Genomic DNA, 239,952 nt, shown 5'->3' on the forward strand with positions numbered 1-239,952 from the left:
TCATAAATGACATTATGCAAATTATAGGCAGATTTAAAAAAATTTTATTGGAGTATAGCTCTTTACAATATTGTATTTGTTTCTGCTGTATGGCAAAGTGAATCAGGTATACGTATACATATATCCCCTCTTTTTTGGATTTCCTTCCCATTTAGTTCACCACAGAGCTCTGAGTAGAGTTCCCTGTGCTATACAGTAGGTTCTCATTAGTTATCTATTTTATACATAGTATCAATAGTGTATATATGTCAATCCCAGTCTCCCAGTTCCTCCCACCTCCCCACCCCGGGTTTTAGAACCTGCCTATATCCCTGCCTTTTTCAAAAGTGGAACACTTACCCCGCAGCTCCCTTTCCCAGAAGTTCCTCCAGGAATATCAGCTAGGATTCCCAAGGCCCATGTGCAAACTGTGGTTTTGTTTGTTTTGTTTTGTTTCGACAGCACCACGCGGCTTGTGGGATCTTAGTTCCCTGACCAGGGATCGAACCCGGGTCCACAGCAGAAACTGTTTTAACACCTCGAGCTGTGAGGCCCATGGGTCCAGCTACAGCCCCTAATTCACCCACAGCAGTCAGGGAAGGCCCCTCATCCACTCCTTCTTGGGTCGTGGTTGAGAGAACAGTCAATACCTGTTGAAAAACCTAAAGACATAACATAAATGGGAAAAGAATTTGATAAAGAATAGATACATGTATATGTATAATGGAATCACTTTGCTGTACACCTGAAACTAGTCCAACATTGTTCATCAACTGTGCTCCAATATAAAATTTAAAAACAAAACAAAACAAACAAGCAAACAAAACCTAAAGACATCTGATCCAAGTTCCCAAAGGCACCTTGCCTTGTTTGGTGGCTGCTTTGTAAGCCTGTGAAAGAGGTATGGCGCTCGCTGCCATTGGTAAGCTGAGGCCCAGAGTGGGAGGGTCACCTGGGCTGCAGAATCAGAACAAGAAGATTGGTCTCAAGAAACGCCAGCTTCATGCATGGGAGCTTTAGGGGTTTAGACAGCCACCCCTCTAGGCTGTGGAGGAGCTGGGGTCTGGGATGGAGAGATGGCCAGCTCCCTCTTGCCCAGAGCTCACTTGGCCCTGAGATTCTCCTCCACGTTTTCCCCCAGGAGGGAGCGAGCTCTCAGGAACTCAACCTGTCTCATCCAAGAAGTTCCCTACATGACAGCTAACATCCCCACTTGAAAACCTTTATGACTCAGGAAACCTGAACTCCAGTCCCCCTTCCAAGCTCAGCACCCGTATGACCTTCTGTAGTAACTGAGATACCCTCTTTTAAAATATCTCAGGTATTTGGAAGCTTAAATGAGATAACAAAGATGTGAGAATTTTGTCAACTGCAAAATGTTCCTCAACCAAAAAGTAAAGCTATTGTAAACCAACTATACTTCAATAAAAAAGTAACTCTAGGGACTTCCCTGGTGGCGCAGTGGTTAAGAGTCCACCTGCCAATGCAGGGGACACGGGTTCGAGCCCTGGTCCGGGAAGATCTTACATGCTGCGGAGCAACTAAGCCCGTGCGCCACAACTACTGAGCCTACGTTCTAGAGCCCGCGAGCCACAACTACTGAGCCTGTGTGCCACAACTACTGAAGCCTGTGTGCCTAGAGCCCATGCTCTGCAAAAGAGAAGCCACTGCAATGAGAAGCCTGCACACTGCAACAAAGAGTAGCCCCTGCTCGCCCTAACTGGAGAAAGCCCGCGCGCAGCAATGAAGACCCAATGCAGCCCAAAACAACTAAATTTATTTTTTTAAAAAAGTAACTCTCTCTATATAATTTCTATTGAGATATAATTCACATGCTATACAAGTCACCCTTTTTTTTTTTTTTTTTTTTTTTTTTTTTTTTTTTTTTTTTTGCGGTACGCGGGCCTCTCAGGCCTCTCCCGTTGCAGAGCACAGGCTCCGGATGCACAGGCTCAGTGACCATGGCTCACGGGCCCAGCCGCTCCGCAGCATGTGGGATCTTCCCGGACCAGGGCATGAACCCATGTCCCCTGCATCGGCAGGCGGACTCTCAACCACTGCGCCACCAGGGAAGCCCACAAGTCACCCTTTAAAGTGTGTAATTCAGTGGTTTCTAGCCTAGTAATAGAGTTGTGCAACCATGGCCACTATCTAATCCCAGAACATTTTCATCACCCTAAAAAGAAACTTCACGTCTATTGGTGCACTCCCCCCACCCCATTCTCTCCAACACCTCCCAGCTCCAGGCATCCACTAACCCACTTTCTGTCTCTGGATTTGCCTGTTCTGGACATTCCATGTAAATGGAATCATACACTATGTGGCCTTTTGTGTCTGGTTTGTTTCACCGAGCATCATGTTTTCAAGGTTCATTCACATTGTAGCGTGTATGTGCTTCACTCCTTTTTAAGGCTGAATAATATTCTATTGTATGGATGGACCACATTTTATTTATCCATTAATCAGTCGATGGACACCTGGACTGTTTCTATTTTTGGCTCTTAGGAATAATGCTCTTATGGATATTCGTGTTGTCATTTTGCTTGGGTAGAGACACCTAGGAGTGGAATTGATGGATCATATGGTTACTCTCTGCTTCACAATTTGAGAAAGTGCCAAACTGTTCTCCACAGCAGCTGTAACATTTTGCATTCCCACCAGCCACATATGAGGATTCCAGTTTCTCCCCATCCTCATCAACACTTGTTACAGTCTGTCTTTTTGATTCTAGCCACCCTAGCAGGGGTGAAGTGGTGTCTCCTCGTGGTTTTGATTTGCATTTCCCTGATGACTAATGATGTTGGGTAACTTTTCATGAGCTTGATTGGTTATTTATATATCTTTTTTGAGAAATGTCTATTCAAATCCTTCACCCCTTAAAAAAATTGGTAGTGTTTTTATTGTGAGTTAAAGATTTCTTTATATATCCTGGGTAGTAGACCCTTATCAGATCTATGATTTGCAAATATTTTCTCCCATTTTGTAGGTTTTTCTTTCACTTTCTTGATGGTGTTCTTTGAAGCACATAGGTTAAGTAATGTGTTACTTTAGACGTATTTTTTATTTTATTATAAGTAATGAATGCATGATACAAAATTCAAAAGATCAAAGGGAGTGAACAGAAGCTCTCTCACTCTGCTCCCAGAAGCAACACCTGTTTATGGTGACAAGAATTATCGGTTCAAAATATTATACAGCTTTGCAGCCTAGCCCATATAACTTGAATTCAAGTCACCCCACTGGAATGCTGTGTGACTTTGGCAAATTTCTTACCCCCTCTGGGTCTCGGTGTCTTTATCACATACGTCAGGGATAATAACCCCTGCTCCACAGATAGACTAAAATAACACACAAAGGTGGAACTCAGAAAATGAGAGCTGGTGTTACTACTCACCCTAGAACAAATCTGTTCTGAGGCAAGTTCCAAGTATTTATCAATTTTTGTATTGTTTTATGGCTATGATGGAGTTGGTTCTGATACATTCCAAGAACCCTTTAGCCAAGCACATTGGCGGGGGTGGGGTCTGCCAATGAGGTAAAAAAAAAAAAAATGCCTTGAGTGTGTGTGCAAATTTTTCACCTTTGGAGATGTGGGTTTCAACTCTACCCTGGCCAGGAACAGGGTGGGGGGAAGGGTATGGCTCAAATAATAATAATAATGACAGCAATAACAGCATGGTCACATCTATCCTGTGTTGAGGACTTCCCAGCAGCAGGCACTGTACTGTTTAAGTATGTTACATGTACCATCTTGTTTCTCCTTTGTCACAACCCTAGGAAGTCTCTACCATCATTCTTTTTTAATTTTTTAATTAAAAATTTTTTTTTTAGTTTTTATTTTTTGGCCACGCTGCGGCATGTGGGGATCTTAGTTGCAGGACCAGGGATGGAACCCATGCCCCCTGCACTGGAAGTGCAGCGTCTTAACCACTGGACCGTCAGGGAAGTCCCTCTACCATTATTCTTTACAGAGGACTCTGAGGGTCAGAGAGGTTAAGTAAGCTGCCCAAGGTCACACAGCAATTCAGTCTTTTATACTTTATTAGGTTTTCAAATAGTATCTACTTGGGTATCTTTTTGGGGGGAGGGGAGGGGGTGGGACTGAGGAGTGGGGGTCAGGACAGAGCTTTGCTCCCTTCTCTCTCTTTTCACTGCAGGGACAGGAGTGGGCACAGGGTAGGGGTACGCCATCCCAGCATTTATTTTCTGAAGGACCTGCCCACAGCCCTTCCGGCAGGGTCCAGAGCCAGGTGAAGCTGGGTTCAACATCCTTGGCCACTGTCCCTCTCTGGGTCTCAATTTCCTCAAATGTAAGATGGAAATCATATGATCCCTGTTTTTTCCCAGGGCCTGATAAGGATTAGATTCAATGCCAATCCTACATACGAGTTCCCTGCCCCTTCTGAGTCAGGTTATTAACTGCAGAGAAGGGTGCCAGATATCTGAGGCTGGGTGGTACAGAGGGGACCCTGAGTCACCCCTGCTCTGGCTGAGTGGGTGGAGCTTGGGTGGGATGGCAAATGAGACCATTGAGGACTAAGGCTTGAGCTTCAGGCATCTACAGAGACCAAGCACTGCCCTGGGACCTGCACGTTGGAAGGAAGAGGGCTTATATCCCAGGCAGGGTCGTTAGAACAAAGTCCCTGGGCTCCGCCCTCACGCTGGACGCATGCGGCCCCTCCCTCAGTCCCTTTCCACCTACCCCGGGGCTGGTTTCAGGCTGCAAGTCCTGGGGCTGTCGCTTCCCTTCTGGGGGCCTCCCGGGTTTCCCCTTGAAGCCCAATTATTATTACAAAAGCCGATTCAACTCATTTGGGCGTTGAAAGGCACTTTTAATACGTGTGTGAAGAGGCAGTAAAGTGCAGGAGGTTGGGGTGGTGGGGGGAGGAAAGCTTTGAAGTCGGAGAAGGACAGACGGGATGCATTTCACCCATGGCAGTGGAAGTTTCCTGCCTGTAAGGTAATGGTGGTAAAAATGATAATAACAATAAATAATGATCATGATAATGGCATTAGATGTTAGAATGAAGGTAAACAGGACCCCGGACAGAGCCAGCCACCAGAGAAGCGTTCAGTAAACGACAGCCACGAAGCAGGTGCCAGTCCTCTCCGACCAAGGGAATGAGGAAGGGGAAACTGAGGCTCAGAGCTCCCCAGGCGGCTGATCGCACCAGCCAGCCCTCTCTGGGCGCCTACTGTGTGCAGCGGGCAGCCGGCCGGGCCGGGTCAGGCTGTTCTCACCCCTCGTCCCCTCCTCCCCCTCCCCCGTCCCCCGCCGGACCTCTCCCACGACCGGGGAGGAAGTGGGAGAAATGGACAGGGAAAAAAAGTTGGGCTGAGCCAACGCCTCCCCACTCCCCACCTCCGCCCCTCCCGAGCCACGCAGACCCTTGCGGGAGAGGACCGCAGAACCCAGGCGTCCGGGGCCGGGACCCCGTCCCGCCCAGTGGCCCGCAGATGGGTGGGGGAACTTGGAAAGCCGGGAAAACAACAGCCCAGCCCGCCCCTCGCCAACCCCTTCCCCCGCTACGCCCCTGGCGCAGCGGGCGGAGGCGACTCCTTTATATAATCTCGGGCGGGCAGGTTGGCTGTTTCATTGAGGGACCCGGGAGCCCAGCGGACCCAAGCAGTCAGCTGAAAGCCTGCCCCCGGGTCCCTTCCGCGGCTGGGCAAACTGAGGCCCGGGGAGAGCCGGCTCCAGGCCCGCGGTCCCCACCCCCTCGCGCCCCCCACCCCCACCCCCAGCAGCCCGGGCAGCCGCGACCCACGCCCGCGTCTCTCCTCGCAGTGCGCACAGCCCTCCCCGCCCCCGCTGCCATCCTGCCACGCCCCAGGAGTCGGGGGCAAAGCCCGCGCCCCCCCGCACCCGCCTCTGCGCAGAGGCTGGGGGCCTGTTTATCTGGAGGCCCCCACCCCCTCCACCCCGGGGGGCCCGCTCCCCCCGCGCCCCGGGGAGCTCTGGGGCCAGATAAGCTGGCAGGCTGGCACGGCGCCGCGCAGCGGGGCGGAGAGGTCAGAGGAGGTGGGGGCGCGCCGGGGGCGGGCTGGACCCCCCCAACAACTTGACAAAACCTAATAACAGCCCGGTCTCCCCGGCGCAGCGGGCGAAGCCCCACGGGAGGGCAGAGACGTGGCAAGAGGGGACCTGCCGAGCCTGTTCTGGCCTCTGAGGCCGGGGTGGGGGGGGCGGGCTGGGCGTGGGGGGGCCGGCGGCTGCGGCACCTTTAAGACAAGGGAGGACCCCTCTTGCCCTCGGAGAAACCAGGAAGGGAGTCGCGAGCATCATACGGGGCTTTGGCTGTACTGTACAGTTACTGTAGGGGCAGTGACGCCGCCGCCGGAGCGAGGGAGCCGACGAGGGGAGAGCCAGCGAGGGGAGAGCGAGACGCGGACCCCAGAGGCGAGCGGCCGAGGAGCCCAGTCCCAACTCCGGGCCCCGGCCCCGCGCGCCCCGGCCCGGCTCGGCCCCGGCCCGGCCCCGCGAGGTAAGTCAGCGCCCGGCGTAGCCCGCAGCGCGGGGTGCAGGGCGGGGACGGGCCGGGGGCGCTGCGCCCACCCCTGCCCTCTCGGGAAGGGGCGATCCCGGGAGCCGGGGACGTCCCGCAAGTTTCAGAGGAGGGGGTGGTTGGCAGCTGCCCGGAGGCGGGAGGCGCCCTGGATCCCGAGGGCGGGGAGGGGGCGCCGCCCGGGAGTGGGTATTGGGGGCGAAGGGCATGGGCTTGTGCGCCAGCACCCCCCCCTCCGTGCATGGTTTTTCGGGGCTCCCAGGCGCGCGGGGAGAGGGGGAGGGGAAGCGGGGCTGCACTGAGGGTGGGGGGAGCCGGCGTGGGGAGATAGGGGGGCGCGTCGCGTGCTAAGTTTGCAGCTGGGTACTGGGGGCGCTCTCGCCCCCCGGGGGCCTATTCGGTGCTGCGTGCATACGTTGGAGTTGGCCAGGATTGAGCTCCATGGGGGATGGGGGGGAGGGGGCTGAAAAAACAGGGAGGGGGGCTTTGCAAAGGAGGGGGAAGGGGTGGGGTGTCCGGGTGGGCGGGCGCGGCCGCTCGGGCCTCTGGGTATCGTAGTTCCCCCGCGCTTGCGGCTGGCAGGTGGCAGGCGGCTAGGACCACAAGTCCCAGGGTTCCCTGCGCCGGCGGCCCGCCGCGGTCCGCGGGTAGGGGCGGTGCGGAGGAGGGGCGGTGAGCGGCGGGCTGGCGAGCCAATGGACGCGGGCCGATCGCGCGGCGCGGCTCGAGGGCGGGCCCTGCCGGCCAGAGGGCGGGGCCTGGAGCCGGGCTCCCCTTGCCGGGGGCCGGTGGCGGTCCCCGGCTTCCGGCTGCGCGGCCCGCGGGCCGGCCCCCTCCCCGCCCCGGGGCCCCTCCCCGCCTGGTTGTGTAACCGTCCCCAGCCCCCCTCCCCTCAGCCCCCCGCCCCGGGGGGGGGTCACCCACCCGGCTTTCCCCGGGGAGGGCGGCGGCCCGGGCGGCCTCGCGGCGCAGGCGAGCCCGGGGATGCGCGGCCTAGTGCAGGCTGGGCCCGGGCGTGGGGGAGGCGGGCGGGCGGACCCAGATCCGGGGTAATTTGCATCGCCCTCCCCCCAGCCCGGGTGGGGATTGGCCGCTGGCGGCGGGGGGTGGCGCGGGGCCAGGCTCACTGCCGCCTCCCGGCCCCTCGGAGGGAGCCAGCCCAGCCGCAGCCGCCGCCACCGCCGCCGCCGGGGCCGGGCCCCCTCGCCGCTGCCCCGGGAAGGAGGTAGGAGCCCCCCGCGCGGGCGGCGCGGTGGGGGCCCGCGGGCCGGGGCGGGGGCCGCGCACTGCGGCCGGGGCGGGGGAGGGGGCAGCTTCCTGCCCCCGCCCGGGCCTGACTCAGCCCTGGGCGGGGGGACCGGCCTGGCCCCTCGCCCTGCCCGCGCGGCCGTCCGGCCCCGGCCCCGGGGGAGGGAGCAGAGAGCACCCCTCTCCCCCGCCCGCGCCCCCAAAGCGCGTGACCCCGTCTCCTCTGGCCCGGACACCCCTCCTTCCCCTTGACGCCACCACCACGTGCGAACCCTGAGCCCGGGCAGAGGAGGGGGTGAGCTGGTGGGATCCGGCCCCCTCCCTCGCTCTGCCTCCCTCCCCGGCCTAGGAACCGGCCCCCTCCCCCAGCCCCGGGCCTGGGAACCAGGCAGGGGCCTGAGCTGGGGCCGGTGCACCCCCCGGGGCCCAGGCCTTTGCGGGTCCTGGGAGGCACTGTCCGCGCTGGCTGGCCGGCGGCGAGGGAGTCCGGTGGACCGCGGCAAGAGACTGCTGTCCAACCAGGCCCGGGCACCCTGTGGGCACCCACTAAATGTTTGGGGAATATAGCCAGCAGTTGGCGGGGTGGCAGGGGGAGGTAGGCAACTCCTCTCTCCCCTTAGCCAGGCGGCGGAAGTGAGAGAGGTGTTGGTGCCCCTCCACCGGGTGTGCCCACCTGGCTCACCCATGGGTGGCGGGCTTGCTTGGTTTCCCCACCCCCCCTCCCTGCCAGCTGCCTCCCGGACCAGGGCCGGAGCAGGCCCGGCCGGAGAGGGCGTCCAGGATTCCATGTCAGCCCCCCACCCCCACCCCAACAGGGCCAGGGCGTAACCCTGAGTGTGCCGCTCCCACACTGGGGGGCCCTCCCCAGGACCAGCCGATCACTTCCTACTGGCAGAGCTGGTCTTGGGAGAGGTCCGGGGAGTCCAGGCTAGGCCCTGCTGCTGCCCAGGTCCCCGAGGCTCCAGGTAGGGGGGCATTCTCCCCCGAGGGCCACCCCGGGTGGGGCCTGTCACTTATCGGTTGGGCTCGGGGCTCTGTTTACCGCCAGCCATCGCTGTGGAGACGGGAGCCTGGGGGAGAAGGGGGGGCAGGAGCCAGTGGCTGGAAGAGCGAAGCCCTGGGATCCGCATGCCTAATGAAGGAAAGAGGAGCCAACGGGGACACTGAAATTTTAATTCGTGGGTCACTTTGGGGGGGTATTTATTATTCAGTTCTGATTGGCTGACTGGCTGCGTGGTGGCCAGTCAGCACCCTGGCCCGGGCGGGGAGCCACGCAACTCTCAGCAGAGGCCCTCGGCAGCGGCTGCGGGGAGCCCATGCACCCTTTTCTCTGTGTGGGAGACTGAGGCCCGGCAGTGCTCAGCCTTCGTCCAGTGGGGAAGGTTCTCGAGGCAGTAGCTATACCTTATGTTGGCGTTTTTCCTTCCCTTCTTTTCCTTGGAACCCTCTGACCCATAAGCTGGTTGGGCTGGTGGAGGTCCCCGATGCCATGTAAGGAAACTGAGACCAGGAGGGGAGGCCAGACGCAAGCATGGGGCCTCAGGGGCTTAGAGCAAGGCTCAGAGCGGTGCCCTATGGGGCAGGGAAGACTGAGGCCCTGGGGGAAGCAGAGAGCAGCCCAAGGTCACCCAGCCAGAGCTGGGTCTGACCCTTGTGGTCCTGCCTCCTAGTTTAGGACGTGTCCAAAGTCCTTTGTGTATTACAGCCGAGGGGTGCCGGCCCACCTGTCTTCCAGAGGGCCTGGAGGTTGACAGCAGGCACCTGTCTGCCAAATGGAGCCTTTGCCCCAAGAGGACAGTTAGGCTCAGAGAGGGGCAGCAAGGTGTCCAAGGTCACACAGCAGGGGCCTCAGCCTCCTTGCCTCCCAGCCTTCTGAGGCAGGCCCTTCCCACCCCATCTGAGCTGCAGCCCCGCCCCTTGGCACCTTGGCCCCTGGAGACTGGCAGGGCTCTGTGTTTTTACAACCCATTATTTCAAGGAGACCCAGGTCACCTCCCAGAGCCAAGAGTCAGGGCCAGCCCCTCTGAAGCAGAGCTGGCCCGAGGAGGGGGTCCACAGGGGTTTCAAATGCTGGCCCACTTGCTCTGTGACCTTGGACAAGCCCCATGGTCTTTTGGAGCCTGAGCATCCTTCTCTGTAAAATGAGGTGGTTGTGGGTTCCCCCCAGGTACTGCCTGCAGATCCACCTGTGTTCCCTTTCCTTCCCTCCCTCATGGAGGAAGCACCTGGGTCAGCTCAGGATACAGCAGGGATTCTGCTGGAGTGTGTGTGTGTGTGTCTGAGACACCCCCCCACCTGTCATCTTGTGCTCCAGGCACCTGATAGACCATAAACCACCCTGCAACAGCCCTGGGCAGTGGAGACCAGAGGAACAGGCTTGGGTGGGGGCCACTGTGGTCCAATCTCAGCCCGGCCCTCTGCTCCACCTGAGGTCCACCTCGGGAGGTCACCTCCCTTCTGCCAAACTCAGTTTTGCCATCGATACAATGGGGAGATTACCTTTAGGCCAAAAGTGAGGATTTACTCAGTGACTCCCCAGGAATGTTTGTTGAGTGACTGCTGTGTGGTGTCAGGGCCTGGGGGAGCCCCTCCTGCATCTCTGTTCTGATGCTCTGCACAGGTGTCAGCTGGACTCCAGCCCTGCCCCAGGCTCCCTGTGTGACCTCAGGCAAACCTCTCCCTTTTCTGAGCTATCACAGGGCAGTTCTGAGGGGGTGTGAGAATAAGCTGTCCTCCCCTCCCCTCCCCCCACCGAGGCCCCCAGGGTGGGGGGATTTAGTCCTCTGCTGGTACCTGGGGGCAGTGTGTGTGGTGGGGGAGGAGGGTGGAGCCCTGGGAGGACTAGTTAGTTTGGCCAGATGGAGCCAGACAGATGAACCGTGTTCAAATCCAGCTCTGCTGTGTGACCCTGGGCAAGTTGCCTCAGTTTCCTGGCCTGTGAAGTGGGGCAGTGGTTACAGACCCTGCCTCCCAGAGCTATGAGGATTGATGCTGAGATGATCCAGACCAGGCCCCCGTCAGGCCCCGTTGAGGAACAGCCCCTGCCCTTGCGGCCTGAGTCCCAAGTCTTTGGAGCACCAAAGCGCGGAAGGCGCCCTGTGGAGAATCTGGCCAAAGGACCAGCCCCTCCATCTGTCCCCCCAGCAGGCTGTGGACGGCCACTCGGTGGAAGCGTCCCCACCCACGCCTTTCTGGTTTGACTGGAAAACGACTCGGTCCCACCTCCCATCAGGATGTGTTTGATAGGAGGGAACTGGCTGGATTTGTAGGCACAGGTCACTGGGGCCCCAGTGGGCCAAGCACCCCTTTGGGGTTTCCAGGCCGAGCCATCCACCTGCTCAGGCTGTGGGTGGGGCTGGGGGTGGTACAGGCACCTCCAGGTGACAAACTGGCCTCGGGAGAGAGAGAGCAGTCTGGATGGAAGTCACCCAGGCCTCTCCTGGGCATCTTGGATAAGCCGGTGCAGCCTGAGTTGAGGGCAGTGTAGACACGGATGGGATTCTGTGAAGCCTGGCTTTGGTTACCCCCGGTGACAGGAAGCTTATTCCTTCCACTTCCACTGAGAATGGCTCTGTTCTTCACAGGGCTTCCTCTTGGAAGCTGGTCTTGGTGTCGGGGCTGTACTTCCTGGCCCACGACAGCACTCAGAGCGTGGGAACAGGGTGGGCCTCAGCCCCACCCATGAGTTGGGGCTCAGATGGGATCCCCATGACCTCCTAATCCCCACCCCCACCAGCCTCCACACACACTTCCCACTGGGCTTGCAACCTTCCTGCTTCTGGCCCTTTAAGGCCCAGGCAGGAAGCCCCTCCCCATTTAGGGCAATAAATGGACACATAAAATGGCCGAGGGCCTGTCTGCTGGTATCTGGCCTGGAGGGAGGCCTGGGAGGACAGGCGGGCAGGGGGCAGGCTGACAGCTGGCAGCCAGCAGTCACCCTGAGCCGTTGGTGCCCCCCGCCTCCCGATCAGGACGCTGCATTCCTGTCCCATTAAACCCCGGCCTCGGTACTGGGCCAGGCGGGGATTGGCACCAGGTCGGGGCGGGGTAACCCGTCAAGACCAACCTTGCAACACAGGCTGCCAGGCTGGGAGGGGGCGGGGGCGGCTGGGCACTGGCCTCGCAGCCACACCTGGGCGCCAGACTTGCTGTGTGACCTTGGGGCGGCCGCCCACCCTCTCTGGGCCTGGTTTCCCCCCACACACACATGATGGCTTAGCTTCATCCTGGGGCTCACCACACACTTCCTTGGTACACAGTAGTTGGGGAGGGGGCTGGATTCCTGGAATGACGTTCAGAGGTGAAGTTCAAAGCCCCCAATCCACAAGGGAGGGGGTAAACAGCCTCATTGGGCCTTTGGGGATTGTCCCTGGCACATAGTAGGTCCTGGGCCAAAGTTTGCTAAGAGGATGGGAGTGGAACCCTTTGCCACTGTCACAACCCCTAAGGAAAATGAGACACAGAGAGGTGCTTTTCTTGGCCCAGGTTCACCCAGCTTGGAAATGGAGGAGCCAGGATATGGACGCGGGCTGCTGTGGCAGGTAGTAGGTGTTAGAGGTCCCTTATGTAGTTTCCTTTCATTCTTTCCCTGAGTTGTAGGGAGGGAGGCCTTAACCCCCAGTTAAGCTGCCCGCATCCCTGGACACTCCTCCAGGAAGGCGTCAGGTGGCAATTACCTACCTATCCACTGCTGGCCACCCCCTGAGGAGTGTGGTGAGGAGGGGGAGAAGGAGGCCTGGCCCCAACCCTCACCTTGCACCTGACCTTGGGGACTCTCCAGCCTCCTTCCCCTGCCCCTCTCCCAGGTGCCCACTGCTGGGCCTTTGCCCCTGCTGTTTCCCATGCTTGGGACACCTTTCCCACCATCCTAGGGTCCTTCCTGGGTGACACCTGCTGTTCCTGGGACCAAGTCAGGATGCTCCTGACCTCTCCCTGCATCTCCAGTAGTTGAGAGATGTCAGCTCAGGCCGGCTCAAGTCAGAGCATCTGAGTCCCAGCCTGGCTGCCGGTCTGTTGTGTGACCTTGCCCTGGTCTTATCACCTCCCTGAGCCTCTCCTCATCTCTAAAGCCCAGGGTCCAGTTCTTGAAAGTTCCAGGGCACAGAGGAGGCCCCCTGGGAGGGCAAAAAGCAGGCCTGGGTCCTTGCTGCCTGCTGCAGCGAGTGACCCTAGGTTAGATTGGAGGTGGGACTGGCACGGTCCCCTGGTACTGGGTGTGCCTGCCAGCCAGGTGGGCGGGGCTGGGTGTGGGCTCTCCAGCACATAGCTCTTTGGTCTTTGGTTCCTCCTGTCCTTTGCTGCGCCCCTACCATGCACTGCCCAGGGGAGGCCGGGGGCGGGGGGTGGAGGGTGGCCTGGGAGCAGCCCAGAGGGAGGAGGGCGCCCCACCTCCAGCCCAGGAAGAGCCTGCCGAGACCTGCCCCTCGGCCGGCCGCCGAGTCAGCATCGAACGGCCCCGGAAATCCCATGGGGGCGAGTGTCGGGGTGGAGCTGTGATGAAACACGGGGCCCTGGGTGGGTGCGGGCCTGGGCTCAGGGGACCACTGGCCGTTGAGGGGGTGAGGCTTCCTGGAGGAGAGAATTTTCGTTGGCTCATCATTACCGAGGAAACCGCCACGTGTCAGGGCACCTACTAGGTGTCAGGTGCCAGCAGGGCCTTTTAGAGCCAGGAGGGGAGCCACAGGGCTCTCCTGGTGAGACGGTGCTGTGGCGCACAGTGGGTGCTCAGTACTAGGTGCTTTTTGCTGCCTGGACCCCACGTGACTTCCTTCTCCCACCTGGCAGGGTCTTCCTCTGCTTTCTTAGAAGGAGGGCCCTGAGAGGCCCCGGGTAGGGGGAGGGCAGTGGCCCCGGGTGTGGCAGGCAGGTGGCGTGTGTTCCTGGGGAGAGGGCTGGGTCAGTTTAGTTTCCAGGGCCAGGGAAGGGGCTGTGGCTGGCTGGGAGGTGTCGGGGTGGGGAGGGTTGGGGGACCCCCAGCCTCTTGCCTCTGTCAGGTCCTGGATCAGCCTTGCTGGGTGCCCTTGGCCTGGATTCCAGCTGTCTCTGGGCCTTGGTGTTCTCATCTGTAAATGGGGGTCATGCTACTTCCCTGGGGCTTTCCTTGGCTGGTATTGCCCCAGGCCCTTTGGGGGAGGGTCTCAGATGACTATGTGCGGGAAATAGAGGCCCCAGCTGGGAAAGGACAGGGGCGCGGACCCTCAGACCCAGCCCAGACCCAAGGGCTGCCCCACACAACAGGCTCTTAGCATGTGGCCCGGCTCCTCCAGCTGGTGGAGACTCAGGCCCAGGGCTGGGTACATTGCCCCAGGCCAGGTTCAAGGCCGGAGCTTGCTCCTTCCCAGCCGAGTGGCTTCCAGCAAGTGGGAGCCTGGGCAGCTTCACGCTTGAAGTAACGATGTGCCAGCGCCGGGCCCGGTGGGCTCGGTGCCGGTGGGAAGGCGGGGGTGGAGGGGCCGTGGCGAGGGGTGAGTCACTTGGACCAATTCAGGTCTCGACCTAGAGGCCCCAGGAGGACCCCTGAGGGGACACTGGCAAGCAGGGCCAGGGTGGCCATCTTGGCACGTTGGTGGCCCGGATCAGAGGAGGGGCGAGGAGGGGCCGAGGCCGGTCTGATCCGGAGTCCCATCTGCCCACTCGCTCCCTGGGGCCGGGAGCCAGACGGCAGATGGTGGCAGGGGGTGGAAGCCACCACAGGGGGCTCTGCTGAGGCTTCCCGTGGCCGAGCCTGGGGGGGGGTCGCGCCCCCATCCCCATCCTCATGCTCCCAGCAGCCACATCTGAGCCTGCCCCGCCACCCACCACGGGCTGGCGAAACAGAGGCGGGAGCTAAGCAGCTGGTGCGGTCGGCGGGAAAGAGGGCGGGTGGCGGAGAGAGGCGTCCCGGGAAGTGTACTGGCCGCCTGCACGCCACACAAAGGCCTCTGTGTCGGCCGCAAGGCCTGGACCCCATTCGCAGGGCGGCCCTGGGTCGGGACAGGCCTACCCTGGCCTTAGGGCTGACCAGACCAAACCCAGCTCCCTTGCCAGGCCAGCCGCCTGTATCCCACTAGAGGCACAGTGGGAGGGATCTGTGTTAGAGCTGAGCTGGGTCACCCAGCTGAGGATCCTGGGCTCTTTAGGAGGCTGAGGAAGGCCCGGTTCAGGCCCTCTCCCCAGAGACACGCAGAGGCTCTGGCCTGAAAGCAGGCTGGCTGGGCCCAGAGGAATGTGGGTTTTGTTGGGTGGCTTGGGGCAGCCGGGGGCTCCCCGGAGAGGGTGGAGGGGTGGGGACAGAGCCAGAGAGTTGCACAAGCGCCCAAGTGGGTGGATGAGTCACAGCCCAGGGGAAGGCAGAAAATAGGAGGCAGGGGAGAGGGGTGGGACAGAGTCCCCCCCATGGCCCTGCTTTTCCAAAGGCTTCTGCCCATTTGACAGATGGGGAGACTGAGTCCCGGAGAGTGGCAGGGCCTTGTCCCGGGCTGAACAGTGCAAACAGGGTGGCCAAAAAGAGAGGGGCTGGCCAGGCAGGAGGTGGGCAGGAGGCCCCTGTCCCCCCACTCTTCCTTGACAGGGTCAGCTTGAGTGGGCAGGGAGGAGCATCAGGCAGTGGCCTGGTTTCCCCCAGTTACTCACTGTGAGGGCCGAGCCACGTCCTAGGGGTTCCACAGGGCAGGAAGGGGTCTGTCCTGCAGAGTCACTGCTCCACCCCACCAGGGCACGCCCACGGCCCTGATGACCCTGGCCAGGTCCCTGGGTCTTGACCTTACCCCTTCCTGCTGACTCAGAGCCCCCCCAAGAGAACTGGGCCCGACCAGGAGAGAAGGTTAGGGAGGCCGAGGGGCTAGGCAGGGATGGACAGCCATGCTGGTTGGATATTGACTCTTGGGTCAGTTGCCCTGGGTTTGAGTTGAGGTGCAGCCATGGGGCCCTGGGGCTTCCTGAGCCTGAGCCTCGTTTTCTCACCTCTGCGGTGGAGACGGTGCTGCCTCTGGGACTGCTGGGCGCTCAGCCAGGGCAGCGCACGGTGGGTGCCTTATGTCACCGCTCTGGCCTCCTAGAGAGGGCATGGGCAGAATCCCGTGTTCAGATTCATTAGGAAACAACTTGTGTTGGGCATTTATTGAGCACCTTCTGTGTGCTCCCACGCCACTTCAAATTGTCCTTTGGATGGGCACTCCCCTCTCTCGTAAAGCGGGGAGGGGGGCCGGTGTTCATCTCTGAAGCACCCAGTTGGGTTTCGCCAACGTCGTCTCACTTTGATGATGCAGAACCAGCCGTGGACCATCCTGGTGCAGAGCTGGGGAAACCGAGGCTGGGCGGGGGGAGGTGGGGCGGGGATGTGGGGGCACTACTTTCTGAGGGCCTCGCAGCCCAGCCAGTTGGCCCGGCCCTCCCTGTCCCTCACGACCTACCCTTCCTCCCTGGCGCTGCAGGTCTCGGCGCGGAAGATGGCTGGCGGCGTGGACGGCCCCATCGGGATCCCGTTCCCCGACCACAGCAGCGACATTCTGAGCGGACTCAACGAGCAGCGGACGCAGGGCCTGCTGTGCGACGTGGTGATCCTGGTGGAGGGCCGTGAGTTCCCCACGCACCGCTCGGTGTTGGCTGCCTGCAGCCAGTACTTCAAGAAGCTGTTCACGTCGGGCGCCGTGGTGGACCAGCAGAACGTGTACGAGATCGACTTCGTCAGCGCCGAGGCGCTCACGGCCCTCATGGATTTTGCCTACACGGCCACGCTCACCGTCAGCACGGCCAACGTGGGCGACATCCTCAGCGCCGCCCGCCTGCTCGAGATCCCCGCTGTGAGCCACGTCTGTGCCGACCTCCTCGACCGGCAGATCCTGGCGGCCGATGCGGGTGCCGATGCCGGCCAGCTGGACCTCGTAGATCAAATTGATCAGCGAAACCTCCTTCGCGCCAAGGAGTACCTCGAGTTCTTCCAGAGCAACCCCATGAACAGCCTGCCTGCCGCCGCCGCCGCCGCCGCCTCATTCCCATGGTCCGCCTTTGGCGCATCCGACGATGACCTGGATGCCACCAAGGAGGCCGTGGCCGCTGCCGTGGCCGCCGTGGCTGCCGGCGACTGCAATGGCTTGGACTTCTACGGGCCTGGCCCCCCAGCTGAGCGGCCCCCGGCCGGGGACGGGGATGAGGGAGATAGCAACCCAAGTCTGTGGCCAGAGCGGGATGACGACGCCCCCGCTGGGGGCCTCTTCCCGCCCCCCGTGGCCCAGCCGTCCACCGCCACACAAAATGGCCACTACGGCCGGGGCGGGGAGGAGGAGGCAGCCTCTCTGTCAGAGGCGGCCCCGGAGCCGGGCGACTCTCCGGGCTTCCTGTCAGGCACGGCCGAGGGCGAGGACGGGGACGGGGCCGATGCGGACGGGCTGGCGGCCAGCACGCTGCTGCAGCAGATGATGTCGTCGGTGGGCCGGGCGGGAGCGGCGACGGCGGGGGACAGCGACGAGGAGTCACGGGCGGATGACAAGGGCGTCGTGGACTACTACCTGAAGTACTTCAGCAGCGCCCACGACGGCGACGTCTACCCGGCCTGGTCGCAGAAGGTGGAGAAGAAGATCCGGGCTAAGGCCTTCCAAAAGTGCCCCATCTGCGAGAAGGTCATCCAAGGCGCCGGCAAGCTGCCGCGGCACATCCGGACCCACACGGGCGAGAAGCCCTACGAGTGTAACATCTGCAAGGTCCGATTCACCAGGTGAGCCGGCGCCACCGCGGCGGGGAGCAGGGGGCGGGGGGGCGGGGGGGGTGCTTCCTGGGGGGCCCTTTGCCCCAAAAGCAGCCACACAGGGACCCCCTGCCCCGCTCTGCGCGAGCACGCTCACACCCTGCCTCCGCGTGCGAAAACAACACCGCACCCTGCCCTGCAAGGGTGCCTTGTCCATCGGGGCACTCCCGACCCCCATGCGCCTGTCTAGAGAGCCTGGGTGGGCGGTGCCGCGCAGGCCCTAAACAAGGTGACCACAAGAACGTAAAGCGTGCCAGGCGGTGCCGACCTGCGTGAGGCTGGAAGGGAGGGCCCAAGGAGTTGCTTTTCTTCTTTTTCCCTGGGTGGTTCTTCTCATCCTGACTGGAGCATTTGGGCCTTGGGAAAGGGCGACAGCCCCACTGGGAGCAGGGAGTTCTGGTCGTTATGTAACTTTGAAGTCTTCCGTGAGCCCGGGGAACTTGCTTCATTCAGCCAGTGTTTATGGAGTGCCTGCTGGGTGCCAGGCCCTGTTCTAGAAGTGGAGGGACAAGCCAAAATCCCCGTGGGGTGACGGAGCATGGGCGAGATAAAACCGCAGAACTGATAACACTAGTTGGTGGAAAGTGCCAGGGAGGAAAAGAGCAGAGAACAGGGTTGGGGTGCGGCTGTAGGTGCTGCCTTAAACAGGGAGGCTTCCCCGAGGACTGAGAACTGAAGGAAGAGAAGGAGGGAGCCGTGGGGAGAGGGAAAGGGAGAGGCAGAGGGAAGAGCCAGTGCAAAGGCCCTGAGGCCTGTTCAGCTTAGGGAATCACCACAGCCAGTGGAGGGAAAAGGGCACGGGAGCCGTTGGGCTTGGTCCCTGGACAGGAGGAGTTTGAGGCCAGGCTGGGGGAATTTTGCGATCTGGTCTTAAGAGTCCAGAGGTGGCAGGCTGGGCCTTGTGGGCCAGCCCAGTGGGGGCGGGGGGCTGGTGTGCAGGGGCCTAAGCCTCAGCATCACCCCCTACCCTCACCAGCCCCGGGGTTCCCCCAGCCACACCCACCCAGGCCGAAGAAAGGGGTCATTGTCCCAGCTTCCCGGCCCTGCCCTCTGGGGACAGGATCTGGGAGCTGACCTCCGGACCAGCACCTGGGCCCCCTCCCCAGCAAGTCAGGAGAGGAGGGTGTGGCTGGGACTCCAGGCCCCAGGAGTGCCAGGCAGGGGTAAAGGGCACTGGCCAGGAGGCAGGCAGCTTGGTGGGTGGCCTGGCTCCCCCACTTTGGTGAGATCGGGGTGCCGGTGGTCCTAGGGGCCTCCCTCTTGCTCCAGATGTGGGGATGGTGGACTGGGCTGGCTGTGGGTCCTGCCCTCAGGGGTCTTGGAGCCTGGGAGGAGCAGCCTGGTGGAGGCCCAGCAAGCCAGAGCCTGGAGAGGTGACACCTTCCCCCACGCCCCCACCCTCAGCCAGGCTCAGTTTCACCTTCTGGCCTGGGGCTCTCTTGGCCACCCCACCCTCAACCCGGGGCTGATCTTGCTTGCCGTTCTGGGAAACTGAGGCATAGAGAGGGCCTCCAGGCCAGGCCTCTTCCTTCCAGGTGCCCACCTGGCTCCTCTCTGTCCCCCAGGGCCCCAGCCCCCGCCCCTCCCTCCAGGCTGGGGAGCCCAGGGGCCCCTCTGAGTCACACTAGAGAGTTGAGTAAGCAGGGCCTGTGGCGGCCGGGGCTATAATTACCCAGGCCGGGGCTTGAGGTGATGAAACTGGGGCTTCCTCCACCCCCACCCCACATTGGGACAGCCCCCAACCCTCTGTGCAACTCAGGGCAAGTCACTTCCCCTCTCTGAGCCTCCAAGCCTCAGCTAGGGACATCTCTGTAGAGATGCTAGAACAATCCGAGTCCCTCCTGTTCCTTCTGTGACCTGGCCCCAGGGTCTGAGCGGGGCAACTGGGATACCAAGTTAGCCGGCTCCGAGGAGGCGGGGTGGGGGGTGGCGGGAAGCGCCTGGCCATTGCCATCCTCTTTCTGGTAACAGCTCAAGTTAATCCAGGGAGCGATGAGTTTGTTGTGGCCCAGGTTCTGCTGGCTCACGTGGGGGTGTAACGAGGCCAGAGAATAGGCAGGGGGTCTGGTTGCAAAGGGCCAGGTCTTGATCCTCAGAACAGTAAGAAGCCATAGAAAAGTTAAGCCAAGCAGGGACACCAGCTCTGTGGGAGGTGCCAGAGGGAGGGACTTGGGACTGAAAGAGCCCAGGGGGAGGGGGGTGTAGGCCTTTGTCTCGGGGTTGGGAAAGATTTCCTGGAGGAGGAGGGGCATTTCAGGTGGGGCTTTGAAGGATGAGTAGGAGTTTATCAGTCCTGGCAGTGAAGAAGCTCTCAGTCTGGTGGGCATCAGAAGGGAGAGACTCCGAGTGACTCAGTGGAGCATAAGAGTCTGCAGCAAGGAGCAGGTCAGATTTTAGCCAGAGCTCTGGAGGCCCTGGTCCCTGCCCCTGCCTTGTGGATTCCAGGCAGGAATCCACCCCCATCACTATGGACCAGCATAGTACAATAGAAATATCATGTGAGCCACCTCCGTGACTCTACATTTTCTGGTAGCCACATTTTTAAAAAGTAAAATAGAAACAGGTGAAAGTAATTTTAATCATATTTTTACATAATCCATTAGTTCTATTTCAATATGTGATCAATAAGCAAAATTATAAATGAGATATTGTACAGTACATAGAGCAAATGAAGCCTTCAGAATTTGTGGTGCCCTTTGCACTTCTTGCGCATCTCACCTTGGACCAGCCACATTTCAAGGGCTCGGGGACAGAGCAACACCTGGGCCATAGTCACCCCAGAACTGATACGGTGACCAGCTTTGTGGGCCAAAGGCCCCAGGCTGAGCCAGATCCACACAGTTCCCTGTGGGGTGAGATGGGCATGGAGGGGCCCTGGAATCACACCCAGTCCCTGCCTGTTTTCAGGGCTCACAGTCCAGTCAGGGAGACAGATGAGAAACAAAGGCGGTGGCATGAGGGACCGGCGTTGAGGGAGTCTGGGAGGGCCTCTCTGAGGAGATCATGTTTGGGCTGAAATTCAACTGTAAAGATCTGGGAGGGGAAAAAAGTACTCCAGGTAGCCAGAACAGCATGTGTAAAGGCCCTGAGGTAGTCTCATAGTTATCAGCATGTTGGGGTGATAGCCAGGAAGCCAGTGTGGCCAGAGCAGAGTGAGACAGAGGTGAGGGGAGATCTGGCAGGAACTGGGGGTAGGGGGTGGGGTCCCTGGGGTGGGGACTTGGTTACTACTGTGACCAGCTGCCCTGGATTTTCAGTGACTGAGGGGTTTCCCAGGACACAGAACTTTCAGTGCTAAAGCCAGGACAGCTTAACCCTCTCTGTTACCAAATACTCCGGCATTTCTCCTTGTTCCCTGTAGCATTTTCAGTACCTGGAACAGGGTCTGGTATGCAGCAGGTGCTCAGTAAATGCCTGTAGTGTGAAGCCATGCACCTGCCACTGGGCAGAGCCCCAGGTGGGAGGGAGGCCTGTTATCTTCCTCCTCCTATGCATAAGAAAAGGGTTTCAGTGGGACTTCCCTGGTGGTCCAGTGGTTAAGACTCTACGCTTCCACTGCAGGGTGCATGGATTTGATTCCCTGGTTGGGGAACTAAGATCCCGCAGTGGGGCCAAAAAAAAAAAAAAACCCCAAAAAATTGGGTTTCAGAGAGGTTCAGCCATTTCCCCGTGGCCACACAGCGAGCGGGGTCCAAGGCCCTTTTCACACCTTCGTGGGTTCCTTGGTGCTGTTCTCAGAATGGGCACCCGCACCCCCTTTCCCCGCAGGGGCGCCCCCTGCCGCAGCCCACCTTTCCGCGAGGGTCCCGGTTTCCCCGTGCTGAGGCTGGCGGGGACGGGGGTGGGGGCTTTCATCCCAGGCAGGGGCCCGGCCGGGCGCCGGCTGACCCTCGGCCCGTCCACAGGCAGGACAAGCTCAAGGTGCACATGAGGAAGCACACGGGCGAGAAGCCGTACCTGTGCCAGCAGTGCGGGGCGGCGTTCGCGCACAACTACGACCTGAAGAACCACATGCGCGTCCACACTGGCCTGCGCCCCTACCAGTGCGACAGCTGCTGCAAGACGTTCGTGCGCTCCGACCACCTGCACAGACACCTCAAGAAGGACGGCTGCAACGGCGTGCCTTCGCGCCGTGGCCGCAAGCCCCGGGTGCGGGGTGGCGGGCTTGGGGGGCCCGACCCCGCCCCCGCCCCGGGGGCCCCTGTGCCGCCCGGCGCCCCTGCCCCGCCCGGCTCGCCGGATGCGCGGCGCAACGGCCAGGAGAAGCACTTTAAGGACGAGGATGAGGATGAGGACGAGGCCAGCCCCGACGGCCTGGGCAGGTTGAATGTAGCGGGCGCCGCTGGGGGAGGCGACGGGGGCGCCGGGGCCACCGCCGATGGCAGCTTCGCGGCCGGACTCGCTTGAAAACCAAAAAAAGAGAAAACAGAAACCCGAGAAAGAGAGAGAGAGAGAGCAAATCACCCACCACCCCCAAAAAACACAAAAAAAGAAATCTATCTATATACAGATATCTATATCTATATATATATATATATACAGATATATATATATGAAGCGTCACAGAATCTAGGGTAGTGCTTTTCTCAGATTTTTCTCCTTCATGATGTTCTCTCCCTCCACGGGGACCCTCGCCCCACCCCACCCCCAGCCCCGCTTGCCCCCCACCCCGTTGATGGCTTTCGGGGCTCAGCTTGGGGTTTTTGTGGGACACGAGGATTCTGAGCTCCCCGGGCGCCCCGCGGTTCGGGGTCTGGGGTCCCATCGGAGGCTCGATCAGGGCCCCAGGTCCCGGCAGGGGTGAGGGTGGTCACGGGGGCGTGGGCCGGGGACCGGGGTGGGGGGGGTGTCTTTTCTTTTCCTCTCCCTGCCCCACCCCCGCTGATTTCTAGAGTCTTTTGAGATAAGACCTTAAAAATGATTTGTGTCCGCTGTGAGCGGACGTTAAAACGGCCCCATCCGCACCCCCACCCTCCTTCCTCAGGGCACTTCCGAAGTGGGGGTCTCCCCCTCCGTCTCCCCGACTGCCTCCCCGCCTCCCGTCCCTGCCTGTGGTCCCCCGGATCTCCTGGCCACCGCGACACAAATCTATTTATTTCCAGGCGTGGAGAAAGGGGAGAAGACGGGGAAGGGGGGGGAGGGCACCAGAGTGACTCCCCAAGGGCCCCCGCCGCTTTCCTTCACGGCACTTACAACCCGGCGGGACCTGCGGGCCGCCACTCAGGGCGCCCCTGCCACCCCCGTCTTGGTCCCACGACCCAGGCCCACCCCAGACCCCATGAGACGTTTGGAGATTCGAAACTTTTTGTCTTCACCCTCTCCCCTTCCCCTAGCCCTGTCCCGATTTTTAAAAGCACTTTTTAGATTTTTTTTTCTCTTTTCCTCCTTAAAAACAAAATTTATATATAGATATATATATATATAAAATATACTTTTCCTCAGAGGAGCAGGCGACAGTGTGGGGTGAAAGAGCCAAGAGCAGAGGGAACGCAGGGTCTCACGGTGGCAGGGATGTGGGGAGCAAGAGTGTCCAGAAGTTCCAGTGTCACAAAAGCAATAAAAACAAGATTTTACAAAAATGAAAGGAAAAAAAAAAAACAACAAGACAACCAACCACAAATAGAAGTCTTGGCACTTTGTAACAGAACGGGTACTACACTTTATCTTAATTCTTAATTTAAAAATATGTTTACAAGTTGCAACCAACTTCTATGAAAAGTCAAAAAGACAAAAAAAAAAAAGAGCGAGAGAGAGAGCGAGAGAGAGAGCGAGAGAGAGCAAACAAATTCCTAAAAGTCGATTTATTTTTGTACAAAATAATAAAAAAAGAAACCCACCACAGACGTAGAATCCACTTCTGTTCCCCGAGGTGAGAAGGGGGTCAGGAAGTCATGGGTGAGGGCGAAGCCTTCTGAGGTATTTGTACTTTACCACGGGGGCTCGCCTTGCAGGCAGGACTGCGGGGTTTTTGTGTTTCTGCCGTGTCCCCCCCAGCACCTCCCCCCACCATTCTGTCCCTTTTTGGGTTCTGATTTGGAGACGTCTCCTCACCTGCTAGCCATACAGTGGCCACCTGTGTCCGCGGGGACCCTCCTTACCGACTCCCCAGCTCAGGGATGGGCCCAAGAGAGGGCTGGCCTTCCAACCAGCCGGAGCAATCCCGTCTCCCTGCCCTTGTCCCCTGACCCTTGCTGTCCCCCTACCCTCCAACATGGCCGCCCTTCCTTGTGGCCACCGAGGAGCTGCCATCTTGGATACACCATCCCCACCGAGGTGGGTGACGGGGCCCCACCTCCAGGGCCTTACTCCACCCCCCACTGCACCCCTCTTTTTACTCAAAGGCACTGACTGTAACCTGGGGGCTGGCACCCGCCTCCCCCCAGCCTCTGGCTCCCCAAAGGCCCGGCGTTGACCGAGCCACAGGCCACGGACTGGGGCCAGGGCTGGGGAGGCCGTTTTGCCAGAGGCCGGGGCACCCTCCTCCCCCCACCCATCCCCCGTCGCATATGCAACCCTAGTGTGGGGCCCTGTAAATAGACGCTCAGCAGAGCGGAGACCCTTCCTCATCAAAAGCCGGAGGTGTGGGGGGTGTCCCCGCTCCCCGCCTCTAGCTGCTGGCCCGTCACCCCATGCCCCTTGGTTCTGTGACAGACCCCATCTCTTTCTTGTTTTTAAAGGGAAGCTTTTAAAGAAGGCAACTTGCATCATTGTTTCTACAGGACAGTTTTTTGTTTCCTCCTGCTCCCCCCACCCCTGAGCCCGTCAGCCCCCCAGATGTCTCAGGACCCCCCCTCCTGAGGGGGGTGGCAGGGGAGCCCAGGGCCGGGTGGGCCCGCCCACTCCCCAGCATCGTGGGGCGAGCTCTCTCAGAGAACCACCCGTGCAAGCCGAACAGGGAGCTCGAGTGCCCAGGCTAGGGACCTGCACCCCTACCCCACCCCAGCTCCCAGAGAGGTTCCCTGAGGGGACAGCCCTCTCCCCCACTACCCACACACCCCCTCGCAATAAAACCAACTGAAAAATCACAGCTGTCGTCCTGGCCGGGTGGGGGGAGACCAGACTTGGGGGATTAAGGCCTCTGGGACTACAGCGGGGGCAAGGGCTGAACCCCCGCCGAGCACACTTTAACACAAACCTCCTCGGGAATTGCACTAAACCCCTACCCCTAGCTCTGCGCTCAGCTTCCGCCAGCCTTGCCCACCCACTCCGCCTTAACCCGTCTCCTGCTGCCCACCAGCCCATCCCCGGGGGCCGCAGCATCTGCATGGGCCCAGAGCCGGGACCCCCGCCCTCCCAGCCCAGGCCCTGCCCCCAACTCCGCGCAATCACATACTGTATATAGACGTGGATCAATTTTATTTTTATTCTTTAAATTAAGGTCGTGATAAAGTGTTGCCAAAGATACTGCTGAATTCTCGCGTTTCAGGAAACAAACAAACAAAAAAAAAAAGAAAAAAATTTGAGGGGGAACGTGCTGACTGGTCAGAAAGGACACAGCAAAAAGTTTTTTTGTTTGGTTGTTTGGGGTTTTTTTTTGTGGTTTCTTTTTTTGGGGTGTTTTTTTTTTTTTTTAAACTGCCTGGTACAAAAAAAAAAAAAAAAAAGAAAACAGCGAAATTGTTATTTCCATCATCTTGGTGAAGCTGCGTGAATGTGTGTGTGCGCTTGTGTATGAGTGAGGTCCAGGCGGGGGGAGCTCCAGGAGGGGGCTCCGGCAGGGGTGGGGGGGAGGGTGTCCTGGGACGGCGGTGGTGGGCCAGCAGGATGGTGGGGGCCGGAGCCCTCACCTGGAGCGGTCGCCAGCCTGCAGGACCCGGGAGAGAGAGATTAGCACCCTTGCCGCTGCCCCCTAGCCCCCCAGCCCCCCACCTTGATCCCCACCCCGCCTTTTGAGATTAGGAGAAAAAAAAAAAAGGCAAAAAAAAAAAAACCTTAAAAACCAGTGAATGTAAAGTGCCGGACCAGGCCCAGCCTGACAAGAGTGTGAGTCTGGACCTGTGCCCAGCCGGGCTCCCCTGGGCCATACCAAAGTCTGCCTCCCGTGGGCGGCTCACCCAGGAGACCCCTCATGGCTATCCTGTCTTGTCACCCTGTTTGTACGTGGCTGTCCCTTTGCTTCCTTCCAAGGGGGAGGGTATCTTGGGTAGGGAGGAGGGGTCCCCCAGCCCCCTCAAGAGTCTTCTGGGGAGTCTTTGCACTACTGAGACCCATTGTCCGTGGAGGGAACGGCCTCGTGGCATGTGATGGGACAGAAGAGGCAGGGGCTCCTCCAGGACCAAGGCAGTCCAGGTAGCCAGGATTGTAGGCGGCAAGAAACGAGAGAGTGAAAGGAAAAGCAGGAGAAAAAAAGTAAAAATCAATTAAAAAAAAGCAAAAATCCTATTTTTTGAGAAAGAAAGATATTTATATTTGCAGTTTTATTTTAAAAAAGTTATTTAAGCTGAGGAAGCAGCCTTCCTGGAGTGGGGATGTTGGCTGGCGCAGGACGGGTCAGGGCCTGGGGCTTGGGCACCCCAGGAGCCATAACCTCAGAGTAAGACTAGCTCGCACTAAATATATAGATTTACACGGGGGGTGGGGGGCAGGGCAGGAGATGGAGGGGGCTGGGGAGACCTCCATCCCCTGGCTGGGGCTGCCTGAAGGCTGTGGCCAGGGGTCCCAATGCCCAAGGTCCCCCCCTGCCCCACCCGGGCCCAGACATGAGGTGCCTTGGACTTTGGGGGGCCAGGCCTGGTGGAGGGGGGTGGGGGTGGCGCCCACCAGGGGCACAGAGCACAGAGCAGACATTCCATAGACTGTATTTGAGAGTCTTTATAAGTGTGGGAGATTTAAAAAAAAAATTGATAAAAATGCACTTTTGGGGGGTGGGGAGGGAGAAGCTTTAAAAGTAATAAAAGAAACAAAAAAAACAAAAACAAAAAGACAAAAGATGATGAAAAACCAGACAAAAAAAAATCATTTTTCTTGTACATAAAAAACCACTAAACGCAGCCTGTTACGACCGCTGCTGCCTCATTTGCCTGATTTTGATGTTCTTTGTGTTTTGTCGGGGTGGGGGGGGGAGGCTGGGGAGCGGGGATGGAGGGTTCGGGGGGCCCCTTCCCTGTGGGCTGGGCCCCTTGTCCACACCACTCCGGGCCTCCCTACTTGGGTTCCAGGGAGAGGACTTCAAACTCAGTCTGACCCTTCCTCCCAGGCCTGGGAGGCAGGGGCCTGGATGCAGTGACCCTGCCTCTGGGCTTCCAGGGTGGGGTGGGTGTCGCCAGCAGTGCCAGGCCTGGGGCCCCTACAGAGGAGGTGACCCACACCCCGGGGCATGGGCGGGTGGCACCAGGAGGGGGCCCGAGGGCCGGTGAGGGCGAGGATGGGGGTGGGCAGGGAGAACCGGCTGGGCAGCCTCCTCAGTCACCTCCGACTGCAGGGTTTCTGGAGGCCCTGGGTTGGGGTGGCCTCAGCCCGGGAACCTCAAGTCTGCCAGAGGGCCCCAAGGTGCCACCCCACGCTTGGCCCCACTGACATGACCTCGGATCCAAGCTGGCTGCTTCCACCCAGGTTTCCTGGGGGAAGTCAGGCCGGGGCCCCCTCACCGGGGACAGGGGTCGTAGGCTGCAACCCCACCTCTGGTTTGGGGTCACCACACACAGCCACTTCCAGGGCACTGGAAGAGCCCTTCTCCCGTCTGTCTCTGTCAGACTGGGACCAGTGGGGTGGGGTGGGGGTGGGGTGATGGAGGGGCCCCGAGGGGACACAGTGGCCACGTCACGGCCTGGGAGAGGAGGGCCACCCAGCCTTTGCCAGGAGCTTGGGGAGGATGCAGAGTGGCGGCTCCGGGGGTCCTCCATCAGCAGCAAGGTCACTTGCCTGTCTGTGCTTACATGGACCCAGGTCTCCAACTCGGGCCAGGGTGGGTAGGGGACCAGGGCTTCCACAGCCAGACCCCGAGGGGACCTGAGCCAGCCGAGGGAGACTGGAGGCCTCGGGTGATGGTGAAGGATGGCTCTGCAGCTACTCGGCCCAGGAGGGCATCTTCGGTTAGGCTACCATGCCTCCCCAGTTAAGAGGATTCTTGCATATTCGGAGAATTGTGCAACCATCACCTCCATCTATTTCCAGAACACTCTCATCACCCCACAAAGAAACCCCTTCCCCACTAGCAGTCACTCCATATCCCCCTCTCACAGATCCTGGTGACCTCTAACCCGTCTCTGTGGATTGCCCTGTTCCGGACATTTCATATAAATGGAATCACACGCTATGTGGTCTTCTGTCTGGTTTCTCTCACTGACCATCATGTCCTCAAGGTCCATCCACACTGTAGCGAGCATCAGTGCTCCGCTCCTTTTTAAGGCTGAATCGTATTCCACTGGGTGGATGGAGCACGTGGTGTGTCCATTCACCTGTCGGTGGACATCTGGGTTTTTCCCAGATGAAAGGGTTATTGTTTCACAACAACCCTTTTGCTGTTGTGAATCATGCTGCTGTGAACAGGTGTGTACGAGTGTTTACGTGAGCCTGTTTTCGTTGACCTTGGGGTAGACACCTAAGAGTGGAGTCGCTGGGTCAGATGGCAACTCCAGCCCAGGACTCTCCCACCACAGCTGCCCCATCTCACATTCCCGCCGGCGAGCTCGAGGTCCCCACTTAATACCCGTCCTCGCCATCTAGCCGTCCTAGTGGGGGTGAGGGGTGAGGTGGCAGTTGTGACGTGCATTTCCCTGTTGACTGATGATGTCGAGCGTCTTTCTAAGGAGCTTATTGGCCACTTGTGTATCTTCTTGGCCACCCAGGGGGGCAGGGGCCATCCTGGGATTCAGTGGCTCTGTCTGAATTCCTTGCCCGGTCCAGCAGACACACACTGGACCTGGCAGTTCAAGGTGGAATTTTTCTCATTTGACCAAACGCTGTGACTTCTGAATCCGGAAGGCCAGGCAGCACAAGGCCAGGAGAAGCATGAATAGGGCACAGGTTTTGTCCTTTGCTTCCAGCCATGGCCCCGACGCACAGAGAAGTGGACGCTGCGGTAGCTTCACCTTGACTTTTTTATTTGCGTTTTTAAAAAACAATTAAATTAGAATACAAATATTAGAAAACAGCGGCCCTCGGCTGCCAGTGCAGACGGAGGGGGTGCTGAACTGCACAACCGAGTTTATACAGTAAAACTGAATTTGCCCTCGACCAGATTCATGTCCCTTTCTTCTTTAGACCTGAAATGATATTGCTTCCTGACTAGGAGAGTTCTGTTTATACAAAGAAAAAATATTCTGGGGCTTGGGGGTGAGGGGTGCGGGGAAGAAAAGAAAAAGCGAAAAGAATGGCGGGCACAGGAGGGCTGGAGAACCAGGTGTGGCCTCCGGGGGACAAGGGTGCTGGGCGGGGGGCCGGGCACCCAGCTGTGGGTCCCTGGAGGCGTCCGGGGCCGCTCTGGGCCCCCGTGGTCGCTGGATGCCGCCCCCCCCACCCTCGGCCGGGAGCCACCTGGGTTTGGGCAGGGAGCTGAGGCCCAGTCCTGTTGGAAGACAAGAGTGAGGCTCCCGGGGGAGCGGGTGCCGGGCAGGCCTCGTACCCGTCGGAAAACCCAAGAGCAAGGAGAGGGGGAAGGAACCGCCCCAAATGGAGAGGCCAGGGCAGGTCCTTGCCGACCCCTCGGAAGTGGCCACGCCCCCCTGCCCCACTGAGGAGGGGGCTGGCGACGGCGGCGTCCATGGACACCTGCGCTGTTCCGTAGGGAAGTTAACCTGAATTGGAGTTACCGAGGTAGCTGGCTAGAAAACTGAGACCCCCCCCACGCCACACGGTGCCGCGCTCTGGGGCCCCCGCCTTCCGCCGGGGGTCCTGGCCACACGCCGGGTCTTCAAAATACCAAGTTATTGCACTTTCAAAAAATACAACACATCTGTGGCTAAACCCTCCCTGGCCCCCCGCCCCCCCACTGCCCGGCCCCGCCCCCCGCCCCCCCCCACTCCATGGCTTCTTGGCTAAAAAAAAAAAAAAAAAAAAAAAAAACCCTCCCGGCTCCCGGCTCTCAGGATAGGACACGCTTGCAGAGAGAGAGAAAGCAAAGGAACAGACGAACGTCAGAGTCGGGGGCTGCTGCCGGGGGAGAGGCTATCCTCCCCGCGTCCCCACTGCCCGGTCCCTTGCACCAGCTGGAATGGTCGTCCGGGGGGCGCGGCGCCCTGGGCCCACTCGCCCTTCCCAGGGTTGGCTCTGACTTCGGGCTCCGACTCCGGCCGGGGAAGCGGCTGTGTGGGTGGCTTGTCTTGTTTGTAAGTTTGATTTTTGTTTGTTTTTCTTTTTTTTTTTGGACTTTTTTTTTTTTGTCGTTTTACTTTTTTTTTTTTTTTAATCCTCCGATAGGAGAGTCCAGAGGTACAGGTGCCAGGAGCCAGGGAAAGGGGTGGAAAAACAAAATGAACAGCAATAAAAAGAAAAAAAAAAAATCACTCCTCCCGCTGTGCCCGAGGCCCGCCTGCGCCCCCTCTGCGTGGTGAGCACCAGGAAAGTCGAGTGTCCGGCTGGTCGTGGCAGTGGCCAGCGGTCAGCAGGCCGACACCAGGCCCTTCTGGAAGGGGCAGCGGCGCTTGGGCCGGGGGCCCTCCTCGTCCTCGTCCTCGTCCTCGTCCTCCTCGTCCTCCTCCTCCTCCGAGGACGACGAGCTGTCCAGCGTGAGGTCCACCACGTCAGCTCCCGGCTTCCCGTTCTCCACGCTTCCCACCGCGCCGCCCCCGCCGCCCGCGCCCCCAAGCGCGCCGCCACCCCCGCTGTTGACGTTGGGGGTGGATGGGAGCCCATTAGCATCCGAGGTGCCTGTGGAAGAGAGACAGGGACAGATGCTCAGGATGGCAGGTGACCCGCAGAGCAAGGAAATCGAGGCCGGTGAGGGGCGGGGACAGCCTTGTGCAGCAGCACACCTCGGAGGACAGAGCGAGGTGGCCTGAGGCCACCGGCTCCCCCCTGCTCTGGATGGGGCCCAGCACACAGCAGGCGCTCACTAACCGCCTCAGATGCCCCGCTCCAGGGGGATCGACTCCACCAGATGGTCGCGTTTCAGATAAAAAGGCCCATGCGGTGGGATAGAGTCAAACTCAGCAATCGGCAAACTCCAGGAACAGAAACTCGGGCAAAGCCCGGCTGAGGCCTCACCGAGCACAAGGATGGGGCACTGGGGGCTGCAGCTGCGCTCCTTCTCGGCGCGGATCGGGCACCACGAGCCGTCCACCAGGTACTCGATCTCGTCGGCATCCTCGCACTCGCTCAGGATCTTGGAGAGGAGCCTGGGGGCAGGAGGAGGGCGTGCTGACTCCTGGGCCCCACCCTGCTCCCCTGGCCGGGGGTGGGATGCTCGCTGAGCCACTTCCTGCTCTCCAAGAGTGGCTTCAGGACAGCACTGGCCGCACCTGCCGACCTGAGGTTCAGGGCGGGGGCCCATGCCAGGCCGGGAGAAGGGACACACCAGAGCCCCCAGCGTTCGTGCAACATCAACACTGCACCTGCCTCCAGGTGACTCTGACCGCCTCAGTCACGATCACACAGGAGGGAGGCCTTGTCCAGGACACCCTCTGTGGCAGACGGGGCCCCTCCCAGCCCCATCACCATAGTATGAATACAGCTCTGCCATAGTACGGCAGAGGGTCACCACAGTATGACCACAGCTCTGCCTGAAACACACTTTGCACCTGGAAAACTCCTACTCACCCTCCAAAGCCCTACTCTATGGCTCCTCTTCTCCACGCAGAGCACAAGCAATAGGAATGTCTGTCTCTGGCTCGGTCCTCCCATCCCACACGTCCAGCTGGGAGTTCCCTGAAGGCAGGGTCTGGGACAGAGTCCTTTTGGGGACCCCGAAGTCACCCAGCTAAGGGCCAGAAACCAAGTGGCAGAGCCTTGTGGAATAAATGCACGACTCAAGGACCCTTCCCCCAGGAAGCCTCCCTGGCTATACCCAGGCCACATGGGCTGATGGGATGGCAGTCCGTGTGGGGCACAGTCACACTACCCAGCCCCAGCCCCGTCTGTCCCTAGAGCTGTCAGTTACCACCACCCGGGCCTGAGTGACCTGCTCTAGGCCTGTGGGGGGGAAGGCGGGCCCTGGGCTGCACAGCTGCCAGGCTGGGAACAGAGCTGCCATTCAGGCCCAGCCCTTGTGCCCGGCCCCAGGGGCCTCCTCACTCCACCCCGAGGCTGGACAGCGTTGGGGTGGCTGCTCGGCTCCTCCGGGGAGGGGACCCAGGCTCAGAGCTGGTCAGACTGAGTTTGAAGTCCTTGCCTGGCTACCTGTGAGCTGGGGGCCTGGGCTGGTGGCCGCCCCTTCTGAATCTGTCTCCTCATCTGTAAGGTGAGGATGATCAAGGTCCACCTCCCTGGACGGCTGGGAGGGAGGGCTTCTGAGACCTCAAGTGCAGTGACCAGAGGGAGACGAGTGCCCGACCGTGGGGACAGCTCACACGTGGCCACTGCAGGTCAGGGCTACCCCCTTCCCCGTGGCACACACCCCAGCCACACCTCGGCCATCGTGTGCGGGCAGGGGCCATGCAGTCGGCAGTCTAGGGCTGCCCCATGGTCCGCTCCTGCCTGGGCCACCAGGTTCCCTTCCCCAGCCCCGGCTCTGGGGACAGAAGTGGGTGTGGCTGGCGCCTGGCAGGAGCCAGTCAGTCAGGTGCTGGGCTCAGTTTCTGGAAACTTAAGACCAGAGCAAAGTTTCCCTTTTAGGGAGAATGGCCTTTTTCCCCTTGTCCCCCCTGCGGCATGGGGAGGGCCTGCTGGTTAGGCTCAGGGGACAGCCTGGCCACACACTGGTGTCACCTAGGAAAGGGCCCAACAGAAGGTGGTCAGAGTTCTGAGAAGACGTGCGTCCCCTTCACCTTCCTATGTGGAGGATGTGACCAAGCCTTTGCTGAACGCCATTTGAGAAGCAGCTCCCCAAATCGTGCAATAGGGTGGAAGCCAGGGGTTCTCGGTTCCCCGTTTTACATGGGGCAGGAACAGACTCACAAAACGCAAGGTGACATGGGGAGCAACAGTGGACCTCGAGGATCTGGAGCCCCACTTCTGAACTCTAAGCTACGCCATTGCCACCCACACAGCAAAGGCCCTGACAAGTCCCGCAGGGCTGACACCCGCCTCTCTCTGTAGCCCAGGGCTTGCAGAGCTGCCACAGGGCGCTGCTGGGCAGCCCGGAGGCCCCAGGAGGCCTCAGAAGCTGCATGGCCCCGCTCCTCCTTCCAGAGGCCCAGACAGGCAAGGGGCCAAGCCCAGCACAGCCTGGCAGGCGGCGGGGCCCCCATGCGCCCCAGCGACTCACCCATCGATGATGAGCTGGTCGTAGGGGGCTGGCTTGTCACACACTGGGCACATCCAGGTGGGCTTCTTCTCATTCATCTGGAGGTAGAAGACGGCGTCGAAGCACTGCAGGTGTGCACAGGTCTCCGCGCGGCAGGGCACCGACAGCCGCATCTTCACCAGCTGCGGGGGTGGGAGGTGATGGGTGTGAGCAGCCGCCTGGCGAGTACTGTCCACCCAGCCACTCCCACAAACCCGCGCGCCCTGACTCACCGGGCAGATGAGGGAGACCCGCACGCCGGTGGTGGCAATCTCACTGTCGGGGTCCAGACGCAGCTTCTCTTTGACTGTGGGGAAGGGGTGGCCGGTGTCAGTGGGGCCGAGGAGCAGGTTTTCCCAGCAGCCAGAGATGCTCGGGAGGGCAGCAGTGAACACCCTCAGCACCCCTCGCCTCAGCTAGACACGGTGAGCACCCCATATTCACCTCCCAGGACCATGAGACACATGCTTTAGCTCCAGGACCCAGGACTACAAGGAGAATCTATGTTAAAAAAAAAGCCCTGGGCAGAGACTTCCCCTGGTGGCGCACTGGTTAAGAATCCGCCTGCCAGTGCAGGGGACACGGGTTCGAGCCCTCGTCCGGGAAGATCCCACATGCCGCAGAGCAATTAAGCCCACGCGCCACAACTACTGAGCCTGCACTCTAGAGCCCACGAGCCATAACTACTGAGCCGTGTGCCACAACTACTGAAGCCCGCGCACATAGAGCCTCTGCTCCGCAACAAGAGAAGCCACCGCAATGAGAATCCCGGGCACCGCAATGAAGAGTAGCCCCCGCTTGCCGCAACTAGAGAAAGCCTGCGAGCAGCAACGAAGACCCAAAGCAGCCAAAAAAAGAAAAAAAGCCCTCGGCAGCAGACATTTATTTTTGACAATAACCTGGGTGCACAACAAGGGGGACCAGCCCCCCCAACAAGACCACCCTTTTCTGGAAAGATCCAGGCAACAAAGAGCTGCCGTAGGCCACCTGCTGTGACTGAAAGCTCTGATGAAAACCGCCAGGACCTCCAGCACCACTCCAAGGGCTGGGAAGCCCCAAGGCCAGGAGAGCCCCACCAGGGACCCTCAGAGGGCAGAGTGAGCCCGCGAGCACAGCTCCCTTGCACCGTCTGAGTCTGCTTCTTTAACAGATCAGAAGACAGCGGGCACCCACCATAAAGCCACGGCATGGCACGGTGAGCCCACGACGTGGAGGAAAAAAGCCTGGAAGGAAACTGGCCCACTGCAGCCCTGGGGATGGGCCTGCAGGGGGCGCAGGGAGGCTGGCCGACCAACCTGAGAGGGGCAGCGGTTCAGCTCCATCCCCAGATGGCTCGGGACATGCCTGGGCCCTGCAGAGTGGAGGGCACTCGTCTTGGACGATGGGACTGCCCTTCCCTCCTTGATACAATGCCTGCGTCCCCTCCTCCAGATAGCCTTCCTCCCCCTCCCACACGGGGTTGAGGGTGACCTGCCAGCTTGTCCTACCACCCCCTCAACACCCCTACTGTCCTCAGCCACCCTGTGGCTCCTATCTCTGGCTAACAGGTGCAGATAAATGGTAGACCCAGAGACCCTGGCCCCTCAAAAAGACCCTGGGCAGCTGAGGACGGGTGCAGTGCGTATCATGCTTCAAAGCAAGGCCTCGGTCCTCCTCTACCTAATAGAGGGAGGGCACGTGCAGCAGGAAGGGTTCAAGTGAGACAGAGAACAGGACTTCCCGGCTGCAATCAGACAGCAACCCAGCAGGCACGATGCCCAGCCTGAGCTGGCTGTGGGAAGGAAGCTGGGGGCTTGCTTCAGAGGGGAGGCCCTGCCCACCCCAGCAGGGGCCCGGGCTTCCCACGAGCCGCAACATATGCTGCCACAGCCCCTGCACTGCCCCAGGCCTTGGCTCCAGGCCGGTCACGGAGGAGTTAAGCCAGGCCTCCCCATGCCCGTCCCCACCCTGGGGCCCATGGGTGCCTGGATGAGCCCTGCCCAGCCCTGCGCCAATGCCTGAACCTGCCAAGCAGACAGGTGGGGGGGGGCGGAATTGAAGAAAGAGCCATTTGAGGAAACAGACAGGCGGCAGGGCAGGGTGCCTAGGCCGAGGTCCTGGGGTCACAGAGCCCTAACTCTGCCACACTGGCCTCAGCGTCCCCACTGGTCAGACTGGGATGTGGCCAGGTCCCACTGCCCGGATCCGCAGTGAGGATGGAGTCAGAAGGAACCCTGCAAGGGCCTCCAGGTGACCAGAGAGGGAACTCCTGAACCCCCGCCGTGTGGTGGGCAGCCCCTGGGGCAGGACACAGGAAGGTTCTATCTGCCCGTCTGAGTGGCTCTTCTGGGGTTTTTTAATGCTCTGTGTATCCCCACCCCCATTTTTCTGGTTCTTAAAAGTACAAAAAAGAAAAAAAAAAACAATGGTCTCAGCATTCCAGGGCAGACCCTCATCATCACATGTGTCTCCAACTGGGAATCCATCCTCTGCTCCCGCTGAGCGCTGGCCCCCGCCCCCTCCCGGTCCCACACAGCCACCAGAAGCACCCGCCTGGAACACTGATCACCTGGGGTCTTCCCCTCCCCACAAGCCCTCCAAGGCTCCTCACCCAACAACCCCGGCTCTCCTTGCCCCATTCACGGAGCTCTCTGGGGGCTTTTGGCACACCCGGCCCCTCCCTGCCTCAGGGCCTTTGCACTGATGGTTCGCTGCCTGGCTCCCCCTCCTCCTTCTGTATCCTCCAGAGACCTCCCAGAGCTCCCCAACCGCCAGGGTAATGGCCAGACCCGGGAGGTCCAGGTCCCCCACAGGCAACAAGCTCCTTGAGGACCAGGCCTGTGCCTTGTGCCCAGCAAATTGGGTCAGCAGTGATGGAGCCATGGCCACCCCCAGGGACCGTGGGGAGCCCCACCCAGCAGTGCAGAAAGCCCCGGGGCTCACCCAGTGCCTTGCACAGCTCCGGGTGCTTCACCCCGATGGTCTTCAACCTCTGCAGCAGCTCTGAGGAGGTCAGTTGCCGCACCAAGTACAAGGCCACGGAGTAACTCTGGCGGTGGGCGAGGGGAGGGGAGTCAGGGCTGCGCCAATGGAGGCGGGGTGGGCAGGGGAGGGACGGCAGAGGGAGGGAGTTCCGGGCCCTGCTCACCTTGCCGTAGTTCCCCCAGGTGACGGTGATGCGGTTGGTGGCCGAGGACAGGTACATGAGGTGGGTGAGGTTAATGGGGCGGCACGGCCTCTTGGGCTCCACTCCAGGCTTGTTCGAGGGGTAGTAGCCCTGGAAGCAGACACCACGGCTGCGCCCATCACAGGGTGTTCCATGTGCCCCACCCGCCCCACTCTGCACTCTCTGCCTCGCCCCCTGCAGCAGATCCTGGGCTGCCAGGGGGGCCCACTCACCGGGACCGAGCAGTAGCTGTGGTTGACCTTCACGGCGATGTTGGGTGGGTACTGGTCTTCCTGAGGGCTGCTGGTGTCTGAATAGCAGATTCTGCAAGGACACCGGGGACCATAGGGCCACGGGCACCTCGGGCAGGGGAGGGCCCGCTGGGAGGGGCGGGGAGGACAGATGGGGGGCGAGGGTGGAGGTGACAGGACCCGTATCTGGCCTGAGTGGGGCTGCGTGCTGGCGTACCCACAGACAAGGCCAGATAGCGGGTGTATGGGGGTGCGTGGGGGTGTGTCTGAGAGGGTCCTGGGGCCTCCCAGGGTGGGGAGGGGAAGGTGGGCAAAGGTCGTGTCCCCACCCATCCGGGGGCCTGGGCACACCTGGGCTTACCTTAGGACAACCTGCACGGCCTTGACCCCGGGCTGCAGTTCTCTGTGAGGGGGGAGGAGGGGAGGGTCAATAGAGGAACAGCGCCCAGCAGCCACTTCTGACCCTTCACTGGGGGGACCAGCCAGACGGACTAACCCACTATTTCCCATGGCGACCAAAGGTCAAGGGTACTGCATAGAGCGTTCTCTCCTGCCATTTACTCACGGGTGATTTGGGCAAATGACCACCTCTCTGGAAAATGGGCGACTGGTACGGGTAGTAAGAGGGTTGGTGGGTGTGGGCCTTGTGCCCGAGAAGTGGCGGCCCTAATGGTGACTTGTGTCTCAGCTGGAGACTGAAGGCCTCAGAGAGCAGAGTCACAGCCCTGGGACCAGCCTGCATCCCGCATCTGCTCACCGGGGGCGGCTCTGCCCCCAGGGGACACTGGGGATGTCTGGGGACATCTGTGGTGGTCACGACTGGGGTGCTCCTGGCATCAAGGGGGTGGGGGCAGGGATGCTGCTCCACACCCCACAGAGAACGCGCCCCGACCCTGATGTCCGGAGCAGTGAGGGGGGGACCCTGTTAAAGGGGGACGATTGGCCCACCTTGGGGCTGTGGGTCAAAGGTGGTGAGAACGCGTGGGCCCTGAGCACGGGGTGGGGGCCACCCTTCCCCGCCACGCCGAGCCCAGGGTCTGCTGCGGGCCTGGCAAAGGCTGCCCTGGGCTGCCACAGCGGTGGGCAGGGGGCGGGCACAGCGCACCTGGAGTTCCGGATCAGCTCCACCTGCCTGGGCGTCAAGGCAAAGATGCATGGGCTCTCCTGAAGCTTCTCGTTATTCTGTGGAACTGGAGACAAATTTGGGGTCAGGGTCACGTCTGTTCCCTGGCGAGGGCGCCGACCACGGTCATTCCTACAGGCCTGGCCCTCTTCAGACTGGAAAGTAGGAAACGGGAGGCTGAGCCCCATCCAGGTGGGATGGATTTGGGGGATCCTGCCCCTTCCTGGGTAAGGAGAACCACAGCCCATGGTTCAGGGAGCACTCACACCCAACATGTCCCCCACTGAGGGCCACTCAGGGAGCAGCAGCCTCTTTAGCCCTCTGGGGCTCAGGCATCTACTCAAGAGGACCGAGAACTGCTCAGTGGGGGCAGAAGAGCTTTGCTGGGCCAGCAGGATGCAGCACACCAGGCCGCGTGCCCTCGGGCCAGCCACTTTCTCCAGGTCTGTGAGACGCCAGCAACAACTCTGTCCCCAACTCCCAGGGCTGTTCATCTGGTGAGCCATGTGCCCAACCATGCATCACTCGGCCCAGGCCCCGCACATAATGAGTTCTCAGCGGGCTCAGCACGGCACTGCCAGAGGGAATGGGGACAAGTTGAACAAGGTCCCGCCACCGGCACTCACGGGTTGGCCAAGGAGATACGGAAGTGAACCGGCAGTGAACCTCCAAGTGCACAAAATAAGAGTCACAGAGCAGCCTGGCCTGGCTCACAGGGGGAGGTGTGAGGAGGGCAGCAGGGACAGCACACACAGAGCCCTGCTCGCCATCATGGAGCACTGGGTGCAAAAGTCGGGAGAGAGTCTGCCGGGGACGGAGACCTTGGCAGTGAAGAGCCGGCTCCACTCTCAGTCGTAACTGTACTGAGAACCCCAGGCAAGATCAGAAAGCACTCTGAACTGAACGAGAAATATACTACTCCAAAACTTGTGGGAGGCAGCTAAAGCAGTTGTGAGAGGGAAAGCTATAGCTTTAAATGCTTCTATTAAAAAAGAATGAAAAGGGTTTGAAATGAATGATGTATGCTTCCTCCACAAGAAGCTAGAAAAAGAAGCCCGAACTAAAAGCCAAAGCCATTAGAAGGGAGAAAATTAAAGATGGAAGTCAATGAACCAAAAAGCCAACAACAGAGAAAACCAACAAAGCCAAAGTTCTTTGATACGTACCTAGCTAGACTGAACAATAAGATCACGAGAACACAAACTATCATGAATGAAAGGTGGACATCAGTACAGATCCTATAGCCTTCAATAGGGGGCTATAACTTCATGCCAATGAATTTGACAATTTAGATGAAATGAACAAACTCTTCCAAAGATGCCAACTATCAAAACTGGCATCAAGACATATAGAAAGTTTGAAAAGCTTCTTATCAGTTAAAAAAACTGAACTCATAATTAAAAACCTTTCCACAAAGAAAACTGCAGGTCCAGGTTGGTGGATTCAATCAGATGTTTAAGGAAGAAACCATATAAACTTCATATAAACTCTCCCAGGGAGTCCCCTGGTGGCCTAGTGGTTAGGATTCTGGGCTTTCACTGCTGGGGCCCAGGTTCAATCCCCGGTCAGGGAACTGAGATCCTGCAAGACGTGTGGCATGGCCAAAAACAAATAAATAAATAAACTCTTCCAGAAACTAAAGGAGGAAGGACACTTCTCAACTCATTTTAATGAGGCCAGCATAACCCTGCTTCCAAAACCTGACAAAAATGCATCAAGAAAGGAAAAACACAGCTGAATATCCCTCATGAACGTGGATGTAAAAAATCCTTAACAAAATATTAACAAACAGCCAGGGCCCCTGGGATCTGGCCCTGGAATGCAAGATTGGTTGAAAACCTCCACACGTTCACTTAAAGCGGCTAAAATGACAAGACCAACAATTCCAAGTGTTGACAAGGACCTGGAGCAACCAGGACTCTCTGCTGGGGGTAGGGGTGGTTGTAACATGGTACAGACACTGTGGAAAACCGTTGGGCAATGACTAGTAAAGTTAAACATACACTTACCCTGTAACCAGCAATCTGCTGTTAGCTATTTCCCAAATAAATGGGAGTATGTCTACAAAAAGACCCGTGCAAGAACGCCTGGCTAATTTATTCCTGGCAGCTCTAAACTGGAAACAACCCAAGTGCCCCACAACGGAAGAACAAATGGACAAGCTGTGGTACATTCATACAGTAAAACTTGTAGTCCATGCATTGACACGGACGAATCTGAAGCCCCAAAGCTGAGCCAAAGAAGGCAGACGCAGAGAAGTACATGCTGCGTGTGCATTATATCACCTTCCTGAACAGGCAAAACTAATCTATGGTGATAGAACTCAGAACAGAGGCGGCCTCTGGGGGTCGGGGGAAGGCAAGGACTGCCTGGGAGGAGGGCCCCTCAGGAATTTAACAGTGATGGAAATGTTCTGTATTCGGTGGCATTGGGGTTACTCGGTCACATGCATTCGCTGAAACTCAGGTTACGCACTAAATATCTGTGGATTTCGTTGTATGTAAACTGTACCTCAATGTTTAAAATTTTAAAACTACACTGAGAAGTGGTGATCATTCTGTAACAAATAAAAATATCAAGTCACTGTGTTGTACACCTGGAATTAATATTGGATTGTAAGCAATTATACTTCAATTTAAAAATGAATTTGATGAAGCCAAAAACAAAAAACAAAAACAAACAAACAAAAACCCCCCACCAAAACTAAACAAGGGACTTCCCTGGCAGTCCAGTGGTTAAGCCTCCGTGCTCCCAATGCAGGGGGCCCGGGTTTGATCCCTGGTCAGGGAACTAGACGCCGGATGCCGCAACTAAGAGTCCACATGACACAACAAAGATCCCATGTGCTGCAACTAAGACCCGGCGCAGCCAAAAAAGGAAGATCGGCTCCAGGCCCCATGTGGAGGAATACTATGCTCCCGCGAACACAGGGAGTCACGAATCAAGCAGCTCTTTGTGCTCCGACAGAGACTAATCCCCAAGATGGTTTTAAGTGGAAAGAGCAGGTGCAGAGCAGGGTGTACCTTAGGCTGCTATTCGTGTAACCAAAACCTAGGAGGGGGTCTGTGCAAGAGCCGCCTCTGGGGAGGGTGGGTGCCAGAACTGGCCACTACCGCAGCCCTGGAGCCGGGGGAGGTAAGGCGTCTGCTCTTTTTATACTGCAAACCCTTTAGGACAGTGGTGGGCAAACTGTCCCTACAAAGGGCTGGAGTGTAAATACTTTCAGCTCGGCAAGCCACACTGTTTCTGCCTCTACGTCCCCACTCTGCCTTGTACCATGAAAGCTGTCAGCGAGGGCGAGCACACGCCGGCCCAGCGCGGGTGGGGGACTGCCAATAGGGAGCACGCGGCCCTGGGGCTGGGCCCAGCCCTGGTTGGCCCACCCCTGCTTCAGAACCTTCTGAATTCCAAAGCGCAGCCTCGGGTAGGCTATTTAAAAAGCAAACACAATTTGAATTTAAAAGCAGCTCAGGCTCGGAAGCCAGAGCTCCCGGGCCGGGTTTGTACCCCAGCTCTGCTCAGCCACGCCCCCATCCCCACCCAAGCCTGTGCGCCCTCCACGCAAGGGACCAGTTTCTTGGGTTTCACAGTGCTGGGGCCGGAGCTGGCGCTCAGGAAGAGGTGGCTGCTGAAATGGCCACGCTGCTGCCGCCAGTTCCTGCTTGTTGTGGAGGGAGGGCTGGTCCCTCTGGAGTCCCGGTTGGGGCCCTTGAGAAGGGCCGCCTAACTGGAGGGCTGGGGTGTACTTAGGCTACCTACAGATGCTCCCAGACCTGCCCGAAGAGCCCCGGGCAATTATTTATGGGTGGAGAGGGTCTCACAACACCTGAGCTGGGCCACCAAGGCTGGGGGAGCGTGTCAAAAATACTCCCCCACCCCACAGAGTCCCCTGGGAGGCAGGGGAGGGGACGGCGCACCCTTCAGCCAAGGAGCTCTTCCTGCAGAAACCGCAAGAAGGGTTGCCAAAGAACTGGCTCCGGAGTCCCTTTCCCGGAAGGACTCCTATTTCTAGGTGAGCCTGCTGCAGAGGCAGGGGATACATTCCGAATCCCGATTTTCTGCTGTGCCATCAGCCTGGGGTGGCCGACTGTTCCCCTAGGAAGCCAAGTGGCCGGTGGGAGGCCAGCGGCCAGCTCAGATGGGACACAGTGGGCAGGGGTCCCCCAAACCCGGACCTGGGCCATCCACCACCAGTGGCAGCCCCACCCTTCCAGCTTTCAGGGCTGAGATTCGGGCGGAGTCCGTGACCCTCACCCTCACCCCCACTATCAGCTCCCTTGGCCAATACCTTTGTTGAGGATTTCTGACGTGCCCAGGGCGGTCCCCTCCCCCCCAGTGCTCATCTGATCAGTATGAAGACCCCTTGCCGGTCTCCTGGCTCCCCCCAGCTCTGGGCTTCGGGGAAAGCTCTGTCCCCAGCCCTGGTAGACTTGATTCCACCTCAGCCACCCTGGGCGCCTCCTTGTGCTCCCCACCTGCCAAGAACATACCTCGGGGCCTTTGCACTTGCCATCCCCTCTTCCAGAACATTCCTCCCCCAACCATCTACACAGCCCTGGTGTGTTTTAAGCCTGTGCAAATGCCACTGGAATGAAGCCTTCCCCGAGTGCTTGTATCTAAAAACTGCACCCTCCACCCCAACCCACCAGCGACACTGGCACTCCCCACCTCCTTCCAGGCTCCATTTTTCTCCCAAACCCTCACCTCCTAAGAATTAACACAATTTTCCCGTGTCTTTGGTTTGTTGTGGACACAGAACCAAAACTACCTCTACTGTCACCCATGCTGCACAGCAGCGTGGCCATGGGGGTCCCCCACCAGGTGGCTTAGGGGCTGGGATGAAGTACACGCCCTCCCAGCCCCAAGCACACCCAAAGGCCTCAGCCTCAATGCCTGTCCGGGACTAAAGGGAGAACCCCTGCCCCAAGGTCCTCAGGGAGCTGGAATCCCAGGAGGAGCCAGTGGACCAGGGACTCAGCCCCCGGGCTCAATCCGAGACCCCTACAGAGGGCCTGGCACACGCAGGCGGCTGCCAGGCAGCCTTGCAAACTGTCACCAGGGAGGAGTATTTAATGACCTCAGCAGGTGCTCACCACATACTGGGGCGGGGGGGGGGCGGTGTTTTGACAAACCAGCAGTCAGGACACACCACACATCCGAGGTTGCGCACGCAGACAGAAGGCAGCAGCGGCAAGAACAAGCACGTGACTTCATCGCTGTTAACCAGTGTTTTCTATGATGAACACGTATTTTTACAAAAGTTTAAATAGAAAGAAAAGGAGATTTAAAGAATTCGATCAGGGGACTTCTGGTGGTGCGGTGGTTAAGATTCCGTGTTCCCAATGCAGGGGGCCTGTATCCCACATACATGCTGCAACTAAGAGTGCTCATGCCGCAACTCAGGAGCCCCTGCCTGCCGCAACTGAGACCCGGCACAACCAAATCAATAAATAAATAATATTTTTTTTAATTTAAAAAAATAAGAGAATTTGATCAGCTGGGACTTCCTCCCACTGGCCTGAAGCCCTTCGGCGGGCAGCCCCTGTCCCTGGGCCCCCGAAGCCCCCTCCTCCAGGCTGAGGCCTGGCCCCAGTGGTGATGGCGGGGGTGTCCTGGAGGAGGCGGGAAAACAGGTGCCCCAGGCTGGGTGCAGGGGCCTCACAACAGCAGGGGGCGGATGGGTACAAGCCCCAACTAAGGGCTCTGGGTTCAAATCCCAGCTCCTCCACTCATGGGGCGAGGAACCCGGATTTCCTGCTCTTGGGGTTACGGGAGGAACAAGCACTGAAGGAATGACTCAAAGTCTTTCTCACTGCAGCCTTCAGGCTGCTCCTCATCTCCAAGCCTTTGCTCACCTACCCCCACCTCACCCTGTCCTCTGGATGCAGTGGGGAACAAGCCAGTCCCAGGCGATCAACAATGCCAGGGTTGGGAGCAAGGCCCCGGAGGAGGAGAGAGTGGTAAAGAGGTGAGGGAGATGAGCTGTAGATCAGGCAATGATGGGGCAGGGAGGGCCATGTGGGTGTCTGGGGAAGAGTGTGACAGACAGAAGGAACAGTACATGCAAAGGCGCTGGGGCAGGACCAATCCTGGAGTGCTGGAGCAGGCTGGAGCAGAGTGAGCGAGGGTGAGGGTTAGGGTTAGGGTTAGGGTTAGGGTTAGGCCAGGCTAGAGAGAGAGGAGGTGAGGGGAGGGAGGAGGAACGTGACCAGCCTGTTATTCTAAAAGCTTCCTCTGGGGACTTCCCTGGTGGTCCAGTGGCTAAGACTCCATGCTTGCAATGCAGGGGGCCCGAGTATGACCCCTGTTCAGGGAACTAGATCCCACATGCCACAACTAAGAGCCCGCGTGCCGCAACTAAGACCCAACGCAACCAAATAAAAAATTATATACTGAAAAAAAAGTAATCATCTTAAAAAAATAATAAAAAATTTAAAAAATTAAGAAAAATAAAAGCTTCCTCTGGCTGCTGGGGGTAAAGTGTGTGGGGAAGACATCAGGCAGGAGGGTGGGCAGATTAAAGCCAGGGGCGGGCAGAAAGTCGGGGGGAATCACGGCAGGCGGAGGTGAGCCACCTCTGGCAGGACTTGGGGTGGGCTGGAGGCCTCGCCTAGGACAACCTACATGCCCACCTGAGGGCCCCCTCACAGGTAATGCTGGGTGCTCCCCAAGGCACCCACCTGCTGCAGAGCTGACGGAGCCCCTCCCACCACCACGGGCAGGGGAGGCCCAGCCAGCCCAGTGGGCCAGGCCACCTGCCCCTGGATGCCACAGACAGCCCATGGGCCTGGTGGGTACCACGCTGGGCTGTGGCGGGAGGGGTATTATCCACCTCAGAAAGGACACGAATGAACAAGACCTGGGAAGCCCTCAGGACAGCCCAGTCGGTCCCCACCGTTCCCCGTGCCCCACCGATCTTGGTTTTTCTGGCCTCTGCCACCCACGTCCAGGCCACTCTCCCTTCCGCAGCCTGCGACACACCACACTCTGGTCACAATGGCCTCCATTCATGAGCTCTCTCACCACCGGGCCTCTGCCTGGAACACGCTCACCCACCCACCCGCTTTGTCCGGCTTGATTGTTACTTATCCCTTGGGTCTGGATGGGACTGTGATCTCCTCCAGGAAGGCTTCCTGACTGCCACCTCCCCACAAATGCACAATAAGGGGCTCCTGGTACTGACAGCGCCCGCCCCCCCACCCCCGCGGAACCCTGCACTCCCTGACCGGAGCATTCCTCGCCCGTCACCATTTAATCACCTCTAGGGCACTTTCCTGGCAAAACTCGCCAGGTCAGGGACCCCACTACCTTGCTTGGGCAATACCAGCCAAAGGGCTCGGAGCCTGAATGAGGGACATATCGATACACTGGCCCTGCCCAGTGGGGACAGGGCTAGACCAGTGGCTCTCCACCAGAGTCAGCGCCGACCACGTCCTGGAGCACAAGGAGAACTGGGGGGCAGCTTGCTCACCCTGCCGGGCCACGGGAGTGGTCCCAGTCCACGAGGCGCTGGCCACAGGACACCGGGAGCCTCGAGGGGCAGCGGCGGGACAGGTCGCGTTTCCTTCCTTCTGCCCGTGGTGAGTCTCATAATGGTACCTCGTCTCCACCATGCTCCCTGGCCCTGAGGTCTGGGCCTCCCAGAGCGGACACTCAGCCTCTGCCTGCTGACACCCCAAGTGGCCAGGCTTAGGGGACCCTCTGGCCATAAGAGGGTTGAGCCCCAAGCAGCAGTGTTGGACCCGAGACTGCATTCCCAGTCCCTCTGAGTTCTGCTGTGGGTGAGCAGCAAGCGCCTCTGCCCCTAGGGTGCCTGGCCCACATGGCTGGGCTCCCTGTCCTGAGAAGAGGCCTGAGGTCCAGAACCTTCGTGTGGTTCAGAACCAGGGCTTCCCCACAGGGAAGCAAGGTGCCAATGGCGCAGGGAGGGGGTCGGAGGAGGGAAGATGGCTGAGCACGCGGCCCCGGAGTTCCTTCCCTCAGGATGCCGTGTGACCTTGGGCTAGTCTCCTGACCTTTCTGGGTGCCAACCCCCAGCCCCCGCTAGAGTGGATCATCTTTCTCCTAAGGTCCTTCCAGCTCCCAGTCTGTGGCTCTATTATTCCCCTCCCCTCCCCCAACCAGAACATTCCCCTCCACGTGATTTATGTCTCCTGTCTGCCTGGCGCAGTCTCCATCCCGGAGCCTGCCTGCGGCTCTTCCAGGGAAATAGGACCAGACTGTTTGGGCCTCGTTTTGGTCGGCAGGTCATGACCAGGGGTGAGGGGGAAGGGGAAGCTGGCTAGAGCCTCCTGAGGTGGCTCCTGGGCAATGCCCGTGCTGCAGAACTCCCCGTGGGGGGGCGCCCAGGGTGAGGGGTGGGCGGATAGAACTGCCGGTGCTGGAACAGCAGGGACCAGATGGCTTCAGGGTCACCATCAGCGCTCGATGAGGCCTCCTCCAGGAACCTGGGCAGCCCTCAGGGAGTCCCTGAGGAGATGGGAGTCTCGGGAAAAGGGTACATCCTGGGAGAGGGGCAGGGGAGTGGGTGGGAGCAAAGGCAGGGTGGGGTTGGCCTCTTTGTTATGAGCCGAGAGCAGAGTGATTCCTGGTATAGACAGGGGAGCAGACTCTCCCGGAGATCAGGTGACTGGGGTCCCTGGGGGCTCAGGGCAAAGTGATACATTGTGGGGCAGGAATGGCTGCATATTTGCGGGCAGGAAGGAAGCCCATGGTCCGGGCAGGGGAGGGAGGCTGCCGGCCCTGAGTTCAAAGTCACCTCCAGTCCCAGGCCCCCGGCCAGCGCCAAGCCCGCCTTGCGGTCTCCCTGTAAAAACCCAGCCTGCCTGATATAAAGGTCGTGCTCGACCCCTTAGGAAGGAGTCTGAATCTTCAGCTCGACCTCCAGAACCGGCCAGCCAGCCAGGCCTGAGACTCCAAAGCCTGCATGGGGGGTGGGGGGTCTGGGGAGGTTGGGGGGGGCAGGGGGATGGGTCCTGGCATCTAGAGAGAGGTTGCGGGGAGCAGAGACAGGGAAGGTCATCCTGGAGAAACTCAGGAAGGGGCCCTGGGTCCCCAGTGCTGCCACGTCACCCCCACGATAGGTGCTGGTGAGCCAACCTGCCCCCCACCTAGGGGCTGGCGAGAAACACCTCCTGACGCCAGAGAGAAGGCAGGGGAGGGCGGAGCCCCGGGCCAGAGTGCGGGGCCTCAGACCCCAGGGCCAGGAGCACCTGAAGCGCTTTCCTCCACCTCCTACAGCCTCACCTGGAGCCACAGGCCCTTCGAGAGAGCCGCCATCCCTCCCCCTCCCCCTCCCCCCACCCAGGGCAGGACGGAGGGGGCCGGCAGGCGCGTGCTGTGGGGCTGGAGCTAAAGCCTGTGTGCAGACAAGGGCCCCCGGGACAAGCAAGGCAGGCCGCTGGGTCAGCAGCGTTGGGAGGGACTGAGCCGCGTGGCCAAGGGCACGGCGGGTGGGGACGTGGAAGGACCGTGACCTCGGCCACAGCACACAGGGACAGACTCACGACCAGGGCCCACTGTGATGGGTGGCAGGACCCACAGCGTGGGTAGGCTGGGGGCACCCCGAGGCTCCACAAGGGTGGGGGGCTCTGTCTGCTCCCTGCTGCACCCCCTGATGGGGGCCCACCCAGCAGGTGCTCAGGTATATGCTGTGTGACCGGGTGGGTGACGAGTGGCAGGAGGGGTCTCCAGGAGCACTCAGGCACCTGGTAAAACCCGAGGGGTGACAGGAGCCCCATCGCATTCCACTTGCTCTCTGGAGCCCTGGAGGCCCAGGAAGCTGTGGCTAGTTGGTGTCCCGGCCCCGGAGCTCAGGGCAGCATCTGAGGCTGAGTCCAGGCTGACACCCACTCCCAGCCCTGTCATCAGGCTGTCCGGAGTGGGGGGGTCTGGGGGGGGACTGCTACAGGCCTGATACACACAGGCCTGTCCCTCAGTCAACGTAAGGGACAGAGAAACGAGGACAAGGTTCCCAGGCATCATCTCTTCTATCTGCGCTGCACCCCGCCTCTCAGAGGCACACCTGGCCGTGTCCTGACGGGCCGGCCCGTGTTGACAGGCCTGAACCCACTGACTGAGGTCACTCCCGCAGGCTACCTACTAGGAAACAGCCTTCCGCAGGGGGCAGGAGGGAAGGTCGAACCTCCAACCCCTTCGCCACCAGGAGTAAGACCACAGAAGCCAGCCTTGCAGGTGGCCCCTAGTGCCCCCGCCTCCTGGTGGTCCAGCATGGTGGAGCCCTCGCCCACGGTGCACCAGAGTTGGTTCCTCTGACCACTGGAATGCGGCAGAAGCGAAGATATGCCACTTCCAAGCTGAGGCCGTGAGAGAGCCCTCAGCTTCCAGTGGGGTCATGCACTCATACAGATGCACACGCTTTCTCTCTCCCTCTTTCCACCGCAGCCCCCCCTGCCCTGATCATGGTTCCGGGGGAAGCGAGCCACCACACCATGCTGGGAGGACACTCAATCAGCCCCCAGAGGCCCAGGCGGCAAGAACTGGGGTTTCCAGTCAGCAGCTGGCAACCATGTGAGTAAGCGCTCTGCCTCCAGCCCCAGTCAAGCCTACTGATTAGGCAGCCCCCAGCCCACAGGTGGACTGTGACCCCCCCTGAGCGACCCCAAGCCAGAACCACCCAGCTAGGCTGCTCCCGAGTTCTGACCTTCAGAAACTGAGGTGTCGGCTGTTTTGAGCCACTGGGATTTGGGGTAACTTGTTACATGGCAACAGGTCACTAATTCAAGGACCCCAAGGTGGCCCCTGTGCTTCCTGGGAGGGACAAGCCCCTCTCAGCCCCTCGGCCCTTGCTGCTCCCCAGAAAATGCTCTGGGTTGGCTGCTTGGCTGGCCTTGGGCGCTGGGAGAACTCAGAAGGTGGGGCCGCCCCCAGGGGCGGCAGGGACTCACCCAGCTCGGTGGGCTTCAGCAATTCATCCATCATGTTAAAGAAGGGCAACTTCACCAGGCGCACTTCTGGCTTGAGGGTCTTGGCAGGCAACCGTCCGAGTCCATTTAAGTACTTCCCGTAGAGCACGGGGTAGTCAATGTTGGGGCCTGTGAGGGGAGTCCTGGGCACCGAGCTGGCCCGCTCGTAGGTGGAGTGCATGGTCAGGGGGTCCAAGGGCCGGTGGGGCTGTGGCACAGGCTCCGAGCTCTTCTTGGCGTAGCGTGTCTCGTAGAGCTCCTTGATCTTCTTGAACAGCTCGGGGCTACAGTCAAACTGGACCAGCTGGAGAGCCCGGGTGACAAGTTCGTGTTTAAGTCCGCTCTTACTCCGGCCGACAAAACCCAGGAGCATCTGAAGATCAGAGACTCGGAAACTCATCACCATGTTCTGGGGAAGAGCAACCACAAACACACAGGTTCAGAGGGACACACTGCCAGGGTGAGGGACTGCCTGGCCAGCTGGGGGGACAGTGAAGTGAGACCCTGCTAGCAGCTGGCCGGCCTGGGGCCCCCAGGAGGAGGAGGTGGCAGCTTCTGCCCCAGTCCCACCGGCCCGGGCTTGGTCCCACCTCCACGCCTGTGCTCAGGCTGCCACCCCCCCTCCCCTGAGAGGCGCCCCCCGCCCCGCTCAGCCCTGCTCCCCTCCTCCCCCTCCAACCTTCCTCAGCATCACCAACACAGCAAAAGCTCATCTGACTGACCCCCCCACCCCCAGCTGCTTCTATTTTAGGTCCTCTTTTCTCATCTTCAAGCCTGAAAGCATCCCCAGGGCAGGAACTGGGAATCCTGCTTCTCCATAAACAGCCTCAGCCGCTCTCCAGCCGCGAACATTGATGGCCTCTCTGACCCCAGGCCTCTTCGTCAGGGAGGACGGCGGGTCCGCCTCATCGGGATGTGGGAAGGACCAGATGAGGCGATGCACGTAAAGCAGAGTGAGCGCTCAACCAACGTCGGCCACAAACACATTTTCCCTTTGGTCTGGAGCACAGTAGCCACCGCTTGCTTAGTACTGACTCACCTGCCGGGGACTGAGCTGGGTGTGTGATTATGCACTTAACTCTGATCCTTCAAACACCCCTACCAGGTTGGGGTGAGCTCCAGTTACAGACAAGATCCAAACCATACTCTGAAGCCGGGGTGGCTCCTCTCTACCAGGTTGCCCCAGCACTGACTTATTTCAGCTGAGCGCTGCCGAGGCCGTCAAAGCGTCTGCTGGTCCCCCCCGCAGGCTTCCTCCCCTTGGTGCTGTGGACACTGGGGCCGTCCCGGGCATGGTGGGGTGTGGAGCAGCATCCCTAGCCCCGCACACTCGATGCCAGAGCTCCCCCAAACCCCAGTCGTGACAACCACAAACGTCCCACAGACATCACCAAATGTCCCCTGGGGGGCAGGATCAGCCCCAAGAGAGGAGCGTGGGGATCCAGCAGCCACAGAGGCTATGAACTGACCCGTGGCAAAGTGATGACTGGCCATTATTACCTGGCAGGGCCCCTCCAACGAAATCAGACCAAATACAAGAGAGCAGTGAAGCCCAGTGTTTTCTGTGGGACTGGCCGGCAGTGGCCTGCCCTCCGTGACCCTCTGGGCTCCCCGATAAGCTACATAAGCAAAGTATCCCGGAGGGATGGGCCAGCGGGTATGGGGGCCACCCGTGCCAAGCCCTGAAGCTGACCTGTGATGAGTGAAACGTGGTGGGAAAAAGACACTTCCGGGGGGGGATGGAGAAAGAGAAAGTACAAGCGATGACAGTGGATATGGAAAGCTGGCGAGCTGGGGCAGGACAGCACCCAAAGAAACCAATAAATCACTTAAACTCAACTAGAAAAAGTCTGATGGTCAGAGGTGGGCGGGACCCCTGCCAGGCTGGTTACGTGCCACAAGGCGCTGCTGTTTCCAGGCTGTCAAAGAGTGAGCTGTGGAATCTGATGGTGGCTCCAGGACTCAGGAGCCCTAGGTTCAAGCCCAGACCCTGCCCTAGGTTCCCAGGTGACCCTGGGTCCGCTGTCAGGCTTCTCTGCACTTCGGACAAGATGGGAACTCTAATGTTCTTTCCAGCTGTATGGCGCCAGGCTACGGCTGATGGCAGAGGGGTCTGCTGGTCCCAAAATGACACAGACAAAGGTGCGGGGAGGCCCCATCCTGCCTGCAAAGCTTCGAGGGGGAGTCTTTTCCTGCTGCAGGGTCTTCCTCCTACTCCTGCACTGCAGACGGGGAGCACCCACCAATGCCAAGCACAAGGGCCTTCATGGTCACTAATCTCACAAGGACTGGTGCCCATTACACAGGTGAAAAAACTGAGGCTCTGAGAGGCAAGCAGCTGGCCCAAGGCCTCCCCGTGCATGCACGGCAGGGCTGGCAGTATTTGGACTCGGGGCCATCGGGCTCCTGAGGCTGCTTACTTCCACTCACACCCCGCTGCCTGGGAGCCCCTCACTCCCCAGCACACCCGCTGCTTGGGGGCCTAGCAGTCTGCTGGCCCTCCGAGAGTCTGAACACTTTTGAAAACAAAGAGGCTTCCCCTCCCTAGGCCTGACTTCCTACCTTGAACAGAGAAGAAAGGCTTGCAGACAAGATGTTTCTTCTGGAAGAGTCCCAAGGCGCTCCAGGGGAGAGGCAATGTCATATGGAAGCTGACCGCCCACCATGGAGCCAAAGGCAGGTGGGCCTGGCCTTTCGGAGTCTGACCACAGCACATCTTCCTGCCCCTGGGAGCCCCTGCCCCTACCTACCCCTTCCACCAGGTTGGGGCCATCCGGAGCCGCCTCATGCACGCGCATCCTGGGGCACACCCCTCGAGCTGCCATATGTTCATGACTCGGATTTCTCAGCAGCTGCCACCACCGAGGAGCCTGCCCTTGACACTGGGAGGGAGGGGGGCCCGCGCAAGCAGGGTGCAAACGTTCAGGAAGAAGCCCCAAGTGCTGCGCAGACCACTTCCTGCCGTGGCTTCATCCTGACCTGCCTGCCCCTCAGATCTGAGTTTATAAACAGCGCCAGGCCCCAACGGCTTCCAGAGCCTCAACTGTGGGCTCCTTCGGAGCCGTGTGGAGAAACAGCAGCTGCGCTGAACTTAACAGGGGCGCCTCTCTCCAGGAACTAAGAGCTCTGTGCAGAATGCTACACACCCTCTCAGGGAGTTCCCAGACCACTCCCCCCCCCACCCCCAAGCCCCTCCCAGGGGCCTCAGGTTAGGAGTCTCAGATTTCCAAGCTTATCAACAAGCCCCTCGCTCTCCCCTTGGACCAGCCCATTCTGCACCCCAAAAAACAAAGTCTCCGGCTCTTGCTACAAAAGGCTTGGAAAGCACCTAAAAGAGGGGGACATTTCAATGACAGGTAGGCACTCCACAGTGACAGCAAGGGACTGAAGGAGAAACAAGGCTCCCTAGGATGGGAGCAGGCTGGGCTCACGAGGCTCGTGTTTTAGAGCACCTGAAAAAGGGTCAACTTGATCTAATTGGGGAGGGGGGCCCCAGCCACTGGAAGGTGAAGTAGAGTTCATCAGATCATATTTCAAGGCCCTGGATGATATAAGAGTTCAGATCCTACTCTCTGGCTGGAGTGGGGGCGGGCGCCCAGAGCCACAGCCCCACAGCGGCCCGAGGAGGTTAAATTTCAGGGCTCCAGGGGACTTCAGGCCGCAGGTTGCTGCCTTGGGCTGGCAGAGTTCAGACCTCTGCATCTCTAGGGCAAGTCTCAATTTCTCAAAACTCCGGAGAGGGGCAGCCATGTGTGTGATGCAGGTATATGGAGAGGGCACTCAGGGGTGAATGGAGGCTAATACCCTATAATCACAGAACCCTGAGGGCCGCATTTCAGATCCCAGTGGGAAGGGAAGGGAGATGTAAGGAGAGGGAGGAGCAAGAGAAAGAAAACATTTACAGGTCAGGACCCTGGGGAGGGGAGAGCAGCAGGGCGAGGGGGCGGTGCCTCGGTCCTGCAAGGTCCGGTCCCCCACTTCCCTGGGATCAGCAGCCTTGAGTAAACTTCTCCGGGAAGAACCCTAGCCTAGTCAGGGGCAAGCGTTCTGGAGCCTCACCTCGGGAAGGCATCTGGGGGAAGACACATTCCCGGGAGAGGGATGCTCCCAGCTTAGTCCCAAGAGGATTAAAAGGGGCCCCAAGCTTGGAGAAGAGGTGGCATCTATGGGATGTGGCATGTGGACCCCAAACAGGAATACGGGGGAGAAAGACTAGAAACTAACTACCAGCGTCCCCCAGCGCCGGGAGCCCCCAGCTGTCCCGTCACGTGATCGCCCTCCTAACTACCCTACCCTGCAACCAGCCAGGGACTCTCCAAGGACCGACGTAAGAGACTGGCAAAAAGAGAAGGGTGCCTCAGATGCCAGAGCTGGGGTGCATAAACAGATCTAAAGCAGGGGTTCTGGGGGCTGTGTGGGAAGGGAGTGTGATCTGAGCAGTAGACTCACGATGGGGTAGAGTATAAGGAAAGCAAACAAGGTTTGGAAATGGAGTCTGATCCTGCGAGTGTGGGGTCCAGACACCCCAAGAACAGAGTCCAAAGCAGCACAGATGCTGTCCTGAGGGTAAAGAGGAAGGAGGAAGGCAGAGCCGAAGACCCAAGACTGACAGGAGAGAGTTATTAGGAAGGCGCCGACACAGGGGCCAGGGCTCCATCCCATCGGGGAGGGCAAGTTCAGTTATCGCCGCGCGCACTCCGGGGTGAAGAGGGTGTCGGGAGGGGGGCGGGGCTCTGGGACCAGAGCGGGAGCTGAATATTGGCTCCAAACCCCAGCCTGGGGTAGAGACCCCAAGAGACACACTGTGTTTGGGGGCGGTTCAGGACCCCAGCTCATCACCCCGGATGGTGGAAACGGTGGCAGAAAAGTCAGGGGACCCTTCTGAGCAGGAGTCGCCAACCCCAGCCTGGTCAACTAGGCGAGGAGGCTGAGACCCAGATGCCAGCCCACTGTACCATGGGGGGCGGGGAGGCGCAGACACTCCCCCAGGCCATAGAGCGCCGAACTCGAGGAGGGGACGAGCAGTCCAGCCAGTCATGCTGTCCGGGGGGACTGTGCCTCAAGCTGGGAGGCGCGGCCCTGTGCCCGTGCTTAGGGAGATCCAGACCCCAACCGCTTGAGCTGGAGGTAGGAGAACCCCACCTCCCACCTGGGGGCCGAACCCCTGGCGCGAAAACTGGGGTGAGGTTTGGGGGGCCCCGCCCCCGGCCTCCCCGCGCCCCGCCCGCAACCGGAGCCCCGGGGCCAGGGGCTGGCGAGGGAGCCGGACGCCGAGCCGCGGGCGGGCCGCACTGTGGGGCCCCGAGCGGAAGGCGCAGACCTCGGCCGGCCGCCCGGCCCCCGCCCCCCCGCCCGCCCTGGCCGGCGCTGCTGCCGCTCACTCACTTTGGCCTCCACCAGCTCCGCCGCCATCTTGGCCACCAGCGTCCCCCGCGCCGGGAGCCCCCAGCCGTCGCGTCACGTGATCACCCTCCACTCGCGGGCGGGGCCGCCACCGCGGCCAATTAGCACCCGCGCGCCCTCCTCCCCGGGGCGCGCGCGACCGCGCACTGCGCAGGCGCGCGCGGCCACCGCCCGGGCCTCGGGCCAATCAGGGCGGCCCGACACCGCCCCCCCTTCGCTCGCGGCGACCACGCCCACCCCTGGCCGCGTCTGGCTTCTTAAAGGGGCACGAGCCCGGCATAGGTGGGGGTGGGTGCTGAGTCCTGACTGGGGAGGGAGTAGACAGCAGAGGCGACAACAATGCAGCCAGGTGCCGCGGCCCCCGCCGCGAGGCGGCCTCCAGGTGCGTGACTGGGCGCCCGGCGGCGTGGGGGGAGGAGACGGTTGGCCCACGCAGCGACCGCCAGTGCGTGCAGTGAGGCGCCTTGGAGCGCAGCGCGGGACAGCCTCGGCTGGCCGGGCGACCCGCGCGCTGTACATCCGGGTCCCAGCGCGGCCGAAGGAGCGCTGGCGCTACACCTCCTTGGTTGGTCCCTGGAGGAGAAATGCCGGACCCCCTGCCCAATTCCCGGGATGCCGGCGAACCTCTCCTCCCCGCCGCGCCCCCCTAGTTCCGCCTCCCCACCCACAGTAAACGTTTGGAATCTGCACTAACCGGAAACTCCCCTGCTCAAGAGCTCTCCGTGGCTCCCCAGTGCCCGCGGGCCGCTGTACTCAATCTTTCGTGTGTCAGAACCTGGAAACAAGAGGACAAAAACGTATATTTCAGGGCCCATCCCTTGAGATGATAAATCTCAGGGCAAGAACTAGGCGAAATTTAAGACAGCGCCCCAAATGACTCAGTTATCAAGATAAGTATGTTTGTGCGGTATTTTAAAAAATAAAATTAATGCAAAAAAAATCCATGATGAAGAAAATACTAAAATTTAAGTAAAGAGGGAATCCAACTCCACAGTTGTACAGGTGACCTCCCTCACCTCACCCAAACTCTAACTCTGCAGGGTTTTGTTTTACTTTTCCTACACTTTTTTTATTTTGAAAAGGGTACAGAACTATCACCCTTCACCCTTATGTACCCTTCACCCAGCTTCCCCCAATGATCATATCTCACATTCCTACAGTGTGTTCTCAAAACCAGGAAATTGATGTTGGTACCATACAATCAACTCAGGTACAGATATTTGGATTTCACCGGTTTTGGGGGTTTTGTTTGTTTGTTTTTTTGAATTTTTATTTTATTTATTTATTTTTGGCTGTGTTGGGCCTTCGTTGCTGCACGCGAGCTTTCTCTAGTTGCTGCGAGCAGGGGCTGCTCTTCGTTGCCGTGCGCGGGCTTCTCATTGAGGTGGCTTCTCTTGTTGCGGAGCACAGGCTCTAAGCGTGTGGGATTCAGTAGCTGTGGCTCGCGGGCTCTAGAGCGCAGGCAGTAGTTGTGGCACACGGGCTTAGTTAGTTGCTCCGTGGCATGTGGGATCGTACCGGACCAGGGCTCGAGCTTGTGTCCCCTGCATTGGCAGGCGGATTCTTAACCACTGCGCCACCAGGGAAGCCCGATTTCACCGTTTTTTACATGCATGTTTTTGTTGCTGGTGGTGGTGGTCATGTATAGTTTTATGAACTTTGATCACATAGATTCTTGCAACCATCACGGTTGGAACAGCTGAAGGTGTGATAACGGTGCTAAGGCTATGTTATGGAAAGAGTATTTGTCAGATGAATGGATAAGGAAGATGTGGTTTGTACATACAATGGTGTATTGCTCAGCTATAAAAAAGAATGAAATAATGCCATTTGCAGCAACATGGATGGATCTGGAGGTTATCACACTAAATGAAGTAAGTCACAAAGAGAAAGGGAAATACCTATGATATCACTTATATGTGGAATCTAAAATATGATACAAATGAACTTATTTGCAAAACAAATAGATTCACAGACATAGAAAACAAATTTATGGTTACCAAAGGGGAAAGGCACTGGTTGGGAGGGTGGGGAGGATAAATTAGAAGTTTGGGATGAACGGATACACACTACCATATGTAAAGTAGATACAGAACAAGGTCCTGCTGTATAACACAGGGAACTATATTCAATATTCTGTAATAAACCATAATGGAAAAGAATCTGAAAAAGAATATACATATATATATATATGTGTAACTGAGTCACTTTGCTGTACACCAGAAATTAACACAACACTAAATCAACTACTTCAGTACAAAATAAAATAAATAAAATACAAGAGAATAAAATAAAAAGTCTTTGTGAAGAATACATGAGGGCATATGTACAGAAGAAATGATATAGGATTTGCTTTAAACTAATGAGGAGGGAATTCCCTGGCAGTCCAGTAGTTAGGACTCTGCTTTCACTGCTGAGGGCCCAGGTTGGGGAACTAAGATCCTACAAGCCACAGGCTGTGTGGCCTGGCCAGGAAAAAAAAAAAAAAAAAAAAAAGAATGAGGAAGGCATGGGGAAAGGTGGATGAAACAAAATGGACTGTAAGTTGTTTATCGTTGAGGCCAGGGGTATGGACTCATGAGAGAGTCATGAGATTCAGTAGCTAAGGCTGCTGAGCTCTCACAGAACTGCCAGATCAAGCTCTTTCCGTGTGATCAGCATTCTTGTTGACCCCCGTTTTTTGATGATGAAACCCAGGCTCAGACATGGGAAGCAACCTGCCCAGACATAGGCAGAGCCAGAATCTTTTTTTTTTTTTTTAAGATTTATTTTATTATTTATTTATTTATTTAATTTATTTTTGGCTGCATCGGGTCTTAGATGCAGCATGGGGGATCTTTTGTTGAGGCATGCAGGATCTTTCGTTGTGGCACGCAGGCTCTTCGTTGTGGCGTGTGGGTTTTCTCTTCTCTAGTTGCGGTGCGCAGGCTCCAGGGCACGTGGGCTCTGTAGATTGTAGGACTTGGGCTCTAGTTGAGGCGTACCGGCTTAGTTGCCCCGTGGCATGTGGGATCTTAGTTCCCTAACCAGGGATCAAACCCGCGTCCCCTGCATTGTAAGGCAGATTCTTTACCCCTGGACCACCAGGGAAGTCCCCCAGAGCCAGAATCTTAATCCAGGCCTGACCCTCTCCAAAGAGCAGAGTTAAGTGGTAAACTGCATCAGATTCTTCCATCAGATATTCAGTAATAATTTTTCCAAATATCAAACACTTACTACATGCTAGACACTGTTTTGAATTAGAGGTGGGAAAACATTTTCTGTGAAGGTCCAGATAATAAATATTTTCAGCTTTGCGGGCTACAGCGTCTGTAGCAACTCAATGGGCATGGCTGTGTGCCAGTAAAACTTCATTTCTAAACACTGAATTTGAGTTTTATATAATTTTTACATATTATGAAATATTATTCTTTGGTTCAAACACTGAAAAGAGAAAAAGAAACATTTTTAGCTCAAAGGCTGTACAGAAACAGTTGTCAGGCTAGATTTGGCCCTTCCTTCCTCCCTCCCTTCCTCCCTCCCTTTCCTCTTTCCTTCCATCCTAGGGGATCTTCCCGGACCGGGGCATGAACGTGTGTCCCCTGCATCGGCAGGCGGACTCTCAACCACTGCGCCACCAGGGAAGCCCCAATAGGTCTTTTTTTTAAAAAAAGATTCTTTTTTTTTTTAAAGGATTAAAAAAAATTAATTTATTTCATTTATTTTTGGCTGCGTTGGGTCTTCGTTGCTGTGTACGGGCTTTCTCTAGTTGTGAGGAGCGGGGGCTACTCTTTGTTGTGGTGCACAGGCTTCTCATTGTGGTGGCTTCTCTTGTTGCAGAACACAGGCTCTAGGTGTGCGGGCTCAGTAGTTGTGGTGCAGGGACTTAGTTGCTCTGCAGCATGTGGGATCTTCCCAGACCAGGGCTCGAACCTGTGTCCCCTGCATTGGCAGGCAGATTTTTAACCACTGGACCACCAGGAAAGCCCTACAAACAGCTCTTTGAGACCCACTTTCAACTCTTCTGGGTGTATACCCTGAAGTGGAATTGCTGGATCATATGGTAGTTCTACTTTTAATTTTTTGAGGAACCTCCATACTGTTTACCATTCCCACCAACCATGCACAAGGGTTCCAGGTTCTCTACATCACTTGTTACTTTGTTTCTTTGTTTTTGTTTCTTTCTTTCTGTTTGTTAGTTTTTAATAACAGCCATCCTAATAGGTGTATGGTGGTTATCTCATGGGGGTTTGATTTTAACTCCCTAAGGGTTAGTGATTAGGATTCTCAGTTTTTCATGTGCCCATTTGTATATATTCTGTGAAAAAATGTTTATTCAAGTCTTTTACCTATTTTTAAAAATCAGGGGTTTTTTGTGTGTTGCTGAGGTGTAAGAGTTCCTTCTATATTTTGGACATCAATCCCTCATCAGATATATGATTTGCAACTATTTTCTCCTATTCCCTAGGTTGTCTGACTCAATATTATTAAGATGTTAACACTACCCAAATTGATCTACAGATTCGATGCAATTCCTGTTAAAATCCCAACAACGTTTTCAGAGATAGAAATGTCCCTTCTAAAATTCATAGGGGGGACGGCTGGTGGCGCAGTGGTTAAGAATCCACCTCCAATGCCGGGGACTCGGGTTTGGTCCCTGGTCAGGGAACTAGATCCCCACATGCATGCCACACTAAGAGTTTGCGTGCCACGACGAAGGAGCCTACATGCTGCAACTAAGATTCGGCACAACCAAAAATAAATAAATAAAATTTAAAAAGTTAAAGAAAAAAATTAAAATTCACATGAAATCTCGCGACTTTTGTGGAAGTCCAGCGGTTAGGGCTCCGCGTTTCCACTGCAGGGAGCACCGGTTTGATCCCTGGTTGGGGAACTAAGATCGCAAATGCCCTGCAGTGCAGCCAAAAAAAAAAAATCATATGGAATCTCGAGATCCCACATCGTCATTACCATCCTGAAAAAGAAGAGTAAACTTAAGGACTCACATTCCCTGATTTCAAATTTTACTGTAAAGCTACCTAAGTAAAACAGTGTGGTACTGGCATCCACACAGAAGCATAGACCAAAGGAGTAGACTTGAGAGCAAATTTTATGTGTATGTTAACCACAGTTTTTTTTAAGTATTAAAAAAAGAGGGGGGCTTCCCTGGTGGCGCAGTGGTTGAGAGTCCGCCTGCCGATGCAGGGGACGCGGGCTCATGCCCTGGTCTGGGAAGATCCCACACGCCACGGAGCGGCCGGGCCCGTGAGCCATGGCCGCTGAGCCTGCGTGTCCGGAGCCTGTGCTCCGCAACGGGAGAGGCCACGACAGTGAGAGGCCCGCGTACCGCTTAAAAAAAAAAAAAAAAAAGAGGGAATTGTCTGGAGGTCCAGTGGTTAGGACTCTGCTTTCACTGCCGAGGGCGCGGGTTCAGTCGTTGGTCAGGGAACTAAGATCCCACAAGCCGCGCAGCCAGAAAAAGAAAGAAAGAAAAATAGAAAAAAAATTGTCCTTGGCAGCCTTATCAGGGACAAAATGTTAAACAGATACAAAACCCCAATCCCCTCTTCCCCAAACCCACTGCTTCCCAAATTGGTATTTTTGATTGCTTTACCTGAGGCCTTTCTACCAGGTGATTAATATTTTATTTTTCCAAAAATGAGGAGAAAGAGAAGCTGAGAATATTTAAAAGAGCCAGTGTGGCAAATGGCTGGGTTGACTGCCGTTCAGAAAAAGGTCAATTAACCTTTGACCCACCAATTCCACTTTCCACGGAAATCACTGTAACCTGCTGATGGTAACAATACCAGGTAATACTTGCTGTCAAGCCTCGTGGTTTTTTTTGTTGTTGGTGTGTTTTCTTGGCCGCGCTGCAGGCTGCACGGCATGTAGGATCTTAGTTCCCCGACCAGGGTTCGATCCCTTGCATTGGAAACATGGGTCTTAACCACTGGACTGCCAGAGGAGTCCCAAGCCTTGTTTTAAGCACTTAACATGTGCTACCATTTCATCCTCACACCAACCCCATGAAATAGGTCCCATTGTTAGGTCCAATTTACAGATGAGAAAACTAAGGTCTTGAGTGGTTACATGACTTGCCAGTGTCACCTAGGGAAACAAGTACATTGAAACTGCCCTTGAATATTCAAACCCAGGGAAGAGCTGAAGTCACAGCTCAAGTCTGAAGGCTGTCTCCTGGCAGAATTCCTGCTTAGTAAGATCAATCTTTTTGTGCTAGTCAGACCTTCAACTGATTGGATAAGGCCTACCCACATTAGGGAGGGGAATCTGCTTTACTTAACAGTCCACTGATTTAAAATATCAATCTCATCTGAAAACACCTCACAGAAACAGCCAAAATAATGTTTGACCAAATATCTGGGCACCGTGGCTCAACCAAGCGGACACATAAAATTAACCAGTGGGACTTCCCTGGTGGTCCAGTGGTTAAGACTCCATGCTTCCACTGCAGGGGGCACAGGTTAAATCCGTGGTTGGGGAACTAAGATCCTGCATGCTGTGTGGCATGGCCAAAAAAAAAAAAATTAAAATTAACCAAATTAAAATTAATTAACCCAGGGTAAGATAGGATTTGTATTTACAAAGATCCCCCTGGCAGCTGTGGAAAATGGCTGGTGGGGAATAATAGCAGAGGCAGGAGGCCAGGGAGGAGGCTGGTGCAGTCACCCAGGCAACTGATGATGGGGTCCTGGACCAGGGTGGGGGCCAGGGGGGATGGGGTGAAATGGACAGAGTCAACAGGTTTGTTTTATTTTTTTTATTTATTTTAATAAACAAATTTTATTTATTTATTTCATAAATTTATTTATTTATTTTTGGCTGCGTTGGGTCTTCGTTGCTGCACAGGCTTTCTCTAGTTGTGGCGAGTGAGGGCTACTCTTCTTTGCAGTACGCAGGCTTCTCATTACGGTGGCTTCTCGTTGCAGAGCAGGGGCTCTAGGTGTGCGGGCTTCAGTAGTTGTGGTGCACAGGCTCAGTAGTTATGGTGCATGGGCTTAGTTGCTTCGCAGCATATGGGATCTTCCTGGACCAGGGCTTGAACCCGTGTCCCTTGCATTGGCAGGCGGATTCTTAACTACTGCGCCACGAGGGAAGTCCACCGGGTTTGTTTTAAATGTACAGTTTAATGAGTTTTAATATCACTGTGCTCTAATTGTAAAGCATTTCTATTACCCCAGAAAGAAACCCTGTCCCCATTAGCAGTCACTCCCCTGTCCCCTAGGCCCTGACGACCACTAACCCACTTTCTGTCTCTGTGGATTGGCCTGTTCTGGACATTTCATATAAACGGAATCACACACTATGTGGCTTTTTGTGTCTGGCTTCTCTCACTGAGTGTTGTGTATTCAGGGGTCATCCACGTTGTAGCGAGTGTCAGTGCTTCACTCCTTTTTATGGCTTGATAATATTCCACTGTGTGAATGGACCACATTTTATTTTTCCATTCCTCAGCCTCCGCCATCTTTTTTAATTTATGTATATTTTAATTTTTTTGGCTGTGTTGGGTCTTCGTTTCTGTGCAAGCAGGGGCCACTCTTCATCGCGGTGCGCGGGCCTCTCACTATCACGGCCTCCCTTGTTGCAGAGCACAGACACGCAGGCTCAGTAGTTGTGGCTCACAGGCCCAGTTGCTCTGCGGCATGTGGGATCTTCCCAGATCTGCGGCATGTGGCATCTTCCCAGACCAGGGCTTGAACCCCTGTCCCCTGCATTGGCAGGCAGATTCTCAACCACTGCACCACCAGGGAAGCCCGCGCCCACCATCTTTCTCCTGGACCAGCACAATCCCCAAGGCCATGCCTCCCCCCTGCAGCCCCTCCCCCACCATGGTCTGTCCTCCCCACAGAAGCCACTAGAGGGCGCCCCCGAGTACCTGAGTCAGGTCCTGCCACTCCTCTGCCCACAGCCCTCCAGCCCTTCTGCGATCCTACTTCCCTCAGGGTAAAAGCCCAAATCTTCCCTGTGTACCACAAGGCCCTGCCCACCCCCCATCTTCACCTCCCTCCTCTCTCTCTCCCCTTCACTCATTCTGCTTCAGTCAACTCCTAGCTGTTCCTTCAATATGCCAAGCATGGTGCTGCCCCAGGGCCTTTGCCCAAGCTGTTTCTTCCACCTGGAATGCCCTTCCCCCAGACACCCACAATTGCCCCCTCCCTGATCTTCTTCAGGGCTCTGCTCTGATATCTCTTTATACATATAAAGTGTTTGCTACCATCCGCCCCCAGTACAGCGTTCCCTAATGCTATTTCACTTCTCTCCATGGCACTTCTCACCAACTGACATATCACATATTTATTTACTGTCCTCCCTGCCATCTCTCACTAAACTATAAGCCCCTCAGGACAGGGATGCTTGTTCTGTGTCCCCAGAACCTCACTCAATGTCGGGAAGACAGGAGGTGCTCACTAAGTATGTGTTGGATGAATGAATACTATCTGCACTCGAAAAATTTAGACCATGTTGTAAATAACCAAATATAGGGTTTTTCTCAACCTTGGCACTGTGGACATTGTGGCCAGATCATTGTCTGGGGGGCTGTCCTGGGCACTGTGGGGTATGGAGCAGCCTCCCTGCCCTCCCCCCAGCTGTGATAATTACCAAGGTCCCCAGACAGGGCCCAGCGTCCCCTGAGGGCAAAATCACTCCTGGGTGTGGCCCTGTGCTGGAGGGTGAGGATTACCCGTTCCATTTTACAAATGAGGCTTACATCAGGCACGGGAGGTATCAGAGTTCTGCTCATTGGGGTTCTTCACTCATATGCTCCCCTATACCCTGGGGGACCACACATCCCAGGGGCCTGGGATAAGCTTGCTTTACAACCATCATTCTGGTGTAAATCAATTAGTGTCCCTTTTGCTTTCAAACCCATCCTGATTTGCAATTTGGTGAATGCCTACATCCACTCAAGCTGGGATCAGGCACAGTGTATGACTCAGCATTCCCACTCCTATGTATGTACCCAACAGAAATGCTGCCAGGACACGTGCTAGAATGTTCCATAGCCGCATTAGTCATAACCGGTCCAAGCTGGAAACAACCGAAATGCGCACCAACAGTGAAACGGATAAGTAAATTGTGCCAGCGTCTCAGAAAGAGAATGGAGCAGTGAGAACAGGTGAAGTTCAGTCATCCCCAACATGGGTAAACCTTCGTATGAATGTTGAGTGCAAGAAGCTGGATTCAAAAGAGACCATGCTGCTGTGACTTCCCTGGTGGTCCAGTGGTTAAGAATCCATCTTGCAATGCAGGGGACATGGGTTCAATCCCTGGTCGGGGAACTAAGATCCCACATGCCTCAGAGCAGCTAAGCCCGTGCGCGGTAACTACTGAGCTCACACACCACAACTAGAGAGAAGCCCACATGCTGCAATGAAAGATCCCGCATGCCGCAGCTAAGACCCAACGCAGCCAAAATGTAAATAAAAATAAACAAGGAATAAGAGTTAAAAACAAAAATAGGCCATGCTGCATGATTCAAGGTGTATGAAATTCAAAAATAGCGCCCCCTCCCCAGTTTGTGTTGTTGGAAGACAGGATGCTGGGTATCTTTGGGTAGTGACTGGAAGAGACAGGGGATTTCTGGGGTTTCTGAGGGCTGGTCATTCTGTATCTTGATTTTCATATTGGCTACTGGCATGTGTTTACTTTGTGAAAGGCATCAGATTTTATATGTTTGATTTATGCCGTTTCTGTATTTTGGTTAAACTTCAATCACAGCTTCAGACTGAGAAAACAAACTTATGGTTACCAAAGGGGAAAGGGGGAGGGGAGGGATAAATTAGGAGTTTGGGATTAACAGTTACACAGTACTATATATGAAAGAGATGATCAATAAGGACCTATTGTAGAGCACATGGAACTATATGTAATATCTTATAATAACCTGTAGTGGAAAAGAATCTGAAAAAGAATACATGCATATATATATATATATATATATATATATATATATGCACATATACATATATACACATACACACACACATATATATATGTAACTGAATCACTTTGCTGTACACCTGAAACAAACACATTGTAAATTAACTATACTTCAATTAAAAAAATTCCATCGCAACTTTGCAAATATAAAGTGTTCTTATTTAGATGATAAATTATAGAGCCACCCTTCTCCTAGAGCCGGGCAGGGTGGTGGGGTGGTCTGAAACTAAGGCCCAGGGGCCGTATCCCCCTCTACTGCCTTTTTGTGTGCCCCAGTGAACTAAGAATGGTTTTTACATTTTCAAAAAAATTATTTATTTGTTATTTATTTATTTTTTTTGGCTGCGTTGGGTCTTCATTGCTGCGCGCAGGCTTTCTCTAGTTGCGGCGAGCAGGGGTTACCCTTCGTTGTGGTGCGCGGGCTTCTCGTTGCGGTGGCTTCTCTTGTTGTGGAGCACAGGCTCTAGGCGTGCAGGCTTCAGTAGTTGTGGCACATGGGCTCAGTAGTTGTGGCACGCGGGCTCTAGAGTGCAGGCTCAGTAGTTGCAGCACACGGGCTTAGTTGCTCCGCGGCATATGGGATCCTCCCGGACCGGGGCACGAACCCGTATCCCCTGCATCGGCAGGCGGACTCTCAACCACTGCGCCACCAGGGAGGCCCCAAGCACGGAATCTTAACCACTGGACCATCAGGGAAGTACCTCCTCTGCTCTTTTCTTTTTTTTTTTTTATTTTTCTTTTATTTTTTTTTATTTGCAGTACGCGGGCCTCTCACTGTTGTGGCCTCTCCCATTGCGGAGCACAGGCTCTGGACACGCAGGTTCAGCGGCCATGGCTCACGGCCCGGCTGCTCCTCAGCATGTGGGATCTTCCCGGACCGGGGCACGAACCCGTGTCCCCTGCATCGGCAGGTGGACTCTCAACCACTGCGCCACCAGGGAAGCCCTCCTCTGCTCTTTTTACACTCAGAGTCACACTGTTTCTTCACTGTGCCTCCCACCTCAGGGTCTTTGTATCTGCTGCTCCCTCTCCCTGGAATGCCATCGCCACTTTTGGTCATCTTTCAGGTAACAGTTAAGGAATCACCTCCTCCAGGCAGCCCTCTGGGATCCCCTAGGCTAGATCATAGCCCTCCCTGTTCTATCCTCTCCTTTGCTCCTTCTCTTTCTCCTTCCTGGCACAATTTGAAAGCTTCCATTTGTGCAGATATTTGATTGACTATTTCCTTCACCAGAGGGTCAGCTCCTTGAGGGCAGGGATTCTTTTTTTCCTCTCACAGGCTCCCAGGAAAACATTTGCTAGACCAATGAAGGCCGAGACTGGAGGGATGTGAGGAATTCCAACCAAAAAGGTTGAGCTGGGCTGCAAAGCTGATGGGTGTGTTTGCAGGCGGGGAAGGGCGGGGTGGGTGGAAAGTCCCTCAGCCTGAGGTCCCTGGGGCAGATTACAAAGAAATGCAAAACAGTTTGCCTAGGGCTCCCAGTGAGTCCCTGTGGACCTGCTGGGAGCCCTCACAGGAGGTGGAGTCAGGAACAGACCCACCTTCACTTACCCTCTAAGAGTCTCAGTTTTAGCCTCTGTAAACTGGATCTGAACAGTGAGAACCTTCTGAAAAGGCCAGCAAATCCATCTCCTCCGTGAGACCTCTGCACAGTTCAGTGATCTTAGGAATCAACAATGGACCACCCATTCCCACCATGCAGCCCCACCAGACCTCCCTAAACTCAGCTGTTCAACCATCCAGAGAAGCAGTACACCCCTTCCTAAGGCTATTCCAGAACATTCCATGCTACAGAACATCCCTAGGGCATGTAGTGGGACTACCTAACCCTGAGCTGTGTGCAGTTATCCTGGACCCTGAGAGAAAAGGAGATATCAATAATACTGCTCCTGTCTTTCATTTTTTAAATTAATTAATTATTTTTGGCTGCTTTGGGTCCTCGTAGCTGCGCGGGCTTTCTCTAGTTGCTGCAAACGTGGTGCGTGGGCTTCTCATTGTGGTGGCTTCTCTCGTTGCGGTGCATGGGCTCTAGGTGCGCAGGCTTAGTTGCTCCATGGCATGTGGAATCTTCCCGGACCAGGGCTCGAACCCATGTCCCCTGCATTGGCAGGCAGATTCTTAACCACTGTGCCACCAGGGAAGTCCCTGGTCCTATCTTTCTTTAAGATTTGGATGCTTTGCTCATCATGGACTTTTTTTGCGTTTATTTGAAGTTTAAAAAGTGATACTAAAATATAATCATCGGGGACTTCCCCGTCAGTCCAGTGGTTAAGACTCTGCGCTTCCACTACAGGGGGCACAGGTTCTATCCTTGGTTGGGGAACTAAGATCCCACATACCTCGTGGTGTGGTCAAAAAAAAAAAACCAACAAAACCATCAGGACTGAGTTTTTTGGAGCTCCCCTCCCCTTAAATTTTGTGCCTGAGGAGAGTACCTGGCTCTCCTCAATGCAGCAGGTAGTAAGTGCTAATAAATGCTCTAGAAGGAATGGTTGCAATATATAAAATCTGGTGTTTCTATCTCACAGTGGCGGCTGTTTTAGTTTGCTGGGGAGGCCACAACAAAATGCCACAGAATGGGTAAATAAACATCAAATTTATTCACAGTTCTGGAGGTCAGAAGCCCCAGATCCAGGTGTCGGCAGGGTTGGTTTCTGCTGAGGCCTCTCTCCTTGGCCTGCAGACGGCGCCTTCTTCCTGTGTCATCAGATGGTCATCCCTCTGGGCCTGTCTTTTCCCAATCTCACCAATATGACTGGTGTCATATTAAATTAGGGCCCACCCTAAAGACCTGACTTTAACTTAATTGCTTCTTTCAAACCCTGTCTCTAGGGCTTCCCTGGTGGCGCAGTGGTTGAGAGTTCGCCTGCCGATGCAGGGGACATGGGTTCGTGCCCCGCTCCGGGAAGATCCCACATGCCGCGGAGCAGCTGGGCCCGTGAGCCATGGCCGCTGAGCCTGCACGTCCGGAGCCTGTGCTCTGCAACGGGTGAGGCCCCAACAGTGAGAGGCCCACGTACTGCCAAAAAAAAAACCCAAAACCCCTGTCTCTAAATAAAGTCACATTCTGAGGTACTGGGGGGTTAAGACTTTAATATATATGTTTGGGGGAGGGGCACAATTTAGCCCATAACAGGAGCAAACTCTTCAACGGGGCTTAATGTATGCCAGGCACTGTGCTAGGTACTGTATATTAACTTCTTTAAGTCTCACAAGAGCCCCATAATAGAATAGGTTCTGTTATTATTCAATATTTTACATGAAGAATCCTGAGGCTCAGAGAGATTATGTAACTTGCCCAAGTTCGCACAGGCAGTGAGGGCAGAATCTAAACGCATGATTTCTGGCTTCAGATCAACCAAATCTGAAATCCATCCAGGAAGTAGTAGTGGAGCGGAGTTGCTCCCTGACTAAACCATGCTTTTTTTTTTTTTTTTTTTAATTGTGGTAAAATATACATAACATAAAATTGACCTTTTTAATCGTTTTTGAGTGTACAGTTTAGTGTATTAAGTACGCTCACATTGTTGTGCAGCCATCCCCACCATCCAGCTCCAGGACTTTTCCATTTTTCCAAACGGAAACTCTGCCCCATTAAACACTGACTATCCCTCCCCCAGACCCTGACCTCCACCACTTTACTTTCTGTCCCTTGGATTTGACTCCTTTAGGGACCTTATATAGGTAGAATTATACAATATCTGTTCTTTTTTTGGCCACACCAAGCAGCTTGTGGGATCTTAGTTCCCTGACCAGGGATGAAACCTGGGCCCTCAGTGGTGAAAGTGCAGAGTCCTAACCACTGGACTGCAAGGGAATTCCCCAATATTTGTGCTTCTGTGTCCAGCTTATTTCACTGAGCACACCATTTTATCCATGTTGTAGCCTGTGTCAGAATTTCCTTTCTTTTTGGAACAAAATTGGGTCATTTGTAGAGACGTGGATGGATATAGAGACTGTCATACAGAGTGAAGTAAGTCAGAAAGAGAAAAACAAATATCGTATATTAACACATATATGTGGAACCTAGAAAAATGGTACAGATGAACCAGTTTGCAGGGCAGAAATAGAGACACAGATGTAGAGAACAAACATATGGACACCAAGGGGGGGAAAGTGGCGGGGTGGTGGTGGTGGTGGGATGAATTGGGAGATTGGGGTTGACATATATACACTAATATGTATAAAATAGATAACTAATAAGAACCTGCTGTATAAAAAAATAAATAAAATAAAATTCAAAAAAAATAATAAAAGTGCCAAAAAAAGAGAGAAGAATTTCCTTCCTTTTTAAGGCTGAGTAATATTCCAGCGTATGGATGGACCATTAAACCATGCCTTTTTAAGTCACTTGGTTCTGCCCTTATTAGCTGTGTGACCTTGGGGAAATCACTTAACTTCTCTGAGCCTCAGTTTGCTCCTGCATAAATGAGCCCACACAAAGCCCAGGGTGTGGGGAGTATTACGTGAATTAATTGGTTTATTATTATTATATTTTAATATTTAGGCTTCACTGGGTCTTAGTTGCGGCCCATGGGATCTTCATGGCAGCATGCAGGATCTTTAGTTGCAGTGTGTGTGGACTCTTAGTTGTGGCATGCATGCGGGATACAGCTCCGCGACCAGGGATCGAACCCGGCCCCCCTGTATTGGGAGCACGGAGTCCAACCCACTGGGCCACCAGGGAAGTCCCGTGAATTAATTGATTTAAAGGGTAGTGATGGGTATCCAATACGCGCTCAACGGCATCAAAAGGCAGATATAAGGGGCGTGCGGTGGCGGCCTCTGGTCAGCAGGAGCCGCTGCCGGGACCTCCGTGTCCGCCCCGCGCCGCAGCGAGCGCACGCGCATCAGAGCTTTTCTGCAGCGGTTGTTTTTTTTTGTGCTTCTTCCCCGCCCTTTACCCTCAACTGTATTTATTACTGCAGACCCTGAGCCTGGCTGTCTGCTTTTGCTCTGTGCTGAAGCCCTGCTCCTCCCCCAGGCTTCTGGGTCTGGGGATGGCGGTGGGGAATTGTCCCCTGCCAACATCTGGCGCCATCCCTGCAGCTGTGGGGTGGAATACCTCTGCATGGAGGGTTACAGAGGGGAGGGAATGTCTTAAATTTCCCCATTCCCCTTAAACTCTCCCCGGCTTCTTTAATTTACATTAAGTTAAAATTTCTCAATAAGCAATCTATTCACTTGCGAGCAAATTCAACCCTCTTAACGAGAAAACTTTTGCTTTTAATCTCTGAAATGTTCCAATTTGCAAGTGCTGTGAAGTGCCTAAGACGGAGCCCAGCACACAGTGAATGCTGAGTGTACTTAAACATTTTTATAAAATGAAGATAAATCATTTATTAAGAATGGGAAACTGGGGCTTCCCTGGTGGCGCAGTGGTTGGGAGTCCGCCTGCCGAGATGCAGGGGACACGGGTTCGTGCTCCTGTCCGGGAAGATCCCACATGCTGCGGAGCGGCTGGGCCCGTGAGCCATGGCCACTGAGCCTGCGCGTCCGGAGCCTGTGCTCCGCAACAGGGGAGGCCACAACAGTGAGAGGCCCACGTACCACAAAAAAAAAAAAAAGAAAGAAAAAAGAATGGGAAACTGGATACCCATCTGCTGAGATCGCGTCCCTCGAACGGCGCATGCGCTAGCCTTGTAAAATTAACATAACGTGTCAGGAACACAGGCGCAGGTGTTAAAGATACGGGATTGAGCTCGGGCATTGACGTCTGCTGCCTGCCACTCTGCGGCTCCGATCCTGGGTCGTTCGGTAGATATTTCTGGAGCAGCTCCTTCCTGCCTCAGTTTCCCCCTGGGTTAAACGCGGGATAGTGATGGCAGTCTTCGATTAAACGAAATCAGGGCTGTGATCGCGCTTTTCAAAGCAAAACGCGCAAAGCCTTTGCGGAGAGAGGAGTGCATAGGCTTATTTTAGAGTCCAGACCCGAACTTGCATGGCTTTTTACAGACGCACGTCTCCCCTTCTCCCAGCGCAGGGAAAGCACTGCAGTCCCCCTCTTTTTGACAGAGTGAGTTTAGGGGAAGATTTACTGAAAGGGGTTTATTTACGCTAATGAGAATATCATTAATTGATGCAAGAAATACTTATGAACGCCTACTGTGTACCAGGCATTGAGCTGGGCTCTTTACCAAGAATAAAAATACTGAATTCAATGCCAATTCGTTCTCTTGAGCCAAAGATCTGATATATACAGCTGTTTCTTAGGGTCATATTAGGACACAAATGCAAAATAGTCTTTCTGCGCCTCCCCCTGGAGAGAAAATGAAGTAGAAAATGAGATTGCGCATGTAGAAAAGCGCTTAGCCCCCGTGCTTGCGACAGGGCAAACCAGTACCTGAAATGTGTTTTATTAATAGTAATGATAGCTAATTAAAATAGCTGACGTGTATTGAGAACTGTGTCAGGCACGGAGCTAATCCCTGTACATATATTTAGTGAATTTTACTCTCCCCCAATGAGGTCGTACTGATGACCCCACTGCGCAGAAAAGGAAACTGAAGAATAGAAAAATACGAGTATCTACTGTAAGAACACTTAAAGTGGTGGAGCTAATAAGGTGTTTTGTTCACTGGTATATCCACAACACCTATAGCAGTGCCTGGTATAGTAGACGCTCAATCTGTCTTTGTGGAATAAATGAGTGATTAATACCTGCCTTTAAAAAGGCTTTTTTTTTCCTTGTAAATAGACAGGTAGTTGCAAAAATGGTACTGAGAGGTCCCTAGTACTCTTAAGCCCTGTACTGTCATCTTACCTAACATCAAACGGAGAAAGTTAACTTTGGTGCAATCTACAGACCCTATTAATATTGTAATTTGCTTTTAATAGGAGTGCTTGGCACTTTGCAGACTGATATAGTTGCTATGATGTGGTTAATATTCTCAGCTAAAACGGCTCTTCGCGTTTTGCACCTAAGTATTGCATCCGGTAGGCGTGCACCCTGCACCGGGCGGACCACGCCCCAGGGAAAATCCAAGTGTGGAACGCAGACCCTCTATATTAGAGCAGCGGCGCCGACGCCTAAGGGTTACCCTGTGGGAGGCCGTTCATGCGCCTGCGCGGGGCGTCGCTTCGCCCCGCCCCAGAAGCGAGGGTCAGATGACCCGCCCAACCGGCGTCGGCCTATAAAAGCTTGGGTGTTGACGTCAGCGTTCTCTTCCGCCGTCGTCGCCGCCATCGTCGGCGCGGCTAGCCACACTCGGATCTACCTGGGAGAATCCACCGCCATCCGCCACCATGGTGAGCAGCGCTGTTCAGCGGGCGGCCTGAATCGGCGGCGGGGCCTCCGTAGGGCCGGCCCTACCAGGCCTGGAGAGCTGTGGCCTTCCTGGCGGAGAGGAGACATGGCGGCGGCGGGGCCGGCGGGCCCGGGGCTGGGGAAGCGGCTGCCGCCATGTCTGCGCGCTGCACTGCTAGCCGAGCTCCGCTTCCGGGGGCGCCGCCGCCTCCAGGACCCTGGGACCGGCTGAAGCTGGGGCGGAGGCGGGGCGGGGGGTATGATGATGTGGCAGACGCTGTAATGGCGGGTGCCGCGGTGCGAGCGGGGAGAGGGGAGCCGCCTTATGTAACCCGTGGGCTGGGAGTTTGAGTCCGATTTTCTGTCGGGAGCCGGGGGCGGCAAGGAAATGGCAAAAGGGGAGGAGTAAAACCTTTAGAAGCGTCTCGTCTTCTGACGTTGTGTAACCTTGGTTCTTCCTGTAACTCCCAATTGTGAACACCTGATTCCAAGAACCACGAGGTGGAGGCTCCTGCCTGTTAGGGCTGCGCAAGCCTCCCACCCGACCGGGGGTGGCATAGTTAAGAATCAGGGGCGGGGTGCGTGGCTCTACCTGATTGACCCCCCCCCTGCACAGCGAGAGGTGACCTTGGATTTTAAAGAGCCCCTTTGGTTGGGGGAAGGCTGGGGGTATAACCAGTGGCAACACGGTGGGGGGACCTTCAGCTGGACCCCAGATACGCCAACATACTATAAAGGAAATCTGTTGTCACTCTTTGAGACTTAGTCCCCAGTACTCATTCTGGGTTGTCACTCTGGGTTGTGACAACAACCAGCGTCTGGCTATTCAGGGACGGGGTGAATTGCACTTTTAAAGGAGTGTCAACAAAGAAAGGGGGGATCTGGGTGGGAGTTGAGGCAGCGCCAGGACCAGCTCCCTCTGGCCATGGCCTAGCCGTCTATTGATCAAGGTCTCAGTGCCAAGCCTCATTCCTGGAGTGCGGGGACATTCTGAGCCTCCCCTTCCCCCCCCCCCGTTTCCGCCCAGGTGAACTTCACAGTAGACCAGATTCGGGCCATCATGGACAAGAAGGCCAACATCCGAAACATGTCCGTCATCGCCCACGTGGACCATGGCAAGTCCACTCTGACGGACTCCCTGGTGTGCAAGGCGGGTATCATCGCCTCCGCCCGGGCTGGGGAGACCCGCTTCACTGACACCCGGAAGGACGAGCAGGAGCGTTGCATCACTATCAAGTCGACGTGAGCAAAGCCTTAACGCCCTCTGGACAGGGAGGGGGGAGGTGCTTACTCTTGAGTCCTTGGGCGGTGGGTAGGGAGGATAGACAGTAGTCAGCCCTTTCCTGACCGGTTTCTGGGGAGATGAGCATGTTGGGGCTGGGTTTTTGGACTGTGAGGGACAATGGGGCTTCAGCTAGTGAGATGGGAACCTTTGTCTCCTGTTGGAGAGGCACAGTGATGGGGTGGTATTAAGGGGATTTGGAGAGGAGGGGGGCCAAGGGGCTCTTGGCATTGGAGAAGGCTGGGTGGGTGCTGCTGGCATCCAAGGATACTGCTAAAGGCCTTGCCTTGCCTGTGGTCGCCCCCTGTGAGTTTTCTGGCCCCAGATGTTAAGAGGGTGAGAAAACTCCCCTCCCCCGCAAAAAAAAAGGCTGTAACAACAGTTGTCTTCATCTGGTAACATCTCCTTGGTCATGGGCTCTGAGGGAGGGAAGGGTGAAAGGTAGTATTTGGGGTTTCTGGATCTTGCCTGATTGTGTAGCTGCTCTTTGAAATCAGGTGTGTTGAGCTTGAGAGGAACCAGGTGGGCTCTGGTACCATTACACCTGTACCAGGGAGGTGGTGGTTCCCGGCAGAGGGTGCTGCAGAGGTAAATGTCCCTGGATAGGATAGCTCTTGTGTGGGAAGTCTGCAGTTCATCTCTAGAGATGAGTAATGCAGGAGGAGGAGACAGGTTGCAGCATCTCTCTGGTTTTTTACTGGATTGCAGCCTCACTTCAGAGTCAAGAGCATCCACCCCGACTCCTGTGGGCAGGAACCTGATGGACCAGAGGGCTAGTGGGAGCAGGTTAGGAGCCAGGCTGAGGTGTGCTTCCATCTGGGTAACCTGTCCCAATCTCTCAGGGCCATTTCCCTCTTCTACGAGCTCTCAGAGAATGACTTGAACTTCATCAAGCAGAGCAAGGATGGCTCTGGCTTCCTCATCAACCTCATTGACTCCCCTGGGCACGTGGACTTCTCCTCAGAGGTGACAGCCGCCCTCCGTGTCACCGATGGTGCCTTGGTGGTGGTGGACTGCGTGTCGGGTAAGCAGCAGGCTTCCCCACGGATGGCGGGGAACCTGGGGCTGTCCCCTCTTTGGCCGACGGAGACGCCTTATCCCCTGCTGGTCCACAGGCGTGTGCGTGCAGACAGAGACGGTGCTGCGCCAGGCCATTGCCGAGCGCATCAAGCCTGTGCTGATGATGAACAAGATGGACCGGGCCCTGCTTGAGCTGCAGCTGGAGCCCGAGGAGCTCTACCAGACCTTCCAGCGCATCGTGGAGAATGTCAACGTCATCATCTCCACCTATGGGGAGGGCGAGAGCGGCCCCATGGGCAACATCATGGTAGGATTGCCTGATTGCTGAAGTCGGGGTCCCTTGGCGGATTGCCATCTCCTGCTGTGTTCCTAGTACCCCCTCCCGCTTCTCCCACCGGGTGGGCAGCGTTCCTCATGCAGACTGGAAGGGTTGTGGTCTTCTCCTTGAGGGCTGCCCTTGGGAAACCACTGTTGTGAAGCCATGGCCTCCTGGGGATTCTTGGGAGGTTGGAAGTTGAGGTTGCCGGGAACCTTGGAATGGCAAGAAGGTTGGACTTCGGTGGAGGCTTTGGGGTAGCGGCTCAGCCTGCTAACGGGCATGGGGCAGTGCCTGTGGCATCGCGCACCCCCTCGTGATGGGGGCAGAGCTGGGCACCCTGTACATGATGACTAAAATTTCTTCACTTTGACCTGACGGCTATTGAAGAAATCCAGTGTCTGAGGGCTGGGGTGCTTGGGGACTTCGTAGATGTGGTTTGTGTCCAACTGTTCCAACTCACAGCTTTCTCCTGCCCTCTCAGATTGACCCTGTCCTTGGTACTGTCGGCTTTGGGTCTGGTCTCCACGGCTGGGCCTTCACTCTGAAGCAGTTTGCAGAGATGTACGTGGCCAAGTTTGCCGCCAAGGGCGAGGGCCAGCTGGGGCCTGCTGAGCGGGCCAAGAAGGTGGAGGACATGATGAAGAAGCTGTGGGGAGACCGGTGAGTGCTGGAGACACAGCTCAAGTGTCTATAGGGTCCTTCACACCCACATCCCCCCAGATTCCCTAACTTGGGTTGAGCCTTGTCTGACAGGTACTTTGATCCAGCCAACGGCAAATTCAGCAAGTCAGCCAACAGCCCAGATGGCAAGAAGCTGCCGCGGACATTCTGCCAGCTCATCCTGGACCCCATCTTCAAGGTGAGCTGGCGTGTGCTTGATAGGTAGGCATCCCCAGGGCTGTCCTTGGGCTCCCTGAGAATCTGATACCCAGCTTGCTGCAGCCAGTAGCAAGATACCATGGGGCAAGGCAGGGCCAGGCTGCAGAGGCAGCTCCTGGGACAAGGATGAGGCGGCATGAGGTCAGAACGCCCTCAGGGTTCCACCCTGACGGGGAAGTCTCCCCGACCCCTGGGCTTCAGCATCGGGGACCATCAGCCTCCCTGACCAGGCAGCAGGTGAGATGAGGTAGGAGGGTCTAGGCTTTGCAAGCCTGTGAGTTTAGTGAGTGTATGCTCAACGTCTGAAAATAGAAAAGGGTTTTTTTCTTTTAAACAATCTGTTGAGAAGTGTCCCCGTGATTTGCTTAATTGGGTCAGGCCTTTGGCGGTAAGCGAAGATGGCCTTTAAAGCTCCAGAGCAGGAAGCAGGTAGCTTCAGGCTTCCAGTATGTTCCCAAACCCACTTTGCCATGTCTCTTGGGTGTCAGGTGTTTGATGCAATCATGAATTTCAAGAAGGAGGAGACGGCAAAACTAATTGAAAAACTGGACATCAAGTTGGACAGTGAAGATAAGGACAAAGAAGGCAAACCACTTCTGAAGGTGAGTGGAGCGGCCATCCTGTGAGTCCCCATCCCAGCTTGAGTGCCATTTTCTCAGGTAATCAGACAGCTGGCTGTAAGGGTCTCAGTCAGGGCTCCACACTGGGCCCAGGCTTATATTAGAAGTATCACCAGCAGGAGCCCTGTCACCAGCAGAGGTGGGTAGGAAACATCAGGTGTTTTACACTGCTCTTCTAGATTCTTTCTCGAGTCATTTTTTTTCTCCCTCTCTCACATCCCCTCCTTTAGGCAGTGATGCGCCGCTGGCTACCTGCCGGGGATGCCTTGCTGCAGATGATTACCATCCACCTGCCCTCCCCTGTGACGGCCCAGAAGTACCGCTGTGAGCTCCTGTACGAGGGGCCTCCAGACGACGAGGCCGCCATGGGTACGTGGGGTGTGCCTGCACCCCGGGGTTAGAACGCTGGGCAGAGCTGCAGAATTCTGGAAAGCTGAGCTGCCAGGGAATCAGTTTTCCCTGTGGGGGGTTACTTTCTCTCTCCTCAGGCATTAAAAGCTGTGACCCCAAAGGCCCTCTTATGATGTACATTTCCAAAATGGTGCCGACCTCTGACAAAGGTCGGTTCTATGCCTTCGGCCGGGTCTTCTCAGGGCTGGTGTCCACCGGCCTGAAGGTCAGGATCATGGGGCCCAACTACACACCCGGGAAGAAGGAAGACCTATACCTGAAGCCAATCCAGAGGTGAGGTGCTCTGTGAGGCAGAGGGTGCCCAGCAGCCTCCCTTCCGCCCCTCAGGCCAGTGAAGGGGGAAGGGTGAGGGTTATCTGAATGTAGACTTGGCCAGGGGAGGCCCACCAGGAAATAGTGTCTCCTCCCCACTAGGGATTCACAGTGAGAGACAGCCTGGAGTTGGGAAGCAGTTAGGCTGAAATTATGGTGGCAGCATACATTTTAAAATACCCAGAGAGCAGGCTCTGACCCCAGAGATGTTACGTGGTGGGTGGCCACCCAGTCGCTGCTCCAGGCGTGGGTAATGGGAAGACAGCCTCCATTCCTGCTAGTTCCTCAGGGCCCTGACTGTACTACGACCTACGAGTGCCGCTGGTTTCCCCGTGGCACGCGTGTCCGGCCTGGGTCAGGGTGCAGAGTCCTGCACAGGGCACGTGTTAATGAGCAGGTGGCTCTTGTCCTGGTGTGCAGGAGCCAGAGCTGTCACTGAGACCTGGGTCGCAAGATAGATTCAGGGCTTGGCCCAGGGTGGGATGGCACTGCCCCTCCAGACAGGAAGACAGCCGCAGGCTCCAAGACAAAGGAGGCTTGTCTTTTGGCCGTTTGGTCATCTGCCACCCTGGTGCCAATGCATTGTGGCCTTCTCTGTCTCCCCCAGGACGATCCTGATGATGGGCCGCTACGTCGAGCCCATCGAGGACGTGCCTTGTGGCAACATCGTGGGCCTGGTGGGCGTGGACCAGTTCCTGGTGAAGACAGGCACCATCACCACCTTCGAGCACGCCCACAACATGCGGGTGATGAAGTTCAGTGTGAGCCCTGTTGTCAGGGTGGCCGTGGAGGCCAAGAACCCGGCCGACCTGCCCAAGCTGGTGGAGGGCCTGAAGCGGCTGGCCAAGTCGGACCCCATGGTGCAGGTGGGTGCGCCCCGGCCGTAGGCGACCCCTGCGCCAGGGGTTTGTTGCCTTATGTGGTGTGGCTGAGCCGGAAAGATTACGTTGGCTTCTCACACAAGTAGAGATTCCGTGTTGAGAAAACCAGCTGTGCTGGGTACACCTGCCCTGGCAGAGGTGCTGCCCTTAATTTAAATGGTGGTTTTCCACCCAGGAACCCAATTTCTTTCGTAGGCTGCTTGGGTCTTTACAGGCTGGTTGTGCACGGAGGGTCCTTACAGAAGGTTAATGTTGAAAACGAGTAAAGAGGACCCTGCTATCTTCCCCTCAAAACCCCATTTTGGGAGTCTGCCTTTTCCATCTGGAGGGAAGCTTGGAGCCCGCTTTCCACCTGTCCCTAAGCCCTTGGGTTTCCCACATTTGTCCCGGGGTCTGTGCTCAGGCTGACACGTGGCCCTTTTCAGTGCATCATTGAGGAGTCCGGGGAGCACATTATCGCGGGTGCCGGGGAGCTGCACCTGGAGATCTGCCTCAAGGACCTGGAGGAGGACCACGCCTGCATTCCCATCAAGGTGAGGCCTGGCACTGCTCTGGTGGCCGGAGGCCCACTGTCCCCAGGATGGAGGGGCCGGTGGAGAGCACAGACCTGGGTCCAGGCTGGGCTCTGAGGGGCCCATTGACTGGGGCACTCAGTTCTCTGTCCTTCCATCCGTTACTGCCAGGTGATACGTGCTGTCGTGACACCAGCAGCTTAGATGCCTTGTTGGCAAGGCTGGAGTGTGAGCGGTCTGCTTCTTAAATTTTTTAAAAAGCTCTTGGGAAGTGCAGACACTGAGGCTTACGTAGCCGGCCCCACGCCCAGCTGGTGCGTTCTGGTTTCCATTCTCTCCTTTTTTTCTCCCCACAGAACTGAGCGCAGATCTGTGTCTGTTCTCAGACCTGGATTTGGGTTTCTTTACGTGTGGTTCTCCTTGTAAAGTTTCTGTGTTTTCGTTTCTTTCCTTATAGGAATGAAATTTTCTTTTTTCAGGTACGGTGACAGCTTTTCCCCATTGTTCTCTATGTTAGAAAACTTATATGCTGGGGTGTGGGGTTAGGCCAAGCACTTGTATCTTTTGAGATTTTTTTCCCCGTTAATACCGCGTATGTGGAGTTTCACTGTTTCACCAGCCCTCTTGGCAGTGGGCTTCCTCCTACAAGGGACTAGCTGCGCACCTCATGTTTACACAGAAGACGTGCATGGCTCTGTGCCGTGAGATCAAACGCGCTCTGCTTTCTGTGCCACTGCCACTGTTAAGTGGGCCTCGTTATTAGGAAGACCTTCTGTTAAGATGCCTCTCAGGTGTCTGGTTCCTGTGGCACACCTGACCTGACCTGCGTGCTCCTTTTGCAGAAATCTGACCCAGTTGTCTCGTACCGAGAGACCGTCAGTGAGGAGTCTAACGTGCTCTGCCTGTCCAAGTCCCCCAACAAGCACAACAGGCTGTACATGAAGGCACGGCCCTTCCCCGACGGCCTGGCCGAGGACATCGACAAGGGCGAGGTGTCTTCCCGCCAGGAGCTCAAGCAGCGGGCCCGCTACCTAGCAGAGAAGTACGAGTGGGACGTGGCCGAGGCCCGCAAGATCTGGTGCTTTGGCCCTGATGGCACCGGCCCCAACATCCTCACTGACATCACCAAGGGCGTGCAATACCTCAACGAGATCAAGGACAGCGTGGTGGCTGGCTTCCAGTGGGCCACCAAGGAGGTGAGGGGCCGCTCAGGCACGGCTCTGGTGGATTTGTCACTGGGGGGTCCTCCTGTCCTTGTTTGCCTATTGGCAAGGTGGGGCTGTGGTCCTGCCTCCTGGGAAGGGGACCCTAGGGAGGCCGAGATGGTCCCTGTCGGTGAGACCTGGAGGAGCTGGCACAGACAGTTCTGGCTGACCTGTTCTCAAGAGCTGCAGTAGAGGCGGTTTCTTGATGGTGTTCCCCTTCCTCCATAGGGGGCGCTGTGTGAGGAGAACATGCGGGGCGTGCGTTTCGACGTCCACGACGTGACACTGCACGCGGACGCCATTCACCGCGGGGGCGGCCAGATCATCCCCACGGCCCGGCGCTGCCTGTACGCCAGCGTGCTGACCGCCCAGCCCCGGCTCATGGAGCCCATCTACCTTGTGGAGATCCAGGTGGGGAGGCCTGGCCCCCCCAGCTGCTGCTCCCGGTCCCATCCTGCCCAACAGCTGCTAATAGTCTTTCTTTGCTTGACAGTGTCCGGAACAAGTGGTTGGTGGTATCTACGGTGTCCTGAACAGGAAGCGGGGCCATGTCTTTGAGGAGACCCAGGTGGCCGGCACCCCCATGTTTGTTGTGAAGGCCTACCTGCCTGTCAATGAGTCCTTTGGTGAGTGCCAGTCTGGTGTGGTCCTCAGATGCCCGCTGTCTTTGGGGTGGAGCCCAGCAGACATTCAGCCCATCTGGTCTAGGACAGGACCCAGTTCTTTTATCTTTTTTAATATTTATTTGGTCGTGCTGGGTCTTAGTTGCGATAGGCTTGCTCCTTAGTTGTGGCTCACGGGCTCCTTAGTTGTGGCATGTGAACTCGTAGTTGCGGCATTCATGTGGGCTCTCTAGTTTACTGACCAGGGATTGAACCTGGGCCCCCTGCATTGGGAGCGTGGAATCTTAACCATTGTGCCACCAGGGAAGTCCCAGGGGCCCAGTTCTTTCTCGTGCATGGCACAGGGTGGGTCTGATGGGAGCTGTTGCTTTCTGCATCGCAGTTGAGGAGGAGGTGCCCTGTTTCTCATTTGGGCCTCTGGACTCTTGAATTAGGGGGAAGGTCCTTGGGCCTGTAAATCTTACAAGCAAAGCCTGCAGAGCAGCTGCGCTGGAGCCCTGGTTCATCCTGAGAAGGAGCAGGTGGAGACCAGAGGCCCAGGAAGGGCTAGCCCTGCCTCACTTGTTAATCAGTAGCCTTTGAGGGAGCCTTTGGGTGAGGGATAGGATAATGGGCCTGACTTCTGACATGAGTCAGGTAGTCTGGACTCAGTGATCCTCTGGTGTGGGCCTGTGTTCCCACCTTCCCCTCCTGGCGGAGGCCAGGGAGCCGTAAGGCACCACACCTGGGCTTCCCTGTGAGCGCTGTCTCTGTGCCTCCTACAGGCTTCACCGCTGACCTGAGGTCCAACACGGGCGGCCAGGCCTTTCCCCAGTGTGTGTTCGACCACTGGCAGATCCTGCCCGGTGACCCCTTCGACAGCACCAGCCGCCCCAGCCAGGTGGTGGCAGAGACGCGCAAGCGCAAAGGCCTGAAGGAAGGCATCCCGGCCCTGGACAACTTCCTGGACAAGTTGTAGGCAGCTTCCCCGCAGCCTGCTGCCTGGTGGGACTTGGCGCAGCCCCTGCGCCCAGGGACAGGTGACCACAGCAAGAGCCCCACATTCTCCACGACACCTTGAGGCTGTCCAGACCCAGTAACGCTCTGCCTGAAAAGTTTCCGGGGCCCACTCCATGCCATCGCTCAACATGAGCACTTGATGCCGATATTTATTTCTAGATTTCAGAGGCAACAGAAGTGCCCTCACAGCAGGGACTTATCTGGCCGCTGGGGATGGGGGAGGAGATGGAACACCCGAAGCCTTTTTTAAGAGGGAAATTCATATGTCCAAAAAAAGTTAAAAATAAACGCATTAAGAGGTTTATTTGGGTAAATGGCCCGTAGTGGATTTTCCTCCGGAAAGGGGGAGGGAACAAGCGGGTAGATATTCTCTTTGGACAGAAGCTAGAAGGCAGGAAATCCTGTTCAGTGTCACCATGAGCACCTCCAGCTGTATTAGTGCCATTGGAATAATAAATTTGATATGGTGGTGATCGTGCATGCGTGTCCATGGTCTTTCTCCATCCGCTCAGGCTAGAATGGACTCCCTGTGCTGGTGAGCGAGGCTGTTGGTGACGCTCCAATACACAGTGTTAAGTATCACCTCCAAATGTCATCCAGGGTTGAGGCAGAGGTTCGAGACTTCACGTGAGCCAGGCGAGTCCAGTTGTCCATCTGTCACGGGGGGCCAACCGGTGGAACTGTCCTACATCCGTGCTGTCTGCAGGGACAGCCACTGGCCTCCGTGTCTACTGAGCGTTTGAGATGGGGGCAGTGCAGCCCAGGACCGTTAACTTCCAGCTGTAAACATTTCCATAGTCTGATGGCGCTGGTGCTGTCATAGCAGTCAGTGCAGGCTGGGAAAATTGCCCATGTACTCCGCTTTGTCCCATCAAAACTTCCCTGTGGTTACTGCAGTGCTGACTAGCACCCTGGGGGCTGATTTGTGCCTGGGTTGTGGGAGGAGCCTCAGTCCAACTTTCATGCTAGGAGCAGCTCTTTGAACAAACAGCAAGGATTCCTTTGTAGGATTCTCTGGATTTGTCCATTCAAACTTTACCCAAGATTTGTAACGTTATGCGTGGGTTATCACTCTACATGCCTGTCCTCAGGAAGGCGGATGGGGACAATGAGGTGCCGGTGTGGGGTTCCAGGCCAGGAGGGTGGCCATTGTGCTCCCAGGCTGCCCTAGACCTATACCTCCACTAATGCGTGTCTTGTTAAGGTATGGAAAGGGGAGGAAAAGAGTTGTAGAAACCTGATGAATGTTGCCTAGAGCCAGATGACCAAGGTCAACATCAGTGATAAGTCAGGATGATAGTATGGACCTTTGATAAGGAGTGATGAAAATGGCACTGTATGGTCTTCCTCCCTAAAACCCGTCACCCCTCTTTAACCATGAGAAAGATAAATCCCAATTGAGGGAGTAGACCAATCTTCAAAACTGTCATCAAAAACTGGAAAGTGTGAGAAGCTCAAAGCGCAGAGCAACCTAAGGAGATATAACTAAATGTGACGTGGGATCCTCGAACAGGAAAAGGACATTAGGGAAAAACAAGGAGCTCTGAATAAAGTACGGACTGGTTAATAACGTATCACTCTTGGTTCTTTAATGGTGACAAATACAAGGTGTAATAGGGGAAACAATATGGGAGAAAGTGCTGCTTTAGCTGTGAACTGAAGTGTGCTTAGGAGTTAAAAGTGGAGGAAGGGGCCTCCCTGGTGGCGCAGTGGTTGAGAGTCCGCCTGCCGATGCAGGGGATACGGGTTCATGCCCCGGTCTGGGAGGATCCCATATGCCGCGGAGCGGCTGGGCCCGTGAGCCATGGCCGCTGGGCCTGCGTGTCCGGAGCCTGTGCTCTGCAACGGGAGAGGCCACAACATTGAGAGGCCCGCATACCGCAAAAAAAAAAAAAAAGTGGAGGAAGGCAGTCCCCAGGCAGGAGGAAGAAAGAGCTGGTGCCATCTCAATGAGATGCTTGAGGCGGGAAGGCAAATGGTGTTGGAGTGTAAAAGGGGGCGGGGGCGGGGGCGGGGGGGGATTGCACAAGGTTAGGGTAGCCAGCAAGGACCAAAAGACACAGGTCTGTGTCAGATGGTATCTGAGCTAGGTCAGCGTGGGCTTTGGGTTTGGGCCTCTCTCGGGATGAATCTCAGTTACGCCATTGCCAGCTGTGTGACTCCGAGTGGGTTACCTAACCTCTCTGGGGTCTTGCTTCCCCAACTATAGAATGGATAAAATATTAATGTATTTTACCTCCTCGGGTTGTTGATTGGTACGCACTAAGATCAATGCTAGCTGTTACGTATCTTGAGCTTAAAAGGAGTCACAAAACAATCCTCAAGGGGCTTCCCTGGTTGGCGCAGTGGTTAAGAATCCGCCTGCCAATGCACAGGACACGGGTTCGAGCCGTGGTCTGGGAAGATCCCACATGCCGCGGAGCAACTAAGCCCTTGCGCCACAACTACTGAGCCTGCGTGCCACAACTACTGAAGCCCACGCGCTTAGAGCCCATGCTCCACAACAAGAGAAGCCACCGCAATGGGAAGCCCGCGCACCGCAACGAAGAGTAGCCCCTGCTCGCCACAACTAGAGAAAGTCCGCACTTAGCAACGAAGGCCCAACACAGCCAAAAATAAATACATAAATTAAAAAAAAAATCCACAAGCATTAATGGCAACACCAGACCAATCTCCTAATTTGCATCTTTATGTAATTGGGATATGGTTAGCATTTTACAGAGAAGTAAACTGCTACTCAGGGACTAAAGCAGCCCAAGGGTTCACCTCAGGGGCTGTCATGCCGGAGCTGGGCCTTGGATTCGCGTTATCTCATGCCCAAGGTAGGCAGGAATAGGGATGCAGGATTTCAGCATCCCGCCTCCAAGCTTCAGGACCCCGGTCAGAGGAGAACGGGCGGGGCGGTCCAGGGGCCGGACGTCGGAAGGCCGACTTCCGTAAGCTTGACCGGCGTTCTTTACAGCCAATCACGTGCGGGAAGCCTAGCCTGTGCCAAAGGCGAGGCAGCATTCTGATGAGGAGGGCGGGACGCGCGAGGGCCTGGGCCTGGAAGGCGGCGGTGGGCGGGCTTCACGAGCGGCGGGCGCACTGACCAATGGGTGGTGGGTTCCACCTCTTGGGGGCGGGCCCTGGAGGGCGCGGTGACGTCGCACGGGTCGGCGCGTCGAGGCCGCCAAGGCTGCGGGGCCTGAGGACGCGGCGACGGGCATCGCGGCTGAGGGGCTGGTTCGCGGCGCGGGGCCGAGGAGGGTGCGGAGCGGGCTCGGTCCGAGACTGGCGGGTTGGGGGGCCCTTGGGGGATTTAGCGGGGGGGACGTTTGGGGACCTGTGGGATGACTGGGCGGGAGAAGAAGCTGGGCCGGGGCCTGTGAGGGGCGTGGCGGTCTCTGGGACGCTGGAGCAGGGACGTCAGGGGCTGGGGAGATCTTGGAGGCGTCTCTGAAGGATGCCGTCGGGGTCTGCCTTGGAGCTTGGGAGAAGGTCGGGGGAGAAGGACGATGGAGGAGACTCTCAGCTGTGGCCCTTTGAGGAGGCCAGTTGGGAGTGTGGAGACCGGGGTGGGGGCCTTTGAAACCTGGAGGGGTGCCTTCAGGGACGGGGGGAGGAATAAGTTAGCTTTGCTAGGACCGTGGAGGTCAGGGGAAGCAAGAGCGGGTCGGGGCCTTTGGAGGAGCTTGGAAGCCGTTGTCCAGTTCCTGGGAAATTCAGAATTGGGGGGAGCAAGAGATGGGGTGAGCACAGCGCTGCAGAGGGTCTTAAGAGACCAGCCGAGGGGGAGGGGTTAGTGGGTAAGGGAAAGAGGGGTTGAAGCCGCTGATGGGTAGGGAGATGGAAGCGTGTTGGAGGTCTGGCAGGGAATCAGGGAGCCCCAGGGTTTGGGGGTGTGAAGAGTGTCGGGAACTTGCAGGAGTGTGTGGGGCTCTGGACAAGCAGGTTGGGAGAAGCCTAGGAGGGAGAGGCAGAAGAAGACTGGGGTGCTGTGTGCGGAAGCAGAGGTCTGTGGCTGGTGGGAGCTATGGGGGTGGAGGTGGCACAGCGGGGCTAACACTGACCTCGGGGGCGGTGTAGTATCTAAATGAGCCGACACATGGAAGTGCCTCGCCCACCAAGTGCAAGTGCTTTCTACAGGGACCGTGGAATTTCAGCATGGTGTGATGTGAAACCTCTTTTGGGGGAGCAGGTCACTCCATTGACCTAGAAGTAATGGCTGGCATCTCACTCCTTTCTTATTTCCCTGTCTCCTCCTCCAGGGTCACGGCTAGAGGACTCCCTGAGGTTCTGTCCCCCGGGCCACTGTGACTGGGTTTGCACTGGAGTGGAAGGCGCTGGAAGGCAGACCGGCCGCTATGTCCACATTCAGGCAGGAAGATGTGGAAGACCACTATGAGATGGGGGAGGAGCTGGGCAGGTGAGCTCTCCCCTCTGATGGGGCTCCGATGAGGGGAGAGACTCGCTGTGGGGTTTTCTGGGTGTATCTCCTGTCCTTTATCCTACTCTCCAAGCAGGGATGAGTCGGTATCATGTGCTGTGGAACGAGTTTGGGTTTTGGAGTCAGCCAGTCTGGGCCTGGAATTCTTGCTCTGACATCCTCTGTGCATTTCCTTTGGGGAGAAACATAACTGAGCACAAATGACACCTAATACGGTGCTTGGCATTGGCGTGAGAGCAGTAGATGTTGGGAGGTTTTGTTGGTGAGAGGGTCTGTCCCTCTCGTTAATCCTCTCTTGTGGGAGGGCAGTTGAGTCTCCCCGGCTCTCGTACCTTTCCAGGGAAGGCCTCCCAGGGAAGGCGTCCCGGCTGGGCCCACACCCTTGCCAATGGTTGGCATTCTTGTGGGAAAGAGCGGAGGTTTCCCGATCCAGCCAGCAGCTGATTTCCTGCTGGGCTGTGCCTTGGACCGTCCCCTGGGAGCGCCTCCTTCCCCCCCCAGACCTGCCAGGCACCATCCTCCACCCCCCCACACAGAGCCTCAGACCTTATTTGGTGAGTTTGTTGCTGGCCAGCCCCATGATGTCACCAGAATGGAATGTAAATAACTGAGCCATAACTGAGCTGTTCATCAGGCCTTTGCTGAGAGAGTGTATGGGGCTCATTTGGGATTCTGAAGTCCCTCCTTTAGGAATTTCCTCCGGTAGAGTGGTAGAGAATGCAGACCGTCTCCCCACCCCCAAAGAAGTCTCAGACTCTGTTGTTGAAAATGTATTAGGACCTGCTGCTGAGAGTAGTTTGGCAAAAGTCAGCAAAAATACCATGTACGTTCCCTTTAACCCACTGATTCTGCTGCTAGGAGTTAATTCCGTGGGAGTAGTATGTACATGGACCTAAGGATCTAGGGACAGGGAGAGTTGCTATAAGGACTTTCTGTGAGCAAAAGATGGGAAGCCTCTTCAGTGCCCGTCACAGCACCATAGCCTCGTCGATGGAATATTACATAGCCATTAAAAAGAGCCTGAAAAGAAACAAAATTGAGTTATCTGTAGTGAGGTGGATGGACCTAGAGTCTGTCATAGAGTGAAGTAAGTCAGAAAGAGAAAAACAAATGCTGTATGCTAACACAGATATATGGAATCTAAAAAAAAAAAAAAGGTTCTGAAGAACCTAGGGGCAGGACAGGAATAAAGACGCAGACATAGAGAATGGACTTGAGGACATGGGGAGAGGGAAGGGTAGGCTGGGACGAAGTGAGAGAGTAGCATGGACTTATATATACTACCAAATGTAAAACAGATAGCTAGTGGGAAGCATCAGCTCTCGTGACCACCTAGAACAGTGGGATAGGGAGGGTGGGAGGGAGACGCAAGAGGGAGGGAATATGGGGATATATGTATATGTATAGCTGATTCACTTTATTATACAGTAGAAACTTAACACACCATTGTAAAGCAGTTGTACTCCAATGAAAATGTTAAATAAAAGCCCAGCAACTTGTATAAGGCAAGCCTTGTAGGGAGTTTATTGAAATTTTCTAGTAGCTGTGTCAATTTTAATAGTTTTTTTTATAATTAACCTTTTAAATTAATTAATTTTTTTAAATTTATTTATTTGGCTGGGCTGGGTCTTGGTTGCGGCACCTGGGATCTTTGTTGCCACATGCGTGGTCTTTAGCTGTGGCATGTGGGGTCTTTAGTTGTGGCTTGTGGACTTCTTAGTTGTGGCATGCATGAGGGATCTAGTTCCCTGACTGGAGATTGAACCCAGGCTCCCTGCATTGGGAGCGTGGAGTCTTAGCCACTGGACTGCCAGGGAAGTCCCAATTTTAATGATTTTAATAATGTATTTTACTTAACCCAGTATGTCAAACTGTTATCATTTTGCTTGTGATCATTATAGAAATTACTAATGAAATAGTTTACTGCCTTTTATTGATGTGCACCTTTGAAATCTGGTGTGTCTTGTACACTCACAGCACATGTCAATTCGAATGGGCTGGACAGCTTCCATGTGGCCAGTAGCTGCCATCTTGGACAGCACTGCCCTATGTAATGATCCGGGACATCCTTGGAGACACATGAGGTGAAGGATTAGTGCCACAGAACACTGCATACTGTGCTGCAATTTGTGTAAATTACAGATGTTGTTTGGACATCTGAGTCCTGGGCTGTTTTTTTGTTACATTTCCATTCATCTGTGAAAGGCCATACCAGGCAGGTACTGTTATTATCCTCATTTTATAGATAAAGAAACTGAGGCTGAGAGCAGGGAAGCGGCTTGCCCAAAGCTATACAGACTAAAAATGGCCAGGCAGGATTTAGACCTTGAGGTCATGCCCTGCCGGCTGCAAAGCCCAGGCGTGCTGGAGCCAGTGCTGGAACCAGAGGTGGGCGTCCAGCTTCTTCTGCCTGTCTCAAGCAAAGCACGGTCGTGTTTCCTTGTCCCAAGAGTCACGGGCTGAATGAACTGGGAGTGAGTTTCTTTGTGCGCCTGTGCGGATGTGTATGGAGGGTTCTTTCCTCCTAATTCAAGTCACCTGGATAGCCTTGGGAAATAAATGAATCTGTGGTTGGTCATTGTAGACCTCTAGCCTGGCTTCCACGTCATGGAGAGCTGTGTGTGTCTGTATTCGTCAGCTCGGGCTGCTGTAGTAAAGTGCCTCAGACTGGAGGGCATGAACAGTGGAGGTTGATTCTCTCACGGTGCTGAAGGCTGGACGTCCAAGGTCGAGGTGTCAGCAGGCTTGATTCCCTCTGAGGCCTCTCTCCTTGGTGTGTAGACGGCTGCCTTCTCCCCATATCCTCACATTTTCTCCCTCTGTGCATGTCTGTGTCCTAATCTCCTGTCCTTATTATAATCTTATAAGGACACCATTCGTACTGGATTAGGACCCACGCCAGTGATCTCATTTGTACTTAATTACCTCACATTTTGAGGTTCTGGGGGTTAGGATTTTGGGGGACACAATTCAGCACCTAACAGTGTCTTTGTCCCTCTTCCCATGAACTCTTTCTTTGTTAGTTTTTTTGTTAGTTCAGCTTGGAATAAAGCTAGAGGGGAGAAAAATCCTTGTATTTGAGAATTAGGCCACACGTCCAGTGCTTAGCAGTGTTCCTGGCATGCGGTGAACACCCGGCCCTCGAAGTTATTACCGTCAGGCGTCATCGTGGGATGGAAGGTGGACCTGGAAGAACTTGCTTGGTTGATGTCGGCATAGGGGAGGGGGAAAGGCCTTTCAGGTGTGGGGAATGTTAGCTAAGATGTGGAGGTGGAGGTAGGAGCACAGCGTGGATTTCCATGCGGAGGGCGAGGCCTGATCAGGGACACTTGACATTTATCATCTGACCTGTGCTTTTGGCTTTTAGACTAGCGTATGAGTGTCCTGTTGCTGCTATAACAGATTACCAGAACTTAATGGCTTAGAAGAACACCCATTTATTATCATAAAGGTCTGGGAGTCAGGAGTCTAAAATGGATCTGCAGGGCTGGTTCCTTCCGGAGGCTCCAGGGGAGCATCGGTTCCCGCCTTTTCCAGCTTCTAGAGGCGCCGCATCCCTGGCTCACGGCCCCTCCTGCATCCTCACAGCCAGCAGCGCAGCATCTCCCGTCTCGCTCTGCCTCTGACCCTCCCACCTCCCTCTTACAAGGACCCTGTGATGACACTGGGACCCCCAGGGAATCCAGGGTCATCCCCATCTCAGGGGCCTTAACTTAATTCTGTCTGCAAAGGCCCTCTGCCCCATGAGATGACGTGTCCACAGGTTCTGGGGATTCGGATATGGACCCTTATTTAGCCTACCTTGGTTGGTAATAATTTGCACTCCCCACCTTGATCCTCACCTGCCTGAGTGTGCTCGGAGCGTATCTGCAGTGGCCTGCCGTGGGCGCCTTTGTGTCTCGATGCTCACGAGGGCAGCGCTTCAGGTGTTTGCTGGCTGCAGGTGGTCCTGGGCGTCCCAGTGAGGTCCACTTACTGGGACACACCCAGTTGGGTCCCTTGGCTTTTCTGAGGGCCCTGCTGGCTTGTCAGAGGCGCCCCTCACTCGTTTCTTGTTCTCTCTGGCCTGTCCTCCCTGTGCTATCACCAACTTAAGAGACCCCTCCTGTCCCCAAGGCCCATCTGCACAATTCGTTCCTCTGTGTGCTCGTCCCCCATTTCCACGAGATGTCACATAGTCACCTAGTCCCCCTTCCCTTGACCCCCAGTGGTGCCTGGTTGATGTTTCTTATCTGGAATGTGTGCCTTCTGTCTTAGAATTCATTTCTCTGCTCACGTGTGTGTTCATATATCCTCTGGAGGCTGGGGTGCATGACCCATGGCCTTTGGGCCACATCCGGCCCTCACCTAGTTCAGTATGGCCCGCCCACGAACGTAGGATGGTTTTTTCCTTGTTTAAAGGGTTAAAAAAACACACAAGAATTGTGACAGAGACCACATGGCCCGTAAAGCTTAAAATATTTACCCTCTGGCCTTTTTCACTCAACTCCTGAGTGAAAGCAAGTTAACGTAAGTTCCTAGATAGCAAAAGAATACGGACATTGGACAGCTCCCTGGAGTGCAGTAAAGAGAGTTTCTCTCTCTTTCTCTTCAGGTACCAGGGGTCTTGAGATACAAGTCACACACCATACAGTTTACTCATTTAAAGTGTACAATTTAATGATCTTTTGTACATTCACAGGGTCTTACAACCATCACCATTAAATACTTTCAGAACGTTTCCATCACTTCAAAAGGAAACCTCATCCCCTTGAGCAGGCACACCCCCATCCCCTCCCACAGCCCAACAACCAGGAATCCACCCTCTGTGGATGTGGATCTGCCTGTTCTGGACGTTTCCCATCAATGGAATCACACACTGGGTGTCCTTCTGTGTCTGGCTTCTCTCACTGAGCATCGTGTTCTCAGGGTCCATCCACGTTGTAGTGAGTGTCAGGGCTTCTCTCCTTTTGATGGCTGCGTGATGTGCCCGTGTGTGGAGGGACCCCATTTGGTGTATCCATCATCCATTGAGGGACATTTGGGTTATTTCCATCTTATGGCTACTGTGAATAATGGTGCTGTGCACATTTGTGTGCAAGTTTTTTTTTTTTTTTTTTTTTTTGCAGTACGCGGGCCTCTCACTGTTGTGGCCTCTCCCGTTGCAGAGCACAGGCTCCGGACGCGCAGGCTCAGTGGCCATGGCTCACGGGCCCAGCCGCTCCGCGGCATGTGGGATCCTCCCGGACCGGGGCACGAACCCGCGTCCCCTGCATCGGCAGGCGGACTCTCAACCACTGAGCCACCAGGGAAGCCCATGTGTGCAACTTTTCGTGGAGTGATATTCCTGGGTCCGATGGTAACTCCATGTTTCACCTTTTGAGGAACCGCCAGACTGTTTTCCATCGCGGCTGCCCCGTCTCACACTCCTACCAGCTGTGCACCTGGGTTCTGGTTTCTCCACATCCTCACTGTTCTCTCTTGTTGTGAAAATGTGTGTACTTCTTTCACTCTACCTATTGAATAAGAAGCTCTTTTTTTTTTTTTTTTTTTAAGGTGATAGACATCCTTTTATTTATTTATTTTTTGGCAGAGCCACACGGCCTGCAGACTCTTAGTTCCCCGACTAGGGATTGACCCCGTGCCCCCTGCACTGGGAGCATGGAGTCTTAAACACTTGCACTCCAGGGAAGTCCCTGAATAAGAAGCTCTTTTGAACTCAGTGGTTTTTTTATCTTTTCTTAGATTTTAAACAGTGATGAAATACGCTGTGAGAAGTTGATTCGTATAGAGTCATATCAAATAAAAAGTAAAAACACCTTTTCACTGCCCTCAGTCATGCTCCTCAGAGATGTCTCTTGCTCACAGCTTGGTGTGTGTCCTTCAGACTTCTTCTCCTGCATCTATACACATAAACATACCTGTATAGGTGGGTACAGCATGTACCTTTTTTACCCAGAAAAATCTCGTTCCTTGTGTTATCCTGCAGCTAGCTGTCTTCAGTGAGCTGGTCTTCACTGGTATCTGTCTTGTCTTTTCTTTTTTTAAAATTATTTTATTATTTTAACTATTTATCTTTGGCTGCGTTGGGTCTTCGTTGCTGCGTGCAGGCTTTCTCTAGTTGCAGCGAGCGGAGGCTACTCTTCGTTGCGGTGCGCGGGCTTCTCATTGCCATGGCTCATCTTGTTGCAGAGCATGGGCTCTAGGCATGCGGGCTTCAGTAGTTGTGGCACACGGGCTCAGTAGTTGTGGCTCGCGGGCTCTAGAGCGCAGGCTTAGTAGTTGTGGCGCAGGGGGTTAGTTGCTGTGTGGCATTTGGGATCTTCCTGGACCAGGGCTTGAACCCGTGCCCCCTGCATTGGCAGGTGGATTCTTAACCACTGCACCACCCGGGAAGCCCATGGGTGTCTTTCTGGTCAGCACATGGAGAGTCGTTCTTTTCCAAGACTGCGAAAATTCTGCCTGACTTACCATGATGGGAGTCCAGCTCCCTTTTGATAAATGTGGAGCCGTTTCTGTTCTTTCACTGCTGCAGAAACGCCAGGTAGCCACTGTATTATGCACCAATTTGCCCTCGCGTGGGAGCACCCCTGCCGGATGGGGTGCATTCTCCAGCTGGTGGGGTGTACCTCAGCATGGCGCCAGGAGCTGGGATGAGCTGTCCCAGGAGGTTGCGTCATCCGAGCGTGGCCCGGTCCCGAGAGTCCTGTGTCCCTCTCGGCGCCCACTCCCCACTCTCCCCTCCCCCTCTGTCCCCACAGCGGCCAGTTTGCGATTGTGCGGAAATGCCGGCAGAAGGGCACTGGGAAGGAGTACGCGGCCAAGTTCATCAAGAAGCGCCGCTTGTCGTCCAGCCGCCGGGGGGTCAGCCGGGAGGAGATTGAGCGGGAGGTGAACATCCTGCGGGAGATCCGGCACCCCAACATCATCACGCTGCACGACATCTTTGAGAACAAGACCGACGTGGTGCTCATCCTGGAGCTGGTCTCGGGCGGGGAGCTCTTTGATTTCCTGGCGGAGAAGGAGTCGCTGACAGAGGACGAGGCCACCCAGTTCCTCAAGCAGATCCTGGATGGCGTCCATTACCTGCACTCCAAGCGTATCGCCCACTTCGACCTCAAGGTAACCCCGCTGGGCCCTCAGGACAAAGCCGGGGACCAGCCTGACCGGGGAGGGTGAGGATGGGTGCCAAGAGGGTCCACCTCCCCTCGGCACAGGATGTCCTTGCCCGGGGCACTGCGGGGATGGACTGGCTCAGGCCTGGACCTGTGCAGGGGTCAGCCTGCACAAACCCTGCATGCTGGGATTGGGAGGTGCTCAGGGACAGCCTGGCGTTGTTCCCTGAGGTGCCGGGCTGGCAGCAGCACTGCCTCCCGCCCAGCGCCCTGCTTTCTCCCCGACCCCCAGCCAGAGAACATCATGCTCCTGGACAAAAATGTGCCCAACCCGCGGATCAAGCTCATCGACTTTGGCATCGCCCACAAAATTGAAGCAGGGAACGAGTTCAAGAACATCTTTGGCACCCCAGAGTTCGTGGGTAAGGCCTGGTGTGGGCCTTGGGGGGCACTGGAGGATTTCCAGCTGGCATGGGGTGAGGCAGGCCCATTGGCCTCAGGTTTCCCTTCCTGGCCCCGGCGCTGGACACGGGAGACTCAAGGCCTGGCGTTGGTGCTGTCACTGTCCCGGCCTTCCCTGCCAAGAGCCAGCCTTGCCTGAGTGGGCACTATCTGCTGGTTCCCCCTTAGCCACACCCGGCGCCTGACCCTGTCTCCCTGTCTCTGCAGCTCCCGAGATCGTCAACTACGAGCCCCTGGGTCTGGAGGCGGACATGTGGTGAGTGGGGGGGCGGCGGGCCCGGGGCTGCCCTCATCGCTTCTCCTCAGGGCATCCCCCATCTGTCCCCAGGAGCTTCCGGTCACAGCCGCAGTGGGGTGTAGCCTGTTCTCCTGGTCTTGGAGCTGTGGGGCAGGGGCAGGACAGACTGCTGCCTTAGAACAGGGTTGGCCGACGACCCAGGCCCATGAGCTCAGAATGGTTCTCACGTTTCTGGAAGGTTGTTAAAAACACATTGGGGGCCTCCCTGGTGGCGCAGTGGTAGAGAGTCCGCCTGCCAATGCAGGGGATACGGGTTCGTGCCGCGGTCTGGGAGGATCCCATATGCTGCGGAGCGGCTGGGCCCGTGAGCCATGGCCGCTGAGCCTGCGCGTCCGGAGCCTGTGCTCCACAATGGGAGAGGCCACAACAGTGAGAGGCCCGCGTACCCCTCAAAAAAATAATAATAAAAATTAAAAAAAAAACAAAAACACATTGGGCTTCCCTGGTGGCGCAGTGGTTGGGAGTCCGCCTGCCGATGCAGGGGACACGGGTTCGTGCCCCGGTCCAGGAAGATCCCACATGCCGCGGAGCGGCTGGGCCCGTGAGCCATGGCCGCTGAGCCTGCGTGTCCGGAGCCTGTGCTCCACAACGGGAGAGGCCACAACAGTGAGAGGCCCGCGTACCGCAAAAACAAACAAACAAAAAAAAACACATGAACGTGTGGCAGAGACCATCTGTGGCCCCCAAAGCCCTGCTCAGCGTCTCGCCCTTTAGAGAAGGAGTTTGCCAGCCCTGCCCTCGGCCACAGCAGCGCCATCGAGGGCCCCATGTCTGCATGTCTGTGGTGCCTTTGGGCTCTGTCCACGCCGCCCTGACCCCGGCCAGTTTGAGCCTGGACAGGCAGGTGTGGCCAGAGGCGCTTCCGTGTCCAGTCCTGAGGCCCTCCGAGCAGAGCGAGGGCCTTGCTGGGGGCTGTGCAGCCCCTGGAGGGACCGGGCTCTGGGCCCCCCAGCCCCCTTGGGGCTCTGGGGTTGGGGTGCTGTGCCCCTGGCTGAGCTGACCCCCATCTTTTCTGTGTGTTCTCTTCCAGGAGCATTGGCGTCATCACCTACATCCTGTGAGTACCTGCTCGGCGCTTCCTGCCCCCTCCTGGGGCCCTGCTGGGTCAAGAGGAGGGTAGGGAGGCTTCTGTGCGGGGACAGCGAGTGGAAGGCAGCACCCTCAGTTCTCTGACGTGTCACGGCGTTCGGGAACTCTGGATGGATGGACGAATGCATGAGTGAATGAATGAATTTGTGCAGGAGAGAGAGGTGTGTTCAGGAGAGTTCAGAAGGCAGGGCCTCATCGTGTGAAACAACCGTGCAAGGCCCTGGGCTGAGACAGCATGTCCCCCTCATCCTCTGGCTGGCAGCTCCTAGGCGTGGTGGACTCAGTCACGGGCCCGTTGGAGAGTAACTCAGCCTCCAGCCCCTCCCCTTCCTGGAGGTCAGGGGTGAGGATGAAAGTTCCATCACTGTAACCCCACTTGCTGGTTCCCCCGCCACCGGCCCCCTCCTTAGGGCCTTTCCAAAGTCACCTCAGTGGCATCAACTCAGGTGTGGTTGGAGGGGGTTTGTTGTGAGCAACAAAAACACTCCTTTCATCTCGAACCCCGAGCTGTTTTAGGAAAGGGAACAAAGACCAAATATTATAACAGAAGATGCTCCCACCTTGGGTTTTAGGAAATGACAAGGGTTTTCGGATCTGTGTGCCTGAGGATTGGAGTGAAGACCACATATACATTTGTCACCCTAAGTCACAGCATCACGTACCCATAACCCCACAGAGTGGTGCTGTGGCCTCAGTGCAGCATGTCTGGAAGACACACGACGTCTACGGTGTCGGCCAGGACTCCCCGCCACCTCCCCCCAAAGTTAGCCGTTTTCCCTCTAACTACTACACGCTTCAGGGAAGTGCTTCGAGGCTGTGTCTCTAAGTAGCTACTTTGAGATTCTGCAGAGATTTTGCCCACTCATTTCAGCACCCCTCACTGGCTGGGCAGTGGATTTTCACTGCCTCTGGTTGGAGGCTGGGCACAGTTGTTGGTGGCCCGGGGCCTGGCATCGCCCTTCCTCCACGTCTGCCCCCTTCATGGGCATGGTGAAGTCGGGTGGTGGCCTGGGCAGCGGCCTGGTTGTGGGGTGACCGCAGGGCTGTCCGGCCCCACTGAGCCTGGTGTCTGCCTTCCAGTTTGAGTGGCGCATCACCATTCCTGGGAGAGACCAAGCAGGAGACCCTGACCAACATCTCGGCCGTGAACTACGACTTTGACGAGGAGTACTTCAGCAACACCAGCGAGCTGGCCAAGGACTTCATCCGCCGACTGCTCGTCAAAGACCCCAAGTAGGAGCACTGGGCTGGGCAGGGAGGCCCTGGCGAGGCCCCCGGGATGGGAGCTCTGGCCGAGGACAAGTAACACATCCGTCCGAGCCGCCACCTTCCTGTTACTGGGAATCGGGCATGGCTTCTGCTTTGGGCTGGAGATAGCACAGAGGAGTTAGGTTGGCCCTCTTAAGAAGCTGTCTCTTAAGCTTTTAACTTGTGGCCAACGTTTAAGATAGGAGGTTTCCTATAAGATTCCAGATTACTATTTGTCTTTTTTCCTAGAAAAAAATCTAACTGTGCTGGCAGCACGGAGCCTTCATTCACACAGAGGTGCTCCCGTGGGCCAGAGTCCTCCCCAGCCTCCTCCTCTAGGCGCCTGAGCTGTGAGACCCCAGCGTTAGGTGTCAACACTGTGAACGAAACCCCTCAGAAAACATGGAGACCCTGGAGTCCACACCCCCAGGCCCCTTGATGGGCTCCTGGTGGTTGGCCAAGCAGAGGGGAAGCTCTTCATGGGGCCTGTATTTTCACGGTCATCTCAGGGACTTGCTGCTGGGCTGGAGGGTGACTTTAGGGACTTGGGGGGGCCCCCAGGGGCGGGTGCCTGAGTCAACCACAGGTGGGGCTGAGAGCCAGAGCTGCAGCAGGGAGAGTATGGCTCACCCCTTCCTGCTCTGTGCGTCGGGGAGGATGGTAAAGTGGCCCACGTGCAACTAACTAGGGTTGGGGGCTCTTCCAGGAGGAGAATGACCATCGCCCAGAGCCTGGAGCATTCCTGGATCAAGGTGAGGCAGTGGGGCCGCCCCCACGTAGGCATTGCAGGTGTGAGCAGCCCCTGGGGAGCAGGCCCGGACGGCATGGGGCGCGGGGTGTGCGTGGACGTGGTGTCGGAGCCATCTCACGGAGACGCCGGCTGGAGTCCACAGCCCCTCTGCACGTAGTAGAGCTCCCTCCCCAGAACTTCCCAGAAAGGGGTCACCTCCAGGCCCGCGTTAGGGTTGGCAACCTCTGTAAAGAGCCAGAGAGTAAATGCTTTTGGCTCTGTGGTTTGTGGCACGGCCACGTAGTCTGCCATCCATTCTCGGCCCGGCTGTCAGAGCGTGGAAGCGCCAGGAGCACGTGTACGTGAATGGGCAGGGCTGCGTGCCGATGAAAAGCAAGCGGAGGGCCAGGTGTGGGCCAGGGGGGTCTCCCCCTGCCGGCCCCCAGTCCAAGGCGCCCTCCCCTCCCGCTGCAGGCGATCCGGCGGCGGAACGTGCGGCGGGAGGACAGTGGCCGCAAGCCAGAGCGGCGGCGCCTGAAGACGGCCCGCCTCAAGGAGTACACCATCAAGTCGCACTCGAGCATGCCCCCCAACAACACCTACGTCAACTTCGAGCGCTTCTCCAAGGTGCTGGAGGAGGTGGCGGTGGCCGAGGAGGGCCTGCGTGGGCTCGAGCACAGCCGGCGCCTGTTCCATGAGGACATCGAGGCGCTGACGGCAATTTACGAGGAGAAGGAGGCCTGGTACCGTGAGGAGAACGAGAGCATCGGCCAGGACCTGCGGCGGCTGCGCCAGGAGCTGCACAAGACCGAGGCGCTCCAGCGGCAGGCCCAGGAGGAGGCCAAGGGCGCCCTGCTGGGGGCCAGCGGGCTCAGGCGCCGCTTCAGCCGCCTCGAGAACCGCTACGAGGCGCTGGCCAAGCAGGTGGCCTCCGAGATGCTGTTTGTGCAGGATCTGGTGCGCGCCATGGAGCAGGAGAAGCTGCAGGGGGGAGAGTGCAGCCTCCGCTAGGGCCGCTCGGGGCACGGTGTCCTGCACCCCGGGGGGAGCCCCCGTCACCCTGATGTGGCCCTGGATGCGCTCCATGGGGCCCAGGAGTCCACAGCTGGGGGGGGCTTTGTCCCGGCCCTGCGCCGGGAGGATGTGGCTGACGTGGGCCTTCTCTGTGCAACCCGAGTCGTCCCCCGCCCCAGGCCCCAGCTCAGCCCCTCCCTCCTGCAACTCGACTCTGGGGGCTTCCGGGGCAGCATCACCACAGGAACTCTGCAAGGGGTTGGCGCCACCAAGGCAGCTCTGGCCGTGGTGGACACAGATGCCTCACACGTGGCAGCCTCCATGTGCAGGGCTGGGTCAGCGGCTGCAGGCCCTCCATGTGGTATGAGTGCATGGAGCCTTGGTGTGGGGATGGGGGTGTCTGAGTGCCCCGGGCTTGCCCCAGGACTCAGAATTGGAGGGGCCTCTGCTCGACACTCCGGCTCCTCCTGTTCTGGAGATGGATGGCTGCTCCTCCAGGGTCCGTGGTGGAGGTAGCCTCTGAGCCCAGCTCTTCAGATCCACCAGCCCCTCGCAGGGCCCCCAGCCTGGGGCTGGGCACCAGGGCCAGAGCTGAGGAGATGATGCAGCCCTCGAGGAGATGTGGGTCTAGGGATTGTATTGGGGGCAGTGTGTGGCAGGGCACAGTGCCTGGATGCAGTAAAGGAAACATCTGCAAAGCTGAGTCTCCACTCCCTCCCTGAGTCAGGCCCGCTGGGGGCCGGGAACGGGGGAAGAGCTGTGGCCGCCTGGAGCCTCCCGCAGCGGGCAGGCTGTGGAACCATCCCCTCCTCTCCAGCTCCCTGTCAATGCACAGCGCTGACTCTTCGGCGGGGGTCCCACCCACTGCCCTGCCCCGTCTCACTCCCTCCCCCAGTGCTGCCTTCAGGACAGTACCTCTCAGGTGGGCCCCATGGAGTAGCTGCTGGAGGCCTGTGTTCCCAGTGTCCCCTCTCTGGAGAGCCCCAGGGCTCCTTACAGACGCCCCACCCCGTGCTATGTGCCGCCCATTTGACTGCCTCTGCTGGCCGGGTGTTTCTAGGGACCCCCTGTCCGGGGGAGGTGGAGCCTTGGCGAGTGCTGGCCTGGACCACAGGGTTAAGAGGGTTTCAGTGGGCAGTGCCGCTGTGCGCCACTAGGTGCTGCCCTGGAGTGGGTTCTTGCGCCCCAGAGAGTGCCCTGGGAGCCAGGCTTCAGTGGAACGTGGGTCCCTGGCTGGTGGCCACTCTGAGCTCGGAGTTCTCTGCTGCTGGTTGTGTTAATCGAGGGACCCCTGTGCAGCCCCCCTTGGCCCGAGAGGAGTCCTCGGGACAAAGGCCAGCCCGGGCCGAGTGCAAGGAGGAGCTGGGCAGGCGGGCGGGTACTCCACCTGTGGCCCTGGCTGGGGCTCAGGCCCAGGACCCTGCGGGACTGAGGAGGCCTTGGGACCTGGATGTGGGGTTGGCGTGGGTGGGGGTGGGCCCGCTGTACGCCCCTCACGAGCTCCACTGCCTGACACACGCCTCTTAAGTGTATGTGTGTTGCTCGGAGGCGTGTGTGTCAGCCTAGAGGAAGTGAAGCGTGGCTTCCCTGGCGTCCTGCTCGTCTCTGCTTGGGCCCGGGCAGGGGCGGCCAGCCTTGGCAGTCATCTGGTGCCACGGCCTCTCCGCCCTGTTGTATCTCCCTCTCTCTGTCACTGCCTGCTCCCATAGCCCTGGGGGGCCTTGGAGGCTGCTCCGATCTTGGGGCTTAGGTGGACTGGACCTCCTGTCGTTGCCGTGAGGTGGAGGCGTCCAGGCAGCTAGAGTGGGTTTGGAGGCGTTTCCTGTCCCTTGGCTCCTGAGACGCTGCCGGGTCACACATGGGCTCCCCTGCGCTGTGCTGGGCCCTCACGAGGGAGACGTCCTTGCCGCTTCTGCTCCCACTCGCCTCGGCCTCTGGGTCTGGAACGTGGTTCCACAGAGGGCCCTTCTGACCTTCTTCCTCTTTCCCAGCGGCCTGCTCGGCCTTCTGTTGCCTTGTTCCATGCATCCCTCCCCGCCACCGGTTTTTTAAAACTAAGTTTACAAAAATTGAGATAAGGCTCACTGTACAATTCATCCCTTTTCATTTGTCTGTTTTTGATCAACAACTTCCACTTTTAAAATCTCAGTAAATTTCAGTTTGTTGAATGGTTGGACCCACTCAGGTTTCTCCAGTTGGTCTGTGATTCCTCCACAGCTGTCACCTGGTTATTAGGCCTTCAAGGCAGGGCTCTGAGCAGCAGATCCCCCGATGGTGCGTTGCAAAGTGCGGTCGGCCCGCGGCAGGAAAGGGGCACCCAGTGTGGATAGTTGTATAACATCAGTAGGCTGTGGTCTGGGTGCCTCGGACGGGAAGGGAGGAGCTTCCGTGCAGTGCTAGAGGGTCTCCAGACCCTGAGGGGTGAGCCGGAGGCTCCCTGAAAGCCTCAGGGGACCAGTGAATAGCATTCATCCAGCCGTCATTTCTCCAGTCATGCCACACTGTGGGCCCCACGTCAGGCCCTGGGAGATGCTGGTAGGAGGTGGACACAATGGTCTGTCTTGATAGGGGCAGGGCCTTCACCCATCCAGCCTTTCTGATGGAGACTTACGGGTAGAAACCACAATTCCCTTTGGACTCACACCTGCCCTTTCAGTATCCAAAGCACCTCTGTGCTGAGGGCAAATTCCCCAGCGTCTTCAGTGGGTAACGTGAGTAGGTGTCCTTGCTTTGCAGATTACCTCTGCCCCCTGACCCGGGTTATCTTGCTCAGCGCAGCCTCGGCATCCTCAATCTGTCAGTTAAGGGCACAGGGAACCACTTTGTGGTCATAAAGCACCTCCCAGTGTATCTGGCCCATGCAAGCACTTACAAATAGTGCTGTCCCTTTGTAGAGCCCCTGGGGCTGACGTGCTGTTATTAATCTTGTCTGTGGCAGGCAGGCCCCAGAGTGGCTCCCATGTAGCCCCGCCTCCTGCTCCCCACCCCCTGGAGAGCAGGCTGGCCTCGTGGCAGGTTCTGACCAACAGAACTCTGGGAAGGTGATGGAGTCACTTCCGTGGTTAGTCTATGCAGCCTATGATTTCCATCTTGCCAGCTGACTCCCTTGCTGGCTTTGATGCAGTGAGACATCATGTTGGACAGGCCCACGTGGCAAGGAACAGCCAGGAAGCAGCGAAGCCCACCGACCACGTGAGGGGTCCTAACAGTGGGCCCCTCCCTAGTCGAGCCTTTGGATAAAACCCAGCCTGGACTGACACCTGGATTGCAGCCTCCTGAAGGACCCTGAGCACAGGACCCAGGTAAGCCAATCAAGACTCCTGACCCACAACTGTGAGATGATAACGTGTATTGCTTTAAGGGACTAGGTTTGTGGTGCTTTGTTACACAGCAGTAATTGAGTCATGCTGATGAAGGTGTGCTGCATCCACTTACAGGTTCACCGAGCAATTCAACTCTCGCTTCCCCTCTTTTGGTACCCTGTCCCTCTGCCACGCCCTCAGCCCCTTTTCTTTCAGGGGTGTGATTGGGGGGGTGCATGTTAGCACCTTCTGCTCTGAGGAGAGTGGGCCTTCCAGCAGGTCTGCAGAGTGAGGGCTCCCCACATCTGTTTTTTTTTCTGTTAAAAATATTTATGTGGGGCTTCCCTGGTGGCGCAGTGGTTGAGAGTCCGCCTGCCGATGCAGGGGACACGGGTTCGTGCCCCGGTCTGGGAAGATCCCACATGCCGCGGAGTGGCTGGGCCAGTGAGCCATGGCCGCTGAGCCTGCGCGTCCAGAGCCTGTGCTCCGCAACGGGAGAGGCCACAACAGTGAGAGGCCCGCGTACCACACACACACACACACACACACACAAAAAAAAAAAAAAAAAAATATTTATGTGGTTGCACCAGGTCTTAGTTGCAGCACATGGGCTCAGTTGCAGCACACGGGCTCCTTAGTTGTGGCATGTGAACTCTTAGTTGCAGCATGCATGTGGGATCTAGTTCCCTGACCAGGGTTGAACCCGGGCCTCCTGGATTGGGAGGACGGAGTCCTATACACTGCACCACCAGGGAAGTCCCCCCTGCGTCTGGTTTTGCTCTTATGCAAAATGGAAATGTCTTCTTGCCTGCTTCTTGAGACGGGTGCGGGGGGAATGAACCGTGGGAGCCATGAACCCTGTCCCTCCAGCTGGCGAGAGTCAGGCTGGACCTGCCCTGAGGTTCGCTTAGGGTTTGGCTGCCATGTGCGTGAAGCTCATTGCAAGGAAGGTGTTGAAAGCCCGTGTTTATCTCAGAGCAAAGCTTGCGCAGAGGATGGCGAATGAGGGAGGCTGGGCTTCCACCGCCGGCTCCGCCCCAAAACTGTGGCGATCCCCCTCCCTGCCTGCCGCACAGTGGTGGTGCCCCCCCACCCCCAGACGCTATGAGGAGTAACCGGGAACCTGGAGAGCACTGTGGAAGCTGATCAGGTCAGAGGGATGAGACCTCAGACCAGCAGAGCTCGTGTCCCCGGGCAGGTCAAGCTCTCCAAGTGGACATCGTGACACCAGCTGCAGAGAGAGTCGGCAGCGGGCACAGGGGTCACGATCGTGCCTCTAGAGCCACTCGGCCCTACACCCCCGCCGCTGGGGAGGGGAGAGGGTCTGGGAGGGCTCAGATTTTGGGCGGTGGACAGAGTCCAAGCTTTATTAGATTGAAGTCACGAGGGTCAGAGAAGGTCAACATCATTATCGCTTAGGTTCCAGCTTGATCTGGTGGCTGAGTTCTTGAGGGGGCTTAAATTTGGCAAAACAGGGACTTCCCTGGCGGTCCAGTGGTTAGACTTCATGCTGTCAATGCAGGGGGCACGGCTTCCATCCCTGGTCAGGGAGCTGAGATCCCACATGCCTGCGGCTGGCAGTAAATAAATAAATTTGGCAGAACAGGTCAAGAAAGTGCTTCTGGTGAGTCTTTACAACTGATTTATTATCTTTGCTATTGTTACTTCTCTTGTCTGATAACAGTCTTTTATCCCTGCATTCTTTTGTTTCCTTAAGCTCATTAATTATTGAGACCTGTTCAAGGACAAACACTGTGGCCAGGCTTAGGTCCCAGAATGGCTTAGGCCAAAAAATGGCTTCTCTGATGGCAAGAAAGCCGCGTCTGATTCTGTTTCTCTGGGACCCCTACCGTATCTGCTTACATCAGCTCCCTCAGGCCAGGGTGCGTCACTGGTGAGGCAGCCTGAGGCTGTGGCAAAATGCCCTCCCAGGCTGGGCAGGAACAGACCTGCTGGTCATGGTTGGGCTGCTGAGCCAGAGGCTCTTGGGTCAGTGACTTGTATTTATTTTTTATTTTTTTGGCCGCACTGCATGGCATGCAGGATCTTAGTTCCCCGACCAGGGATCGAACCCGGCCACGGCAGTGAAAATGCCGAGTCCTAACCACTGGTCTACCCGAGGATTCCCAGTGACTTGTGTTTCAACTGCCTCCTTGTCACCAGTTAGAGAGGGCGGGAGTCCCACTGCGGGGTAAGGGGTGGCTGGATACAGGACGTCTGACACGGACAGATGAGTAGATGGCTCTTTATTAGGCACGAGGAGAAGGACGCCGCAGGCCCCGCAGGGCACTTGGGGCGCAGTCAGGAGCAGAGTGTGCGGGCAGCCTTTAGTGACAAGAGGATGAGGAGGATGTCACTGCCTTGCTTGAATCATTCTGCGGGCTGGCAGGGCAGTGACAGCAGGAGCCCAGCCGGTCCCTCGGTCCCTCAAGAAGGAGGGCCTTGGGCTATCCGGCCTCATCGGCGGCAGCTGTGGGGGACCCTCCGTGTTTTCCTAGCGCGTGAGATTCGCCCTCAATCGAGGCCTTCACCACAGCTCGCATTAGTCACGCGCCGTCTGCAAAGTGAGTCAGACAGGCCTGGGTTCGATGCAGCCCAGTTGGGCTCCTGGCTCTCGGCAGACACGGCACCTCTGTGTGTGTGCCAGCTTTGTCCTTAGGGACTGTGGTTCCTAGGGTGGCAGCGAGGGTTAGAGGCAAGGGTGTGTCAGGGTCCAGCACACCCTGGGCACCTCCTCACTAAGTGTGTCTTGTTAGATTCGGGGGCTCGGGCGCAGGAGTCACCAGGCCATGCTGGGTCCCCTGCAGTGCTGCCTGCCTCTTGTAGGGCAGAGGGCTGTCCTTGCGCCACCTGTCCTGCCCAGGGGCTGCGCGCCCACAGCTGCTGTGCTCCTGACCATACTAGGGCAAGAGGCGGCGGCCGCTATTAATAACCAGCGGGGCTGCCAGGGTACGGGGTGGTCTATAAAGCCAGACCCACCAGCCCTGAGAGGCTCCTTCAGCCCCCGAGACCTTTAGCCCCCCTGTTGTACAGAGAGAAAAAGAAAAGTAAGTACTGAAACCATCCCCTTGTCCCTCTACCCGGCCCCACTCGGTGGCCTGAAAAGTGAGACACAGAACAGTGGTGAAAGACATACCCCATGCAAAGGACGTCTGAAACACAGCCTTGGGGGCACTTAACCGGCCCAGGTGGGAAGAGGGAAGTGGTGGTGGGGGAGGAGGAGGAGGAGGAGGGGGCTGGGACTTCTCCTCCCTGATTCTCCTTGTCCTGGAGGGGAGAGAGCCGGGGACCCCTGCCCTGGCCAGGTGACCCCAGGATGCATGTGTGTCTTGCAGTGATGGCCGTGGTGCCGGCTCCCCTCGGGGAGTGCGCGGCTTCCTCCCTCCCTCCCTCCCCCTGCCACCCTGACTCCCCCGGTGTCTCCCACCCCACACCCCGGGGTTTTGCATTTTTGAGGGTCCCTGTATGGGAGGACTTCCAGACCCCTGCGGAAGTGAGCCCTGTTTGCATGATTGAAAGTTGCCTCTGCGCCCCCTCCCCTCCCGGGCTTGTTGAAGAGAAGCTTAAAGGGAACGGGGAGGTGATCAGGACATTTCTTGGGCGCCCCAGGTTCCCTCCAGAATGTGCTGGGAGGACTTGGGGGGGCTCCTGAGTGGCAGCGGAGGGCATATGGCTGCCCCTGTCTGTGCCGGTCAGCCTGCTCCTCCCCCAGGCACTGGCTGGCCCCCTAGTCTGCCCCAAGGATTCCCCCTCAGGGGCCTGGCAGACAGGGCACCTGAGGTGCAGGCAGCCTTTGGAGGTGACCGCCCTGGCCCTGTTGGGATGTGGGTAGGGCAGGCAGGGTAACTGCTGATTAAGATGGCCGCTGAGTGCTACTTGACGTGAGTGGCAAGTGCTTGGGGTTGGGGGGTCCTGAAATAGAATGAGGAAAGGAGGGCCCCGGGAGCTGGCTCTCAGCCTTGCCCCACCACCTGGAGCCTCTCCCTCCATCTTTCTCCCCTGACAGCTGTTAGGACATTTGGAGAAGGGCCCCAGGGCAGAGCTCTGGTTGGGGGACTGTCCAGGGGCCCACATGAGGACGCTTCACATGGAAGGTCGCCTGTCTGTATGCGGTGAGCTGGGGTGGGGTAGGGTCTCCCTGGCAGGGCTTCCAAATTGGGGTGGCCTCAGAGGAGCCAGGTTCCAGTGAGAGGCCCATGGGGTCCCGCCCACCCGCCTGGGCCCCCAGCAATCCCGAGGCCACACCTCCTCCCCCACGGAGTGAGCTCCCTGGTGCCTTAAAGACCAAAGATCAGGGGTGCGGGCAGGCCAGGCCAACTTCCCGGGGGTGGGGGATGACTTGGCCCAGGAAAGTGTCAGCCGCGGGATGACTGGCACGTGAGTGTGTGTGTGTCACGTGGGTGTGTGTGTCAGGGTCTGTCCCATCCTGGGCTCTCAGCCTTCCCTGCACATCGAGTCCCACTCGGGGCGCCTCTAAGGGGTGTTTTTTTTTTTTAATTTATTTTTTAATTTGTTTTTGTCTGCCTTAGGTCTTCATTGCTGCGCGCGGGCTTTCTCTAGTTGCGGTGAGCCGGGGCTCTTCGTTGTGGTGCGCGGGCTTCTCATTGCGGTGACTTCTCTTGTTGCAGAGCATGGGCTCTAGGCATACGGGCCTCAGTAGTTGTGGCACGAGGGCTCAATAGTTGTGGCTCACGGGCTTAGTTGCTCTGCAGCATGTGGGATCTTCCCGGACCAGGGCTCGAACCCGTGTCCCCTGCAAGATTCTTAACCACTGCGCCACCAGGGGAGTCCCGGGGGGATGGGGGTTTGAGCCAATTCTCTGCCCTTAGTCCAGGGTGTCTCCCTTTGGCACTGCTGACATTCGGGCTGGATTGTTCTTGGCTGTAGCCCCGTTCTGGGCGCTGTGGGGTGTGGAGCAGCATCCCTGGCCCCCTGACATTCGGGCTGGATTGTTCTTGGCTGTGGCCCCGTTCTGGGCGCTGTGGGGTGTGGAGCAGCATCCCTGGCCCCCAGCCCCTCGATGCCAGGAGTCCCCCAGTGTGACAACCACAGATGTCCCCAGACATTGCCCAGTGTCCCCTGGGCGGGGGGCAGAATCGCCCCCAGTTGAGAAGCACTGACCTGAGGTTGTTCTTGGCCTTGAGCGTTCCGGGAAGGTGGAGTGCTTATCCCTGGGCCTCCCCGGGATGGTTTTAGGGGAGGGATGGGGGGCAGGCATTCTTAGTGTTTTTAGCGACGTGCTTTCAGGAAATTCAAGGTTTCCCATCCACAGCAAGGCCATGAAGTTTCCTCTTCCAACGAACTTAGTTAAAATCAATAAAATGAGCGAGACTCATAAAGAAAACTAATAAATACCATAGTAATTATAGGGGAGTCTGCGGCCCCAGCCCTGTCACGAGGGTGGGAGGAGAACAAATGGCCTCAGAAGGGACCTCGGAGGGAGGCACTGGGGGCATCGGGAGCTGGGGGGCCTCCTCCGGGCCCGGGGTCGCAGGGGAGCCTGGCGGTGACTGGTCCTGCCACCAGCCCAGGCAGGACGGTGGGCACAGCTGCGTCCCATGCACACCAGCCTGGCCTGGAACCCTGTCTCCTTCCTTTGTCTGTGGTCTGCGGCTAAGGGACTCCACCTCCGGGAGCCTCAGTTTCCTCATCTGTGGAAAAGGAGTAGGTTGTACTGGTCACAGGAGCATGGGAGACGATTCCCAGCACCCCCCCCAAACACCGGACAGGGGTCCAGCAGATGTGAGTGCCCTTCCCGGGGTTGGGGGCCGACCTGGGGCTCCTTGTCCCAGTGAGTGGCAACACCTGCCACAAAAACCCAGCAGCAACAGGCATCCGAAGCCCAGGGGAGGACGCTGAGGCACAGGTGGCACGTTACCTGCCCCGGGGATCTCTCTCTAGGAAGGGGCTGAGGCGGCCGGGTTCTGGAGCCACCCACTCACGCTCTGGGCTGCCCGGTCTTAGGGTGTCCCGTCCTGGGGCCTGCGGAGACCGCCGGGCACTGACCTAGGGGGTGCTTGGTGGACGTGACAGGGGCACATCAGGTTAGTCTTGGGGTTCTGTCTGGGGAGGGCAGGGGCTGCAGGAAAGGCACAGGTTAGCCCAGCTGGAGTCCACACTGTGCCCAGAGCTGCCCAGCCAGGGGCAGGTGGGGCTGGATTCACTGGGCCCATCAGGTGGCTGTGAGAGGAGTGAGAGAATCTTCCCGGGATACGGGTAGGAAGACGGAAGGCGGATGGGGCGAGGGTGAGCCACCTGGCACGCCTCCTAGGCTGGAGATGGTCCTGGGTCAGCATTTGACAGACGTGTTCAAATCTCAGCTCCACTGAGTGACCTTGGGCCGGTCCCTTTCCTCTCTGAGCCCTAGAGAGGCGGGTCATAGAATAATCCGACCACTCAAGGTGGTCGCCCCGATCAGGGTGACAAACTATCTCAGTTTGCCTGGGCCCGACCTTTCCCAGGATGGGGAACTTTCAGTGCTGAAACTGGGAAAGTGCTGCGCAATCAGGATGAGGTGGTCCCCCATCCTGCTACTGTTCTCATAGTGACCGAGGTGTCTGGTGGCTGGGCAGAGTTCTGGCTGCCCTGGAGCCACCTCTCCTGTGTCCCTGTCCCATCCTGGACTATTTTGGGCCTGGTGACCAGAGGATCAGCCTCACCGTGCTCCATGACTGTGACAAAGGGCAGGCCTTGGCAGGCTGTCCGAGGCTCCCTCCATGCCCTGTACCAGCTCCCACCTGCCCTCCAGGACACAGTGGGCTCTTCCTGCCACCCTCCACCCCAGACCTTGCATACACTACAGCCGTCAGCAGACGCTGCAGGAAATGAGTGATTTCGGCCGTGCGGACGTGAGGGTCTCTACCCCAGCCCCCCAGCTCAGCCGTGTAGCTTGAAAGCAGCCACAGCTGACACGTATTCAAGTAGGCGTGGCTGCCAGCCAAGACAACTTTATTTATAGATGCTGAAATTTGAATTCCATGTAACTTGCATCTGTCACGAAATTTAATTCTTGTTATTTTTTTCCATGACCATTTAAAAATGTGAAGCCATTCTTAGCTCGAGGGCTATACAGAAACATGCAGTGGGCTGGATTTAGCCCATGGGCCATACTTTGCTGCCCCAAGTACTACACACCCAATAAACATTTGTTGAGTGAATAATGTTTACTGCCCCGTTAAAGCAGGCACTAATTTATTAGCGTGACAGTTAACGTGCTGTTAGTGAGTATATGGGCATTTGTACATTTTTGATTAAAGTCACAAGTGTTGGAAATGCCACCGAATAAAATAAGTCACATTGGGTGATTTTTTTGGGGGGGGCTGCGAGGCTTGTGGGATCTTAGTTCCCCAACCAGGGATTGAACCCAGGCCCTCGGCAGTGAAAGCATTGAGTCCTTCTGGACTACCAGGGAATTCCCTTTTTTTTTTTTTTTCCTTATCAAGGCCCAGAGGACTTTAAAAAACAGCTTTATTGACATAGAATTAACATACCATTCAATTTATCCATTTAATGTGTAAACTTCAGTTTTGGGGGTATATTCACAGGGTTGTACAACCATCAACTACGATCAGCTTGAGAATATTTTGGGAATTCCCTGGTGGTCCAATGGTTAGGTCTCTGCACTTTCACTGCCGAGGGCGCAGGTTCAACCCCTAGTCTGGGAACTAAGGTCCCACAAGCTGCGTGGCACGGCCGAAAAATGAAAAAAAAACTTGAGAATGTTTTATCCCCACTAGGAGCCACTCCCCACCCCTCCCCAGCCCCTGGCAACCACGAGTCTGCTTTCCGTCTCTCTGGATTTGCAGGTTTGGTCCTCCCGAGGCCTCTTTTTCCCCTGGCTTATAGATGGGCATCTTCTCCCTGTGTCCTCACATGGTCTTCCCTCAGTGTGTCCCAACTTCTTATATGGACACCAGTCATACTGGATTAAGGCCCACCCTCACGACCCCATTTTAACTTAGTGACCTCCAAATGCAGTCATACTCTGAGGTACTAAGGGTCAGGGGCTTCAACATACGAATTTAAGTGTACACAATTCACCCCATAATAGTGTCGTTTGCTTTTTGGTTTTGTTTGTTCGAAGCAAGGAGAGTCTTAACAGATTCAAATCCTGCTCAAACATACCAGGACATGGTGTTCTGAGCCATTAGGTACACAGCTTGTCAATGGCCTGGGAGAGACGGGAACCCAGCCCCTCCTGATTCTCGGCGTGTGGGCCATTTCACCTCTGTTCTGCAGCCCCCAGCAGACTAGCAGATATGGTGACCAACCATCTCGGTTGGTTGGTTCTGAGGGACTTCTGGGGAAGCAGGACTTTCCATGCTAAAGTAAAGGGATGGGAATTCCCTGGCAGTCCAGTGGTTAGGACTTCGCGCTTTCCCTGCCGAGGGCGCAGGTTCAAATTCCTGGTCAGGGAGCTAAGATACCGCAAGGCATGCAACGTATTTAAAAAAAAAAAGTAAAGGGAAAGTATTTGGAAAATAGGGACAGTTGGTCACCTTACTAGTGATCTGCACTGGGTCTTCAGGTTGGTGGGGAAAGGGCTGCATGAGGCCTTAGCTGAAGCTAGTGCCAGGGATGAGCCCCAGCCCCAGCGGGGCCTCCCGTCTCTGCTGCCGTCCATCTGTCCATCTGCTTACCGCTCTCTCCTTTGTGTTTTGCTCTGTGCTGGGTTGTGAGGCCACAGGGGCAAAGGGCAGTGGTGATTGCACCGCTAGGTGATTTCTGTTGGCAGGAAGGCTGTGTTTAGAAGGGGCAGCAGCCCCAGCTGGGGCACAGGAAGCAAGCAGTTTCCCAGGAGCCTGGGACCCCGAATCCAGGGCAGGACAGGACGTGTAGCGTCGACCTGCTGCCCAGCCCGTTCTGTGGCGAAGGGCAGGGAGCCTTGGGGCACACAGAGACCCCACTCCATGGATGCCACTGCAGGAAGCTCAGAGGACAGTGGGAGTGTTGTGTGGCAAGTGAGGGGCAGGGCTCTGGACACCCACACTCCTCGCCCCACAGCTGCCTTGCCACCGACTGCAAGTACAGCATGAAAGCACACAGAACCCTCACTGCCCCTGTGCCCTGATCCTCCCTCCCTGCATCCCTTCCTTTTCTTTTTATTGAGGTGAAATTTCCATAACATACAATTAATCATTTTAAGTGAACAAGGCAGTGACAGTTGGTGCATTCACAATGTTGTGCAACCATCCATCACCTCTAATTCCAGAACATTCCATCACCCCAAAAAGAAACCTTGTCCCTATCATCAGTCACTCCCGCACCGCCCCCCCCCCCCCCGCTTCCCCCGAAGCCCAGCCCCTGGCAACCATGAGTCCACTTTCTATCTCTGTGGATTTGCCGGTTCTGGACATTTCATATACGTGGAATCATACAGTGTTTGTCCTTCTGTGTCTGGCTTATTTTACTGAGCATCATGTCCTCAAGGTCCATCCATGTTGTACTGAGTGTCAGACTTTGCTTCTTCCTAAGGCTGTGTGTGGATGGACCACGTTTTGTTTATCCATCCATCATTTGATGGACTTTTTAGGTTGCTCTCACCTTTTGGCTACTGTGAATAGTGCTACTTTGAAACATTCATGTACAAATTTTTGTTTGAACACCTGTTTTCAGTCCTTTTGGTTATCTTCTCTAGGAGTGGAATTGCTAGGTCATATGGTAATTGTTTTTTTTTCCCCCATAATTTCCAAATGTTCAATGGCTTTGTCCAGAACTGTCTACACTTCAGGTTTTTCCTGCCCTTCTGGACTGAGTGGGGTGGGTGGCTACAGTTCCACGGCTGGCCCTGGGGTATCACCCTCAGGTCAAGGGGTACCCTGTCCTCCTCCTGTCTCCCCCTACTCTGTCCACCCTCCCCCTCCCTGCCCTGTCTTCAGTCTCCACAGGAGCCTTCCAACCTCCCCTGGGCAAAAATAACAGGGTCTGAGGAGACCTGAGTTCAAATCCCAGCTCCCAAGCCACTGACCATCTCTGAGCCTCAGTCTTCCCATCTGTGAAATGGGTGTGTACGATAAACTGCCTCACCAACATTCTAGGGAAGCCTCAGGGAGATGTGGTTCCTGGGACAGGGAGTGTGTCCTTACGAGCATCCTGGGTCATGAGAAGTAGGTGTCAGCTCCAGTCACAGAGGAGGCGCCGGGGTGCAGTGACAGCGGGGCTCAGCTAAGAGCCAGGGGCACCCTCAGGCTTGGCTGACCTCGCAGCCCCTGCTCTGGGCCGTACTGCACTGTTTTTTGAAAGCTGGCAGGAAATTTCCTTTTTGAGGAAGCTAGGCCCAAAGACCCTCAAGCAGCCACCCAGGGTCACATTGCCATGGGTCCAACAGGTGGAGACTGTAACTGCCCAGAGCCCTCAGTGTCGCCCCCCCCCGATGCCACCAATGCACCAAGGAGACGGGGCAGGAGGGTCCCTCTCAGCACCTCGAACACAACAGGCTGGACCCCAACGATTAAAAAACAGGATCAGGTTTACTACGTAAGCCGCCATCGAGGTTACAGAAGCATCTCGGGACAGAATGCCCGGGCCCTGAGATGCTGGGCTGTGAGTGGGGCCTCCACTCTCATATGTACAGACTTCCCCAAAGGGAAATGGTCACGCAGTGTCTGGCTAGGATGCCACCAGCCTGGCCGTACTGTGGCCGGAATTGTGTCTGGGTCCCTGCATTGGGGGCTGGGCCCCCCCTCTCCAGCCACACCTAGGAGCGGTTCAGAAGCGAGTTCTGAATGTCTTCCAGGACTCGGTGGAAGAGCTCCTCGCGGGACTTCATGCCGTCCAGGTACACTGAAATCAGAAAGGCCACAGTCAGGGGCCCTGGGGGCCCAACCGCGGCCCGGGTCACTGGGGCTGCCGCCAGGAGACGGGCGGTCAGCTCACAGAGGACTGGGAGACTGCTGGTCAGGAGGAAGCTGGCCTGCAGAGTCAGCCTGCAGGAACAGACCAGCCTCTGGGGCCCAAAGCGAGAGAGACTGGTGGTGAGACTCGAGGAGGGACTTTCAGGTTTCCCAAATGGTCCCAGTGGGGAGGTGCTGGCCTCATCTTACTCAGGGACTTACCCACTTCCACGCCATTGGCCTCCATCTCCCTCTTATACTTCTGGTACATAGGCCACACGTGGCCGTCGAAGAGGCCGGGGGGGTCGGGGACCATGTAGCGTCGAGTACTGAGGCGGGAGATGGGCGAGAATGAGGAACACCCATGTCGCCCAAGGGAGGTGCCATGAGCAGAGCCTGGGGTGCGGGAACTAGGTTGGGGTGGCACCATTGAGAACGGGGACCCCACTGATTCAGGGGCCCCGTGCTGGGGCTTGGGTGCCCCAACTTCCAGCATTTTCCCCGGTGGGCCTGGGAGATGCCCAGGGTAGGGCATGGGTGGGCCACGCTCTCCAGGCCCCAGGCTATGGGCCTCTGGAACCCAGCACTGGCCACCCAGGTGCCTGCTGCCCGTCAGCCTGCAGCTTCAGGGTGGCCGTGTGTCCAGCAGGCATTACCCAATTTCCTGGTCCCACCTGGGAATGCAGACAGGGCCCCCAGGCTCACCTTCTCCTCCACTTGCACTCTTCGTATGGGACGGTCAGGAAGTACCGTCGGCTATACAAGTCCACCAGGGGCCTGGCAGCGGTAGGGGACCCGGTCAGCGCCCGTGGGTCGAAGTACACAACCCCCCATGGCCTTGGCCTCCAGGGACATTCCTGGGTGATGAGGGCTGGTTGTGGGGGGGCGGTTTGTCTGGGCTGATTAGGTTAGGGATGAGTGAGGGGACCAGCATTGGCCAGCCTCCTACTATACCCACATCAGCCCCCCACCCTGAGGATGGAATCCTCCCTCTCTCCCAATTTGGATGGGCCCAGAGAGGTACAATGTCCTGCCCAGGGTCACCCAGCAAGGTTGTCTGTCAAAATAGAGACTTGGTGACCTGGGAGGGCCCGGATTGTCCGGGGCCCAGACCTGGAGATGCTCACTTGTAGCTGTAGAGAAGGAAGCCTTCCAGGATGAGGATGTGGGTGTCTGAGGCGTCCAGCTGGACACTGACCCCGTGGGCACGGGCAAACTTCCGGGGGCTGCTCATCCAGGCCTGCACGGTGCTCAGCATGGCCTCCATGTCCAGGGACTCCAGCACTGGGGGCGGGAAAGCGAGTGTTGGTGGGGTGGGGGCCATGGGGCAGCGAGGGCAGGGGGCGCGGGGCTGCCGTCCGTCCTTACCGTCCCACTGTTTGAAGCCGTCCTCCCCAACTGCTATTTGGTCTTGGGGCTGAAACAGAGGAGCCCAAGCCGCGGGCTCAGTGCCCACCTTCCCACCTTACCCCACCCTGGGGTGACAGCGCCTGGAGAGCCCCCAGTGAGGGTCTGGATGCCCCTGCCTGCCTCGGCCCCCTGCAGCTGATAGTCATAGGCTTCGAGGTCCCAGGCGGTGGGGGGGGGGTCCAGGCTGGCATTCGGAACCCCTCCCCAACCTTATGACTGCTGGGACCAGGAGTGGGGCGATTTTGCATCTATGATCTAGTTACCCCCTCACCCTCCACAAAGCATCAAGGGCGGGCTCAGAGCCCATTTTGCAGATGGGAAAGTGGAGTTGCAGAGGGTAAAAGGTACCACCCAGGTGGCACGCACCCTCTGGGAACCGCAGTTTCCCCATCTGTCCCATGGGGAACGGGTGTGCCGTGAGAACGTGCCAGGCACGCAGTAGGTGCTCAGTAACCGAGATCGCCGGTCCCTTGATCTCCCGACTCGGGTTAGCCCAGGGTGCCCCGGGAGGGGTCTGCTCCCCTGAGTCTCCTTCTCGGGGCTGCCATCCCCCGCCCCCAGCCAGGGCAGCCACCTTGAAGAAGTCATCCTGGTGGATCACACAGCAGTTGGGCAGTGACTTGAGGAGGCTGTTGGTCAGTGTGGTCTTGCCGCCGTTGGTCATGCTGTGGAGAGGGCATACACGTGAGGCTGGCTGGGTCCCCTCTCTGGACCTCTCCGGGTCTGAGGGGCCCCCAGGATCAGACTCAAATCTAAAACACAGGCCTGTAGGGACTTTCCTGGTGGTCCAGTGGTTAGGACGCTGCGCTTCCACTGCAGGGGGCGCGATTCGATCCCTGGTTGGGAACTAAGATCCCACAAGCCAAGCTGCATGGCCAAAAACAAAACAAAGCAAAACAAACACAGGCCTGTAAAACAGTAGAGCTAAGAGGGTATTTCTATTCATGTTAGTTCAGAGGAGGCTTTCTAATCAGCTGATCTGGGCTGCCTGGCCCACTACTGCCCACTGCCCGCTAGGGCCAGGCACAGGCCTGTGCTCACCCGCCTGACAAAACAGAGAAAGGGGACAGAGGGTATGAAAACAAACAAAAAAAGCGAACACAGTCTTGGCTGGGGTCATGGAAGCACTGCTTTCTGGGTTCAGACTCATCCAGTGTTACTGCAAACCCAGGAGGTGGTGCCCGGAGCTTGAGGAAACTGAGGCCCACGTGTGACTTAGCCTCAGCAGGCCTTTTAAAAAAAGCCAAATTGTTAAAGCAAGTGCAAACTGGGGGAGAAAAAAATATTTGTGATAGGAAAATCGGCAGTTCACTGCAAAACCGGGAAGAGATAATCACCTTATGACAAAGGGAAAGGATTATTAAAAAAAGGAATGGGCAAAGCTGGGTGACCACCTCATCCTGGTGTGCCCGGGACGTCTCTAGCTTTAGTGCTCAAAGTCCCAAATCCTGGGGACCCTTCAGTCCCAGGAAGAGCAGGACAGATGGTCACCCTAAGGACTCTGGACTGGGGCTGCTGAAGGACAGAGAAGGCTGTCAGGCCTTTCTGGAAATGAGTGTCCCCTTGACCTGGTTGTCCCTCTCCTAGGAATCAGGGGTGGAAAGCTGGGTGTGGAAGGGGGGGACCTGTAGCCGTTTAAAAGGGCCAATGGGAAAGGTGACCCCCATATATTAAGGGGAGCAGGTTAGAACATACCTGATGTTAATTTGACTTGTTGATGAAAGACACACCGTGCCCTCAGGGCCGGCTACAGAACGTGCAGAAATGGAGGGCCCTGGTCTCTATTAGGAATTTCAAGAGGGTGATGGAGCATCAAACCAAGAGAGGGAGGACCCAGGGCGACCTCCCAGGTGGGAGCACCAAGCCAGCCCTGCTTATGCTAAATGCTTCCCGAGCATCATCTTAAAAAGGCCTGGTTACTGGTAATAAATCTCCGGGAAGGCAAGGCCCCTGCTTGGGGTCAGCAGAAGTGGCTGCAAAGGCAGGTGCCACACAGTCAGGGGAGTGCCATTCTGGGGACCCCGCAGCACCTGCCCACGTGCCTCCCTGGGGTCGGAGTTTCCCCCCCTTCCTCCCCTTCCCCCACCCCCAACCCCGCGCGCCTTAAGGAAGGTCGGCCTGGGCTTTATAAAGTCTTCTTTTCCCCCCTGAATCTAGTCAGGGGTGCGGCATGGGGAAGTGACTTCCATTTGGAAATTTTAAATTGGGCCCCGCGCCCGGCCCTGTGCCGAACAGAGGGCAGAGATTCCTCCCCGCACTCCGACCTTGGGCATCGGGTCCTTGCGACACCAGTCGCCAGGCAGCCCTCCATTCATTCCTCGGCCTCCTGCCCAGGCCACCTCGGCCCGCACAGGAGAGCACCCAGCCGGCCTCCCCCGCGAGCTCGGCGCCTTTGCCCCCGCAGGGCGGTCCGCCCGGCGCCCTGGACGCTCACCCTCCGATGCCCACAATGTACTTCATCTCCGCGCGGAGGGGCGGCGGGGACCGCGGTTGACAGGCCAACTCCCGACTCCCTGGTAGCCGGCTGGGCCCGACCCCGCAGTGCGTCCCGACTTCATTGAGAAAACCCTGCGCCTTTATAGGCTGGGGCAGCCCGGAGGCCGCCCCCAGGGAGGCGGCCCATGGCCTATGGGGAGCGCGGCCGGCGCGGTGAAGTGGGGGGGCGGAGCGCTGGGGGCGCCGCACCTGTTCTCACTGGATGGAAATAGCTCCACGCTGTCTTTTGCCTAAATTAGTCACGGGTCGGCCGGGCAGGGGGGTGCGGGTGCAAGTCACCCCGCTGCCTCTTCCCTCCTCCTCCTCCTCCCCGCCTGCCCCCTCCTAGCCAGACTGCCCACGGGGCAGATAACCAGCCACACCTCTTCCCTCCCTAAAAATATCCAGCCCGGTGTGTCCCCTCACCTGACCCTGACATTAAGGCCGGTTCTGGGGGCTGAAAAAAGGAACTCACCCCGCTCCCCCGTCTCCAGCGACAGCAGCGGGCCAGCCCCAGAGGTTCCACACGGCAGGGGACTTCCTTTTCCAAGGGGGTTGATGCCAAGATGAACTTAAGCTTCGTTCTGGTGACCCTGGCCGCCAGGAAATCTCAGCATGACACCAAGGGCTGTTCAGCGGGCGCCCACGTGAGGGCTGGCGTCACTGCGTTTGGCTTCAGGCCTCTCAGCAGCTAGGGGGTGGGGTAGGCAGGCCCCTGCTGATCCCCGCCCCGTTACTGACCAGATGGGACCACATGCCCCACCCCGCCTCCCCACCAGAGGAGACCTTTTGGTTTCAGGACCCCTTTTCCACTCTTGAAAAGGACTGAGGCCCCAGGGAGCTTTTGTTTAAGTGGATTATCGTCATATATTATATACGATAATATTTACCACGTTATACATTAAAACTGAGAAAAATTAAAGGTTTGTTAACTTTAAAAAATGACAACCAGTGTCTTCCCTTGTAGTCCAGTGGGTAAGACTCCACATTCCCAATGCAGGGGGCCTGGATTCGATCCCTGGTGGGGGAACTAGATCCCGCATGCCACAACTAAGAGTCCACATGCTGCAACTAAAAAAAAAAAAAAAAAAGACAACTGGTCACTACATGGTCATATAAACATAATACATATATTTTTAATTTTTAAAATTTATTTATGTTTGGCTGTGTTGGGTCTTCGTTGCTGCACACAGGCTTTCTCTAGTTGTGCGGAGCGGGGGCTACTTTTCATTGCAGTGCATGTGCTTCTTATTGCGGTGGCTTCTCTTGTTGCAGAGCATGGGCTGTAGGCATGCAGACTTCAGTAGTTGTGGCACGAGGGCTCAGTTGTGGCGCACAGGCTTAGTTGTTCCACAGCATGTGGGATCTTCCCGGACCAGGGACCGAACCTGTGTCCCCTGAATTGACAGGTGGATTCTTATCCACTGCGCCACCAGGGAAGTCCCAAATATAATATTTTTAATGAAAAATAATAACATTTTTTAAAAATAAAATTAAGGGAGTGGGCTTGATCAAATTAAAAATGTCTTGTGCATTGAACGACATTATTAAGAAAGTGAAAAGACAAAGCAGGGTGTGGGAGAAAATTTTTTCAAGTCATATATTGATATATGGTAAGGGGTTACTAGCCAGAATATATAAAGAACTCTTACAAGTCAACAACAAAAAGACAAACGACCCAATTTAAAAATGGGCAAAGAATCTGAATCAACATTTCTTCAAAGAAGATATACTCATGGCCAACAAACCCATGAAAAGATGCTCAGCATCACTGATTATAAGGGAAATGCAAATCAAAACCACAGTGAGACAACACTCACGCCTACTAGGATGGCCATAGTCAAAGAGATGGACGATAAAGAGTGTTGGTGAGAATGGGGAGAAACGGCGACCCTGTGTGTTGCTGGTGGGATGGAAAATGGGACAGTCGCTGTGGAAAACAGTTGGCGGTTTTATGACCCAATTTCACTTCAAAGTGTCTACCCAAGAGAATGAAAACATATGACCCCACAGAAGCTTGTACATGAATGTTTATAGCAGCATAATTCACAGGAGCCAAAAGGTCGAAACAACTCAAGTGTCCATCCACAGATGATGGATACACAAACTGTGTTCCATCCACACATGGAATATTATTTGGCCATGAAAAGGGGTGAAGCACTGACACTCACTACAACGTGGACAGACCCTGAGAACACGATGCTTAGTGAGAGAAGCCAGACACAGAAGGACACACAGTGTGTGATTCCATTGACGGGAAACGTTCAGACAGGCAGATCCACAGACACAGAGAGTGGGTTCCTGGTTGTCAGGGGCTGGGAGAGGGAAAATAGGGAGTGATTACTTATGTGGTGTTCTTCTGGGGTGATGAGAATGTTCTGGAATTAGAGGTGATGGTTGCACAGCATTGTGAACACACCAAATGTCACTGAATCGTATACTTTATAATAATGGCTAGTTGTATATTATGTGAATTTCACCTCAATTAACAACAAAAAAAACTGAGAACCTTTCCAGCTACAATCACAGGGAAGGGACATGTAGCTAGCTACAGCAGAAGGTTCAGAAAGATACCCTGCTGCTGCCTGTGAGGATGGAGGATGGGGCTGTGAGCCAGGGATGCGGCACCTCTAGAAGCTGGAAAAGACGGGAACTGATGCTCCTGTGCAGCCTCCGGAAGGAACCAGCCCTGCCCGCATCTTTTTTTTTTTTTTTGCGGTACGTGGGCCTCTCGCTGTTGTGGCCTCTCCCGCTGCGGAGCACAGGCTCCGGACGCGCAGGCTCAGCGGCCATGGCTCACGGGCCCAGCCGCTCCGCGGCATGTGGGATCTTCCTGGACCGGGGCACGAACCCGTGTCCCCTGCATCGGCAGGCGGACTCCCAACCACTGCGCCACCAGGGAAACCCACCTGCCCACATCTTGATCTTAGCGCTGTGAGACACGTGTCAGACTCCTCACCTCCAGAACTGTCAGAGAATAAATTCATCTTGTTGAAATTAAAAAAAATTTTTTTTAGGTAGAAGAGTGATATTCTACATTTTTGCAAGTCTCTTTAATATCTGGTTTAGAAGGATTCTCACATCTGCTTGTCGTTCAGCCCATTTCCATAGTTGTCTCGGTTGATATATAGGAAGAAAACCCAGCTTCACACAGAGAGAGGAGGATTTTTAGCCTTTTTAGGTCATCATGGGTAGTCTTCTTTGTCCTATACCCGAACTGGACAGGTAGAGGTTTAGAAGGTGGCCTGTTCTCTTTCATTCTCTGCTCCATAAAAGGCCATTGGTCTACCTTTGCACTTTGTTTTATTTTTTCATTTAATTTTAATTTTAATTTTTGACCACACTGTGCAGCATGTAGGATCTTAGTTCCCCGACCGGGGATCCAACCTGTGGTCCCCTGCATTGGGAGCACAGAGTCTTAACCACTGGTCCGCCAGGGAAGTCCCTGTCTTTGCACTTTGAATGAATCTTTTGTTCATGTGTGATTTTGATCTTGAAGACCCCCTGAAAGGGCCTCAGCAACCACCACCCTCACCCACGCTGGACACACTTTAAGAACCCCTGGTTAAGAATCCTGCATTTGAATCTTGGTTCTGCCACTTGCCACCTGGGGGAGCTTGGGCCCCACCCTTGCCTCTCTGTGTCTCACCTGCTCTCATCTTTATAAAGGGAGGCTGCTGGCCCCAACCAAGGGAGGGAGGCTCTCTTTGGCCTTGGGCTTCCACCTCCAGGAGGCTTTATGAAGGGAGGATGCCCCCTGCCATCAGTTACCTGTCCCTCAGCACCCAGAGCTGCTGCCACAGGGCCTTTGTACATGCTGTTCTCTCTTCCAGAAACCCCTCTCCTCTTACCCAATCCTCCTCCCCTGGGCTAACTTTGACTAAGCCATCCTGTGTCAGCTTGGACATCCGTCCCCTCCTCCAGGAAGCCTTTCTGTATCCCCATTCCCTCCCTCCACACTGTGAGTTCCCTCCGGGGCAGGCAGGGCCAGATGTGTCTTATTCTCTGATGTGTCCCGGGTGCCTAACAAGGGTGGGTCCACAAAAGGCAGAGGCTCCCTAAATGGTAGCAGAGGGAATGAATGAAACAGGGAGGGGCAGGAGACCTTTGAATCCAGCCTCCGGGTGAAACACAAGGGGATTTCAGCAAGAATCTGCTAAGTCAGTGTAGCCAGAATCCCCCCCTTACCCCTCACGTCTCCTCCTAGTCATTCTCTGTCCACTGACCCCACCGGCTCCTTGGCTGTGAACCTGCTTGCCTGTGCTGTGTTAGGAGTGGAGCCATTGCAACGGCTCCTGAGTACAATCCAGTTTTACAGCTTGAACTGTCTGGCACTGTTTTTTCTTTAAACCAACTACCTCTGTATGATGGCCAGAGGGAGGAGCTTTGTAAAAACCCAGACCAGGGGCTGTCTTTCCTCTGTTTCAACTCTCCTTTGGCACACGCCTCCCCATTCTTATTTGCATTTAAAAGAAGCACAGGGACTTCCCTGGTGGTCCAGTGGTTAAGACTCCACGCTTCCAATGCAGGGTGCTGGGGTTTGATCCCTGGTCAGGGAACTAGATCCTGCATGCTGCAACTAAAGAAAAAGATCCTGCATGCCGCAACTAAAAATAAATAAAATAAAATAAAAGCCCACTGTCCTCACGCCCAAGCCCTGCCCTGTCTGGACCCCCATGACCTCCCTCACCCCCTGATTCCACCGGCAGGACCCGCTGTGGCCAAGACAGCTGCTGAGGGCCAACCAGCAGTGGAGACAGAAAGTGATGGATCTTGTTGATGACTGGTTAATGGACTCACCTAGTGGCCTCAGGCAGGACTCGCCTGGCAGAGAGGTCAGAAGAGGTCACTGGGAGCAGTGACCCTCACTTCAAAGGTGGCCACCAGGGGCAGAGTGAGCAAATGGCCAAGACGGGGGTCTTGTCCACTGGCTCCCACCCCCTTCTCCCCCGTCCAGCCCCTTCTGGGTCTCAGTTGCCTCTCTTGGCAGCTCAGCGTGGCCGGACCTGTGCCACTGAGCTCCATCAGCTGCCCCGTAGGCAGGGGGAAAGCCAGCTCTAGGTGTGACCTCTGGCTCAGTTTCAGTGGCAAGAATTTCCTGGGAGCCTCTTTGTGGGGCATGTGGCCCAAGCCATGGGTGACGGTGACATGCCCAGATAGAGGCCCTGGCAGGGCACTGCTGGGAGGCCTCCTGGTCGGCTCACCCTGGCACATGGGCTCCCAGTGCATGCCTGCCGATCTTCAAACAGCCCACTGGTCCAAGGTTATTAAAAGTAACCATCCTGGGCTTCCCTGGTGGCGCAGTGGTTGAGAGTCCGCCTGCCGATGCAGGGGACACGGGTTCGTGCCCCGGTCTGGGAAAATCCCACATGCTGCGGAGCGGCTGGGCCCGTGAGCCATGGCCACTGAGCCTGCGCGTCTGCGTCTGGAGCCTGTGCTCCACAACGGGAGAGGCCACAGCAGTGAGAGGCCCGCGTACTGCAAAAAAAAAAAAAAAAGTGACCATCCTGTCCCATAGGGTGAAACGTCCAGAACAGGCAAATCCACAGAGACAGAGAGTGGATTCCTGGTTGTCAGGGGCTCGGGGAGGGGTGGGGGGGGTGATTGCTAATGGGGACGGGGTCTCCTTTTGCGGGGATGGAAAAGCTCTGGACCGGAGGTAATGGCTGCACAACATTGTGAATGTGCTGAATGCCACTGATAGTAAAAATCTTCCCCCAGCACCCACCCTGCACTCCAGCCACCCTTCATTTTCCTGTTCCTGGTTCACCCAGCTCTGTCTGGCCTCCAGGACTTTGCCCTTGCTGAGCCCTCCGCCGGGGACACCTCTCCGCCTGCCTGTTGGCCTAGCTAACTGCTACTTCTCTCTCTGGTTTCCAGTCACCGAGGACCCTCCCTCCAGGGACCCTTCCTGGACCTTCCTCCTGGTCCCCAGTGAGGCCCTGGTTCCCTGTGTCAAACTCCCCCACTGGGCTGGGAGCAACATAAGGGGTGCTTGGGCCCTGCGGGATCCCCAGTGCTCAGCAAATGGATGAGCAAGGTTTGCAAGAACCCCCTTAGGATAATCAGAGACTCGGTGGGGTGGGAAACAGGGGTGGGTCCATCCCCTCCAAAGAGGGCACCCCCTGATCCCAGCGCCAGCTCTGCCATCTTCAACACCTCTTCCTCGCCGCATTCATGCCAGCTCGCCCCCTCTACTTGAGGCCCCCTCCCAGCCCCCGTGAAGCGACCTTCTCCGTGAAGGGCACCTCACTGGACATCAGAGGGGCAGGATGGCAGAGGCAGATGGGCTGGCACCTGCCAGCTCCTGCCATCAACCTGATGGTGACTTTTTGTGGACCTCACACCTGTCCTGGCATCCCTGCCACCAGCAGGTCCCAAAATCCTGGGCGGGGACAACGGGAGGACTCCTCTTGTACCTGACATGGGAGGGTCCACTCTGACCCTTTGAGGGGCACAGCCCCCAATGTCCTGCAGCTGACAGAGGGTCGTGGGTCTCCAGCTGAGCGATGGGGTGGCTGGGGGTGGCACAGAATCAGACCTCAGACCAATCACTCAGGGTCCGGGTGACCCCAGGTGAGCCACATGCCCTCTCTCTGCCTCAGACCCCCCCTCTCAATAACATGGGGCCTATGCTAGGTTGGACTCAGACTATTATTATTACTGCCACTGTTATTATTATTGTGATATTATGATTTATAATAAGAAACATAGTTGGACTTAGTTCCCAGTTCCCGGCACACAGCCCCTAAAACCCTTGTAATTTCCTACGTCAGAAGAGGGAACATCTTTTGTTATAATATATACTTTTCTTTTTTTGGAAATTTTTTTTCTTTGTCACACTGCACAGCATGTGGAACTTCCCCGACCAGGGATCTAACCCGTGCCCCCTGCCATGGAAGCGTGGAGTTCTAACCACTGGCCCACCAGGGAAGTCCCTTTTATGATAATATTTGGTCTTACGTCCTCTGTGCCTGAAATGGCTCCAGATAATAAAGATGAAGGAAGCATCCTTTACTTTCTTAACAAGCCCTTTCAACCACACCTGAGTTTATGCTACGAGGTGACTTTTGGAAATGCCCTATAACCACAGGATCGGGGCTGGTGGCCAGGGGACCCCACTGACCCTGGGATTAGAGGGATGGAACTTTCATCAATGGCCAGTGGTGTAATCCATCATGCCTCCATGAAAGTCCCTAAACAATTTTTGTAGAGCTTCCGCTGGGTGGACACAGGGAGGTGCTGGGAGGGTGGTGCCCAGAGGGGGCGTGGAAGCTCCATCCCCTTCCCCACACCTTGCCTTGTGCATCTCTTCCATCTGACTATTGCTGAATTGTACCCTATTCTAGGACCTGAGACTGACTGGTGTCTGAAGTCGGGGCCGTCTTGTGGGGCTGAACCCATAGCCTGTAAGGTCTGCCTGAACCGGTAGTGTCAGGATTGAGATAAATTGTAGGATACCCAGCTGGTGTCTGCTGGGGATTGGAGAATTGCTTAATACTAGTAATTAATATTATTAACTTTGACTAAGTTTGATTCCAGAGAAGACTGGGGACAGGAAAGGAACCTGAATCACAGACAGGCAGAGCCAAAAGGGGCCTCAGGAAGAACCCAGCCGGGGCTCCCATTCTGCAGATGGGAGGTAGAAGGAAGAGGATATAGGCCATGGCCCAAAGTCACCCAAGGTTGCCCAAGGTTGCTTGGCATTGAGCTGTGCCCCCTCCCATCCCGTGAAAGCTCCTTCCTCTGCACCACGACCAAGACCAGTGCCACATCCCTTGGACGTGGACAAAAGTCACAAACCTCCCTTGTCAGTGATAGTTTATTTATTTCACATAAAAATCCCCCAAAGCTCATGGAAATGATGCCTTCATATCACAACAGTAATCAGAATGAATTGTTTTTGTTTTTAAAAACCACAAAACTCGCCGTCGGAAGGATGGGTGTGTGAACTACAACTTGGGCAGGGACTTATGATGCATCCCATGTGTCACAAGAGGAAAACTCAATGTTCCTTTACAAGGAGGGCTCGACATCCGTTGCATTTCAGCCAAAAACTGCCCCGCAGATACAAATCTTTCGCAAAGCCGATTTCAGAGGGTGTGGGTAGCAGCCCTAGGTGCTACCGAGGACACAGTGGCCCCGTATGGATGGAGCTGTGCCTCAGAACTTCACACACCTGTGGACAGGTGGCCGACCTGGAGACAGCCACCCTGGGGGTCTCTCTCTATTCTGGAGGGGCTGTGAGGTTGGGTAGGGGTCCTTGGTTCCACTTGCCCGTTGTCTTTGTCTGCTGGTGGTCCGGAGGGGTGGTCGGTGGGCCATGGTGAACCAGGGGGTCCGTGCTGGAATGTCTTGTTATGCTGCAGGCTCCTCGAGGACGGGACGGGTCTGCCTCTTTCGTCCTGCTGTCGCCTCTACAGCCGCTCCGTAATTGTCGGGTTAGGTGGAATGCATCTGTTCCTATCGCGGGCTCCTTTTTCTCTTCCAGTGGAGCACTGGCTTTCCAGGAGTTATTGCATTTACTGTGGACTTGAAGGCCTCGCGTCCCACTCACCTGAGCAGAGCCAGCCACCTGAACCTGGAGTTCGGGGTGACCTGGCAGATGCCCAGGCACCTTTTAGAAAAGGAGGCGCTCTGGGCAGGGGCGGGGGACAAGCGGGCCCAGGATGGAGCGGCCTTTCGGAGGGCAGCCTGCAGAGGCCCATCCACCAGCCTCTCCTGCCTCAGCCTCCAGGTAACTCATCTGTGCCTGGAACACGGTCCCTGTCCTTTATTTGACATTTGGGAAACAGAGCAGAAACACAAATTAAAAAACCCCACCAGACGCCCAAATGCCCTGGCCTCACCGGAGCACTGCTGGGTTCCAGAAGATGCAGGCCCAAGGCTGCTTAGAAACCCCGAATTTTCCAAGGCAGGAGCCACTGGCATTTGGGGTGGGACAATTCCTTGACATGCAGGAAGCACTGCTATCCCTTTCGCTCAGCACTGAACACCACTGGCTCCCTCCTGCCATTGGGATAACCACAAACGCATCCCCTTGATGTCCCAGGTGGAGAAGCATTCAACATCTCCTTTGAGGCCAAGAATCTCCTACTGGGAAATTATTGGGGGAGGGAGGGTCAACCAAACCTGGATGACACCCGCTAAGAAGCCAGCTACAGAGCCAGCAAGAGGGGCCAGATGATGCACCTGCTCGACTTTTGCTCAGATTCATAGAAACAGACTCTCAGGGTTGGAGGGGACCGCAGAGGGCCACTTTGTGCAAGTACCGTCCAGCCTTTTCTTGAATGCCTCTAGAGATGGGGAACTCACTCCCTTTAGCTCTGACCTGACTGGCGTTTCAACCGCATTAGAAAAATGTTTTTTTTGTCCTAAGGATATCTGCTTCCTTTGAATGCAGGTGGTCGTAGCATCCAGGCCGCTGGTTTTTATTCTCCCCTGTGACCTTTGTAACACTCGAACGTTCAGTACCCTGTATCTTCCTTTTTCTCGATCTGCGTTTCTCGGATGAGCTTATTTCAGCACTGGCTTCTCGGCCTCTGTTCCTGGTGGGAGCCCAAGGGGCACATGCCAACCCCGTGTTGTCGGGGGGATTAGGGAAGTGGGGAGGCTTGTTCCCTCGGTAGGAGGTATTGATCGGGATTGCCCTGTGGCATGGCCTCTGCGTTCAAGGGGCTTGAGAATGTTCTAGATTGAGGGGGATGTGGTCTCACAACTGTAGAACAAGGATGATTATCAGCAGCCCTCACTGGTGCTGTGGGCTCTGATGCTCCCTAAGAAGGTGGAAGTTATAAGAGGCAAGGGGAGGGCTGTTCAAAGGAAAAGCTGTGAGTTCAAAGGCTGGGCACTGCCCGGGGGGCACGGCGCTGCCGGGGGTGCGGGCTGAGTTTCCAGGCCAGATGCCCAGGGCTGCGGGGGCCGTTCTGGCAGGAAAGGCACAAGAAGGAATCCAGACCCGGCCAGGGAGTCGATGGGCATCTGTGGCTCCGACCTGAACCAGGTGACAAGCAAGAGAAGGGTCCTGACCAGGATTCTGTGCAGTGGTGTGGTGGTGGTGGTGGGGTCTCTGAGGCCACCAAGGATGTACAGGCCATGCTCAACGCTTCTTGCTCTTCTTGGCCATGAGCTCATGAGTGTGGGAGGGTAGAGAACTGGGTCCTTTTCCAGAACGCACTAATACTGCATCATTAAAAAAAAAAGTTTTCAAGCAGCTGGAAAGGATGTGGGGTTTCAGACATGGATAGAGGAGACGGACACCCCCCGGAGACTGTGACTCAGGATGAGGTGGGGACAAGATCCAGGGTCAGAGGGCATCCGACAGAGGTTTCCTGGCATCTGGGATCTTCTTTTGCGTCCTCCTCTGTGCTCATGTCACCTCAGGACATGCTGGAGAGGCAGAAACACAGTCAAGTTATTATTATTGTATTTAAAGAAAGTGGAAAATGTTCCATGTGTGGGGAATCCAAAAGAATGATCTAATCGGCTTCAGTGTGCCCTCAGCAGCAAGAGTGGCACCTGCCTTTCAAGGTCTGCCACCTGTCACCCACCTTCTAGGTATGGTTCTGAAGGGGACTTCTTCCTTGGTGCCCCAGCCAAAGAACAAGGCCCCAGGGCTGGTGCCCTTGATCAGACTGGAGGGAGGCTTCATCTCACCCATCTACTCACCAACCCATCTGTCCATCCATCCACCCACCCATCCATCCATCCATCCACCCACCCACCCATCCATCCACCCACCCATCCATCCATCCATCCATTCATCCATCCACCCATCCATCCATCTGTCCATCCATCCATTGCTCCCAACCATTCCTTCTTTTATGTATTTAATCATTTTAAACATGCTTGTTTTTATCATCTCTACCTGAGGATTCCCAGGAGGAGGTCTAATGCTGCTATTTGTTGTACCCGCCGACTTTTTCTCATGGTGAATGATTTCCTTGCGTGTTTTGTGTCTGTGGATGGGAACTCAGCTCCAGAAGGACTGAGATGGTCTTGTCAGAAATGCATTGAGAACTTGCTTCTATTCAGTGTCCCCAGGGCAGTGCTGATCTAAGACCATTTTTTATGTTTATTTCTCAGCTTGGGGCTTCTTGGGTCACATGGGTAATATTAAGGCATGTGGCTGGGCCATGTAACATATTTGTAGCAGAGTGTGTTGTCAGGGATTTAACCCCGCAGCTTCCAAAGGAAGGTCTGGCCCTTGCCTGGCTTCTGGGAGGTCACCTCTAAGCCCTTTGAACGTCCTTCCTGATAAGAGTATCTTTGTTTGCCTGGGACCTGGGGTCACCCTGGATAGTCTATACTGACAATGGGATTTAAGGCAGGAGCCATGGACCATGTGGTATCAGTTCAACCTCTGGAGGGGCTAGAGACTAAGGTCAGCCACATGGGTGGTCCACCATGCATATGACTGACCCCCAGTAAATACCCTGGACACCAGGGCTCACATGAGCACACCTGGTTGGTGACACTTGGTGTACATCACCACACCTGGCTGCTGGGAGAATTAAGGGCTGTCCCAAAACAACTCCCCTGGGAGACAACTGGAAGCGTGCACCTGTCTCCCCTCACCCCACCCCACGCTCTTTTTCCCATTGCTGACTTTGAGCTGTATCCACACTTCCACTTTAATAAACCATAACTGTCAGCAGATCAGCTTTGCTGAGTCCTGTGAGTCCTTCTAGCAAACCACTGCCCCCGAGGGTGGTCTCCAGGACCCGTGACACACAGGGAGGCTTTTCCTGGCATCCAGAGCCAGGCAGACACACTGAGATAGGTTGTGGGCAGACAGTGCACCCTCTGGCTGAGTAAAATCCTGGGCTTCAGGGGGCCTGGCTCTGGGTGGACATCTCAGTCAGGACCGCTGTGTGGCTCAGCTCTGGGGCCTCCTGTTAATGACGCCCCACTGGAGTGGAGCAGGGACCGGCTGCCTGGCCCGAGAGGAGGCCCTGTTGTCATGGTAACCACGGTCTCCCTGCCTCCCTGGTGCAGCATCCTCCCCCCATCAACAATAAGTCATGAGGCACTCATCCCAGGGTAGGTTCCACATAGAATGTTTCCAAAAAAAAGGTGCCAAGCTTGCCCCACTTCTCACCCACCTTGTTTCCTGATCTTCTGTGGCCAGAGCAGACCTGTGGGAAAAGGAAGGAGTCTCAGCATTAGTTGCCTGTCTGGGGAGGCTTGGCATTTGGCCATGAGCCCTATGAGGGCCAATATGGCTTCGCCCTGATCTGGCACAAAGCAAGTATCAGCACGTGTCAGCTGTGTAACAAACGAGCCAGGACAGGCAGTCGTGAGAATGGCTGAGCCCCTTCACTGCCACAAAATGAAATCACTGCTGCTGCTCCAGGTCCACCCACTGGGAAGGCTGAACCCATCCACTGGGACCTGCACAAAGGTCACCAGCTGGAACCTTCATCTGAGAGCAGACCTTGGTCTCTCGGCCACATCAGCTGCCCCTGGTCCCCATGCTTGGCCTGTGCTGGATGCAGGGTGGGAGGAGGAGGGGGCAGTGGTCCCAAGATGCAACCGCTGCCCTCAAGGAGCTCAAGGACAGGAGAAAGAGGGTACGACAAGGGTCAAATGCAGGAGGCAGACCTGAAGAAAGAGACAGGAAAGGTGGGAGGGGCCTCTAGAGGCCAGGGAGGGGGTCGTGCCATCTGTCTACACATCCCAGGGTGAGGCACTAAAGGACTTTCAGTAGAGAGTTGCTGGATTTAAAAAAAACAGGAGGGGGCTTCCCTGGTGGCGCAGTGGTTGGGAGTCCACCTGCCGACGCAGGGGACACGGGTTCGTGCCCCGGTCCAGGAAGATCCCACATGCTGCGGAGCGGCTGGGCCCGTGAGCCATGGCTGTTGAGCCTGTGCGTCCGGAGCCTGTGCTCCGCAACGGGAGAGGCCACAACAGTGAGAGGCCCGCGTACCGCAAAAAAAAAAAAGGAGGGATTCCCTGGCGGTCCAGTTGTTAGGGCTCTGTGCTTCCACTGCAGGGGGTACAGGTTCTATCCCTGGTTGGGGAACTAAGATTTCTCATGCCGCGGCCCAGACCGGGGTAGAAAAAAAAAAAAGAGGAGGATAGGAATGGGAACAACTGCTTAACAGGGTACAGGGTCTCCCTCTGGGCTGTGGAATGTTCTGGAACTGGAGAAGGTGCTGGTTGCCCAAAACTACAGATGCACTAAATTTACATTAAAATGGCTCGATGGAATGGGCCTCATGCTGGCCGATTCACAGTGGTGGTCTTACTTCAGCACCCTGGTAATGTCAGATCACCTTCATCTGAGGTTCCCTGGGCTCAGCAGGCCCCCGTGGGTGTGGGCTCTGGCCCTGTGGCCACCTGCACACACTTACCTGTCCTCCGCCAGCCCCGCCTCCACCTTCTCTTCAGACCTGGGCAGGACACACTCTGGCTGCGGCCTTGCGCTGGGGACAGAAAGAGGTGACGAGGGATAACCAGCCAGCCGAGTGGGCCCAGGGGCTCTCAGCTCCCACTGGCCCCTCTGTCTGGACCCACCATGGTCCGACAGCGATCAGGAGAGGGTTTGGCTGCCCCCGGGGAAACGCGGGGGCCCAGAGGGGGGACTGTGTGATGGGATGGCCAGGGGTTCATGAAGATGGATGCAGATGGTTGGTGGGGGGGAGGGGCAGGGGCTGTGGGCCATTCCTTGGGGGTGCTTATCTCAGCTTATAGCCGCCACAGGGGCCTCATGCACTTGCTCCCTGGACGCTGCTGCCCGTGTGCTGTGATTCTGGAAGGTGGGCGCCCTGCTTGTCCTGTCATCTGTCTACTCCCATCCATAGCTAAGGCTCAGGAGGCGGGAGGAGCGTAACTCAGACAGAGAGACAGAGGAGAGGGGGACCTGGGGGTGGGGAGAAAGGGAGGAAAAGAAAGAAGCCAGACCGACAGACATGACTACCTCACACCCATCAGGATGGCTACTACCTTTAAAATTTAAAAAAAAAATCTTTTTTGGCCACACCACGTGGTGTGCGGGATCTCCGTTCCCCAACCAGGGATCGAACCCACAGCCCCTGCAGTGGAAGCACGGAGTCTTAACCACTGGACCGCCAGGGAAGTTCGCAGGATGGCTACTACCTTAAATGTAGAACATTTGTTATGTTACTATGTTGGCGAGGATGTGGAGAAATTGGAACTGCGCGTGGCTGGTGGGGTGAGGATGTCAAATGGGGCAGCCACTGTGGCAAAGATTCTAGCTGTTCCTCGAAAGATGAGACATCGAGTTACCATAAGATCCAGCAACTCCACTCCTGGGTCTATATACACCCCAAAGAAGTGAAAGCAAGCACTTGAATAGATAACTGTACACCCGTGTTCACAGCAGCACAATTCACAACAGCCAAGAAGAGGTGGAAACCCCCAGTGTCCATCGAGAGGTGACGGATGAACAAAATGTGGTCTATCCGCACACTGGAATATTACTCAGCCTTAAAAAGGAAGGAGATTCTGACACCTGCTACAGTGTGGATGAACCTTGGGAAACTTATGCTCAGTGAGATAAACCAGATGCAGAAGGACAAATACTGTCTGATTGCACTCACACGAGGCCCTAGAGAGTCAGATCCACAGAGACAGGAAGTAGATGGTGGGGGCCAGGGCCTGGGGGAGGGGCTGGGGAGTCAGTGTTTCATGGGGACAGAGCTTCAGGTTGGGAAGATGAGAAAGTTCTGGAGATGATGGTGGGGCTGGTTGCACAACAATGTGAATGTGCTTAATGCCACTGGGCTGTGCACTTAAAAATGGTTAAGACGGGCTTCCCTGGTGGCGCAGTGGTTGAGAAGTCTGCCTGCCGATGCAGGGGACATGAGTTCGTGCCCCGGTCCGGGAGGATCCCACATGCCGCGGAGCGGCTGGGTCCGTGAGCCATGGCCGCTGAGCCTGTGCGTCTGGAGCCTGTGCTCCGCAAGGGGAGAGGCCACAACAGTGAGAGGCCCGTGTAACAAAAAAAAAAAAAAAAAAAAAAAAAAAAAAAAATGGTTAAGATGGTGAATTTTATGTCCTGTGTATTTTACTGCAACTAAAGATATTAAAAAAAAAAAAAAAACAAGACAGGAAGGAAGGAAAGAGGAAGGGGAGGGAGGGAGGGAGTAGAGAAGAGAGAGGAGGGGAAGGAGGAAAACTCCCTGGAAGGCGTGGGATGGCGGGTCCTGCTGCCCTCCATGCCCCCTTCCGCTCCACTCACACTCATCACTATTAAACGACGCTGTGTGAAGCCGCCGTAATTTTTCTCATTATGTGTCTCATCTGCCGACATCACCCGTCCTGCCCCAGGATCTGCTTTCCTCACTCGGTGAGGCAACCCTCCCCTTTGCCCTTTGAGGAAACTTCTGGACCAGGACTCAGTCTTAATCGCCTCACTCTCCCCCAGGCTGGCACAGGGCCTGGCATGCTTTCGACTCACTGAAAGCCCCAACTCTTTCTCAGACTTGCTGTGTGGCCTTGAGCAGGTGTCTTGCCCTCTCTGAGCCTCGGATTCCCGGCCTATCAGACGCTTTTAGGAATCCTGGCCCTGCCCTCCTCTTGGGGTGGAGGGGTGGGGATGGGGGGGATGAGAAAGGATACAGGAATGGTATAAGGGCTCCATAACTGGGTGGGACCGAAATAGTCCTGAAGTTCTGTGAGCACTGCCACTCTCGAAAATTAGCCAATAAGTCAGTGAAGGGGCGATTCTGGGGTAAGTCTGGCAGGGGCGAGCATGGAGCCGGTTGTGTTCCCCCCACTGCCATCAGGATTACTAGGATGACTCTCTATGGAGTCTCCTATTTCTGTCCGGTGGGTTACGTTGGTCCTGATTTCTCACAATAACCCTCAGGGTGGCTGTGAACTTTTCACTTGCCTAATGTCACTCTGTGACTAAGTGAGGGAGCCTGGATTTGAGCCTGGATCTGACTCCAAGCCCTCGAAAGAAGGGCAGGGCCTTGAGCTCCGTGCGTGCATGACATGGGTCCCCACTGAGCGGAAGCCACTAATTTCCCCCCAGCTGTGGGCCCGGCTCAGCGCCAGCCCTAACCTGGCCCGGGCACAGGCCACTCCGCACAGACCTTTCTCTCCTGGCCTTGAGCCTTTCCTCTTCGTACCTGGAAGACAGAGAAAGGAAAGCACGTGAGATGCAGCCTGGGAATCCCCTTCCCTCTGGGGACAGGGAAGCAATCTCACTGTCACATCTGAATACACGCCAGGTCTTAGAGCAGAAAGGACAGCCGGAGCTGACGGGTCTACTGGTCTTTTTTGTTTCCTGCAGTTGCTTTACAAGCCTGCCCACGCCCCCCACCCCCACCCCGCAGGGCAGAGGATATCTGTTTTGTTGGTATATTCCAGCATCTGGAGTAGATGCGGCTCAGCGGACATTTTTTGCATCAGCCCCGAACACAGCCAGTATAAAGCGACCCTCTCATTGACATGGGTTTGGTCTACAGGCCCCTCCATCAGGGCAAAGTTTTTCTGTAAAGGGCCAGAGAATCAGTATTTTTGGCTTTGCAGGCCAGTCTCTGTGGCAACCTCTCGATTCTGTTGTAGCTCGAAAGCAGCCGTGGATGGTTTGTAAATGGATGCGTGTAGCCCTGTGCCAATAAAACTTTATTTATAAAGACAAGCCAGGGGGCCAGGGCTCACTGGCCCCCGGCCTGCACTAGATAGCCAGGCCCGCTGTGTTCTGTAATTTCACAGGAGCTTGTTTCACTGTATTTCCTTCTTTTCTGCTTTCCCACACAGGTCTGGTTCCCTGGCAGCTCGGTTGAGCTGAGCAGAGGTGGCTGAGAGGTGAGCAGCCTGGGGGCAATGGGGATGGAGGTGGGGGGTTATTCCCATGGCCCAGGGACACTCACTGTAGCACGCAGTCTGGGATCTGCACGTGCTCCATGGGGATGAGCTGCTCCAGATCTTCCAAGCTGTGCACATACTGGATCTTGTTGATGAACTTGACGCTGGTGGGAGAAGAAGCAGGGAGACACCTGAAAGCCAGCCCTCAGGGTGGCCCCTCAGGGCCAGAAGGAGCAATGGCAGACAGGGATGCACACGCAACACTATTCCAGGATGCCCCAAGCACCTTCGCCCAAGCTTCCCTCCCCACCTATGCCAGCCTCCACCCCTGGCCCCTAGTGGGGGAACAGAGCAGAACCCAGGGTCTCCCCTTGCAAGAAGAGAAGCGTCCTGAACCACGTGTAGGACACCCGTCCTTGCTGAGCTGAGGAAATTCTTTGAAGGAAGCAGAGAGGAAAGATGATGCTAGACTCCAGGCTCCATCCACCCCAGGAGTTGCTCCTCTGTGTGAATCTTCCTAAGAATGCTTTTCTGGCACAATCGCCACTGCCCAGATGGCACCAGTAGTCATTTGGTCACGAGACAGGTGCACATGGGGACTGCTGATTCATTCCACATTCTTTCGGGATGAATGGCTTGTTCAGGTCCAAACCCCAGCTCTGGCTGTCTGCTACCCACTGAGGTGCTTTGTCACCAGTGCATTGCTTTGAACTCGTGATTATTTTTTTAAAAAATTACCTTAAACCCAATTTTGGTAAAATGTCCAATAAACTTTTTTCAAGGTCAAATCAGTTTTTTTTTTCTTTTTTATTTTATTTTTATTTTTTTATTTTTTATTTTTTTGCATTACGCGGGCCTCTCACTGTTGTGGCCTCTCCCGTTGTGGAGCACAGGCTCCGGACGCGCAGGCTCAGCGGCCATGGCTCACGGGCCCAGCCACTCCGCAGCATGTGGGATCTTCCCGGACCAGGGCACGAACCCATCCATGTCCCCTGCATCGGCAGGCGGACTCCCAACCACTGCGCCACCAGGGAGGCCCTTTTCTTTTTTAAAAAATTATTTATTTAGTTGCACCGGGTGTTAGTTGCGGCAGGTGGGCCCCTTAGTTGCAGCACACAAGCTTCTTAGTTGTGGCATGCAAACTCTTAGTTGTGGCATGCATGTGGGATCTAGTTCCCTGACCAGAGATGGAACCCAGGCCCCCTGCGCTGGGAGTGTGTAGTCTTATCCACTGCGCCACCAGGGAAGTCCCTCACGTCAGTTTTTCTAACGATGAGAAATACAAGGCCAAGAGAATGTAACAGGACACTAAGTCATAAAATAATCAAATAACAATAAAGAAAAGAAAAAAGTAAGATAGAGTCACATAGTTACAAAACTGTGTCAAGAAGTTTTACATCTATTTTTAGAGATTAGATAAGAATTCGGCTCAAACTTTCCGGCACCCGGCGAAAACGGAGACCCATGAGGAATGTTACAGTTCGCAGTGTCCATAAGAGAAAAATACACAGGTTAATCAGCAGAGGCCACTGGTAACCGATCAGGGAATGATAGACGGTTTTCCCACAGAGAGTCACAAAGCGGCCATGTGTACTGGAATAAATAAACCCCACCGCTTTCGTGCAGTTGAAATTTCTTCTTTCTTTCTCTCTCTCTCTCTCTTCCTTCCTTCCTTCCTCCCTCCCTCCCTCCCTTCCTTCCTTCTTTTCTTTCGCTGAGCTACAAAGCTTGCAGATCTTATTTCTCCCACCAGGGATTGAAGCCGCACCCTCAACAGTGAAAGAGCAGAGTCCTAATCATTGGACCACCAGGTCCAATAAAGAAATTTATTTTCTGTATTATTATTATTTTTTTAAAGAATCATCTTTTTTAAAAAATTAAAATTTTTTAAAAATTTATTTATTTTTGGCTGCATTGGGTCTTCGTTGCTGCACGTGGGCTTTCTCTAGTTGCGGTGAGCGGGGGCTACTCTTCGTTGTGGTGCGCGGGCTTCTCATTGCGGTGGCTTCTCTTGTTGTGGAGCACGGGCTCTAGGAGTGTGGGCTTCAGTAGTTGTGGCACACGGGCTCAGTAGTTGTGGCTCGCGGGCTCTAGAGCGCAGGCTCAGTAGTTGTGGCACACGGGCTTAGTTGCTCCGTGGCATGTGGGATGCTCCCGGACCAGGGCTCGAACCCGTGTCCCCCGCATTGGCAGGCGGATTCTTAACCACTGCACCACCAGGGAAGTCCCGAAATTTATTTTCTTAATTAAAAAAAAATTATTCTTGGAACATGAGTTCTTCCTCCAGTTGGTGTGACAGAAAAGTAAAGGGCCCAGGGACAGGGAGTGAGTCTCAGACCCACTCTACCTGAATACCCCGGGTCTGGGAGGCTCTGAGGGTGGATGATCTGATTGGTTGCAAAGGTTTTTTTAGGGGGCACAGAGGCGACACCTGTGGTCTGAGCAGTGGGCTGTTAATACAGGCGAGATCACATCGTGAGGACGCCATGGTAAAGCTGCCATGTCCGTTGTTGGAAATGGGTACCCGGTTTCCACGTGACGATGCTGTCTGCCTGTGAGCTGAGCTCTGTCTTGGGAAGCAGGGCTCTCGGGAGGGAGAATTCCAGTCCAGGGCGAGGCACATGCCCATGTTTAGATCATCGTGGAATAAACAGGAGTTCTTTTTGAGATACAATCACAGAACCTCACGGCTAGGGCCCGGTGGCAGCTCAGAATCTGTCTCCACTTCCCTCGGCTTTTAAACAGGGAAGCTTACTTTACCCCACTCTCCCCTCCTATTTCTCTGAAAGCTCAAAATGAGACCTTTGAAATTCACCACAGGAAAAGCAACCCAGGGAATTCCCAGGCGGTCCTGTGGTTAGGACTCCACGCTTTCACTGCTGAGGGCGCGGGTTTGATCCCTGCTTGGGGAACTAAGATCCCACAGGCTGTGCAGCATGGCCAAAAAAATAATAAAATAAAATAAAAGTAGGAAAAGCAATCCAAAGTGAGAGAATTATCTGCATTCAAGGCAAATTTTGGTTCCCGAATTATGGGATGTCGAGGACAGAAGGCAATTCTGTTAGGCTGAAGTGTGTGTCTACCGTTTTGCCCAGTAATTGTCATCATCAGCACAAATGACCCATAATTAGTGTATTAAAGGCCCAATTTCACTAATGCGCAAATGTCTGAGAGTGCTTGGGAGTCACTGAACAGCGCGTCTGAAGTTGCCTCCTTGCCTCAGCGCTGTGATGCTCTCAAGGCAAAGTTTGACCCTGTCTATTAAACTCATCACAGATTCTTCACCGGGAACGTGGAAATGAAGGGTCTTCATTTAATTCAATGTTTTGAATTATATTACATTAAATGTACGTTTAATTTTATGTGATTGACGAGGGCGTTTAACATGACGAATTTTGTTTCACTTGCTCTGCGTGTACAGGTGCTTCTATCTCGTGCACATTCCAAAGAAAGAACCAGCCCCTGAGACTCACAGGAGGTCACCTGTAAGCCCTAGGAATGTCCCGTCTGGTAAGCGTCTTCATTTACCCAGGGCCCATAGTCTGTGCTAAAGATGTGCTTCCTGGTGGCGTCTTGGGCCATCATATCAGTTACTGAGGAACTAAGGGGGCTGCGTGGGCACTCCATCCCCCTGTGGCCACGCCTTGGTGGAAACCCTGGACACCAAGGTCAGCTTCTCTGTTGGCAGTACTTCCTACACGTGGTCACACGTCATTGCAGGGAGAACGAAGGGCTTTGGGTACAACTCCACTGGGACAGGGCAATCAGAAGCTCCCTTCTAGCTTCTCCTGGACTCCCATACGCACCTTTTTTTTTTTTTTTTTTTTTTTTTTTTGCGGTACACGGGCCTCTCACTGTTGTGGCCTCTCCCGTTGCGGAGCACAGGCTCCGGATGCGCAGGCTCAGTGGCCATGGCTCACGGGCCCAGTCGCTCTGTGGTATGTGGGATCCTCCCGGACCAGGGCACGAACCCGTGTCCCCTGCATCGGCAGGCGGACTCTCAACCACTGCACCACCAGGGAAGCCCCATACGCACCTTTTTCCTTTGCTGATTTCAATCTTCATCCTTTCTCTCTAATCACCTGTAACCCTGAGCACAACAGCTTTTCTGGGTTCTGTGAGTCCTCTAGGTAAATCATCAAACCTGAGGGTAATCTCGGGCACCCCCAAAACACACATGTATCGATTCACCACATCATTGTCCAGGAGTGGGTCAGACCCTCCTGACATCCTAATGCCCCTCCCTCACAGATTCCAGAGTGGATGGAGCCGGGCTTCCTTCTGAGGGCATGTGGTGGGCTGGTGACCTTGCTGTGTGACTCTGGGTGATTCCCGGGAATATTCTGAGACTCAGTTTCCTCATCCATGAAACGGGCATGGCCAAGTCAACCTTTCAGGGCTGTGGTTGTAAACTTTAAAAGGTATCCAACATTCAATATGGGAGAGCCGGTTGTTACTATTCCCACCCCCCCACTCCGTGATGTGATGTTCGTCACTAAATAACAATACATATGATTTTAAATTGTTTAACGCAACAGTATAGATTCATCAGAGAGGAGCTGGAAAATGCAGATTAAAAAATAAGACACACAAAAACCCAGGTGGCTATCCAGGCACAGGTCATGATCTTACCTGATGAAAGGGCGGGAGATGGCCAGCACGGTGCGGATGAACCAGGACGGGTGGACGATGATTAAGGACTTCAGGTTTTTCCGCAATCTGCGTGGGGAGACAGAGGAAGCAAGATGGGCTCCTTGGGAAAGCCCCAGGGAGGGAGCACCTAACCGGTGTTACCTTCTCTCTGTGCCCAGGAGGTGCTATGCTTATCTCCATTGGCAGGGAGGAGGTGGAATCTCGGTAAAGCTAAGCCCCCTCGCAGAGTTTGCAGGTGGCAGAGCTGATGTCTGGTCTCCAATCTCTTAATTTAGAGTCTGAGCATTTGACTTCATGGCCACACCATCTCCCATTTCTTTCTTTTTTTTTTTTTTTTTCGGTACGCAGGCCTCTCACTGTTGTGGCCTCTCCCGTTGTGGAGCACAGGCTCCAGACGCGCAGGCTCAGTGGCCATGGCTCACGGGCCCAGCCGCTCCGCGGCATGTGGGATCTTCCCGGACCGGGGCACGAACCCGTGTCCCCTGCATCGGCAGGTGGACTCTCAACCACTGCGCCACCAGGGAAGCCGCCCCGTCTCCCATTTCTGAAAGATTTTCTGGGGCCCCCTGGTTCTGAGCATCTATTATGGGCATGTTGAATTGCAGCCCCCTTATTTGGGAAGAGGGTCATTGTAGGAGAAATTAGTTAAGGTGAGGTCATATAGGAGTAGGGTGGGCCCCTAATCCACTATGACTGGTGTCCTTATAAAAAAGGGACATTTGCACACAGGTGTCCACAGGGGAGCTTCTCCCTCACGGCCCCAGAAAGAACCAACCCTGCAGACACCTTGATCTCGGACTTCTAGCCCCCAGAACTAGGAGACAACACATATCTATTGTGTAAGCCACCCAGTCTGGTGCTTTGTTACAGCCGCCCCAGCTGACCACTACACACCTTTCAGAGGGACCTCAGGGCCCCTTGCACCCCGAGAAGGTCCCCCAGCCCCACCTACTCACCTCCTATCAATCATCTGGTAACACTTCTTCAGCCAGCCGATGCCGGGCATCCTCCGCCGAGGCGTGGCCCCATTCAGGTACACGATCATGTAATCCTCGGCCACAAGGAGTTCCAGACTGCTGATGACGTACCTGGTCACGGGACACAGACGACAGGGGACCCGATGGAGGGGCTCAGAGTCAGGAAGCCCAGTTCCTGGGACTGAACCCCTGGGGCACCTGCCCTTTCTGCCTCCGCCTGCCCTGGCTCTGCCAGCCACACCTGTTCAGGTGTTGTTGGCTGTCCTGGCATACTCGGTCCGAGCGGGGGGTGGGGGATGACCCCAGCCCACCCCAAATTTGTGTCAGTGGGCACAGTGATTGTAGTAGTTACTATTTTATTGAGCACTTACTAGATGCCAAGTGATTTATATGCATGGTCTCCATTAATCCTGGGAGGTGGGCTTCAACAGCCCCAGATACACCTGGGGAACAGGCACCCACAGCCAACAGTCCACTGCACCGGACATTAGGGACCTGGGGTCTGTCCCAGCCCTGTCTTCCCCTAAGTGATTTCAGAAGAATCCTTTCTTTCTTTTTTTTTCAAACAACATTCTTTAAAAATTTATTTATTTATTTATTTATTTATGGCTGCGTTGGGTCTTCGTTGCTGTGCATGCGCTTTCTCTAGTTGTGGTGAGTTGGGGCTACTCTTCGTTGCGGTACGCGGGCTTCTCATCATGGTGGCTTCTCTTGTTGAGGAGCACGGGCTCTAGATGTGCGGGCTTCAGTAGTTGTGGCACACGGGCTTATCTGCTCCGCGGCATGTGGGATCTTCCTGGACCAGGGCTCGAACCCATGTCCCCTGAATTGGCAGGTGGATTCTTAACCCTGTGCCACCAGGGAAGTCCCTTTTTTTTTTTTTTTTTTAAATATTTAGTTATTTATTTGGTTGCACCAGGTCTTAGTTGCGGCAGGCGGGCTCCTTAGTTGCAGCTCTCTGGCTCCTTAGTTGTGGCATGCAAACTCTTAGTTGCAGCATGCATGTGGGATGTAATTCCCTGACCAGGGATCGAACCCAGGCCCCCTGCATTGGGAGCGCTAGTCTTACCCGCTGCGCCACCAGGGAAGTCCCAGGAGAATCCTTTCCTCTCTTTCAGCCTCTAATTCTCCATCTGTAGATTGGCGAGACTGGGCTCCCTGGTATCTCAGGCCACTTTCCGATCTGACCTTCCCTGGCTACCTCCTTGTCCTCTGGCCCACCTGGCATCCAAGCCCCCCCCCTCCCGTGTAAGAAGGAAATCTTCTTAATAATGATAATAAGAGTGATAACGATTTGCTGAGTTCCTACTGTCATCTGCCAGGCGCTTTATCCATATTATCTGTCTCCATCATAATAAAACTCTACCTGTGTGTCCTTGGGCAAGTGACTTAACCTCTCTGTGCCTCAGGCTCTGCAGCCACAGACTGGGAGGCAACAGTAACTAACCCACAGGGTCCTGTCGAGGGTGGAATTCGTTATCACATACCAAGCCCTTCACTTCGTGGCTGCCACATAGTAAATGCTCCATAATTGCTAGGTATGATGACAGTAGCACCGTGAGGCCCACTGGGTGGGACCCTCAGAACCGTGGGCAGCTGGGAGGAAGGGGTGGGCCACTTACAGGAAGAGGTTCTCCATGACATAGTGGTAGTCGGGGGAGCTGCTGTCTGGGAGGAAGCAGGCGGCAAAGACGATGATGGCGTTGAGACCTTCCCCGTAGTATCCTGGGGAGAGGCGGCCAGTGAGTGAGTAGCCCCAGGCAGAGATGGGTAGAGGCGTCTCCCAGCTCTAAGCCGCCCCCTGCTCTGCCCTGTGCAGCGGCCTCGTCGCTGGCCATCCCCTTCCCGCCCACCGCGCACACTCAGAGAGTACAGCTCTGAGTCACAGCAGCCTGGCTGGAGAAGCCAGCCAATGCTTGACCTGTCTCCGCCTTTGGTGGGGGCCGCCAGCCACCCTCGTAGACACCTCCGGTGTGCATCCGGCACATCTATGCCTTGCCCCACTGCGAGTTTCACCCCTGCACACCCGGACACTAGGGCTTAATTTAACATCCCCCTGGCTCAGAAGAAGAGACTGAGGTCCAGAGAGGGCCACTGATGGGCCTCCAGTTGCTGGAGCCGGGAGGGGGCCCAAGGGGTGTGGCCTCACCTCCATGGGTCACCACCCTCATGTAGGGCCGGATCATGTGCAGGTCAATCCGGTGTTCCTGTTCCCCAATGATCACTGTCCGCCACAGACGCCCGTTGGCGGCACTGCCATCCTCGGCTGAGCCATCCCCAAACAGGTCCGCGCTATCCCCAGGCATATTCTTGGCGGCGGCCACGGGGGTGTCATCTGGAACCGGTGGGTGGGGCGGAGGGGGAAGGTGAGCGGAAGGGACGCCTGAGTCCGGATACCTCATCCCAGCTTTCCTCTCTGGGCTACCTTTGCCGCCTGTGGCCACGGAGCCCTCTCCTCTCTCCCCAAGCCAGAGGCAAAACCGCTCATCCTACCCTTTGCTGACAGGCAGTGTTAGATTGGGGCTGCTGGGCGAGATGGAGGACCTGGGAGTCCAAAAGTCATGCCTAAATAATAATTTTTCTTTCCCCAAGCCGTGGAACACAGGAAAGTGCTCAGTCAGGTGGTTGGCCTGGGTAGAGCCCGTCTCTTGCTGTGTGACCTTGCACACGTTCTTTCCCTCTCTGGGCTCCTCAGGATTCTTAACCACGCTTGAAATATCTGCCTCTTTCCCACCCGTCATCCTGCAATCTTCCCACCTCAGAAAATAGCCTGGCCGTTTTCCCAGCTGCTCAGACCCCACACCCAGGTGTCACCTTCAACCCCCTCTTCCCCTTCGTACTCCACATCCACCCAGCAAGTGCTGTGGCTCTGCTTCCGTCCCCCTGGCCACCGCCATCGCCACCTTTCTGACCTGTGCTCTTGCCTCGGCATGTCAGCTCAAATAATACCCATCCAGGGAGGCCTGTCCCGGCAACCCTGCAAAGAGTCCCCCACCCCCAGGTAGCTTGGTTCAAGGAGTCTCGGCCTGGGTGCTTTTGACCTTTGGGGGCTGGTCATTCTCTGTGGGGCCCCCTCCTCCATCCCAGGCGCTGTGGGGTGTGGAGCCACCTCCCTGACCCCACCTACTTGATGCCAGGATTCCCCCAGTCATGACAACCACAGGTGTCCCCAAACATGGCCCAGTGTCCCCTGCGGGTGGGGGGCTGAATTGCCCCAGTGAGAACCCCCTGCCCTCTCCCATCACCTCGTTTCCCTCACAGCACTGATGACCAGGTGCAATTATCTTGTGTACATTTTTTCCGTTACCCAGAGCCTGGCTTTCCGATGGCCACGCGAGCAGGCAGGCGATGTCTATTCCTGACATGCCCCCACCCGATCTCCCTGCCGCCCCCTACACAGCAATCAAGACCTGCTCCACAAACAACTGTGGAATCAGGGGGACGCCCTTCCTCTGGTCTCGGTCCCCTTTGAGAATCGGGTGAAAGACACATCTCCCAGCAAAGTCCACAAGTCCACGAGAAAATGTGCATGGAGTCCCAGGAGCTGTCCTGGGAGCCCCGGGTTGGAAGACCTGTCCCCCTTGAGCCTACGGGGATGGAGGAGGGGGGCTCTGGTCAGCTGGTCCCCAAGCCAAAGGGAGCGCTGGGGTCCGATTTGGGGGCTGGGCAGGTGCGACGAGCGACCTCACCTTCCCACTCCAGTTCATTGCCGTTCCCCAGGAATTCCAGCGAGTCGGTCTCATCTGGGGTCTCGATGTCATCCACGTTGATATCCAGGTCATCGGGGGTGTCCAGGAAGTCATCGGACAGCAGGGAGCCCTCGCTCTGGTCCAGGGAAATGTTGATCTCGGGGGCCACCAGCGTCTTCCGCTTACGATGAGCCGCGTTGAAGTTCAGAGTGTCGGGAGGGGCTGTGGGGGAACAGGAAAACAGAAAAAAAACAAAAACAAAGCAAGATCAGTCACTTTTGCTGTTTTCTTTCTTCTTCCCCCTCTCCTGTTCCCAACCCGGTGGAGATCCACTCCGCCCCGTTGAGGGGAGTGGTTAGAAGTCACAGGACATCCTTTCATGGCAGCGGTTAATATAACCATCTAGCGTGGAGGTCAAGGGTGGACGCTTGGACGTAGGGCAGACCTGGGTTCAGAGCCTGACCTCGCTACTCACCAGCTCCGTGACCCTGCAGTGCCATGTTGCTCTGAGCTTGACTCACTTTTACCATCTGTAAAATGGGGCTCACAGGTGAGTCGAGTCAAGGTTGAACAATGTGGGGATTAGACCCCGCGCAGCCTGGGCTCCAGATGGTGTGTTCTGGCCCTACCAATATCTGCGAGTCTTGTTCCTTCCGGCTAAGGCTGGCAGAGAATGTCCACGTTCTGCTTTTGGCCTCTCTGTGATGCTCAACTCTAACAACTAACTTTTAGTGATCGTGTAACGTAAGCCAGACACCCTGCAAAGCTCTCCCCTGCATTTTCACGTTCCAACTTTGCTATTGCCCCCTTTAACAGATGAGCAAACTGAGGCACAGAAGGGCAGGATCCTCCCATGTCACTCTGAAGCCTGTCGGGATGGATATTCCCCATGGTTTGGACCTCTTCCTCCTAAAGACTCTTAGCCTGGACTCTGGTCTCCTTGTAAAAGGTGGTTTCTCCTCCTGGGCTGCCCCCAATCTGACAGCCCACAGAGTAGAGCCAGCCCCTCAGGTTTACCCTGTTTCATCACACAGCCTTTGAGGACAAAATAAGTAAACTAGTAGGAGACTCCTACCCCTCTTTTATTGGATGAAGACATTCATTGATCCATAATTTTTTTAAATTAATTAATTAATTAATATTTTTGGCTGCGTTGGGTCTCCGTTGCTGCGCGCAGGCTTTCTCTAGTTGTGGCGAGTGGGGGCTACTCTTCGTTGCGGTGCGCAGGCTTCTCATTGCAGTGGCTTCTCTTGTTGCGGAGCATGGGCTCTAGGCGCGCGGGCTTCAGTAGTTGTGGCATGTGGGCTCAGTAGTTGTGGCTCGCGGGCTCTAGAGCGCAGGCTCAGCAGTTGTGGCACACGGGCTTAGTTGCCCCGTGGCATGTGGGATCTTCCTGGACCAGGGCTCGAACCCGTGTCCCCTGCACTGGCAGGTGGATTCTTAACTACTGCGCCACCAGGGAAGCCCCCATTGATCCATAATTAAATGGACCACATTTTTTTTTTTCACTTTGAATCTCACTTTTGTTTTTCACTTTGAATCTCTCGGTCCCTAAGCAGGAGGTCAGAGGTAACTGCTTCAGGAGACAGTGGGATAGAAACATTCGCTTTGGCAGAAAATGATAAAAACACAGCAGTCACATTTATCAAGTGCCTGCTATGTGCGGGGCACTGGCATGATTTCTTGCTCTCACCATGACCTTGTGTGGTGGGAAATGTTACCCATTTTACAGATGTGGACATTGAGGCAGGGACTTGCCCAAGGATCCGACCCCAGGCTTCTCAACTCACTCTGCCTTTTTCACGGGAAGTGTGTTAGGAGCAGTGAATCATGAGTGCTTGATTTAAAATACTGCTACTCTTCCTGATGGGGTCGAGCTGTGGGTCACAGCATGGTGGCAGTAAGACTAAAGGTGCAAGGAAGCACGGTGGCAGTATGCCACCACATGGACCTGGAGGATAGGGCATTGAGCCAAAGAAGATGGTTCTCCAGGCTTAAAACCTATTGGAATTTGCCCTGCCAAGTTTCAGACTTGCTGGGACCCGTGACCCCTTTCTTCCTTCTAATTTCTCCCATTTGGAATGAGAATATCTATTCTATGTCCATCCCGCCATCATGTTTCGGAAGCAGAGACATTGCCTGATTTCATAGGTCCACAGCTGGAGAGGGATTTTGCCCCGGGATGAATCACACCTGAGTTTTTTTTTTCCTCCTGCCTCCTGAGCCCTTCGACTGATTAGACACGGCCCACCCACACAATGGAAGGCAATCTGCCTGACTCAAGGTCCATGAATTTAAATGTAAATCACATCTAAAACAACACCGTCAACAGAAACATCTAGAATTATGTTTGACCACATAGCTGGGTACCATGGGCCAGGCAAGTGAATACATAAAATGAATGATCACATCTCCCCATCTCAAGTTCCTTAACTTAATCCTATCTGCAGAATCCCTTTTGCCATGTGAAGGAACATTCAGGGGTTCCTGGAATTAGAATCTGGATATCTTTGGGGGTCATCATTCAGCCAGTCACACCTAGGAAGTGGGGTACTGTTACTACACACTCCTTGTTTTACAGAAGTAGGAAATGGTGGCCCAGAGGGGTGAAAGGATTTGCCCGAGGTTACCCTGTGGGGATGTGACAACACCGGGCAGAGCCCATGTGCTCAGGCAGGAGGAAGGGCTGGTGCTCCAGGGTGACCAGCCATCCAGACTGGCCCCAGAAACCTGGAACAAATCGGTCCCCCTACCTGGCTCATGGGCGTAGTGCGGTACCGAGGTAGGCAGAGATGGCTCTCACTGCTGTGTGACCTCAGGGATGTGGCTGTCCCTCTCTGGGCAGTCTTTCCCCCGTAGGGTGGGCTCTGTGATGGGCTGCATGGGGGAAATGCAGGCAGAGCGGGGACCCTCAGCAGGACTCTGCCAGGAGATGTCATTGAGGAGAACACATGTTTGAGGCAGCTTCTCTGGCTGCCCCAGACACCCTGTCCTCAAAGTCTGGGGCTTTGGATCCTTAGAGCCATGAGCCCTCCTGAGTGCTCAGGGCAGCAAGCCCTCCCAGGGCTGACTTTGTGCCTGGCATCCCCTGGGCACTTTACACAAATCATCTTGTTTAATCCTTGCATGCCCCTTCTGTGGGAGGCTCACTACCTGTAGTTAGTAGATGAGGAATTGGAGGCACAGAGAAGCTAAGCAACTAGTTCAAGGACACAGAGCAACTGACTTCATGATGGCGCCCATACACGTCTCTGGCCCACAACCACACTGCTTTCCCTGCAGGACTCGGAGCAGAGCAACCCCCTTCCCTGACATTCCACCCAGGAGGCATGACCTCTGACATTTCTACAGTTATAGTGCTGGGCACAGCCCAGACCGTGTGCCCATTTCTGCATGCATGGAAACTTACAGGATGTGTCTTCTGTGGCACTGCCAAGCAAGTCCATCCCCGTCTCTTCCGAGAGTGGCCTGCAGACCCAGCAGGGAGCGGACATCAGCCACCAGGCCCCACAAGTCCAGCCACAGGAGCGTGGAGTTCAGACAAAATGACACCAACGAAAGCTGTTTAGCTTTGAGAAACAGTTGGGACAAAATACATCTGCTCGCGAGCATAGAAAATCATAAACAATCAGCGCTGGAGGGCTCCCATTGGATCATCTAATTAAGCCTTTTTTTTTGGGGGGTGGGGACGGGGAAAGCTGAGGCCCAGTGAGAAGAAGGGTCTCATCTATATTATATTTGGAATATAAGCAGCATTCTTCACGGGCTGACCCCACAGGGTTTGGTCTCCGATGAATTGTTGCTATTAACGCAGCCAGAAGTTGTCCAATGGACATAGACAACTGAAAGAGCTCTCTGTGGCCAATGCTGGACTGGTCTGACCGGCAAAATATATCATGAAATATTGGATTGTGAGCCAGTGTTTAAAATAAAATGTCCATGAGTCCATACAGATGTAAATAAATGATTGAATAAACAAATACAGGGAGAAGAGACAAATTTTTCCTGCAGAGAAGAATTTCATATAATGTCTGTAGATATTCTGCCCTCAAGGAGGTGGAAAGTAACCCCCTTCTCTGTAAGTGTGGGCTGGGCACAGTGACTTCTTTCCAAAGAGGACAGTATGGGAAGGGGGGAGGTGTGACTTTACAGTGGACACACCCAACCAGCATGAACTCAGCCAGGGGACCGAGGTCAACACCAGCAGTGATGAGTCATGTTGACGGCAGCCACCCCGAGATGAAGGATGAGACGGCGCTTCACAGGTGGTCCTCCTCCCGGCACCCCACTCTAACCGTGAGAAAAACATCAGACAAGTTCCTACTGAGATTCTACAAAATCTCTGGCCACAGTCCTTCTCAAACCCGTCAAGGGCATCGAGAACAAGGAAAGTCTGAGAAACTGTCACAGTCCAGAGGAGCCTGAGGAGACATGATGCCTGAATGTTATGTGGGAACCTGGGTGGGATCCTAGGAAAGAAAAAGGATATCAGGAGAAAAGGACTATGGAAATCTGAATAAATTCTGGGCTTCAGTTAACAACAGTGTATCAATATCAGTCTATTAATTGTAACAAATGCATCAGCCTAATGTAAAATGTTAATTTAGGAGAAGCTGAGTGTGTGGGAGGGTGTATGGAAATTTTCTGTAATATTCTTGCAACTTCTGTAAACCTAAATCTTCTAAAAAGTAAATTTTTTTTAAAAAAGAAAGGCAGCCAGCTATACATTTGTGCCCCTTTAATGCTTGGTGGAGCACGAATTTGCAAAATAAGACCTGTTTCTCTGGCCATGCCAGACTGTTTTTTTTTTTTTGGACCACAGCTCATGCCGCCTGACTTTGACCCACGTGCTCTGGCTCCTTTGCTCCCTAGGGAAATAGTTCCAGGCAGAAGGTTTTGCAGAGTGCATGGGGCTGTCAGAGGCTCTAGCTGCAGGGTGTGCTGGCTCAGGGAAGCACTGCAGAGTTAATTCATCTCCACAACTCAGCAGTGCCAGCTCAGCTGGAATGGGAGCTGGTTAGATGGGGAAGGACAGTAGAATGCTTTTTCTTTTCCTTTAACAAAACCATTCATTCTGTCACCTCTGTTCCTTGTAGGGCATAAGCTGGCACCCTCTGTAGGGTGGGATCTATCCATGCTTCTTCCTCCACACCCGCCACCCCGCCCACCTTTCTCCCATTCACCATGCTTCGAATGTTCTTTGAGTAACCACTACCTTCCAGGTGCATTGGAAGTCTTGGAGGGTCTTGGAGGTAAAGGATGAATCAGATGTTGCCCTGCTCTCATAGAGGTCAAAAGTCAAAATAGAGCAGAGGTCCAAAGGAAATGAAGGGCTTCCCTGGCGGTGCAGTGGTTAAGAATTCTCCTGCCAATGCAGGGAACACGGGTTCGAGCCCTGGTCTGGGAAAATCCCACATGTCGCAGAACAACTAAGCCCGTGTGCCACAATTACTGAAGCCCAGTCGCCTAGCTCCTGTGCTCTGCAACAAGAGAAGCCACCACAATGAGAAGCCCAAGCACCACAAGGAAGAGTAGCCCCTGCTCGCTGCAACTAGAAAAAGCCCGCACGCATCAACGAAGACCCAACGCAGACATAAATAAATTAATAAATTTATTTTTTAAAAAATGACAAAGGAAATGAAGACACATATCCATGCAAAAACTCATGCCTGAATGCTCACAGCACTGTGATCACATTGGAAACAACCCAAATGTCTACCAAGTGATGAACGGATAAACAAAACATGGTCCATCGTACAATGGAATATTATTCAGCCATGAAAAGGAGTGAAGCGCTGACACCTGCTACAATGTGAATGGACCTTGAGAACATGATGCTCAGTGAGAGAAGCCAGACACAAAAGGCCACATGATGTGTGATTCCATTTATATGAAACATCCAAAACAGGCAAATCCACAGAGACAGGTGGTGCATTTGTGGTTGCCATGGGGATGGGGTTTCATTTCGGGGTGATAGAACGTTTTACAACTAGATAGAGGTGATGGCTGTACAACATGTGAATTGTTCATTTAAAATGGTTATTTTGGGACTTCCCTGGTGGTCCAGTGGCTAAGACTCCACGTTCCTGATGCAGGGGGCCCGGGTTCGATCCTTGGTCAGGGAACTAGATCCCACATGCCTCAACTAAAGATCCCACAAGCCACAACTAAGACCCGGTGCAGTCAAATAAATAAATAAATAAATAATTTTAAAAATTAGGGCCCACCCTGAAATGGTTATTTTGGGGACTTCCCTGGCAGTCCAGTGGTTAAGACTCTGTGCTTCCAGTGCAGGGGGCACAGATTTGATCCCTGGTTGGGGAACTAAGATCTCATGCCCACTGCACGGCCAAAAATAAAATAAAATAAAATGAAATAAAATGGTTCTTTTTATGTTGTGTAAATTTCACCTCCATTTAAAAAGAAAAGAAGCAAGCTTCAAGTTAAGTCAGAAGGTTTTAAAGAGGGATCTTTTTTTCAGTTTGAGACTGAAGACAACTCACACGCCCATTTCGTGTACACGTTGCTCTGGTCCCTCTGGTCTGTAGCTGACACCCCTGCGCTCAAAACGGGGAGGGCAGCTGGTAACTCACAGATAAGTCCGGGATCCGGGAATACAGGAGGCACACCACCTACTTGCAGGGTTACCCAAAATCATGCTCTGAAATTGCAGGCTGACAGCTGATGCACCACCCCTAGTTTTATCCTGCCCACACAGCATTTCACAACATTTTAAATTTGCTGTCAAATCAGAGATACAGGGCTTCCCTGGTGGCGCAGTGGTTGAGAGTCCGCCTGCCAATCCAGGGGACATGGGTTCGTGCCCTGGTCCGGGAAGATCCCACATGCCACGGAGCGGCTGGGCCCATGAGCCATGGCCGCTGAGCCTGCGCGTCTGGAGCCTGTGCTCTGCAACGGGAGAGGCCACAGCAGTGAGAGGCCCGTGTACCAAAAAAAAAAAAAAAATCAGAGATATGACACAAAAAGTCTAGATATCAGTCTTTTCTTGAATCAGGTCTGCCCTTTGTGCATGGTAACGGCCACCAGGATCTGACTGTCCGCCACCCCTGCTCACCTGGGTGTCAGGATTTCCTTCCGGCTCCTTCCCCTCATTTACTCTGCCTTCCCTGTTTCCCTCAGTCTGAGGCTGTAATCCCTGTTGTTCTAGAATCAGCTAGAACCGTACTTTACCCCTACGGACAGGGCACTCACTCTGTTGGAATGTTGATGGCATCATCATCTTGTTTCCTCCTCACAGTATCCCTATGAGGCAGGTAGCAGCCCATTTCACAGAGGAGGAAACCGAGGCTAAACCAGAAGATGCCCAAGGGCAGAACGAACCACACTCACAGAGGTAGAGCTGAATTCGGCCATTGCCCTCTACTGCCCCCTTGTGTCCAGTCAGCTCATGTGAACAAACCCCACAGGTCCACAGGGCTGCAGCTTTCAAGGTCAGGTGAGACCTGGTTATTTCCACAGGCCCCAGGAAGACCTCAGCTAATGCAGAGCTGAAACCCCTTCACGAACTCAAAGTGGATCCAGAGGGCTTCCTGCAGCACTTGCTTTCAGTCTGTGCTAGGAAACCCATGTAAAAAGTGGGGCTCCCCCTAATCCACCAGGTATACAGTGTGGCTTTATTCTTCTGGTGTGGGTTGACTTGCATCCCCCCCAAAACATAATTCAGGTCTTAACTCCCAGAACCTGGGAATGTGACCTGTTTGGAAATAGGGTCGTTGTAGACAGCATTAAGTTGAGATGACATCATACTGAAGCAAGGTGGGCCCTACAGCCGATCAGTGGTATGACTGTGAGAAGAGGCAAGTTTGGACACAGAGGAGAAGGCTGTGTGAAGATGGAGGCAGATTCAGATCAAAACTACAATGAGGGCCTTCCCTGGGGCGCAGTGGTTAAGAATCCGCCTGCCAATGCAGGGCACACGGGTTTGAGCCCTGGCCTGGGAAGATCCCACATGCCGCGAAGCAACTAAGCCCGTGTGCCACAACTACTGAGCCTGCGCTCTAGAGCCCGTGAGCCACAACTACTGAAGCCCACACGCCTGGAGCCCGTGTTCTGCAACAAGAGAAGCCACCACAATAAGAAGCCCGTGCACCGCAACGAAGAGTAGCCCCCGCTTGCTGCAACTAGAAAAAGCCCGCACACAGCAATGAAGACCCAACTCAGCCAAAAATAAAAACAAACAAATAAATAAATTTATTAAAAAAAAAAAAACTAGGGCTTCCCCCGTGGCGCAGTGGTTGGGAGTCCGCCTGCCGATGCAGGGGACGCGGGTTCGTGCCCCGGTCCGGGAAGCTCCCACATGCCGCGGAGTGGCTGGGCCCGTGAGCCGTGGCCGCTGAGGCTGCGCGTCCGGAGCCTGTGCTCCGCAGCGGGAGAGGCCACAGCAGTGAGAGGCCCGCGTACCGCAAAAAAAAAAACAAACTACAATGAGGTATCACCTCATATCGGGCAGAATGGCCACCATCAAAAAATCTACAAACAGTAAATGCTAGAGAGAGTGTGGAGAAAAGGGAACCCTCCTACACTGTTGGTGAGAATGTAAATTTGTACAGCCACTATGGAGAACAGTATGGAGTTTCCTCAAAAAACTAAAAATAGAGCTACCACATGATCCAGCAATCCCACTCCTGGGCATATATCCGGAGAAAACCATAATTCAAAAAGATACATGCACCCCAGTGTTCACTGCAGCACTATTTACAATAGCCAGGACATGGAAGCAACCTAAATGTCCATCAACAGAGGAATGGATGGATAAATAAATAAATACTTCATATATATATATAATGGAATACTACTCAGCCATAAAAAAGAATGAAATAATGCCATTAGCAGCAACATGGATGGACCTAGAGATTGTCATACTGAGGGAAGTAAGTCAGGCAGAGAAAGACAAACACATGATATTGCTTATATGTGGAATCTACAAAAAGCATACAAATGAACTTATCTACAAAACAGAAATAGAGTTACAGATGTAGAAAATAAACTTATGGTTACCAGGTTGTCGGGGGGAGGGATAAACTGGGAGATTGGGATTGACATATACACACTACTATATACAGAAGAGGTAGCTAATAAGGACCTACTATACAGCACAGGGAACTCTACTCAATACTCTTTAATGGCCTATATGGGAAAAGAATCTAAAAAATAATGCAGGACCTCCCTGGTGGCACAGAGGTTAAGAATCCGCCTGCCAATGCAGGGGACATGGGCTCGAGCCCTGGTCTGGGAAGCCCACATGCCCCGGAGCAACTAAGCCCCTGTGCCACAACTACTGAGCCTGCGCTCTAGAGCCCACAAGCCACAACTACTGAGCTCATGCACCACAACTGCTGAGGCTGCATGCTGCAGCTACTGAAGCCCGCGTGCCTAGAGCCCGTGTTCCACAACATGAGAAGCCACCGTAATGAGAAGCCCGTGCACCGCAACGGAGAGTAGCCCCCACTTGCTGCAACTAGAGAAAGCCTGCGCGCAGCAATGAAGACCCAACACAGCCAAAAAAAAAAGAAAAAGAGTGGAATTATATGTACATGTATAACAGATTCACTCTGCTGTACACCTGAAACTAACATACATTGTAAATCAACTACGCTCCAATAAAAATTTTAAAAAGTAAAAATAAAAAATAAAACACAAGCTTAAAAAAAAAAGATGGAGGAAGGCAGAGATTGGAGTGATGCATCTACAAGCCAAGGCAGGCCGAGGATTGCCGGCCACCACCCGAAGCTGGAGGAGGCTGGAAGCATCCTTCCCTAGAGCCTTCATAGGGAGTATGGCCCTGTTGACACCTTGATTTTGGATTTTTAGCCTCCAGAACTGTGAGAGAAAACATTTCTTCTGTTTTAAGCAAGTTCCTGGTACTTTGTTATGGCAGCTCTGGGAAACTCACACGCCCTTCTCAGTGTGAAATCCAAATTTCTCCCCTACCATGCCAAGGTCCTCTCTGCCCCAGTGCTTTTGCACATCCCACCCACTCTGCCTAGAAGGCCACTTCCTGCTTTCTTTGACTGGTGAACTTGCTCAGCCTTTCAGGCTAGGTTAGCGTCCTCCAGGAGGCCCCATCTGAATCTGACATCCACCCCGCTCCTGCATCCTGCCTCAGAAGCCTCCTTTAGCACTGAATCTGTGGTACTGTGTGCTAATTGCTTGTTTCCTGGGCAGACTGTGAGCCCTTGAAGGGGAGGAAGTGCTTCTTCCTCTCTTGCTTTGGTGAGTCATGGGCCTGGACCTGGGAGAAGCAGCCCTCAGCAAGGGTTTTGAAGGAAGGAGCAAGTGAGGGCACATTATGTAAGTGGCGGGGAAAGGCCAAAATCTAGAAACACCTGTCACCCGAATCAGCTGTTATTGCAATAGTTCTGGCTTTAGAGGTGGCTCCTGGATCAAGTTCTACCCTCCGATGCTAGCCTCTGGCTTAATGTTACTCACAGTGTGAAAGAAGGGAATTGGGAATAAACTGTGGGCCTCAGGGCCTTTGAACATGCCTCCTGCTTCCCAACTGGTGCCCCAGGGATTTGACGGCATTAAGATCGGCTGTGCTGCCTCGGTCTCCCATCCAGGGCTTTCCAGCCTCTGTTTCTGTTTGACGGTGGCCACCTCTGGTGCAGGGTAACAGCAAAAACTCTTTCTGGGCATAAGTAGGCTTTTCCAAGGCTCAGTGCTGGGCCAGCAGCACTGGGGCTTATCACAGGACTCCTGCAGAGCTAAGTCGGGAGAACTTAGAGAGGGAACTGCTGAAAGGCATTCAAGAATTATCCATTGGCAACTTTGGTGGTTTCAGATACTCAGATAAATCTGCCCCTTTCCCCTCTCTGCAATTTCCAACACCTCTGTCCATTCATCTTGCTCTGGTCTCCCCCAGCACCATCACCTCTTGGTTGGGGAACTAAGATCCCACATGCTCATGGCACAGAATAAAATAAAATAAAATGGTTATTTTTATGTTATGTAAATTTCACCTCCATTTAAAAAAGAAAAAAGCAAGCTTCAGATTAAATCAGAAGGTTTTTTTTTTGGTTTTTTTTTTTTGTGGTACGCGGGCCTCTCACTGCCGCGGCCTCTCCCGCTGCAGAGCACAGGCTCCGGACGCGCAGGCCCAGCGGCCACGGCTCACGGGCCCAGCCGCTCCACGGCACGCGGGATCCTCCCAGACCGGGGCACAAACCCGCGTCCCCTGCATCGGCAGGCGGACTCTCAACCACTGCGCCACCAGGGAAGCCCTAAATCAGAAGGTTTTAAAGAGGCATCCTTTTTTCAGATTGAGACTGAAGACAACTTACATTTTGTGTACACGCACAGCATGGCCAAAAAAAAAAAAAAAAAGGGTGGGGCCCTGATCCCCTAGGACTGTGACCTTACAAGAAGAGGGAGAGCCACGAGGAAGCTCCCCCTGCACATGCAAGCACAGAGGAAAGACCACATGAGGATGCAGTGAGAAGGCCAGGAAGAGAGCCCTCACCAGAAGCCAACCCTGCTGGCACCTTGATCTCAAGACATCCAGCCTCTGGAGCTGTGAGAGAATAAATGTCTGCTGTTGAAGCTGCCTGGGGTGTGGTATCCCGCTATGATAGCCCAGCATCGCTGGAGCACAGGAAAGAGAATGGCGGAGTTGAGGAGGGCAGAAGATGCTGAGGCTGCTCAGAGCCTGCCATCACTTCCTGGCCCAAACCCACGCCTCCTGCATGAGGGACTGCTGAGCTGGGCAACAGGAAATCACCTCTGTGCATGTGTTGGGCTGGGGGAGGGACATTGCCTGGCCTGCCCTGTGCAAGGGCGGGCAGATACAGAGACTTGAGCATAGACAGATAGAGAGACAGACAGCAGATAGACACAGGGAGAGACAGGTGCAGAAGAGAGAGACGGGGGTTGGGGGAGAGAATGATAAAGCAAAGGAAGTAAAATCTTAACAATCAGCAAATCTGAGTAAGAGTTTACAGATATTCCTTATACCATTCTTTTTGTGTGTGTGTGGTATGCGGGCCTCTCACTGTTGTGGCCTCTCCTGCTGTGGAGCACAGGCTCCGGACGCGCAGGCTCAGCGGCCATGGCTCACGGGCCCAGCCGCTCCGCGGCATGTGGGATCTTCCGGGACCAGGGCATGAACCCGTGTCCCCTGCATCGGCAAGCGGACTCTCAACCACTGCGCCACCAGGGAAGCCCTCTTATACCATTCTTATAGTTTTTTTTTCTAAGCTTGGGACTATGTCAGAATAAAAAGTTACAGGGGGAGGGATGAATTGAGAGATTGGGATGGACACATACACACTACTATATATAAAATAGATAAATAATAAGAACCTACTGTGTAGCATAGGGAACTCTATTCAATACTCTGTAATGATCTATATGGGAACAGAATCTAAAAAAGAGTGGAAGGGATTTCCGTGGTGGCACAGTGGTTAAGAATCCTCCTGCCAATGCAGGGGACACGGGTTCCATCCCTGGTCCTGGAAGATCCCACATGCCGCGGAGCAACTAAGCCCATGTGCCACAACTACTGCGCCCGCGTGCTGCAACTATTGAAGCCCATGCGCCTAGAGCCCACGCTCAGCAACAAAAGAAGCCACCGCAACGAGAAGCCCATGCACTGCAACGAAGACCCAGTGCAGCCAAAAATAAATAAAAAAGAGTGGGTATAAGTATCTGTATAACTGACTCACTTTGCTGTACAGTAGAAACTAACACAACATTCTAAATCACCTACACTCCAATAAAAAAAAAAGGAATAAAAAGTTACAAGCAAAACCCACGACCACTTGGTTATAGAAGGCAGAGCAGGCTGAGACACCATTCAGACATGTAACCCTGTACCTGCCTCTCCTTAGCTGTGAGACCCGGGCCAAGCCCTTTCCCACCCTGGTCCTCAGTTTCCCCACCCAGCCTTTCTTCAGTCCCTCGATTAGCTTCCACTGGCTTCAGGGCCTTTGCACGTGCTGCTCTCTCTGCTTGGAATGCTTGACCCCTACCCCCAGCCTCTTTCCCCTGTTCATACCTCTTCATCCTTCAGAGCTCAGGGTCAGCGCCTCCCGCAATGTCCCCAACCCAGTCAGACCCCACGTGGCGCTCTCCAGGTGCCAAGAACCCAGCTGCAATTTTTCACTGGTCTGTGAGGTTATAAGGGACCGCCTGTCCCTGCGCCAGACTGTGAATGCCCCACAAGGGCGGCTCTCCTGTTCTCCACGTGTCCCCAGCGTCTCACCCAGGGCCTGGCATACAGTCGGTGCATATCACTAGAATGAATGAATGTAGAAGCAAGGCAGGTAGATGGATCGTCTCCAGGCTGCCCTCTCTCAGCTAGGGTCCACAGGTACCTGCAGAAGAGCAGGAGGTGCAGGAAGACGCCGCAAGGCAATGGCAGCAGGAGGGGGCTGTGGGCACAGGGCGAGCACCCGGACACACCCAGGGCAGCTCGAGGATCCCACCCAGGAAGGGATCACTGAGCTCAAAGGAATAGAATTGTGGGTTGTCTGGCATCAGACAGAGGTGCTTATGTTGAGCTGCAGCTGGACGCTGTATAAGGAGCTGTACTCATTTCTCCCAGAACGAGGAGGACAGAGCCTTGACGAAGGCATGTTCCTGACCCCAGGGCTGCACAGCCAGGCCACTATCCTGCAAACACTGAACTACTGAAAAGGGAGAGGAACCCTCTGCAGCTGGGGAAACTCACTTGAAATTCACATTTGCAGCTGCAGTCAGCTCCACTTTGTCTCAACAAGGCTTGGGAGAGGAGGGTCTCTTTTATGGGGGAATGGGAAAAAGGAACCAGAGTGAACAAGGTACAAGCTGATAAGAATGATGCTGAGGGCAGCAAGTCCCGTGGGCAGCCCTCCGCATCTAGACAGCCCGGCTCAGCTGCCTCGCAACTCATACCTCATCGAATTCTCGTGACAACTTCGTGAGCCAGGAATGATTGTCCCTATTTTACAGATAAGAAAACTGAGGCACAAAGATGCTCGAAGAGCTGCCCAAGGTGGGCAAGCGGGCCCACTGGAGAATTGTAATCTGAACCCACGGTTGTCTGGTTCCACATCTCGTGCCCTCTTGGTTCCGTTGTGTTGCTTGAAATAAAATTAGAGTGAGCAAGGTGAGTCCTGTGCTGTGATCAGAGAATTTTTTTTATGTCCAGGAAGCGTTGGGGTTTGCCACCCGGGAAGGCAGGGTTGAACCAGAAGGTTCTCAAAGTCCAGACCGAGTGACGCTTTGGTCTCGGACAGGGGCCAGAGTTCACGGGACCACAGGGTAAATTATGCTGACACTGGTTGGAGATGCCTCCAAACCCCGGGTGTTTGGTGCTGGAAGGAACCCACAGAGATCATCCCATCTGTTTCCACATTTTCCATGGGAGGAAACAGATCTCCCATGCCGGGAACGAGGGACAGCTCCCCAAGGCGGCTCTTGCCCATTCTGGAGCATTCCTAGCCACATCAGGAGCCCCTGACAAAAACAGTCCTTAATTCGCCCAGACTGCCAGGTCCGGGTGTCATGAGACCTCTTTCTACAAATCCAGGCATCAGCACTCCTTGTATTGAGTTAAAGAGAAAGACTTATAAGAGGGAATGTAGAATGAAGAACATTTTAACAGTGAAAGAACAGGAGGTCGGCTCCAATGAAGTTGCCGTCTCTTTTCCGAAATACTTGTCTTCCTGAAGACAACAGTACTGCGCAGACAAGAGATTCTCGGCTATTCTGAGATGGGGCATCTGTCGCTTTATTTTTTATTTTTAATTTTATTTATTTTTGGTTGCATTGCTGCACGCAGGCTTTCTCTAGTTGTGGCGAGCGGAGGCTACTCTTCATTGCAGTGCACGGGCTTCTCATTGCGGTGGCTTCTCTTGTTGTGGAGCATGGGCTCTAGGCACATGGGCTTCAGTAGTTGCAGTATGTGGGCTCAGTAGTTGGAGCTCGTGGGTTCTAGAGCACTGGCTTAGTAGTTGTGGCACATGGGTTTAGTTGCTCCACGGCATGTGGGATCTCCTGGACCAGGGATTGAACTTGTGTCCTTGGCATTGGCAGGCAGATTCTTAACCACCGCACCACCAGGGAAGTCCCCATCTATCGCTTTAAGAATCATAAGGATGTGCGTGAAACATCGACACTGAAAATGACTAGACTGGAGAGAGGGCTAAAGATTCTCAAATGAGGGGGTGATGCCCTTGACATCACAGCTTCTCCTGGGACAGGTTGACAGGAAGCTCCAGACCTCCCCCATTAGCCCATTTTGCTTTTGAATGGGCCGGCTGGCCATACAAAGCATGCACAGATTGGACCATTTGAGTCCAAAGAGTCTACTTTAGACTCAAACCTGCATCCCTTTCATGCCTGTCCATCATCCTTGTTCTGCCCTGGGCACCCTCACCAACTGAGATCCTTTCCAAATTATCTTTTCCAGGGTGAATATGCCCAGTCCCTTTGACTCTTCCTTCCTAGATGGTTATGCAACTAACTCTTGGGCATCATCTCCTGTGGGTAAACTCCTCACATTAAAGTGGGAGGGAGAGGGAATTCCCTGGCAATCCAGTGGTTAGGACTCTGCACTTTCACTGCCATGGGCACGGGTTCGATCCCCGGTTGGGGAACTAAGATCCTAAGATCCTGCAAGCTGACCAAAAAAAAAAAAAAGTGGGAGGGAGATGAGCAGTTGCATCCAGCCAACGAATTAAGGGGAGCCTGTGCTGACTATATTTTCTCTTACCCAACGCCTCGCCAGAGGAGAATACAGAGAGACAAGTATCTCAGCAGTGGGCACGCACAGCTTGCTTCCTACAATTTTGAATTCGTACCAATGACCGTCATCCATTCACCCAGTATCCACTGAGCATCATCTGTATGCCTGTGATCAAACCAAAGGCCCCTGCTCTCGTGGGTTCCATGGTGGGGAGCAGACTGTAAACAAGTATGTGAAATACTCAGCATATTCAATCATATGAAGCCCGGGCGCCTAGAGCCCCTGCTCTGCAACAAGAGAAGCCACCGCAATGAGAAGCCTGCGCACCGCAACGAAGAGCAGACCCCGCTCGCCGCAACTAGAGAAAGCCCGTGCGCAGCAACGAAGACCCAACGCAGCCAAAAATGAATAAATAAAAAATAAAAAACAACAACAACACGACACATATGTATTTTCTTACGAATCTAGACATAGAAGTAAGTCTGAAATCAGTTTCACCGGCAGGGCTGGTTCCTCCTGGAGGCTCTGGGGGAGACTCTGTTTCCGTGCCTTTTGTTTTGTTTTGTTTTGTTTTGGCTGAGCTGGCTCTTTAGCTGTGGCATGAGGGATCTAGTTCCCTGAACAGGGATCGAACCCGGGCCCCCTGCATTAGGCGCACAGAGTCTTAACCACTGAACCGCCAGAGAAGTCCCTGCCGCAGGGCTTTTAAGGGGTATGACAGGGTCCCTCTGGCTGCTGCAGGTAAAAACACGCTGTTACCTGAATTCATGGGAACCAGGTAAGAATATTGTAACAGCCCATGAGGTGGTTTTAGAAGAATGTTTAGAATTCTTACGACACTGTGAGAATGGGAGCTATTTTGGCACTTTGGGCAGGGATGGGCGGGGTAGGGAGGTGGGAAATCAATCTTAAATAATTCAGCAAATATCAATTATGCTCTTGGCCTGGTCAACTGGGGTGTCTCTGCCTCACACCTGGGAGCAGCGTCGGGCCCACTCCTTCCACATCTGACACGCACACCTAGGGAGCTGTACCTGGGCAGATTTTCGTCCTGCCATTCTTCCTTCACGTCCACGTTTTCCATCCGGAGCGTGGCTTCAGTGGTCCCCATGGGAGCTGGGAAGAGGCACCGACTTGAAGCAAGGATGAATCCTGAAGGAGGGCAGTGGATGGAGGTTTTACTGGACAATCATCATAACGACAATTCCCCACTCACACACAGAACTTCAGAGATGGATCTGCAAAGAGCTCTTGTGTCCACTGTCTTATTGAATCATTGCCCAGCCCCATGAGGCTTCTCCATTTCACCAGTGAGAAAACAGAGGCATAGAAAGCTGAACACCCATGTGGGTCTGGAGTTTGAAACCAAAGGAGGGGCTGAGCCTCCAGCTAAAAGCACCCCCCCTTAACACCAACCCACCTCTATCTGCTCCAGCCCACCTGTCCTGCCCCTCCGTCCCCTCTCCTCCCCCAATGAAGAAGCAAGTCCTGACAACCTGACCCTAGGACTGAAAAAGGAAGTGAGGAAAGTGCCTGGGGCTGGAAATCAGGATCATCATTTTTACCAACCACAAAATGCCAGTTTTGTTTTTATCCTAGCGAGGAGCCAGCTGGGGGCAAGGATGGGGTGAAGGCAGCACTCTAGGTGGGGCTTAAGTGCTGGGCTGTCTGGGAGTGTGGTGAGAACTGCCGAGTGGGACTGAATTTGGGTCTACCCTGGGGCATGGCAGACTTCCCCTGTCTCAGTTTCCCTGCCTGTAAATGAAAGAATTGGTCTAGAAAGGATCTCTATGATCCCTTTGGGCATAAGCCCCAGGATCTTATGACTCAACTAATAGTGCAGGTTCTGAGCTTTTAAGCCAGTGGTTCTCAACTGGCGGTGATTCTGCCTTCCCCCACCAGACATTTGGCAATGTTTGGAGGCATTTTGGGTTGTCACAAGTGCGGGGGAGGGGGAGGGGGGGCGGTGTGCTACTGACGTCAAGTGGGTGGAGACCAGGGATGCTGCTCAGTGCCTTACAGTGCCCCAGATGGTACCCCATGACCAAGAATGATCTGGCCCCAAATGTCCATAGATCTGAGGTTGAGAAGTTGTCATCCTCACTTGCCAGCACCTAAGGTCCCGCCTCCAGCCCCTCCCCCCTCCCCCCTCACTGCGGCTGCCCCTCTAGAGCTGGTGGGTGGCTCTTAGTTTGGGTGTGTCTTCCAGAGCCCCTCGCTGGACCTAAGACCCTGTGGATGGAGGGCCTGCATTCGGGATTGGGGCTCAGAGGGAGCCGGAGACAGGTGAGGGCCAGACAGGGGGGGACGGGATGTCTGAAATTCGACCCTCCCCCACTTCAGTGAGAGTTTCTCACTCCATTCTTGTCACTGCCCTGAATGTCGTCATTCATTCATGGAGGAGGGACAGTAAGACGCAGTACGGAAAAGAGAGAGAGAGAGAGATGTCTTCCTGATGCTGTGGAAAAACTGCCCAGGAACTTACTGCAAGGGAAAGTTCCCATCAATGGAAATTCATTTCCTTTCTGAAGGGAGTGGTCTTCGCGTCTGTTTTCCTTATCCTGAGCTGGGTGTGACCTCAACCCCCAGAAAGGACCACCCACCTCCACCCCACCCACAGCTGAGACTGGGGCCGCACATGTTGGCCCAACGATCCTCTAAATGAGGGGTGTGGGTGGGTGACCGTAGGGCCCTGGACGCTCCCGCCCTCTGATCCCGAGTTCACGTTCGAGGACGGCAAATAAGGCAGCGAGGGGGAGCTGAGAAGCGTGCCTTCCCGCTGTGGTGCTGAATTATCAGCACATCACATACAAGTTCAGACAGAGGAGGAGAAATCTCTGTCTTCAACCGTTTCCCTTCCTCCCCACCCCATAGGCAAGCTTTTACGTACACATCTATCAAATCCTTTTCCAAATCCGCTCACGGCGTTATAAATAGGAAATGCACAGAGGTGGGACGTGTACATTTCGGTCTCTCAGGAAGCGTCCCAGAGAGGGGCGGAGGGTTTGAGCCGCCTAATCTCTAAGCACGTCCCGGAAATGGTGCAATCCTCTGCCATCCAGGTGGGCATGGGAGGTGAACTGTGGGTGTGTGTGTGGGGGGCGGATGCTTTTCTCCGCGTGGGGTAAAATGGAGCTGGTAGCATCCCAAGAATCACAAGACCCTGGTTCTCTGCTCCCACCCACCCCATCTGCCAGAAGGGGGTTTGTAGCAGCAGATACCTGCAGACAATCTTCCTCGGCAGGGCGGGGAGAAAGAAAGTGGATTCACCTCCGCGTGAGTCCCGGCTACCTCCGCGGCCTCTCCCGGTTACGCGCAAACAAAGAAGAGCCTTGGGCGGATGCAGCCGGGCATCCCTCGCCTTCAGCTTATCCGAGAAAGATGCACTCTGGCGCGGACTTCGCATCCAAGGAAGGTCACCCAGGGCAATGCGACGGGCGCGGATGGGCGCTTTTGTCCACGGGTGGGGAACAGCTTGCAGTCGGCGGTCGGCTCCCCCTCGCTCGGCTGCGGCTGCGTCCCTGGTCCTCGTGCCTCCGAGGTATTTTTCTTCTTGCCAGCTCGCAGCTGGCGGAGGCTCGGCTTCCTTAAGACAGTTAATTATGCTGCTTTTGTGTGCAGGGTGGGTGGATGGGGGCAGGGCTGACCAAAAAGCACAGCCCCCTGCCAGAATCGGTGCTCTTCATTGGCTGAGAGGGGAGCATTTCCAAGAGCCTCACCAGGGGCAGAAGCGGAAATGATTTCCTGATGGCGCATCACAGATTTAAAAACAAAACAAGGAACAAATAAATAAGTGGCAGCGATGGCCTCATTCCTTAGATTAAGAGGGAGGGAGGAAATCATATCCTCATGGATCCATTTCATGGGTCCCTCAGCCGACCACTTACGATGAGCCATGGGCCGAAGACCGGGCTGGGTGCTGGGGAGACAGAACCTTCTTAGACACATTCGTTCGGGGCCTCCGAGGGAAAGGCGCCCCCCTGCAGGTGTGCGTGCGTCAGCCCCCGCCCTGGAAGACCATAGAATGGTATAGAGTTAAGAGTGCACCCTCTGAAATCAAACCATAAGTGGATCGGGACACTGGCTCAGCCACTAGCTGGGGACTTGGTTGGGTAAGTGATCATACTTCCTGGACCTCAGTTTCCTCATCTGTGAAATGGAAACATCAGGGTACTGGCCTTTTGGCATTTAATGAGGTGATGCAGGGAGGGTGCTTGGCACAGTGCCGCAGCATGAGAAAAGTTCTATGCGTGTTTCTTGCTGTTGCTGTTTTTATTTTTAGACTGGTAGCAGGTTGAATGGTGCCCCCCCACACACACACCAAAGCTATGTCCATGTCCTAACCCCTGGAACTTGTGAATGTGAACTTACTTGGAAAAAAAGGGTCTTTGCAGATGGAATTAAGTTAAGGATCTCCAGATGAGATCATCCTGGATTTAAGATGTGCCCTAAATCCCATGACAAGTGACTTCATAAGAGAAGAGAAGGGGGGACACATCATGTGAGATCAGGATGATGCATCGACAAGCCAAGGAATGTGGAGGGTTGCCAGTGACCACCGGAAGCTGGAGAGGCACCAAATGGATTCTCCCTCACAGCCCCCAGAAGAAGCCAACCCTGCCAATACCTTGATTTCAGACTTCTGGCCTCCAAAACTGTGAGAGAGAGAGAGAAAAAAAAAGCTATTGTTTTAGAGCCACCTAGTTCGTGGTACTTTGTTATGGCAGCCACAGGAAACTAATATCAATACATGATCCTAAGTAGGAATGGATGCCTGTTGTTACCTCCTGTCCCTCTTAATCACTGTGATGGTTTTCGCATATTCTGTGAACACATCAGGCTCATTCCCACCACAGGGCCTTTGCACAAGCTGCTCCCTCTGCCAGGTATGCTCTTCCCCCAGATGTTTGCATTATTCAGGTGTCAGCTCAGAAGTAATCTCCTCAAAGAGGCCTTTCCTAATCTCATCGCCTACCTTGCCTCTCACTCCATCATCTTCCATCCCACTATCTAGTCTGATTTGTTTTTGTTTTTAAAAAAACTTTTTTCTTTTTTTTACTGTGGTAAAATACACATAATGTAAATTTTACCATTTTAACCATTCGAAAGTGTATAGTTCCGTGACATTAAGTACACTCAGTGTTGTGCCACCATCAGCACTGTCTAGTTCCAGAACTTTTTCATCACCCCAAATGGAAACCCGTACCTATTAAGCAGTCTCTTACTTCTCCCTTCCCAGCCCCTGGCAACCACTAATCCACTTTCTGTCTCTGTGGATTTGCTTGTTCTGGATATTTCATATAAATGGAATAATCTACTATGCCATCTTGTGTCTGGCTTCTCTCACTGAGCATCATTTTTCAAGGATCATCCACATTGTGATGTGTGTCAGTGCTTCATTCATTTTTATGGCTGAATCATATATATCATTGTATGCGTGTGCCACTTTTTGTTTATTCATTCACCAGTGGATAAACAAAAAGTGTTTCTACATTTTGGCTGTTGTGAATAGTGCTGCTATGAACATGGGCGTACATGGATTTATTTGAATCCCTGTTTTCAGTTCTTTGGGGTATATACCTGGGAGTGGCAATGCTGGGTCATACACTAATTCTATGTTTATGGTATTGAGGAACCCGATGAGTCTTTTTTCATAACACTTACCACTATTTGAGATTATTTACTTGTTTCTTTGTTTATTCTAGGACACCCCCCCCTTTATTGGAATAGAAATTTCAAAAGAGACTTGGTTGGTTTTGTACACTGTAATGTGCCAGGGCAGTAGCACGCGTCACAAAGGAGATGTTCGGGAAATGCAGGTAGAATGCATAGACGCTGGCTCCCCTTGTGGGTCTCAGACAACACTCTATTCACGTGGCTACCCCACTCACTGCATCAGGTTTGGTCCCCCTCCAAGCCAAAGGCATAAAAGCAACCGCCCCACAGCAGGGAAGGAGAGCCCAGAGACTCCAGCACAAGATCTGGACTTTGCACCTCTTGGCTGAAGGACGTGGTGCTCTGGGAAGAGACACTGAGCGGGGAATCCAGGTTCGTTCTAGTACTGGGCACTGGGGTCCGAAACGTGAGTAAGACTTTGCTTTCATAGAACTCCCACTGGGAGAAGCAGATGGGCAAGGGAGTCTGGACTGACAGCTTTGGAGCAGAGTGGCTTGGGGGGCACATGGGGAGATTTCTCAGAGTGGGGCAGGGGTGGTGACCGTGTGGGTTGGGCGCTGAGGAGTCAGTAGGAGTTGGATGGATGAAGAGTGGGGAGAAAAGCATTTGGAACCGAAGGAAGTTTGTAAAGCAGCAGCTCTTCCTCCCTGAGAGCGCGCTGGGAGCTGTCCGTGGTGCTGCAGCCCTCCACCGGGCCGCTGCGTGAACCAAGATTGGCTCTCGTCTGGTTTATCGTTAATGGTGGTTATATATATTAATATATACGCATAACATAAAGTTTGCCATTCTAATCATTTTTAAATGTAAATTTCAGTGGCATTAATTCCGTTCACAATGTGTAACCATCCCCACCATCATCTCCAGAACTTTCTCATCTTCCCAAACCGAAACTCTGTCCCCATTAAACACTAACTCCCCACCCCCATTCCCCCAGAATGTAAGTTTCTTGAGATCAGAGATGTTTCATTTTGTCATTGCTATATCTTTAATCCCTAGACCAGTGGTTCTCACCTGTGGGCAATTTTACCCCCCATGGGACATCTGGTGATGTCTGGGGACATTTTTGGTTATCATGACTTGGGGGATGGAGGTGATTCTGGCATCAAGTGGGTAAAGACCAGAGATGCTGCTCAACACTCTACAGTGCACAGGACAGCCCCTTCCCCAAGAGAATTATCTGGTCTGAAATATCAACGGTGCAGTCGTTGAGAAACCCTGCCCTAGAAGAACACCTGAAACGAAGTTAGTTCTCAGTGAAGTTTGCTGAGGCAATGAAATTACTAAACCTCCTTGAATCTCCTTTTCCTGATTTGCAAAGGGGATTCATACAAATACATTTGATCCTCATTATTCACAGTATTTGTAAATTTGCCTACTGGCTGAAATTTATTTGTAACCCCCAAAATCAATACTCATGGTGCTTTCAGGGTCATTTGTAGACAACACAGAGAAGTGAAAAAATCTGAGTGCTGGTTGTGCATATGCTGTCAGCTGAGGTTGAACCAGATGATGTTTATTCCAGCCTAGGCTGTAAACAGCTGTCCTTTTTTGGGTCTATTTAGTGCCATGCTTTTAACATTTTTGTGCTTTTTTTTTTGGTGATTTGGCTATTTATAATGGCCCACACACATGGTGCTGAAGTGCTCTCTAGTGTTTGTTAGCACAAGAAGGCTGTGCTGTGCCCTTATGGAGAACATAAGCATGTTAGATAAGCTTCATTGAGGTGTGAGTTATAGTGCTCTGGAATGTGAGTTCAATGTTAAGGAATCTACAATGTATATTAAATAAGAAGCCTTTAAACAAGAAAACACACATAACACAAGGTTATGTATTGATCAGTTGATGAAAATGTTGTGACCAGAGGCTTGCAGGAACCTAACCCTGTATTTCCCCTAGGAGCAATGGGTCAGTATTTTGCTATTTCAGTGTTTGCAGCAACTTTATAGAACAGAACTGCTGCCAATAACAAGAATCAACTATACCTACTTCTGAGGGCTATTGTGAGGACTAGATAAGATTATGCATGTAAAGCATTTAGCACAATGCTTATAGCAAATAACAGGAAAGAAAAGATATTATGCAATCCAGAGAAAACATCAAAACAGACCTGCTTTTGTAAAAGGCATGCAGCCTGGGTTATCTAGTTAGAGCTGCAGGGAATTGGAGGGAGGCCATGTGTAATTACCACGCTGGCCTTTAGCCAGGGCATGGCAGGAGAGCTGCGTTTGCCAGACGCACTAGATTGTTCCTTGTGGCCACACATGGTCATTAAGACACAAATGGAAGAATGCCATCCACTAAATCACCCATACGGCTTTCCTTGGCACCCTGGGCTTGCCATAGTTTCCATCCAAGAACTAACTAGCCCTGTGCCTGCTTAAAAGGGTGGCAAAAGAACACCACCCCACCACGGTTGGTAAATGTACTCTTTATTTTTGCCTTTAAAAATTAATAGAAAAAATTGAAATAATTGTAGATTCACATGGAACCTGTAAAAAATCACACAGAGAGATCCCATGTACCCTTTTCCACTATGTTACCCAATGGTAACATCTTGCAAAATTATAGTATAATGCAGTAGCACTATTGCTTTTGATATAGTCAAGATATGGAACATTTCAATCACCACAGGATCTCTCATGTTGTCCTTTTATAGCTACTCCCACTCCCCATTACCCCCTCCCCATTTCCTTAACCCCTGGAAATCACAAATATGTTCTCCATTTCTATGATTTTTGACCTTTCAAGAATTTTATGTAAATGGAACTTTTCCCACTCAGCATAATTCTCTAGAGCTTTATCCAAGTTGTGGTGTGTATCAAGAGTTTATGCCTTTTTATTGCTGAGTAATAATCCATTTATAGGAAATGTCCAGAATTGGCAAATCCATAGAGACAGAAAGCAAACTAATGGTGGCCAGGGGCTGGGGTGGGGGTGGGGAAACGACTGTTAAGGAGTTCATGGTTTATTCTTGGGTGATGAAAGTGTTCTGGAATTAGTCGTGATGGTTGCACAACTTTGTGAATATACTAAAAACCATTGAATTGGACACAGTTTGGCAAATTGTATGGTACGTGAATTATATTTCAATAAAAAAGACTACCTTAATTGTAATAGTTTGGTTATGATCTGCTTCCCTGAATCTAAGTTCTTGAGGATTGGTGCCATGCAGCTTACTGTTGCACCCCCCAAGATGGCCCTGCCTATAGTAAGTGGGTCTAGAAATAGCCCTCAAAATGAATTACCCTTAGAATAGGGTTTCTCCACCTTGGCACTGCTGACGTTGGTGCCAGGTCATTCTCTGTCATGGGGGCCCTCCTGGGAACTGTGGGGCATTGAGCAGCATCCCTGGTCCCCATCCACTTGATGCCAGGAGCACCCCCAGTCGTGACAACCACAGATGTCCCCAGACACTGCCCACTCTCCTCTGGCGGCAAAACACTCCAGTTGAGAACCACTAATTTAGAGCCACTGAATTTTAGGTACTGGAGCCTTAGAAGGCTCCACGAAAAGACTGGCACCCAGGGGGCTGCTGAAAGGACAAGCAGGACTTGGCCGTATCAGTAGGGCCACATTCACCCAGCCAGAAACGGTCAGTGGGGTAACCAAATCCACCCAAGGGCACAAAAAGGAAAATCACTTCCAGCCTGGAAATCCCCAAGCTGAGAGGTTAAAGAGAAGGAGGGGAATCCGATAAGGGGCGGGGCTTGCGGCGAGGGGCGGGGCTTGATCTGAAACAGAGAGGGCCGGATCTGGGGCTTGGCGGGAAGGGAGGGGGTCGAGCCAAAGACCCCGATACTGGGCACTCACAGGGAAGGTGGGGGCTCCAAGCAAGGGGTGGGGCTTGCGGCGGGGCGGGCTCAAGGCAAAGACACGCCCCCAGGCGCAGACTAGGAAGCGAGAAGGCGCAAGCTTCGCGCGGGGGGCGGGGCCTGGGGCGCGTGGCGGGGCGCGAGCGGCACGAGGCCTGGGCGCGGGCCGGGTGACGTCACGCGCCGGAGGCCCCGCCCCTTCGCGCCTCCGGGTCAGCGGGCGCGCTGTGGAGAAGCCAAGATGGCGGCGAGTAATTATTACGGCTTTGCGCAGGGCGCCGGCTCGCCTTACAGGTAATGGCCCCCGCGCCGCCCGCGCTGCCCCGGCCCCGGCCCCGGGGAGGCCGCGGCCCCGAGTTGTAACTGTCAGGGAGAGCAGAGGGGCTCCTGACGTGGGAGAGGGTTCTGGGCTTGTCGCGGGGATGGACCTGAGGCGGCGCCGAGATCTGACGAGGGGTGGGGCTGCCTGGGAGGGTACCTGGCCGGACTTGGGGTGGGGCAAGGGCCAAGGACGGAGGGCGGGGAGGTCAAGCCTCCTGACTTGGGGTGGGGGTAGGGAAAAGACGGAGATCTGGGAGTGCACCTGGCGGGGCAGAGGGTGGAGCAGAGACCTCGGCGAGGGAGAGCGGAGTGGAGGTGGGATGGAAGACAGCCCTGGAGGGGTTCCTGGCCAGGCAGGGGGATGTGGGGTTTGAAGGTATGAACCCTGATGGGGGGAGGGGGTGTGAGAGAACACGGAGACCTGGGAGGGTGACGGGGGGAGAGGCAGAGGCATGGGGGAAGGGGATAGAGGCCTGACTGGAGGGGCGGGCAGAGACTTGAAGGCGTAGCGGTCTTGACCTGAGCGAAGTCCTGAGACCCAATAGGAGAGTGGGCACCTGGGGCTTCCGGGGGAGGGAGAACAGTAAGGAAGGGTAGAGGGACCTGGAAACTCAGTGGAGGAGGCGACTGGATATTTTAAGATCTCCTGGCAGACAAGGGCCAAGGGAAGAGCCAGGGATGGGGGTGGGCAGGGATGGGAAGCAGCCAGGGGAAGGAGGGCTCTGTGGGTAGAGACACATGGGGTGTGTCTGTACCCCAAATGTACACACGCACATCATTCTCCAGGGCTTCTCCTTGGAGCCTGTCTGCGGTCTCTCAGTCCTTCAGCCTGGCACTCCAGACCAGGTCCCAGGCGGGGATGCAGGCAGAGCGGGCATCCCTGGGGGAAAGTGCTCCCCTACCCACTTTCCTTTGTCGCCCTGGTGTCACTTGCCAACTGGTAGCCTGGCAGAACCTCCTGGGCCAGTTTCTCACAGACTGGATTCAAACCGCCCCTTAGATAACTGAGCGACAGGTGCCTGCCGCACCACGGGCCTGTTAGGGTTGTTTCATGCTCTCATTCAGCACGTTGAAAATAGGTAAGGCTAGTGGAAAGTTAGTGTCCACCCCTCCCTCAACCCAGTTGTTGTGGTGCTGCTGTGTTCTTTCCTGTGGGATCAGGAGGAATTCGGTCACGCCTTGGAACCAGGGGTTGTGGAACTTGGGAGAGCTCTTCCTGCTTTCTGTATCCAGAGTGGTCTGAAAGGTGTAGTGTTGGCTGGTCATGGAGTTTCTGTCAGGGAAAGAATGGCTACAGAGTGTTACATTTTTATGTTACCCTTCCCTGTTTCCATCATCCTTGGTGGTACAGCATTCTTATTGCCAGTGCTTAGTTACAGCAGCAGGACTAGGCTAGGCTGCCAGAGACCATGCCCTTTTGGAAATGTTCTTCTGCCCCTCTGCCTGCTTGCTGCCACTGCTTTCTTTCCTTTCTCTCTCCTTTCTCTTTCTCTTTCTCTTTTTTTTTCTCTCTTTCTCCGGTGCATTATTCAGTGAGATGCGGAGAATCACTTGAATGTTACGCTTTCTATTAAGATTACCTTCCAGAGGAGAAGTTTGAGCACTTAACTGGTAAAACAGGTAATTGCGGGCCTTCAGCAGATGTTTTTGTCATTTACCTGAATTAAGGTATTTAAACACTTTGGCACAGCTCTTGTGTGGATTCTGATGACTTAGGTGATACAGTAAACACACATGTGACTAAGGATGTTAAACTACCATGAACTGAATGTCAAATTAGTCTGTGTCTTCAGAATTGTCCCCAAGGGTGTGTGTTATTCCTTGAGAAAGGAGTAGATTTAACTAAATCAAAAACATAGGAATCATAGCAAAATCAATTTTAGTCTCAGAAAACCTTGAAACAAGATAATCTGCGTTGTCTGAATAGTTTTAAGTTAACTAGACATTCTCTTTTGGGGGAAACAACTTTTGCTTGAATCCTTCAGCTGCTTTTAACGTATATATTTCTTACATAATGTGCCATGGAAAAACTGATCACGTAACAGATTTTGTGAGTACCAACTTTATGGACAAATACTGGACAACAGTATTTACAAAGCCCATTTCATGGATTGCCAAAGCAAAGATGACAGTTTATTTCTTAGAGGAGTTTTGCATAAGTTTTTTTGGCTTTTAAAATTGGTAACCATAGCCCTGGATAGTAATATTCCTTACATTGTCATCCATAAATAGGGTTGGAATCGGAACTGTTCTTAAATTGTTGTTCAGTAAGAATCGGATGCACACTTACTCTTGAAGTTATAAGAAAAGTTTGGAATTACTTGTAAATAATGATGATTTTCACTTATTTTACTTTAGGTGGTCTTTTAAATCTCATAAAGCTTTTTTAGACTTAGAGTTAGTGCTGCACGTGTTCAGAATTAAGGATTAATCCCATGTGGAAAATTGAATCTGACAGTGTGTTTAATTAGCACTGAATGCAGTTTTCAGTTGTGAGGCTGAGAGCTGCTCAAGAAATCCAGCAGAGTTCTGTGCAAGTTAAGTCGAGTTGGTAATGAAAGCATTGAGAGCTCAGAGCTGTACGGTGGATGTCCCCAGGGGTGGAACGTGACAGGCGGGCCAGATCTACTGTGATATTTCCCTTTTCTAGCAGTTTTGTCAAAATACCACCCATCTAGTGTAGCTGGCTCCCTCTACCTTTGCATTCTTGTTAAACCTAAATAAGACAGCTACTGGGTTTTGGTATAATACTTGATTTCCCATCAGGAGAAGTTCTATTTTAATAAGCTTTTGGCATAAATGTTAATAGCTGAATTCCTTCATCTGGAGAATATCAGGAGGTTGGAAGCCTGATTGGAACCCCATCGAACTCTGTTAGTGGTGGGTAACAATATGAAGTGCTGGTTACTGATTGTCTGTATTGAATAAGTCCCAAGCACTTGATATATCGTCCAGTCCTCACAGTAATCCCGTGAGCTAGGTATTAATGATACCCATTTTGCTGATAAGGAAACGAAGCTCGGGGTGCAGTAACTGGTGTAGGATCCCCAGGGTGGTGAGTGGTGGTGTCTGGCTGGGAATGAGGGCTGCCTGGCTCCCAGGCCATGCCTTTGCCCCATGGTAGGGCATGTCTGAGCCTGGGGAGGTGCTCGTGGTGGCAGACCTAGCCTGATGCAGCCGTTCAGCAGTGGGGCCTGCTGGCGGAGACTGGGTTCCGCCATTCTTTACGCTGTCACCTGGATCCTGCCCCTTTAGTTTGGGTCCTAGTCAGATTGTGGTTTAGGGCCGCATTCTTCAGACCTTGTAAAAATTACTTGCTCTGGAGTGGGGAGGCCGAGGAAGTATCTGGTCCAGTGTCATGGGGATGGTAATGATAACCCAACCCATGTCTCTCAGTAGTCTCTTCCAGAGGCAACAGATAGCTTGGGAAAGGCAACAGAGCCCACGTCAGCCATGGGGGGCAGCATAGGCAGCCCCAGTGCTGCCAGATGAAAAATCACCCATTAACACCACCCAGGTAGGAGACCCCTGCCCTGTCAGGTACGGCTACGACCAGGTTCAGAATGGTCCTGTTCATACCCAGGCCAGCCTCTGTTGCCTGCACCCCATCTCTGCCCTCCCTGGTCTTCAGGCCCTTCCAGAGTGAACGTTACCCTCCAAGGCTTGTCTGTCCCCTGAGCTTAGGTCCCAGAACACAAGCTGCCAGAGAGAATCTGGTGTCGTTGCCTCAGGGACTGGGGTGCACCTGCCACCACACCCAAAAGCAGGAGAGTGGGGCTTGTGGGAACCTGTAGTTGAGTTTGAAGCAGTCCTGACAATGATTGCACCTCAGCAGCACTTCCCGCTACTCCCTGATGGGATTGACTGGAGGCGGACCCTGGGAAAGCAAGGCACAGGAGTTCTCCTTTTACAGTGTGCCTGCTGTTGTTTTCTTAAAGACCCATCTCAGAAAGGCTCTCAACTGCAGGCGAGACCTGATTTCAGTATATTTTAAGGAAAACCTTTCAAATGACAGAACTATACTATCTGTGTTCCAACCACACGTACATTAGGTACATTTAAAATTTTTGAAGTGTGGATTTTGAATTTTCATTTTATCCATTTTAGAGTGAAAAGTCAACTCACTAACATCAGAGCATAAGTTAATTCCTAATAGAGATTTTTTTCCTCAACATATTCTGTTTCTGAATTTTTTAAAGTTTTATATTTTGTCTTTTGTCTGGATCTACCAATGTGTGTATTTAGAATGATCAGAACAAATACATCAAATTTAAAAGCATTTTCAAATGATCCTTTAAAATTCTTTTTTCATGTGAGTGTAATTGGTGTTCTCTTATGTGGTTATGGAGATAAGGAGACAAAGACCATTGATCTGGATGAATAACTGAGCAGTCCTAAAAAGTAAGGGAAACGTGTAGAAAAGGTATTTATAAACCTTGTATTCATTCCTTATTTTATAGCCTATATTTTATATTCATTATTTTATATTCATTCTGTATTCATTCTTTATTAGTAGATCAAAAGTTTGTGAACCTTCAGATAAGGGATTGCAGATGGTCTTGTAAGGAGCAGACACATACATGTGTGAATACCATCTAAGATAGAGGATAGAGGGTCTGTCAGGGGAGGATTAAAACAGCCTGTGTACCCCACTCTCCCACCTGTCATTGACACGTGGCACTGAACCCAGAGTGGCAAGTCTTCCCCGTTTTCCAGAGAACCCACAATTCCCTGTCCTACGTGAAATCCCTCAAGTTTTAAATACCAGAACCAAAGTCAGACTGTGTGAGACAAATGACACCTGCTTCCACTTTATGACCTTGCTTTCTGTTCTTAAAAGTTTAATCACAGAAGGATAACGCAGAAGACATTATAGATACATTTGATAATTAAAAGGAATAGTACGTATTCCAGCTAGAAGGAGGAGCCCTCCTTTTCGACTGGTTTTAGTCGATTAAGAAGGTCATGGGGTTTTGCGTGTATGTTAAGAAGATAATACCAGTTTTTGTCTTCATCACGGCTCTGAGCTGTTCAGATAGCTTATTCATCTAAGGTGAGAAACGCTGTCTAATTCAAAACAAAATTAGGAAGCTTTGACAAAGCGCAGGGATTTTTTGCTTGTTTCTTTTGTTTTTTTTGTATGTCTGTGACACCTTAAATCTGAAGTGTGCTCTTTACTCATAGGGTATTCTAGAATCTTGGTAGGAAAAGCTTTTTTTTTTTTTTTTTTTTTTCGGTACGCGGGCCTTTCACTGTTGTGGCCTCTCCCGTTGCGGAGCACAGGCTACGGACGCGCAGTCTCAGCGGCCATGGCTCACGGGCCCAGCCGCTCCGCGGCATGTGGGATCCTCCCGGACCGGGGCACGAACCCGTGTCCCCTGCATCGGCAGGCGGACTCTCAACCACTGCGCCACCAGGGAAGCCCAGGAAAAGCTTTTGGTACCACCCAAGGTCTAACTGGTTGGAAATTGTTCCCTTGTTCTGTCCCTTGCACTGAGGTATCCACACACCAGCTGGGAACTGACATTCTCTGCCTGTCCTTTTCTCTTATACTTGCGTTAGAGGGTAATTCTAAGCTTGCCAGACTTTTTTAGCTAGAAACTTCATTTGTAAATATTTGGGGGAACGGGACTTCTTTTTTTGGTACATATTTTGCTTTGGGCAGGTTTTTTTTTTCCCCCAGAGGTAAGTTGCATTTGCAGCACATCACTGTCCACTTGCATATTTAAATTAACTGTTGACTAAGAATTGAGAATTGCTTCACTTTGGTTCTGTAGCACTTTGTAGTTTGGAAATTCAGTTTTGTTGACGGAGGTTAACTCCTTGTGAGTTTTGCTCTCTGGGAACAGAATGAACTATAATGTCTAAGACTCTTGGAATGAATGTTTTAAAAATATTATTTATTTATTTATTTATTTATTTATTTATTGGCTGCGTTGTGTCTTCCGTGGCTGTGCGTGGGCTTTCTCTAGTTGCCGGGGGCTTCTCATTGCGGTGGCTTCTCTTTTTGCGGAGCACAGGCTCCAGGCATGCAGGCTTCAGTAGTTGTGTCACACGGGCTCAGTAGTTGTGGTGCACGGGCTTAGTTGCTCCGCGGCATGTGGGATCTTCCCGGACCAGGGCTGGAACCCGTGTCCCCTGCGTTAGCAGTCGGATACTTAATGACTGCGCCACCAGGGAAGCCCGGAATGAATGTTTTTAAAAAGCCAGTGGCTTCTTTTAAATTTTGAATGTCATTGCTTGAATCAGGGTTGGTGGTTCGACATCTGTTGTACTTGCTCATGAGAAACTCACACTGGCTGTCTAGTCCCACCTCCCTCTGTTGACACGAGAGGCCCATGTGCTAGACCAGCACAGATGTTGCTGTGGAGGTTTTTCTGCCCCTTAAAGCAGCAGGAGAGGGCTGGAACCACGGATGAGCCCTTGCTGTGCCCAGAACAGCATTTCACCTATTTGGTTCATGGCAGCAAAAAGGCACGGCCGTATTGATCCTGGTTGGGCGTCCTCTCACTTGCACTGCTTCTGGGGAGGGCGGGTGTACATAATGCTTTTTCTTTAGCTTAACCAGCATGTATCAACAAGATGGCGTTCTTAAGCATCTGGCCAGCGGGGCTAACTATGCAGCCACCTTCCGCGTGAGCACCACGTTCCTTTTCAGAAGGATGGAAGAGAATTCCGGGAGTTCCACTGCCAAACAGAACATGGCTCACCCTCAATGCTCAGGAAACTCCTGTCACCAGTCTCTGGACTCCCTGCCTCGGGAACACCAAGCAGCCCAGTGGCTCGGTCTTGAGGAGCTAGGCTGGCCCTGACTGGGAGCTGGAGACTCCTGACTATATTTTAAAGAAGGCTGCAGATGGGCATAGGGGAATGAAATTCTCCATCAACTTCCCAAGAGCCCAAGGATTTAGTTCATCAGATCCCTTTCCAGGATGTCTTCCGGGAGTACCTGGGTCTGAAATGGGTATTTAACATGGAGAGTGCATATAAGGCTTTCGTGGAAAAAAAAAAAACTTCTGTTAGAAAAATCAGAATTGTTATGGGAATGAATGTATGGTATGTTATATGTTTTGAATATAAAACCCTTGTGAACTGAAGTGCCAAATGAAGTCATCTCTCTGGGTGTATATGTATGCGTGTACCCACAAAATAACAAATGTGATCTTACTGCCAATAAAACAGGTTTGAAAATATCCTCCCTGATGAATGTCTTGAGTGCGCATGTTAACCTTGGGTATCGCCCTTCACAGTGCACCGTCTAAGCTCCGAATGTTCCTCAACCCTGTGAGTAGTCACAGATGCACCTGGGAAACTGAGCTAGGTCAGGATGCTGGAGCCGAGGTTTTCTCCCCATAGCACTGCAAAGTAGGTGATCGTTGAGGTTGTGATTTCCAAGTGCTAGGCACTCAGGTTTAACCCCTCATTCTGGTTTAGTTTCTGCCATTGGGGTGGGGGTGGGGGTCCTTAGGAGGAGGGATGATAGATAAGTGGGTGATAAGTGGGTGAAGAGCTATGCCCTGGAAGGAAGAGTCCATGATTTAAAAAGAAAGCACTATGTAAGGTTTCTCAGCACTGTGATTCCACAAAAATCTTTCTTCCACTTGATTTTTTTTCTCATACTCTAAATGTTTTGTTTGTGTGCTCACTGAATGATTCTTTGAAAGCAGTCTGCAATAGAGATCATTGTTACAGCAAACCCAGAGTGACTTGTCTTTCCTCCTGACCATCCCTGTGACATTTCATCACCTGCCTGTAGATTCCTCAGATGCGCCCTTCTGAAGTGAGGTCTACACTCAAGGTGCAATGTGTCCTTACGATTGGCCTTTTAGGAGCAAGCAGAGCGTGTACCAGAGAGTTCCCTGGGTCGGGGAATGTGGCCTCTCCAGACGAGTCCCTTCCATCTCTGGGCCTCCGTGTCCCCATCAGTTAGGTGACTCACTGAACAAGCTCATATCCATGGGTCTTGCCAGCCTTGCATTCTCAAATCTTATCTAGACAATGCACCCAAAGAAGCCTGACTCCCCAAAACAAAATTCAGACCAAAAAGCCTGCGACCCAAAGACAAGGATGGCAGCCAGGACTTGTGAGTCTGCGTCACACAGACGTGCTTCAGTCCCATTCTTCCTGAACCAACAGGTGCCGGTGTTTTCTCCCCAGCTTCCCGCCTCAGCTCTTCTCCCTGCCAGGCAGGCGGCACCCACTGGGCCCTTGTTGTCATGGGGACAGAGGCCCTGGGCCTTGTGGTGCAGCGGCACCCTCTCCCTGTGAGCAGCAGGTGACTTCAGACAGCAGCAGCACAAGCTTAGGCCCCTTGCTTGAGGGGAGGCTTCACCAAGAGTAAATGTGTGACTCTGTTCTTCAACAACCACTCCCAACTCCTTGCTCTTGGTCGAGGTTGAGAATTGGTAGCCTGCAGACCATGTTTGATTATCACACCAGCTCTCTTCGGCCCGTGCAGTGGGTTTTTTACTTGCTATATTTGAGTTAGGTGCCAGTATTTTAAAATTGGGAGACTTTCCAAAGATTTCTGGTATCATTTAAAGTGGGAAGATCTGGCCACTCTGGGCTGCATTGTGAACTCCTGTGCGAGGCACTGTAGCACATGAGTTCTTGTTTGTCACGCCATCCCTAGAGGTAGGTGTTCCCATTTTACAGGTGAGTAAACTGAAGCGAGGAAAGAATTGACTCGCTCGAGGCCCCGCGGTGAGCAGAGCCAGGATTGGAAGCCAGGTGGTGTGACTTCTGTTCCCATGCCAGCTGTTGGACTGTGGCTCTTCTCCCAGTTCCTAAGCTTGAAACCCCTGTGAGCCCTTCCTTGATCTTGATCTTGGTCCTCGGTCCTCATGCAGAACCCTCGCGTCCTCAACCTCTTCTCTTAACCTTGCTCTAAGGGAGTGTCTCACTTGTGCCTGCAGGATTTTCTTCCATGGAGGTGACTGACGACAGGGGCCGTCTTGCCATTGAATGAGGATTTATTACATTTTCCAAGAGAAGGGAACACGCCACGCCGCACAGGGGCACGTAAACTTTGCCTTTAATCTCAGCAAGTGCTTTTTGCTCTCCCATTCAAGGAGAGATTCTTAAGCTGGGGCCTGTGAGGCCCCAGGTGATTACCGGCAAAACTGTGCTATTTCCAGGGAGTCACAGAGGGCCGGAAGTCACAGCTTTCATCTCATTCGTAAAAGGACCCAGAAAAAGGCTATTAGAAATTGACCTCTCACCAAAGGGAGCCGGAGAAGAGGTGTGGGGACTCTCCCTTCAGACTTGGGGCAGGGAGCCTGGGCGGGAGTGACAGCCTCTGCTGCTGACTCACCTTCCTGCCCCCACCTTCAAACGTTAGGCTCTAATCCCCGATCCCCAACCCCGGGCACCCCGACCTTGCAGGTCTGAGTTTCTCAGATTGTTCTCTGTGAGGCCGTCCTGGGCGCTGTGGGGTGTGGAGCAGCGTCCCTGGCCCCCACCTACTCGATGGCAGGAGCCCCCCAGAGTGACAACCACAGATGTCCTCAATATCACCCCGTTTCCCCTGGGGGCAGGATCACCCCAGGTGAGAACCCCTGCTCTAGATTACCTAGGTTTTGACACCATATGGGCCATGCCTGAGGAGTCTCTCCCATGAGCTGTTTTTTGGCTAGCTCAACTCCTAAAACCTCGATGTGGTAGATTGGTTGCCAAAACACTCCTGTCCTTTATGTTGTTCCTTCTTATATCCACGCCCTTTCCACTGTGACCATGTGGCGCTTCCCATCTAGAAATTATCAATACATCCATTTCCCTGGCCCTCGAGCCTGGGCTTCCTTGTGCTCCTCCTTGGCCCGTAGATTGCAGCGGAAGTGATACTGCCATAGACTGAAGGTTTATACACCCCCCGCCCCCCATTCATATGTTGAAACCTAACCCCCAAGTTGATGGCATTAGGAGGTGGGGCCTTTTGGAGGTGATTAGGTCATGAGGGTGGGGTCCCTCGTGAATGGGATTAGTACCCTTTTAAAGGGACCTCAGAGAGCTCCCTCACCCCTTGTGCCATTTGAGGACACAGCGAGAAGATGGCTATCTATGAACCGGGATGCAGGCTCTCACCAGATACTGGTCTGCTGGTTCCTTCATTTTGGACTTCCCAGTCTCCAGAACTGAGAAATTTCTCTTGTTTATAAGCCACCCAATCTGTGGTATTCTGGTGTAACATCTGTTCGAGCTGCCAGTCCTGGTCATGCCTGTTCTAAGCCTAGACCTCCAGAGCGTTTGCCCACGTCCTCTCCATCTTGGGGGACCCTGCCACATGAAGGGCCCCCGGCTGGACTACTGGAGGAGAAGATACTACAGGGAGGAGGGCTTCAGAGCCCGTTGGACAGCCAGCTGCCCTCCAGAAGTGGAGCTGCCTGCTGCTGACCTCAGATGCAGCCCAGCCCAGCCTACAGCGTTAGGAACAAAATAAACGATGGCTGTTTTAAGCTGGGGATCAGCAAGCCAGCCTTTTCCTAAAGGGTCAGAGAGTAAATATTTTCCACTCCATGGGTGTCTTAGTTCAGGCTGCTGTGAGAAAATACCACAGACTGGGTGGCTTGTAAACAACAGGAGTTTATTCCTCTGGAGGTCTGCGATCAGGGTGCAGGCAGGGTTGGGTTCTGGTGAGAACCCTCTTTGGGTTGCAGATGCTGACTTCTAACTATGTCCTCACCTGGAGGAGAGCGGAGTGGGGAGGCAAGCTCTCCTGTGACTTTTCGAAGGGTACTCATCCCATCACGGGGGCCCCACCCTCATGACCTCATCTAATCCTAGTTACCTCCCAAAGGCCCCACCTCCTAACACCATCACATTGAGGGGTAGGGGTTCAACATAACAATTTTGGGGAGACACAAACATTCAGTCCACAACAGCGGGCTACACTGGGTCTGTTGCAGCTACAGAGCTCGGCCACTATAGGGCAAAAGTGCTGAAAGCAATACATAAACAGGTGGGCATGGCTATGTGCCATCAAAACTTTATATTTTGACACTGAAATGTGAGTTTTGTATAATTTTCACGTGTCATGAGATAGTACTCTCTTAACTTTCTCCAACCACTTAAACATGCAAAATTCATTTTTTGCTCATGGGCTGTGCAAAAAACAGGCAGTGGGCAGATGTGGCCATACTTGGCCTAGCCTTCTTTTAAATCCCTTCCATTCCTTCCTTTATCCCGTCGGGGCTCCACTGTGCCGAGCCCTCTCCTGAGAAGGGCACGAGTCCCATGGCACGTGCACCCTCCCCAGCTTGAGGGTATCCATGCTCCACTTCCGCAGAGCTTGCTTAGCTAAATAAAAGCCAGGCAACACGTCATCCTCCCGGACCACAAACAGCTGTGTGTTGCCCTGAGCAGTTACTCAGGTGGGCCTACTGTTCCCTTTAGGGTCACAGCTACCACTTTGACCATAGTCACGAAACGTTTACTTGACTGCTTTGCAAGCCCCGTTTTGGGTGTCTGCAAAGCCCTCGACCACTGGGAGCTGACCTGGCTGAAATTTGCATAGGTGACCTGAAGTGGCCTCTGTGTGTCTCCTATCAGCTTTGCCCTCAGCTTCTCCCCTCTACAGCCATCACCACCTGTCTAGTCTGCTCGAGCTGCCATAACAAAACACCACAGACTGAGTGGCCTAAACAATGCATGTATTCGTCACAGTCTGGAAGCTGGACATTCAAGATCAAGGTGCCGGCAGGGTTGGTTTCTCCTGAGGCCTCTCTCCTTGGCCTGCAGATGGCTGCCTTCTTCCTGTGTCCCTGTGTGGTCTTCCCTCTGTGTGGGCATCCCTGGTGTCTCTTCTCATAAGGATACCAGTCCTGTAGGATTAGGACCCCACCCTTATGGCCTCATTTAATTCTTTAAAGGCTCTGTCTCCAAACACAGTCTTATTGGGGTTAGGGCTTCATGTGAATTTGAGGGGGGCAGGCACAACTCAGTCCACAGCACCACCTTAGCATCCTAAAACAGGACAGATCTTGTCCTGAGATACCGTGGTGACTCCGGATTGCTTACTGGATAAAACTCAGATTCTGCCTGGCATCCCGGAGTCCTAAGCCCACCATCCAGCCTCCTGTCACCCACCCCTCCTCTGTCCCTCAGCACACAGGGCCATTTCCCTGTCAGCCCCTGTGCTCTTCTCCCTTTCCCACGTGTGTGCCAGGCCCTTCTCTCAGCCCAGGGGGCTGCATCTGAGCCCCTCTCTGGAATCCCAGTATTCTTCATAGGTGAGGCCTTTTCAGGCTCTGGGTTGGAGGGGGAGGCTCCTGCTGCCTGCTGGGCTGTCAGCACATCTATACTTCTTCTAGACGGTGTGTCTCTGTCTCCCCCGCCCCTCCCCCAGCGTCTCAGCTGTTTGCACATCTGAGTAGAAGGGGGCAGGGGTGACCTCCGGTGAGATCAAGGGCGTTTCAGCATCCCACATAAAACTCAAAGCTGATATCTACCCTGACCCTGTACGCCTCACAGCCAGTCAGTCTGCTCACAGCTGTGACGTTTGCAGGCCCTCGTAATAAAACTGACGAGAGTCACCCTGCAGGGCACGGGAACACCTGAGATCTCCCACCACTGAGTTACATCAAGACCAAACGGCTTGGACGCCCAGCCATCTGTGGGCAGACTCTCCTTTTGTCCTTGACTTTGGTCTAGCTCAGTGGTCTTCAAACCTCAGGGTGCATAAGCATCACTACTCAGGGTCATATACAACCAAAACATGTCCTGAATTCTTAGTTTACGCCCACAAACGTGCTGTCTCGAGCCTGATCCCGAGTCACAGGGCAGCCAGCAGTGTCCCGGTGATCCTTCTGGAGTAGGGTCTGGACCAGCTGTAAACCAACACATGACGCTGCCCATCTGCAGCTGGGGTCTCAAAGCTGGTGCCCTGGGATTGGGCTTTTCCTAGACCAGCGGTTCTCACCCGGACAGTGTCTGGGGACATCTGTGGTTATTTGAACTGGGGACACCTCTGGCATTGAGTGGGTGGAGGCCATGGATGCTGCCCCACAGCCCAAAGTGCCCAGGACGGTCCCCTACAGAGAGTGATCGGGCTGCAATGTCAGCGTTGCCTGGATCGAGAATCCCTGCCCTAGACAGAACAGGCCGTTTGATCTCCTGGCCTGGAACAAGGTCAACAACCGCCCACCTCACTGGTTCCCTAGGTGGGGCCCCCACCAGCTGGAGACACAGCTTTTGAGCTGAGCTGGGTCACTGTGGGAGCAGGTGAAGAAAGCCCCAAGCTTGTCTCTACTCCCTCGGGCCCTCGGCTAAAGGACAAGACTTTCCCTCCACCACAGGAGACACTTTGCCTCAGCACCCTCAGTTGGCACCACTTGGTGTGCTGGGTCTTCAGGACTGGGGGCGGAGACCCTTCTGGAGGTGGAGGCCATTGGCACGCTGGGAAGCCAGGCAAGAAGGAAAGCATCACTGCAGTGCTGATGGCCTCTTACCCAGCAGAGGCAGCAGGGCTCAGGCCAGAGAGTCCCAGGTCTGTGCTCACATTTGGACTCCAGCACTCCCGCCCTTGCCACTTGGGCAGCTCAGACCCCTTTGTCGAGCCTTCTGAGTGCCTTCAACAGCATGGCTTTTTATCGTCTTCCCAAAGCCCATCCCATCCGTTTTCCTTGCCCGTTTGGGTTGGTCCACAACTCTCCCATGTGACTCAGGAGAAGGTGGCCCCAGCTCCAGGTTAAATCCTGATGGATCTGAGGCAGCCATCCTCGCCCCATTCTCCTCAGCTGTGCCCTGTTTGGAGCAGGTCGTGTGGGACCCAGGCTGGACAAGAAGCCATGAGGGGAAGCTGGCACAAGAAAGCATATACAGAACATACATAGAACATGTGTAACAGTAGAAAATGGGGAATAGCATGTGGTGGTTTTAAACTATTGCCATAAATTCTCATACTCAGTATTCATTAAGAGAATTCATATTCCATATTCCCATAAATAAATTCACTCCTCCAAAAGATGGTGCTTAATCCTCTCCCCTTGAGGGTGGGGTGTATTTAGTGGTTCACTTCTAACGCAGAATGTGTCAGAAGTTATGCCATGTGATGTCTGAGGCTCATAACAAGGATAGCTTCCACCTGGTCCTTCCTCTCTCTCTCTCTGGCATCTCTCATTCTGGGGGAAGCTGGTCGCCATGTTGTAAGAACACTCAAGCAGCATTGGGAAAGGACCAACCATGTTAAGGAGCCATCCTGGAAGCAGATCTCACTACCCCAGTTGAGCCTTCAGATGATGCTGTCCTAGCTGACTTTTTTTTTTTTGGCTGTGCTGTGCAGCATGGGGAATCTTAGTTCCCCAACCAGGGACTGAATTCATGCCCCTGCATTGGGAGCATGGAGTCTTAACCACTGGACCACCAGGGAATTCCCCCAGTCGACTTCTTATTGGCAACGTCTTATTAAAGACTCTGAGTCAGAGCCCATCCATGCCACTCTCAAATTCTGACCGACAGAATCTGTGAAGATGGTAAATATTTATTATTGTTTGCAGCCACATCGTTGGGGGTAATTTTTTAAATTGAAGTATAATCACTTACAATATTCTATTAGTTTCAGGTATGTAACATAGTGATTTGATATTTTCATACATTACAAAATGATCACCACGATAAGTCCAGTTATCATCTGCTACCATGCAAATTTATTGCAATATTATTGACTGTATTCCCCATGCTGTATATTACATTCCTCAGACTTACTTATTTAAGGACTGGAAGTTTGTACCTCTTAATCTCCCTCACCTATTTAACTCATCCTCCCAACCCCCTCCCTTCTGGCTACCACCAGTTTATTCTCTGTATCTATGAGTCTGTTTCTGTTTTGTTATGTTTATTCATTTGTTTTATTTTTTAGATTCTTCACGTAAGTGGGATCATGTGGTATTTGTCTTTCTCTGTCTGACCTATTTCACTCGGCATAATACCCTGTAGGTCTATCCATGTCACAAATGGCAAGATATCATTCTTTTTTTACGGCTGAGTAATATTCTATCGTGCGCGAGTACACGTGCATGCACACGTGTGTGTGTGTGTGTACCTAAGTATCCATCGTTAGATGAATGGATGAAGATATATATCTCCTTTATCCATCTTCTTTATCCATTCATCTATCAATGGACACTTAGGTTGATTCCATATCTTGGCTCTTGTAAATAATGCTGCAGTGAACATAGGGGTGCATAATCTTTTTGAATTAGTGTTTTTGTTTTCTTCAGAAAAATCCCCAGAAGTGGAATTGCTGGATCATACGGTAGTTCTATTTTTAATTTTTTGAGGAAGCTTCATACTGTTTTCCATAGTGGCTGCACCAATTGACATTCATTGGGGGTGATTTTTAACTCTGCAATAGAAACTGATATATAATATAAATACTTACCAATAGTAAAATAGGCAAATGAAATATAGTCAAACAAATGAATAGCCTTCACAGTTTGAGAGGCCCAGGGCAAAAGTACAAATGGAAGCCAGCATGCCATGTCTAAATATTTCAACATTATAGACCAAGCTGGCAAAAGTTGAATACAGTATGTTCTGTCCCACCTACCTTAACAAATATACCTTTCTAATGACCAAGAAGAAAAAAAAGAGTGATGCTAGGTTTATAGTTGTCAAAACATCAAAGGTTATCATTACTGTGCGTGTCTGGGCATTCTGGTGATGGGCTGATGATGTTTGGGTGTCTTAAATAAAATAAAAACACACTAATTCATAAATGATTATATATTCTGTAAAATGTATTTTAGGTGCTTTCAGTTCAGCATGAATGATGTTTGTGTAATCAAGATTTTCATGTCATTTGAGTTTTGTTACAATAATGACCCTGTCATGGGCTGATTTGTGTCCTCCTAAAATTCATATTTGGGTGTTAGGTATTGGGGGTTAGGACTTCATTGCTAACTAAAGAATGTGACTGTAGGAGATGGGGTCTTTAAAGAGATAATTAAGGTAAAATGAGGTATTAGGGTGACCCTGATTCAATATGACTGCTGTCCTTATAAGAAGAGAGATTAGGACATAGACACACATAGAGGGAGACCATGTGAAGATGCGAGGAGAAGATCCCCGGGACCCTGGCGGGCCAGGACCCCACCTGCGGTTGGGCTGCTCCCACCCGCCATTTCCCAAACACCTGACTGTAGGCCATACTAATAGTTCCTGAGCACCTGCTATGTGCCAGGTGCTACTGTCGTGCTGGCAAATAGCTTGGGACCCACCTCAGTTCCTGTGGCTTCATGTTGGTGGAAGGATTGCATCAGGCGGTGCTGGGAGGGAAAATCAAGCAGGGTGAGGGGGCAGGATGACGGGTTACAGGGCCCTGCTGCTCTCCAACAGGGGCTCAGGAAGGGCTGGAGAAGGAGGTGAGGAAGGGAGCGAGCAGGTGTGGGAGGGGATGGGGGCAGAGGGCCTTGGAAGGGTTCTGAGCAGGAGGGTGACGTGGTCAGGTCTGTGCTTTGAGCGGACCCCTCTGGCTGCCAGGAGGACGAAGAGATGCTGGCTAGGAGATGGGCAGGGGCGATGCAGTGGGCTCTGCTTGACCCTCAGCAGGGCGCTTCCCTCTCCCTGGCGGGTCCCTCAGCCCCCAGGATGGCCTGGATATCACCCCCCCCATGTTGTCCCCATTTCTCCATGGTCCTCCCCACTGGGCAGTGAGCCACTCTGGGGGGCAGGAATGACACTGCAAGCATCACATGTGAGTCTAGCATCGGCCCAGAATGTGTGCAAAGGTGCCAGTGGACAAGTGCTGCCAGCCGTCGTCCCTCTATATTCAGATCTGCCTGCCTCTGAGCTGCGCACACGCCTTGCCTCATCCCCTGCAGCAGCGGTCCCCAACCGTTTTGGCACCAGGGATCGGTTTCGTGGAAGACAGATTTCCCACGGCCAGGGTGGAGGGGATGGTTCAGGCAATAATGCAAGCGACGGGGAGTGGCAGATGAAGCTTCACTCGCTCTCCTGCCCGCTGTGCACCCCCTGCTGTGAGGCCCAGTTCCCAACAGCCTGCAGACCAGTACCGGGCTGTGGCCCGGGGGTTGGGGACCCCTTCCCTACAGGGTTTGCGGGAACATCCTTCTTTTAAAAATTGAAGTAGAGTTGATATACAATATTGTATTAGTTTCAGGTGTACAGCAAAGTGATTCAGTATTTTCTTTAAAGGTCTTTTCCATTATAGGTTATTATAAGATACTAAATATAGTTCCCTATGCTATACAGTAGGCCCTTGTTGTTTATCTATTTTCCATATAGTAGTGTGTATCTGTTAATCCCATATTCCTAATTTATTCCTCCCTCCCCTCCCCTTTGGTAACCGTAAGATTGTTTTCTATGTCTGTGTGTCTGTTTCTGTTTTGTAAATAAGTTCATTTGTATTATTTTCAGATTTGACATATAAGTGAAATCATATAATATTTGTCTTTAACTTACTTCACTTAGTATGAGAATCTGTAGGTCCATCCATGTTGCTGCAAGTGGCAATATTTCGTTCTTTTTTATGGCTGAGTAATATTCCATTGTATATATGTACCACATCTTCTTTATACATTCCTCTGTCTACGGATGCTTAGGTTGCTTCCATGTCTTGGCTATTGTAAATAGTGCTGCAGTGAACATTGGGGTGCATGTATCTTTCTGAATTAGAGTTTTCATCTTTTCTGGATATGTGTCCAGGATTGGGATGGCTGGATCATATGGTTGCTCTGTTTTTATGTCTTTATTTATTTTTATTTTTAAAGTTTTTGGCCGTTCCATGCGGCTTGTGGGATCTTAGTTCCCCGACCAAGGATTGAACCCCGGCCCTCAGCAGTGAAAGCGCTGAGTCCTAACCACTTGACCACCAGGGAATTCCCATCTATTTTTATTTTTTAAGGAACTTCCATACTGTTTTCCATAGTGGCTACACCAACGTACACTCCCAACAACAGTGTAGGAGGGTTGTAGGAACTTTCTTATATGATTCTTCTTGGTATTGGGCTAAACTCTTTGCCAATACCCTTCCCCGACAAACGGGCTTTTACATTTGAGGACTGTCTACTGGGTGACTGGTATTTAGCAGAGTGACAAGCGCGGGGATCAGAGAGATCTGGGTCTGAATCCGGCACTTGTCACCCGTCCTCAGAGTTTCATCTTCCAGGCAGTGGGGACAGACCAACAGATGGACATACAGTCAGCTGGCAGGGCCTTCTCTAAGGGCAGGAAGGTAGGGATGAGGTGAGGCAGACAGAAGACCTCAGCACTGGGCTTCCTGCAGAGTGAACCACAAGCAAGAGCTGGTCCTTATAGGTAAAGAGTTCTCAGTTTAGCGTTAATCGACCTTCCATGATTCTTCTCAACTGTGAAAATGGGGACCAGGCTGGCTCCGAGCACTCAGGGCTGCTGTGAGATTGTCTTAATTCATGAAAAGCGCTTCCAATGGCGCCTGCGCTCACAGAAGAAAGGTCTTGGACTGGAGGCATCCAAGTGGCTGATGTCTAGTGTCGGATGGCATTTTTGTGCTCAATGCAGGTTCTCGAATGCCAGGATCTAACGCTGCCGGGTTCTCTGTTTATCTGTGGTTCTAGCGCCCAGCCTCCGATGGCTTTTCCCCTCCCAGCTGCTGGAACCAGCTTGGCCGTGCAGCCCACTCCTGGACTGGGCCCTGCCCTGATTCCGTTTCCCGAGCCCACCCAGCCACCCAGGCCCATCACTCAAGTGGGGTATGGCGGGTACCAGCGCCACCCCGGCCAGGACCTCGGTTACGGCGGCCAGCCCCAGGAGCCTGTGCCGGCGGCCACCACGGCTCCCTCCTACCAGGTATCAGCCCGACTTTTCTCTGCCCAGCACCAGTCCTTCCTTGAAAACGCAATCCAGACGGGCTATCACCCGCCTGATGCTCCCATCCCTGCCCTTAGAGGGGCTGGGGGCTGGGCTTGTCCTTCCTGGGCCTTTCCGGTGCTGACGATGCCCCCTTCCTGACCCTGAGCTCTAGGACCGCAGATCTGGCAGCTGTGTTTCCACGTGGAATCGCCAAGGCGTCCCACGCACCATGTGGCCCAACCCCCTGAGCCTCTGTCACCCACAGCTTGTTCCTGATTTGCTTGGCCAAGCTCGTACCCACTTGGCTCCGTCCCCTCCCTCCTTTACTCCCCTTTGCTTCCCCAGGACCTCTGGGACTTCTCCCAACCTCCCATCCTGAGTTCCTGCCCTGCTCCCAGGGCTTCCTCTCAGCCTCTTGGTTCTGTCCTCACTTCCATGCAGTTAGTCCCTGGTCCACCCAGCAGCTCGTATCTCCCTGTGAACCAGAATCCAGCCGTGCTCCCTGCTGCCCCAGACCCTCCCGGCGCCCCCGGCCCCGCCGGCCCCCCCAGCCCCTCTCCTGGTGCTCGCAGCCCTCTGCTCCGACCAGCTTCCGGGTCTCCTGCCAGCCCACCCGCTGACCCCCACCAGGGCCTCTGCTCTCTGCCAACCCGGCCAGGATCCCTGTCCCCCGTCTCCGCACGCTTGCCTCCTCCTCCGAGCCGTCCCCGGCAGCCCTTGTCCTGTTGCATGTTCCTCAGAGCACTTTTGCTCTCAGACATGAGCATCAGTTTTGAGGGAGCAGGCCACATCCCTCTCCCTGGTCGCTGCGTCCCCAGGTCCCCAAACAGAGGCTGGTACAGAGCAGGAGCTTGGGAACCACATGGATGCAGGCCTTGCAGGGGGCGAGGAGGGGGCCTTGCCCCACCCTGAGCACCTTTCTCCTGCTCTATGTTCCCCATGGAAACCCTCTCGCAGGACAGTTACAGCTATGGACCTTTGGCAGCCGCTGGTGGCTACGAGAACAAACGGGACCCGCCACCTGCTGCTGGCCAGCCTCAGCTCCCAGCCATGGCCACGGCCACGCTCTGCCCACCAGGTGGGTGGGTCTCTGCAGGGTCAGGGCGGGGGCAAGGGGGCCTCACTTACATGGGAGGGACCCCAGGAAAGTCAGGTTTCAAGCACTTCAGGTTCACAGGAGGTGCAGCAGTAGCGTGGGTCTCAGGGCTGTCTCCTCAGGTACACCCCGAAGTCTCCACTAGTCAATGGGCCTGTGTGTGCCAGAGAGAGGGGCGGGGAGACCCAGACAGAGAGATGGGGGAGAGACGAAGGTGGGGCTGGAAGTGTTTTCCAAGGAGGTGGGTTCTGCTGAGGACTTGGAGTTTAGAGATTGGGGAACCCGGGCTCCGGCCTCCAGCACGGCTCAGACACCCGGGCTTCACAGCCAGTTGCGCCCAGGCCGTGCCAGCTCCCGGCAGCCGGGCCGTCGTGTTGGTCACACTTCCTCTGCTCCCTGGGCCCGGTGTCACAGGAGTGGCTCTGCAGAGGCTGTGCTTGCTCTCCAGGGCCCCAAGGAGCCTACGGTGGCATTGGGTACAACCAAGCGCAGCCCCTGCTGCAGGTGCCCACCACCGAGGCGGGGCAGCTGGCCAGCACTTCGCCCTCCACCTCCACCTACCCCCCGGTGAGCAACGCTCAGCCCGCGGCCTCCTCCCTCTCCACGCTGCCTTCCTCATCCTCGTTCGGCCTGGCCTCCGCCCCGTACACTGGTAAGATGGTGGTTTCCCCCGCAGGCATGCAAATGCAGGCTGTTCCTTTTATTTGCTGCCAAAATAAATGTGGTCCTTTCCTCAAAACCAACCCATCTCCCCCTCTCATTTTTCTCTCCGCTTCTTAGGACCAAGCTACTCGGGCTATGACACATCCCTGTACTCAGCGGTCAGTCCTTACTATCCCCCGCTGCTCCTCCCACAGATGCGGCCGCCCCCACTCCCAAAGCCCGTGGACTCGTCCCTGTGGGGCGGCTCGGGAAGCAATCCCAGTGCCCGTTGCACCGACAGCTTCGCCAAGAAGCTACCAGTTGCCACCAAGCTGCCGAAACCCAGGGGTGGCCCCAAGCAGCTCCCGCTTCACTATTGTGACATCTGCAAGATCAGCTGTGCTGGTCCCCAGGTCAGCCGCCCTCGCCCCACGCTGGGCAGGCCCCGGACCTTCCTGCCCCCATGGGTGGGAGAGCCCTCCCTTGCCCCCTACGACCGGCCAGAGGTCAGGGTCATTGCCTGCTCAAAAGAGATCTGTTATTAATTTGCAATGCCAAGTGCGCATCAGCATAACCTTAAAACTGCCTGGTGTTCTTGTGAAAGACACGAGAGCAGGCCCAGCGCTGGTTGTTGGCCGCAGAAGCGTGGTCTTGCACCCTGAGGCCACCTGCAGCAGGGAGGCCCTCAGTGCACCCTCCTGGACACGAGGGCCGGTAGGCGCAGCTGGTCACAGTGCACCTTTGCTGCAGGGCCATGTAGGCAGGGCCACAGGCGGGTAAAAGCAGCACGTTCGTGTGCGTGTGCGGGCGAGTGCACTGCTGTCTAAGCAAAGGACCTCCCCAACCACGCTCGCAGGTGACCCACCTCGCTCCCTGCAGAGATCATCAGACGCTAGGGCTGGTCCTCACAAAACACCCCGTGTGGATTTTGTCTTGTTCTTAGTACTCTGAGAGAAAGCTGGCACCGTGGAGGTGTGCAGAGACTCCAAACTGCAGACTCTAGAGGTGTGGGAGGAGCCCAGAACCCCTCATTCAGCCCAGACTTCCCTGGCAGAGGGACGAGGGCCGGGCGGCCCGCACTCAGGGCTGCGTCGTGAGGATTCTTGGCTCCTCTCACCAGTCCAATACAAGGTCTGCTCCTGTGATTCTAGACTCTTCGCGGCATCACGTTGAGCAAGGGTGTGACGCTCCCCATGGCCGTGGGGTGTGACGGAGCGTGGGCACATGAGCATCACCCGAGTGGGTGTCGAGGCCTCTCTGAGCCTCGTCTCCCCATGGGACCGGGTTTCCCCAAGCGTGTCACCACTCGGCATAGCATCTGGCACGCAGACATGTCAGCTCCAGTTGTTCCCAGCTTTTTGTTAATGTTAACAGCGCTTGTTCTTTGGACTTTTCATTGAGGTAGTGGTGGTTTCACAGGTGGTTGTAAGAAACACCACGGAGAGGCCCACGTGCCCTCACCCAGCGCCCCAAGTGCTGACGTTTTGCCAAACTACAGTCACTATCACAGCTGGCATGTTAGCCTTGAACCTGTCCACTGAGTCAGAGGTCCCAGGTTTTACCGGTCTCACTTGCACCTGCGTGTGCCTGTGTGCACGTGCGTGTGCATGCGTGCGGTCTGCTCCGTGCGAGCTCATCACCTGCCCAGGCTCGCGCATCCGCCTCCACCGCCGAGATGCCGGGTGCTTCTGCAGAGTCCCCGTGCTGCCCTTTCCTGCTCGCCCCTCCCGCGCCCACCCAGCGCCGCTTGACACACGGTTAACGTGGAAGCAGCCACGCATGGCCTCCATCTGCGTCAGAAGGACTTGGTCGGCGTGGCCTCCCTGCAGCGGGGGCAGCACTTCTGCCTCTCTTCCGGGCACCTGTCTCTGAGTCCAGGATGGCACAGTTGGCGGTGCGGTCTCTGTCCCGGCCGAGCGAGGGGCCGCCAGGGCAGCTGTGGGCTTCAGGAGCCGCGGGGCACCAGGCAGGCCTCCTTCTAATGCTCCTCTGGGTTTTTTCTCATTCCACATCTGGTCTGTGTCTGTGATGGAGAGTCAGGCACGGGGATGGCATAAACTGCGAACATTTGTTCTTTCTACAGGCTCAGACTCTGCGAAGCGTGTTCTGAAGTAGTTTACTGTTGGCACTTGGTGTATATCCTTCCAGGCTTGTCTCCGTCCCACAGGCTTTTACGTCATGTCCGTGTGCGTGCCTGTGTGTGTGTGTGTGTGTGTGTGTGTGTGTGTGTGTTCTGTGGCTTAGGTAAAAAAACAGATTCCTGGGACTTCCCTGGAGGTCCAGTGGTTAAGACTCTGCACTTCCACTGCAGGGGGCGTGGGTTCAGTCCCTGGTCAGGGAACTAAGATCCCACATGCCACGAGGCACAGCCAAAAAAAAAAACCCCACAGATATCTACATTCCGAGAGCACCCTTCCCACTCCTGTCCCTGCCCCCAGAGCCAGCCGACGTCACCAGTGCCTTTGGTATTTTCCAGAGGCATTTCTGTTCTGCGGAATGTTGACTCTTGGCGTGGTTAGAGGGCATTGGGTTAGCAGCCCCACTTTGCCTCGTCTTAAGGCTTCCCAGAGACAAGTCACGCTGCCCCGTGAGAGCTCAGTCATGTGCCAGATGCTGTCAGACATCTCGGGCACGCGGTGCGGGAAGCGTGGGTCTGTGCCTCGCGGCCACCTCCCCCCGGTGGACCCCATGGTTTGGGAGCAGTGTTCTAACAGTTAAGTGTGTCCCGCATCATTCCGGTAGCACGCATCCTTGCTTGGCTTCTGAGATTCTGAAAAGCCAGAATATTCTTTCAAGCAGCCCCTGAAACTAAATGTGTGCTCCTTTGAGGATGCTTGCTTAAGAAACTCGTTGATTTTTAGAAAAAACAAAAGAGAAGGCAACCTTATGTCTTTCAGTCCGAGCTTCTGAGTCTTCTATCTGTTGACTGGGCTTTAAAAGGAGGCCACGAACAGAGGGGTGGGGACATCAGGCCTCCCGTGAACTGCGGCAACGGGGAAGGCGCGGTGCCAGGTGGGCACACACCCCCCTCAGGCTGTCCTCGCTCTCTGCCGGCAGACCTACCGCGAGCACCTGGAAGGACAGAAGCACAAAAAGAAAGAGGCGGCTCAGAATATGGGCATCCAGCCCAACGGCAGCCCACGAGGGGTGCAGGCGCAGCTGCACTGCGACCTGTGTGCCGTGTCCTGCACCGGGGCGGAGGCCTATGCCGCCCACATCCGGGGGTCCAAGCACCAGAAGGTAGGAGCCCCTCACAGGCTCCAGCCCACTTGGGACCCAGAGGGGCATGCGATGACATGGGGGGGGTGGGCAGCCACCCACGAGAAGTAGCTTTCCCTGCAGGCCCACGCGTCCTCCTTCCTCCGAAGCCAACCCCCTTCTCCCAGTTATAAAAGTCACATCTGTCCCTGGACAGAAGCATGGAGCAGGGCAGCTCATACCCAGACCCCAGAGGAGACTGTTCTTGGCCTTGGGTGTGTCTGCATGTATATATGAACCAGAGTTTGTATGTTGATGAGATCAAATGGTATATTCCATTCGGGGTCCTTATTTATTAAAAATCAAATTAAAGTAGTAAGGTTTAATATTTTAATATCAAAGTTTTCATTGATACTAAATTAATATCAGCATTTGTCATATTTATTACTATTTTAATATCAATGTTTTCCTGTGGGCTTAAAAATGCCTGTAGTATGTCATCTTATGAGAAAATTAACGTGCTCCTCCACCCAAGAGAAGGTAGGGCCCCTCTCCCTGTGCCCTCTTTCTATGGTCCAGAGGTGCTTTTTGGAAATCAGCAAACCTTCCCCAAATGGCATCATGAACCTGCAAGGTGATGCTCACCTTTCAGGTGTGCGCTGAGGACAGGAGGAGGGGGAATTCCTGGCTGGACGCCTGCTTTGAGCTGCACCACGAGGTTTAGAGCGAGAGGGTGTGGAAGGCCCCTGTCTCGTGGCTGCCTCTCTCTGCCCCGTCCACAGAACCCCCTCCAGCTGCCCCAGCTCACTTGCCATGCTCCCTCCTGCCCCTGGGCCTTTGCTCACACCCTGCCCTTGGCAGCCCCCTTCCAGCCCCCGCTGCAGGCTGGGCCGCCCTGAGCGCCTGCCTGAGGATCTGTCTTCTCCCCCTGCTCATCAAGGGCCTCGTTCCCCAGCCCAGCTGGGACAGGCTCTCAAATGCCTGCGTGAACCCACAAAACCCACCAAGGAAGGAACAGTGAGGCGTGGAAAAGGGGATGAGCCGGCCTGGTGGTAGCAGGGGTGCAGGCGGGAGAGCTGGGCCCAGGCGGGGTGGGCTGCGGGTGCCACAGCTCGCAGGCTGGGACTCATCCTGGGGTCAGGAGGCCCTGCAGCCAGCCCCGGGGTGGGGGGCAGGTTTGAGCCGTGAGTGTCAGAGACTTAGAGCCAGAGAAGGTGTCTGAGACGGTCGTCAGTGCAGACTCTGGGGGTGGTGGAACAGTCCTTTCCAACAGGAACTTTTGCAAGTAAGTGCCTTTGTTGGGGGGGGCATGCCGAGGACAGGGTGGGTGACTGCATCCTAGGTGGATCTGTGTCCCTGGATGTGTATATGAGTTCCTGCAGAATGTGGAGGTGTGTCTATGGACGTGTACACCCACGTATACCGAACATGGATCTGTGTTGTGGACATGTACATGTGTACATCTTAGCAGGCGGTCTACACACACTGTGTCTCTACCTGGGGCTGGCACTGGGCTGGTGCTTGGCATGCAGAAAACAGCCGTGCTTCTCAGCACAGGTGGTGGAGTTTGGAGGAAGGGCGTCTGTGTAAGCCAGCAGGGATGTCAAAGTATTATAGGTCCCCCATATGCAGGAGTAGTGGGGGCCTAGAAGCAGGAGACAGCTCAGGAAGGCCCTTCCCAAGGCATTTAAGTGGGAGCAGGGGAAGGGGCAGGGTCCCCGGGGACGGGATGGACCACTGCCCTCACTTCCACAGTCTGCCAGCTCCCCCATGCCCGGTGAGGTGCTCTTCCTACCCCTGAGGAAGGTTGGCCAGGCCTGAGCAGCCCTGACAGGGGGCTGGGTCTGTTCCAGGTCTTCAAGCTGCACACCAAATTGGGGAAGCCCATTCCCAGCATGGACCTGGCGCCAGCGAATTCGGCCCAGGCCACCAGCACCAGCCAGCCGGCCTCCACTCCCCTCACCGCAGAGAGCCCCCCCACGGCCCCTGCCAGCCCCAGCATGTGTGCCCCAAGCAGGCCAGCGCCAGCCAGGAGACCAGCCGCCTCGAAGGCCTCGCACGTGGGTACGTGTTTCTGCGCTTCACAGCCCCTGCCCTGCCTCCCCAAGCTCGCGCCTCAGAGACGGGATGGTCCGGTCAACGGCGTGCGTGCGGCCATCACTTCTGGGGAGGCAGGACCTATGAAGGGGGTGATTCTCTCCCAGATCCCCGCCGGCGGGGTGCCTTCTGCCGCCTTTGGCCCACCCTGGGGAAGCGTGGGCAGAACCAGTGCAGCTTCCATTTCTTCCCGTGGAGCGTGGGACTGAGCTGCGTGCTGGCCACACTCGGGAAGCCGGCCCTAGGCCTGGAGAATCCCCTGGGCTGCCACCTTCCACGTGCTGGAAGCAGCCCCCTTCACACCGGGCACTCTGATAAGTGAGGTGGGCCCCGGGAAATCCAGGCAGGTTCCTCGCAGCCCCATCTCCAACCCTGCCTTCCCTCGAGCGTGTGTCACCCTCACCTGCTATGACCCCTGGGCAGTCACGGCTGCCGAGAGACATGCATTTCAAGGGTAAATAGGCTTACATGTCAGGCACTCACTCCACGTGCCTGATTCACCCTCCACGGCTCTAGGTTTGTCATTAGTCCCACTTTACAGATGGAAGAACCAAGGGGAGGGGAGGAAAAGCACTTGGCTCTGGACCACCCGGTGAGCGGTGGAGGTGGGATTCCAACCCAGTCTCTGCTCTCCACCACCAAGCTTTGTGTGGGAGGCAGGGTCTATTTTATTTTGAGCCTCAGCAGGCCCGAGATTTGAACCATCACGTGATGTTGAAGATCAAAATATAAAGCGGTTTTGGTGACAAAGAAATGTCTCCCTTCTGAGGCTCAGTAAACCCTGGTCGGCTTGATATTCCACTGTTGGTTAACTAAGGGCTGCAGACTTTGTGCAGCAGTGGCGGTTGTCCTCAGAGAGGGGCCTACGACCTGGGCCTCCCTGTGGACCCGTCCACCTTGGCACCAAATGCCGTGAGGGCCTCGCTCTCCCAGTTGTGACCCAGGCTGGTGGGAAGGGGTCTCGCGGGACTGTGGACCCCACTGGCTGATGTCACGGAAGGGGGAGGGGGGCAGCGGGAGACCCGGTGGCATCGAGTTGTACCCTTCATGCTGGCGGACCAGAAGCCGACCCTGGTTGCTGGCTGGAGCAGATTATAAGTCACGCGGTTCTTCCTTCCAGGGCCTTCTGCGCTGCCGGCGGCAGACAGCAGACCCCCCCAGGGGAAACCAGCACACCCCAGATCAGAGCGGCCCGGAGAACTGCCCGCCCAAGGAGGCTCTGCGGAAGCATCTGGAACGTGCTGTGACGCACAGCCGGTGGGCCCAGGCTACGTGGAGGAGGTAAGTGCTGGGCATCTGGCCGGCCATCAGCTCACCCTGCTCCGCCCTGGGCTCCTGTGGAGAAGGACCTTGCGGGGCCAGGCCTCGAGGCCTTGTCCCAGTTCTCCCCTGAGACTTGCACACCCGCCCCGGGAAGACCTCCGCCAGCAAGTGAGCCAGCATCCCTTGGATCTCACTGGAAGGCCCGGGTGCTGGGCTTCAGATCTTAGAAGGAAGGCCCAAGACAGGCAGAGGCGTTTCCTGCCACCGGGCAGCCCCTCTTCCTGCGGCAAGGAAGGTGGCAGGAGGAATCTGTGTCCTGGAAACCCACGGGCACGTGATCCTCGGGCACAGGAACCAGTGTGTACCCCACACCACCACCTGCACGCCCAGGGCTTTGTGGAGCTCAGGTTCTGAGCCCCTCCCCACGAGCCCACAGTCCCAGCCTCCCGGGTGCCTCCCGGGCCGTGCATGTGGGCATTTCTTCCGTGCTCGTGTTCATGCTTTTGTTCACCCAACTCAGCACCTTCTGTTTTGTCCCCTGCAAAATAGCCACACCAGGCAGGCTTCCTGCCAGTCTGGTGGCAGCCCCGGGATGGGGGGACAGGGGAAGGGAGGACGGGACGGTGATGGCAGAGGGGACCCGGGCCTGGGAGGGCGCGCTGGTGAAGAGCCACTCCTCTGAAAGCGTAAACCGCTGGGCAGACAGGAAACCAGCACCCGGCCTGGACGGCCCTGGGGGAAGGAGGTGCCCTGCTGGAGCCCAGACCCGGCGTTTGGGGGCCGTGGGCAGCGCTCAGCCGTGCCTTGTGTCTCAGGTGTGCAACGAGGAGGGCAGAGTGATCCGGTTCCACTGCAAGCTGTGCGAGTGCAGCTTCAATGACCCCAATGCCCGGGACATGCACGTGAGGGGGCGGCGGCACCGGCTGCAGTATAAGGTGTGCCTGCAGGGGGCGTCTGGTGGGCCTGGCTGGGGGTGAGCGCCTGTGCTCTTGACATCTTGGCTCACGCCTCAAAACACACCTTTTGCCCCCATGAGTCGGAGCCCCTGGGCCCTTCAGCACCCTGGGCTCAGCCAGAGGGACCCTCGGCTGCTTTCACGAGGCCTCCTTGTCACAGGTTTGCCGGGGCACGCATGCACACGTGTGTTTAGACACACTTGACTATCGGGTCCCATGTACACTTGTGCACAGCACACACTGTGACTCTCCTCGTGACAAACAATGGCTTCTGGATATTTCCTCTCTTTTCAGCAGCCTTGTTGAGATATTCACACACCACTCAGCTCGCCCATGTAAAGTGGCTTTTACTACATTCACAGAGTGTGCAACCAGCAGCTCCATCTAGTTCCAGAACAGTCCGTCAGGAGCCCCGTTCCCATTGGCAGCCACCCCCTACCCCTACCCCAGCCCCTGACAACCAGGAACCCACTCTCCGTCTCTGTGGACTTGCCTGTTCTGGACGTTTCCCATCAATGGAATCACACACTGCGTGTCCTTCTGCATCTGGCTTCTCTCACTGAGCATCGCGTTCTCAGGGTCCACCCACGTTGTAGCGAGTGTCAGGGCTTCTCCCCTTTTCCTGGCTGAGAGATGCTCCCGTGTGTGGAGGGACACGTTGTGTGTGTTTCACCCGCTGAAGCACACTTGTGTTGTTTCCACCAGTAACCAATCCTTAGACAACACTACACTCTTTGAGTGATGATATTAAGTACTAAGGACAAAGCCCAGTGAGCGAATTGGCAGTGCTATTTACAATATATAGAGCTGGATCCCATACAAATGGAGTTTCCCTGGGTTACTCTGCTCGGGACAAGCATTTCCGTTCAGTCGTCCGTCAACACGCGTGACCACTGACCGCGGGTGCTCCTCCGTGTTGCGGCGCCTTCTCCCTCGGGCTCCTTTGTCAGATGCCCAGACGGTTGGCTTGCACAGTGGCGGACGTCACGTCTGCCGCTCTGCAAGTCGGTCGTAGTTTTGTCCCCCGCTGTGGTTGCCTTTCCTGCCATGGCCTTTGGGGACGAGGAGTGTTGACTCTTTGGGGATTGAAACTCACTGTTGTCTAAACCTGGCAGGAGGGACTTCCCTGGCGGTCCAGCGGGTGAGACTCGGCACTTCCACTGCAGGGGGCGCGGGTTCGATCCCTGGTTGGGGAACTAAGATCCCGCATGCCGTGGGGCGTGGCCAAACAATAAAAAAAATAAAAAATAAACCTGGCAGGAGGTGGCACCCCCAGCATTCTCATCTGAACGAAGGTCCCCGATCTTCCCAGAAAAAAGTGAACCCCGATCTTCCGCTTGCGGACAAGCCCAGCACGAGAGTTCGGAAGCTGCTGGAGGAGAGGCTGAGGAAGCAGCGGCAGCTGAGCAAGCAGCGTCTGGGGGAGCTGCGGCGCCAGCATGACGAGATGAGGTGCGGGGCCTCCGGGCCCTCCCCCGCCAGCCGCGCTCAGCCCGGGCTGGACCAGGCGGCACGCGGAGCCGCTTCTGGGGCTCCCCACGCTCTCCCGCGTGACCGGCCTGGGGTCCCGCCGCCGCTCACGGCTCCTTGTCCCTGCCATCCCAGCAGGCGCTACGGCTTGTGCAAGAGGCGGCTGGAAGAGGAGCCACAGGCGCAGGAGGCGCGCTCGGGACGCTCACCGCCCGACCAGCACGCACCTCCCCTCAGGAGCAGGCCGGGGCTGTCCGCAGCCAAGCCTCTGGTGGGTGGTGGTCTCATCTTGATGTCCGAATGCCTCGGGCTGGGGGCTGAGGGCCTCACCTCCAGCCACAGCGATCCCTTAAAGCTTCCTGAGGCCCCAGTGGTCACATCCCTCGGGAGGCTTTGGGTGTCTGTCCATCCGAGGGCCCGGGCCGGGTCGGATGGGAACTGTGGATTGCACCCTGCTGATGGAGGGGGTCACCAGCTGCCTCGGGGCCTCTGGCTCGGAAATTCGACAATGTTGCCCAGGGAGCCCACTGGACCCCCAGTCGGCCCAAGCTCCCCACAGCCATCGGGGCCCTGGGGTCCTCACTGGTCCACCTCCCCTGTGGACCCTGTCATTCCTCTGCCTGGCTCTCCGGCCACCGACTGCCTGTCAAAGCCAGCCTGACTCCGGGCCCCCCGCGTCCCCCGGGCTACCGGGTCCTCTCAGCCCACCCGTGACGTGACACGTGTGCCTTTCCCCGAAGCCCATGAGGCGGCCAGAGTCCAGCGACGACCGGCACGTCATGTGCAAGCACGCCGCCATCTACCCCACAGAGGAGGAGCTCCTGGCTGTCCAGAAGGCCGTCTCCCACTCGGAGCGCGCCCTCAAGCTCGTGTCTGACACAATGGCTGAGGAGGATTCCACGCGCCCAGAGCCAGAGGGCGGGGAGTGCAGGTAATGGGCATCGCCCTCCTGTCCGGGGGCCTGGGGTGACAGAGGCGGTTCCACTGCCAGGTGGCTTCGAGCCCTTGGACGCCCAGGGCTTTCCAGAAAACTCCCCAAGAGAGGCTCAGAGCCGGAGCCCCGAGGCTCATGGAGAGTTGTAGTCCCAACTGGCGAGAGCCGTTGTTCTAACACCAGAAGTTACTTTTCCTGTCAAAGGCGCGTGTAGAAATGTAGTTCACAGGGGATTAGCCCCTCTGTTTCCTCACCCATAATGCGGACATAAGTGTGATTCTCCTGGAGCAGGAGGTGCCGCATGAATCATCTTTCCAGCTGCCGGGAGTGTCGCAAGATGGAAAGTCCCGATGCCTTGTCGTGAATCATTACACAGTTTAAAGAATCTGAGAGGGAGTTAGCTTTTCCAAGTCCCTTCTCTCTGGGTGGCTTCTTTTCCATTTACTTTTCTTTTCTGGCCGCACCACACAGCTTGTGGGATCTTAGTTCCCCGACCAGGGATTGAACCCGGGCCCTAAGTAGTGAGAGCGTGGAGTCCTAACCACTGGACCGCCAGGGAACGCCATCATTTACTTTTTTAAGGTTTTTGGGGGTTCTTTTTGGTGGTAAAATACTCATAACATGAAATTTGCCATTGTGACCATTTTTACGTGTACAGTACGGCAGCACTAAGTACATTCACAAGGTTGTGCAACCATCACTGCTGTCCATTTCCAGAACTTTTTCATGATCCAAAACAGAAATCTGTCCCGTGAAATTCCCCAGGCCGCTCGCTGCCCCCGCCCCTGGCACCCACCTTTCCATTCCCTGTCTCCACGGCTTGGCCTGTTCTGGACGTTTCACGCCAGTGGAATCATGCGGCATCTGTCCTTTTGTGTCTGGCTGATTCCAATCAGTAGCTTCTTCCTGCCACAGTGTTTGCTCCCCGACAAGAACATGAGAGCCACTCGTGGGTCACCAGGTGTCATAATGAAATGCACTCGCCCCTCAGCGTGAACGCAGCTGCCTCCCGGGACAGTGGGCCTTCCTCACCGCCTGGAAGGGGAAGCAGGCGCGGCCCCTCGGGCAGAAAGGGGGACCCTCCCTTAACCTCCACCCTGATGTCTTCTGAAGGAAAAGGCCCCTCACTTAGTGCTTTGCAGTTTTGCTCCCGTTTTCTCCCCGTACTCGTGTTTTGGGTTTTTTGTTGTTGTTGTTTGAAAATATTTTATTTATTTATTTATTTTTACTTATGGCTGCGTTGGGTCTTAGTTGTGGCATGCGGGGTCTTGGTTGCAGCACACGGGATCTTTGGTTGCGGCATGTGGGCTCTTTGTTGCCGTGCGTGGGCTTCTCTGTAGTCGTGGTGTGCAGGTCCATTAGTTGCGGCGCGAGGACTCTCTAGTTGTGGTGCGTGGGCTCCGTATCCCTGGGCATGTGGGATCTTAGTTCCCTGACCAGAGATTGAACCGGCGCCCCCTGCAGTGGAAGTGCAAAGTCTTAACCACTGGACTGCAGGAGAAGTCATGGATGTTCCATTATTTACTTAACTATTGCAAAGAGTGTGTTAGTGTTTGTTTTGTTTTTTCTATTTTATTATGGAAATTCTGTAACACACAGAAAAGGTGACAAGGCCCAAGTGACCATCCCTAAACCAGGGATGACTCACTTGCTCTCTACCCACCCCCCTCCTCGACAGACCCACTGCGGTTAAAGGAAACCCTATCAGACACGATATCAGGCATCAGCCTGAGGGTGGAGTAGGTGTCTCTAAACAAGACTCTTTTTCATTTAACAAAACCAGAACACCATTATCATACTTGAAAAAAATGAACAATAATTCTTCAACCCCATCAAATATCCAGTCAGTGCTGAAATTTTCAGTTTTTTGTTTAGGGTTTTTTTTTGTTTTGCAGTTGGTGTTGAATCAGGGTCCATATTGATTGACAACCTGTCAGTGTCTTTATCTGCAGGTTCCCTGCCTCTCTGCCTTGTCTTCCCCTGAAGGATCTGGTCCTGGTCCCATAGACATCCCAGGTGCGGCCAGGTCCCCTCGGACCATCCCAGGCTCCAGCACTTGCGGTCCCAAGACAGACCACAGAGAAATACACAAATGCATTACAGAATTAGGTTATCTCGTATCCTGAGAAGTGTCACAAAGAAAGCAACAAAATGGGGACCAGGGAGTGGCAGGATCAGGTGGCAGCTTTGAGAGCCAAGGGGCGGACATTTGTGTTGTGACAGCCGTGGGGAGGGCCGCCATGTGAGGGCACCCCAGGCAGCGGTCCGGGTGGGATGAGCCTTGTGGGGGAGGGAGTGGAAGGAGAGGGCGGTGGCGAGGTGGCCCAGGGGTCAGGCTGGGGGCCTCGGGCCCCGGGAGGAAGCTCAGGTGTCCCTAGCCTGCAGAGGGGCAGCACTAGGAGGGTGGCTGCCGGGTGGACACGGTGGTGGGAGTCACCTGCAGAAAGTGACCAGGCCGGTGCAGTGCAGGTGGGGACACGACTCGGGGGGAGGCAGGGAGTGCCTGGCCGGCGGCCTCGGGGGAGTCCAGGTGGGGGCGAAGCGGCCACAGAGGCGGCTCAGCAGCACGAAGCCGAAAGGACCGACGAGGGGACCCTGCTGGCTGAGGACCAGGGCGCCGCTGGGGGTGGCCGCGGGTGGCCTCTTCCAGAATGCAGTTTATTAGGAAACAGTGACGGCCGCCAGCCCTGCTGAGCAACACAACTTCCTAGCGGCAGTTCCAAGCGCTTCTCCCAGATCTGTCTCCTCGTGGCTCTTTGATCAGGTGCCCCTGGGGAGGGCCGTGCTCCCATTTTACAGATGAGGAAGCGGCCCTGTGTGCAGGAGCGGGGATCCTTCCTCCCCACCCTCTGCCCACGCGTTTGCGGGTTTGTCTCGGCAGCCGCCCAGGCCCCTCTGCTCGGATCCTGAAAGGCGTGATGCGGGTCGGCCTGCTGGCGAAGGGCCTCCTCCTGCGGGGAGACAGGGCCGTGCAGCTGATCCTGCTCTGCTCCCAGAAGCCCAGCCGCGCGCTGCTGCGCAGAGTCACGGAGCAGCTGCCCCTCCAGCTCCCGGTGAGGCGCCCGGCCGCGCATCGCGTGGCTTCTACGCGGCTTGGACACAAACCGGTTTGTTTTGAGAAACAGGCGCAAGGAGAGAGTGGTGGAACTTGAGGGTTCCTTTACAAAGGGGGTTGAGGGTAGAGCTTGGAAACAGTCTAAACGTCCGGCCAGTGAGGATGGTTACTTCCGTCACATCCACAGCAGAGCCCAGCCAGCAGGGCTGGGAGCACAAATGGGATGAAATCCACAGGACAAACTCGGGCTCATGAGACTAGAGAGGCGCAAGGCTGGGGGTAGGCCGGACTTTCTCCTCCGGAGCAGTTCCTGTTGTTGTCATAGAGGCTTTTTTTTTTTTTTTTTTTAATAAATCTATTTATTTATTTTTGGCCAAGTTGGGTCTTCGTTGCTGCGCGCGGGCTTTCTCTAGTTGCGGCGAGCGGGGGCTACTCTTTGTTGTGGTGCGCGGGCTTCTCGTTGCGGTGGCTTCTCTTGTTGCGGAGCACGGGCTCTAGGCACATGGGCTTCAGTAGTTGTGGCACGCGGGTTCAGTAGTTGTGGCGCACGGGCTTAGTTGCTCCGCGGCATGTGGGATCTTCCCGGACCAGGGCTTGAACCCGTGTCCCCTGCACTGGCAGGCAGATTCTTAACCACTGCGCCACCAGGGAAGTCCCTGTCATAGAGCTTTTCTCAAGCAAGATGGTAACTGGGAGAAGAGTGAAATCACGTCATGATTTAAATTGATCATCTTGCATTAAAATACTCAGTTCCCAGGGCGGTTTCTTCTTCCTGATGTGTCTGCTGCCCTTTCCGAGAGAATTCAGCATCGTTCCTCCGACTCGTGTAGCAAGCACTGGGGGCCGGGCAGACCCAGGCTCGCCTCTGGGGCTCCCAGTCTGGTCAGGAGACGCAATAAACAAACACAGAGCAAGCTAACTTCCAGTTTATCTTCTGTAGAGAAATTAAAACCTGATGTCAAGTAGCGAGCACCTGGGGAGAGTGGGGGCCACTTCAGACAGGACCGTGGGAGGTGTGTGTCCTGACAGAAGATGGAACAGGTGAGGTGAGAGCTGAGAGATGAGGAGAGGCCTTGAAAGATGGGGGGGTGGGCAGTATTCCACATAGAAGGACCTGCACCTGCAGAGGCGAAGAGGCAGGAGGCCCAGGGAGATGCGTGCCCAAATGGACAAGGGCCTAGATCAAGCTAGGCCTGAAGGCCATGTGGGGAGGTAAGATTGCCTCCTCAGGGAAATGGGGAGACTGGAGGGTTTTAAGCAGGGGAGTGACATGCTCCGACTTCACCAATTTAATCACTCGTTTCCTGAACACCCATGACCTGGCAGTTTTCTGCTCAATACCGTTGGGGTTGCAAAGACGGCTCAGGTGCAAGCCCTGTTCTCTGGAACCTTGCAGCCCAGGGGCTAAGACAAAGCCCTAAGCCCCATGAAGATGGATGAGGCCATGGGGAAGATGGCTAAGGCCACAGGAGAGCTGGCAGTGACCCCCACTCCCAGCTGTGTAGACAGACCCTCCTAGCCGTTACCTGGCCGAGTGTCTCGGGGGACCCCAGAGCAAGATGAGGGACACAGTAAAGCTTTTCTATGCAGGCACCAGTTCACTGCACCAAACCCACCTTCGTTGTGCAGTCTCCCCGGGAGGCTGGTAATCGGGGATGGCAGTCGGAGTTCTGATGATTGTGCACAAGGGGTCCCTTCTTCCTGAGCCCCTGAGAGTGACAAGCCGGAGAGGGTGCAAATGGAGGGGAGAGAGATCCGCTGAGAGGGCGGGGCTTGTCTGGCGGCTCTGCTTGCAGGGGGGCTGACCCTCAGGGTATCCCCCAGTGATGCAGCCGGCACAGGCTGGGTCCTAAAGATGCGTGTGCTGGGGCAGGGCTGAACCCTGGGCAGCCGTGGGGTGGGTACCAGAGCCGAGGGGCCTCAGGTCTTGCCTGGAGGCTGCCCCTGTCCAGTGTCCTGAGAAACCATCGTTCTGCCCTCATTACCCAAACAGTAGCCTGCTGGACCAGCTGAAGGATTTTGCATTTTTCACTGAATAGCATCTCTTGGGTCACATTCCATATTCTTTCTTAGGGAGCGTCATTCTTTTTTGTGGCCGAAGAGTATCCTGTTGCCACTTGTCCATAACTAGCTGGGTCCTTCCATGTAGTTGGACATTTAGGTTGTGTCCAGTGTTCTGTGTTACCAGTGAGGCTGCAGCAGATGAAGAACCTTGTACACACACTGCTCCACACACGTGGGAGCGCGTCCTGGGGCAGAGTCGCGGGGTCCAAGGCATGAGCCTGGAGGCTTCTGCTGAGTGTGGCCAGGTCAGCCTCCACCAGCAGTTTAGAGACGCATGGATTTGCCAGCCCAGCGCCTCCTCGGACTCTGAGTTTTGTCCTTCCTACAGCTGACGATGGCACCCCATTCTAGTTTTAACGTGATTCTCCCTTGCCATGGGAGTCTTTTTTTGTCATTATGTAGAAAGGGTCACTTTGGTTTCTCTTTCTGCAAACTATCTATCACTTGCCAGTTTTTTTTTAAGATTTATTATTTCTTTCTTTATTTATTTGTATTGTTTATTTTTTTGTGGCTGCGTCGGGTCTTAGTTGCGGCACACGGGATCTTCACTGAGGCACGGGATCTTTGTTGCGGCACGTGGGCTTCTCTCTAGTTGTGGCATGTGGGTTTTCTCTTCACTAGTTGTGGCAGGCAGGCTCCAGGGCACATGGGCTTTCCAGTTGAGGGGCGCAAGCTCAGTAGTTCTGGCACGCGGCATGTGAGATCTTAGCTCCCCGACCAGAGATTGAACCCGAGTCCCCTGCCCTGGAAGGCAGATTCTTTACCACTGGACCACCAGGGAAGTCCCCACTTGCCGGTTTTGCTGTTGGGTTGCTGATCTTGTTGTTATTGAGCTTTGGGTGTTTTTACATATGAAGGCACCTTGATGCTAGGTCTGCTGTCTATATGCATTTCTACGTGTGCACTTCTGGAGGCTGGGGCTGTGTCTCTGTCCCTAGGAGGTTCCAGAACACCCGGCATGGGGCCTGGTACCCAACCGCGTCCTGCCTCTCAGGTGGAGTAATGAGGCGTTGTGTTGTATTTGCACCTCGTAGATGGTGACAGAGGACAAGTACGAGGTCTCCTCCGACCCTGAAACAGACATCATCATCTCCTCCTGCGAGGAGCCCAGGATACAGGTCACTGTGTCCATCACCTCGCCCCTGATGCGGGAGGACCCCTCTGCAGACCGAGGTGCGTCAGGGCCCTTCCGTCCAGCCCTCCTCTCCACACACCCGGTGGCCTAGGGCAGCGTCCGCCTCTGCTCTGGGCGGAAGGTGGGGGGGTTGCCACGGCCAGTTTCCGGCACTTCCCTTAGCCCGGATGCCCTGGTGAGATAAGAGCTGGGCCTTGGGGCTGCAGAGGAAGGGAGGGAGAGAGCTGGGGCGGAGTGTCAAGTGGCTCAGTACCCAGCTGTGGGGCATGTGTGCCGGGATCACTTCCTCCCATCCCTCCTGGCTGTGCGGGGACCTGCTCCCCGCCCAGAGGAGACCAGCTGTGCCCCATCCCCCAGCAAGGCAGGGGCCCGGGGACCTGAGACAGATGCCCATTGCCTGAGCCAGTGGGAGGGGGTGCGGGGTGAGGCCAGAGGGCAACCAACAGGGAGGATGCAGGCCAAGCCGATGGGGATGCACCTGAGTCTCATCCAGCCGTGAAACCTCCTGGAACAGCCCTGGAGACTGTTTCCCAAACTCCAGTCTTTCTTGGACCCTTCATGATTGTTGTCAGGTCTGCGGGCCACGAACCACTGATGCTTTCCTCTGAATCAATTCCTTTTCGACTCTTAAATTTTTAAAGAGGAAAGCCTTTGAACCGTAAGTGGAAAACCATTACCAGTTGTCATAAAGAGAGTGTCATCTGAAAATAAATACAGTGGGAAGAAAAAGTGATGCCCTTCAGTTCCAGGTGGAAGCCCTGCTAGGGCTTGCTCCAAGGGGGGGATTGGGAATGTCGGAAAGGGTTCAAGGTCCAAGGCCACGGAAAGAGGTGGACTGGAGGGGGCTAGAGAACCGGAGACCCCTCCGAGGGAGCCCCGGGCCCCCAAGAGCTGCGATGTCCCCGCCCTGCTGGTTGCTGCTGGGAGGGGAGCTTTCAGCTTCCTCTGTTGCTTGCTCTCAGCCCCAGAGGAGCAGACCCAGGCCTGGGGGTTGGGGGGTTTATGGGCGAAAGAGAAACCTCTGCTCCCTCCTGTGACCTAAAACACCAGGACCTCGCAGAATAAGGGGAGAAGAATTTTCCTGAAGCAAGAAGAAGAAGGAATCAAAAACAGGCTGGAATTTCCCCCAGACACGGGGCCCGGGTCACCCGTGATGGCGTGTGCTCAAAACTGACCCGCTGTCTCCCTCTTAATTATGCATGCGGAAGTTTCTGGCAATCCAGCTTCATTCATAGTTTTCCATCTGAACTGTGATTTGCTAACCAAGGGAGTCAGCGCCGGGTGACAAGCGTGGAGCTCTCTCCTCGTGAGAGCGCAGAACCTGGAGGGGATGGGATCTTCGTGGAGAGGATGTCTGTGGTCCTTGCAGCGTCCCGGAGAAAGGGCCAGCGAGCGGAACCATGTATCTTCTGGATAAATGCAAAGAGGCCTAGGGACCTGCGGGCCCGGCCATGTGGCCCGGGCAGCGGGAGCAGGGAGAGGAGCGCCTGGCCCATGTGCCCTTCTCTTCTAGAAGGAACAGTGGCGCCTCCACCTGACCCTGGAGATGTCCTGAGCTCAGAGAAGTGCCTCCAATTGTTGGCTGCCCTCCGCCACGCCAAGTGGTTCCAGGTCAGGGGTCGGGCCCAGAGCGGGCTTCCAGTACAAATGAGGGACAGACGTGGGTGGGGCGGCTCCTTGGCCGGCTGCTCGGCCCACGTGTCCACGCCCAGCCCAGCGCTAACCTGATGGAGGTTGCATCCTGGCTGATTGGGTCGGGAACTTGAAAGGAGTGACCACCACTCTGGGGGTGGGGGGCCGCGACGGCCGGCACTAGGGCTCAGCCCTGGGCCATTTGGGAGTGGAGTCTGCTTCCGGTCACCAGCTGTGAGGCCGGCCAGCCCATGCCTCCCAGAGTCCCTCACTGCCTCCACTGCCAGGACAGGACCCCCGGCTGGGCTCGCTGCCCCTGGATCAGCCCTTGTTCCCTCGGCCCCGTGCACATCGCTAACCATGTGCTTCTTTCCCCGAAGGCGAGAGCCAGCGGCCTGCAGCCCTGTGTGATCGTCATTAGGGTCCTTCGGGACCTCTGCCAGCGCGTGCCCACCTGGGGGGCCCTGCCGGACTGGGTAAGGCAGTGCCAGGGGCTGGCCCTGCTTTAGGAAGCCCCCAACCCCTGACAGGTCACAGCCCTGGGAGGCCGAGCCTCATTTCCTGGTTCAGCGCTCAGCTTTCCAACAAAGGGCTGGTGTCTGTCCGAGCGCCAAGAGAGGTGGATCGCGGAGGGGCATATCAGGGTCCCTTGGCCCCAGGGTGAGGCTTGCTACAGACACAGTCTCATTTGACTGCATTATCTGGAACCCACAGCCTTGCAGGCAGAATCAGGAAGCATGCAAATACAAGGGCGCCCCAGCAAGAGGTGGAGTGTTTGCCTAGACCTGCAGGTGTCAGTGCAGAGGCCCCCGTGAGGGCAGGCAGCCTGGTGCAGACCCACCTCCTCTGAAGGGGAGGTCCCCTGCGGCCCTGACACCCCCAGTCAGCAGGCCCTGAGCCCTTCTGGGGGGAGAGGATGCGAAGGCCCCCTGTCCCCCAAATCCCCAAGCTGCCGTGTTGTGAGACCCCCAGCTCCTGCCCTCCGTGGGCCCCCCTGCCCCATCTTTCAGGATCTCATCTCGTCTGTGCGCCCCTCAGCAGGTCTGTCTCTGAGTGTCCCTCTCCCGTCACACACCCACTGATCCCCCAGCGAGCGCAGATGTGTAGGTTTTTAAGCCTTTCACCTTGGACATTATCCTTGGGAAGGCGGCCGAGTGCCCTGACCTTGGAGGGACGCGTGCATCTTACGTGCAGCCTTCTGCTGCCAGTTCATCGGCTCCCATGCCCAAAGGCGGGTTCTTGGACCCTTCCCACCTGAGCCCAGGCTACCCTTGGCCTTGCTCATGAGGGCTCTGGTGCCCACCCGGACCTCGGCTTCCTGCCCGTGGGCCGGGGAGACGTCCACTCCTGGTGGATGGCACAGTGGGTGGCCCCGTGCTGAGTGACGAGAGGGGTTCACTCAGACGCTGGGAGGGCCCCACATTCCTCGGAGCCCGTTTCCCTGTAAGTGTAGATGCAACCCCCATGATGGTCACAGCTCCGGCCCTGCCCTGGGACCCGGGCAGGTGGCTCCTTGGAGGTGGGGACAAGCCTGCGCGAGTCCCCAAGTCCTTGTGACCCTCATGGCCCTTGCTGTCTGAACCCCGGGCCATGGAGAATGAGTTTCTTTTAACCCTCATGACACTGGTTTGCAATGTTACCATCTATGGGATTTTGCTGATGTCGAAACTAGGCGAGAGAGTTCCCTAGAGAACTGAGAGAAACCCGCCCAAGGCCACACCAGGGTGGCAAGGCCCCGGTGACCCCCTCCTTGTAGAAGTTCAGGGGTGGGTGGGCGTGAGGGGAAGAGCTGGGAGGGGAGCCTCACGGCCCCGGTCCCCTGGAGACCTGGCCGAGGCCGCACAGCCGTGCCGTCCTCAAAGGCCCGGGTCTCCTTCTCTGTCCCCACCTGGCCCAGGCCATGGAGCTGCTGGTGGAGAAGGCTCTGAGCAGCACGAAGGGGCCCCTGAGCCCCGGGGGCGCCGTGAGACGGGTCCTGGAGTGCGTGGCCTCGGGGATGCTCCTGACAGGTCAGTCCCCGGGGGCCGGGAGCCCAGACCCTGGAGCACGTGGCAGAGACCAAGGGCCATGGCGGTGGGGGGGGACAGGGGAGCGCAGAGGAGCCTCTTACGAACACTCGAGAACCACGTCCATCACAGGCAGGACAGCGGACACAGACGTGCACACACATGTCACCACTCAAGGGAGCCGCGCGGAGGTGTGGACCAGCAGGAAGGAGAGGCGGGGTGGAGGCTGGAGGGGAGGGGTCCGTGCCTTCTCTCACGCTCCTCTGATGGCACACCCAGCCTCTCGGGGGAGCCAGGGACAGCCCGGGGGACATTTCTGAAGGAAACAACAGGAATTCCATGATGGGCTGTGCACAGATATGTTCACCACGATGTCCTTCACGGTAGCAGAAGGAGGAGAGCACGCTTGCGGCCCACGTGACATGTTAGATGCAAAACGGTGTTTTCCAGTCATTTCAGTGACACGGGACGATAGCGTTTTAAGTGGAAGAAGAGGATGATACACTAGCCCGTGGTGTGAGCCTTTTCTGTAACTACATGCTCGCCCACGTGTGCACACACACACATGCAGGCGGTGAGGAGGTCTGCTGAACGTGTGTGGGACTGGAGGGAGGACTGGCAGGGGAGAGGCCCGGTGTGGCCCGTGGGCGCGAGGCAGCCAGGTGCAGACCCCCCAGCACTGCAGAGCCGCAGTGGCACCTTCGTAAGGGTGCACTCTCCTTCTCTACCACTGCCACCTCCCCTATCAAAGATGGACCGGGGCTCCAGGATCCCTGCGAGAGAGACCAGGTGGACGCCCTTGGGTCCATGACCCTCCAGGAGCGGGAGGACATCACGGCCAGTGCCCAGGTAGGAGGCCAGCCCACGGGGCTCCCCGACTAGGGCCAGCTCGACCTGGCTGCAGGCGGCCCAGGCCCCAGCCCCCATTCGCATCTGCACTGCATCCCGGGACATGGTCTGGGACTCCCCTTCCCACCCCCTCCCTTACAGAGACAGGTGGCTTGTGGGTGACAGGACTGCTTCCGGGGGCAGGGCCAGCCTGGCCCAGAAACAAAGCTACTCCCGTGATGAGGTGCAGACTTGGGGCCTCCTTGGCCGGTACTGTCCTCCCCTACCCTGCCCTATGGTCTGCAAACACCCAGCCAAGGCCTCCAGCTGGGCCTAAACAGCTTCAGGCCCCAAAGCAGAGACCCCGTCTGTGGCTTCCCTTTTGTTTGCAAATTTTTACTTATAAGCAAGTCTCCCAGCAGTACAGAAATCGCACTGGGCCTGACATTTATGAAAGGCCTTCAGTGGAAAGAGTCAAATTGCCCTTGATTAGAGCCGAACCCGGAGAGGCAGGATCTAAGGTCCCTGTAGCGAGGAGAGAAAGAGCTGAAATTCCGAGGGGCTTCCTGGCACAGTACTCACCACCAGCTGGCGCAAGCAACTCCCAGTACAGTTCTTCACGCCCAAGGGTGATGTGAGCTCTGCAGTTGCTAGAAGGGTGTTGAGGATGCCCAGCAAGCCCCCGAGTCCGTACGGGGCCATGAGAGGCGGGCCAGCAGGCCACGGGCAGAAGGGTCCTGATGGGTCGTTTGCCCCCAGCACGCCCTGCGCATGTTGGCGTTCCGGCAGATCCACAAGATCCTGGGCATCGACCCTCTGCCGCCCCCCAAAAGCAGGCCTGGGGCACGCTTCCGGAAGAGGCCACGGGAGGCGAGCGAGGCCGAGGCCGAGGAGGGCGCTGGCCAGAGGAAGCGGGCTGGCGGGGCAGAGAGGGGCCCGTGTGAGCGGCCTCGCCTCCCCAACGGGACCTGACGCCCCACCGAATGGCTGCTTCACCCCTGACACTGGGCAGTCCTGTTTTCCTTTGCAGTAATGTTCCATAGATTTCTTTAAAGACACTTGTGCTTAAATCATTAGCAAAATCTCTTCATCTGGCGATTTCAGCTGTGGGGGTTGGGGCACAGCGCCCCAAGGCTTGCCTTCACCCGGGCGAGAAGGTGCAGCACAGTTTTAAACCCTGGCATTTCTTGCTAGCTTTAAACTCACCCTGTGGCCTACTAAGGGTGTGGGTTTTTAAATGGCTTCGTGAGGACACACCAGCCGTGCGTGGATTTGAAATCTCACGGGCAAGCCCACTGGGGGTCCCACATCGGGAAGCCTGGCCCCGGAAGGCAGGTCGGGAGGATCCGGGGTGGTGGCCAAGCCTGAGAGTGTGCCCAGGCCAGGGTCTTCAGTCCCCAAGCCCAGTCTGCTCCAAACACTCTGACCCCTCCAGCTCCCAGCCTGGAGACGGCCCCGCGGCCAGAGGTCTGCAGGGCCTGAGCTGGGCTCGTCCCCCAGCCCGCCATGGGAGGGCCACAGAGCCAAAGGTGGTGAGGATGCAGGCTGGGCACGCCCCTGACCCCGGAACATCTGTGACCCCCATGGCACTGCACCCCGCGCCTCTCCGTGCCTTCTGCACTACGAGAAACAGCTCTATACACCTCATTCGGGGCTGGGTTTGCCTTGTTTTTCTCCCGTCCTCCTTGCATAGGTGCAGCCAATGTGGGTCCAGGGCCCGCCCCTTGAAAGTGGAGTCGGGGCTCTGCCTGGTGCAGGGCACAGAATCAGGTGCCTCCTGGCACTGGTGGACATGAGGGCATCCTTGCCCAGCCTCCGCCCCGATCCGTCCAAACTTCCCTCTTTGCGACAACTTCTCTTCTCCGGATGCCCTGTGGCACTGAAGGAGATAAGTCCATCTTTGGGCTGACACGATCTTTTCTGGTCACTTGATTGTTTCAAGCTCATTTCTGTGTTTAAGGGACAGCCTGTGTGTGGCTTCACATCTAATGTCTTCGTAGAACTACCTGGAAGTTTGGGGGGGTGGGGAATAAATGAGATATGCCTGTCTCTTGGTGTGGACCGCGCAGTCCTTCCACGGGGTGCAGTGACCCTGCTGGCCTCCTGCAGCCTCTCAGGGCCCCAGGCAGGGGCCCTGACCAGCCAGAACTTCTCCCCGAGGCTCTGAGGCTGGGAGTGTGGATGGGGAGGAGGTCCAAGGGACTGGTGCTGCCCAGGTGTGGGCCTCTCAGGCCATCTCCACACTGAGGTCCCCTGGGAATGCAGAGGAGCCAGGCTCTGCAGACCCCACCCCCAATCCCGGGGATCCAGCCCAAGAAGCACTCATCTCACACACGTCCCGCAGCCACTCAAGGAACCCACCCTGACCTGGTCCAGGAGATACACAGCAGGACCATCAGTGGGAGGGTCGGGGACCCGGAAGGCTTCCTGGAGGAGGGGGCAGCCAAGCTGAGTTGGGAGGGGTGGCTCTCCGCCTGCAGGCCCCCTACCAAGAGTTACCCCGTAGTTTCCCCAAGTCCTCATTGCAAACCTCAGGGGGCGGCGGGGGTCCAGACAGGGAGAGGGCAGGTTGGAGGGCAGAGAGGGGAGGAGACGGGCGAGGTTGCAGTGGCCCGTAGCGGAAGTGGCACATGCCCATGGGCACAGACCAGGGCAGGGAAATAGCCAGGACCCCCTTCTCAGAGCTGGGCCAAGGGAGTGTTGGCCCCCCATGCAGACAAAGCTTAGCCTGGTTCTACCAGACACATTATCTACCGGGAACAGGAAGAAGCCAGCTGGTGCCTGACCACTCTGACCTCCCCGGAAGGGCAGGCCGCTCTCCTCTGCTTCTGGGCTCTTCCTGAGGGAGCAGCACCCCAACAGCACGAGTGAAGGCAGAGCAGCCCCTCGGCTACAGCCACAGACTGGGCACGGGGGACATTCTCCACCTCAGGCGGGGGAGCTTCACCCGCACACACCCTCTCCGTCTGCATCTCTGTCGACAGCTCTGCTATTCACCCACCTGCCCAGGCTGACCACCACCACCACTGAAGAGTCCTTCTGGGTTCCTTTGTGCTCAGGGCTGAGCCATCTGGAAGTCCTGTTGGTCCCACTTCTGTTGCTCTCTATTCACAGCTTCTGGCACTGTGCAGCTTCAACCCTCCAGCGGCTGAGGCCTCAGGATAAAACTCAGGATTACACTCAAGATAAAACCCCAAATCCCAACAAAGCCCCCCCAGAGAACTGCCACCCTCTGCCTCAGTAACTCCACTTCAGACCTACTAGTCTCTGCTGGTCCTCAGCGAACCAGCCAAACTTCTTCCTGCCCCAGGGCCTTTGTACATGCTTTCCCCGCTGCCTGTTAAGCTCTTACCCTGGCCTGTATGGCCAGCTGCTCCTCTCCTCTGGGTCTCAGAGAGGCCTCCTCGACCACCTCAACCTGTCACATAACCCTATTCATTTCCTTTATGCCACACGCCACTGATTAAAATCATTTGTTATCTGCCTTGCTCCCATGCTGTGAACTGTCTGCGGGCAGCAAGTGTATCTGCCTTACCCACCACGGCACCCCAGGTCTAGAATAGACCAAGTTCAGTAAATATGTTAATGCTTGAAACCATGCTCTGACCTTCAAGGATGGGTATCTGTGTTGGAGGAATTCACCTCCTAGCAGATAAGAAGACACCGTTTGTTTCGGTGTCATCCCAGGAGATTACTGTACCGATTAGGATGAGAGCCTTTGGCTAAGGCGGTGGCAAGAGGATGAAGGGAAGGGAGAACGGGTTGGCATTCAGGGGTGGCCATCACCGCTGCACTTTTGTGGGAAGCCCCTGTCCCGCTACCATGAGCCTTCCTCACATCCTGGCAGTAGCAGCTCCGGGAAACCTCACGACCCACTGCTCACCATCCCATCCCTGCCTCCTAGGGAAGACGGATGTGATCTTCTCCATCAGGTGGTGTAAAACCAATCCAGTTGACAGAGAGTTAAATCTGCCCCCCCTCCCCAGCAACTCCAGAACACCGAGTTTAGGCAATGCAGCCACAAAATCAGGCAGCTGGTTAGCGATGTACTCGGTCCAGATGGATGCGACACCTGGGCTATGGTGCTCGCTGCAGGCCTGAAGAGCGGTTGCTTCTCATCTTTCCTCTCCAGCCTTCTCCCCACCAGGCAGAGGACCCCAGAGCAAGCTGGCAGCTGGCGGGGAGACGCGGGACCAGGCACTTGAGAATTCAGACCGCTGAGCGGGGACAAGCAGCCCAAGACAGCGAAGTGGGACCTCAGGCTTTGGGATGCTGGTGGGCCAGCCTGGTTGCTAGGAGACGGTGGTGAGTGTAGGACGGATGACGCGGGGCTGTGTGGGCAGGGCTGGAGCCAGACCTGGCAGGCAGTCCAGGAGAGACAGACATGAAAGTGCAGATCTGCCAACCCCACCTGCAAAGCCACCAATAACACAGAAAGAGAGCCTCGAAAACGCACTGCATCTCCTGGTCCAAATAAGTTACACTCGGTGGTAGAGGGAGCATCTCCAAGGCTCAGCCAGTCCGAGACTTGTTTGGGGAAATGTTGGCTCCATCTTCTCCCTGGTCACCCGTTAGTTTGGCTTCCGGAATGAGAAGATGTTTCAGGTAAGCGGATTAAGACTCTGCTGAGTGGACAAGCCAGAGGACCCATGTTTCTCCTTAAGGTGGAGAGGGCCACCCAGGGTAAGGGGTGTGTGTGTGGGGGGTGTCACCCTGTTTATATCCGCCCAAGTTCTGAAAAATAAGTGTACTGGGAAACAGATACTTGCACACCCATGTTCACCGCAGCATGATTCACAGCAGCCAAAATGTGGGAAAAAGCCAAAAGCCAAGTATCCATTAACAGATGATAAACAAATGTGGTCCATCCATACAATGGAATATTACTCAGCCTTAAAAAGGAAGGAGATTCTGACACCTGCTACAAATAACGTAGATGAACCTTGAGGACATGATGCTCAGTGAGAGAAACCAGACACAAAAGGACAAATACTGTCTGATTCCACTCATAGCAGGTCCCTAGAGGAGTCAAATCCACAGAGACAGGAAGTAGATGGTGGGGGCCAGGGGCTGGGGGAGGCAGAGGGGGAGTCAGTGTTTCATGGGGACAGAGTTTCAGTTTGGGGAGATGGGAAAGTTCTGGAGATGATAGTGGGGATGGTTGCCCAACAATGTGAAGGTACTTAATGCCACTGAACTGTGCACTTAAAAATGGTTACAATGGTGAATTTTATGTCTATTTTAACACAATAAAAAAATTTTAATGCATTGGGTTTTTCCAATTACAAAAACCTTGGAAGTTTCAGAAGAATGGAAGAAGGGAAGCAAAGTCAACCACTGTTAATACTCCGTGTTTCCTTCCAGTTTTCTCATTTTCTACACTCTTGGTTACAGATGGGCTGTTTATACGACTTTGATTCCTCCTTTTCTTCAGTTGACGTTATAACAACTTTGATTTCTCAACTGTGTTTTCGAGGTGCTTAGATATACTTTTCTAATTTAATTCTTCTGGAGACCTTTGGAGACAAATCTTTTTCATTATTATTATGGTGCTAATATACACATAATATAAAATTCACCACTCGGGCCTCCCTGGTGGCGCAGTGGTTGAGAGTCCGCCTGCCGATGCAGGGGATACGGGTTCGTGCCCCGGTCTGGGAGGATCCCATATGCCGCGGAGCGGCTGGGCCCGTGAGCCATGGCCGCTGGGCCTGCGCATCCGGAGCCTGTGCTCCGCAACGGGAGAGGCCACAACAGTGAGAGGCCCGCATACCGCAAAAAGAAAAAAAAAAAAAAAAAAAAAAAAATTCACCACTCTATTTCAAAGTGTATGACTAAGCGGTTTTTGGTATTTTCACAGCGTTGTGTAACCATCACCAATATTTAACTCCAGAACATTCCGTCATCCCCCAAAGAAGCCCCATCCCCATTAGCAGTCACTCCCCCTCCCCCTCCCCAGCCCCCGGCAATCATGAATCCACTTTCTGTCTCTGTGGATTTGCCTGTTCTGGATATTTCACACAAATGGAATCACACACTGTGTGTCCTTCTGTGTCTGGCTTCTCTCACTGAGCATCATATTCTCAAGGTCCGTCCACGTTGCAGTGTATGTCAGTGTTTCACTCTTTTTTTATGGAGGATAATATTCCAGTGTGTGGATGGACCACATTTTATCCATTCACCAGTTAATGGACATGTGGGTCATTTCCACTTTTTGGCTACTATGAAGAGATATAATTTTTAATAGCTGCATAACATTGCACCAAATGAACATACCCTAATTTGCTTAACTGTTCCCCTACTGTTGGACATTTAGATTGTTTTCAAATTATAAATTATACCTCTGCAAACACATTCCTGAACATTTGGGATTCTCTCCCTTCCACAGATGCCCAAGATTGAAAGGCATGAACATTTTAAGGCATTTGAAACTTCCACGTAGAAGACCGCATTCCACCAGAGGTTTGCGAGTTCCCCCACACACCTTCCCCCCCGACTGTAGACAAAGGAGCCTCATTCACTGTCCCCAAGTCAGGACTGTGCCCTTTTATTTTCCAAAATTCTTTTCTGCACATACGTTTAACAGTTAGGTTTCATTCTGGCACGTCTTGTATCCTCATTATACTGTTCTTTCATTATCTCATTCAACACATGTTGATTGAACACCTATTATGTGCCATGGGCCATCACTCATAGGGCCTCCCTGTGTCTCCCATAGAGAATGTTGAAATTTACAATTTCAATCAGCAAACACCACTTTCTTGGGAGAACCCAAAGATGAACCAGAGTTGTAACTTCCTGCAGTGAGGGTGACTCTGTGGCCTTTTATCATATTAGCCATGGGGTGTCAGGTGCTCACTTCACCTCCTGAGCCTCTTATAAAATTGGATTGAAACTCATAGCAGCAAACTTGTAGAGCTGTGGGGAGAACTCAGTAATAAAATGCATTTTTTTTAAACACTTGCTGCCCAGAAAGGTTTAGCCTCAGGGACACGGCATGATGGAGGGCAGGGGTGAGAGTGAAAACTGGTGATTAAAATGGAAGTCACGCATGTTCCATGTGTGAGAAAAGCCCTACAGGTGCTGCTGATGTTCGGGGACTCCCCAGCAGTGGCCAGTCCCCCCACAATCACCCCCAGAGTGAAGCCTCTCCCATGGCGAAGGGCTTCCTGTCAGCTCTGTAGCCCTCCCCTCATAAATCTTAGCCAGCGAAGGGGCCAAAACCCAAAGAGGGGGGAAAAGTAACTTGGAGGAAAGAGAGAATGAGAACAGAAGAAAGCAATTCTAGAAAAAAACCTTATGCATATATATTATACTCAGAGAGTGAATAGAAAGTTCACTAGCCAGGAAACAAGTTTAAATTTGCCTTTTGAAAAGGAACATTCAAAGAACCAGAAAAAGCTCTTGGAAATGAAAAACCTGAGGATAAAAATTCAAATGGCAACAGAAGCGTTGGAAGAAAAAAAAAAAGAGTGAGGAGATAAAAAAGTATAGACAAGAAAATTAGATCAATCCAGGAAGCCCAATATATGACAAAGAAGAGTTCCACAGAGAGAGACCAGAGAAATTAAAAGTGGAAAAATCACCAGTGACATCATCCAAGAAAGTTTGCCAGGAATGGAAGGTATGATAGAGCCCACTGAATGTACAGCCCACAGGTGAAAAACAGACCCACACCAAACCCACACTGTGAAAATGCAGGATGTGGAGAATAAAGAGAAGATGGAGCAGATTCTACAAGCTTCCAGAGAGAAAGGGAGTTACAAGCAGAAAATGAGGAAGCAGAACAGTTCAGATTGTTCAAATGCCCAAGACTGGAAGCTGGAAGACCTAAGGCAAGGTAATACATCCACTACTCAGAACACTTGTCCTCAGCCAAACCACCAATCACACAGGAGAGCTGAAGGAAAACACTTTCTCTGGAAATGCCCAGGGAGTATACCTTCCCAAAACAAGGGCACAAACCAAGAAACAGGAGACCTTACCCCAAGAAACTGGAGCTACATCCCAGGAATCCCAGGAGCTGAAGAAGAGAAGCCAGAAGGACAGCTGGGCAACAACTGCCCCTGTGAGGAGAAGTTAGTTCCACCTGAGGGGCTTGGGGAGAGAGAGAGTCACAGACACACAAAAAACAAAGGCAATCGCTAACTCCAGGAAAATCAAAAAACAAGTCCTAGAAAATAAAAGTGTTCCTTAGTGCACACTGTTGCACTGTGAACAATATTTTCATATAATAACGTAAGCACTGAATATTCATTTAAACAAAAGTTGTGATATAACTTTTGGGAGAGCAATATGCCTAATAGAGCTAAATCTATACTTTCAGGAGTAGGAGATCAATGGACAATATTCAACTGGTAAATCCAGAGATGTGTAAACCATTATTTGGGAAGATGGAAGCAAATGCCAGAGAAACAGCCAATAGAAACAGCAGTGGCAGCCCTTGGGGAGTGAGACACACAGTGCTTTGTTTAAAACAGTTTTTTTTAAGCTTCGCACAGTCTTCACACAGCCAGACACTCTACAAGCATTGCTACTATTAATTTTGACAAGAAGAAAACATCCATACCTTCGAGGGGCTCATCACTGAGTTGGGGAGCTTTATGTAGTTTGGAGAGCACTTGAGAGCTTACTATGTGCCATGAATAGTGACACATTTAATTTAATAGATGAGAAGTGCACTTATAGGATCAAATAGATTAGAAAATGTGCCTACTTATAAGAAAATAAAGACAGAGAGAGACCAGAGGTCAGCAAACTCCAGCACACTTACCCACCATCTAGCACACACCATCTGATTTTGTGCATCCAGTGAGCTAAAAATGGTTCTTTACATTTTTTAAAAAATATTTTTAAAATTTTATTTATTTATTTATTTATTTTTTGCTGTGTTGGGTCTTCGTTGCTGCGCGCGGGCTCTCTGTAGCTGCGGCGAGCGGGGGCTACTCTTTGTTGAGGTGTGCAGACTTCTCATTGTGGTGGCTTCTCTTGTTGCGGAGCATGGGCTCTAGGCCCGTGGGCTTCAGTAGTTGTGGCACTCGGGCTCAGTAGTTGTGGCTCGAGGGCTCTAGAGCACAGGCTTAGTAGTTGTGGCGCACGGGCTTAGTTGCTCCATGGCATGTGGGATCTTCCCGGAACAGGGCTCGAACCCGTGTCCCCTGCAGTGGCAGGCGGATTCTTAACCACTGTGCCACCAGGGAAGCCCGGTTCTTTACATTTTTAAACGGCGGGGAAAAAAGAGTCACAATATTGCATGACATGTGAATAGTACATGAAGTTGAAATTTCAGCATCCATAAGTTTTATTGGAATGCAGCCATACCTGTTCTCTTTCCCTTGTGTTCTCTCTCTCTCGTGGTTTTCGAGCTACAACGGCAGAGCTGAGTAGTCAAGACATGTGGCCCTTGGCAGAGAGTTTGCTGACTCCTACGTTAGAGGATGAGGGTGTGGGGGACAGGATAGGGAGGATCAAGGTGGATCCTGGAGCAGGGGCACAGGGGCAAGTCTTTCGGTACCTTGTGGATCGCCCGCTGTCCCTCTAACTTTACCCTCTCACACAACTCTGTGTTCATTTGTTCTGGGAGGGCCTACTGCATGCCAGGCTCCAGAGATAAATGCTTGCCCAGGCCAGAGCCAGTCCCTACCCTCGCTCACAGAGCCTACGCTCTGTCAAGGGGAGCAAGGTGAGTCAAAGGCAATCAACAGGAGCGAGTAAGACAGGGTAACCGGCAGTGATTCGGGCTTTGATGGTGGGTTGCCCCTCTGAGTGGTCAGGCACAGAGGAGTTGAAAATGATAAGAAGGAGCCTGCCTGCCTTGCGAAGAGCTGAGAGGAGCACACAGTAGGAGGCAAAAACAGCACATGCAAAGGCCCTGAGGCTGGACGGTGCCTGGAGTATTTGAGGAACAGGAGAGAGCTGGGAGCAGAGAGGTGACAGCGGCCTGCCAAGCCACAGCGGGGAGCTGGGTTTTGCGAGCATAGCAGGCACCAGGGGAAGGTTCCAAGCCAGGAGGTAACACAGACCCAGGTTACATATATTGAACCCTTGAGCATGCCTGGGAAGTGAGGTGCCCAGCTCCACCTTTGGTACAAGGAAGATGGGACCAAGGGACATGGGGGAAGAGCAGGCACCCTCTCCCATCAAAGGCAGATCCGCCTGAAGCTCACCCTTGGCACCCAAAGCAGGTCGTCCAAGAGGCCCTTCCTTGGACAAGTCAAGAATGGCTCAGCAGACCGCACTCTGGTTGCAAAGCATTTTTCCTCGAAAGAGGGGAGTATTCCTGCGCTGAATCCCCTGCGTCCCCCCTAAATTTGAAGGTGTGTTAATTGGGGCAGTCTGATCCAGCCGAGTCTGATCCGGTGTGCTCCAGCCGAGGATCCGCTGGGGCTGTGCAGCTCAGCTGTCCCCACAGCCGGCAGCAACTGCCCTGCCTCACCTGCCCCTCCACATCCAGAAAGCTGTTACTGGCGCGTTCTCTTCGGGAGGTCTACCGTGTGCCCCACACCTTGCCGGGCAGCCAGTATGTGGGCCCTGGAGCCAGACGGGCCTGAGCTTAAAGCTCAGCCCACCACTTCCCATGTCCTGGAGCATGGCACCGTCTGAGCCTCAGCTCTCTCATCTGAAAAATGGGTCCAATGAGAGTGCTCACCTCACAAGTGACAGGCACTGCTCATTACCTCTTCTCTCCCCAACATTCACTGGCTTAAAAAGTATGTTCTGAGCACCTGCTGTGTGCCAGGTACTGAGGCCACAGCAGTGAATGACACCATCCAAAATCCCTGCCTTCAGGGAGCTGACGTTCTAGAGAAGACGCAGCCAGTAAACAAGATAAAGTAAAATATATGTTCGGTCTGAACGTGGTAGTTCTACAGAGCTTCAAAGGAAGGGGGTGTGAAGTGTCAGCGGGTTGAAATATTCTGTGGGGTTTCTGGAATGTTGGGTATGTCTGGGAAAGTGTCCCAGGCAGGAGGAACAGGAATGCAAAGGCCCTGAGATGGGAGTGAGCCTGGGAGCTTTGAGGAAGAGGAGGCCAGTGCTCCCGCCTCCCCCTCTTCCTTGGCCCCTAGTGTAAAGTCCATATTTCCCAGCTTCCCCTGCTCCTGGGTTTGGCCTTGTAGCTAAATTCTACCCAATGGGAAGAAGGGAAGGTGTCATGTGCATCTTGCAGGAAAAGTCCTTAAAAGGAAGAGGTGCACCATTGTTCTCTGAAACTTCCTGCTTCCTGCTGGCTGGAATGCAGATGGGATGGATGGAGCTTGAGCAGTCGTCTTGTATCAAGAAGTGGAAATTCAAGTGCTGAGAAAGGCAGAGCCAGAAGACGGCAGGAGCCTGGGTCCCTGTCACAGCCCTCGATTGCCTCCCTCAGAGAGGATTAATTCCTATCTAATTCAAACCTCTAGCACTGGGGGTCTTCCACCCCATGTAGCCAATCCTAATTCCAACTGATGCATTACGTAGTAAAGTGTCTGTCACATGATGCCCTTTGTTCACGCCTACTACGATTTTCCTCTGTATTAGTAAAGGAGAATAAGAAATGTGCCCCGCCCTTGAGAAGTTTAGAACCCCAGTGGGGGAGTCCGCGGGCCTGACTCTCAGCCCCAGCCAGCTGTGTGACCAAGGGCAAGCAGCCTCGCCTCTCTGTCTCAGCTGCTCCAATTCCAGAGAGAGAGGATTGGCCCCAATAGTCTCCAAGAGTTTGGAGAAGGGAGGATTGGGCAAACTGCAACAGTGAAAACAGGAGAAAGATGAGAAAGGTGAGAACAGTGAGATTTGGACGAGCAAAAGAAAGGCCTTCGGGAGGGGGATGGGGTAGGTCCATCAGGGCTCCTCTGTTGCCAGCGCCACCTGACCTGGTGGGTGGACGGCGGATTTATCAGCTTGTGGAAGGGGACACCCAGGAGTTCCCTCTTCCTAGCTGAGTTTAGGGCAACCTAATCTGACTCACCAGTTCCACATCATAGAGTCCGTTCTTTTCTTTTCTTTTCTTTTCTTTTTTTGGCCACTCGGCATGTGGGATCTTAGTTCCCCTATCAGGAATCAAACCCACACCTCCTGCATTGGAATCGCGGAGTCTTAACCACTGGACCACCAGGGAAGCCCCGATTCCGTTCATTTCAACACCGAACTTCTGGTCCCATTTTCAGTACTAGGAATCCCTTTGGTTGCAAGTCGCAGAAACCCCCTCCCGAAGCCACCAAAAAGCAAAGACCAGCTTCCAACACTAGGCAGAGCATGAACTCCACGCATGGCTGGATCCAAGCATTTGAATTCTCCCCGAGGGGTTCAGTCTCTCTGCTTCCCTTGGGCTGGTTCCTCCTCAGGCAGGCTGATGGGCTTAGTCACTAAGGCCAGGTCCACGCCCGTCACACAGCAAGATGAGAGGGCTAGTGTTGTGTCCTTTCAGGGCATAGAAGTGGGGTCTTACTCTGAGAAAGATGGGGAAGGCTTCAAAAAGATGGTGAGAGCTGGGGATGCCCGCTGGACAAGGGGGTAGGACATCCCAGGCAGAGGGGACAGCCAGGCAAACTCCTGCAGTTCAGCGCTGCCAGACTGGGAGATACTTGGTAGGAACAGGAGACAAGGCCCAGGGGGTCAGCTGGAGGCTGAACGTGAAGAGCCCGGAGTGCCAGACTGAGCATTTGAGGCTCTGTCCTCAGGCAGTGGGGAGCTATGCAAGGGTATAGAGTGTGGAGTGGGAGGGCACAACCACGTTTTCATCCCGTGTTGGTGCAGTAGAAGGTGTATGATAGCAAGGTGGAAAACTGGAGGCAACCGGGAGAGCAGGGAGGGGGCTTCTGTGTCAGCAGCCTGCACCACATGGCTTGCCTGGGGCGGGGTGGGGTCAGAGAATTTCTGGAATCAAGTCAACAGGACTGAAATGTGGAAGGTGAGGAGTCTGGCACTGGGGAAGTCTGGGAGACCGATCCATGATGTGGCTACCAACTGGCTTCAGGCTGGTAGAAGGCAAGAGACAGGAGAAACGTATTGCCACCTCCAGGGACTGGAAGAGCCATCGCGTCTTTGTGATTCAAAGTGGCGGGTTCTTGGATGCCTCCAGAGATGGGGAGCTCACCCCTTATGACCCAAATAAACCATGGACTCAAATCTATCCCCCTAGAGTCAGGCACAGCTCCATGCCCCATGCCCACACCATGGGGCCTCCCTCACCCAGGCCAGCCCTTGTTGCTTTGGGCACCTGATGCTGTCTCCTTTTAAGACTGTCGTCCAGGGCTTCCCTGGTGGCACAGTGGTTAAGAATCCGCCTGCCAATGCAGGGGACATGGGTTCGAGCCCTGGTCCGGGAAGATCCCACATGCCACGGAGCAACTAAGCCCATGCGCCACAACTACTGAGCCTGTGCTCTAGAGCCCGCAAGCCACTACTACTGAGCCCATGTGCCACAACTACTGAAGCCTGCACGCCTAGAGCCTGTGCTCTGCAACAAGAGAAGCCACTGCAGTGAACAGCCCGCGCGTCACAATGAAGAGTAGCCCCTGCTCGCCGCAACTAAAGAAAGCCTGCGCGCAGCAATGAAGACCCAACACAGCCAAAAATAAATTAATTAATTAATTAAATTAAAAAAAAAAGACTGTCCTCCAGTCTCAACACCTCTGGTTTCTCTGGTTATTCATTCCAGGGAAGGGCCTCCCAGAGTGTGGGACAAGGACCCCTGGGGGTCCTGGGGAGGATGTCGTTGTTTCTCAGACACCAAGTATCATGGTTTTGCAGGGAGAGAAAGCAGACCCCTTTGACCTCCTCCCATCTCTCTGGCTGCATCAAGGAGACAGTCTCCATGGTGTGCCAGGGTGTTGGGGTGCCTTAAGCACAGGCTCATGGCCTTGCTGAGCAGAGCAGGCAGACTTCCATCGTGGGCCTGGGGCCGCTGAAGTGGCTGGTGTGACTCTAGTGGTGCTGCTGGGTTTCCGCTGTGGCTACTTTGACGCTGCATTTCTATTTTGGGCAAGTGATGATGGTTTGCCATATATGGTTGGCCCCCAGTGACCCCGCTGAATGCCGGCTGCAGGGTCCCCAGCCCCTTGGTCCAAAGCAGTGCCCGTGGCTGGGAAGCGGGGGGCTGGGGCACACCCTGGGATGATCCCACAGCCAGATCCATGGAGCACAGGGAGCCTGACCAGCAGGAAACCTCCCTGCAAATGCTGCCAGCATTAGTAAATTACACCACCACAGAGAAAGACGTCCTCCCCCTTGCTCGCCTCCTACGTGCTTCCTTCACTGGGAATAACCCTTTGCCGGTTGGAGGGTCCCCTTCTGGAATGTTCCCCTTGGACTTACTGTCTCCAGTGTAATGTGAATGGGATCGTGCATTTTGTTTTGTATCACATTCTGGTAAGTGATGGTGGCTTTTGACAACCAGAGATTTTAGCATTTTAATACACATAGTTTCCTAGTTTTTGCTGCATAATATTGCATGATATTGAATATCTGTAATTCTTGTAACTGGGCCTCTATTGCCAGAAGTCACATGACACCTTAGAGGCACAGACAGCCTTTTGGGGTACCAGAAAATTAAATTCTGGGCATCTTGCTTCATCACCCTGCTGAGCTCAGCTTCATCCTTGTCCAAGCGGCGTCCTCCACTCATAGAAAGAATTGTAAGGGAGATCGCAGAGCGACAGCTGGGAGCCAGGCCCCCAGGCCATGAAATGCTCATCAAGTTGTCCTCTGAGCTGGAAGCTGGTGCTGCCTGGCCCTACAGAGGAGGAAACTGAGGCTGGGAGGGGAGGGCAGCTGCCTCTGGCACAGCTGCGTTGGCACTGTGGAGGCCCCACTCTTACCATCCAAGGATGGCTGCTCTGCCAGGAGGCCTCCAGTTCCAGATGATTTTTTTCCCGTGGCCCCAATTTTCCCTTAATGTCGTTGATGATGATAAGGATATTCATAGTGGTTGACATTTTGAGGGCTTTCTTTGCTCCAGGCACCAGCAGCCCTCTCCAGGGGCCAGGTACTGAAATGAGATCCTTGTTGTTAGAGGAGTTGACTGAGGGCGTTGGAATCCTAGTCAGAAGGGTCCACCGTGTTGTCTGGGCTCTGTGCCTTGCTTACCTCCCCGGACGGGAAGCTCACTCTCCTTCCCCTCCCTGTGCTCGCTTGGCACTAGCTCCACGCTCCAAGGTGTGGGTTCCTGGAATGGGCAGTGGTGCGCGCCCCGTAGCGCCAGGCCGGGGAGAGGCGTGGGGCCCGAGAACGCCGCCGGCCCCCGCCCGGGCCGCGCGGGAGGCGCCTGGGGCCTCGGAGGCGGGGCGGGGAGGGGCCGCCGGCGGCGGCGGCGCGCTAAGCAGACCGCAGTACGGCCGGCGCTAGGACCCGCGGGGGCCTCCCAGGCCGCCGCGCCTCCCGCTCCCCACCTCCTCAATCCCAGCCTTCCCCCCCAAAATGAGGAAGCGGAGCAACTTGCTCCAAGTTGTGCAGCCGGGGCCGCCTCGGGGTGCGCAGCCGGCGCGCGGGGGCCCTCCTGGGGGCGGGCGCGGGGTGCGGCCCAGGGGCGACCCCTGAACAGGTGAGCGCGCCGGTGGGGATGGTGGGGAGAGACGGTGGGACAGTGGGGGAACCCCAAGGGCTCGCGGGTGGAGGTATGCCGGGCGAGCGCGGGAGGGGCCGGTATGCGAGCGCGAGCGTGCGCGTCCGGGGCGCGCGTCCGGTACGCGGCTGGGGCGGGGGTGGTTAGATGCGACCAGGAGCGGGGTGGGGTGGGGTGGTATTTTTGTGGGTGCGGGTGTGCGCGTCTGCAAGCCCCTGGGTGTGTGTATCCGCGGGTCCACGTGGAGGGATGTGCGCGTGTCTCCGAGCTGCGTGTGCGCGGCCCTGCGTGTAGCTCTGCGTGCCCGAGTGGCCCAGCGTCTGGCGCCCAGGTGTTCAAGTGTGGGTTTGTGTGTGGTCGCGGGGGTTGGGGCCGGTACACACGTTTCCGAATGTCCGAGAGTCTGTGCGTGTGTTCACACGTGTAGACGTGTGTGCACAACTGTCTCTAGGAGAACCTGCTTTTGCTTGCATACCCGCGTGCCTGTGGGTACCTGTGTCCACCTGTGTGTTTCTGTGTGTACATGGATCAGTATGCGTGTGAGTACACGTAGGGCTGGGGATTTCTGGGGGCACATATTCGAGGAGCAGAGACTCACCCCTCCCAACCTGTCCCACTGCCCAGCCACCTGGTGGGGTCCATGGGGGAAGCAGGGAGCGGAAATGCCCCGGCCCCAGCAGCAGTGAGGGACTTTGTGTGTCCGTCCTGGGTCAGCGTGGGGTGGGAGAGGAGAGAGGCTCAGCTGGTGGCCACAGGAGCCCAGCAGGGCTGCACTGTTCCGGCCCCCACCCCCTTCAGGGTCAGAGATTCTTAGGAATGACCTTGAATCATCCTCTATTTCCTTGTCCTGTCCCTGCCTACTTACCAGAAAAGAGGAAGAACCAGGCTCCATTAGGTGGCTCCAAGCTCCCCACACACTGTGTGGGCTGCTGGGGCCTGAGTCAGCCCCTGGCCACTTGCTCTGTGCCTGCCTTGTGCCTCAGTTTCCTTTTGGGGATGATGGCAGGGCCAGGCTCCATGCTAAGGAACTCTTCCAGGGAAAGACCACCTCCCCAGAGGGGCTTGGGGAGCTCCTACAAGCCTGGGGAGGCCGGCTGGCTGTCATCTCCACCTGGCCTGGGCTGGAAGTGGTGGTCATGGCCCCTGGGGCCCCAGCCTCACTTGAATCTGGGCTCTCCAGCTGGTCTCTGCCCCCTCCCCAGGGGAGCCCTCGCTTCCTCCACGCCTGGCACCCCTCACCCATCTCAGCCAGGATGCCAACGGTGAGTACCCCCAGCTTGGGTGCCTGTGCCCCGGCCCTTCCTCTGCTCAGTCCACAGGAGCTCCGCTCCATGGGGAGTGGGAGGTTTACTCTCTGACCCGTGGCCCCTTGGCGGTGTCTGCCAATCTTCCTCTATCACTTGGTGTTCTTTTTCTTTCACCCTTTCCTCCTGCCCTCCTGCCCTGGGCCCTGGCTCTGTGACTCTGATATGTCCTCTGCTCGCTCCCTCGCCCTCTCTCCTCTCCTCTCTCTCGCTGTGTGCTGTTTGTGGTCTCTGCCTCAATCCAGTCTTTCTCTCTCCTCTGGGCCTCTCTCTCCCCTCACCCCGCATCTCTCTCATGACCCCTTTCCCCCTCTCGGCACCCCCCCGCTAGAGGCGCTGGGCCCCAGGCACCCAATGCATCACCAAGTGTGAGCACACGCGCCCCAAGCCCGGGGAGCTGGCCTTCCGCAAGGGTGACGTGGTCACCATCCTGGAGGCCTGCGAGGTGAGTGAGGAGGGGGCGTGTGCCTGGGGAGAGGGGACTCCGCCAGGAAACCATCCCACCGACCCCACCTGGCTCCCTTCCTGCAGAACAAGAGCTGGTACCGCGCCAAGCATCACGCCAGCGGGCAGGAGGGGCTGCTGGCGGCGGGCGCACTGCGGGAGCGCGAGGCCCTCTCGGCGGACCCCAAGCTCAGCCTCATGCCGTGAGTCGTGGGGAAGAGACCGGGACCGGGGCGGGGTCAGCGGGGCCGGCCAGCCATGCCCAGCCCGCCTTCCCGCCGGCCGCAGGTGGTTCCACGGGAAGATCTCGGGCCAGGAGGCTGTGCAGCAGCTGCAGCCGCCCGAGGACGGGCTGTTCCTGGTGCGAGAGTCCGCGCGGCACCCGGGCGACTACGTGCTGTGCGTGAGCTTCGGCCGTGACGTCATCCACTACCGTGTGCTGCACCGGGACGGCCACCTCACCATCGACGAGGCGGTCTGCTTCTGCAACCTCATGGATATGGTGGAGGTGCGGCCGCCACAGGCCCGGGACCCCAGAGCCCATGCCCCCCCATTGCAGAGATGGAAAAATGCCAGGCTCCACCCTACCCCGACCGCTGGCTGGACATGGGACCTCAGAGGTGTCTGCTCCCCAATGGGGAGAAGGAGGGGCTGGTCTCCATGGGCCACCAAACCCTACAGTTGGTCTGAGTCCTCCAGGTCCCACCTCCGGAGACTGGGGTGACTCCTCTGGGGACACCTAGGAACCTCCAATTTGACACCAATGCCAAGACACTCCCCATCCTCCTGTTTCCTGCTAGTCTGCATCCTTTCCTGTTCCCATGGAAACCAGCCTAAAGAGTCCTGTGGGAACGAACCCCCTCTCCTCCTCCCAAGCTCCCACCCACCCCATCCAGAGATCCCCCCTAGGAAGGGGATGGGGTGCAGGGGTTCCCTCATCCACGGGGTGGGCTCATGGCTGCCTCTGCCCTGCCCCACCCTGCAGCATTACAGCAAGGACAAGGGGGCCATCTGCACGAAGCTGGTGAAACCCAAGAGAAAGCAGGGCACCAAGTCAGCGGAGGAGGAGCTGGCCAAGGGTAAGGGGCCCCGCCCTTCCGCTCAGTGTTAGCCTGGCCTGGGGAGGCAGGGCCCTGGGGCCTGGGCACACGGCCAAGGCCACATCACCTGAGCAGGTCGCTGTGCCTGGCTCTGCAGGCAGAAGACCTGGGCTGCCCTTGGGCCGGGCAGGGCACAATATTGATCCAGTTCTCACACCTGCTGCTTCCCCCCACCCCGACCCCTGCCCCTGTTCCCATCATCCCTGAGCCAGAAACCCTGGGCAGATCCTCGACGCCCCCCACCCTCCCACACCCCCTCCATGGCCAAGTTCTAACACCTGTTAAACCTGGCCCCTCCCCAGGACTTCCAGTGGTTAGGACTCCACGCTTCCACTGCAGGGGGTAGCAAGGGTTCACTCCCTGGTCGGGGAACTAAGATCCCGCAGACACCCTGCGCCGCCAAAAAAAAAAAAAAAAATTCCGGCCCCTCCCTGCCTGGCTGCCCCTGCCCTAGCCCAGCCTCAGACAGTCCAGTCGGACCACCTCTTTCCTGAGGGGGGAGTTCCCCTTCCTCCCAAACCCCGTGGCCTCAGAGGCAGCTGTCTACCGTGAAAATCACCCGTTTCACTCCCCTGCCTAAAGGAGGGAGTTCGGGCAGCTCCACTGCCTTCCAGAACCCTCCCCTATAGCTGAGCTATCTTTCCTGCTTCATCTACAAAGCCCTTCCTCTATTCCACAAGCCCATGGGGTTGTGTGACTCCTCGTTTCTCTCATGCCTCTGTACTGTTGTGCCTTCTATTCCCCTCACCTGAAATGCTTTTCCAGCCCTTGAGTAGTGAAATCCTCCATGCTCAGAGCCAATGTGCCGTACCGTGGCCACCGCTTTTGAACCTGGTGATCGTGGCTGTCTCCTTGGAAGCGTCTTGGGGATGGTACCTGGGTGGAGGCTGGTGTCACCATGCCTGATTGTACTCAAGGGCTCCTGATTTGGAGAGGGGCTTTGGGGAGGAAGAGGAGGAGACCTACAGAACCTGCTGGGGGTGGGGGGGGGAAGAACACAGGGGTGCTTGAGAGAAAGATCAGGGAAGCTGGAACACAGATGATGACTTAGAGCGCTGGAAGATTCTGGAAGGTTCCAGAACCTTTACCAGAAGGTTCTGGAAGCTTTACCAGTCTCTGTTGTATTTTTTGGCCTGGGTGTGTCCCTGGGTGGTCAGGGATAAAGGATTGTAAAGGAAGAGCCCACAGGGTCCTTGGAAGGACACAGTCTCCAGATGGAACAGAGAAGGGCTCTGTTGCTTTTGGCCGCCCCATAACTGGTACCAGGAGTGCGGAGCCTCAGACACGCCCTTGGGCCACTGCTGGGGCCACTGCGTGCCATACGGCCTGGTCTCCCGCCAGGTGGAGCTGCTGTGGGAGGGTCTGGCACCTGGCAGCCCTCTGACCGGGTCTCCCCCTGACAGCCGGCTGGTTACTGAACCTGCAGCATCTGACGTTGGGAGCACAGATCGGAGAAGGAGAGTTTGGAGGTGAGCGGGAGGCCTGGCAGGGGCTGAAGGAGGGTGGGAGGGTCCCAGAGAGGAATTCACATCCACATTTGATTCCTACTTGCTGTGCGGCTGAGAACCCAAGGGCTCCTCTCTGTGAAAGGAGGTTCACGACAGCCGGGGCCAGGAGAAAGGTAGTTCAGGCAGGCGCCCAGTGGGTGTGAGCCCTTCACAACCCCGGGCTCTGGCGCACGCTGGTCCCTCTGGTCCCTCTTTTGTTTTGTTGTAGTTTTTTTTCCAGGCCACACTGCATGGCATGCGGGATCTTAGTTCCCAACCGGGATGGAACCCCAGCCCCCTGCAGTGGAAGTGCTGATTCTTTTTTTTTTTTTTTTTTTTTTTGCGGTACGGGGCCTTTCACTGTTGTGGCCTCTCCCGTTGCGGAGCACAGGCTCCGGACGCGCAGGCTCAGCGGCCATGGCTCACGGGCCCAGCCGCTCCGCGGCATGTGGGATCTTCCCAGACCAGGGCACGAACCCGTGTCCCCTGCATCGGCAGGCGGACTCTCAACCACTGCGCCACCAGGGAAGCCCGGAAGCGCTGATTCTTAATCACCGGATTGCCAGGGACGTCCCTGGTCCCTCTGTTTTGATGCCGTTGCCTGAAGTTATTATCCTAGAAGGCCCCCGGGCCTAGATCAGGGCTCACAGACTTTCTCTGGCAAGGGCTGGAGTGTGTGTATTTTCCACCTGTCACATGTGCTCAGCTCTGTCCTTGTAGCAGGAAAGCAGCCACAGGCCGCAGGGAGATGAACAGGCATGGCTGTGTGCCAATAAAACTTTATTTATGGACACTGAAATTGAATTCTGTGCAATTTTCATGTCATAAAATATTCTTCTCTTGATCTTTTTCAACCATTTAAAAATGTAAAAACCCATTCTGAGCTTGCGGGCCTTGCAAAAACCCACGTTGGGACTAGATTGGGCCCAAGGGCTGGGGTTTGCAGAGTGGTTTAGGTGATTCTCTTTGCTCAGGGATCTGGAGCTTGTAGGGGAGGGGTTTCCAGGCCTGGGGACCCACTGCTGCATCGGCCTCCTTGGGGGACAGTGTGAGTGGGTATGTCCCTGTGTCTGTTCAGTCTGTGTGGGGTCCTGATCTCCTCCCCCACCGGCCCCCAGCCGTCCTGCAGGGTGAGTACCTGGGACAGAAGGTGGCCGTGAAGAACATCAAGTGCGACGTGACAGCCCAGGCCTTCCTGGACGAGACGGCGGTCATGACGTGAGTCCTGGTGAGGGGAGGGCACCCTGGGGTGGGGGTCCAAGCCACCTTCACCCCACGCCCGCCTGCCCCCAGGAAGATGCAGCATAAGAACCTGGTGCGTCTGCTGGGTGTGATCCTGCACCAGGGCCTCTACATCGTCATGGAGCACGTGAGCAAGGTGGGGGCAGGGCCCGAGGGTCGGGCGGGGTGCGGCGGCCGAGCAGGCTCCAGCAGCCCTCACCCCACCCGTGTCTCCCACACAGGGTAACCTGGTGAATTTTCTACGGACGCGGGGCCGGGCCCTTGTGAACACCCCCCAGCTCCTGCAGTTTTCCCTGTGAGTGGGGCTCCCGGGGGCAGGGAGACCAAGGCACGGAGCAGGGAGGAGCCTGGCCTTGGGAGTCTGTGGTCCAGGCACCCGAGCCCCGTGCCCACCACCCCTCCACTCCAGGCACGTGGCCGAGGGCATGGAATACCTGGAGAGCAAGAAGCTGGTACACCGAGACCTGGCCGCCCGGAACATCCTCGTGTCCGAGGACCTGGTGGCCAAGGTCAGCGACTTTGGCCTGGCCAAAGCCGAGCGGAAGGGGCTGGACTCCAGCCGGCTTCCAGTCAAGTGGACGGCACCTGAGGCTCTCAAACACGGGGTGAGCCCCTCTTACCCCCCAGGGCCCTTGGAATCCTAGCTCCACTGTGTGACCCTAGGCCTGTCTCTTGCCTCTCTGAACCTCCAAGGGAATGGCTCCGCCTCCCTGGTAAGCCCTTGGCCCATAATTGTTCCTTTTAGCCCCAGTCTGGGCCTTGGTCTCCTCATTTCTGAAACAGTCTTGGGCTCAGCAAGTGAGAGCAAGAATAACCTCGTTCTTGCACTGAGCCTGGGTTGGGGGGTGGGGCGGATTCAGAGGCAGGAGCCTATTGGGAGGAGACCTGGGACTAAAGGTCAACCCAGGGGGACTTCCTGGAGGAAGCAGGGGCTAGGGCAGAAGCCCTGAGGGGTCCCTCTCCCCCTGATCTCCGGCCCCACAGAAGTTCTCCAGCAAGTCGGACGTCTGGAGTTTTGGAGTGCTGCTGTGGGAGGTCTTCTCATATGGCCGGGCTCCATACCCCAAGATGGTGAGCAGGGGCCGGGGGGCGGTGCTGGGTCTCCCGCAGGTCTAGGGGTCGTGATCCTGACCCCCAGCCCGCACCGGCGTGCCCTCTGCCCGTAGTCGCTGAAGGAGGTGTCAGAGGCCGTGGAGAAGGGGTACCGCATGGAGCCCCCCGAGGGCTGCCCGGGTCCCATCCACGCCCTCATGGGCAGCTGCTGGGAGGCTGAGCCCGCTCGCCGGCCGCCCTTCCGCAAACTGGCTGAGAAGCTGGCCCGGGAGCTGCGTAGCACGGGTGCCTCGGCCCCCAACGGGGGGCAGGATGCAGACGGTCCCACCTTGCCCTGCAGCCAGGAGCCCTGACCCTGCTCGTGGTGCCTCGGGCCCCAGAGAACTGAGACAGTGGGGGGCACAGGGTGGGGACTCGGGCCAGGCCTGAGGAGGGGCAGGGCCAGTGAGCTGCCCGCCCGGCTCACATCACAGGGGCAGGCTGCGTCCGTGGGGGTGGTGCTCTGGGCAGCCCTTGGGCACCACAGCCCCAAGGAAGTGAAGGATTAGCACCTGGATAAAGACTGGTTCTAAGGACTGGGTGTCTGAGTCTCTCTCTGCTACCACTTTGGGGGCCCCGTCACTCACCGGGGGTGATCTGCCTGCCCAGTTTTCTGCCCACTGAGGGGTTCACCTGGCTAGGACCTTGCAGCCCAGAGGGGCATATACTTCCCCTGGGATGGGGCCAGGAGACCCCCCAGGCCAGGGATCACAGCCACCCGTGGAGCCACTTGCCATCACCCACGGGTCCGCCACCTCCTTTGGTGGCAAGTACCCCACCGTAGCCCTCAGGGGCCCAGGTGCAAAGGACAGTGGGAGACCAGTGGCTGTGGACATCCGAGTCCCCTGTCCTGGCATCCTCTTTTCCTCAGCCTTGCCCCTCGTCCCTTCCTGGGGCACTCCAGTGTGGCTACATCCTCCACCTGTCACGACCCAACAGCCTCACCCGGTGACTCCAGGGAACACTCCCTGAAAAAAGCCAGCCGCACGGCCTGTCCCAAGGCCCTGCCCCTCCCGTCCACTCTCGAGCGAGGGCTGGGGCTCCGGGCTTGCACCCCCAGGTTCGAATCCTGACTCTGCCCGTAGCTGTGTGGCCCGGGCTTGCCGTGAGCCACTGCATCAAACTGAGGGCATGAAAAAAAAAATACTCCCTCCAAATTTTGGGCTTCCCTGGTGGCACAGTGGTTGCGAGTCCGCCTGCCGATGCAGGGGACACAGGTTCGTGCCCCGGTCCGGGAAGATCCCACATGCCGCGGAGCGGCTGGGTCCGTGAGCCATGGCCGCTGAGCCTGTGCGTCCAGAGCCTGTGCTCCGCAACGGGAGAGGCCACAGCAATGAGAGGCCCGCGTACCGCAAAAAAAAAACCAACTGAGGGCATGTCTGGGATGAGGGATGTTAGTGCTAAACTCGGGGTGTCCTGGGCAAAGTAGAGGGGCGGCCCCCTTCCATGGGCCCCCAAAGCCTCCTCTATGATCAGGTGTCTCTTCCGGGGGAGACATGAGGACCTTGAGGGCTCACACCAGTGAAGGACTGAGAGCACACAGCTAGTGCTCAGCTATTACCTGTGACTGTCAGCCACCCTCTCTCTGATGATGCTCCCAGACAGCCAGCCTCTAGGTTGCCTGGAGAGGGGGTTTCAGGACAGCTCAGTGTGGGCCGCTCCCCAGGACCCCCTGAGCTGGTGAGGGGACACCAGGCCACAGCACGGCCTCCCACCTTGACTGCCCCACCCCTGCCTGAATGGAGCCTGAGAAATGTCTCAAGGTCACGCTGACCTCCTGCAGTTCCCCCCCTGAGCCCTGCCCACCCTCTGGCCTCAGTTTCCCCACCAGCACCCTAAGGGGTTTAGCGATTCTTCCTGGGGGAGAAATGAAGGGTGGGAGGCTGGAGGGGCTGAGAGTGGCCTGGCCCCCGCCTAATCCAGATGGAAGGGGCCGCCTGTCACCATGGCCCCACACCGCCCTGGCCTGCCCCTAATCCAGCGCTGTAAGCTGACACAGCGTCTGGACCTTCAGCCGCATCCTGTTAAATCGCCAAAGCCTCCTGCACCTAACACCCAAATCCCTCCTTCGCCTCTTAACCCACCCGGGGCCAATTAGCTAAATGGGGCCTGTGAACAGAGCAGCTCTTTAGCGTTTCCAAGTGATGAAGCGTTAGGGGAATTACCTGCCCCCACTCCACAGGGCCCCAGCCCACCGTACAGGCGGGGCAGCTGAGGCCTGGAGGGACCCCAGGAGCCTCTGGAAGCACTCACCGGCCCTCCGGCCTGGGCTCAGGGCTTCTGGGGCCTCCCTGCCTGGCCAACCCCTTGGGTATCAAGCCCCCTGCCCACCGGGCCGTCCCTCCTCATCCAGGGCTGCTCGCCCCTGCCCCCGACTTCTCCAGGGCCTGCACCCCTTTGCTGCATGTGAGTGTGTCTGAGCGTGTGCAGTCATGCCATGTGTGAGTGCCTGTCTCCATCTCTTTCTCTTTCTCTGTGTGTGCCTTTCCCCTATAAAGCCAACATTCCCTACGTTCCCTTATCTATACAAAGCCAGCAGAGATGAGATAAGGACTTATCTCTGCTTCCACTGCACTCACTCCCTAGTCCATCCACAGGCCTGGGTCTCCCACCTTGCTCTGCCGCTGGGACAAACTCCCTCTGTCCTCCTCCTGGGCCTCATCCTGCCCCCTCTCAACCCCAGTGCCCCTCCTCTCTGTTTTCAGGGCACACACACCCCACCCCCGCCTGAGCCCCCAGCCTCCTTAGACTGGGGAGGGGGGTTGGCAAACCAGTCTCAGGGGCTTCCCAAGATCCTGCTCCGGCTCTCAGGCCACCGCCTGAGGGACAGTCGCATCATCCACCTGTCCCAAAAACAGGGCCCAGGTATACCGGTCCTCTTCCCTCCTCCTCAGACTTTCTCCCCCGAGATTTCTCTCCTGCCTCTCCCCCCGACCTTTCTCTGGCCAGGCCTCTAGCATCCTCCTGGCCTCCCATCTTGCACACAATAGCTACTCATCCAAAATGCCATCTGTGCCCCCTCCCATGCTCCACAACCTCCCATGGCTCCCCAGTACCCGCCTCTTCACACCCAGTCTTGTCCAGAATTTACAGCCTGTACTCCATCTCCCACTCTGGTCACCTTCATTGAAAGAACAACCTTCCCTCCCCTGCTTGAGTTTTCTCACCAGGCTTCTGACCACCTGACATGCTATATTTTACTTATATAGTTACAGATTATCTGACTGTCTGGCTCCTCCACTAGGATGCCAGTTTCAAGATTTGTGTCTGTTTTTTTCACTGCTGTGAACAGTACCTGGTATACAGTAAGCTCAATAAGTGTTTACTGAGTGACTGAAAAGTGAACTTCTATTCATACCTCAAAACCCAGCTAAAATGCCCCATACTCCTTTGCCCTGCACAGTGCCCAGGGGGCAACTGGAATTGCCTTCACCTCTGGGGACCTCAGCTTCCCCAACCCCTGTTGACATCTGTGAATCTGAGAGGTTCTTTTTCTCACACCAGATGATTAAAAAAAAAAAAAAAAAAAAGCCGTAACAGTGGACATTCATTAAACACTTGCTGTATGCCAGTCACTGTGCGATGCTCTTTCCTTTCATCAGCTCATTGAGTCCCTATGAGAGCCCCATGGGGTAAGTCCTGTTGTTGCCATCTTACAGTTAGGGAAACTGAGGCCCAGAGAGGGGGAGGCTCTTGTTTATATCCTACAGCGAGGGGTGGCAGACCCAGGCTAATGATGTCCCTCCAACCCCTGGAACCCGGCCCTCCCTCTGGCTCAGAGCAACCAGCACCTGGGCGGGAGGGGCCCCCTCAATTAATCACCTCGCTAATCCTCCTTCCCACCCGACCCCAACCCCCTCGAGTCTGGCTGGGCCAGGCCAGCAGCAGACGGAGCTGGGCCGGCAGGGGCTGTCAGAGGGCCTGCTGGGAGCTGTGAGCACTGGGCAGGTGGGCACAGGTGGGCCTGGGTGGGAGTTGGGGGCACAGAGAGTCCCCCAGGGCAGAAGACTGGGGGGTAAGGAGGTGTTCCTTAAGGCAGTGTCCCAGCTTCTGCCTTCCTGGGGCTCCTAGACACAGAGACAGAGAGATAAAGGGAGACAGAGGCAGTCAGGGAGAGCTCCAGAGGGAAAGAGAAATAGAGGCGGGGTGGGAGGGGGACAGAGACACAGAGAAAAATGATTAGAGAGAAAGAAGTGGAGACAGAGTCAGGTGATCCGACATGGACAGAGAGGCTGGGGAGGCAGAAGAAATGCAGGACCCAGTGGAGGGAGAAGCCGCTCCATATCTTACCCCAGACTCAGCAGGGGCCGGGGGCTCCCCCGCCCTCCCCAGCCTCAGTCCCTCCCGTGTCTCACCGCCGTCTGTCCTGCTGCCGCCCAGCCAGGTGAGGGCGAGGAGGAGCCATGTTCCTGAGCCCAGGCGAGGGGCCAGCAGCTGAGGGTGGGCGGCCAGGGCCTGGCGAGGAGGCTCCCAAGAAGAAGCACCGGAGGAACCGCACGACCTTCACCACGTACCAGCTGCACCAGCTGGAGCGGGCGTTCGAGACCTCCCACTACCCGGACGTTTACAGCCGCGAGGAGCTGGCCGCCAAGGTGCACCTGCCCGAGGTGCGCGTGCAGGTGAGGGGACCCCCTAACAACCCGAGGAGGGAGCCAGTGCCAGGTATGAACCCTCCCAGTGCATGTGAAGGCTTCCCGGAGGAGGGGACGTGGGACTGGGGCCTTGATGTTTGAATAGGAATTTGCCATCTAGAAAGGAGAAAGGGCATTTTCCTAGCCCTCCAGAGCGATGTGTGTGAAGGTGTGGAGGGGTGAAATAGGAGGCATTTCCACAGAGCTGGGTGCCGAGGCAGGCGGAAGCAGAGGCAGAGAAGGAGCTTGGGAAGGGCCTCAAACGCTGAGCTCAGTGGCTGGAACTTCATGCCAAGGGCCAAGAGAGACCAGGAGGGAGGCCAGGGAGCCAGAAGGGCCCTGGGCAAAGGGAAAGGCAAGGAGAGCCTGGATTCAGAGGACTTTGGGGCTGATTTGATGGGGGCCAAGAGGTAGAGATCCTGCTCTCAAAACAGCCCTCTCCTTGGGGGAGGTAACACCATATGTTGGCACTGCAACAGATGGGGGTCAGGCTAGACAGCAGGCAGAACCCCGAGAGGCTGGGAGGCCCAGAGCAGGAAAGAGTGGCCTCACTTCACCCCACCAGCCCTGACCCAGGAGCACCTCTCTTGCTGCTTCCAGGTGTGGTTCCAGAACCGCCGGGCTAAGTGGCGCCGCCAGGAGCGTCTGGAGTCAGGCTCCGGGGCCGTGGCAGCCCCGAGGCTCCCCGAGGCCCCAGCACTGCCCTTTGCCCGCCCTCCCGCCATGCCACTGCCCCTGGAGCCCTGGCTGGGCCCTGGGCCCCCAGCCGTGCCGGGACTCCCACGCCTCCTGGGCCCGGGTCCGGGGCTGCAGGGGTCCTTCGGGCCCCACGCCTTTGGTCCAGCCTTCACGGACGGTTTCACCCTGGAGGAGGCATCCTTGCGGCTGCTGGCCAAGGAGCATGTGCAGGCTCTGGACAGGGCCTGGCCATCGGCCTGAACCTGGTGCGTGCGCAGCCCTCCCTCCTCATCCTGTCTGTGGCCACCCACGCCGGGTCCCCCACCCCACCACCACCTCCTTACCTTGCCTTGCAGGGTAACTGGCACCTGGTTTCAAGAAGGAGGTGGCCAGAGGATCCCTGGCCAGGGGGATGGGTCCCTGGCCTGGTCTCAAGGGAGTCTGTGCCCTCGTGGGACCTCAGTCTCCCCATCTGTCAAGTGGGCGTGGGTGGGCTGGATTCTGAGGTTCTTAGACTGCAATCAGGAGCAACTGGGATGTGAATTCTGAGTTGATGAGTCTAAATCCCTCTGCCTGCCGCCCTCTCTCTAAGAAATAACAAGTAACAGCAGTAGCAGCTCACGTTCAACCCACCCCCTTTCACTGTGTGCTCCCCATGTGCCCATTGCTTTACCCCACAAGGTGGGCATGGCCACCAGCCTCATTTTTCAGGGGAGGAAACTGAGGCCCAGAGAGGGGAAGCCAGTTTCTTGAGGCCACACAGCCAGTAGGGGGCGGAGTTCTTTTTAAACTCATTGCCTGACTCCATCACCCCAGGCCCCATGCCGGACCCAGGCTGGGTGCTAACAGGGGACTCTCTGCTGAGGCTGGGCGAATACTGTCTGTCCCTGCTCCTCCCAGTTGCCATGGTGTGGCTTATGTCCCCACTGGCCACAGCCCCCATCGTGTCTCCCAGCCCACTGGTCGGGGGGCGGGTCAGGGCCCTGGTGACAAGGCCAGCATTTGTTGTGTCCAACCCACGTCTCTCACGTGGCGGTCCTCACCTCCCTTCAGCCAGGGGATACAGGGCAGGACCCGCCCAAGACTGTCCGGGTCTGGACTGGGCTGAGAACCGGGCTCCTGACCCTCACCCAGGCCTCTGTTGAAGAGTCTCAGAACAACCACCACATCTGGAAGGGGTTCCGTGTGTGTGTATATATAGTAACAGCTTTACTGAGGTAAGATTTCCATAAAGTTAATTACACGTGCTTAAAGCATACCACTTGGTAAGCCTTGACGCCTGTGTACACTCCTGGAAGCCTCGCCACAGTCACGTGACGTGCGCACCCCTTCAGCTGCTGCGTGCCTCCCCAGCCCTCTCCCACCCCGCCCGCTCCTCCCCACACGACCATTCGTCCGCTTCTGTCACTGCACATTCACTTGAGTTTCCTAAGGTTTTATAGAAATGAAACCACACAGGATGTCTTCTTTATTAGGTTTTGTCTGGTTTCTTACACCGAGGACGATTATTTTGAGAGGCGTCCAGGCGGACCCCCTTGGTGAGCCCTATTCTGTAGTAGGGGATACACATCTGTTTATTCATTCCTCTGGTTTGCTCTGGGGTTGGTTCCAGCTTGGGACGATTATGAATTAAACTGTTGTGGACATTTGTGTACATGAGCTACACCTTCATCTTTCTTGGGTAAATGCCTGTGTATGGATTTTAGCCGCTCTCAGGTGTGACACGGCATCTCGCTGTGGGTTTTCTTTGCTTTTCCCTCTTGACACATGGTGCTGAGCATGTTTCCATGCACTCATTTGCCATCTGTGCATCTTTGGTGAAATGTCTAAATCTCTTATCCATCTCTATATACTAACAGTAAGCACTTGGAAAAGGAAATATTTACATGTTTAAGATACCATTTAAAATAGTATCAAAACCATCAAACACCTCGGAATAAGTTGGACAAAAGACGTACAGCTGCTTGACACTGAAACTCAAAATATTGTTGAGGGAAACAAAAGAAAACATGAGTGAATGAAGGGATATGATATACCCATGGAGTTGGAAGGTTCACAAGATGTCACATCTTCCCCAAACGGATCTACAGAGTCAACGCAATCCCAATTAAAATCCCAACAGACCTTTTTTTTTTTTTTTTTTTGGTACAAACTGACTAAATGATTCTAAAATTTATATTAAAATACAAAGAACCTAGAATAGCCGAGGCAATCTAGAAGAAGAACGATACATTTGGAGGACTTACACTATTAGATATCAAGAGTTTTAGAAAGCTGCAGTAATTAAGGGAGTGTGGTTTTGGCCCAAGGATGGACAAGCAAGTTGACTGATGGGACCAAAGAAACAGGCCCACATGTGAACAGTTGCTTGATTCACACCAAAGGCATCCCTGCACATTGGAGAAGGATTACCTCTCCAGCAAAGGGACCTGTATATGGAAAATACTGAACCTTGATCCCTTCCCCACACCATACACAAATGTTAAATGGATCATCAATCTAAGTGTGAAAGGCAGAACACTAAAGCTTTTAGAAAAAAACTGTAGAGGAGTGTCTTCAAGACCTGGCACTTGGCAAAGATATTATAAATGGGAAGTAAGGAACATTAAACATCAGCAGAAAGACTGGACTTTGTAAAAGTTAAAAACTTATGTACATCAAAATATACCATAAAGAGAGAGCATAGGCAAACCACAGAGGGGGAGAAGATATTTGAAATATTGACCAGCAGAGGACCCATAGCCTTGACAATAAGAAAAAGGACAGACACACCAATAAGAAAAAGACAACCATTTTTTGGTTTAATGGGCAAAAGACACTTCGGTAAAGAGTCAATCCAAATAGTCACAACCTTATGAAATGGTATTCAATGTCAATTGTCATTAGAGAAATGGAAATTAAACCCACAACAGAATAGGCCCTATATGTCTATCAGAAGGTCTAAAATTAGACAGTATTTTGTGCTAATGGAACAATTTACACTTCACAAAACTTCGGCCGCATCCACCCAAGATGTTGTTCTGTTTGTACAATAGAAGACTACACGACAAGGACCATATACAGAGCTGGGCTGCCAACAGGGAGGAATCTCAGCAACGTTGCTAAGCGAATGAAACCAGAACAAAAAGAGGATGTACCGTAAGCTTAGACGTCTGGAAAATTCAAGAACAGGCAAAGACCTCACCTCTAGGCTCTTCACAAAGCTAAACATAGAATTCCCATACGAACTAGCAACCCCACATCCAAATATACACTCCAAAGAACTGAAAGCATTTCCCCCCTCAAACAACAAGAAATCTCGAGATGGGCAATTCAGGGCTGCGGGTGCCGGTGCCCCTGTTCTTGGTGACATTTGTCCTTACAGTTGCAAGGTGGCTTCTGCTCATTCAGATATTGCAGCTGTATTCCAGAGAGGGGGGAGACGGAAGGACAGAGGCAAAATGCATGTGCCAGCTTCGTCTTTTTTTTTTTTTTAATGTGGAAAACAATTGCTTTCCCAGAAGCACCACCCGTGGGGCATCTGCTAACTCAGCGTCGGCCCCTCAGCTGTGGGGTGTGTCCATGAGGGTGATTCAGTGACAGGGTTGTCCCCAGTTTCCACAAGACACAGGGAAGCCTGTTTGCAGTGGGAAGCAGGGTTAGCTCAAGACAAGGAAGGGGAGGGGATGCGGGATGAGTAACCTCGGCTGTCACCTTCCTGGGCTTCAGTTTCCTCAACTGTCAAATGTGGCTGCAGAAGCTGTCTGGCCCCAGCAGGAAAGTGGAGAGGAAAGCATTTGGAAATACCCCAGGGAATATTTGCATGTGCTTTCCTTTGCACATGCGTGTTCATGGCCCCCTCCCTCCCTTTCTTCATGCCCCCGCTCAGGTGTCAAATCCTCAGATAGATCTTCCCAGACATCCCTGGCTACAGGTGCAGCTCTTCTCTCTGTAGGTCCCGTATTCTCCTTTCTATCCCTCCACACACGTATCACCCCTGAACCTATGACGTATTCACTCATGCATTTAGCTGTATTCTCCAGCCCTACTTGCCTCACCTCATATGTGGTCTTAGTGGGTTCAGTGTTGCATCCCCCCTGGCACTGAGCCTGTTGTTAATGCGTAGGGGTTTCTCAATGAATATTTGCAAGATCAGTGAACTGAGGAGGCAGGCTGCAGTACTGGATGTGTCCAGCAGGTGGCAAGGCCTCACCACAGGTCGCCCTTGTAGGCTCATCCAGAAGGTACCTGGATGAAAGCCATCCTAAGACGTAGGACAGGTGTCTTGATCTCCTGGACCAGTGCCAGAGAAATACAACATGGACCATGTGTCAGTCTAAATCTAGTAGCCAAGTGGATGGAAAAAGTTGACGTCAACGTTAACAATATATTTTATTGAACCCAGCATATCCCAAACATCATTTCATTGTGTCATCACTATAAAAAGCTATTGGGGGCTTCTCTGGTGGTGCAGTGGTTAAGAATCCATCTGCCAATGCAGGGGACGCAGGTTCGAGCCCTGATCCAGGAAGATCCCACATGCCGCGGAGCAACTAAGCCCGTGCACCACAACTACTGAGCCTGCACTCTAGAGCCTATGAGCCACAACTGCTGAGCCTGCGTGCCACAACTATTGAAGCCCGTGCACCTAGAGCCTGTGCTCCACAACAAGAGAAGCCACTGCAATGAGAAGCCAATGCTCCACAACGAAGAGTAGCCCCCACTCACCACAACTAGAGAAAGCCCACGCACAGCAACGAAGACCCAACGCAGCCAAAAAATAAATAAATTAAATAAATAAAAATTAAAAAAAAGAGTAGCCCCCACTCACCGCAACTAGAGAAAACCCGTGTACCAGCAACAAAGACCCAATGCAACCAAAAATAAATAATAAATAAATAAATAAAAATCATATTAAAAAGCTACTAATGAGATTTTTAAAAATATTTAGTTAGTTAGTTAGTTGTGCCGGGTCTTAGTTGCAGCAGGTGGGCTCCTTACTTGTGGTAATGAGATACTTTGTATTCTTTTTTGTTCCTGAACAAAGGCCTCAGAATCTGGTATCTATTTTATAACACTCATAGCTCAGCACGAAATAGCCACATTTTTTTTTCTGGCTGCGCTGTGCGTCATGTGGGGATCTTAGTTCCCTGACCAGGGATCAAACCCACACCTCCTGCATTGGGAGTGCAGAGTCTTAACCACCAGACTGCCAAGGAAGTCCCTGTAATAACCACATTTCAAGACTCAATAGCGCCGGCTGTAGTGGACAGCGCATTACTGGAAAAAATGATGGCAGATGAAACCTCAGGCTTGAAGGCTGTCTCTGCAGATACTGGGCTGAGCCATGGCTCGGAGAGAATGCTGCTTTCTCTCCCCTGTGCCCTGCTTCCCCTGTATTGTAATGTGGATCTGCCTGTAATGCCTGTGTCTCAAACCCAATGTGTTGAA

The 239,952-nt window shown here is 55.0% G+C and overlaps 9 protein-coding genes across 17 annotated transcripts; 6 read left to right on the forward strand and 3 right to left on the reverse strand.

Annotated features, from left to right (window-relative positions):
• The first annotated feature begins 5,827 nt into the window (after positions 1–5,827).
• ZBTB7A (zinc finger and BTB domain containing 7A) lies at positions 5,828–25,393 on the forward strand. 3 transcript variants are annotated; one of them, XM_081231898.1, is made up of 3 exons: positions 5,828–6,464; positions 16,145–17,424; positions 21,360–25,393. In XM_081231898.1, exons 2-3 carry the CDS (start codon positions 16,160–16,162, stop codon positions 21,859–21,861), a joined length of 1,767 nt encoding a protein of 588 aa, XP_081088024.1. In that variant the 5' UTR covers positions 5,828–6,464; positions 16,145–16,159; the 3' UTR covers positions 21,862–25,393. The 3 variants fall into 3 exon arrangements, with proteins under 3 accessions (XP_081088024.1, XP_081088026.1, XP_081088025.1); XM_081231900.1 differs by lacking the exon at positions 5,828–6,464 and adding an exon at positions 7,524–7,710; XM_081231899.1 differs by lacking the exon at positions 5,828–6,464 and adding an exon at positions 15,662–15,735.
• A 4,021-nt stretch (positions 25,394–29,414) lies between these two features.
• Positions 29,415–53,703, reverse strand: PIAS4 (protein inhibitor of activated STAT 4). Of its 2 annotated transcripts, none has more exons than XM_081233671.1 (11): positions 53,603–53,703; positions 48,200–48,590; positions 37,275–37,359; positions 36,531–36,572; positions 36,152–36,242; positions 35,901–36,029; positions 35,696–35,801; positions 33,007–33,080; positions 32,756–32,916; positions 30,598–30,728; positions 29,415–30,261 (listed from the first exon to the last, which is right to left on the reverse strand). In XM_081233671.1, exons 1-11 carry the CDS (start codon positions 53,627–53,629, stop codon positions 29,993–29,995), a joined length of 1,506 nt encoding a protein of 501 aa, XP_081089797.1. In that variant the 5' UTR covers positions 53,630–53,703; the 3' UTR covers positions 29,415–29,992. The 2 variants fall into 2 exon arrangements, with proteins under 2 accessions (XP_081089797.1, XP_081089796.1); XM_081233670.1 differs by having other exon boundaries at positions 48,200–48,626; positions 53,603–53,700.
• A 17,002-nt stretch (positions 53,704–70,705) lies between these two features.
• Positions 70,706–80,347, forward strand: EEF2 (eukaryotic translation elongation factor 2). Its single transcript, XM_081234035.1, has 15 exons — positions 70,706–70,808; positions 71,834–72,048; positions 72,931–73,112; positions 73,204–73,415; positions 73,909–74,087; positions 74,181–74,286; positions 74,795–74,908; positions 75,157–75,295; positions 75,415–75,610; positions 76,257–76,515; positions 76,956–77,063; positions 77,885–78,238; positions 78,476–78,658; positions 78,741–78,873; positions 79,635–80,347. Exons 1-15 carry the CDS (start codon positions 70,806–70,808, stop codon positions 79,826–79,828), a joined length of 2,577 nt encoding a protein of 858 aa, XP_081090161.1. The 5' UTR covers positions 70,706–70,805; the 3' UTR covers positions 79,829–80,347.
• Positions 80,348–83,013: 2,666 nt separating this feature from the next.
• Positions 83,014–96,931, forward strand: DAPK3 (death associated protein kinase 3). Of its 5 annotated transcripts, none has more exons than XM_081233338.1 (9): positions 83,014–83,118; positions 84,120–84,277; positions 91,039–91,399; positions 91,685–91,814; positions 92,062–92,110; positions 93,183–93,209; positions 94,322–94,474; positions 95,196–95,241; positions 95,694–96,931. In XM_081233338.1, exons 2-9 carry the CDS (start codon positions 84,216–84,218, stop codon positions 96,228–96,230), a joined length of 1,365 nt encoding a protein of 454 aa, XP_081089464.1. In that variant the 5' UTR covers positions 83,014–83,118; positions 84,120–84,215; the 3' UTR covers positions 96,231–96,931. The 5 variants fall into 5 exon arrangements, with proteins under 5 accessions (XP_081089464.1, XP_081089468.1, XP_081089465.1 ...); XM_081233342.1 differs by having other exon boundaries at positions 83,034–83,134; XM_081233339.1 differs by lacking the exon at positions 83,014–83,118 and adding an exon at positions 83,269–83,401.
• Positions 96,932–109,909: 12,978 nt separating this feature from the next.
• On the reverse strand, positions 109,910–115,778 carry NMRK2 (nicotinamide riboside kinase 2). Its single transcript, XM_081233159.1, has 7 exons — positions 114,728–115,778; positions 112,352–112,442; positions 111,736–111,784; positions 111,495–111,651; positions 111,073–111,144; positions 110,590–110,696; positions 109,910–110,317 (listed from the first exon to the last, which is right to left on the reverse strand). Exons 2-7 carry the CDS (start codon positions 112,439–112,441, stop codon positions 110,232–110,234), a joined length of 561 nt encoding a protein of 186 aa, XP_081089285.1. The 5' UTR covers position 112,442; positions 114,728–115,778; the 3' UTR covers positions 109,910–110,231.
• Positions 115,779–127,603: 11,825 nt separating this feature from the next.
• Positions 127,604–157,166, reverse strand: ATCAY (ATCAY kinesin light chain interacting caytaxin; the record flags this gene model as incomplete). Its single annotated transcript, XM_081232947.1, has 10 exons — positions 157,073–157,166; positions 143,763–143,821; positions 140,354–140,575; positions 138,814–138,999; positions 138,287–138,389; positions 136,644–136,775; positions 135,667–135,753; positions 131,100–131,198; positions 130,317–130,352; positions 127,604–127,679 (listed from the first exon to the last, which is right to left on the reverse strand). The coding sequence occupies exons 1-10, from the start codon at positions 157,147–157,149 to the stop codon at positions 127,604–127,606; spliced, it is 1,077 nt and encodes a 358-aa protein (XP_081089073.1). The 5' UTR covers positions 157,150–157,166.
• Positions 157,167–165,767: 8,601 nt separating this feature from the next.
• ZFR2 (zinc finger RNA binding protein 2) lies at positions 165,768–207,978 on the forward strand (the record flags this gene model as incomplete). Its single annotated transcript, XM_081232965.1, has 19 exons — positions 165,768–165,820; positions 184,396–184,627; positions 185,588–185,708; positions 186,175–186,378; positions 186,507–186,781; positions 189,426–189,608; positions 191,420–191,630; positions 192,784–192,944; positions 193,742–193,861; positions 195,195–195,334; positions 195,488–195,623; positions 196,093–196,283; positions 199,168–199,339; positions 202,440–202,578; positions 204,054–204,151; positions 204,553–204,648; positions 206,070–206,181; positions 206,930–207,027; positions 207,766–207,978. The coding sequence occupies 19 exons, from the start codon at positions 165,768–165,770 to the stop codon at positions 207,976–207,978; spliced, it is 2,955 nt and encodes a 984-aa protein (XP_081089091.1).
• Positions 207,979–222,472: 14,494 nt separating this feature from the next.
• On the forward strand, positions 222,473–229,692 carry MATK (megakaryocyte-associated tyrosine kinase; the record flags this gene model as incomplete). 2 transcript variants are annotated; one of them, XM_081232967.1, is made up of 13 exons in its annotated part: positions 222,473–222,523; positions 223,747–223,806; positions 224,180–224,293; positions 224,380–224,495; positions 224,581–224,800; positions 225,278–225,371; positions 226,796–226,861; positions 227,998–228,097; positions 228,173–228,257; positions 228,343–228,416; positions 228,531–228,726; positions 229,106–229,192; positions 229,288–229,692. In XM_081232967.1, 12 exons carry the CDS (start codon positions 223,798–223,800, stop codon positions 229,525–229,527), a joined length of 1,401 nt encoding a protein of 466 aa, XP_081089093.1. In that variant the 3' UTR covers positions 229,528–229,692. The 2 variants fall into 2 exon arrangements, with proteins under 2 accessions (XP_081089093.1, XP_081089092.1); XM_081232966.1 differs by lacking the exon at positions 222,473–222,523 and having other exon boundaries at positions 223,681–223,806.
• Positions 229,693–233,616: 3,924 nt separating this feature from the next.
• Positions 233,617–234,783, forward strand: RAX2 (retina and anterior neural fold homeobox 2; the record flags this gene model as incomplete). The annotated part of the gene is made up of 2 exons (XM_081232948.1): positions 233,617–233,832; positions 234,445–234,783. 2 exons carry the CDS (start codon positions 233,617–233,619, stop codon positions 234,781–234,783), a joined length of 555 nt encoding a protein of 184 aa, XP_081089074.1.
• Positions 234,784–239,952: the final 5,169 nt, after the last annotated feature.

The sequence above is a fragment of the Mesoplodon bidens genome (assembly GCF_964165515.1).
Source record: "Mesoplodon bidens genome assembly, chromosome: 4".
Lineage (NCBI taxonomy): Eukaryota > Metazoa > Chordata > Mammalia > Artiodactyla > Ziphiidae > Mesoplodon > Mesoplodon bidens.

Bases quoted from the DNA above. Each gene is read 5' to 3' on its own strand.
- ZBTB7A (XM_081231898.1), top strand. From the start codon at position 16,160: ATGGCTGGCGGCGTGGACGGCCCCATCGGGATCCCGTTCCCCGACCAC. The intron at 17,425-21,359 runs GTGAGCCGGCGC...GCCCGTCCACAG, and splicing joins TGCAAGGTCCGATTCACCAG to GCAGGACAAGCTCAAGGTGC.
- PIAS4 (XM_081233670.1), bottom strand. From the start codon at position 53,629: ATGGCGGCGGAGCTGGTGGAGGCCAAA. The intron at 37,360-48,199 runs GTGAGTCCCTGC...ATTTGTCTCCAG, and splicing joins GCTGAAGCCCACCGAGCTGG to TTCCACAGAATAACGAGAAG. The intron at 35,802-35,900 runs GTGAGCAGGGCC...GCCCACCGCCAG, and splicing joins CCTGGGGGAACTACGGCAAG to AGTTACTCCGTGGCCTTGTA.
- EEF2 (XM_081234035.1), top strand. The intron at 75,296-75,414 runs GTACGTGGGGTG...CTCTCTCCTCAG, and splicing joins AGACGACGAGGCCGCCATGG to GCATTAAAAGCTGTGACCCC. The intron at 78,239-78,475 runs GTGAGGGGCCGC...CTTCCTCCATAG, and splicing joins TCCAGTGGGCCACCAAGGAG to GGGGCGCTGTGTGAGGAGAA.
- DAPK3 (XM_081233338.1), top strand. From the start codon at position 84,216: ATGTCCACATTCAGGCAGGAAGATGTGGAAGACCACTATGAGATGGGG. The intron at 92,111-93,182 runs GTGAGTGGGGGG...GTTCTCTTCCAG, and splicing joins GGTCTGGAGGCGGACATGTG to GAGCATTGGCGTCATCACCT. The intron at 95,242-95,693 runs GTGAGGCAGTGG...CTCCCGCTGCAG, and splicing joins TGGAGCATTCCTGGATCAAG to GCGATCCGGCGGCGGAACGT.
- NMRK2 (XM_081233159.1), bottom strand. From the start codon at position 112,441: ATGACCAACGGCGGCAAGACCACACTGACCAACAGCCTCCTCAAGTCA. The intron at 111,652-111,735 runs GTAAGGACGGAC...TCCCGCCCCCAG, and splicing joins CGGCTTCAAACAGTGGGACG to TGCTGGAGTCCCTGGACATG. The intron at 111,145-111,494 runs GTGAGCATCTCC...TACCGCTGCCAG, and splicing joins TTCCTTCTCTACAGCTACAA to GCCCCTGGTGGACTTGTATA.